This window comes from Protomyctophum parallelum (assembly GCF_964188405.1).
Source record: "Protomyctophum parallelum genome assembly, chromosome: 11".
Classification (NCBI taxonomy): Eukaryota; Metazoa; Chordata; class Actinopteri; order Myctophiformes; family Myctophidae; genus Protomyctophum; species Protomyctophum parallelum.
In genome coordinates, this window is record NC_139707.1 from 41,232,586 (window position 1) to 41,520,943 (window position 288,358).

The following is a 288,358-nucleotide window of genomic DNA, read 5'->3' on the forward strand; positions in this document are numbered from 1 at the left end:
CGAGGTTTTTTTTCTTTTCCACTATCCACTGTGTGGCCAGTTATAGAGTCTCACTAGCCCGAGGGCAGCAGGGTGGCAGTGGAGGGAGGATGGGAGAGAGCAAGGCTTTAACTATTTCACTGCACTCTATATCACCCTTGCAATAATGATGTAAAAGCAGGGCATTATTTCATCACTGTGTGTGTGTGTGTGTGTGTGTGTGTGTGTGTGTGTGTGTGTGTGTGTGTGTGTGTGTGTGTTATGGCGACTGCCACGTTCCTTGTCTCACGACGTTGTCGTCGGCTTTGTGAAAACACTTTGTGAATTCACTTTCTGTTGCTAGTGTGTGGATCGCAGACTTGTTATTGCCATGAGAACACGGCAAATTGTGCTTCGGTGAGACAAAGAAATCAGCTGCTGTTATTGTTTTGACAGGGTGTTTTGAAAAGGGTTTAACAGAGATGTGCACTGTGGGTGCTTTGCGTGTGTGTGTGTGTGTGTGGGGAGGGGAGGGGGGGGGGGCTGGTGATGTACAGCAAAGTGTCTGTATATATATGGTGTAAAGTGCATGTATACATTAGGTGGAGTGTACATCTGCATGTGCGCCCAGGAGACACATAGGAGACTGCATAGGAGACAGGAACGGTGGCTTGGCGTTCTCACAAACATACAGTATATGTGACCTCCTGTGTCCTAGAATGCCGCCTCCACCCAACCACACCCCCTGGCGCACATGTGCGTGCAAGCGTGCGCACAGTGCGCACAGCGCACACACACACACACACACACACACACACACACACACACACACACAAAGTAAGTATTCCGCCCTAGACAGGCCAGGTTGCCAGAGCTACACAAACTCCCACCCATTAGCGGCAGGATTCCAGGATAACCATGGCAACCAGTCTCTCACCCCCGGGGAGACGAGCAGTAGAAGTGAAAGGCTCCATTCAATTTCCACATCCCAGTACAGCACACACAAATGGACACACAAGTGCACTCACATGCACCCGCATGCACACAGCCACACACACACACACACACAGACACACACACACACACACACACACACAGCCACACACAGCCACACACACACACTACACACACACACAAAGAGAAATGGACACATCCAACACACAACCCAAGTGCTCTACTAGCCTCCCAGTCACTCCAGCCTTCCCTGAGTGGGCGTTTGTGAGAGCGACCATGCACTACACTGCATCCTCACACCCACACCCTTTTAGGTCTCACGCGCCCACACACACACACACACACACACGCACGTGCGCGGCTGCGCGCACACATTTACATTACACCATGCTCTTTATATTAGACGCACATTAAGAGACATAGCCGACAGTCTCTCTGTATTTCACGGGTGGATTTATCCTGCTCCATCCCGTAGAAACGACCCGTGGAATCGACAATAAAGCTATACGTGCTGCGGGTCATGTCACCTGGGGATCCGACGATGAGCATCTTATACAGTATATTGACAGGCTGAGGTTCGTGTCCGACCCCGCTGTACTGTACTGTGTGATCACACATGACAGCTCGGAGTGCACGGAGGAAGTGAGATCTGCATTGACTCGCCTCCCGGTGCAGATGTGAGCGAGAAAAGGGGTGAGATAACACGCATGGATCACACACGGGGCGGCATAATAAACTCATGTCGGTTGTATGATGAGAAAAAGACAACTGTGGCTACGGCCGCAATTCAGCTCGCCTAACAAGGATGTAGCTATGATCTCGGGTGAAAGCACACCCACCCGTATACCCACCCCCAGCCCACTTGAGTGAGTGTGATGTGCTCCCCCTCCCACACACACGCACACACGCACGCACGCACGCACACACACACGCACACACACACACTCTCTCTCCTTAGTCTGCAGCAGAAGATTTCACTCTGTGGTTTAACCGAGAGGAGAAAAGAAAAGGTTAATGACGCACAGTGGGAAATCAAACTCGGCGAGTATCACACGGCGACAGATAGGAGAAAGACCTTGTTACAGCCGAGGGCAAGGAAGGAGCACAGAAGAGGAGCAGAGAGAGAGAGAAATATGGAGTGAGAATGGAAACAGATTGCTAGGAGTCTGGGACCCTCAGAGAGGAAGATACAGAGTGAGGGGATATACAGTAGAGAGACAGTCAGACAGACATGCAGTACAACAGACTAAATGACTGACAAACAGTTCCCCTTTTCTCACCGCTCCCATAAAAGATAAAAGTGCTCTGAATGGCGTTGTGGGGGGACTTATTTCCTCATGCTCACATCATGGGCCCATGACAGACCACAAGACAGAGAGCTTGACCCATTTCGGTTAGCATTTATTCAGTCTCACCATCCTTTACTCCATTGCTGCACGCGCGGGAGGGCGGACGTGTGGCGTCCTCCTCACCTCAAGCAAACCGGCCGCGGTGGCCTCGCCTGACCTTGAACACACAGGAAAACACATCAAAGTCCACGGTTTAGATGTGGGGTTGCTGTTGGTTTTTGCGGGTTGGCGCGCATCAGGAGGGTGACCATGGGAAAGGACATGAAGGTTTCATGTCTACTGGGATGGATGGATGGATGGATGGATGGATGCATGGATGCATGGATGGATGCATGGATTCAACTAAACATTGAAGAAGGGGTGTTGTGTCTGTGCAGAGAGGCATGAGGGACAGAGAGCCAGGGTGAGTCTAGGACAGTGGAAGAGAGCAGAGTTCACGCTGGCACTCAACAAAGGGTGCTCCCCGCGAGCCACAATTCCAGCAATGTCGATCAAACACAGTAAAAACCTGAGTTATAGTCTCTGCTCACAGTATAACAGCATGGAGTGCATGGAACCTGTGGGGGGAAAAAAAGGAGAATGGAAGAAAAAAAAGAAGAAGAGCGTTGCACATCGCAAAGCCCGATCTGAGCCTTAAGCTGCAAGTTTCTGAAGCGGCATCCAAAGGGGACTGGCAGAGATGGAAGGTGGCCAGAGGTGGTGGTGATGAGCGTAAACTCTAGTCTCTCTGTATCACCGTGCATGTTTTCACCCCCAGGCTGACGTCAAACTCTGTCCAGAGCACACACTGACTCACGCATGCATGCATATAAAATCTGCCCACCGCCTCACGCGTCGCAAATCTTCACCCTTGGTGGTCCCCCTCCTGTGATGAACACCTCACTGCACACGCCCCCAAAGTCCCCCATCGCTGATGTCATGTACCCCTGAAAGTCTTTCAGGCTTAACCCCCGAGTACACACAAATGTTGCCAAGCTAGATAATAACGTCAAACTCGGAGGGGAACGGAGAAGAAATGAACATACGTATATTATGTCCATACATGGAGGCGGGCGGGTGTCTCCATGGAGCTGCATGGGACCTAATCCCTGTTATTTGCACTTTGGAAGTTGAAGAGGCCTGGATGTAGGAGGCTCTCTCTGCTGCCTGCCTGTGTGTGACTCATACTCCGTCGTCTGTCTGACCACCTCTTCGCACTTCACATCTCTCCCTCTCGTTCCCTCTCGTGTTTGTGTTAATCCATTTAGGCCGGAAGGCCGATTCTATACAAAATGTCTTCTCTAAATCCCGACAAGTTTTCTGAAAAAAACCTCCCGTTTCTATGTGTCAGTCGTTCTCAAACATTTCCATGTCAAGGACCCCCAAAGATATATGTAATTGGCCGCTGAAAATATGTTGTTCCAGGTTACCCCCTAGAAGCAAAGAGTTGAGTTAAAAACGTTCGCTCTGAAAGAATATATATATATTCAAAGATTTGCGCCACATTTTCACTCAATAGCAGACCTATACAAGCTCATAGCGCGGCACCGAGTGCCGCGCTATGAGCTTGTATAGATCTGCTATTTTTCAATAGCTAAAGTATAACATAATGCTTTAAAACACCAACAGGGGGTTCCCACACGGAATGTGTTAATCATCGGTGAGATGATGTAGGCTAGGCAAGGCCAGTGGATAATGTGATTAGGGGGTGGGGGGGGGGGGGGGGGCTCAGGCATGATGTCCCTATACTCTGATCACCCAGGTCACCTAGGGACCGCAGCCACATTTGTCAGGGAAATCTCAGCTGGAAAAAGAGGCCTCAATAATATCTTGTGTCTCGTTACTTACGGTCTGCGGGGCCCTGTGTGTGTTGTGTGTGTGTGTGTGTGTGTGTGCAGTGCACTACGGAGCACGGGGGCCAGAGGGAATGGGGGCTGGGGTAGCACTTACATGAGCTCTGCCTGTGTGTCTGTGTGTGTTCATAAGTGTACATGGAATCATGGATACATTTGTGTGTGTGTGTGTGTGTGTGTGTGTGCGCGTGCACACACACACACACACACACACACACACACACACACACACACACACACACGCACAAGGCACACTGTGTGTCTCTGCAGACCTCCAGAGTCCCCACAGACCCACAGATGAATGCAGCGTTGGATGAACTTGGATCAGGTAAGCCTCGCGATTCTCCCCCAGCCGGGCCCCCCTGGGGGATTATGGGTAGTACTGTGTGTCTGCCAGCCAGGCCGCTGAGGGGGCGGAGGGAGGACGGACGGATGGAGGAGGAGGAGGCGAGGGGAAGAAGAGTGACGTTTGTCAGGATGAAGATGAAGAAGGATCCGACGTGACAGGTGTGTCATTAATCACCTGGATTCTCCAGGCAGTGTTGGCGCGGAGCTACAGTACCATGCTCTACACTGGAAACCAAAGCTAATGTAAAGCTGGACCAGTCCTGGGAATAGTGAGTGAGTGAGTGAGTGTGTAGTTCAGTAGTTTCTTCTGTGGCTTCATTATTGTCCTACTCTCCATTCCTTGTGTCTTTTTCCCGGGTTCTGGCCGTGTGCCATCACCAGCCCCTCAGGCAGACACTTCCCTGACAGGTACAGGAGAGAGCAAAAGCACTCCGTATAGGAAGCTAAATCTGTCACCGTGCTAACTAAAACCTGTCACCGGAAGCGTTGCGAGTAGTGCCATGATGCGCGCGTGCGCGACCGTGCATGTTCCTGTGCGGTGCGCGCGCGCGTGAGGTTCGTTGATTGGAATCCAAGGCTGCGATACTGAAGAGTTCATTGCCTATAGGCTTGGGTGAGGATCGAAGAGAAAGCAAACTGTAAAAAGTCTAGAGTATAGGCGCACGTGCATGCACGCACGCACGCACACACACACACGCACACCACACCAAAATCAACCTTACAATCAAAATTAAATTTTAACTTAACCTGCTGGCCTAACCTAACCCTTATCGCAATCTGTAGGGGCAGGCTGTTCCAAAGCTCGATAACCTCTAGACCTGTAGGCTAGTTAGTTGTGGGCGCAGTCAGGAGCAGCAGGTCAAACCCTTAATGAATCTTTTCCTTTGTTGTTGAACTTAACTCTAACAATATCTCTTCTTAACCATTGACCTCATGGCGAACGCTGGAGCCAGAGGAGGTTTATTATCAGCATAGAATAGCCGGGGTTGGGCAAAATGTGGGGAAAAGGAAAAGCAAAGGCTGGCGCTCAACTGTGAGAAGGGGGATTTAAGGGGGTATGACTGTGTGTGTGTGTGTGTGTGTGTGACTAGATTGAGCCCACCTGAGTCTCTCCCGCCCCTCCAGCTGTTTCTACCCTCGTATCCCCCCCCACCCCCACCCCCAGCCCAGTCTCCATCCCGCCTATACCGCTCCCACCTCCGCCGCTGGCAACGAGAGCGCTTCTCTGTTGCTCATGTGAGGCTCGTTTGCCTCACCCTTTGTATTGCATCCATCTGAGTAATGTGTGTGCTTGTGTGTGTGTGCCTTGTGTTTTGCCTGAAACCCACATTATTGATTTGAATTGGGAGATAACTGTATACTGCCGTGTTGGTGCGTAGACTTTGTACCTGCCAGTGCCGACTGTATTCCAGTGTTGTCTGCTCATTTCAACTCCAGCCTTCAGGCTGCACCGCGAGCGGTGCAGTTTAAATTCCCATATAAGGCAGGAGGGACCCTTCCTAACAACGCTCCCTCCTCCTCACCACGCCCCACTCTTCTCTATAGCCTTTCACTCCTCTGTTCCAAACCCCTCTAGAAGCTCTCCTCACTGCCAGCACCCTCTGTCTATACTCTCTCTACTGTGCCCCTGGTCCAGTAACTTTTACACGCACGCACGCACGCACACACACACACACCCGCGCACACATACGCACGCAGGTTTTTCACTGTAGGTTATGTTCTGCGAGTCACACGCACCATCACATGATAACAAAGTATAAACTATAGACAGTTGTGTTCTGTGGAACATAATATCAACGCCAAATCCGACCATGATTATATCTAATGTGTTTTTGTTTTTTATCTAAAATATACACAATATATGTGGAGGTACAGTACGTCCTTCGCCTATACACCGGCAGTGGGCACAACACAGTTGCCGTTGATTGGTCCTGCGGTGTGCGAGTTTAGCCCCATGCAGAGAGACATACAGACAAACAAACAGTCGGAGCATAATCTCTCCTCTTGCCTGTGGCCTGACGGAGATCATTAGGACTGATCCAAGCAGAAAGACGTCTGACAAGACAAGTGTGTTCAACTGAGTGGTGCAACTACCCTCCCCCCCCCCCCCCCCCCCTTCTCCTCCTCTCTCTCTCTCTCTCTTTAGCAGGCAACAGTGCAGCACTATCTCTCTCTCTCTCTGGCACAACAGCGCCCCTATACTGGTACTAATAGTCATACTGGTGCTCATAGTCACATAGGTGGGTGGGTTAACATCACATAGGCGAACACATAAGTGAACACGGACATTTCTGTTCCTTGGAATGGTTGCACCACTCAAAAACGTCACGGTTCACATGCATGCCTCCCGGAGTACTGATGTTTTGTTATGGCCCCGTTTAGCATTAATGCCCGACATATTTTTTTTTTCTCTGGAAATTACCTGCAGAGAAACAGCTGTGTGTGTGTGTGTGTGTGTGTGTGTGTGTGAGTGTGTGTGTGTGTGTGGGGGGGGGGTCAGCTAGGAAAGCATAAAATACACAGTAAATATTGCCGTGCCTAATTCCCAACAAAAGGCCTCAGATCAAAGCTCACATTTCCGAGGGGAACGTGAGCACAGAAGAGGGGAAGGGAGGAGAAGGACAAGGAGGGAGGGATGGATTGAAGGATGAAGATAGGGAGGACAGGGTAAAAAACACAAACAGCGCTGATAAGGCCCTCGGCAGAGGAAGTGTCGTTCTTGGCCAATCCCCAGTGGACTACCAGTATCCCACTGTTCCCCTGCTGCAGGAAGTGTCCGCGTGTGGGAATACGCCAGGAATGTGGCCTCTTTTGTTTAGTGTGCGATAGGCCCTGGATTTGGCGGCCATTTGTGTGTGTGTGTGTGTGTGTGTGTGTGTGTGTGTGTGTGTGTGTGTGTGTGTGTGTGTGTGTGTGTGTGTGTGTGTGTGTGTGTGTGCGCGCACACGCGTGCCGTGAGCTCTGGGATGTATTTGGCCATGTGTATGTATGTGTGCGAACGCGTGTGTCTGTGTTTATGTGGGACAAGCTCTAGGCTTGGCGGGTGGATGATCAGAGCGACACACCATTCTCCTCTGTGCAAAACCCCTCCTATGAAAACAATATGAGTGGGCACAGGGCTGCTATCTTTCAGGTCCTCCACCCCCCCATCCCTGTCTCCCTCCCACTGCAGGCTGATTGGAACCCTCCGTGGGTTATTTCAGAGATTCATGTCCATAAAGTATTAGGGGGGGGGGGAATCTAAGGAAGAAGCAACATGAAAGTGTTCTCAACAAACTCAGGAGGGTATCATTTGCAGTATGGAAGAAAAGAAAAAAACAATCGTGCATGTCCCATTGTGACATTCACTCGCAACTCAGCTGAATCGGGAGTCTGAAAGGTTTCCATGTCTTCCATTTAACACTTTGAGGGCTTTATATTAATAATATGACATATACCGAGGCTGCCGGGATTGTTTAATTACCTTTGGAGCAGCATACGCCAAAGTATTTGCACCTTTTGATCCATTAAAATACGCTTGAAAACACTCCAATGATGTGTTATTGAGCCGACAAAAAAGCCACTTCTGTGATCCGGGTCATAGACAAAGAGCAAGTGAGCTAAGATTGTCTCTACACCCTCGTTCACTTTGCATTGGACTCAGTTTCCCAGAAGCCCTTGCAAGCCGGCAGTTGGTTGATTTCCCGTTACGTCATCATAACTCGTCCGCCTCGTCACCAGGTCTGCGACAAATCTGCTATTTCTTTAAAATTATTACAAAACGGTGAATTAAACAAATAAAACAAATAGCGGGTTTATCGTATATTACACAGGGGGAGACAATGGATTAAATGGTTTAAATCAACCATTTAATCCTTGAGGGGGTTCCAGGTGGTCCTCAGCTAAATCATTTGTAACCAAATGGACCCTCATAGATCTTTAGCTCTCGAGTGTAAATTGAATCCAAATGGACCCTTACAGGTCCAATTGGTTTCATTTTACACTCTGAAGAGTTCAATTATTGTTAAACAATTGCATTACTTAATTTACAAGAAGTCTACGCAATTAGAGAATGTAGAAGAATTGATCATCGTTTGCCTGTTATCTCATCTAATGGTACCACATCAATACAGCATGGAATTGTGAACAAAATCTTCTTTAGTTTTGGGGCTAAATGTCATCAAAATGGTGGTCCATGGCTCAAATGACCAATAGTTAATGGGCCTTGATATGAAGAAAAAAAAAACCCACTGAAAAGATACAGTATGTGCAGATCTTTATAGCATTTATAGCAAGGGAGCTGAGCTTGGGGGGAACATTGCACGCACGTGAAGCACCAACAGTCTGTGTTGGATTTTACAGTTACTTGTATCGCAGAGGCTAGATCAGGGATATTCAAATGGCGGCCCGCGGGCCACATGTGGCCCGCGGAGCGCCCCCTTGTGGCCCCTGGAAGAATTTTGAAAAAAAAAAAAAAAAAAAATTTTTTTTTTTTTTTTTTTTGAGAATAATCAGAGGGATAATAAAAGTTACAGGTATGGTGTGTGCGATATTAATTGTGAGATTACCATAATGACGGTAATCATTAAAGGACCACTTTTCAACCTATCTTCATATAGGCCTATAAGTCCTCACTAATAATCATGATAAAATGACACGTTTTTTTCTACTCGGTCTGTGTCACATAGGAGGGCTGTGGGCAGTTCAGAAACCCACCCAACAGTGACATCAATGGAGAATCCAAGCTAATATAAACTGCACTGCAGGCTTTCTAGTCCTGAAAAGTTGCAATGCGAAAATGGAAGCCATCATTCTCACAATAATAAACCCTGTTCCAGGTCCATTTGGTTCCATTTGTACACTCTCAGAGTTACAGACCCATAAGGGTATACCTGTATAGACATATTATCCTGCTTATTACTGTGCGGAAATATACATAAATCTTCGTGTTTGAGCACAAAAAGCATTTTGAGAACCCACAAATTTCCGCGCTTCGCGCGCACACTGTGCGGCCCCCCACACACAATCATTCTACAGTTGTGGCCCCCGGCCTAATCTAATTGAATACCCCTGGGCTAGATGGTCAATGACACACAAAACGCACTGTACACACATTAACACCCCATTTCTTCACAGTGGCAGAAGCAGCAGCACTGCAGCAACAATAAACAACAATGTATATCTTACCTATTTGGGAGAAAGTATACGTGCCTTCCCTTTCCCCATGGGTTTATCCAACCTGAGTTTGCAACACCTCTCCAGCTCAAATGTGAAGAGGTGCAACCATTAACAGGTTCCTGTGTCACCTGAGTACCTGTTATATAAAGGTTCCTACTACCCAAGCAACAGACAGACACCCATATTACTAAAAAACAAACACCTTTTTCAACATCCATTTTATTCCCCAGTTCCCCAATACAGTAATAGATACATTTGTGTACTACAAAAAGAATATATTTATTTTATTTAGGCTACAAAAAAACTAAAAGAAAAAGTGCAACTCAGGGCACAGGTCTCCACCAGGAGGATAGGAGTGTTTGTGACGGATTGTGTATACCGATTTGTGTGATGTATGGATACAATCTGTATGAGTAATGTAAAGAAATGTGTGTGGCAGATGTGAAAAATGCAGGGCAAAGTTTTTCCCTTGGCCTCTCTGTCTAGGGAGTGCACATACAAAGTTGTACACAGATCGGTGCAGTTATAGGTAACACCACTTGGCCTGTTATTATAGCGCCACCATGAGGCTGATGTGAAATCATTTAAGTGGCGTTTTTATAGTATGTGGTAATGTGCATGAATTCATGATTTGAGCCATTTTGTTATAAACGGGCCAGTCGGGTAAACTTTAGATGTCAATCGTAGCCAATCAGGATGGAATATGAAAGATCAAACAGATGGTTTGGTCACATGACTATAGAGATAGTGTGTAATATGCGTCGATGTAAAAGAAATGTGTTTTGCAAAAATCAGCCTCATGGTGGCGCTACAACAGGCCGTTCAGAAGAGGTTAGTCGTTGGCATCCAGGGAGTGTGTGTGCACAGTTTGGCATCGGCCGTAACAACGGTGCCGGAGATTAGCTATACACGGACGGACGAACGGACACACACGGACGGACAGACGGAGTGCAAAACATACCGCCCTGAATATAAGACGACTCTGATTATAAGACGACCCCCATTTTTCACGAAAAGGGTGAAAAAAAATCATTTTTTTCTCCATGATTTTGCACCCATTGTTTCACCCAGTGTCAATTATCACTTCCCGGACTGACCTCATGCCTCCTTCTATGCATGAGGAGTCCAAGCTGCTTCTTTTCACCTGACAGGGGGAGAGTTTCCCTGGCCGGACATAGCGCGTGGAAGGAACACGTTATTCCGACCAGTCCCTTTCACCTCCATCAGGCGCCCCGGCTGGCCAGGGGGAGGTCGTTTAGAGACCAGGATTACTGCATGTTTTTTGTGAGGGTAGCTACCCAATAGGGAACACGGGGAGAACATGCAAACTCCACACAGAAGGGCCCTTTCGCCAACCCCACCTCGGGTATGGGCACTGATGTAACGGAGGAGAGAACAGGCCCCCAGCACCCACAGCAGGAATCGAACCCAGGACCTTATAGCTGTGAGGCGACAGCACTACCGACTGTGACACCGTGCCCCCGCAAAAAAAAGGGGGGGGGGGGGGGTGGGGTGGCTAAAGGGATGACGAAAATGACATGGACCACTTCAGAAAGTATAGCCAGCAGAGGTATTGCGTAATAAGGCAGTGTTATACTGTACTGTACAATATGTGAAGACATTGAGGGCGGGATAATAAGCCTAGAAACCTTGACAGAGTGCTTCTAGCAATTGTTGAAATGTCGAATTATTTTGGAGCTTGCGTGTGCTGTGAGACCCAGAACAAATAAGCTCCATGGCCATCGTCTTGGATTGGCGTAGCTGATTGCTATTTTACTTTATTTATTTATTATTATATTATCCACAATGTGTGTCCTTGTCAAGAATAACTGTACACTGTGAAATGTTGTATTGTAACTGTGGGACTAAAACCCATTTACACTGTAGAATGTTTGTAACCTACCTTTAAATTGTTACAGACGTCAATGACAGCTTTGAGTTGAATCGTGGAGATAATTCAACTAGGGGATATTGCTTTGTGTGTGTGTGTGTGTGTTTTCTATCTTTTACCCCCACAGTTGTACCGGTACTGTACTCAAGGCGTTTTACAGAGAAGAAAGAATGGGGGAAAAAAGAAATAAAACTGATAAAAAGGTCTTTAAAATAGTGTCTAAAACTGCCTGCATTGGCCTTTTATGCAATGTTTGCGCACATGCGTGTGCCCGCGCGCGCGCACACACACACACACACACACACACACACACACACACACACACACACACACACACACACACACACACACACTCTCTCTCTCTCTCTCTCTGCTCGGGGCTAAATCATACCCTGCGAGTGCTACCATGTACAACTGTAAGGAAGCATGATTTCTTTACGAGAGCTTATGGGAGATTAAAGACACTCAATGAGTGGATAGAAAAAAAGGCATGTTCAGGTTTATTGAAGAACTTTGTGTATAGGCCCCATGTCAACAGAAAACACTCAATTCACATTGCCGTGAGGACATACAAATACTATTTAAAGAGCCAAGCATCAGAGCACCAGAAGGAAAATGAATGAAGCAGTAGAAACCTGTTGCCATGAAGCAGAAAGATGTGCCTTATAAAACAGAATTAATGTCGCCATCATGTTCTTCGATCTCTCTGCTGGCAGTGGATGACAGAGACTTCCTCACGTTTTGGCACTCACCAATACGTTGAGAGAAGAAAATACATCTTGGGTTTGAAGGTTAAGAAAACCTGCTGATTGCTCTTTTGATACACTCAAGTATTTATTGGCAGTATCTGATATTATTTCAAAGTAAGCTAAGGTTTGTGAAAATACGAAAAGAACAGAGTGGTTTGCACGCAAATGATTTTGTCAAAGTAATTGTTGACTTTCAACAACAAGTCCAAAGATAGTACTGATGAAAAGGTCATTGCATTAAGCATTGTATTCAACTGTAACAGACAGAAGCCTTTTGTGACACTCACAAATTGAGAAGAAAGCATCACATATTTAGTTCCATAATGAAATGAGACGATGCAGACTGCTCCACAAATACTGTAATCATGCAAATCGAGCACATGAGCAAAAGAAAGTGTGGAATTGCATCCTACGCAGCCCCCTCGGTAACCTTTATAATGGACATTCCAGATATGTATCCACTTAAGGACAAACTGCAAAGAAACCCCACCATTCACTGCGGTTGCTGAAAAGGTTGGTGCAAACCGCTACAATGTCATCTCAATTATCGCAGAAACCATTTCCCAGGTGGAGATAATGTTGTTGTTTTTTTATCCATCTCTGCAAATGTCTGGATTAGTTTCATTATTTCAACAAATCTACAAGTGGGCTAATGTAAATCAGGTGCGAAAACAGCAACACCGGCTCTCAAATTAGAGCTAATTAACACTGCGAATCAGAAGTTCAATTCCCAGGAATACATCCACTTATCTTTTCCATTTTAATAACTTCCTCAATAATTTAAATGTTCATTTATAACGTGATACGTTTGTTTGTGCGTTTAAGTTTTGTGTGAAGAACTTTGTTGTTGAAATGTCCTATACAAATAAACTCGCCTTGCCTAGACAAAACGTTTGAAAAAGAACGAACAAAGAAAGGGTAGGGCACACTGGTAGCTGACTGCATGGGTGTCGACCACATTATGGCAACATAACCTGTTTGATTTCCACCTCAGCTTCCTTTGTCTTTATTTTACCAAAAGCAACGGAAAAGAACGTTTCTTGTGTAATGTTTACAGTGAAGTGCTTACAACTGATTCATAGAAAGTGACATTATTAATGGCAGGCAGGAAGATGATGGACAGCCATGAAACAATGCACTATTTGAGAGTGGTGCTAGCCACACCCTATAGACAGCTATGTGTGTTCCAGGCTGTGTCTGTCTGTCTGTCTGTCTGTCTGAGTACCACTCACTTTTAACTAGACATTGAATTGGACAAAAGGTTGTCAGGGTGAAAAATGGAGCAGAGTCTGAGCGTATCTCTTGCTTAGATCAGAATCACTTGGAGATGATGAGTCAGATACAGAGGTGGGGATGGATGAAAGAAAACTGAGTGTGAGAGAGAGTGCCAAGGACACTCACGGAACACAGTGTCTATTGGGTCAGCCCGTTCGCTGTCTGTGTGTCTATTGGGTCAGCCTGGTTCGCTGTCTGTGTGTCTATTGGGTCAGCCTGGTTCGCTGTCTTTGTGTATGTTATCTCAAGTAGACCTATAGCGGCAGACAGAGGCATCTCAAATGAGACAGTGAGAGGAACAACTTTGTGTTCTTCACATTTCCTGTTTGGCCTTTCTCGCTCTCTCTGTCTCAATAACTGTGCACTGACGCGCGCGCGCACGCAAACACACACACACACACACACACACACACACACACACACACACACACACACACACACACACACACACACACACACACACACACACACACACACACACACACACACACACACACACACACACACACACACACACACACACACACACACACACACACAGCAGCCCATGTGACCAACTGCAACGTAACCACAGGCAGTGGGTTGCATGCGAGACTTGAGCAAGACAATATCATCATTAACCACCTCACAGAGAAATGCTGTCTGCTGATTGCCCCCCCCCCCCCCCCACACACACACACCCACACACACACACACACACACACACACACACACACACACACAGGAAGGATAAGAGTAAAGGACGATGATAATGATCAATCATATCAAGATCTAAAAATAATAATATATTAGAAAAAATGCCTTGCATTACAATACACACTTATATTAAAATCCTGTCTTATCCTTTTTAGTGCTTTCGCAAGAGCGCTTGATGACATCTGAACAAAGCAGCCGCCACGAAGCGTCTGATTGTAGCCAAGACGACGGAGGCGACACCTCGGTCAGTCACACAGGAAGCCGAGAGAGAAGGCAGACAACCTCACATCCTGCCTGGGCTTTGGGGAGAAGTATACTTCCTCCTGAGAAGCGGCAGAAAGTATTTGGTGCGCTCACACATAAGCGTTTGCAGCTAGAAGAAGTCCCTTTGTAGTGTGATACTGAGAGATTATTCACGCACGCACGCACGTGTTCCCTGCGTGCCCAAGATGTTGCTATACCAAGCAACATGAGGCAGTTGCAAAGCTCTTTGGAGGGATCTTACATTCACATGATTTTCAAGTGTAAAAAAACAAACACATGGTGATTAGAAAGCAGGGTGATGATCAACCTGTTGCATTGTCAATCGCATACACAGTCATACGGAGTTCACAGACAGTGGGGGGTAATCGTTCAACTCCCAATATTATAAGGCATATATAACAGTTGCCCTTGAGCCAGAAGAAGGATTGTGTGCCAACAACAGGCACACTTTTCTGTAGTGTTTACAGAACAGGGGGGGGGAAAGTTTGATTGCGGAAAAAACTTAAGGCAGTGCATATGAAAGACCTGGAGGAGGAGACACATTTCTCACTTTCAGCAGAAGCAGCAGAAACAGCCCCAGTGATTACTCAGAGAGATGAATAGCGGTGTTGGGCCATCTCAGTCTTTTACCTTGTAACTGGCAGTGAGAACGGATGAGACTGAGAGAAAGGGGGAGGGAGGGGGCTTTGGTTCACTAACAGCACCGTCTAGGGCTCATATAATTGAAGCAGTACTCCCACCACAGTCAGAGGATTGTCTGCTGACTAATAGCATACAGATATATTCGCCGTACACTTTTGCCTGTCGAAAAAGCCCCAGACATCACGCATTAACGAGAACCTTCCTGTTCTTTTTTTTTTTGTGCGGCAATAACAATGAAATAAGACGTCGGGGGGGGGGGGGGGGGGGGGGGCAAACTGGCCCTGCTTCAGTTATTCAACCAATATTACATTGGTTTTGTTTCCGTATTGTTATACAGTCACTGTCTGCCATGTCCATCTGCCTGTCTGTCTTGTCTTGTCTTGTCTTGTCTGTCTGTTACCCCCCCCAGCAGCACAGGCAGCCATCACGGCTTCTTGGTGGTGGCCGCCGGTTTGGCTTTTCCGTTGGGCCCCCCGCCCCCTGCTTTAATCTGGGTCATCTCCACGTCCGCCAGGGCGTCGGGAGGAAGGCAGGAGCGCATACGCTCGATGGTCTTCTGGTGGTTGGCCCTCTCCTGCTCCAGGGAGCGAATCGCGTGCTTCATCTTGCTCTCCCGAGACAGGAAGCCCTCCACGGTCGTCTCCAGCGTCAGGATCTTCTGCCGCGCCGCCTGCCAGGGACAAGGACACTAAGTTTAGCTCGTTAAACCATTTTGGGGGCGGGAACCTCTTTTGGTGTTTTAAACATTGTTATAATTTAGCTATTGAAAAATCGTGAAAATGTGCCTGAAATCTTTGAATATATGTTCTTTCAGAGTGAACTACATATTTTCAGATGGGGGTCAGCGGCCAATGTCGTATATATTTGGGGTCCTTGACATGAATATGTCTGAGAACAACTGACATAGAAACATGGGTTTTTAATAAAACTGTCAGGATTAGAAGCCTTTTTTTTTTTTTTTTTTAACCATTTTGGGTGGGAACCTCTTTTGGTTGTTTTAAACATTGTTATAATTTAGCTGAAAATGAAAATGTGCCTGAAATCTTTGAATATAATGTTCTTTCAGAGCGAATTTTTAACTCTTAAATCTTTGCTATACTGAGAGGGTCCCCGGAACTACATATTTTCAGATGGGAGGTCAGCAGCCAATGTCATATATATATTTGGGGTCCTTGACATGAATATGTCTGAGAACAACTGACATAGAAACATGGGTTTTTAATAAAACTGTCAGGATTAGAAGACTTTTTTTTTTAAAATTTTGACGTCAGGCCTAAATGGGTTAAATGTAGGGGAGGTGCTGGTGTACACCGCCAGCATGTCTTTTTCAGGCTCAAGTGTCTTGAGAAATCAAAGCAATCAGGTGTACTTTAGCTGCAATTGACTTTGTGGCGAGCCACCTTTTGAGCCGCGCTGACCGCTCCAACATGTGTCGCTGTCGGGCAGAAACCTTACATCTCCATATTTCACTTTTTTTTGTTTTTATATTCAGCTGTTAGTGTAGATTTTTGTCTTACACAAACATTACATTCCCATTGACAATGAATGGAGAATTTACGTCATATGTGTCTGAGCGAATAGAGATGTGACGCCATGATGATGTACGATGATAAGAGACAATATTGCTCAAAAGTGGTGAAAAAGTGGCTAAAAAAATAGCCCATCTACAATCTCACAACTTGATGACTCAATGTGACGCGTTCTTCGAGGGGCACTAGCCCTTAACATTGAAGACAAAAATGAAGATGGAAAAAAGAGGATGCAAAAATTAGGAGCGCCCCTCACTTCACACGGGTGTGATTTCTATTTTTTATATATTTGAATATTTTTGCCTATAATGACATAGGGAAGCCAGGTTGAAGTTTGTGTCTGAAGTTCTATAGATATTTAACAAATAATAGTAAAAAATCACACCTGTGTGAAGTGAGGGGCGCTAATATATTAAAGTCTAACTCATGTTGCCAATAGCCAATAAGGGCACATTATAGTATTTTTCTCCCTGACAATACAACGACTCAGACTTAATACAATCAGGTATGTTTTACGTGTAACTCATGTTGATCAGGTGATGTAATGGTGATGTAAAACAAACGGTGCCAACACAAACATTACATTCTCTTTATATTGTTAATGGTATTTAATGTTTGTGTTAGGGACAAAATTACGTAAGTTTTCCCTTCATTGTCAGTGGCGTTTATTAAATAAACATTGAACTAGAGACAAACATTAAACCTGTAAATAGGAGGGGCTAGCGCCCCTCAATAAATAGCAGTATTAACAAAGAGCTTGTGACCAAATCATAACTACATTGATCCATTGGAACCTTACTGGAACAGAGATCAATTCTTCCATCTCCTGAAAAGTAACAGTTTTCGACACACAAGGTGACGACGTTGTACCATTAGCAACTAACCAGTCCGAGTCCTTAGCAAAGGTTTCGATTTGTGAGTTAACAGAGGAAGACCAGAATTGTCTGTTCTTATCATTAGGTGCTCCACTGCCTTATCTGATCTGGATCAATGATGAGGCCCTCAGCTGTGACTGTAACTGTGTGTGACTGTGTCCTACTGTATAGACTAATTATCACAGAGCCAAATGGAGGAAACATTTCGAAGGAAGAAAAAAACAGAATTTAATTCCTTTGTTTTTCCACACGTCAAACAGTTGTACTTTAGTGCCATCTATGGGTGGTCTGAGATAGTATTGGAGGTAGTTTTATTTCTTTTTTGGTTTTTGAAGACTTGAGAGAAAGGGTTACACACAGTATGGCAGAAACCTCTATACAATCGGCAGGAGGAAAATTCACAGGCATTTCTATACAGACTGACAACGCAGTACTATCTTTTTACGCGTCAATCCATGATATGCTGAGTATTTCCAGCCATCTTCCTAGTTCAGGCAACAGGGCAAAAGGAAAGCTGGCTCTAATCTGTAGTCAGGGCTTTATTCCTTCATGTGCAGGGAATTATACACAATAATATCCTTTTACATGGGAGAGGCGATCTCTCCACTGTCCGGACAGAGGCTATCTCCTGAGTGTTTGTGGAGATGACCGATTTATCCTGTTGTGCCTTAATCAAGTCCATGCATGATGCACAACAGGTGCGCAGCCACACCCAGCTCTGAGTCCAGTTCTAGTTTGACTCAGGCCAGGTGTGACTGCTTAAATCAGTCACCCTCCCTCTCACACAGGGCTATGGAAAATGTGGCCCAGCTCTTTCTCACCTGCAATTTCTCCAGCAGTTCCATGTTCTGTTTCTTTAGCTGGACGTTGGTCTTCTCTAGCTTGTCCAGCCTCTCGCTGTCGTCGGACACAGGGCCGCACGCGTCCACCATCTCATCCTGCAACACGTGGTACTCCACCTCGTACTCGTGCAGTTGCTTGGAAATGTCCATCTCCAACACCTGGCAACGCACAGGTCACACGGCACGGCAGGTCACACGGCATGTATCCTCGAGTGGTTAAGTACGCGTTACAACTAGGGCTGTCAAAGTTAACGCACTATTAACTAGTTAACTCACAATCCTTTTAACGGCACTAATCTTTTTGATGCGCGATTAACGCACTGTGAAGTTTGACAGAATGGTTGAGAGACGCATGCATGTGAATGCAGGCAGTCAGTGAGCTCCGCCTCTCTCTCTCTCTCCCAGTGAGTCTACACAATTAGAAAACTTTGAAAACATGTTATTTTGATCAACATGGCCTGTTATCTCTCGTAATGGTACCATTGGCCAACATCAATACAGTTCTTTAGTTTGGGTCTGGAAGGCTAAATCTCATCAAATGGTGGTCCGTGGCTCAAATGCAGAATAAATAATGGGCCTTGATATGAAAAATCTTGAAAACCACTGATATAAGGTATATTTAGAACGGATACAAAATATGCGATTAATTTGCGATTAATCACAGTTAACTATGGACAATCATGCGATTAATCGAGTCAAATATTTTAATCGATTGACAGCCCTAGTTACAACATATTTCTTCTATATTATGCTCTATATTTGCTGAATGGTGAAAATGAACGGTGCAAATGTATGACACAGTAACTCTGTGGGGTGTACACTGTACATAAAAACACATCACCGTCATGTGACATCCCGACATTGCCCCCAGTCATGATGCATCATGCGCTTTTTCCTTGTAAAATGTGTTTTTTTGTAAAATGGATTATCGCCATAAAATGGAATGGCTCCCCGTGGAACTCTTGTTTTTACAGCCAGAGCGGAATACATTCAATAAAAACAATACTACTGTTACCCAGAGGCACTGCACTGCAATAAAGAACACTCTTGTGCTCGGGCCTTTATGACAATAGAACAAACACGGCTCAGAGGATACGTCTAAACTGGGTTATTTAATTTAATTTAATTTAATTTCTTTCTTTTTTCCAGACAGCAAATTAATTAAGACAATTCTCAGGTCACCATCAGAGCAATGCTAGTGTTATAGTCACAATGTGTTTCCTTGGAGTGGTTGCACCACTCAAAAAAAATGTGCTTCCTCATACTACATACAAACACCAGACTAGTTCCCCCACTCCTCCTCCTCCTCCTCCTCCTCACAGTACCTTGGTGATGGCCTGCTCCATTTGTGTCAGAGTGAGCGAAGGGATCGTAGTCTTCAGGTAATCCACGATGGACTCGAAACCATCGCACTCCACTATTTGCCGCTCGTGGCTGCTCAGGAGGCACAGGGCCACTTTGAAGATCACCTCGGTCCCCTGGACAAACAGGATATCTAAAAGGAAAATAAAATAAAAAGGACAGCAGTGAAAACACAGTGCAAATACAAAACAAACGCAGTTGAAATTCTATAAAACACCAGGAACACAACATTCAGGCCTTGGCCTTCCTCCTTTAATGCGGCATACCAAAGATACGGGAGACAAAGCTGAGGGGGAACTGGGAGGAGAAGAGCGTGAGGAACCAGGGAGCGGCGTAGAGGCTGGGGGAGATCTCGTGCTCCTCCAGGTGTCTGTACAACTCCCGGTGGTAGTCGTGCAACAGGCGAGAGAGCTGGTACATCTGAATCTGCAGTGGCACACGTGCACAAACACGTCCACACACACACACACACACACACACAAGAAACAAGAAACAAGATGTTTGATTGTAGACCGAGAGTGGCACAGGTCAGCACACGCAGTCAGCCAGTCACTGCAACTGAGAAACTGGTACATCCGGATCGGCAAGGAGGGCAAACGATATCGGAGAAGAAAATAATAATGTAACTCGTTTAGCCTTTACCTGGCCAGGAAACAAATAACATAGTTTTGTCAGAGGCTTGCTCAGACAGGCACAGCAGGGACAAAAGCATTTCACAGCTATTGTGCAAACGATTCAACACATGTTAATGCTGTTTACAATGAAAAGGGAAGCAGAAGTTAGCTCAAGTTTGAAACACACCCTTTTGTCAACACAATATAATATCGGTTAAGAGTATAATAATACACTTTACCGTAAACACGCTCGCACTGAATAATCACCAAGAGACAATGGAGAAACGTCCTATCTCTATGAACATAGGGTTGGTCTTTAAGTACCGCAAAAGGTAGCACGTTGCGAGAACTAGGCGGGCACTGGTTAGCTGGGAGGAACCTATGAACCTGATGAAGATTAAACATTACCATGCCTGCCGACGCTTCTAACCCTGTGAGGTCAGCGACTACATAGCTGAACCTAACAGAGCAAGCCGTGCTCTGTGGTTTGTACAAGGGGTGGACACACCCGTACACTACTAATTGATTGATTGTTGATAGCTAACAGAGTTCTTAATCCTTCACTCTTTAACAAAACATTTGAGTGTGATGTTCAGATTATACTTTTTTTTTTCTCCTTTAACTTCATCATCAACATTTTAAAGTGCAAAACTTGCCTGAATTTGACTTCAGTTTGATGTGTAGGCATGTTTTGCAACTACGGGCTGTATTTTGCGTGTCTTAAGTACCAGGTCTTATTACTTAACTTAAGACCTGGAGGCGTGGTCAATGCTCTTTGGACACTCAGAATAGACAAATGGCATTGATCACGCCTCCAAGTCTTAAGTTAAGTAATAAGACCTGGTACTTGAGACACGCAAAATACAGCCCTACGATTCTAAATAGCTTGGAAGTATATTTATTGGTTTTAAGTTACAAAATCAAGGACATTAAACACAGACATTACACAACAAGAACATAACAACAAACAAGAAAAGAAAAGAAAGAAAAGTGGCCCCGACGCAACGCATCGGGACCGCTGCCCAGGCGACCGCCCCCTCCATACAGAAAGGGCGAACAAGCCCTGACAGTTTAAATAGCAAAGTTTACTACTGCATTTTCAGGATGCTTTAAGAAGGACGTTGGTTAATTTTAGTTACGCTTGTCAATCTAGGCCAGAAGAATCACAGTGCAATCCATTCATCCATGTACTGTACCTGTATAGAGACCATGTCTGGTCTGTACTGGCGTCTGAATCCCAGGTCATACATCAGGAACTTGAGCATGTCGAAGGCGTGCTCCTCACTCATGTGGAGCAGCAGCACACCGGCCACAAAGCTGATACCTTGGCAATAGCCCACCTGTAAGCAATACAAAACAATGATTAATCTATGAGTCAGTGATGTGGCTGGACCACATGCTGGAGTCAAGGGGCCCTATCTCGCGCCACCCCTTATCCCTAGACTTATTTGCTATGTTTTACTAGCCGATCTACGTTGTGAGCTTGTAGATTGGCTATTTGGAATATTTTAAAAGGTTTTTGAGACAACCAGCAATGTCCGTGCGTATCTATGTATCAGTGGTCTGTCATGAGCACGAGTATATGACTTCTTAGTCCAGTAGGGGGCGCCAGAAACAGAGAGATAGTGCTGTGCCTGCTGCCTGCTAATGAGAGAGAGAGAGAGAGAGAGAGAGAGGTGGGGGGGGGGGGGGGGGGGGGGGGAATTGCACCACTCAGTTCACATGGGTGTGATTTTTTGTAAAAAATGGCAAATAAGTTTAGGGATAATATAAGGGGCAAGATATAGCCCAGGGTCTATAATGGGCGATGGCCTAGTGCATAGTACCACCATAGGCTCTATAGCACCCTGACAGAAAGTCACAGGTTCGATTCCCGAGCCCAACGGCGTATGCTGTGTATCTCTCCCTGTCTTTCTCTCCCTGGTTACATCAATCTCAACAATACTAATAATCGAAATGAAGGAAGAAAAAAAACCTACATTACTGATAGTTCACGATTTTCGATGTGGACATACAAGGTGATGTGAATCCCTAGACTCCTTCAAAACCGCTCTCAAAGAGCAGCTACGCGTGGCTGCAATTCGAAACTGGCCCCTATAAAATAAAATCCCCCCCCTCCCCTTTCTCCCATACAGTACTGTACATGTTTTTCCCTTTTTGAGTGGTGCAACCACTCCTACAACCAGCAATGTCAGTGCGTATCTATCTATGTATCAGTGGTCATGAGCACGAGTATATGATTTATTAGTACCAGTAGGGGGCGCCAGAAACAGAGGCAGCAGTGCTGTGCCTGCTAATGAGAGAGAGAGAGAGAGAGAGAGAGAGAGAGAGAGGCCCCTTTTCCACCGGTTGGTTCCCAATGGGAACCGGTTCAGTTCTTTTTGGTTTTTAGTCCATGAGCCAGAGCTCCAAAATTGGTGGGCAAACTATACCCTATATTAAATTGTTTATAGGATCAATACAAGTAAATGAATACATGATAACCCTTCCACAGTAGTAGCTTTTTCATATTTTCGATTATTTTGCATATTTTCCTACATAATGCCTCATTTGCATATTTAATTTTTTTTTTTTTTAATACAATAGATCATTGTCTTCATGTAAGTACTCAATTGGGGAAGTTTCACTGTGATAACAATCTAATATAGGTATGGTTTTGCCCACTCAATTCATAATTAACGTTTCAATTTTGGAGCTCTGGCTCATGGACTAAAAACCAAAAAGAACTGAACCGGTTCCCATTGGGAACCAACCGGTGGAAAAGGGGCCAGAGAGGTGGGGGGGGGGGGGGGGAATTGCAACACTCAGTTCACACGGGTGTGATTTTTTACTTTCTTTAACTGTATACTTATATGATGGGTGATTTCCTGTTTTTCAAATTTGTATATTTGTACGTCTTTAAATGGGGACCAAGGTGGACCCTGATGTAAACATGTCTTAGTGCATTTCATGGTTTCGTACTCGTAGCAGTTTTTGTATTGGCTTTTGTTTGAAATGTAGCTACTTCTAGCTGTTCTACATACTGTGAATACAATCAATCAATCAATCAATCAATTCAATACAAGAAATAAGAGCATGGCCACCCCAACAGCTCTGAATGCTGCATGGTCACTTACACACCGCCAACCACTGGATGGCAGCAGAGAGGTCTTCAGACATCCCACCTCAACTCATGGATACCTTTGAATAATCAAAAATGTACCGGAAAACCCACAGTTCTCTGACCAATCCACCATTTAGCAGCCCACAACTTCCTCCAACAGTGTGTCCAACTGTCCATATTATGTAACCACATGGATTCGACCCTGGATCTATCTCTACCTCATGGGAAACTAAATATCTCTAGTTCATCCAAAGGAAATTAGACGGGGACGGGCTACAGACAGGTGAGTGACTACCTCTGTGTCCAGCAGTGAGTAGGCTTTCAGGATGTTGTAGAGGGACAACTGCCCTGCTCCCAGCTGGGCAGAAAAATACTGGTGGGTGGGGAAGGTCCGTCCTGGGGGAGAAGAGAGAAGAGAGAAGAGGGGGGTCACTGTTTCACTGTTCATTGTGACCCTCAGAGGTACAGTGTAGTTGTAAAAAATGAATTACTGTTTTATAAGTGTAGGCCTACAGTATGTACCGGATGTTTATGTGTGTTCCTACGTTGTTCATGAGTGGGCCTGTTTTGGCCTCTGTTTTGTGTATGTTGGGTGTTTCATGGTGTTTTTTATTTTTCCTATGTGAACATGTGTGTTATTTGTATGCAGCTGTGACTCTGTCTCCAAGACAAATTTCTCCCAAGGGAGACAAATAAAGATAACCCTGAACCTTGAACCTTGTTCTAATTGGAATGTCATTCCTTTAAAGAAAGAACTGCAATGGCAGGCGGAAACGGTAAGGCAGGGTGAAACCAATCAATCAACAAGTCAGTTTCCAAGAACTCTGCTGTGGAAAACGTTATGTAATCGGGGTTTGCCGTGTGTTGCACACCTACCTAGGTCCACCAGAATGGAGTGCTGCTGCGCACACAGCTGCTTCAGCAGGTCCTGGTAGGGGGTGTCCAGGGGGGCTTGCTGGCGCGGGGGCAGACGGTGGTGGCGCAGCAGCCGATGCTGGTGGGAGAGAAGCAGCCACACCTCCCCACGCCTGCTCTTAGGAACACCTGGAGGCACACACAGACGGGGGATGATGATCCTGGAAAGCATTTGCCACGTTGTATGACCCCAGCCAGCGCGCAAAGAAACATGCACACACATGTACAAAAACACGTGTGTTCGCTTCTTCTCTAGCTCCCTCACATGCACACACACAGTGTGTGTCCACACTGTGTGTGTGCATGTGCATGTGAGGGAGCTAGAGAAGAATACTTCCCAATGTCTCTGTAAGCTTGCGAGGCGTGAACGCGCGTCAGACGCCACCGGTGTGCGATAGGTTCATTGAAAATAACGGAGGCGGCTGTTTTGACGCGCGGCGTTCGCAGACAGTGTGTGTAGCCCTTAAGACGAGAGTGTAGCTTGCTCGTTAGCTGTCTCTCGTTCATGAATTTGTTCCACCTGTGTAGGCTACTCTCAGAAGCGCATTGAGTGTGTAGTGTGTGTGTCACTGTGTTTGTCTATTCTGCTGTCATGCTGCAGCAGGACTTTCAAATTATTGTAAACACAACATGAACATAATACTCTTATTATGCATATCGCATATTTTCGAGTAAAATAATAATAATACATTATTTAATAATAAAAAACGAATGGTTCAAGCCCATTAATTAGGATTCGAGTGCCAACCCTAACGAGCGAACATTCGAACCCTGAATGTTCTGGGACAGCCTTAACACACACACACACACACAGACACACACAGGAAAAACAGCTCTCTCTCTCACCCTGGCAGATTGCATTATACACCTCCTCCTTGTCCTGTGGGACTGTGGTTCTGCCGGGAGTGGTCAGTCTCCTTTCCCACAACGCCTGGACCTCTTTGGAGCACTGGCCCACTTCTTCATAGTCCAGCTTCATCTTACGGATGTGCAGCTCGTCTCGGCTCGCTGGTGCAAGGTCAGCAAAGTGGAGAAAGAAGAAGGGCGGACAAAATATAATTTTTTTTACATTTTCTGTGTTCATGTAGTGGAACCCCAGTAAGCACTTAATGAATATAATGTGGTGATATGTCTTGTGTGTCAAGTCATTAGTCTGGAGAAACAGTTTCAGCTTGGCTATACAATCAGCAGAGCAGTTCATTAATGGTTCAATGAGGAGGTGGGCCAGTAAATCAACACGTAAGGAGGGTAACGGGAGATAAAAACGGTACAAAGGCACAAAATGCACTCTTGGTTGTGCGTTTGTGAAATGGAAAGGCGACTGATTAAAAGAGAGGTCAGACTGCAGAGCCAGGAATTCACCGTGGAGACGGCTCCTCTCTCACCCGGCAAAAAAAGGAAAAGAAAAAACAGTTCCCATGGTAACGCAGATGGACACAAAGCTACAAAGCCACATTCATCTCACACACCATTTCAAGTTTTGACGTGGGAGGCTGGGGAGGTTCGTTGCTTGTCAAAATCGAGATAGAGGATAGAGAGGTTCACAGAATGAGAAAGACACCGACAATAGAGTCTGATTGACCCTGGACATGCAAACACAAAGGGGTTGATATGAATATATGAGAATAAAACCTACAGAATTTCACCAGCACCAATACATAAATACATGCAGAACATCACCCTCGACCCAAGGGAGTGTCTTTCATATCACTTACCTTCTACTCAATTGGTAATAGCGTCATAGCACCAGCATTGGTATCATAGCAAGCAAACAAAGGGAGAGTTGTGTTGGTGCTAAGTGGAAAACAAAACTGACATGACATGTTGCATAGTCTTTACTGTGCGATGCTGGCCAACAGAGGGCGATATTTTCCCAAAGCCCTGTCTCGTGCCTTTAGTCTATGGCCTTTATATACATACATCGCTTTACATTTGAAATGAAACGGAATCAGTTCTGTGCTCTTTGAAACCAACTGAGCATGTTTATGCCAGCGTGCATCTACTTGTGTGTGCATGTGTGTGTGTGCATGTGCACATGTCCGTCCCGATCCAAGCGTTCCTCTCTAAATATAGCCACACACTCCAGAGTCCCGACGGGAGAAGGCAACGTTTGACTCGTCCCAAAATAAACAGTGGTCTCAAATGACACTTTTAACGGGTGGCTATCACTGGGCTCTCTGTTGCCCTCTCACACATAAGAATACAAGTACTTCTAGGGTTACAGCGTGTGGTGAAGAAGAGTGACGGTGCAAATGTCGGTTCATCACGGTGGAGGGAGAATAAGAACGGGGAGCTGGAGCATTTCCATTACAACCACTAACTGCTAAATGAAGGACAAGAACGTTCAAGAAGTCATAATAACAATGGCAGCCAGTGTGTGCTGTGCATGTTTTTCATTTAAAAGTGGCCCCGTGACATACATTATAATACATAATTCCTACTTCCTACAGTTTACATACATTTTACAGATATTTTATGTTATCATGAAAGGCCACTGAATGGTCTAATGCAATAAAGAACATATCATTCTATATTAGTCCTTTTCATGTGAGGGTCAGAGAAGAATTGTTTAATAATATAAACTATGTTAATATGATGGATATGAATGATGCTCAACTAATTAACCGAAAAAAGCAATGTACAGCCAGTAAGGGATATGTACTGTATGCTAGGTACTAGGTACGTTATTTTGTTTTAGGTTTTGTTATATTTGTATTTATTAAGTGTATACTTTGAACAATTGTAACTGTATGAAAAGGAGTCATATAATCCCATGAGGGGATGGGCCACAAGGTGGCATGACACTTAAATAAAATCATTCATTCAATTCATTCATATTTGTGAGATTCATGTGACCGGATGACTAACTAAATTCAAGGACAATCATCAATAAATCATGTGACCCGTCCCGTGCCCAACTTAAACTGTAACTCACCCTCCAGCCTCTGGTTCTCTTTCTCCATGCGGAGCAGCAGGATCTGCTGGTGAATGGCGGTCTTCCACAGGGCCCGGTAGTCGGGCCCGGTCCGTTTGGGCTTCTCCCCGGTCCTGTGGACACCACCCGAGGGCTGGAGGAGGCCGCCCAGGGGGTCATGGATCTGGTCCAACGCACGAGGAGAGAGGGGTAACAGCTCTCTGCCTTCACAGTGGTCTAAGAACAACAATGTCACAATGTCACAATGTAAAATATACATATATTTGGTAAAACTTTCCCAATAGACTTTGTGGATATCTGACACTCAGCTGGTATTCTTCTGCAGTACATTTTAGAGTGGTAGTATTCTAAGAAATACGATTATCAGTTAAAACTAAATACATGTACAAAATGCTTAGCGGATTACGCTGATATCAGGACATACAGTATGGCTGAGATTTTCCAAATGAAGTCATATTTTTCCGACAGCTTTTTTCCCCTTGCGCTTTGTACCACATCTATATGCTTGTGGATAATTTAGTGCCTGTCCTTTGTGTATCGTGTTGTGCCTTTGGGTAAATGTCAGTGGTGATTGTGTTACAACAGGCCCCGTGCGTGTCTAGAGTCACACCTGGGTGCTGCATGGAGGCAGCGGGCTTGTTCATGGGCGAGGCGACCCTCAAGAAGATCTTCTGCCTCCAGGAGACCCTGCGTGGGGTCAGGGGAGGAAGCCCTCCACTCAAAGAGTCGTTGCTGCAGAACGACGATGTCCTCTTTCTGCCTTCTCCATTACTGGGAGACAAGAGAGCCCAGTCACTGACCACCGACACCCAATGAAAGTGTCATCTTACACTAGACTCTTTTAGCACCATTTCAGAAGGCATACAGTACAGTCAGGGGTGCATGTGTGGTGTACACATACACGCACATACACACACTGTCTGTCTCTGTCTCTCTCTCTCCAATGTGACAGCATGGGGAAAACCTTATACAGGTGTATCATCAACAACCGGAGTGTGAGAAACAGTGAAGAATTTTATCACCATTGCTGACAACATGCAAAAAGGCCCATGCATGAGGTCACAGCATTACTTTAAGCAGCACACATTAGTATATCACACTAGAACAACAATCAGACAGACACACACACACTGTAAGCCATGTGCATGAAGCCATGTGCATGGAATGTCTGTTCATTTCCTGGAAAAGAGGTGGCTTTTGTGGGGAAAGCATTAATAAAGAGCAGCTGGCTCTCTGGTCATAAAAGAGACTTGAACTTCCAATTTAACACGACAACTCATATATGTCCACGCGCGAGACGCAGGAGCTGTCGAGTGTCATGTGTCAACACTGAAATGTCAAAAGACATAAAAGAAGAGACCGCTGTGCTGCACAATGGTTTCTTCCTTTAACTGTAAGCCCCAACGATGCTTCTCGGTAACATTTTTATTTTAATTAATCACTTTTTTCCTCTGCTCTTTTTTCACCTAAACATCATCATTGATGTTCATTGTTTTGTCTTGCAATGCCATTGTGTCATGATATTTGCATATAAATACCCCCCACCAGAGGCACAAATTTACACAACTTCAAACTCTCTGGACAAGTTTTAATCAAAATTGACCTATGACCTTTAACCCTGATAAAAGTAACTAAGATGCATGTAATACATATATTTTTGTGATCATTAGAATGTCTAGAACATGTGTTATGTTATGTGTTACTGTGAAAGATATCCACCGAATGTAAATGATTAATTTATTATTTTAATAATTATTATAAATGTGCATAACATTTTCATAAAACTTTTTTTTTTACGTAATTTCCTCTGCAAAGTCCTAGTAGTACAAAGTCGTAGTAAGGTTAAAATCTATTTTTTGCAAGTAGAAATATATCCGTTTCCGTATATATGTTTCTGCTTGTCCATCATCCACTTTTCAACACTGACGAGATGAAATGTAAGTCTTTAATCCCATTTTGGACGGGAACCCCTTTTGGTGTTTTAAACATTATGTTATAATTTAGCTATTGAAAAATAGCAGATCTACAAGCTCATAGCGCGCCACCGAGTGGCGCGCTGCGAGCTTGTAGGTCTGCTGTAGAAGGGACACCATTGGACACCACCTACGTAGCTAACCCTTTTCACTGTCTTTTAATGTTTTTTTTTAGCTTCTAGTGATTATTTCTTTTTTCTATTAAAGTCGTTTTTATTTGTGTTGTTCTCTGTAAAAACCCCCATGTAAAGCGTCTTTGGGTACTCAGAAAAGCGCTATATAAGTTTGAGATATTATTATTCCATCTGTGGCTTCCCCTCCCTCGACAGGATTGATCTGAATTCTCCACAGTAATTTGACACCAATCGAGGTATAGGGAAAAAGTTGCAAGGAATTCATTTCAAAAGCACCACTGTATGGGATGAGGCTACGTTAAGAAACGTAAAGCTTTTCAGGTTATGGTAACCTGAACCTTGCCTTCTTAGACGTAACCAGGCTGAAGTGTCCTGAAATCTCTCCTCACCCCTTGTTGGGTGACATCAATAATGCAAAAGCTTTTGGGATTGGACTCTGTGAGAGGGAAAGCATCCCCGAGAATTGACACCCTATACACTAGTCTGTAGAACTGACTGTCATTCATAATGGAAATGTTAACCTTTACTTTCCAACAACAGACAAGCTGTCATTTCTTCACAATGCTAGACTGTGTGGGGCACGTGTCAATGTACAAACACAGCCAGGAGATGGTGTATAACAAATTCAACGCTAATCCTAAGCCTGGTTTCCTTGTTCAAATGTTCACTGGATAATTACCACGGTTTAATGCCTAAGGGCACGGTCACACATTCGCATCAGAAGCAAGTTCAATTCCATGGGGTGGAGGTTCCTGTTACAGTGTGTTGAAAGTGTTGACCCGTATCACGTTCAATGTGTCTGAAGCTTGGAGTAAACATTGGTGAACTTTGACCGGGCATCAACCAATAGCAAAGACGGTTGACAAATGACAATGGCAAAACTATTCAACAAGGCATATTATGTAACTCCAATACGGCATACAACACTATACTCTGGCTGGAGTATACGGAGTACAATATGGAGTACAATATTTGACTCACTGTTGACGTTTAGCGTCAGTGCAATTTGAAATGTATTTTTGAAATGCAATGTACTATTTTGTAATGTAATATAATGTATTCTGTAATGTTTTAATTTATTTTTGGACTCTTGGAAGATTAGCCGAAAGGCTAAAAGAGATTAAAAAACAAAAAAAAATAAATAATCAAATACACCCCCTGGACATGACGTCACAGGGACTTACCCCCAATCCAACCCTTGATGCTGAGTGCCAAGCAGGGAGGCACTGGGTCCCATTTTTTTTTTAGTCTTTGGTATGACCCGGCCGGGGATCGAACCGTTGTAGTGAGACGTTGCTCGCAGAGCAAGCAAACTCAGTCTTAAGCATGCACATATAAATGTGTTGCTTTTTGAAATGCCATATTTATTTTCACCTACAAGCTAGCCCCTCTCGGAACCCTCCATAAAGCTTTTCTGAAATTTGGATGTCGCTTTGTGTAGGGTCCCTGTGCGTATCTATATTTTCGTATGGGAATTTTGGAACGCGGACATAAATATGCTCGGTAACATCATATCTGCGCCGTTTGACGGCCTGTTTTCCTCTGAGGGCTTCTGAATCTGTGAACTATAAGTACCTATACATACCGCTGCGAATATCTCCTGTGGCGCGGAAGCCGTTAAGTATTTTTAATCTTTGTTTGACCGATTTGGTCGCTTTGATTCTTCTTGTTTATTGACATCCAATTGTACCGCCTCCCGATGTGCGGTTGGCTTGTGCCGGCTATGTCCCTGCCTCTGATCTGTCATAGCTATAGCGCCACTAGCTAGCCAGATAGGTGGTACAATGAGGTGTCAATAAACAAGGAAGGAAAAGAAGAATCAAAGCGACCAAATCGGTCAAACAAAGATATAAAACATACTTAACGGCTTCCGCGCCACAGGAGATATTCGCAGCTGTATTTATAGGTACTTATAGTTCACAGATTCAGAAGCCCTCAAAGGAAAAGAAGCCGTCAAAGAGCGCAGAAGGAAGTTTCCGAAGTTGTTTACGTGTATTTATGTGTGCGTACCCGGTGGCAGGGTGGAGCTGGAACAGGACCCCATGCTATCTGTGTCTAAAAAATGTCAGAAACTTCAGTAGCATTGGGTTCTGCTTGTAGGGCTACCTACAAGCCAACTGAGAGAGGTGCATTCAGCAACCTTTTCCACACATTTTTCACACCGATTGATCTCCCGACTTCATTCAACTCTGTCGGTAGTCTGAACAACAACGTTTAGTTTGTAGCCCTGCTTAAGTGATCACGTGCCCAAAAAGGTTGCCCGCCGCGGCTTTAAAGGATCAGGAACAGCTTCCGTTAAGAAAACAAGAAAAAGCATGTCAGAAAACAGTGGCGGACAGTGTTAATGATAGGTTGATATTGACATTTTGCCGTGGCTGCAGAGAGGCGCATTCACATGCAAAGTAAACACAAGCACTAGCGTTGCACTGCAGCATCTCCTCCTGCTTCAGGGGGGAAAATAGGGAGCGGAAGTGCCCTGCTGACTGTAGAGAAAACAGCCGGTAGCTCTTTTCTGTTAAGAAAAAGAGGGCCGCAGATAAGATAAGAATAGGTTCATAGACGTAGGGACAAGAAGCTAGATGTTAAAAGGTTTGACCAGACAAAACAAATATGACTGCCACCATATATATGGCTCTCATAACACAGCCTTGATCACATAAACCCGCCCTCCCGCCCGCCCCCCAAACCCTTGGTCAATTCCCTTGGCCGTTCCTTTTGGCGGTGGGTGGCGGGGTGGGGTGGTGACTGTGCATCACCTCCCTCTCACCTCTTAGGACTCCCACCGTCTCCCTCAGTCAGGGAGCTAAGGGAGCCCAGGGAGCCCTGGTAAAAGCTTTTCAGGAAAGTGGGAGCGGAGAAGGAGGAGGGGAGGCTGAAGGCGGACGTGGAGTCGCTCTCCGAGACACTGCGCGTTCTCGAGACGTTGGCCACTGGGCTGGTAGAGCCAAAACACATGAAAAACGGCCACAAGTAAAAGGACAAACACGTTATACAAAGATAAAGGCGTCAGAGTAGACTCCTACAGTAACTATGCAGCATCAAAGGGTGTCAGTCAGGAAACCTGCGGTGCTATTGTTCAAAAAAGGACCGTGGGGGCCGACGACGGGGAGATTTCTCAGAATAGATCACATTGTATGTGTAATAGGGTCAAAGGGCATATAAAAATTTCACATTTAACCCATTTTGAGTGGGAACCCCTTTTGGTGGTCACATACGTTATGTTATAATTTAGCTACTGAAAAATAGCAGATCTACAAGCTCATAGCGCGCCACCGAGTGGCGCGCTATGAGCTTGTAGGTCTGCTATTTTCGAAAAATCGTGCCTCAACTTTTTACGACGTCAGGCCTGAATGGGTTAAGACAAAACCGATTGAGGAGCGGGGAAATGTTAAATGTTAATGCTTTTAGGTAGGGGGGGGTAAGTGTCTTCAAAACTTCAAACTGTAAGATATTTCATTATACATGTTAAATATCAGATCCTAAGCAGCAGAGATAAGAGTTGATCTGCTTCCCAACCGGTTTCACATTAGGAAACGAAGTCAGGAAGTGATGCTGTTAATAACACTGTACCTCTGCAGCAGTTCGGCGTTGACAGACTGCTGCCTGCGGAGCGGGGCTTGCCTGGGGCCCGACTGGCCCTCGAAGGAGATGCGCTTCTTCACGGGGAGGTGGCTGAAGGTGTGGGCCCGCCGGCGGAACTGAGGGGCGTCCGGGTCGTCATCGGGGAAACCGGAGGAGGGAGACCCTGGAGGGGAGTGACCCGGGGACTCTTCGTCCTGCTGAGAGAGGGTGAGAGAGTGATGTTAGAAGTGTGTTCATTCTTGGTACTGTACTTGTGGCACTCGCTTTTAGTTGAACAAAATGTATAACGGTCGCATTTACTACGAGAACCTGCATTTCCGTGTGTCACGTCACGCCTCCATATATGGTCACGCCTCGTGACATCACCTCTCGTGACGCCATATATGGCCGTCATCCATATGTGAAGATCACGACCACTGACCTCATCTAACCCTGGATAGCCATACATGGAGAAGACTGGATCATCACCTAGATCTGCATATAATGGAGCCGGCCAGCAACTCTAACTCTGACCTCAAACCCTTTAGATCTCCATATATGGAGCATGACCTGTTCCGACATTCCACATGTTGATCACTCCACCACCCGTCCTTCCTGTTCTGACATTCCATTATGTTGATCTGACCTCATCAAACCCTGTACACTCCATATATGGCCAGTACAGAATTCATTCCATATGTGGATCTGACCCCCCCCCCCCATGCCAAAGCGCCAGCGCTCGCCCAGCAGTCTGCCGTCACCCAGGCGGATGCGTGCACGCGACCTCGCCCCTTTAGGGCGTCTTACTGTTCAGAAATTGTACAACATTTTAAATAATATGTGCTCAAGAGCGTGAAAAAAGTGCAACATTTGTATTGAGGTGCAGAATAGCCCTGTAGGTCTTCATCGCCCTAGCCTCGCGAGCCAGTCTCTGGTTCAACCTGTCAATATTCCAACATACAGTATAATACATACACATGACACGTACGTACGGCATACATTCAAATACGGTGCACAGTTTCAACCCACATCCCTGCATAATAATAACTATAAAACGTTAAAGTACGCTGTAGGTCTGCACTCACCGGGCTGTAGCTCAGTGCCGTCTATAGAACTAGACTCACAAAAACAGGTTCAACACACCACTTGTGCTACAGGCCTTTACTATCACAACCTCACGCCTGCTCTCCCACGTCTATTGTATTCTAATCGCGGAGGTCCTGTGACTCACACAGCGATTGGCGGGGAGGCCAGCTCCCAAACCAAAACCGTCCAATCTCCTCTCTTCACACTCTCCGGGGCACCGCCCTCCTAGAGATGTGACACGGCAAGCAGCAGCGGGCGCAATAATATTTACAACATTTCCTATATTGTGCAAGAAGAAGAAGCAGCTGCATGCCAAAGTTGATGGAATTTGTAAAAAACACACCACCCATCTTAAAACATGACCGCTAATTAGAATGCCTTATCTCAAACTCAGTGTGTGTTGACTTGTACCTGGCACTGCTGATCGGAGGAGACATTCCATCAGCTGAACGCCTGGTTCCACTTACTCTAAAGGTGCGCTGGATACAATCATTCAAGCCTAGTGCCTTTTCCGCTAAATGCTGTATTTGCATTCTGTATTGTATGAAATATGGGATAAGATAAAGAGTTATGTTGACTTGTGTCAGGTCGTGTTTACAGGTTTCCACAAAGGAAGCGAGCATTAGCCATGGCTCAGCAGACACACAAGACTGGACATCCTGTCCCATGTTTCCTGCCTGCCCTGCAAGGAGATCTGCATCCTGAAACCAACCTACTGACTATTACTTACTCAGCTCCACCACCACCAGCGTGCAAAAAACACAATTCTGTGTATTCAACCGGAGGTCACAGCCTGGGGATTAGACAACGGAGGTGGGAGCTGAATGGAATCATAACATTTATAAGAATAAGAATCATGTCTTAACGTTAACACAAACCAGAAAGTAAAGATTCCTCTCTGCATAGTTGGGGTCTGTTTTATGTCTGTGTGTTCAGTATCATTCTAAGAAGTTCCAGTGTATCCTGTATCTGTAATAACCAACGGGGCCCTGGGGGAGACGCCATCACACACCAGCCTCACATTCTGCATGCCGGTGACATAACAGAGCCCACTGCCATCTAGCAAAGCCCCAAATGGCTAACTTTGACAGCTCCACAAACACACTTGTTTGTCTATAACAGAGCCCACTGCCATCTAGCAAAGCCCCAAATGGCTAACTTGACAAGCTCCACAAACACACTTGTTTGTCTTTAAACAAGTTTACATACAGTATAAACTGTGGACTGACCCAACTGTGTGAGGGGATCACGGCATGGTAGCCACAATCAAAGGTGTCTTTTTAAGTCTGTAGCTCACACGGCGGTTGTTGACTTTACCAACATGCCCTTTGCTGAGGACAGGTGGGATGAAATACCTCCTATCCTCATGGTCTGAAGTGAGAATTCCCAGAGGTTTCCTGAGGGAAGCTCTAGGAAGTCTCACAATTCCAGTCGAGGTCGCTTACTTTGGGCCCGGTGGGCACCTAGGCTGCTAATCGACTCCCGATCCCGACAACCTTTGCTTTGCGTGTCACTCCCCATCTCTCTACCCCCATTTCCAGTGAACTTACTGTAAACTATGTTAAGGAATATCAGACTTACAATCAAAAATTGGAAAGAAGTCGAAGTCCAAATCAAGTAAAAGGTCAAAAGTGTTGAGAACACAATCACTGGTTTATTACAAGACCGGTCCTGGAGCAGCACAACACCGAAGCATTATGACAACTCCCAATTACAGGTTTCCATCCTCTCTTATACAATTCGAGAAGGTTCCAAAGAATAAAAATACACTTTAACACATAGCCTTATATGGTTTAACACATGTCCTTGTATGATGTTGTTCTATTCTGCTAGTCTAAACACAAATAGGTTGTTGACTGCTGGCAACAGGTGGAAGAGTATTTTCTCTCAACAGTTAGCTCACATAGACTGAAATGTCATTTTCCCATTACAACTATCAAATAAAGGCAGACAAAGCCCCAAAGATATCGTAAAAAAGGACACTTACTTTGTCAAAGCTGCCCATGCTGCCAATGCTTCCCAAGCGGCCTCGCATTCGACTGGCGCCCTGGTGAAACATATTATGTAACATAAGCAAAAGTAAAACTTGTTAGCAAAATAAATGTCTATGCAAGGTCATTTCCAAGAAGAATATAATGATGATTTGCTGACAGTAAAATAGCCCCAAAATGAATTTGGGGAAAGCAACAAGAATTTCAAGACATGTAATGTACAAATGTTCCTTTATTGATTTCTGAGATGCATAAACAAAATCAGACTTGTCTGAACTGAGTGGTGCTGTACTACTGTACTATAGTATACTGCACAAGCCCTCCTCCCTGTCCGTCCTCTATATGTGTGTGTGTGTGTGTGTGTGTGTGTGTGCACGTGCGTGTGTGTGTGTGTGTGTGTGTGTGTGTGAGTCACTGAGAGAGAGACTTAATGGCTGCTAAAAACCCAGCTTCCCATCATGCACCTGTGCACAGTGTGAAGCTCAACAGTGCCACTTTGTCACCTGTTGGTAGTACCTAAAACAGACATGGTACCCTAAACATACTGTGCATTGGCGTGGCTGCGCCACTCAAACAATGTACACTTATCAGAGTCCATAATTGGTAACAGAAGAACCACACAGGATGCGGGTGCTCAGCTTAACATCACTGCTAATGAGATACTAGTAACAGAACGAACGCCAATCAACAGTGCGGGTATAGCGCTTTATTAAACATTGGGTTAGAGTTCCATGCAATGGGGGCAGCCACACTCTAACGCTCTCCATAAAGAGTGCACCGGCCAAACAATGGGGTCGAACTCACGACACTGAGTAATGAGGAGAACAGAGTATGCTCTTCCAGAGGGCACGACACCAATGCCTCGGGCTGAAGCGAGGTCAATAAGGGTCTAAGCTTACAGGCCCCCAGTAATAGTGTTTACATTTCGAGAGTGAAAAACACCAGCCTGCCTCTCCTGGTGCATTGTAGAGGAGAGTGTGATTTGACGGTCGCTTACCTCTGGTACTGGTTTGGTGACAACAGTACCATCTCTAGACTTGAAGCTAAAAATATCAGAGAAATGTTTGTTGGTCTCAGTGGAGGCTAAGGGTCGGGAAAACAGCTAGGTCTTGTGGAGTGTAAGTAATAGTCTGCCTGGTTCTCTGCTTGAGAAATGATTCTCAACCGTACATGTGAGGAGAGTTAATTTCCTTTTGTCAGAGAAACAGAATTGCTATACAGTAACTGTGTCTTGTAACAAATCTCTTCACGTACTCCCACACAATCCTCGGAGTCAGGTCAGAAAGCGAACCCTTATGAACTCCAGAACTTTAGTGAAATGTATCTCAAAGTGAGTATTGTTATGTCGCATCGCAAAAGCAGCGAGTAATTAAAAACAGCATGAATGTACTAATGTTTACAGACTAATGTTGTTTACACAGTCAAGACTCAGACACAAATAACAGATGGTAGCAGAGCTATTAGATTGCCTGGATCATTAGACTAAGATATCATTCTGCTGCCTCACTGCCAGCAGATATGGGTCAATCCAAATCCCATGGATGACAGACAGTGACACAGAAACAGGCAAATGGAGACAGAGGGCACAACAGACACAAACACATAGGAGGAGGACGGCTTTGTTCAATATGGAGCCCGGAGGGTTAAGGCTATATTTAGCTTAGCAGTTAGCGTATTAAAATGTGTTGTTTTTGTGCAGTATACAGAAAATTAGCCTTATGAGACAGAGAGATGGGTGGACAGAGGGAGAAAGAAAATAAATGAATGAAATAAATAAAGTAGACACAATATGACAATTAAAGTTCTCAACGGGCCCAAAAATTATGGCCCGGCCCGACCCTACCCTAACTGGGTCGGCCCGAGGCTCGGCCTGACCCTAAAAATTACCATAATGTTAAGCCCGAAGCCTGACAAAAGCCTGACAGAAAAAAAAAGAGAGAAATCAACGGATTTATCGAAATAAAGGATGTATGTAACTCACGTTAGAATAGGCTATTAATGTTTCATAACTTCCATTTCCAATCATTCTAATGGATTCCATACAGTGGTGGTGGTGGTGACTGGTGAGTAAACACAAATAGCTGCTGCAGCTCCCTCCCTTAGTTTCCTCTGAAGCGAAGTTGCTTTACGTGTAGCGTTTAAGTTATATATCACCATGGATCGTTTGGTGACATTGATTAATAATTAGGTTTTATTCATCGCAGCCAGCTGGGTTAACGAGACTCAGTGCAACATGACGGAAAGCTGACGCTTCTTCAGCTGTGATAATCCGATTGATTTTATAAAATATTTAAGCATATATGGCAACTTGGCAAGTTAACTGGTGGTTAGTAGCTCGTTTGGTGCGCAAACCAGAGGGAAACCAGCGGTAGCAAGGCAAGCAGGCAAGCAAGCAAGTCTCACACCGTTCACTGTTCTCTCTACTGTACTGCCTGCGCGCAGTGCAGGACTGCGGGGCAGGCTGCATGCTGCTCTGGCCTCGTACACACATGCCGGACGCCGGACATGATCTGTTCTGTCTGTGTTTCATGGCCGCCTCAGGCTCAATGCTTTTCCAATGGAAGTCACGTGGTTTTTTGGAAATAGTGACAGAGTATCTGTTTACCCCTATTTCTGGTGCCCTTACTTGGACCACATACATATTTAATTATTTGAATGTGATCTCAACCACACACACATTTTGTGACTTTTCTTTTCTGTTGACAGAATTTGTCCATAGATGAACAACACTACCGGTATTTAACAATAACAGTCAGCCACTGTCGCGGCTGCTAATAACAAAGTAAGAAAAAAGTTTTTAAAAAAAAGGCCTTTCTGTCAGCCCTAACTTTACCCGCGAAAAGATGTTCTCCAGAGAGTTGGTGAGGGAGTTGCGAGCTTTGTTCTTCAGGACATCCAGCTTGAAGCGTCCGCCTGTGGCCGTGCCATCTCCTCCCGTCGTGCTGTTCTGAGCATTCTGTCGCAGAACAGAGAATGTACAGAAACAAGCTGTCAGATGTACTTCTGAAAAGGTCTCCTGTGCAACAAATACCTCACTACATCAACTGCAGAGGTACAAAACGTATGCGGGTGGTCCCTGTAGCTGTTTATTTTCTTTTATGGCAGACCAGCTCTAGAGTGATTTTTTTAGTCATAACAAGTGAGTGGTTATCATAGTACACAAGTGCAGCTGGCCATATATCACTAGATGGTGATGGAACGGAGGATATGTGTCAGGCTGCCACTGAGAATCACAATGTCAGACAGAGAGAAGAAGGCACAGAGGGATTATTATCGCTGTTGGGCAAATCTTCTATCTCCTGGTCTCCATATTTCATTTCTTGTATTTGCTAATTTTTTTTTTTTTGCTAGTTTTGAGGGGGTTTTTTTTAAAGTGAAAGTCTGCAGTTCAGTTGGCCAAGTCATAGACCATGACACGTGTGGACCAGTGCGGAAGTGTTGCCTATACGTCCGAGCTCCGTGGCAGCGATATGTCACCGACCCATCCCCTGCATTTTCAACCCAGCGCCGTGGTTTCCCTAACGTGTTAGGTTTCTGGTCTAGAGGGGCGGGTCGCGGCTGAGATTTGCGCACGCCCTGATTGGATCTCATCGATCTGTCCGTCACCCCCGGCCCCTCCTCTCCCCCCTAGTGCAGCGCTACATCACATCATTTGGAGCGACGCCCACCCGGAAGGGTTGACTCCCACTTTTAGACCAGAGCGGCCAATGCGTTCCTCCAGGCTTTCAATTTTTGCACCAACAAAAATGAAAGCCTGGTACCGAGGCTACCCTTTCCGTGATGCGATAGCCTAAAGGCCTATTCATAGTCTGGATTTTCGGTGGTAAGGTGACCACCGCTCCGGTGGTGAGCTGACCACCGGAGCTGAAATAACGTTGAGCGGTGGTGAGTAAAAACAGAGCGAAGGGCTGGAGCGGTGGCGGTGGTTTGCTCTTCACCGCGGCGCGTGACGTCATGTTGTAGTTCGGTGGTCACCTAACCACCGAAAATCCAGACTATGTATGAGCCTTTAGAATATACATATTTAAGTAGGATCTTAGAGGTGATCGTGCCTTCGCTGTCGCAGCACCCTATAATTGTTTTGATGTTTTGATTTTATATGCATAACTGTTACTAGATTTGATTGATTTATACACAGGCAGCGGACACACGACATTCATGGAGAAACAACAAGACGTCGGAAACAACACCGCCGAAGACACATCGCTGTCTGCTCTACTTCACCTTCTCTCTCTCTCTCTTATTTACGGAGAAAAAAACAACACGGAACAACACAGACGATATTCACAGAGTGCATGACGTTAGACGCGAGCGAGCGCGCCGCAGGTGCACAAGATTCTAGTCAAATACACTGTCACTGGCGACCGCTGTGGTGGCAAATCGGGCACTTTGCGTTACAGCAACATTTGAGTATTTTGCTGGTGCAGGAGAAAGTAAAATATCGTGTCAACAGTCAAAATAAAGGAAGTCTGCACACAACAGCTTGATATTGTGAAGAAAATAAATGCTAATTCAGCTAACAACATTCTGACAAAACTTGGTCAAAGTGCCGTTTGCACAATTTGCACAGTTGCACATGTTACACAACTATGGTTGACAATTTCAGACGGTGCCGGAACCTTCGCACAGGTCAGGACACAGTTGGCCATCTGTGATCTTACTGACACAATGAGTGATTTGACACCACTTTTACACCACTGAGTGACCCACGCTTAACCTCAGGTTCAATTCCACCAAACGGCTGACATGCATTGAGAACACTTCTTTTTTTATTTTAGATGGAATTATGATTCACTGAAGTCACGATACGAATCGAATCATGATGCTAGGTTTACGATACGATGTTCCACAATTGTTTACACAAACATTATTTTCCAGACGAATTATTATTATTATAGATATTTTTTATATTATAATACAAATATAATGAAGAATAAATCCATATTGGCTTATATTATGTTAAAAGAATATTTCATTCTCACCAACGAAAGAACATTGGAAGGACATTACTGAGGAATTGTATGTCATGGAAAAACTAACATTCATACTTAGACTACAAGAGGATAAGTTCTATAAAAAGTGGGAAAAGTGGGATCTCTTCATCCAGCCTATTGACAGTGTATGAGGCATTCAATGAATATGTAATATATGAAAAATGCAGCCTTTTTCTTTTCTTTTTTTCTATTTTGTCTCGTTTAGCTTTTTCTTTTTTCTTTTTGTACTTTTTTCTTGTCTTCTTCTTTCTGTTTTCTTTTCTCGTTTGTTGTCATTGTCTTTCTCAATAGAAAATTAAGTGAAAAAAAAATATTTTTTATTCTACATAAATGTCATAACAAATTAAATTAAATGAAGACATTCCCTCCTTATGTGGTCACAATAAGAGACCATGCCCACAACATGATTGCGGGATTAGTGAACTCCAGTGGGACCAGGGAATAGACATTAGTGAACTCCAGTGGGGACCAGGGAATAGACATTAGTGAACTCCAGTGGGGACCAGGGAATAGACATTAGTGAACTCCAGTGGGACCAGGGAATAGACATTAGTGAACTCCAGTGGGACCAGGGAATAGACATTAGTGAACTCCAGTCGGACCAGGGAATAGACATTAGTGAACTCCAGTGGGGACCAGGGAATAGACATTAGTGAACTCCAGTGGGGACCAGGGAATAGACATTAGTGAACTCCAGTGGGGACCAGGGAATAGACATTAGTGAACTCTAGTGGGGACCAGGGATTAGACATTAGTGAACTCCAGTGGGACCAGGGAATAGACATTAGTGAACTCCAGTGGGGACCAGGTAATAGACATTAGTGAACTCCAGTGGGGACCAGGGAATAGACATTAGTGAACTCCAGTGGGACCAGGGAATAGACATTAGTGAACTCCAGTGGGATCAGGGAATAGACATTAGTGAACTCCAGTGGGACCAGGGAATAGACATTAGTGAACTCCAGTTGGACCAGGGAATAGACATTAGTGAACTCCAGTCGGACCAGGGAATAGACATTAGTGAACTCCAGTGGGGACCAGGGAATAGACATTAGTGAACTCCAGTGGGACCAGGGATTAGACATTAGTGAACTCCAGTGGGACCAGGGAATAGACATTAGTGAACTCCAGTGGGGACCAGGTAATAGACATTAGTGAACTCCAGTGGGGACCAGGGAATAGACATTAGTGAACTCCAGTGGGACCAGGGAATAGACATTAGTGAACTCCAGTGGGATCAGGGAATAGACATTAGTGAACTCCAGTGGGACCAGGGAATAGAAATTAGTGAACTCCAGTGGGACCAGGGAATAGACATTAGTGAACTCCAGTGGGACCAGGGAATAGACATTAGTGAACTCCAGTGGGACCAGGGAATAGACATTAGTGAACTCCAGTGGGACCAGGGAATAGACATTAGTGAACTCCAGTGGGACCAGGGAATAGACATTAGTGAACTCCAGTGGGACCAGGGAATAGACATTAGTGAACTCCAGTGGGACCAGGGAATATACATTAGTGAACTCCAGTGGGACCAGGGAATAGACATTAGTGAACTCCAGTGGGACCAGGGAATAGACATTAGTGAACTCCAGTGGGGACCAGGGAATAGACATTAGTGAACTCCAGTGGGACCAGGGAATAGACATTAGTGAACTCCAGTGGGACCAGGGAATAGACATTAGTGAACTCCAGTGGGACCAGGGAATAGACATTAGTGAACTCCAGTGGGGACCAGGGAATAGACATTAGTGAACTCCAGTGGGACCAGGGAATAGACATTAGTGAACTCCAGTGGGACCAGGGAATAGACATTAGTGAACTACAGTGGGACCAGGGAATAGACATTAGTGAACTCCAGTGGGGACCAGGGAATAGACCTTAGTGAACTCCAGTGGGACCAGGGAATAGACATTAGTGAACTCCAGTGGGGACCAGGGAATAGACATTAGTGAACTCCAGTGGGACCAGGGAATAGACATTAGTGAACTCCAGTGGGACCAGGGAATAGACATTAGTGAACTCCAGTGGGACCAGGGAATAGACATTAGTGAACTCCAGTGGGACCAGGGAATAGACATTCAGTCACAGATTTAACTACCTGAGGCGCATCTCCGATGTGGACGTGGGTCTCCTGCTTGGTCCCACAGAGCTGTCTCAGATGCAGAATCACCAGCTCATTCTCCTCGTGATCCGACCCAGGCTTCATCCTCTGCAGACATGGACACATGCGGATATATTCGTATATATAGCTGATTTTGCACCAAACATCATTCATATAGTTGATATAGTTGATGCCTGCCTCATTCATACAGGTTAAGGCCCTCTATTCGTGGTGAAAACTGTACAATGACATGACACATAGAATAGTTCTAAAATATATATCTTCGGGCGAGTTAATCACGTATAAAATACACACACACACACACACACACACACACACACACACACACACACACACACACACACAATTACCAGTACTATCCTATGCATTACAATAACAATAATAAAATAAAGTAAACATCACGTCAAGTTAATATGACATGAAAGAGTTAAAATGTCACCTATTTTGCCAGTGTAGTAAGACATTACCTGAACGCGCTCAAATATATCAGCCTGCTCATTGTCACCCAGCTGGGAGAGGTATTTTTGGATGGCTATCTTCGCCCTGGGTGGATAGAGACCTGGGAAACACAAACATCAAAATGGAAAAAAGGATTGCCTCGCTTAAGACCCTTACTGAATGCATTCATGTAGTCATGACCAAAGACAGTGAGAGCGGTATTTGTGAATGTACATTTGCACAAGTGGTTACAATTATTGTGTCCTTTCTTCTTTTTTTTTATAACTTTATTTATAGGATTTTCAATTTTTGTAGACAAACAACCCCACATATACTCACCTCTCGAGAAATGCAAACGATGTACTATTTTGAATTTAATTAGGCAATGTCTAAGACATAAAGAGGTAGTATGAATACGCCTCAAAGAGAGTTCCCACGTCTCTTCCTCCAGCTCTAAATTCAGGTCCTGTTCCCAGGCTGATTTTGTTTTATCCAAGAGAGTAGGGCCAATCTCCTGTAAAGCCTATATATTAGATATGCTACCTTTGGTGTATGGGTCCCAGTCTAGTATGGTGTCTACTATACTCTTATCTGGCATAGCTAGAAATGGAAAGTGTTCCTTAGCAAAACTTTGAACTTGGAGGTATCTGAAAAAGTGAGAATTTGGTAGCTCATGGTCATCTTGGAGGTTTTTAAAGGATGCAAATGTGCCATCTATGAATAAGTCCTCTCGCGAGGGAGGAAAAAGATGATTGTTGGTCAAGGGCATATGGCCACACGTATTATTAAAATCAAAGTGTTTTCTGAATTGGTGCCAGATTCTGAGAGAGCTATTTATTACTGGATTGCTAGAGCGTATGGAATTACCATTTGGCAGTGAGGAGCACAACATGGCCACTAGAGATATCCCAGGATCAGTTTAGTTTCCATACTGGCCCAAATTGGGCCATGTTTGTATTCATGGACTGGACCGCAACCCAATAACTCACCTTTTTAATATTTGCCGACCAGTAATAAAACATAAAATTAGGCAACCCCATATTGGGTCCTTTCTGACCTCAGAAAGTCAGAACAGTAGTAAAAGTGCTGCAAGGCTGAGTTCAGTTCAAACAGCCTAGTAGAGAAAAAAGAATCCCGCACACTGTCTTCACTTGAGTTTAGATTTATTGAGCAACATTTCGGTCGTCAGACCTTCATCAGGCCTGAGACAGTGTGCAGGATTATTTTTTTCTCTACTTCTCAGTTCCAGTTATCCGACGCACCTGTCCAATCCATTGTAGGTGTGCAGAAGGACTTTTTCTTACAGTTCAAACTAGCCTACCTTCGATCCTCTCGCACAGCTTGTGCAGTTTGTGCATGGGACAGGCTTCGCACAGCTGAATCTGCGTCGTGTTGCTCTGCAGGGCCTGTGCCGTACTGAACGCCTGCTTCATGGTCTGCATCACCTCTTCCACCTGACACGCACACACAGTCACACAGTCACACAGTCACACACACACACACACACACACACACACACACACACACACACACACACACACACACACACACACACACACACACACACACACACACAGTGGAAAAAAGCTTGAAGTCACTGAAAAAAGGGGCTTTTAAAGGTTCAAAGAAAGCCTGAGTTCCTCTCATGATGTTGCATCATGCTCCACACAACTCACCAGGGACTCACTGGCACACTGGAAGACATAGCAGATATACTGACTGGGACCACCCTCGACGGGCTCCCGACAGATGAACCCAAAATGGTCGGTCTGCTTCACGCCCTGTAAATGTTAGAAAAGAAGACACTAGGATAGACTTTCAATCAGACGAGACCTTTGGGGCTTTTGAATGCAGCCCCACAACAAGCATGGATGATAAGAGTGCACTAATGGGATCGCCACACTAATGTACGGCCCATGTGGTGATGCACAAACGCACATCGATAGATGTTGTTGTAGAATTTCAGATTCTCCATAATGTTGCACGGGAGCCAAACATTGGGCCGACTTGGTGTCGACGAGCTCTAATGCACAAGTAAACTAAGACAAAACAAAAAAACTGAGTGAACTGAGTGGTGAAACTCCCCCCCCCCCCCCCCCTCTCTCTCTCATTAGCAGGCAACAGTACAGCACTATCTCTCTCTCTGTTTCTGTACAACAGCGCCCCTACTGGTACTAATAGTCATACTCGTGCTCATTAACACATACATAGGCGGACGACACATAGGCGGACACGGACATTGCTGTTCCTTGGAGTGGTTTTGCACCACTCAAAAAGAACACGGGTTTCTTCTGCAGAGAAGAGCTTGTTCTCTGAGTAGGACTCTATCTGGGAGAGGGGACGGGACACTTGTTGTGACATTAGTGAAAACAAACTGACCTGAGAGCACGATGAGATGTCTTTGAAGATCTTTTCCAGCACAACACTTTTACTGTCTGGACTGATGAGGTTCACTTCAAAACGCCCCACCTATGAAACACAGTATGGTATGGTCAGAGGCCATGTACACAGACGGAGAGAGAGAGAGAGAGAGAGAGAGAGAGGCACGCATGCATGCACATACACACATGCACACACTTTAGACCTGAGGCCGATTCTGAAAACAGTAAAACACCTTCTAAAACTTAACCTAAAGTTGTCTGAAAACCTTCAAATTCTTATAATATATACTGTATATACAATATTGCTACCTGCATTTATAGCAACAACTCATGAGACACAGAGGTAGCTCCCGGATTGAAAGGTACAATGTATAGGTCACAACAGGTCTATCTGCCCTTCATGCATAGATAATGTGGCAATTGTGGCCTGATGTGGTACTGTACAGCTACTTTCAGGGACCCGTTCAATGAAACGCATACTGTAGAAACGCACACTCAAAAACAAGGTCAGTAGTCTGCAAAAATAAAATGATTTTTCCCATAATTGACTGCAACAGTCTATTGTATTGTATTGTATCGAGCGCTGTGCTCTAGTTCTCCGAATTAGCTTCATGAGAAAATTGCCATAGCGCGCGAGGAATGGCAGCAGCTGACTCCATATGACTGTATGACATCAGCATCTATATTTGATCGCTTTTTTTCTTGTGCTTCACTTGTGATATTTGAAAAAAATAAAATGCGGGTAGCTCATTTTAGCCGATAAATAGGTCATGTCGTTGCACATTATTGATTAAAATTACATCTACAGGCCCAGGCTGTAGCGTAACGGTCTGGGCACCGGACTGGTAATCCAGTCGCAGTGTGCCGCGGGTTCGACTCCCGGACCCGACACGGCCTTTACTGCATGTCATCCCCCCATCTCTCTCCCGTTTCCTGTCAGCCTACTGTCTGTCCCTTCAAAAATCAATAAAAGGCGCAAGCCGCAAAAAAAAAAAAAAATACATCTACAGCTGCTAGTTTAAATCTTTGCTTTCAAAATGCGCTACATCATACAGTCCATCGGGAGGTCATGGGATCTTTAACCATCAATGAGAAAGCCAAAACAAACTGTCAAGCAAGCAATAAAGCTTCAAACTAATTCTGCGATTGAGAGTGACTTGCTCTTTATGAAGGGCAGTAACACACAGTCTAGTAATATAACTGACAACCTGGTTTCAAATTAAAATGATTTGCAGTACTGAGTCCTGAGGAGTCTAGGCTAAATGTAGGATGAGATTGAATGACAAACAGTGCTGAAGCAAGCAAGCGTGTGTGTGTGTGTGTGTGTGTGTCATCAAGTGCACAGACCATCACAACATACCACTAGTTGAGTTTTACAATTTACAGAGTCAATTCATCTCATTGTTGTTCAAGAAGGGGACCAAATTGGACTCATCACACCTTGTGACTAGCGAAGCATGCAGGTGAATATGCTGAGCCACATGTTCGACCACGTTCCAAAAACAATGTATGTTGAGGTGAAGCTCTTAGACCCTGTGGGGATTCTCTAGTCTACAGGCTGAATTGTATACCTATCTCAGCCTTTGCTCTTCTTACAGTCAACTGGACCGTAAAGAAGAGAAAAACGTTCTACAGAATGACCAGTTTGAAACTAAGACGAGTAAACGCTACCATTATGCTACCGCGTTGTGCGGTCCTCGACCACTATGGTCATTGTGCAAAGTCACATTGTCAGTAGCCTGGAACTCACGCTTTCTATGGCATAGGCAGCTCCCGGCAGGGGAGAAACTATGCGCAGCTGCGCGACATGAGACTAATTACTTAGAGCGACAGAGAGAGAGAGGAGTGTGTGTGTCTGTGTAGTTTGTGTACATGTGTGCATGTGTGTCAATTTAACAAAGGTGCAGACGATCAGAAATCAGCAGAGAGTGAGCGATGTTTGCGCTACTCTATGCCGAATTGAAGTGGACTCGGACCCAGACCTTTTTTTTCTCCCTGGAAATAAAAACGTCTGGGTTTCCGAGGCTACATTGTCAGACAAGTGCGTCGTCGGTCGCCCATGTTTTTTAGGTGTACCTGAAAGAGCATGGTGCGGTTCTTGTCCGTGTCGGAGGGCTGGACGTGGTTGGGCGCGCTGGCGTGTCGCCGCCGCGTGGGAGGGATCATGGCCCCGTCTCTGGGCTTCCGCTGCAGGCTCCCCGCCAGGCTGCTGCAGCGCGTGCGGAACTCCTGCTGCTCCTCGTAGCCAGAGTCCTCCAGGATGCATTCTGGGAAGGCTCCCCTCAGGCTGCTCTGGCTGGAGCTGCTGGTCAGGCCCTTACCTGAACCGCACACACACACACCAGTCTTGCGTGTTAGGCGCGATTCATACTCCTATTTTAGAGCTGAATAAAAGTCGGTTCGGCGGCTTTGTAGATCCTACAATGTGACGTCATTTGAGTTTCGGGGGGGGCAGGTACCGTCCTAAAGTCGGCTCTTCGGTGCTACTGAAATTTTCCGAGTTTGAATCGGCCCTTACGGTCATGGCTGCTGCTACAGAATGATTATGGAATTTTCTGATGATTTGTTTCTGATATGCAAGTTTACATGGGAATATACAGTGTTGTGACTGTACATACAATTTCAACCAAAGACCCTGGTGTTTCATGGCCATCGCGTATTTTCTCATGACAATGTAGGTTCTTGTATGTGTAAAAATGTACTTAATGGCAAGTATCTCAACTATTAGCTCTCTCTTACTGTGGCTCTGCTCCAGAGGACAAACCGGCCCAATTCAGCCAATGAACACTGTTCCTTACGGTTAGGAAAGGTTAAATGCAGAGGTCAAATGATGTCTGTGTGTAAATGTACTTGGAAAAAAATGCACTTCTCTACAGGTAGATGTTTCTGAAGCTAAATCAATTCAAACAACACTGCGTGAAAAGAGGAGTTAACGGGGCAATTACTGTATGGGCACTAGATTTGCCCGTAAATCTCAAGTTTAGCACGCATATACAGTAATATACGGTAATATACAGGTGTTGATGGTACAGGTTGGGAGTTTACCGGAGTTTGTTGGAAAGTTTCCTGTAATATATACACATCCGTATTCCATGCTTTTTGCGCAGTGCAAGCTGGCTTTAAAACCTATGCAACAAGGGGTTCATTCATAGTCATACCTCCACCGTTCAACATGTCGTCCACTCTGTCGAGGCTGTCGGAACTCTCCAGACTCTCGTTCAGGACAGACGACAGGGGGTCTCCGTCTCCCCCCATGATGAACTCCACCGGTTCGCTTTCGACGGAGCTCCGTTGGCCGTTGAGCAAGCGCAGGCGCTTGCGCTCCAACTCGTGCTGGCGGAACTTATCGATGCAGTCGTCGATGAGGGTGGCTGGAGCCTTTTTGTGTCCAACCGTCACCTGGGGTTAGATTTATATCACACCAAAAATAAATTGATTCAGTTCACTTATCAGCAGGAAAGGTAAATAGTACACTGTAACATGTGTTAGTGTGTTAGTTTAACTCTGAGTGCCCAAATGGACCTGAAAGAGTAAACTTGTACATTCTAAGGGCCCTATTTTAAAAACGAACCTTTGCGCCACGGCGCATGGTCTTGCCAGCGTGTTCCGGGAGCAATGGTGCTATTTAAGGGACGCCAAATGTGTCCGCTATGTGTCTGTGCCCGGTGCTAACGGTCCTGAATTAGTCATAGGTGTTTTAGACATTACGTTAGCTAGACTGGTGCCCGGGCTGTATAGAGCACCAAGTCAAAGTTGGAGATCCATGCCCCACCCGGCTATGCAATATCCGTTGTGCCCACCCAACAGTCTGCCTCCCTTTAATGCCCATATATGTAGATTTCTGTATCTGTCTCTCTGTGTCCCTTTATTCCTATATACAGTATGGAGTTCTGTGTCAGGAATGCCCTAATATGGATGTCAGAACAGGCCAGTGGCAGTTCTGGACAACCGTGGGTCCGACCGACTCGTCACTGGGCACTGCACCCGCTGTTGGGGTGTGGAACGTGTGACGAATTTGAAATCAGTTAGGAGAAGTTCTCGAGTTATGTGGATTACAGACGTACACACGTACATAATGGAGTTCTGTGTCAGGCATGCCCAAATATGGAGTGTTGTGATGTCAGAACAGGCTCTGTCCAGAGCCCGGGCAGAGGCCTTTTGTGGCGGTTCTGGATAACCGTGTGTGTCCGACCGACTCGACACCGGGCACTGCACTCCCTGTGGGGGTGTGGAACACGTGTGTCGAATTTGAAGTCGGTGGGGGCGAACGGTTCTCGACTTACATGCATTAAAGCCTTACACACTGTGACGTGGTGCATTTATAGATAGATAAAACCTGCTGCGACAAGTTGTGAGCTGCCTTGTACATCAGATATTTTGGTTGACACACAACTACTGTAAATGAGGCATACGTACTGTATACGCTGCATTAATTTCCATCACGGCTCATCTAACAGGCATAGCCGCTGCAACTTTTCATAGGATAAATGAAGAATCACGTGCTTATAATGCCACCTCAATTGACCTATAGCTAAGCCCCTCCCCAAACTGCTATGGTCCAATCACAGCTAAGCATAACATGGGTTAGACAAGCCTCTCCAACAATAGTTTTCCTATATGATGAAACATTGTTTTAAAAAATAAATGCTACGCACATATGTTTCCAGTGCATAAATTATGGCAGGCCTTGTTGACGGATTTTAAAGAGATTTTGAAGGTCTGTTTCCAAAAATGAACCAGTATTTAATGTGTAAAATCCATGATATTTACATTGGAATGAATGAGCCCGGCTGGAAAGTGTCCAAGTGGGAGTGTCTAAGTGGGAGAGGGTGGGGCTTAGCTAAAGGTTCATTGCAATTAATGTGTGGGAAATTTGAATCCACGGCACATAGCCACACCTCATTTTAAGACCAACACACACCCACACGCAAAATCAGCACACAGTGATTTGGTATATGGTTGGTGCTAAAAATGTGGCGCTATAAACGGTTTAGCGCCGTCTTAGATGGAAGATAAGACCCTTACAGTTAAATTAACACTCAGGATTCTACTTTAAACGTAAGATGAGCTTATTGGGTTCTACCTTGCCGCAGTAGAGCACCTCAAACTTCTGGGAGTTGTAGAAGGCCTCATCTGTCTCCTGCTTGTGTTTTGCATCTCCTGTTACTGTCAGAGCCGATTTAGATGCCTGGCGAAGAGTAGTGATCACCTCTGGAACCTAGAGAGACAGGGGAAGTACATGAGGGTGAGATTAAAATGATAATTGAGGTAGAACTTTAAAAGACAAATGAAAGCAAACAGGAATTGTGGTCAGGTTATAGCGACTGTAGGTCGCAGATTACTATGAAAACCTCATATTATAAGTGCAAAGTTGAGCTTGTACAACAAGGAATTTCACAGACTACTGTATGCCTGTTAAGTGCATGATGTGACAATAAAGTCTTGATTTGCAGTTGAGACGTGGTCTAGCTGCCGGGTATGTCGTTGTAAACGGAAAGGTTTTGCGAGCGTACAGTTTTTTTCAAATAGTTAAAGGCAATAGCACACATTTTCACTGTGACAAAGGACTAGTCAACAAAGGACAGGCCAAGCAGCATAATGTCGTCAGAACTGGGAGAGAGGCCAAGGAACGCCCAGGCTCATTACTGACTGAAGACAAAACAGACCTATAGGCTGGAAGAAACAAGAGAACTGAAGGTCAGTCACTCTGCCTCTGCTTCGCTGTTACACAGACTGAAAATGCAGACAGTTGCATCCATGCCAGAGAGCACAAGGACACTCTCTGTGACTCAAGTCAAGGAAGGAAGGAAGGTAAACTGCACAAGTCAAGGCAAGAGAATACAAGACTTCTCTGGGCCATTCTTTAGCAATACAGCAGAATGTGTGAATCCACTTCTCTAGTGGGGACAGAGGGGGAAAGACATGTAACACAGGTCTACAGCCGGAAGTGAACCGGGGGACGTTATGATTATGCGGTCGATGCAGTATGAGTATCCGGTCGGCTGCCGGCATGCCCCTTAAATAAATATTCCTGTATATGAAATGAGAAAATCAACACGCTCTTAATTTAGCAGGCACAGTGGAAGAGGAGGGGGACACTTATTGATGACAGAGCCCCTTAAAAAGCAAGAGTGATCTGAGCCAAGGTCAACTGAAGTTCTTGTTTTAGCACCAATGAGTCTAAAACAAACAGCTGCTCCGCATTCGGCACACAAATCTATCACGGTATCTGATAAGCACAGGTGGCCTGTTTGTTGCGCAAATATGCTTTGGTTTTAGAGGAAGAGAAATTATGTAACAACTACAAAGCTGCACTCTGCAGATCTCCACCAGGCTCGGTTCCCTAATCAGGGCTGTGTCAGTCCATCAAGGCACGAGGAAGCTGGGCAGGTACCATTTCTACAACATACATTTGCAATGTATGCATTTGTGCATGCCCACTATGGGCAGAAGTGAAAGTGCTTTTGGACGCGTGCTCCATAGAGGACCCTTCTTCTTTTTGTAAGAATTAGGCCCGCCCACAAATCTTTGAAGGTAATTACAGGCAAACAGTATGGAGTATCAAAACCCTGTTTGATGGTCATTGTCACATGACTCACCAGACTATTTGTACCTAATATGATGAAAATAAAATGTGCATGTTTCTGCATATTTTATTCAACATGATATTATATTCAACAATGACATTTGTAGCATTTTGTTGGGTGCAAGTGAAGTTGCTTTTAACTTGCCGTTGTTTAGAGGCCCCTCTATGTTCATTCAAATTTGGCGTAGATCGTTTCAAGATCTTTGGCATTTTTTTTAGCCAATAAGAACGTAATATGAAAAATCTGAATGATACATGTTGATCACAAATCCCCAGAGATGACGTGTACCGATCAGTTTTGGGCAAAATCTGTAGAAGTTAAAATGGGTGTTTTGAAGAAAAGGATAGGCGAGAATGGCCTTATGGTCTTATGGTGATTTCTGTCGTGATCCAAGGAATCCGGGTGGGAATTTAGTTTTGGACCTATGAGTATAGGCCAAAACGTGGGCTGTTCTAGTGCCACCCGAGGGACGTGCACACATAGAGCTCAGAGGGGGCTTCAGCCCCTGCCCTTTTACCCGTCTGTAAAACAACTGCCCTCTGCAGACCACGAATGCAGCATTTACTATGGTGAAAGAAATGCAAATGCCCTCCTCTCCTTTCCATGCCATACCGGAAGGCAGCATTCAGGAGAATAGTTTTTTTCCCTGAAGTCTCCTGAACTAATTCGTTTTTCAAATCCATGCCGTACACCGCATCTCCAGTAGATAAAGAGTGCAGGGTTGCGAAAGTAGCAGGGTTGTGAAAGTAGCTGATCTACAAGCTCTCAACGCGTCGCGCTGCGACGCGTTGTGAGCTTGTAGATCTGCTATTTTTGCTATTTTTTTTGCAAACGTGCCCTCTTTTGGGATTTCATCCCCTGCCTCATCTAACACTCTCTGCACGTGCCTGGTGCCACCATAAGACTTATGTTAAATATTTGGGGCAGAGGTTCTTCCTTGACCTGGTGAGTGAGTGTACATGTGATATTTGACACCAATTGGTCCAGTGTTGTGCAAGAAATGTTTTCCACGGCTTTACAGGTGGACACCGACACCGACACACACACACACACACACACACACACACACACACACACACACACACACACACACACACACACACACAGCCACGCACACGAATAGGGGTGAAAACTGCCTCCCTTTTTGGTCTGGCAAAGATCAAAATGCCTCAATCCTTCCTACTCTAGATGGTTATGAGCATAGCAATACCGAATGCAGGAATTAATATAGGAAAAGGTACTAGGGAAACAGAAATCTCCAGTAAAAGGTGAATGAGAGTTTTGTGTGGGAAAAAGAAAATTCAACCCCCACACAAGAAGCCAATTCATCCAAAACGAGACAGGGAGATCAAATATTTTTGCCTGACCAACTCCATGTTGTTGCTGTGGCTACTTGGACCATTTTAAGGTCAAACACTTAAAGTGCCTGCCTTCAGAGCAAGAGCGTGCAGGGCTCGAGAGAGAGACAGAGGAGTCCTTTAAGATACAGAGAAAAAGGGAGTACATCATGTATGTATACTAAACCATCTCTTTGCTGACACAAAGATCTGACTTGTCTAAGTAAAAGTAAGGGTGTGGTTACGTTTGCATTCTGTCAACTGGCTTATTTCCCAGGCATACTTGAAAATTTCCAGTCAATATCTGGAGATCACACAGCTTGGCACAGGCTGTAAGACAAGACTCACACCAAAACATGTTATTAAGAATTACCACTGGCAATAGAAAACAAGCTAGGCTACATTTTGGGTTTCCCGTAAGCCTGATTTATGCTTCAGTGACAAAGTATGGTGTGTAAGTATAATGTACCGGTATAGTCAACTGAGGAAAGTGTTGATTTGTCATTTTGAAAGAACATTGTCGTTGTGAGTGACACGTTGCATGACTGTCTAAATCGGGCTTTATATGACAATAATAATAGTCCAACAAAATATGCACAAAATATGGTGGCTTCAGGATTGTCTGTGTGACTCCCACTGTGTGCTCCTCTGACGAAATAACCGAATACATAATAAATCTGCAAAATGTAACCTAATTACACAAATAACTAACTTATTTGGTTACTTTGAGCTTGTGAAATAAAGTGCAAGTTCTTCTTCCAAAAGCAGCTTTTGATGTAATATGCCATCAAGTGAATGCAAAGACCCTGCTTTTGAAATCACAGTCAGGGCAACAAAGCACTGTGTTATGGCTTGCACCACTTGGCCGTTGATTGATATAAACATAAACGTGTCAGTTTAACATTTAACAACCCAGGTGTATTATTCATAAAGTAAGATGATGCCCACCGGTGCAGCATTTGATCTGATTAATTATTTGCAGTAAACCGAATTCAAGGCCAGTGAGTGGAGGCAAGGGCAGAAACTGAGGCAAAATGGTGCAATGGAACAGAGATGTTAAAAACGTGTTAAAAAATGCATCCTCTCACTGTAAATGTTCCCCTGGTTGCCGTTAGCTCCAACCTGCACACAGACTATTCTCTCCCTTTGAGCTTTAAGAGAAAATAAGCACAAGGAATGCCTTTAGTAACTAAGTAGTTTATCTCTCTTTACATCCTTAGTTCCTTCTATCAACACCATCATACCACACCACAGGGAAACTCAAAACCACACAATTACTCTACAGAACCTGAAATTAAACCAAATGAGACTTTTTCCAACATCCATAGCTTATTGTTTCAGTATAATATGAGGTTGGAAATAAAGGCAGATGAACAGAGAATAAGTGTAGATCGAGACCAAAGGGCCATCCAAAATTCCCAATAATTAAGCACCTACTGTGTACAGTACTAGTGCTACTGAAACGAATGCAACAAAATCAACGCCTGTTGCCATTGAAGTTAATTTATCCAGAGTTAAAACCTCAAGGCAAAGTTAGTGTATACACTACATACATACTGCACAGAGATTCCTTGAATTCATAAGCATGACTGGCTTTGCTTAAGTCAACTTAATCACCTTACACTAAGCACAAGAAAGATCTTGTTTACTTTTTGTGTCCATTGTTTAAACGTAAAGAAAGATAGGATTTATCCCCCAATGTGTGCTATATGAACTAGTAACTACTGTAGCTACTAGCTAGCCACCCTAAACAAAGAGGCATGTTGGCTTCTAATGTAAAATAAGTAATCCCCGTCATTTGCAGTATAGTGAGTACGGTGACTTCTTGCTGGATCAAAAATTTGTCTTTTGCATATAGCCACAAAGGGAAGATTATGTTCACAGAAAACATATTAAATGCTGGATAATGAATTGAGGTTAAAGACATGTTTTGTGAAATAGCTGCAACACCGAAATAAATCATGATTATATAGCTGACAAGTCAAAATAATTCACTTTGATAAACTTTGCTTTGTCTGACTCACTCGCCTGTGGAAGAAGAGAGGACTGTAAACGCACCTGTTGTGATAGCGTGCTTCCAGCTGCACCTCTCAAAACAGTTACAACGCCCACTCAGTGCTTTTCCACCTGCCTGAGTGGACACAACAGATAAGAGGGGTCACGCTGACAAACATCTTGTCCCGAGTCAACGGAAAACAATAAGACACAGGCTCCCGTACACATCTCACCCTGATGAGGGTCAAAAGCTCATATGAGACAGAAAGCTCTCTACATACCTTTTTTGATTGTTATTCATACTACTGTAGCCTACAGATTTTGTTCAAATTTGGCGTCTATAGTGCATGTCATTATAGGTGAACATTTTCACTATATTCTAATACAGAAAATAGATTTTTTTAAATATAATTTGTATGGACTTGTCACGGACGAATTGGTTTGCATTTCGGGAAATCCAGCGCTGTAGAGTTGACGAAAACTATAAAAGAAAGAATAAATACTCTGATATACACTCAGCTGTGACAGCAGTACTCGGGTTACAAAGTCCACAAGATCAGCCTCTGATTATTTGTTAATGGAGTGGCTCCATGTGGTATACTACCTCAATACATCATGCCGTGTGTCAAGCTTGACTCTCTCAATAGAGGGTATGGTATCATCATCACCTACTGAGTAACAAAGAAACACTATACTTCATGGCCTTGACCGCCCATACATCCAAACAGAAAAGTCCTATCTGATTTCATTAAACTCACTTTGCCACTGAATTTGCCACTCACTTTATGCATGCGCATACCCTCTATTTCGTATATTGGCAGAAGAGGTTTCTTCAGGTTCACAATATCAAAATATTGACCACACTGAGATTGGATTGGAAAATTAAATGGTAAGTGGGGAGGCGGCACCGAAAGGGAATTTCTTGGCCAAAACCGAATACCAAATATAGGAAACAGTTGGCCAAAAACCGAATAGCCGAATATGATTAATTGTTATATATATTTTTTCCTTTATTTTGTATTTTTTACAGTTTTTGTAGGCCTACCATTGCTGTCATGGCCGTACCTTAACGGTACCTGATTATGGCAAAACTTAACTTAAATAATAATCACTATTATGGGTCCATAAAACATTAATTCAGCACTTTTGAATGCATTAATTGCATACGTTAATTCCAGACTGACTGCTGAAACATTGTAACAAAATCTCTGATGTTTGACTGTGACATGTTAGCGGTGAGCCAGCCGTGTACTACATGTAGGTTGATGATCAAACGTGTTTTGCTAGTATCTATCCAGGCATGTGTGCGAGTCGAGCCGTGCTTGTAGCAACATTTTGATGATCACGTCATCACAACAAAAACATTAGGTTACGTAGGTAACCTTGTGTTTTGACTATTCGGTGATATTATTCGGCTAATTCGGGCCCAAACCGAATAGGCCGAAAATGCCGAATATTTTCCGCGGACGAATATTCGGTGCATCACTAATGGTAAGGTTTCCAGAGGAGATTGTGTGCGCATCCTGTACCTGTATGTATGCCACAAGAATCAAGGAGAAGGTAAAACATCTCCACACTGGTTTAAAGCTCAGAAAAACTGATTTTATTAATGGCACACCGTTTCGACCTTAGGCCTATTATGTCTTCAGACATAAATCATGATTTCTATAAGATTGAAATGCGCAATTAATAAAATAACTTTTGTGTGCGGATGGTTTACCTTCTCCTAAATTAAACGGTAACCCATTTGGGTTTTTCAATGGACAACAATCCAACAGAATGGACAGTGGTTACTCTTTCAAACTGTAGGCCATGGCATAGACATAGGGACATTTGGCTAATTCTCATTTCAGCCTTCAAAGCACTCTGCCACTGTCACAAGCATTCTATACTGTCATCTTCAGCAGGTAGTCACGCTCTTTATTGTTGCCCTCACTTGGCTATTTGACAATCTGCTAAATGTCACTTGGTCACGTACGTCTCGTCTCGTACGTCAGCGCAGGTTTTGGACCACAGCATGCAATGAATTTTTGGAACACAGCAGGCAGTCACTGACTCAGAGCTCTTGGGGACGGAAGATATTCAACAGTGATTCTGTTCCAAGTCAGAGCACAGGGGAAAAGCCAGTGGCAACAGTTTAGACTGCAGACAGCCTTGATCTGTCCATCACAGAATTAATACTGGCATGAATGCAGTGAGTCAAAGGGTTCAGGTTCACTGTTATGACAATGCAGCCTTGCCTAAATAGATAAGCAGTCATACAGTAAGACGGATACTGTTGCACTATTAGAGTGAATGAATTTGGTCTTAAATGTGCAAGTGGTTACAAAAAACAAATTGAAAAAGGTCCATTTCAAGATGATGAAACATGTGTTAGGGCTGTAATGCACTGATTTCAAAAGTTCAACAAAGTGAACAAACCAGATTTGTGCCCGCCGATAGCATGAAGTTTAACACACTTTGCTTCCTCCCGTGCCTCCAAAGGAAACACACCACAAGGCATGCCACTTTCATGCATAGTGTATTGTCTGTCAGCAGTTGTTCACATTGGACTTTATTGTGTCCAATTGCTTACATAATATAATAGCGTTCCATGAATCATTCCTTCTGTCAAGTGAGCCCCTTTCTTCAGCAAGACGTCCTCTGACAGCCAACCAGACGTACCCTTTCATATCTTATCGACTGAAGGAAGAAATATGCCTTCAAGCTTTATACACTCTATAACCGAAAGTTAGTACAGAAAGCTAATAATAGCATACAAGCATGTCCCTCAGCTCTCCTCTGCCTACAAAATAATAAAGTAATACTGTGGTGTAAATTAAAAAAAGAAGAAAAAAAAGAACTTGAGCAAAATATGACTTGATTTTAACTGGATTTTGCTGTGTAATGTTCTGCTATGTGGCAGTGACCGTGGAGTAAGGTTCTCATTGGGTGAAGGCGCATTCCTTGTGTTCCATCCTGCACGTGTTGCTACAGTAGCAACTGAGCTACCAGACCAGTTTTTCTTGCGTAACAACCGGTACCAACGCACAGACTGAGGTGACTTTGTGTTACACGTTCAATTGCTTTAAACATTAATATGTCTCAAACATGTTGCCCGGCCTACTCCTCTCAGCTTTCAGCAGTAGACAAATGGTGGCCTCTGGTCTTGCACCTACCACAGGAAAGGTAATACTGGCATGGTATTTAATATCCTTCAAATATGTGGCTATTACTATGTTTGTATAAAAGCATGACAGTTTGACTGATCCTCGTCATGTGATTCATGAATTTAAAATAGAATAACATAAACATCCATAGTGGCCTTGCCCCATACATGTTTAACCATGTGTTCATTCTCTCTCTCTCTCTGTCACACACACACACACACACACACACACACACACACACACACACACACACACACACACACACACACACACACACACACACACACACACACACACACACACAGTCAGTCAGTCACACAGTCACACAGCTGCTTCAGTACAGTAGTCTTGTTATGTTTCAAGCATTTCTTCTGAGAATGCTTTCTTCTGAGAATACTCAGACTGCACGTTATCTACTCCCACCTTCTTGAATTTCAAATGTGTAACAGATGTTTGTTACTCAATTATTATGCACTGAGAACTTAAGTGCAGAGAAAGTTGCTGATTCAATATTGTGAGTGTGGTGCCAGGGTAGCTCTGGTCCATAGCTTTAATGCCGTTGCAACGGCATTAGAGCTATGGACCAGAGCTAGTGCCAGGGATTCCCTACAAGAGGAACATTGGGGTAGATTAACTTTTCAATAAATCCAGGATGCCCACTATACATTATCCACACAAATGGGTGGCCTAAATACTGTTAATACCCAAAACATGGGTCATGGACATGTTGTGTCCACTCAGTATTAAATCTACTCAGTGCATTGGCCTATTTGAAATTTAGGTATAATAAGAAGTCCTGGCTTTGCATGACATTGACATCACTTTTGGAACTAATTAACCCACACAGAAAGGACATGAAACTTATTATGTTCATAATCATATGTGTCATATTTAGGTTAATATCTGTGCATATGTGTAGATAGATAAGTATGACATATCTATATGCAACATATGACATAATGACTCTTATATGGTGCCATAATTATATGCACTTCACACTGATAATAAAGCATTACAGTGTGTGTGTGTGTGTGTGTGTGTGTAGGCCTATTGTTGCGAGTTGGAAATGTAGACTTTTATCCTGGGGAAATATCCTACCTGGTTGGGGTCATCGGACTTGAAGACATGACAGGACATATTGGACTCAGGATTGTCAGGTTGGTCCCGGATAAGGTAGGCAAAATATGTAAGGTCATTGCTGTTGTGGATGAATCGGAAAATGAACTGCACTTTATGCTCGAATATGAAGACTGACGAGTTGGCGTTATTACAAGGGACGCATCGGATGACCGGTGGAGTGAGCACCAGCTGCACTTCTCTGGCCTGGATGGGACCAGAGTCGTTCTTCTCACTTTTCCTGCGGATCTCTGCCACCAGCCACGGCAGCATGGGCAAGGTAGTCCGTCGGTCCAACGAGGACCAGCCGATGTACCACAGATTGAATCTTCTGTTTACCATTTCATCCTGCTGACACTCCATGATCGCCCGAAGGTTAGGTGACAGAAATGTCAAACGGTCTGCTGAGCTCTTCTCACTGAGAGAACTTGAAGGCTATGTTAAAAAATGACGCCAGGCTATCATTTCATTCTCGTAAATGCACGCCCGAATAGGTGACCTAATCCAAAGCTCCACGTTGTGCCTGTGTGACAACAGCAATCACGTCCAAACCATGTCCCAGGTGAAAGTTAAAACAACAAAGGCGAACATGTGCTCATCAACAGGAACTGCGCAGTCCACCCAGCACACCAAAACCCAGGATTTTGTATTATTATTTTCAAGGGTGACATATGTACTTATATGGTCATCTTAATTACAACTCTCTCTCTCTCTCTTTCTGCTCTGGATTAGTTCTTGGAACGAGCAACGAGCAATGTGCGTGAAACAAAGCCCAAGTTTCACACTCAAAGCGAACGCTTGCCTGCTAGAACGTGGCGTTGGCAGCCTCCGGGCTCCAATGTAAACAAAAAATGTGACTTCTTGAAAGCGTTTCTCTCTTCTGAATGGGCGTAGAACTGGACGGAGTGAACAGTTCTTCTAGTTTAACATCCCGCTGTGGACTCCCTTGCATTGTGTCTGTGCCTGTAGACTGCAGATGCAGAAGACATCATTGATGTTTATCGCGTTGCTGCAGTCTGTCACTCTGTGTACAGTCTCTCACTCTCCCCTCTGTGATCCCACTTCATCCACAACGTCTTGGAGGAGTGGCCGCGCGCGTTACGAACCCGCCCACCCGCTGCATGTGCACGAAAAGTGGCTAGTTAGCTTGTGTTGTGCACAATGCACATGTGTGACTGATATATTCAGATATTCATACAGGATAAATTGTAATCGTCATGATATTTACAAATAACTTTTCCCTAATATACTGTTGTTTATCCTAACCCTTTAGCTGTTACCTCCATGATCCATCCATGCAAGAGTGCAATGACATCATCAGTTACTCCAATACATAACATTTGTCCACTCATCTCCTATGCTGTATGTGTATGGCATAAAATTCAGGCTTCAGTCAAGTACGTTTTTGAACTAGAAACTATAAGTGCCATGCAAGCAGTCTACCCTAAAAATAGCCTCAGTCGATGTAACGCCATCATCAAAGCACTATCTGAACCCTGCAAAATGCTAAACGCCTACTGTGCCACTATAGCAACAGATCTGAAGGTAATCGTAAGAAGTGCCTATTGGGCAAAATACATTGAAAATGTATTTTGATACAAAATACAAATACTGGGTCAAAAAAATTATCTAAATACAAAATACATCTCATTTCTTCCATCCCAGCGAAATACAAATTACAAAATACAAAAAAGTATTTCAAATACGTATTTAAAATACATGTATTTCAAATACTGCCCATCTCTGAGTGCCTTATACAAGGGAGTCAATTAAGGGGCACACTTTTGTAGGGGTTGAGGTCAGAGAAAAAAACTCTTGACAAATACTAGTGTTGAATAAAATTCATTCGAATCGTAGTACTATTTACAGTGACGGTCAAGACAGCTAAGGTGTATAAACGCATAAGTGTAAGAACAAATAAAAACAAAGGGTGCAGATCATATGACATGTTATCGGACTGCACACAGTCACAAACTTATGGCGTAGTGTATCTGTAACAGTCATCTAAAGTGGGAACAGTGACTATAAGTAACTTCTCCATAAAGGAGGGCAGTTTTTTTTTGTTTTTTTTATCCCACGATTTTGTAACCCATTTTTCACCCCTGTGTCAATCATCTAATGTGATCCTGGGCTCTACACACCCTCCGCCAACCTGGGGAGAGCAACGGACTTAACTCATGCTTCCTTCATGCTTGAGTGTCCAAGTTGCTCCTTTACACCTGACAAGGGGGAGGAGGGCAGTTTTTGAATGACATTCCACAGCCTTTAACTTATATTGTTTTCTAATAATGTTGTAGGAAAGGGGTTAAACGAGCCAAAACAAAAGCAAACTGAGTTTTTGTAAACAATAGATTTCTTATAAGATATCCAAACTAGAGAAACAGTACATTCTTATATTATTTAAGTCTGTCTGTGGAGTAATAATAGCAGTATGCAGTGTATAGCTGGAAATTGCAAATCGATAAACAAAAGCAGTCTATTGTTCTCACATGTACAAAATAGAAGCACTCAACAGTATTGTCTAATTGCATTTTCCTTCCTTTACAACGGAAAAGTACACCATGCTAAAAGCAAATTTAAGTACTGATCAATGCAAACCACGTCATCATAATCAATGTAAACCTTATCAACAACAGACAGTGGTTGAAACAAATCGCTCCTCTGCAACATAGAACAGAACAAGTATTACAGTAACATGAGGAGATTGTTAATTAACCATAGAGCATTCCACTATATTTTGCAATGGGACACATTATACTCATATGTATAGTTGTATTTGAGCAATGCTTTAGTCACCGCAAAAATACAGCATCTTACTGTATGTCAAACATGTGCCATGGGTTCATTAGTTATGAAATCTGCAATTGCAATCATCACACAGTCTCCAAAACAGCAGCCATCTCCTTGAACTGCTTGTGAAAGTTCTGCAGTGGATGTAAAGAAAAAAAATCCAAGTCAGGCATGTTTATCAAACCGATTAAGGCAATCAAGTCATATTGCAATTCTAATCAATGGTGCAGATGCTTTATTAAAGTGTAAGCAAGCAAGCACTGGATTGATAGGGCACATAGATACGTACCTGAAACTGGGGAATGGTCATCTCAAAAGATCTCTGACAGATGTGTCCAGACGGATGTGCGATCTTCAGCAGTAGAGACACATAAGGAGAGTTGAGAGACCGACAGGTGTCAGAACTCACTGCCATGCCAAGTTTCCACTGCATGTCCACCAACTAGATAGAAACAGCAAAAAACACCAGTCATTTGCCATTCTTATGTCAGTAGTTGAACAATATTTGCAATATCTGTATCGTGTTTATCAGCAAATACAGCCAATTGAATTAATTTATCAAAATAAATTAATGTCATACCTGGCCAATGCTGAGAATGGCTTGGGCATCTTGTTGTGCATGGACTAGCGGCCCCTGTTCACTCCACAGCCTGTGCATCACTTGCAGAGAGGCTCTGGGCCACTTCGTGCAACCGTCTTCCAGCCTCAAAACTAGTTCATCCCCAGAAAGGTTACTTTTCCCAGCCGACCTAATACATAGCAAACAAAATGTTTAGATTATCTTCATGCAAACAATTGTGTGTGATTAACCTGTGAGACTGATAAAAAAGCACACCTACTGATGCGACTGATGGGACAAATACAAGAGGGAAATTACCTGAACGATAATAAGAGATATCTGGTAATATTTTGTATAGTGTCCTGGTCGAGGCTAACTCCAGCTCTCTGAAACCTCTGTCCAGAACATGAAAATAAGTTATGAAAGATGTGTTATGTTACGTGAAGATCATTTTCTTAGAGCAAAGAAATGTTAGACATTTTTACTCACATCAGAGATTTCTGTTGAATCTACACCCCTAGTGTGCCCTTGAAGATAAGTTAGAATCTGTTGACACTGTAGATTAAAAGATTAGTTATTAGAATGAACATCTCTGAAGACAACAATCCACCATGTAATGCTAATTCCACACTGCATAGCTACCTGTTGCACTGTACTGTAGTGCCCAGCAAGATTTTATATCATGCTAAATAATACTGAATGTGTTGCTACTTGCCATGGATACACAGCCAATGGCAATTATGGTGAACATTAATCTGATGAGTTTGAAGCTTTATACATGTAGACAATACTGTAGTTTTCACCAGAACCAACTGGACAGTGTTTTGCAGTGATTTGTGAAGCAGTGTCACATGAGCATCATACCTTTGCTACTAGTATGCATCATGATACCACAAAAGGGTAGCAAAAAGCAACATAAAATCTAAAGCATAAATCAATAACTCATAGTCTACTTCTAACATGTTGTAACATAGGTGGTAGCTGCTATCTATAAAGTTACAGTATAGAGAGAGAGAGAGAGAGAATTCTCACTGTTTCAGCCAAGACATCTGCAGAAAGCCTTCCAATGTTTTCCACAATTTTGTGTACATCTACAAAAAGAGGAAACAAGACGCCGTTATAACCATCAGATGTAACAGCTCTGTTAATGTATCACTCACAGTCACTCCATCATGTCACAGTACAGTCACTACAGTGAGTGAGTGAGTGTTGGTCATCTCACCCCAAGCTAACATATAGCTAAATTACGGTAGCTTTGTTTAGAAACCCCCAATTTTGCACTACTACTAACTGAATGCATCTATGATGCATACGGATTAGAAAAGTTTTTATTCGTAGTAGGGTCACCTGAAACCAATTTTCCAACGCAAGTCAAAACCCACCATATGATGTGTCCAGCCCAGGCATCTTCGCTGAAGTTGAGAAGTGAAGCAGCAGTCTGTCCCTATCAGCGTCACGTTAGCATAAATACTAGTCGTACTTCCGGTATGTGGATTTCAAAACAAGACTCATTATTTGTTTTATATTTTTTATTTTTTACTTTGTGGGAAAAAATAAAATCATATTTAAATATCGTTTTCTATCTTCTTTCGGTTTTTATTTTGAATTGTATCTTTATTTGATATGGTTTATTGATGAGTTCCACAGAACTCAGAGTCAACAGAAACAATTCAGTCATTCAACCCTAAATGATTCAATTTCAACCCTAAAATCTCGGAGAGATCATTGAGGGAGAACCTCATTTACATTGATGCCGAGATTACATACATACATATGATACATTAAACAACAATGATACAACATAACAACACAAGAACAACAAAGAAAAACAATAAACTAACAAAGTGCCAAGCACAGTACCCACTGGCCCAAAAGAAAAGTACAACAGCTCCATCTTGTGGATGCTCTGCGTCAATGCAACATAACAGTTTTCGCACATAATTATGGAAAATCTGTCCATTACATTAAATGAAAAGGAAAAAATAAACCATACAAGAACAATACAGAGACAGGTATTCGGGGAATAATTTTGTACATTGTACAAAGTGTACCGGTAATGAATGAATGATTAGTGCCAGTCATGGTCTTCTGACTGTAATCTTTGCGTCACGCCCATGACCCCGGGAATGTTCCATTGTTGGAATAGCATGGGTGTATTTATAATTAATTCCAAATATTCCGATGACCAAAAACTCAAAGAAGAGCTATTTTTGCGTAACAATATATTTAAGAGTTTACTCTATGTTTAAATGCATTTCACTATTGTACAAAGCTGGGTCTATTCATTGATATGTAGAATTATGCATGAAGTCACTACCCTTTGCGGTACGTAACTACTCGGCGTCCAGATCAACAAACACGGAAGCGCGACGCGCGTGTCAAAAATCAGCTGTTAAAAAAACAGAGTAATTTGCTGGACTGAAACCGTTACCCTTATACCCTACTCTCCTACTCTAGTCTGTTGAAGGAACAACTGTGCGTTCAGAATGGAAGGACAACGCTGGTTGCCACTGGAAGCCAATCCGGAGGTATTGTCAGTTTTCACATGCGTAAAACAAACTGTATTGTGTTATAAACGAGTATCAAACGCGTGACTGGATGCTAACTCATTGCTAACTGTTCCTAGCCTACTACCATAGCTTGAGAACAAAAGCTGCAGTTGGTCGGCGTGGATACTACAGTCTGCAAAAAGAAAACGTGTTGGTACAGTTTTATTGGAGCTGTTATTTATTTTTGTATTTATTTTTTATTTTCAGGTCATGAACCAGGTACGTGCGTCTCTCTCTGCACTACAAGAAGGTTAGCCAATATTACATTAGCTACATTCCCAGGTGTGGTTTGAAATTCCATAAGTTTAAGCCATCTTTCTTTTACAATTATTAAAAACAAACACTTTTTTTGTATAATCAGTAAACGTGATCATTTCCACTTAAGTTATGTCATGTATAGTTTACTCTTTACTAAGCTTGACACATTAAAAGGGGAAAGTGGTTTTCTTTAAAGTAGCTCAGTTTCGCACTGAGCTTAACTTTCAGTGTCTCTTTAGTTTCTCTGTCAGTTAGGTTTGCTTCCAACCTGGCAGTTTGGGGATGTATATGGTTTGGATCCAGATCTCCTCGGCATGGTACCAAGACCAGTGTCAGCTGTTCTCCTGCTCTTCCCTGTCACAGAGAAGGTACAGTCAGTCTCGTTTCTACTTTCAGGTGGCTATTAGTAAAAGTGTGTGTTAACTGTTAACCCATTTAGGACTGAGGCAGATTCTAAAAACGCTTTCTAAATACTGACCTATTCCCTAAGTGGAAAAACTGTACATAGCAACGCAAAAAGGGGTTCCCGTCCTGACACTGAAAGGGTAACTCTTGAGTGGGTATCTGGAATGCTGACACGCTCTGTCTTGTTTTTTTTCTCTCCGACCTACAGTTCTTGTATCTGTTTTCCTGAGAATAAGGTTAGAAATATGTTTAGGGTTAAGTTAAGGAATAGGGTTAGCTTTTGGCACCGTGTTACTGAGGATAAAGTTAGGTTACTAACTAAAAGGTCCTAAAAGGACTTGCTGTGCAATATGCGTTAAATGTTTGTATTTTGTGTTTTATATAGAGTATTATGTCTTTTGTTTTAAATGCACTGAGCTGGTTTGCAATTCAATTTCGTTGTCTCGTACAATGACAATAAAGATATTTTGATTCTGATTTTGATTTAAGCATAGTTTTACTTGGGTTACATTTAGGAATACCAACCAGCCTGAGCAGTTCCGCCGGCTGTACGCCCAGGGTGACTGTGTTTTGAGGCGAGTTTGTTGGTATTCCTTGGACCTTGAGTGACATTGTGTCCAATGTACTCAACCCTACTCTGCATAGGCCTACTAATGATGGGCAAATGTGACTGACTCTTCATTCCCCTGTTCAGTATGAGTCATTCAGGCTAGAGGAGGAGGCGAAGATTAAGACACAGGGACAGGAGGTGTCTCCTGCAGTCTACTTCATGAAGCAGACCATTGGAAATGCCTGTGGAACAATTGGCTTAATTCATGCTGTGGCAAACAACCAAGGACATCTGGAATTTGGTAAGTGCTTAACAGTAACAAGTTTGTCCCTTCTTGGGTCTCAAATGCTGACATTCACTCTCACATTGTAACGTTGCTTGCTGTTGCCTTGGAATTTGAGAAAATACTCTATTATATTAATGTTGCCATAGCATTGATACAATGGGAGTATAGAGGCAAGCTTAAACTATATACTTGGCCTCTCGGCTGGGCACATGCAATAACTGTTTTTGACGCGAATGTAATATATTGTCCAGGCATTGACTGCTGTAGGGTGAGGTTCCCATTTATTATACACATTTTGTAATACAGCAGTTTTAGTAATGCAAATACAAACATACGGTAAAACCCGTGTGATCATAGCCTGTTGTGCCCATACCTAACCAAACCATTCAACCTGGCTTGTTGCACCTGTGTGCTCATAAGTCACTCCTGTGTGACACACACCCCCCATGGTGAACCCGCCCATCAAACGGGTTAAAGGTACACACAGGCAGAAATGGCTCCTTCACCCCGGCCCCTAATTGTGAATATGATGAGCAATTATCCAAGGGAGCCATAGTTCAATATTAAGTCATGAATTATTACAGTGCTTCTTGAAGCAGGAAGAGCTTGGATATGGGCCGCTCCAACTGCCCTGTCCTTGTCTTCAACTGTACTGAACGTACAAATCCTTTCCTGTCCGGGAAGGTCCTTGTCACCTTTCCCATGATCCATGATCCACGAGGAGCATTTTGATCCATGACAACAACAATGTCCCCTGTCATGTAACTCCTGTGAGGCTTCGTCCATTTTTGTCGTTCCTGCAGTAGCGGCAAGTACTCCCTTGTCCACCTCTTCCAAAACAGGTCAGACAGATACTGAACCTGTCTCCATCGTCTCCTGATATAAAGATCGTTCTCTTGAAAGAGTCCGGGTGAGAGAAGGGGTTTCCCTTTGAGCAACAGGATATGATTTGGAGTGAGAGCCTCTAAATCATTGACATCATCAGAAACTTTGGTTATGGGCCGGTCGTTTAGAATAGCCTCAACTTCGCACAAGATAGTGTGAAGGCTTTCATCATCCAGTGATTGTTGTCGTAAAACAGAAAACAATACCTTCCTAACCATTCTGATGAGCCGCTCCCAGACACCGCCATGATGGGACGCGGCGGGGGTGTTAAAGGTCCAATCAATACCCCTTTTCAGGAGCGCACTTTGAATCTTGCTGTGATCCAAAGCAGTGAAGGCCTCTCTTAACTCTCGCTCTGCTCCAACGAAATTTGTGCCGTTATCCGAACGCAAATGCTGCACTTGGCCTCTGCGACACATGAACCTCCTTATGGCATTAATACAGGAGTCTGTAGTCAGAGTGTAAGCAATCTCCAAATGTATGGCCCTGCTAGCCATGCAGGTGAAAATCACCCCGTACCTCTTGACCATAGCACGCCCTCTCTTGACCTCAATAGGCCCGAAGTAGTCCACTCCAACATTGGTGAAAGGAGGTAGGTCTGGAGTAATTCTTTCCATTGGCATGTCAGCCATTTTCTGCTCACTTGGCTGTCCTCGATACCGCCGACAGACTACACAGTCAGAGATCACCTTCCGACAGGCAGAGTTAGCATTGGTGATCCAGTATTTCCGTCGCAATGTTGAGAGCATGTGGTTTCTACCTGCATGTCCAAGTTGTCTGTGAATGTACTGCAGAATGAGGTGTGAAATATGTGTACCTTTGGAGAGTATTGCAGGATGTTTCGACTCTTCAGGTAAAGCTGCCCGACTGAGTCTTCCACCTACTCGCAGTAAACCATCCTTTAACACAGGGTCCAATTTACAGATGGTACTGGTTTTCCTTACACCAGATGCTCCACCTTCCAATGAAGTAATTTCTTCACCAAAAGATTCCTGCTGACTGAAACGGATGATAGTAGATTCTGCTCTGTACAAGTCACTTACAGACAGCGACTGACTTCGAACTGCAGCTCGAACCTTTCTCATCGCTTCTTCTACCATTTCTGGCTGTGTGAAAGTTCCATTGACAGATAAAGAAGTAACAACTTCATTCCTCTTTTTCCTCAACTCCAGAAGAATGCCTTTGAGCTTAAGGAACCAAGCGACTGAAGTCCTGAGTTTAGTCCACCCAGAAAAGTACTTCATGAGCTTGATAGTTGCACCTTCGGTTTCTGTGATGACAGCATTCACTATCAGCTCTCTTTTAATCTCTGGATCATCTGCAGAAATAGGCCGTGGTTCAAAAGGTCTTGGCCAGTCTGTCTCTGGCTTTCGCAGAAAGTCTGGGCCTGAAATCCACCTTTTGCATGCTATGAAGTTATCAGCAGTCAAACCTCTAGAGGCCTCATCAGCCGGATTATTCTTTGACCTGACGTACCTCCACTGAACAACCTTTGTTGCATCCCTTATAGCAGCCACTCTGTTTGCCACAAAGGTGTGGAACCGTTTGGTGTCATTGTTAATGTACTTCAGCACTGTCTGACTGTCAGTCCAGAAGCATGACTCCTCCAACTCAAGTGGTAATTCGTTCCTCAGCATCTTGTCAACTTTAACAGCTAACACAGAGGCGGTAAGTTCAAGACGAGGGATTGTTGTCTGTTTTAATGGAGCAACTCTGGCTTTGCCCAACATGAAAGCAAGGTGAACATCTTCATCCTGGTTCTCCATCCTGATGTAAGACACTGTGCCATAACCATGGTCACTGGCATCTGCAAAATGATGCAACTGCACCTGTATGGGTTCTCTGAAGCCATGTGGTTTAATGCAGCGATCAACCTTCAATTCTTCCAACTTTGTCAGGTCCAGCAGCCATTCGTTCCACTGCTGTGAGAAGGCCTGAGGAATAGGGTCATCCCAGGACATGTTTTTTCTACACATTTCTTGCAACAGTAATTTTGGTACCAAGGTGAATGGTGCTAAGAATCCCAGTGGGTCGTAGATGGAACTAACAATTGAAAGGATCCCACGTCTTGTGTGTGGTCGGGTTTCCACCGCTGGCTTGAACATGAAAGCATCACTTTCAGCGCACCAATTCAAACCAAGTGCCGTCTCCACTGGCAAATCTTCTTGGTCCAAGCATAGTTGTCTGGTTATTTTTGACCGCTTCGCTTCAGGAATAGATGATAGTACAGCCCGACTGTTGCTTGTCCATTTAACTAACTGAAATCCCGCTCTTGAGCATATGTCAGTAAGGTCCATTACCAACTGGGTTGCTTGTTCTTCTGTGGGTTCCGATTTCAGACAGTCATCCACATAAAAGTTGTTATGGATGGTATTTGTCACCTCTACATTGAACTCGTCCTTGTTGTCCACTGCATTCCTTCTCAAAGCGTAGTTGGCACAGCTTGGTGAAGAAACTGCTCCAAAGATGTGAACTCTCATTCTGTGTTCCACTGGGCTCTGTGAGATGTCTCCTTGTGGCCACCACAGGAAACGCAGAAAATTCACATGCTTTTCTGACACCTTTACTTGATGAAACATGGCCTGGACATCAGTCATTAGGGCAATGTTCTCTTGTCTAAATCTTGTCAAGACACCAAAGAGAGAGTTGGTGAGATCAGGACCTTGCAAAAGCCGACAGTTCAATGAGGTTCCTTTAAACACTGCCCCACAGTCAAAGACTACCCTCAGGGTTTTCTTTTTTGGATGATACACCCCGTGATGAGGGAGATACCACAGACTGCCATCCTTGCCCTCCACCTGGTCTTGAGGTACCACTTCTGCATATCCATTCTTGATCATATCCGTGAGGAATGCTGTATACTCCTCCTGGTATGCCTTATCCCTCATGAACTTCCTTTTGAGACTTTGAAGGCGCTGTTCAATTACACACCTATTGTTTGGCATGTTGACGTGATCTACTTTAAAGGGCAAGTCCATGCAATAATGACCTTCCAGCATGCATGTTGATTTCTGTAGGATTTCCATAAACTTCAGGTCCTCTCTGGACATCTCCTGCTTTTCCTCCAGTACCTTCTCATTGAAGTCTTGGTTATACTGGGAAACCAACAACTCCTCCAGCTTGACAATAGAGATCCTGTTGGCATATATGGTTGTACTGTTTCCCTGGCAACCATTATTCCCCCTCAAAGGGCCGTTGATGACCCACCCCAATAGGGTCCTCACTGCATAGGGTCCGTCACCAGGGCTGTTTATTACTTCCCAGGGTTCCATGAGTTTTGACGCATTCGTCCCGATCAACATTTCAATGTCAGCGTCTAATTCTGGGATTTTGACGGCCTTTAGATATTCCCATTTGTCGATATCTTTCTGTGTGGGAATATTACTCCTTGAAACAGGGATAGTATGATGAGTGAACATCTCTGGGAGCTCCACAAATTGGTTGCCATCCAACCTAGACACCTCCAGTCCTGTAAAGATTTCACTTTTAACAGCACTATCCTGGCCCATCGTGCGCAGTAAGATGTTGGTTTTTGTACCCTGCAAATTCAATTTTTCCATGAGGTGATTTGTGCAAAAGGTTGCTGTACTCCCAGGATCCAAGAAAGCATACGTCTGCAGCACCTTATCTCCCTTCTTAGATTTTATTTGCACAGGCACGATGGAAAGTGTGCTGTCTTGGTCTCCGGCCCCAGTACAACCATATGCTTGGAGGGAGACAAGTGCGCTACTAACTGGTCTTTCCCGTGTCTCATCTCTGTGGATATGCAGAATCGTTGGATGTTTTAAATTACACTCATCACAAGTCAGACGAGCTCTACATTGCTTATTTATATGTCCTGCATTTAGGCATCCGAAACACATTCCTTTTATTTTTAGAAATTCTATTTTCTCCCTTTGAGAAATTGCATTTAGTGTTGAACACCGGAATAATGGATGTCTCTCTCCACAGTACAGACATGACTCTGAGGCTGGCTCCTGTGATGTTATGGACTCAGGGGTTGCAGTATGGTTGGTAGCTGTGATTGTTGTTGCAAAACTGCTTTCTTTGATGTAACTCCTGGGTAGCTGTCTGCTTCGGGTTACAGTCTGTTGTGAGGTGCTTGGTCGTGCATCTGAAATATCTCCAAAAAGGGGATGTGTCAAGACTCTTACTTGGTTCTCCAGAAATTTCACCATGTCTGGAAATGTGGCCCTGTAGCCTCGTTGGTCCTGAATCGCACAAGCCTGAGACCTCCATCTTTCCCGAAGCTTATATGGAAATTTCAGCATGACCTGCCTCATGTTTGATGGGATGTCCATCTCCTCCATGTATTGGATCTCCATCATAGCATTGCAGCACCCTCTTAAGAACAATGCAAATTCCTGCAGTGCTTTAACATCCTCGGCTTTAATAGGGGCCCATCCGAAAGCTTTTTCCATATAGGCTGTGGCTATTGCATATTCATTGCCAAAGTGCTCTTTCAACAGTGCCTTTGCCCTTTCATAGCCTTCTTGTGGGAGCATATGTAGGCAGCTCCTCACCAGCTCTCTGGGCTGCCCCCTGGTGTACTGCTCCAAGTAATATAGACAGTCTTGGTAACTGCTTGCCTTTGCTTCGACACAATGTTCAAAGGTCCTGATAAATGAAGTACACTGTAATGGATCACCATCAAACACGGCTATGTTTCTTTGTGGTAGAGTGGATGCCATTTGTTGTTGTACCAGCAGTGTAGTTATTTCATTTTGGCGTTTCATGATTCCACAAATAGTCTCCGGGTCAACTGAGTTTTGTAATGCCTGTACTGGTGTTTGGTTTTGTGCAGACCTGTTTATGGGTTGTTGCTGTACATGAGGTTCTGAAATTGTATTGACATTTTGAATGGTGTTCCTTGGGGTGATTGTTAGCAATGGTCCATGGTTTGGTTGCAGCAGTTGTCTGACAATGGGATGTTTTGCACTTTGAGGGTCCATAGTATGATAACCTTTGACCTTTGGTCGAACATCAGGGGCGGATGAAATAGGTGGTGCTGTTGAGCCTTGGGCGTCCATCTTCGGCACAAACTCGTGTGCTTGTGGGTTAAATGCAAGACCTTGCCCTTTAAACCCTTTGCTCACATAAGAGTTCATTCCATTTGAAGGGGCCTTTCCTCCTACATCACTGCCCTCCAACACAGAGACCATTGCATCAGCAGCTGCTATTTGCATATTGAGGTCCAATTGCTCCTTGCTTTTCCTCAACTCCAGAATGCTTTTCCTCAATTTTTCCTCTTGTGCCTCTATTTCGTGTCTCTTTTGCAGAGCAGCCACTTTTTCCAATAAAGCTGCCTTTTCTGCCTTGGCTTTTAAGCATGCAGATGACACCCCAGAACCTTTGCTAGAGGCCCTTGACCTCTTTGACCCCTTTGACACATGAGACACAGATACATTAGACACACTGTCCTCAGGATTAATGTCATCTTGACACGGTACATGTTCACCCCAATCATCATTTGCATTATCATGTTCACCAACCTCATTTGAAAAACCATTTTCCTGTAACCATTGTGATGTGTCTTTAATGAACGTGTTACCCTTTGTCATCACTGAATGGAGCCATGCATTTTGTTTGCTTTGCTCCCCCTCAGGCATAGGGAACTCAGTGAACAGTGTGTTGTGCTGTTCTGCAGCCTTTTCAAATAGGGTTTTGATCCTTCTCAGATTTTGATTGACAGCAGAGACATTTTCCTTTGAAGCCATGAGAGCAATGGTTTGTGTCTTTAGTTTGTTTGCCTGTTTAACCTTTCCATTCCTTTCCATTTGAAGCCGTTCCATTGTCATTTGGATTCCTTTCAAAGTTGGCGTCCTCACCCTTTTTTCAATGTCAGAACCCACTTGTATTTCTGCAGACCCGGTTTGTTTGGTACTGCTCATTTGCATTTCTGCAGACCCGGTTTGTTTGGTACTGCTCATTTTCAACCAAGTGAACCAACAATAAATCAGTGCATAAATTCGTTTTTACCAAAAAATAAAATACACATTCATTTGCATTTTGCAACCAACAATAAAAGTGTATTAAATGCAACCATGAACAATAAGACCCAAACAGTGCATTCGTTTGCAACCAATGATAAGACCTTTAAACAGTGTAGTTTCGTTTGCAAACAACAATAAAACCTTACGCAGTGTTTTCATTTGCAACCAAACAATAAGAACCAGTTAGGCATGTGTGTGTGCGGATGTTGTGCAAATATTATGCTGCGTTAGTGCGTTGTGCCGTTTTGTCAGAGACACGCACTCTTGTGCTATCCTGGCGTCTTGGTGTGCGCGTGTATGGCAGAAGGGGGGGGGGGGGGGGTTGTTTGTTCATCAAACAGCGGCTGTGATCCAAGTCATTTTACGGTGCGATGCCGCTCCAAACAAAAACAAATGTGTGAGTGAATATGCACTAACCAGCGATAGCCTGCAGCATTTTGCATGTGTCGGCGATCAGTGCGCTCCGTTTCTTTCACAAAGGGGGGGGCGGGGGGGGGGCGGCCCGGCCCGGGGAGACGCCGTTCTCAGATGAGCGAAGTGTTGAAGTTGTCCAGTCCAGTTCGGGAACGATCCAAAGCTCTTCTTCCATCCAGCGTTGTTGTTGTTGTTGTTGTTCAGCAGTCGTGAGCAGGATCTCCGAATCAGAATCTCCAGATGAGATGAGATGAGCCAGGATCGATTGTCTTCCTTTGTCCACACGATCGGGTTTTTACTTGTATAGAGGCAAGCTTAAACTATATACTTGGCCTCTCGGCTGGGCACATGCAATAACTGTTTTTGACGCGAATGTAATATATTGTCCAGGCATTGACTGCTGTAGGGTGAGGTTCCCATTTATTATACACATTTTGTAATACAGCAGTTTTAGTAATGCAAATACAAACATACGGTAAAACCCGTGTGATCATAGCCTGTTGTGCCCATACCTAACCAAACCATTCAACCTGGCTTGTTGCACCTGTGTGCTCATAAGTCACTCCTGTGTGACACACACCCCCCATGGTGAACCCGCCCATCAAACGGGTTAAAGGTACACACAGGCAGAAATGGCTCCTTCAGGGAGTTTTCAGGGCAGGTTATAACATAGCCCTACAAGCAGAACCCAATGCTACTGAAGTTTCTGACATTTGTTAGACCCAGAGCATGGGGTCCTATTCCACCTCCACCCTGCCACCGGGTACGCACACATAAATAAACGTAAATAGCTTCGGAAACGTCCTTCTGCGCTCTTTGATGGCTTCTTTTCGTTTGAGGGCTTCTGAATGTGTGAACTTTAAGTACCTATAAATACCGCTGCGAATATCTCCTGTGGCGCGGAAGCCGTTAAGTATTTTTAATCTTTGTTTGACCGATTTGGTCGCTTTGATTCTTCTTTTCCTTCCTTGTTTATTGACACCTCATTGTACCGCCTATCTGGCTAGCTAGTGGCGCTATAGCTATGACAGAGCAGATCAGAGGCAGGAACGTAGCCGGCACAAGCCAACTGCACATCGGGAGGCGGTACAATAAACGGTAAATAAACCGAGGATATTTATGTCCGCGTTCCAACATTCCCATACGAAAATATAGATACGCACAGGGACCCTACGCAAAGTGACATCCAAATTTCAGAAAAGCTTTACGGAGGGTTCTGAGAGGGGCTAGTTATAACACAAAACTACACAGTATGAACTCCAGTGATGTTTTTGCCGTTTTTTTAAAAACGTGGTAAATTCCCCTCAGAGCCCAACTCTCCTCTGAAGAAGTTCCTGGAGAAATCCTCTAAAATGAGCCCAGAGGAAAAGGCTGTCTTCCTGGAAAAAGATGAGGTAAAACTAAGATTAGACTAAATAACAATTCATTGCTAAAACTGTGATAATTCAATTGCAGTTATATAATAAACTCCCCTTCGCCCTTCTCTTCCAGAGTATTCGTGTTACACACGAATCCAGTGCACAGGAAGGACAAAGTGAGGTTAGCATTAAAGGACCACTTTAATTTCAGTCCACTCACTGTCTCAGAGGGCTGTGGACAGTTCAGATGTTAAACTGCTGCTTACCAGTGACATTATTTATAGGCAGATCCGTCTACTTTCAAACAAGACAAAGACCCCCCCCCCCCCCCGCCATATCAAATTAGTTCAGATCAGAGCCAAGTCTTCTGAGGAGGCACATCTGAAGCCTCCAGGAGTCTCCAGAAGTAAAAACGGATACACACACTTCTGTTTCAGTATGCTAACTTTACAGGAAGAGAAATTGCTTGCTTGAGCACTTTGTTGAAACTGAATTCAGAAGGATAAATGCACAAGAAAGGCTAGGGTGCAGGGAGAAACGATACAAAACGGGGATAAAAAAACTAAATTGATTCTATTAGCTTGGCAGTATAGGCAGGTTTCTGAACTGTCCATAGACCACCAACGAGAGATTGATTTAGTAAAATGTGTGCATGGAACTGGATACATTCATACAAAATGCTCTAAATCCTTGGAGTACGGTGTAAATCTATTGCACTTCATAAACAATGACTTGATCTCTGTTGTTTCTCTTAGGCACCAAGCATAGATGAAAAAGTAGATCTACATTTTATAGCATTTGTGAATGTTGGAGGACATTTACATGAACTGGGTAAGCTATCAGCTACTGACATTTATTCTTTGATATTACAAAGATCTTTATTTTTATGACTACAGCAATAGGGAACTGCTCAGACAATGCTCCTTGTCGAGGACCCGGGTCTAATACATTCCCGTCTTGTCACATAATATGAGACAAGACGGGAATGTATTCCTGTATTATTGTACAGCATCTCTCTTCTTTCTGCCTTTGGTCTCTCCACACTGACATCTGAAATGAAGCTTTAAAATCAAATGCCAAACATTTTAAAAGCACAACTGCTGACTAGTACTCAACTTTAACCACCAAGAAGAACTTCCAACTAATTTGGTTTTAACAGGTCATTTACTGTAGTAAAAGTTAACATGTTCGCATGGTCCAATATATACAGCTGAATTGGCTGTGTGCACCCTCTTAATCTAAATTGTATAATGGAACATAACCTACTTAGGGATGTGTAAATGTGTCCAAAATGAAAATCGATTTGTATAATTCAATATTAACCGATTAATCGTTTATGGTTTTTTGGGGGGGGGGGCTTTTATTTATTTATTTTGATATAATTTCCTTTTTTTTTTTTTTTTTTAATGAACCCTACAAATAAAAAAAAATCTTCCCCCCAAGGGGTACCTAAGTCAAAAAGGTTTGGGAACCCCTGATGTAGTTGATTAATAATAATTGTAACTCTTGAGAGTTAAATAGGGTCCATTTGGTTACTAACTCCATCTTTTAAATGAGGACCACTGGTGGTCCCTGGACCACTGTTGATCCAATTGATCACCATAGCAACCCCAGCCTAGGCCTGATTAGGTAAATTCCCAACACCTGCTAAATCCTCCAAACCTGTATCTTGATTGGAATCAATCTCCACTCTCACTCCTCTCAGTCATGCAGCTACACAGACACATCCCAGGCACACTTTGGTAGGCCTATAGCCCTGTCCTGTTTGGATGACAATATTGCCTTTCCAACAGATTTTCATTAAAAAAAAAAAAAAAAACGATTATCGATTATTAATTTTCATAATCGATTTCGGGTCCTATCAACGATAGGTGTTTTACAGTTTGATTTCTCTTTATTCTATCCCTTTGTTTGCTGTGGTTTTATTGTTTTGAATCTTACGCTATCTATGCTGCTAGGAACCAAACAAAAATATTTTTTACTCTTATCTACCTGCACACAAGATGTAACAATAAAGTACAACCTTGAACCTTCATGTGTGCAGATGGCCGCAAGCCTTTCCCTATTGTTCATGGGAAAACCTCTGAAGACACCTTCCTTGAGGTAAGAAATTAACGTAAATGACATAATAATTACAAGTCAGTATGGTGGTGAAAGACATGATATTGTTGCCTGTTTAATAGTTCATTCATTTTGTTTCTCTTGATCTGTGTTCTCTTGTACAATAGGATGCTATAGGGGTGTGTAAGGTTTTTATGGCTCGTGACCCTCAGGAGCTTCGCTTCACAGTTGTCGCCCTTTCCAAAGCGTGAAGCTACTCTTCTTATGACACTCCCTTCTGATCATAGAGAAAAGCAAAGAAATCACAACTGCCAATCATTCTGAAGTGCTGACTTTATTTGAAAGTTAGATTTTATTTTATTTTAGATAGCCTGTGATGTGGAGATAACGTTCAAAAGAAAGGGAAATCATTCTGAGGTAATGTTCCACACTTGTTATGTTGCTGTTAAGTTGTGCACTCGGCAAGGGAGTTAAAATGTTGCCATGCAACTAAAATTGGTTGGTGCACGATCAAAGTTTCCCATATTACTTGAAACCTGCACTAAAGTTTGATGTGTATTTGGCACTTAGTAGTTGAGATAACAGATGGGACTGCGAAATTGGCTTGAAAGAATCTCCAAGAATTTCTTCCAAACCTCTGTCTGAAGCCAATGACTTAAAAAAGATGTTGATAAATAAGTTCATTAGAATACGAAGAAAATAAGTAGGTTTAAAGCTACTGAAGTAATGGTGTTAAAGCTGATATAGTATGCAAGGCTAACTTGGGGATTTACAAGATCAAAATGTAAATTAAATTATACTATGCGGAATGTGCCTACAATTTTGTAATTGGATGTTCTGTCAAATAAAAACAAATTTATAAAACGTTTTTCTCTTTTCTGTCTTCTCCATGCTTTTGTACATTTATGATGGACAGTATCTCAGGTTGTACTATTTGCTAATAGTGTAGATTGGAAGAAGACTGTCAAATGCTAATGTAGGAATATTTTTTTTGGCACCATTACCTGGCATTGATTTCAGCAGTGGAAGAAACTTGACAGATCTTCTATCCTACCTGTAATAATTAATAAATATCACTATTTGCATGGCAGTGGTTGGTTATCAAACATTAAAAAGCAATGGCTTGATCAGTGTCAACATACTTATCATTGTAATTTTGTACATTCTTTCCAAAAGTGTTACTTGTCATTACAGTACTTTATTGTAATGGTATAGGCTATTATACATTTAAATTCTGTACTTTTTAGGTAGGCCTAAATGTAAACTGACTGCCACGTCTTGTTTGTTACCTGATATTTATTGAAACAAGCATAACATTTTTTTTTAAGTAAAGATTTATGTCTGCATATAACGATTACAATCTGGTCATTGTGTGACCTCAAAGAACAGCACAGCACCACATAATTACCACTGGGTGGCGTCTCAGGAGAGTATCGTGCATGAAGATTTCAGGAGAGCGAGAGAATCGATGCTGCAACGCAACTTCAGATGAATAGAGTTTGCAGCTCCACTGACTGTCTCCCACTCCTTTAAAAACGAAGTATTAAGCCCAACACACTTCTGCGCGTCCCAGAAAAGACACGCTTGGTTGCGGAAAGGTGGAGCGGGCATAGGGATTGTCAAAGTAAAGGTGTGTCAGACTCAGAGCAGAGGAAAGCAGCAGGTAGGTAGGCAACAGAACCAGAAGTTAAACCTTATGCATCTATCTTGTTTAATGATTAGCCGAGCTAACTGAAACGAAAACATAATTCATCAGTGTAGAGGAGGAGAGGAGTAGTAGTCTAGTATTAAACCCCAGGTGTTAATAGGGTAATGGCCGTCGCTTGCTGACTGTCTGAAGGTGTCTATGCTTGTTAGATTTACAGGTAGGCTTCACACTGTCAGATATATGCTGGGTCGGTAGCTACTCGCCATATGAATTGAGGTTCGCACGGTCACTTTGATGTTATTCAGGTGGATAATTTCTTGTGATGGAGTGGCGTGAGCAATCAACTGTCGGCTGCGAAGAAGCCTATTTGGAAGCACAGAGATGGCTTGAGGTAAGAGCAACAACCAATCGTCATAGCCTACTTTTTCTCGGTTGTGTTACCCTACTTTCTACCATGTTTATAGTTGTTGGGGCTCGACAACACCTGTTATTTATTTATTGAGACTGAGGGGTAGGCTACATTAAGTTTGTAAAATGAGACGAGACCCAATGAATGGTCACACTTATTATAGGCTACATACTGAATGTTATTATGAATTACCTAAAACTGGTAGCAGACCTTACTTTGACTTCTTACCTTCAAAGGTAACAACAGCTGGAGGTTGATCAAACAGTGTATAGCCTATAGGCCAATGGTGTTTACTTTTCCAAGCAAGCATTGTGATCTTATTTAACTATATTTTGGTATTTTCTTTATACCTCACTGTCCTGTATATATTCTGCATTTGTCTGTTCTCTCTCTCTCCCTGAATCCCTTCTAATCTGTAGTGCATAGGCATTTGTCTTTTCTTTGACCCCAGTTACCAGTTATTAGTGTGAGCCAGGTCCTTTGCCAGATCTTGCCTAGACCTGCTCATCAGATCTATGAATTCTTTCAGCTTATGCTGAAATAATTAAGTGTGTATATGAATGATAGAGCATGTTATGCTACTGGAGATAAGTTAATGTGGAAAGTCAGCCTGACTGACCTGTTTCAGATTTGTGTTCATCTTAAATAAACAAACATTCACGTGCTACACACAAACGTATCGTTATAACAATTGGGACAATGGATACAATATGTCATGTTTGATCATCGTTGTAGGTGTTTTCATGTAGCCTGCAAGAATTTGTCAAGAAGTAAAACTAACATACTTTATCCTGTGCTTTCAATTACACCTTTCTACCCTTCTAAAATGTCAAATGATCCCAAGTTTCCATCAAATGTCCAGCCAGCTATGCCATTCTATCTTTTTTCCACTGTTCCTTCTCTCTTTCTTTGTAAGAGAGTGAAATTATGTTTCCTGGCCTCATGAATTCCCTTCTCAGCAGGGCGTCAGGGAGCCGGTGCACCGGCTGTAACTAAACAAATATTGTTCTAATTTCATGAGGGGTGAATCTGAATACTTTCTATGTGACATCAGCGTCTCTCACACTTGCACACTGGCCCATTGTAGCGGCTTGGCTCATGGACTTTGGCAGGGGTATGATCACAGGCCAGAGCGGGGAGGGGGGGTGGGTAGTGTGGTTCTTTTTTAGGGGGGTGGAATGAGGGGAGGTCAGGTAAAAAAGTGTGGGTTGAATAGATATTGATAGCTCACTGACAGGAGCAATACAATAGTGTGTTGAGTGATTTCTGTGGCAATATCAGGGTTTTGGTTAATTCATTCCTTCAAAGGTTTTGGTGGCCATGGGGTTTTGTTGAATGATTTACAGGGTGCTTGGCTTCACAACACTTTTTAACAGTGGCATGTGTTCATGGCTAGGTAGGTGGTGGTGTTAAAAAACTAGACTTAAATGGTCTGGAGTCTGTCACATGGATGCATTCCTGCATTGGCTTCCATGGCTGTGAGCATAGCCCTCCTCCCCTCGGTACATGATGGCTGTCGGGCAGTTCACTTCACTGTTCCCTGTACAACCCCAGGGCTTTGTACAATAATGAAGGTCCTTGTTAATTGAATAGAAAGGTCGTTGATAACTTACTGTCAGTGTTAGCTCAGAAGAATATGCATACCGTGACAAGAAACATTATACCATTGTTTGTGTGTTTTCAATAGTGTATTCTTATTACTGTTAGCTTCCTATTGAGCTTGAAATGTGATACTAAACTTTGGTGACACAGTGCTGTTTCTTTGCAATTGTATTGTAGTAAACTTCTATGTGTTTGGAACTGTTTTTATTGCAGTAATACTACTGTTGTTGAATGTTATTCTTATCACAGTTATCACAAATAAAGTGTTCTTAGTATAGTTAGTCTTTAGCAACTGTGACTTGACCAATGGACTTGTTTGGTTGTTGTCTTCATGGGTCAGTGTTTACACTTTCAGCATTAAATTACAACACAGGATTTAGCTGGAATACTTAGAATAACTGTTGAAACAATCTTTGGCTCCTTTCCGTGGGCATTAGGCAGGAGTTTGGCATAGTTGAGATGGACAATGCAGGGGCTGATCTTTTCAATATCAAGTTTCACATCTAAAGCTTTGATTATTATTTTCCTCCTTTTGTGTCAGAGCGGCTGTTTGAAATGGCCCATAGCTTCCTCAGATTGCTCGTTAGATTGTTGGGAATTAAGCCATCAGAAAGAACAATGGCATTATACTCCTGTTATGTGGAATTCCTCACGTTGTAATGGGAATCTGTCCAACTCACACCAGTTTGTAGAGCTCCGAGACTTACTTTATTTTAAGGCAACAAATTGCAACATTTCAAGTTCGACCTGAAGACCTAGTCGGTCGAAACGTTGCAATTTTTTTTGCTTTAAAATAAAGTAAAACTGGTGTGCTGGATGTTCTTCCTCTTCCTTGATGTTTGCCTTGATGCCTGACATCCAGCACCTGGCCTGAATATAGGCATTGAGATGTGCACACAATCATCTCTGTAATCTGTCCAACCCAACACCTACAGTCCTACACTAATGGTTTTCAAAACATTAGATATGTTGTGCACAAGATTCACCAAAGGACAAGTAAAATGTTTTAAATCAAATATGTATAATCCTTAATAATATTTGAGTAATGATCATCTTGTTGTTGTTTTCTTTTACCCATAAGCCAATCGCAACCCAACCCCTCTGTCTCTTCTGTTGATATAAAGGCTCGTCCAGTGACCCAATCTTATAAATAGCCTATTATTACATGACGACATAGTGTTGTTTTTCACGCTACGAGCTGTGTGGCACGACTAGTCCTCAATAATGTCCTTATATGGCTGCATTCTGTTTGTCGACTCTTTTGACAGAATGCAATGGCCAGTCATCTATGACGACATCCATTCAGATGTACTCATGTGAGGCAGGGCCTCACACAAGTAGACATTTATACTGCATACTACAACTCTGACAGAGACATTGGACATCGCGTTCACAGTTTGTGTGTCCCTGCTATGATGTCAGTCAGTCAGTACCCTATCTCCCTTCCAAATTCGTATTCTTTTGAGGGTAATACCTGAATTTGAATGATGCCTTTAGTTGCACAGCAATGTCACTCTGCGAAAGGACTGGAGTAAAGAATCTTTGGAATAATTAGTGGTGGTCTGCATTCCGTGCGTCCAAACAAACTTTCAATGCTGCGTTGCCTCAGTGCCTTGCATGAATAAACTAGAAAAAGTGCCCTTCCGGGCACAGGTCTCCACCAGGTTATCCACAGATCCGTGCAGTTAGAGGTAAAAACACTTTTCGGCCAGTTATAGCGCCACCTTGAGGCTGAGTTGAAATTGTTCATGTGGCATTTTGTCCTCGGCCTAGTGGGAATGTGGGTGCACAATTTCAGGGAAATCACGCGATGTGTTCATGATTTGCAGCATTTTGTTTGAAACTGAGCACTCTTGTGAACTTTGGAAGCCAATCTTAACCAATCAGGATGGAGTCTGCTAAATCTGAAAGACCCGTTTCGTTGAATGGCTCTAGAGAGACTGTGTACCAATTTGCGTGATGTTTGGACAAAATCTGTAGGTGTACTGTGCAAAAACTTGTTTTACACAAAGCGGCCTCCTGGTGGCGCTATAACAGGCCGTTCTGGAAAGTTTGGGGCAGAGGTTCATGGTTGGCATCCAGGGAGTGTGTGTGCAAAATATGGCATCGACCGGGTTAACGGTGGCCGAGATTAGCTGTTCACGGACACACGGACACACACACGGACACACGGACACACACGCGGACGGACACGCGGACGGACGGAGTGCAAAACATACTCTCCCCACATGCCTTCGGCCTGGTGGAGACAACAATAGCTGTGGTCAGAGACCCAGGACCCCCTGTTCTGTAAGGATTCACATCTCCCGACACACCATACCACAATTTACAACTGACTTGGTGCATTTGCGCATTATTGGATTTCCATCGTGTCCTGTCCATCTAGGGGCCTGAATCGGGTTTAGGCGAGTCATATTTAAGAGTTTTTAAATACTTTTGAATGACACTTTAAATGATGGGGTCATCCATTTCTGTTCATCCGACAGAGAAGTGGGGAATGTCCACATCGTGCTCCCAGTGCAACAGTCCCTCAACATATTTGACAGCATGCCACTCGAGCACATTCAGGAGAGTTGAAGGGTCTGAAGGAGAGCTGTTTTTCCATATCTCTGCCACTTCTGTAAGTCTCCCATGTTTGGCCAGAGCAGTGGTATGTTGCCGCAGATTAAACTACTAATCCGACATGGCAGGTTCAGCAAAGGAGGGAGGGTAATGTAGCCTTTAGTCTTAGGGGTCTTTAAACTGCTAATGATGACGATACAGAAGAGTAAATCAATTCTTACAGGTTTGCAGCCACTGCTCAGGAGGTACTGTAGCTTTGGAACGGCACGGTTCCTAATAGTTCGATCCCCGGCTCCCCCTGGGTTAGTGTTGAAGTGTTCTGGAGCAAGACAATGAATGAACCCTAACTGCTCCAGGTGAGCAGGTTTGTGCCTTGCAAGTTGCATGGCCGTCGGTGTGTGTGCATGGGTGAATACAATGCACACTGTAAACGTTGTAAAGTGTGGTGGATAAAGGCGCTATATAAATACACCATTTAGGCAGGTCAGCAGCAGTATGAGTCATTGTCAGGCTTGGGTCATGCCTTTGGGTCAGTAGATGGTATCTTCCTTATAGACAATTCTGGTCATTTGATACCGTTATTGGATTTTGGAATAACAAGTGTTGAAATAATGGCAAACAACATATAGGGTCAAGGACATGCTGTTGGCGCTCAATCAGTCCCTCAATTTTTTTAAATAACTAACATAATTATAATCATGTTTAGTTTGTATTGATATTTTCTTTGTTTGTTTTCACTTCTCTGAATACAGAATAGTTACTGAGTGAAAGCATGTTTTCGAATGTAACAGTAGGGGTCAGGATTTCATCTGCCAAAACTAGGGTGTGACTGCTGTCATTAGTTACTGCTGTGTGTGTGTGTGTGTGTGTCTGTGTGTGTGTGTGTGTGTGTGTGTGTGTGTGTGTGTGTGTCTGTGTGTGTGTGTGTGTGTGTGTGTGGTTCTGCATTTTTGTCAATGGAAGGTGGGGGGGTTAGGCCAATTGCTTGGTGTGTTATGGAAAGAAGACAGAACTGTAATTGCGAACGCAATGAGCACTAACTATGAGACCCTGCAGATCATGTCTGTGTGTCTGTCTGTCCCGCTGTGACACCACCCGCCCGCCACCAGAGGGCACAGCTGTAGCACACACACAGTAACTAAAAAGAAAAAAAAAGTATGCAATTTAATTGTTGTTATTGCAATTTACGAGCTGCGTTCGCTTCCCGCGTTTGCGCGTCTTACTTGTGAAAATAAAGTGGTAACCTCTTGTCATTATACACAAATAGACTTAAAGTAAAACATGTCCCTGTATTCTTGCTACACTGCACATGAAAATGTACTGTGGCAAAATATGAATCTCACAATCAAATATATTGCGTGGAGAATAGGGGGCGATAACAGAAATCGTATATATATTTACGGGTGGCACAGAGGTGAAGTACTAGGCTACAACCAACACTATGAGGCCTGAATTTGAATCCCGGCAGCAGCAGTACGTGCCTCCAATGTGGGAAACTAGGAGGGGCTTGTGTCCTAATCAGGGCACCTGTTCAGCAGGGAGGGGGTATTGTGGAAGATAGCGTGCACAGAGGTGCACGTTACAATTTCCTGGTGAATCCCCTCTGTCAGGAGTCAAATGGTTGTCTACTCTATACACCCTCCTCAGGACAACAGTGGTGGCTGTACAGCCGCAGAACATAGGGGGATGTATTTGGCAACAATGGGGGGGGGAAAGTGGGGAAAACACAATGAAAATAAAGTAAATCCGTAAAACACTGATGGCCTTGCCCTGCACCCATCAACGTGTCGTGACTGTCGTCTATCACTTTGGCATTTAAATGATTGTCACTGCAACATATTTGAAAAGAGAAAAGGACAAACGCTTACGAGACAGAAGCTGGTAAATTTGGTTTGTGCATATTGTTGACCAGTTTTCTGTACATTTGTGTGTGCCTGTACTTACTTGAATGTGCATTGCATTCAGATACGTTGTGCATACTTGTTATGACCTGGCTCTTGGGCCATAACAAAGGAGGAAGACAAACGGCTGTTTAAAAGTGCACAAACCAATATTTATTTACATTATAACAAACTTAATACGAATCAAACAAACAATACTACAGTTCTAAGGTGGAGTGTGTTATTCAGTAGATCAGTAGTGTAAGTGAGTGGATGTGTGGTGGGTGTAGTGTGGGGTGTTGAATGGTGCAAAGATGCTGCTGCTCTCATGGAAGGAGAGAGAGACTGAGCGTGGCCAACGCCCAGCCATTTATAGTGCACCTTGGGAACACTGGCCAGGTGCTCCCAATGCACCTGATCAGCAACTCAGAACCTGTGGGGGACGATAGTCTCAGCTGGCCTTCCGCCTCCGAGAGGTGGAGCTCCAAACAAGCTGGTGCTGTTGTGCATTAGGGCTAGAGCTGACAGGGTTACCTGCCCCTCAGCCAGATAGCTGCCACGGTTAAAAGTATTTTAAACTTCAGCAAACACATTTTGTGCTCTATTTTGTATTTGTATTGGTTTGCTGTTTGCATCTAAATTGGGGGGGGGGGGATAAGTCTGCGCAAATGCTTCGGTTTGGTGTGGGAAACATCAGCCAAACAGACTGTTTACATTTTCGGTTATTAGTTGCTAAACGTCACACATGTTTAGTACATGGAATTTTGATTATTAGCTGATGGTGTCTCGGTCCCTTAAGGGTCCTCGTTTTGTAGGGGGAGGGTGTCACAGCCCCCTGTAGTTGGGCTACTAAGGCCTGTGTGTAGTCCTGTGTAGACCTATGCATTTGGCTTCCCACAGGTTCTGAGTTGCTGATCAGGTGCATTGGGAGCACCTGGCCAGTGTTCCCAAGGTGCACTATAAATGGCTGGGCGTTGGCCACGCTCAGTCTCTCTCTCCTTCCATGAGAGCAGCAGCATCTTTGCACCATTCAACACCCCACACTACACCCACCACACATCCACTCACTTACACTACTGATCTACTGAATAACACACTCCACCTTAGAACTGTAGTATTGTTTGTTTGATTCGTATTAAGTTTGTTATAATGTAAATAAATATTGGTTTGTGCACTTTTAAACAGCCGTTTGTCTTCCTCCTTTGTTATGGCCCAAGAGCCAGGTCATAACATATATCGCTGTGAATGTCGGGGTCCCACAGACCCACCGTTTTTTTTCCAATTCACAGCATAGGAAAACAAGTACCCCAATATGGACATTACAATGCACAGACAAAAAACAAGACAAAACGAGTACACCACAGTCTTGACATGATTGTACATTACAGGTCACCAGTCTTTGTTATTCACTAACCGTTCGTGTCTTGGGTTCTTTAACTTTTTAGACGAAATATTTTTGCACAATGGCTTTCTTTTTTGTATTGTATGTATTTATTTTTTAACAAAAACTAAACTAAAAACAAACACAGTATGTTCATAAATTATGTTAATCGGTATGGAAATTAATTCTCAAACGGTGTGCATTATCAGTTCATAGAGTAGTGCACCTCCTCCAGCTGCAGCTAATTTGTTGTTTTTAAAACCTCAGGTATTGGTGCTCCTTGAGGGAAAATCCCAGAACAGGGAACAGGAAGCTGTTAAGGAGTGGTTATTGGCGTCAGTTTGACATCCTGTAATCCACTCCCACTTTTGTATATTATAATGTCCCCAGTCACGTTAATTGCCGTAGAGCGTGTCTAAATTCTAAAGAAGTCTTCCACTTTAGCGTAAAAAGTTGAAGAAATCTCAGCTGTTAAAGTTTTAAAAATGCAGTTATTGTCGTCAGCGGCCATTATATTTGCAATTGGGTCTTAAAATCAAGGATGTAAACACTGTGTGTGCGTGTGCTTGTGTGTGTGTATGTGTGTGCCGGTGGACGTCATGCATGCGATGCACGTATGTTTTCCTGCGTAATGGGTCTTAGTGGTTTGAGATCATGGGAAAGGCATGAGGCTATATTAGCACGGCACTGTGTTTCTCCAGCCCTCCAGATGCTCTCATAGCCTTGTGGTTTGGGGCTGCCATGGCTCCGACACTGTTTAGCACTCCATGTTTACCAAAGTCTTCTAGCGCTGAAGTGAGACAAGCTGCAGCTATGCAGGAATACTCCAGGAATACCTGAGGAATTCTCTCAGCCCTGCTGTGTCCTGGAGAGACACTGTAGGAACGTGGGAGGAAATACCATTGACTTCCGTAGCTACTGTTCTCAACATCCTACCTTTCTTCTCCAACCACCGCCCACCCCCCCCAATCCCCGTACCCACACCCCTCTCTGTTTTGCTCTCTATCTTTCTGTATCCTTTATTTTTCCAGGCGGTAACCAAGAAAGAATTTGGGGGCAACAACTTCCGATCTGCACTGGAGAATGGAGTCCTGTTGTGCGAGTGAGTACTACACTTTTTTCCCCCAGCCACCTTTCTAAAGCCACTCATTCATTGGGAAGTCCTGTCTCGTCTCCAGATCTACTCACCACCGTAAGTGTTACTGAGATTTCCCAGGGAAGCTTGGCAGATCCCTGCTGGGCGAACCTTTATTTGTTGGCCATGCTAATTGAACCAATGTTTTCAGACTACACAACAGAGGTTGCATTGTTTTTAGTGTGAAACCAATGTGGGCTTGTTTTGAGATTAGGCATTCTCTGATCTAATTCAAGAGGGATCGCCTTGCCTTGTTTGACAGATGTTGCTGAGCTGTGGATGGGAGTTCCATTTTTACTTTAATGAGTGCTGTGTGAAGCCGTGTGGTGATTGGAAATCCTCTAGCTGAGACCACATTGGAGAGCAAGGGAACCCTGCTTTCTCATTAGACTGAGTACATTACAAATCAGTAGATATGATGGGACAGAGAAATAAATGTATTTAGCTTCACAGAACAGGCGAAGCATCGTTCGACTGGCCACCATTCTAAGGTGTGTGCGTGCGTGCAAGAGCATGCACGTGTGTGTGTGTGTGTGTGTGTGTGTGTGTGTGTGTGTGTGTGTGTGTGTGTGTGCGTGTGTGTGCACGTGCGTGCGTATGCATGAATATGTGAGAGATGGACACACTAGTGTACTTTGGGTGAGTCAGCAGGGTGCAGTAATTACCACAGGCCCATGCAGAATATCCCCAGACCTCGTCTTCTATCTATTCTAGGAACTGTTCTTCATTCTGCTGATCTGAGCCTGACTCCACGGTTTCATCATTCCCAGAGAACAGCAGACACATTGTCATTCAGGGACCTCGTCTCCATGTGTTCTCAGGGTGAGATAGAGGAAGCTAAACTATACAGAAGAGATAACTTCTGTGGTCCGCCACAGTGGCATTGTGCTGTGCTTATCACAAGTGGTCGGAAACAATTGTTCTGTCAGGCCCTTTGTAAGCCTGTCACTTAGGTCTTTTTTTAACTAAAGTATTTTCTATGGTTTGTCATTATCTATAATGTGTTATCTGAATGACAAAACACATTTGTTTCTTAAACAACTTTTTTTTAATAGTTTCTGTCATGATGTCATGATTATGGGAACTTGGCCCATAATGTTATCAGTAGTGGCAAAAGTCAACAGAGGGGTCTCAACCCCCGTCTGAATCTGTCTACAGATTGAACTGTAGAGATACAGTATTCTAAAGTGTTAGACACGGTTGTCTGGAAAGAGTTCTTATCACATCCATTACTGCATAGTTAGTTACATTTTTCTATTAGTCACAAGTTCCTATTTTGGCAGTTCTCCACTTAATCTCAATGCGACTTCTAGTGTGACAGACTATAGAGTCTGTGTCTGTTTACATTGCATCCTCTCATTCAAGGAGGATGTGGAAAGATATGTTATGTACATGTGAAAGCGTATGTATTTCTGTGTGGTGGGTATGTTTCAGCAGCAGAGATCTGCGTGTTTACTTCGCGGTGCTGCACTGGCCATTTACTAAACTGGAGCCAGGTGGCCACCATTAAAGAGCCTCGTAAACACACGGCACAGAGACTTCTGCAACTGTTTTCATCCATTCCCTGCTAGTTGTAGCAAACTAACCTACGACCAACAACTCTGACTCACACTCTCTCTCTCCTCTCTGTTTCCCTTCCTTTCCCTCCAGTCTGATCAACAACATCAAACCTGGCATTATCAAGAGGGTAAACAGGCTCTCTACGCCCATCGCCGGACTGGTGAGGAAAACCTACCACTCATACATTCAAACTAAATGCTTTTGGCTGGCTTAACTTCACTAACCAACACATTTTCTGCCAAAAAGTCAGTTTAATATAAAACATCACTTTAATGTTGTTAGTGCTTGATACTGCTTATTGTGTGTCTTTAGGGCCTTTAGTGCCTGATAAATAGCGTAAGCTGGACATTTCACTCTTAAGTGTGTGAACAGTTTTCTTTCATTCTGAAATATGATTTGTTAACTTGATTAAAAAGATATATCATTTCCGCACAATTTTGTCTTTTGTCACATGTACAACTTTTCCATGATGTACTGGGGCTATGTCTGTGGCTCAGGGTGTGGTGAGATCTAAGAGAGGGCCGTCTGAGGTTTAGGGCTTGGGTTGACGGAGGATGACAGAGAGGCATGGCTGCCAGTGAGCTAGAGATGTGTGCCTCACTGAATTGTCTGTCTTCATATCCATCCACGCTAATAAGCACATTGAATGTTGAGCTGCTTGAAATGCCAGTGGGCAGTGGGCACATTGGAGTGCACGCAGCACCCTAAATGTGATGCCATGCTCAAGGCTGTGTTCAATCAAAACCTTCATCCAAGACAAAAAGTCTTTGTTCTGGGGGTGGCAATTAGCGTTTTGACTGTTGTGGTGGTGGCAGGTCAGGCTGGGGTCGAGTTCGGTGCGTGTAATTAGATTTCATCTATTAGTGATTGATTAAATCAGTGCCTATCAATCTTTTGGGCAGAGCATCCTTCGCAGTGGTTCAGTTGAAATAAATATTTGGCAATATGTATGTCTGCATGCAAGTACATTAGAAGTTGAGGGTTGAAACTAAGTGACCTTAAACCCATCCTTCTTGTGGGTGTAATTGAGTCCAGCTGCATAGCATAGGGAATAGTAGCGAAGAGCCTAGTGAGTCTGGGTACTTGACAGTAGGCTCTGTAACTCGACATATTTGGCAAGACAATGACAAGTTGGCTGGAGTGGAAACAGACTGGCACACAATCCCAGTTCCAGAGGGCAAAATGTACACAGTAAACACTGTATTTACTGGGACAAACAATGTACGGTACTACCACATCTGTGTTATGTTACAAATCACATAGACGGGCGGTTTGTTTTGGGACATTTTTCATTTAACTAGCTGGACACCTGCAGATTTAATGACGATAAGTATCTTCTTGATCAGTAGCGTTGGTGTGGTATTTCCGAGGCTTGGACCCAAAACCACCTGACAATAAATTCTTCAGCAAATGGAGGAGCTGCCTATTGGCCGAAGGCTATCAGTTACTGCAGACCATATGGGCAGCAGTGGAGCACACTTTAACTCAACAGTGAACATGACTCACTCTGTCTGCTGCTGTGGGAATATCTCTCTTCACCTTAAGTAGTGTGTTGGGAGTGTTTTCCCCCCAAGTGGTTAATAGTACTTGGTTATATCTGTCTTCTCTATAAATAGCACATGAGCGGCTGTTCTGTAAAATGCTGCCGGTAATACTTAAAAAAAAAATCTAAAGTCTTGGAAGTGATTGAGGTCTGTCTTTTCTCAAATACCCAAATCTTAAGATTCCTGGGCATTCTTTCTGATGGCTGAGTGAGGCTGAAAGGGTATTGACTAAGGCTATGAATGCTCTTAGAGTGGAAAGAGCTGGGAAAATATTTTTGTTCGGGGGTTGCTGAACTTACAATAGTGCATATGGAGGGAAACAACAATGGACAAAGAACAAGAGGAATGCTGTCAGGACTTTTTTTTTGTTTGTAGCTTGGATATGATTTTAATCAGAGCTGAATGAAAGCCTCTTTACAAGCATGCCTCATTAACGCTCAAATATGAAAATATGCTGCCATTATGGTCATATCTGTCTTTTTTAGTTTTGCTTTCTGAATAATTTCTCCACTTGAAATCGATACCAGGCTCCAGCTTTGGCAGAATCAAAGCTTGGGGAGGCAAAAAAATTAGAAGGAAAAAAGAAAAAGGAAATCGCTGGTTTCGTGGAATATTTAGCAACATCGGCCACCAGATCCTGATCCATTCTTTGGTTTCACTTGTATCCAAGAGTATGTTTCCCATGTCAGCACACATCTCTCCTTGTCCTATCCACGATGAGCACTCAGTGAGCTGTGGGTTTGGGTCACGGTGCATGATGGTCCTGCTTTTTTACCAGGGCTGCAGAGGAAGCCTGCAGTTGTGTGGTGGGGCAACTGGCCACATGAGAGGGGCCCCCAGTTTGAGGCCCGCTGGGCTGAGCCCAAGGGGACGGAGTTAGAGATGACTCCATGGGCTTCTGCCCACCGTAAACACAATGTAATTGACGTGGTGCAGGATGTTCTTGCACACACTGAACTCCTCTGTGAGTTGAGGCTGCATAAAATAAAAAAGATGGAAGCAGATAAACAGACATTTTCATTGGCCCCCGAGGGCATCTCTGCTCATAATGTCCATGCAATAATATTTGTAATGACAGGCATTTGACCATATGTTTTGTTACAGTGTTTTTGTTGTATGGGTCCGTGTTTTGTCTGGACCCAACAGTTGGGACAGGAGAAGTTTTATGGTGTCTCTTTTGAGAGAGAGAGAGAGCATTTAAGATATTCCATCTCCTCTCGGTTTATTGTGACAGGATTTGAAAATGTGTAGCCTGATATTTTAACTACAGTTTAGATAGACCTATGAAAGCATTGCCAGGGGTCAGCTGAGGATAATTGCAGAGTTGGTCCCTCTCAGAAAAGAATTTAGTGGAATAAATAGAATGACCACAATCTTAGCAGAAAGCATGGTGGTCTTCTAATGCCAAATGTTACACCTAATGCGTAAGTATTAAAGTAAGACCCCCTTCCCATTGTCTTCCCTCAAATCATACTGTTTGAGTGGATTAGAGTCTGCTGTATGGGAACAGCATATTAGCAGGATTAGATGCACAGAACTTAAGTCAGAATAACATTGCTTCGGCATCATTATCTTTACAATGGCCTCACACTGACTGGACGCCTTTCTGGCTCGCTCATGAGTCATTTGCTATTCATTTATTCTGTGTTTGTTAAAGATCTTTAACCACTTATTTTATACTTAATAAATTGTGAAGGTTTGAAAACATAATGTTTTACAATGTGTGTATGTGTATATATATATATATATATATATACGGCATCATCAACTTATGCCGTGAGCTTTGTCAGGTGAGAAAAGTGCTGAGACACGAGAGGGTGTGAGAAATACAGAGCACAAAGAGACAGAATGAGTTCTATGTTCGTATCCAAGTGCAATGATCCAGGCATTGGAAACCTGTTGCATGTTATCTGTAGTTCCTCATTGTTTTATGGTGCAATATTGTCGTGTCAGTCAACACGATAGGGTGAGGAGGTAGGTGCAGTGGATTCAAACATGTACTTTTGGCCATGTCACCGATTAACTGTGGTCACTGTACATACCGTACCTGTGCAGAGTAATAAAAGATGGTGTCACTGAAGAATGTAGGAATTAATTATGTTACACGTGATAGACCCAACAAGTCAGGCAGTAATTTCGTATTTGTTTATTTTATAGGAATTCATTATGTTACACGTGACAGTCCAACAATTCATATAGCACTGACGAAGGTCTTGGGACCGAAACTGCTTTGTAATTGCACTTTGAGCACAGAGCACTTTATGAGCATGATAAAAGAAAATAAAAAATATTTTCTTAAGTCTCAGTCTAAGGAGTTTTACTTCTATTTTCTATACGGTGAGCGAGTCTTTTTCTGTCAAAGTTTCCCTTATGTTTTTGAGACCACCGCTAGAGCAACAGCTTTCTCAGTGCTTCAGTCCAACAATTCAGTCAGTATTTTTTGGTTTATTTAAGATTTTATACAGTTCACCCATCAGAACATGGAACTGTGTGCTGCACCAAAAATGTTTTTCCTCTTACCCGAGCCGAGGTATATTTAAAAGTAAAACTAGAAAAGTGCAGATCTCCACCAGGACCTGCTTACCGGCCAGTGCTGTGTCGTGGGGTGCAGCCATCAGGGTACGAGGAAGCTGTGTGGGGGGGGGGGGGGGGGAAATAGGGTTTGTACGAAAAACTGTTCGTGTTTGTATAGCACCCCCTGTGGGCAAAAGTGAAAGTGGGAAGTGAAAGTTTGCAGGTGCGCTCTATAAAGGCCCCTCGACATATGATTCCAATTTGTTTATGATCATGATAGGCTACATGGCGTTTTTTACGGTATCGATTATCAAAAAAATCACACCCGTTTGAACTGAGTGTTGCAACTCCCCTCTCCCCCTGCCTCTCTCTCTCTCTCTCTCTCTCTCTCTCTCTCTGTAATTAGCAGGCAACAGTGCAACACTATCTCTCTCTCTCTCTCTGCTTCTGGCACAACAGTGCCACTTTTGCCCCTACTGGTACGCTAAACATAGTCATAGGTTAGGAAGGACATTGCTGTTCCTTGGAGTGGTTGCACCACTCAAAATGTGCCAATGGTCATTGACACATATGCGTGGAAGTGAAATCGCTTTTGCCTCTGCATTTTTCGGAGGCCCTTCAATGGGTGAATGTGGGGCAGTTCGGATGCTACTGTACATTCTTCACTAAACTCGCAAACGTTGGAAGCCAATCTTAGAATGGAATCTGACTAATCTGATACATCTCAATCACATGACTCCAGAGATCATTTGTACCGAATTGCATGAGTTTTGGACAAAATCTGTGGCCGTGGTAGCAAAAAGAGTGCGTTCTGAATAAAAATCTTGTCAGGCGGAAATCGGCGGGGCCTATATGGAGTTGCATCATGATCCAAGGGATCCAGGGGAATGTTTATGATTGTATAGCCAAAATGTGAAGCTGCCCCGTTATATCACCACTAACCAAAACACGACACAGCTCGTTCTCTCACTGGTGGATTTATTTATGCACTTATGGCTCAAAAGACCTGTACAAAAAATACAAACAAAAACACCTCACTAGCTACACACAAACCAAAGGTAGTGCCCATGAACAGACGGCAACATACAACTGCAATAATCAATATTAACTTAACCCCAATATTCAAAGCAATATTGACGTGGATGATGCAATTCAAGAACAATATTATTCAGGAACAAACAAAACCTTTCTCTGTCCTGCAACACGTTCAAAGTTTCAAACGCTGAACGGAAATGTTGGTATTGCACATTTGTGGGTCGCAATGAAACCACTGTAGGCCTAATGCTGCATTCACATGGAATCAGGAAAGCGGTAGATGGCAAAGCGGACTTCATTTTATTTGGACGGGAGCAGGACGGTAAACGGAAACAGGACGGCACGGCAGCCAGAACCGGCGACGGTAACGGCAGACGGCATCAATGTTAAAATGGGCTTTTCACCGTTCCGTGCCGTCCAGCAGTTTTGCCATTTGCCGTCTTGCCTGATTCCATGTGAATGCAGCATAAGTGGCATAAGGGCCTGGTTGCCTCGAAATGTTACCAGTAAACTGAATGAAACCACACCTTAAAGGCTTCCGGCACAATCAAGAACCTTCAGAGTTCAAGTTCAGAGCAAATAAATTATGAAACGATAAAGAATCAAACTGTAACAAATTGCAACACATTATGGCAGCCTAGCCACAACCACCAGGAGGGCGATTTGAAAAACATCCTTAATCTACTGGGAGTGCATGCGTTACGTACAATGTTTCAACAGCGATCGGTCAGGCTAGCGGTGCCACAGATGGACATGGATGAAAACATAATCTCCGCTTCCCGGCCGCTCCGGGCCACACAGAGATAAGAACAAGAATGACTCGGTCATAACTGCCAGGTGCAGCAATAACATTAGAATCTGTTGCCACTCACGTTCCACTTCTCACTTGCGTTCTCATACAAACCCCTTACACTACAGTATAGCCAATACGGCTTCACGTTGCGGCGTTCAGAATATGGGTTTTTATGCCGTTTAGACTATGGGTTTTAACGGTAAGTCTCCCATTGGCTTAGAACTTAGAGGCAGCATATAGGCAGCCAATCATGAAAAAGTGTCCACTACGTTCGTCACTACGACTACGGTCGTCTGCGTCAGGTGCTTTTCAAGCACCTGGAAAAAATATAAAAATAAAAGTGAATTGTACTATTAAATCCATCATATCTGATCAGGACTGGAGGGCGGCACCAGCTTCCCATGTGCTCTTATCTGTTCTCAGTGTTAGAACAAACAGCATACTATGTTAAAATGATGGTTGGTTAAAGGCCAGATGCAGAGCTTACAGCCAACACACCTTTGTAGTGATGCCTTTTTTTTGTTTAATAATTCTGATAGCGCCTGTTCCTGTTTAGACATGCCAAATTAGATCATCCCTCTCACAAATAAAACCAGCCTACAAAACCAGACAAGTGAAGAGCTAGTGTATCATTAGTAAGTAAACGGTAATGGTCCCACGCCATGTCACAGACTGAAAATTGCAGATCTACAACTGCACAAGTATATAAATCAGGTTTAACCTGAGCTGGCCTCAATGTAACAGGAATGGCGTCTGACCTTTTGGCATCTAGGGGCCCCGCAAACCGATGTTTTGGCGACAAGCAATAGCTGTTAAGGAGATCAGCCCGACATGGAGAGGTCAACTGCCATTTGCTAATAAGCATGTTTGCCATTTTAAATATAGAACTAGCTACCCCTTAATTATTTCAGCCCATGTTGAAGCCATGTGTCATTACATGACAGCCTGCTGGAAACTGGCGTCCCGATGGGAAATGCAGTAGTAAAAACAAGGCACTAGGGAGTCTGACATGGAAGACAAACATAACCATGAAGAGGAGTGGCGCGCTGTGTGAGAATTGTTTGACACACAATAAACGTTTTAAGGCATGTAAACTGTAATTATAGAGCTATTTGGAATTTCATCACCTTCCAGTGTACTCTCTCATTTGCATATACACAAGAGAAATACACAGACACACACGCACACACACTCTATCATCCAAGAGAATCGGCAACATTTAAGCTTCCACTCCCTCGGTTTTGTGCTCGGGGGAAATATTTGTCAGTCTCTGTCACCCGACCTCGTGTTTCATAGCAACCGCATGTCTCCAAAATACTCCACCACCCCATAGATTCCACAGGTATTCTCCAATAAAGGATTTGGCAGGGAGGTGGAGGGGAGGGAGGGGATGGTTTCAGGGTGTGAGTGGTAGCATACTTTAGGCTCCTGGGTGGCAGCCCTTTGCCTTGCATGGCTGGGTGGGTGGGATCTGTGAGTCAACTCTGATGTCATCCCTTCCCAGCTCAGGCTCCATGTCCACCCTAACCCAGCCCACAGGTAGTTTTAGCACTGTCAGTCACAGCCTGTCACACAGCCCTGCCCCCCTCTGAATTTGTGTGTGTGTGTGTGTATGTGTGTATGTGTGTGTTTGGCATTGTGTCACTTTTTATTTGCTACACACACGCTCCTCCCTGTCCCCGCAGCCGCTGGCTCCCTGGCGATATGAACTTTGGAAGCAATGAGCTGTGGGCTGTGTCTCTGCCGGAGAATTCCTGAGTGATTATTCTTTTTTGCCTCGGACCGTGGACGAACCGCTCTCCCCGCTCTGCTCTCTCTCTGTGCAGGACAACCTCAACGTCTTCCTCAAGGCCTGTGGGAAGATCGGATTAAAGGAGGCCCAGCTGTTCCACCCGGGAGACCTGCAAGACCTATCTACAAGAGTCACAGTTAAGTAAGTCCTAAATCACATGAGCACACTACTACTGATAACATGAGAATGTTTGTCAGTGTCATTTTTACTACAACCCATGCTAATAAGAGTAACCCGTGTTTTGTGTTGTAGCGTGGATTAAGACTTGACTGTTACTGTGCTGACAAGTCTTACTTAACACACTGTGCTTCACACTGATGTGCACAGCATGGGGCAATCCATGCTTCTGCCCTCTGGGTTTACATGTACAGTAAATTGAAATTCTACACTGCATTTCAAATCACGTGGTGGCTCCTCGTTGTGCAGTATGTTTTCAGTTTCCGGGGGGTCAACAGAAGACACATTCGCTGGTATTTGCAGTAGGCCCGCCACTTGCACTGTTGCTAGGTGTGTTGGTAAACACATTTCAGCATAGTGCTGCAAGCAGCCTACTGTATTGTAAACATTACAGGAGAACAGTGAAACCACACAAACCAGTGGAGCAGCTAGGGAGAAGGAAAAGGGACTGTGGTCTGGCAGTGTCATGGAGGAATAATGTCCCATTGCTTTCACTTCCTTGTAGTTTAAGCAAATCATGACCTCTGTCAGTTGATGTCTGAACAAACAAAGCATTTCATTAGCGGCAGGTGCACTTTGTAAAGATTTTAAATTGTCTCTCTTTGAGGGGGGAGGAGGAAGTAGAGATACTACTATATCACATATGAAGGCTTGTGTATTTGTTTAATAGTTATTTTAAAAGGGCACCGTGCCTGTACGGTTGTTTGTTGTCTCTGTGTTTTTGTCAGTTTGCTCTTGTGTCACCTGCGTGCCGAGTGAGGATGCGTGCGGTATGTTGAACAACCTGTTCAGTTTTCACACAGGTGTGCCCTCAGGAGGGTGGCGAGGTGAGGCCCCGGTCCATCCGTTCTGACACGTTATCCGAGGCAGCGCGCCGCAGTGCTCACACCGTGCCAGCATAATGGCTCATTTATCCATATGAATGAGTCTTTAGTGAGGCTCCTTCAACAACAATACTGGCAGTAATTGAACTCGCAGTTCAAAGACGCCATAGAGTACTTTACAAATGCACTTCAAATGGTGACAGAAGGGTGTTATGAAATAGCGATCTGGTATGAATTTGATTGTCTTTCAACAAACGCTCCAGTATGAGTCATTCAGCGTTGCCCAATAATCTAATTATGCTCATTTTAACCACTCCTTTTGATACGTTGGCACAACATGTTTCGGGGTATTTTTGTTCCCATGAGCCACTATAGTCAGCCACCCTTCCATGGCACAAAAGAATATGTCTACACCACACTCCATTCCAAACACACATGTGTGTGCCCGCACGCACACACACCCGCACGCACACACGCACACTATTACAACATCCACACAAAGTCAAAATTAACAACTCTTTAACTATTGCCATGATGGCACACCCTTAGTCTAACCAACCCTCAGGGCATTCTGATGACACTATAAAGCAGGTTATGCAATGTATTTGACCAATGACCAAGAGTTTCATGTACAACTGGGAGACACTGTATATCGCCACCCTCCTCTTTAATCTGACATTTTTGCCATAATGTTGGGTTCAGTTAAACAAAAAAAAATATCCTTCTAGCTAGATCTGTGAAAAACCCCTTGCTCTGAAGCTAGACGCCCACTGTTTATGTTCTCTTGGTTCTACGTATCCCCCTCTTCTAACCAGTATGTGTTGTACAGAGGGTTATTATTAGGAGGTGGGGGGGGGGTCACTTTGAGCCTTTTGGATTGATTGGAATGGTGACAGGACTCATGGGAGAGGGGCTTTTTATAGAGTTCACTTTCTCCTCCCACTGCATTCTCTCCCTCCTGTATCAGGTCTGAGAGTCTGTGCGGTGTGACAACATGTTACATGTGTGTGCCCGCGGGTGCATCCGCTGCGGTTTGAAACTTGATTCGGGCTGTTAGTCGAGGTTCGCACGTTTGGGGCTGAGTGAAGAAACCACTCATACACAGCTGTGGTTTAATGACTTCGGTCCGCTCACACCGAAGCAGGACATGAATAGTTTGTTGTGTTGGAGCTGATCACTGGAGCCGCCGCACAGGCCGCAGGGTTCATTTACTAATGCAAACACAGTCTCTTATCTTTTTAGATGAATCTGTAATGACTGGCCATAATACAATAATGTGTGATTACGGTAGTCAGTGGATTGATCTTGATCTTGGTCTTAATTAGGGATGCGATTTCCTCATTGTCTCGGAATGTGACTCCTCAGGTTGGAGTCGATGATTACAGCTGACCTTGTCAGACCTCATCAGGCTAAATCCTCCCGTCCGACGGAATTCTTGTCAAATGTGAAGAAGAGGAGGGGAGAAAAATGTAACCCTAACCCTCTGTTGTTCTCCGGCAGGGGAACTTACAGCCCTTAAGGAGATACCAGAGTGTATGTCAAAGGGAGCAACATGAGGACATACACGCCTCACTCTGATCCTAAAAGGATCAGAGGGATGCAGACAAGCAAACAGTGGCTTGGTTTGGACTCTTTCTCATCAGAGAGAGAGAGAGAGACACACACAGAGAGAGAGAGAGAGAGAGAGAGAGAGAGACACGCAGAGAGAGAGAGACAGAGACAGAGACAGACAGAGGTTTCTACCTCTGGTGTATATCCAACGTGCAGTTCCTTTAACGCAGGCTGACAGGTGCTCTGCATAGCCTCCCCTTCCAGTGCCATAGCACCACCAGCAATTATGTCTGCCCTCAAGTCTCGTCCCTTTGCTATGTTGTCTTCAGGGCCAGTGCATCCTGTTTCTCGGCAGCAGCATCCTGCACTTGACGTGAAGTTGAATTCATGTGGTACCGACGTGTGACGCAGAAAAGGGTCAGCCGTCCGTCCGTAGACTGAGGATTGAGAGGCCTTGCTTTAAAAAAAAAAAGAAGTTGTTCTCGTGGGAAATCCTGAAGTTGTTGATGTGTTGGCTGTAGGTTGTGATTAACACCTTTACTTACACGTGTTTTCCTGTGTTGAGTTGAAATCCTGCATTTGCCACAAGCAAGATTGCAGTTCACTTCACACACAGTACTGCGTTTGTTGTCACAACCATAAAAGGTTATGGAGCCTGCTTTGACCTTTGAGCTTTTGAGTTTGTTGTGGTAGTGGTTTTTATCCACCATCTGGTGCTTATATTGTTCTATTGCCTCATGTTATGCAACCTGCCCTCTGATAAAGACGGTTATCTGTCATAACCCGCATACTTTCGATATCAAAATTGTCGTATATCGTGAGAAGCTGTTGTGATAGAGAAGATAGAGACCGATAAGAGTCAGCGCCGTCGCTACGTATACGCGCAGTACGCACTGCGAGTAGGGCAACGCGCCGAGGGGGGGCAACATAATGTGCCAAAAAGTGCCAAGCCGACCTTCCTATAACAAGTTTCTCCACGGCTCCGCCGCGTAATAATGAGCGCCTCTGTGTGCATCCCCCCCAACGCCCAAAGTATTCCATTTGCATAAGGAAACACAGCACTCTCGTCGGGAGGGGGAGGCAGCACAAATATATGACGAGTATAGGGCAACCAAATGGTCGTCAACATCCCTGATAAGAGTGTCTGAGATGATGTGCTGCCTCCGGTGGATGTGTGAGCCATACGTGGAAAGCTCTGGAAGATTTCCCAGCTTCATCCACCTGTCATGTATACAGAGTGGTCCTGTGCCCAGAGGTGTCATGCTGACCAGATTGAATTTTCCTTCATCAGTGGAGAGGATATGATTCACAGGCTACTTTGGATCCATGTGCACTCAGCCTTCCAAACAGCTGCCTGCCCAGGAAATGAGGCCATTTGAGTGGATTTAAGTGCTAGATGAATTGTGGCTTCTGGACAGACCCATAGCACACAGAGGACTACTCTATTTTAGCTTTAGCCACTTCCTTTTGACCCTGTTCTTAAGCTGGCACACTGCAATCCATCAGCAATAGCCCCAGAGTTCAGACCGGCCTAATGTCACAGTCACAGGCCCGAGTGGCTGAGAAGGAAAATAACCGATTGTTTTTTTTACCCCACTGACCCTCTCTGTCAACCCCATTGCGTTATGTACCTGACCTCAATGCATCGTTTTCACTCAGATCTAATTGTTCACTTAATGTTCGCCCGTAAAGGGCAGAAATTACAGCAGACAGTGCCAATCATACACGGTTATTATCCCATTACACACTGTTCTGTTGGAACTACTGAGGAATTCAGATGCTTATGCTTACTCAGCTTAAGTGTGTGAGCTGAAATAACCCCAAGCCGACGACATACAGTATTTTTCCTCGCCCCTATACTTAAGGCTAGGAAGGAATTATAACGTATCTGATCGTAGATCAGATGTGTCTGTCTATTTGACTGACATGATGAGAAGTGTAACTGTCCCTGAGTCAGCTTCTGTTCTGTGACCTAGAGGCGAGCAGTAACTGACAGAATGAACCCCCCACTGAGAGAGAGGTTCAAAGTCTCTCTCTAGTGGCGGTCGTCGGATTGAGCAAATTATTGACAAGAACTGGATACCTTTCAAGTGAAAAGTAGGGAGCTGCGCGGGACATAGATCAAAACTGTTCGGCATTTGAGGAATTTGAATGTTCCCATCTCAACAATAAATAAAGAGGAGTGTCTGATAACCTGATTTGATTACGAGACTCCATGGCTGTCTGTTGACCAAAATTACCTGAAGGAATGTCTTGTTTCCCACACGACTCTGCGAGGGTGAGATTGACTGGCTCATGGTTATCATAATTTACAAAAGGACAAAACATCTGCACACACTGCACAATAAGCTCCCTACAGTATTTAGCATCAGGATGCCTTTCCCCTGACTGAATGCCTGTCTTTATACTGCACCTGCACCCAGTTAGGGTGGATGTGCACAATCCAGTTCACCTTCTCTGATGTTATAGTTCATTGAACAATGTTCCTCAAGCATGTGCGTTTTGTCATTTCACCCATGTTGACAGTCTCATTGTTTTGAAATCTTTTTAACTTCACATGAAAGAGAAAGAGAAATAGACGAAACCTGCCTTATTAGTATTTGGGGTGTGGCACACTGTGCTGGCACTGCACACTTTCATGGCTGCAAGTATGGCACCACTTCTTAAGCAGTGGTGTGTACAGTGGCGTGCACAGACATTTAGGTGCTCAGGTGAAAAAAAGGGCACCATGTGCAGCGCGTGGAACCGGCCGGTTGCCTTAATAGTGTGAGATTTATAGATTGTGGGGCCTAAATAATATATATTAGAAGGTTTTTAATCAATTGATCAATGTCACCATGGTCCACATACTGTACAGTGTACAAAAAACGTCTTTGTTTTTCTTCCCCAAAAGGGCACAATTTGCCAAAAGGGCAGGGGGTGCTCTAGCACCCCCTAGTGTCAGGGCCGGATTAACACCTCTCAGGGCCCCTGGGCACTGAAGCTAGAAGGGCCCCCCCTTCACGCACACGCAACATTTTTGCTGTTTTGTAGCCGTTTTGGGGCAGTTTTATGCCGTTATATTGGCCTATTTCCGGTCGCCTACCCCCCCCCCCCTCCCCCCTCCCCAGAGTGACAGCCAATCTAGCGCGTTGTTGCTGCTTTAGACACAATTGCACTTTTCAGCAGCCCTTCTCACCAACAATAAAACACTAATCTTTTTAGACACCATTTATTTCATTCGGATTAGCAGGGGAATTATCTGTGGCCCCTGGGCACGTGCCCAAAGTGCCCATATGGTAGATCCGGCCCTGCCTAGTGTCTATCTGTGCACGCCACTGGGTGTGTATACAAACCGTGGACAGATTGTGAAAGAAGCCAAAGGACTGATGATGGTGAACCGCCATTAAAGTCTCCCCTCCATGGTTACGGCCCTGGCTGTAAATGGCCAACACATTACACAAGGACTATATTTGTGTTCGCTTGGCTGTCTGGAGAGAGAAATACCAGCCTCACCCCGCTCACAGTGGCTGCACTGTCTCTGATAAGCATGACACAATGCTTCCCAAGTAACACTGTATCATGCACATGCTGATGCCTTTCTTTAATCAGTCTCCACTTATGCGCTCGCGTCTATAAGCTCAGTCCAGCGCTCCTGAAAAGCGTGCATATTTGCTATAACTCCTGATGAATGCAGAGTGACAGGGCAATTTCAATGCGGGGCGTTTTATTTTCCACAAGGCGGACAGAGAACATTCCATGTGGTATTGAATGCAGCAGAGCAGGTGATCTTCATTGCACAGGTATGCTCGTGAGCGTTGTGCACACCCATTACTTTTAACCCATTCTGACCGGGCACCCATTTTGGTGTCGGCATCATGTTATGCTTTAGCTATTTAAAAATAGCAGATCTACAAGCTCATATCGCGCCACCGAGTGGCGCGATATGAGCTTGTAGGTCTGCTATTTTTGAAAAAAATCGAAGAACGACGGACATTTTTAGAATCTGATCTCAGGTCAGAATGGGTTCATCAGACCAGTGTGTGTCCATCGGAAACCTCGTATGAATCTGATCTCGGGTCAGAATGGGTTAAGCTTTGGTATTGGGTTGGTGATCTGATCGCTCTGTTATTCCTACAGTCTGGGGAGTGCACGGGTAAGCAATGGGACGTGGCTCAACGTCTTATCCTGTCTTTGTCCTTTGCAATGTTGTTGTCTTAAATAAGGGCTTGGCTGGGACTGGGCTGGACTTATTAGCGTTACATAGATTGACACTTCTCCATGGTCTCCCATGCAGGAGCATTGTTGGTTTTATTAATGTGTTCTAGGTCTGTGGTATCTGTTGGTTCTGTGCAAAAACACAAGCAAACTACAACGTTTTGACCATATTTCTTACCATAACTGTTGTTTATTTTGTCTTGCACCAGTGACAAAACTGGATTTGCATGACGTTTTCTTTTGATCTGTGGTTCTGCCTCTATTCCAGCACAGCCAGAGAGCCAGTGGGAACTCATAGACTTGAGTAATATCAGGTGGATTACTGATACTGGTGGATGTGCCAAAATGATTTGCGTTTGCTTTCGCTAAGATGTTATTTGTCTAATATTTGAATATTAACGAGCCTTCGAAGCTTACGACTGCAACACACCCTCTTTTTAAGCTCATGCCAAATAGAAGATACATAAAGTAACACTATAAGATAACATAAAACGGAATAAAACAGGCCCCAACAACACGGTAACATAAATCCTATTCCACGTACAGCACCACGTAATGTATAAGATCCACATAGTGATTTAACTGTTTATATGCATGAAGGTATCAACTTTGATTGACGGATCCGGTGCGATGCAGAAGGTGCCTGTGTTAACATAGACCACAGAAGCTTGGGTTTCTCCCTTAGGGGTTTGAACTACTTGAGAATGCTGTCTGGTGTCTTTTAGACTTCCACTTGAACAAGGAAGGATGTAACCAACAAACCTGTTGGTGATTGGTTGCCGGCAACCCGGCCTTCGACCTCTCCAGGAGTGTGGAGATGTGAAAGCTCTTGTAAAGCCAGCAAAGGTTGAGCCTTGTGACTCAAAGGGAGATGCTGGGGAGGAAGTGATGAGGAGTTCCTGCTAATCCGTCAAGCTGAATACTGTTCTGTCAAGACCGCTGTGTATCCAGAAGACCGCGGGGTTAAAGGTTGGTGGGTTCACAGCCTCGGTAGATGTGTTTGCTTTCATGACTGAGCTGACAGTAGGCGATCTTTTCGCTCGATTGTTCAAGGAACAAGGGTTCACGTTCAGGACCGTGAAATTATAATCGTTAAATAATTAAACCACCTTAAACCACATGCCGTCACAAACGTTGTGGGATTATGAGATGAACATGTTGACACGGGTTTCATTACAAAGGTCAACAACTCTTTTTTTTTTCTTCTCCTTGTTCCTAAGGTGCACGGAAATGAAACAAACGGGAAGAAAATTACACATTGTTAAATAAAATAAATCATAATCTGTATAATCATCGGGACAGGCGGGCATCTAACTACTGTATATTCCACGCAAAGTGTTTTTGAAATATATTTTCATAGGAAGGTGAATTGAAAGATTGACCTATAATCTTGTGGCCTCTGCAGGCTTCTTGCATGTTCAATGATCCCGCGTTTGTCTTTGTCCAGGAGTCACAGTGTTATTCCTAGTCTGCCAAGTATAAAGTGCAAAACCTTGACGTTGTCTTCCTTCGTGTGAGCGCTCAGCTGATGCAGACTGACTACTGCACAGCCCCGAAGCCCGGCTGGGCTGAAGAATAGCCTTCTTTATCCTCTGTTCCCCTTAAACAAGCCCTCGGCTATTACCACTAAACATAAATTAGCATTAGGTAACCAGTGCTGTGGTAATTTGGTCCACTACACACCCTCCCTTTGGACCAGGGCTATAATTGTAGCTGTTGTGACTGTGTTCCAAGCCACACAAGAGGAGGTGGCTTTACCACTGCTCCCACTGCTTTTATTGGGGCCCATAAATTTGCAAGATGTGGAATTGTGCGTACGTTTATTTCAATTTTCACTTGAAGTTCTGACGTGCGTGATGGATCACCCTGGTGTGAAATGACGCACGTTTTGGTGGACGGGTAGATCACACTCTTAACCCATTTTGGGCGGGAACCCCTTTTGGTGTCATTATGCTATGCTTTAGCTATTTTTGACGAATCGTGAAAAGTGACAAAGTGTCTGAGAACGACTGACATAGAAAAACATAGCTTTTTCAAGAAAACAGTCAGGATTTAGAAGACATTTGCAGAATCGTCCCCAGGTAAAAATGGGTTAATCCACTCTGCTGCATTACGTCGTCAATGCTGACGTCTGTGAACCTCATTAAAGCGATCATGTATATGATCGCTATTGCATGAATAATGTGATTTCAGTTGCACCTTTCTACTTTCTCCCGGCTACTTTTTCCGTCCCCCTGAGCACCTGTAGGAAATATGAATATTGTTTTGATTGACGTGCAATGCCGTCTCAGGCCTCAGAACAGAATGTTCACTAGATGCTCAGCAGGTGCTCCCAACTTTACGTGTGCATGCTGGGGAAAAAGGCTACAGGATACCCAAGTACTCTTATGGTAAAAGGGCATGTGTGACTATTGTATTACTGCGTGATGGGAGGAATGTGTAGCATGAAGCTGTGAAGTATATAGCCATAAATCTCCCTCTGTCACTGTGGTAGGTTAGTGTAGCACCTTATCGGAGTCACTAATGCCTTTTTAAATAGATTACAGTGTGGGGGCCCCGGAGCACGTGGATTGATTGTCTACCTGTGTGACTCAGGTTAGCCTGTGGGCTCTGTTGCTGTGTTTTCCTTTTTACCGGAGTAAAGTGAGCTGGCATTTCACTGGGAAAGTGATTTAATGACACCCAGGTCAATCGCCAGACCCAAGAATAGGACTTCTATAATAGGCTGACTCTTGAAGCTGTGACAGAGAAGAACCTCATTTGTTTTTTTGTTTGTTTTTTTAGAGAGAATCATTTGTTTATATTTATCCGTTAGTAATTTATTATATCAGTAACAGCAAGAGCTCTTTCTGTATCACCAATTATTTTTATGGCTTCATGATTTTGTGATAGTTAGTTGTTACAGCATACACTCATTACACACTCACTAATGTGAGAGTTCACAATGTCTTGTATTCAGCTTTGTGGGGATATCTGGAAAAAACACTGTGTGCACGCGTGTGTGTCTATGCGTGTGTGCGTGCGTGCATGTGTGGACGCGTGCCTGTTTGTGCGTGCAATCTGTGCATGCATAGTTACGTGCGTGTGTGTATTCCCTCAGCCTTTGTGTTGTTGTGTGAGGCAGAAGGGGTGATGCACTCTGGATTGTGCTCTGAGTTTCCAGCCCTTTCACTGCACAACACAGAGCCCTCAAAATGCCCTCCATTCTTTTATTGTGGTTTAAACCTCACAAACACACCTGTCCCTTCTGCTCTCTCCCACAGGCATCAAGAGACCAACCGGAGGCTGAAAAATGTGAGTGATTTTCTTTTTTTCTTTTTTTTCTTTGGATGGTTTGATTTATTGGGAGATTAACCAAATATTTTTCAAGAAATCTCTAAAAAGAGAATACCAGCGCTCACGGAGATGCATGTCCTTTAAGGCACGTTATTAGTTTATATTAATATTATTCATATAAACGAATAAAGTGCATTAAAGGACATGCATTTCCGTGAGTGCTGGTATTCTCTTTTTTGAGATTTCTTGAAATGTGAACTTTCCTCGACCGCGCACCCGGCAAGGATGTTCAGACAGATTGAGACGAATTGGAGTCGTGCGGGCATCCTTGCTTTAGATTAACCAAATATGAAAAATGTCCTTCAAATACAGTTATGTGTAGGGCAGTATTGTATGAATGTTATAAGTCAATTGCTATGACTATAACACGGTATTCTACTCAACTACAGAATACCACATTATTTAATTAAGATATTGTTAAAAAATCTATAGATTTATTACTTTACTCATTGCATAATAGTTTTTTGTAATACTTTCTCCAATGAAACATTTGACATCAATGCTTCATCAAGGAGGGTTTCTTCCGAGAGCGCCTTAAGCAGCTCCAGCTGGAAACTATTGCCATTTAAATGATGGTGGGGCTAAGTTCATAAAACAGAATCATAAAAATAAAATAAAAATCATAAAATAAAACCAGAAACATAAAAAAAAGAAGGTCAGCAATGTATAGCACCACAAACGTATGGGCGGGGCCTCAGTTGTGTTTATTATTTTCTCAGTGGTACGTGACCTGTCCATCCCCCGTACTACTCGCACAAACAAACAGTAACAACAGAGCGTTCTGGATGCAGGGCCAGCAAACAAAGAGCATACCGTAGTGTACACTGCAAAATCCTAAAGTTGTTTATGTAACTCTGAAAGTGTGGGAAATGTAAGGATTTGACCGTGCGGTATACTGTGCACGACATGACCTGCCAGAACAGGGACTATAACGATATATAACGACGATAACCACCACAGCGTTCACACTTTGGAACAACAAAGTGAGCACAGACAGAAGAGTGAGTGAGTTTCAAGCAAACCAAACATACAATACAGTACGTGTTGGCTGATGATGAGCTACTGTAGGCTAAGCCTACTAGGCTTTATCCCTCCGTGTATAAGTGCACAGGGCGTAGACAGTCAAATACTCAGTGTTCGACTCTGAGAGTGAACGTAATGTGCACTCTCAGAGTTACGAATGGATAAATGACACCTCTTTACTGTGCACAGTTCATGCCATATAGGTTGTATGAATACTGTCTGTAATAACTTAAGCATTCTCATTTTTTTACTCTACAGGTGCTGATTACCGTATACTGGCTGGGTAGAAGGGCTCATTGTGACCCGTTCTATGATGGACCTTACCTGAACCTCAAGGCATTTGAGGGATTATTGGGAACAGCACTAGCCAAGGTAACCGGCCAAAATACCGTATAACAAGACATCTGCCTCGTCTTATACAGCACGTGTGCCAAGAACAATAATGAATCTGCGAGAACGAATGACATGAATGAAACCGTCTTTTTACAACTGCTGTACATTTTCTTTATCCTTCCTGGTATGTAGACTATGTTGGCGGAGGAATGGATGTGATAGGCTGGAGGAGGGCCTCAGAATGCTGGCCACTGAAACCATAGCTACGTTAAGTCATAAAATGAGCCGATCCCTCGACTCAGCTATTTTAATCTTGTTTACCGCTTTGGCAGACAATTCAAAAATCATGCTACACTTTTGAAAATAGCCCTTGCCTCAAGACGCCCGCCCCTTGTCGTGCCAGTGTTGAATTTGACATGTTGTTTACACACAGATTTATAGGTGGCACGGCGTGTTGAGCCCCTGTAATTCCACAGCGTTTTGGGGCTTTTCCATAATAGCAGTTGCTTACGACACGTCTTGTACGTTTATCTATGATAATCCAAGTTCACTGGAGCAGGGTAAAGCTGAGCTTAGTTAGTGGACTCGCGCTGTCTGCCAGGACTCGGTGGAGATCACAGATCTGAGCACGTCTTTTTTTCCCTTTGAAAGTGGCTGACGAGTCTTTGCATGTTTATAACCAACCCGGGCTAAAGTGGCTCCATGGCTTGTTTGTGTGTTTATGCAACGCCCCTCTTTTAGGGGTAGTAAACACAATCATCTAGACGAGGACATGGATAACAGCGCTGTTTGTTTCCAGTTAGATGACAGTGAATAGAAAACAATGAGGTATTGCAGTTGAAATTGCAGCATGTGTTGCCCGTTGCACACACACAGCGCCTGTTTACAGTCGCTGATGGTGAGTCTGCAGGAATGACCAGACTTCACACTCCACATGGGACATATCCGTCTCTCTCTCTCTCAGACGCACGCACGCACGGGAGTTGAATGCTGTAATTGGCATGCTACTAACTGACTGTGATTGTGTGCACGCGCGCGCGCGCGTGTGTGTGTGTGTGTGTGTGTGTGTGTGTGTGTGTGTGTGTGTCTCTCAGGCACTCGAGGATTCATCAAGCCAGAGAGGCAGCAGTGTCAGAGACAGTGGTTTTGGAGACAGCTGGTACTCGGAACGAGAGGAGCTGTTCCAGCTGAGAGGAGGAGGAGGAGGAGGAGGAGTATTCGGAGGAGGAAGAGGAGGAGGACGCAGGAGAGAGGACTCCCTGGACAGTCTGGACTCTCTGGGCTCCCGACCCCACAGCGTCTCATCTGACACCACACTTAAAGGCAGCAGCGAGGGTAGGAGCACAACTGCCAATCACGACCATGCTCTCACACACTCACACACACACACACACACACACACACACACACACACACACTATGCATGCACTCTCACGCACATGCATGCACGTTCACACGCCCGCTCGGAACATCCGATGAGTTGAGTTGTTGAAACACTTTTTTTTTTTATTTATTATGTTTATTATTATTATTTAGTATGTTATTATGTTACGTTTGAGGAGAAAATGTTATAGTGACATAATTTTGGCTGTTGTACTTCTATACAGTTGCGTATGTCTTTTAAAAATCCTGAGCAGAACTGACTTGCTGAATGTGTTTGAGTTACAGTCAGTTTGGGTTCAGTCCAAGACTCACCCAGCATGTGTTGATGCAGGAAATGTACTTGTCAGTGACTATGCTAATTTGGATCAGAGTATAAAGAGCTTTCCAGGATTTCAGCTTTTTCTTTTCATAAAATATTTGTAAAAAGTAAAATATGCCATTTCAGAGCCAGAAACCAAACTCCCACATGTGAAAACAAATGCCTATCGCCACCTAGTGGTTTGTTGTTGTAAATTATTTCCACCTAGGAAAATTCACCAGGTTCAACTAAGGAGAACTAATATTTAAACATAATAATAAAAAAAGAAAGAGAAAAGATCAGCTGATGAGGGGTTTAATTTTCCTTTGAGAGAGAGAGAGAGAGAGAGCGGAGAACAGGACGTTTGCCGGGAAAGTTCCTCAGCAATTAGAGAGTGACTGCTCCCCCTGGGTGAGAGGCCGGTGAGACATTCCGCAGTCTTCCAACACAGTCTTGTAAATGAGGAGGCCTCCATTCTCCACCAACACCCCTCTGTTCCCGCTCATAGCAGGAGGAACAACCAGGGGGGCAGTCAGACAGATATTTTGTGAAGCCACAAGGAAATCGGGATTTCCTGAAAGTTCATATAATGGCCTGTTGTGGCGCTGTCATTGGGCCCAAAAAAAACCCCATAGCCCCATAGAAGTCCATGTATTTGGGCCCAACTTCACCTAGACTGTATTACCTTAATAAACATGGTCATGAATACTTTCTGCTTCCAGTCACTAGTTTAAAGTCTCATTTCTAATGTCATAATATTCTTTTTGGAAAATTATGGTCCCATTTATTAAAATAATTACCATAAAGTCGCGTATGTTCTGAAGGGCGTGGCTACCGTTAAAGTCTATAATCGGGATTCCCCACCCACTCGAGTCAAAATAAAAACCAACTAAGAAGAAGTCCCGCCTCGTTGTCTGGGCCAGCCAATGGGCCAGCTGGGCCCAAACGGATCTAGAAAGATGGCGATTTACATTTCAAGGACTGACAGGCTTCATTTTACGTTCTTGTTAGACCCGGTGGAACGCTATGTCCATATTGTTTTACAGTCTTTGGGAACAACACACTAGTCTGCTCACTGGACCTCCACTGTCTCCCCCCTATTATCACCCTACTCCCTATCACTAAACTTGACCACTTCCCCCATTTGTAAAGAATATTTTACTGTACACCTGCCACCCTCCTCCTCGTCTCCCCTCTGCTCCAGGTTGTTGCAGCGACGCCGAAGCGGACTCCCTCTTCAGGATGGCGGAGAACAAAGAGTCCGTCAGCTACCGCCGCTCCGCGGTCGTCGCGCCCAAGGCCGCCACCCAGTTCAACCAGTTCCTGCCCACCAAGGACAAGGTCTCGGCCTACGTGCCGGCTCCGCTGAGGAAGAAGAAGGCCGAGCGCCACGAGGACAGCCGGCGCAGCTGGGTCGGTCCACAGTACACGGAGGAGGACGGCACGTTCACCAGGTACGGGTCACACTTCGCATCATGGCTCTCGCTGTATGAGAGGGAGAGTGTACAGAACGTAACAAAATGTACCCGATCTGGTCCATTTGGTTACACGTAGACACTCTCTTGGTGGGTATATGCAGGAGTTACATCACTCCTCTTCGACTTTAGTCCCAGTTTGTGCCACACAAGTCAACTTAGTGCTCCTATACACGGCGATGCTTCTTTGTACCATTGCATTATTGAACTTCTCCTCCTCTCCCACTGTCGTTGTGCTGTGTGTGTGTGTGTGTGTGTTGCTGCTGTGAATGATGTCTCCATGGCCGTTGTGCTCTCTGTGGTCATGTTTTGTTTTGCGATCACTCACTCATGGACTGACGGCGTCAAGTGAGTCGTGGCCGTCTTCGGACGCCAGACAGGCGTCCCAGAGCTCCCTGCAGCCCGCGGCCCACCTGCAGTGGGCGTACGAGTACGAGAGCGGCAGCGACTCCGACTCGGACTCCCGACCGGACCCCGACCTGGTCCTGGACGACCTGGCCGGCAGACGCTTCCAGAGCCCCTCCCCCGCGCCCCCCACTAACTTTGCCGTTCCCATGAGTCCAGCGGCGGCGGGGGCGGCGGAGGGGGGGTGTCAGGCGGGGGGGCGGAGAAAGGGCCCCTGGCCCGTGGTCACTATGACGCCAAAGGTCGCCCCTCAGCAGAACGTGACCTTACTCAGGTCAGCGCAAACCACGACACGACGCAAGAGAGAGTGGCTTTGGATTTGCCTGCTTGATGAGGGTTGAGATTAGAGAGTGCTTCTCTTACCTTCAGTTTGCATGGTTATTGGTTATAACCATAACCATGAGCAAAGGCCTTTTGGCCTAGTGTGCCGTTTCTAACCGAGCTGGAAGTTTTGTCATCGCTTTTGTTCTCTTTTGTTTGTTTGTTTTGCGCATTGATTCACAGTATGAATTGTTTTGCTTGAGCTTGAGGTTCAGCAAGTTTATTTGCCCCTTCAGAGTTTGATGAGCTGCCGAGTGGTTTGCAGTCATGAAGCTCCTTGAATGGACTTTTCCTTATTTATTTTTTTGCCATTTTTATTTTGGTTTGGAGTTTGCGTTGGTTTCCTAACCCTTCGAATGCTCTCACTGGAGAATGTTTGCAAACCTCAGGAACAGACACTCTGCTCCTTGCTGTGCTGTTGACTGGTGTGGTGTACTTCCCGATAAAAAAAATATATCTTTGACCAGTTTGAATTGGCTGTCCTTTGAGCAGCAGAGACCGCCGTGGCGCCCCACAGCCCACCCAGCAGGACTCGGTGGTGAGGATGGACCACCACCGGCCCATGTCCGCCGACAGCCTCTTCCGAGAGCTGTACGACGACTCGGACGACGATGACGAGGATGACGACGTGGGCTACGGCGACCCCGTTCACGACGACCTCTATGCCCGCAAGGTGGGCCTCACGTCCCAGTCCGCCAGCAACACGCCCTACGACAAGTTCTTGCCCAAGTTCTGGACGCCCGAAGAGGACATTCACATACAGAAGATTAAGCTGGGCTCTCAGAGGAGGCCCTGGTACAAGAAGATGCAAGGCTTCAGGTGTGTGACTGCAGCGCAAACAAACAACGGTGTGAGACACAGTCCACGCCATAGATATATATTAATGATATATCGGATAGCTCTCCCTGTTCATTCCGTCTGCATGCTGTAGCTGTCATCGGCATGCACTGCAGGAACAGTCTGTATGTGTTCCACACATACAGTGTGTATCATCATATCAATATCTGCAATGCACAAAATGTTCACGTAGAGGGAAGATAACATAAAGACTACTTTGACAATCTCCAGCATTGAATTAATTAAATGTAACCTACTTCAGTTCCCACTATTTAAAATAGCGTCCTTGCTTTCATATTAACCTCTTTTTTTTTTTCTTCTTGTGGACTAATGCCACCCTCTTGCATGCTACTTTATATCAACCTCGGTTATAAGACTTAAATTCCTTTTACTTCTTTCGTTTTACTGTATATGGATTCTCCCCATCTGACCTATGTTTCTTTCTTTCTTTCTTTTCCCTTTCTCTCCTTCCCTTTCCCTGTAACTTGACCTCCCCGCTCCACCACCACTCCCACAATCCCTGTATCCACCTGCTGCCTTCCCGTCCTCCTCCTCCTCCTCCTCCTCCTCCTCCTCCTCCTCTCCTCCCTGTCGCCGGTGTCTGTGTAGCCCTAAGAAGTCGGGCACGTCCTCTGACGACTCGGACTGTGACGTCAGTCCTTGGCGTTCCTCGGCCTCCTCCCCCGCAGGCCCCTCCTCTCCCTCTCACTCCCACACACCTGAGACTTCCGCCCACACCACCACCACCCGCGTTGTGGGGAAAAGGTCGATACAGCTGCATGACTGTGACGATGCAGGAATGTTCTAGAGAGCCATGCTGATGTAATAAGAGCAACGTGAAGGGCTCTTACTGTGGGGCAGATGTTTTCTAATGAGCTGCCCCCCCCCCCCTAACATACTAATGACAACAATCACAAAACGGTGCCACTGATGTCGCCTTAACATGCTTGAGAAGGCAGCTTTGCTTGCACAGACTTTGTTGGAATAAAGGCTGCACATACTTTTAGTGCGTTTTCTTTTTTTTTAGATAATATATTAGCTGCTATAGCATCACGCAGAGTGATTATTGAATCCTCGTTTGATCAAATTTAGTGTATTTGTGATCAAATATCACCACTTTGCCTGCTCGTTTTTTTATCCCTTCCTCCTTTTCTTGTTCTTTCTGTACTCCGGTTCACATGCATGCACTCATCATCTCTCTATCCTTCTCTTTTCCTCCTTTTCCCACCCTCCTTTCCCACCCTCCCAGTCCTCACATTCAGCTACACCCTGCCCCCCTGCTACCCGAGCTACAGTCCCCTAAGTTAGAGACCCTCCCTCCTCTGGTGTTTGCCAAAATGGACCCCACCTCGGGTCCCAAGCTCGTCAAGTGCGAGAAACGGCCCCTCCTGGGCCGCCAAGACCCCCAAGAGCCCCCCGACCCCGTCGACTACGACGGCATTCTCCCCGACCTGGAGAACGACGACATGTTCGCCCGGCGGACGCTGGCCTTCCAGTCCAACGCCGACATGGCCGTGATGAAGACCCGGCTGTGTGCCCAGCGCACGCCGCGCCACCTCTACTCCTCCGACCCGGAGCTCAACATCGTGGTCCAGCCGCACCGCGGCGGCGGCGGCCTCCTCCTCGGCGGCGACGTCGAGGACCGGCTCGAGTTCCTCCCCGACATCGAGCTGGACGACGTGGCGTACCGCATCACCGCCGCGCACGCTCAGCCACGGCGGCGGCCGCTCTCGTGCGACAACTACGCCCCGATGCCCATCCCGGAGCCCTGGGCGCTGCCCCCCAATCTCCAGGCCAGGCTGCTCTGTCCCCCGTGCCCTTTGAACCACGAGAAAGAAGCGGATAAGAATCGGGAGGGGGAGGGGGGGGAGGAGGAGGAGGTCCACCTCAAAAGCGACGACATGCTGCTCCGTAAGCTAGGCGGCGCCGGGTCCGTCCTCGGTCAGGGCGCCTCGCCGAGAGGCAACCCGACGTCTCCGTCGCTGCCGACGTCCTGCAGCGAGGGGGACCTGCTGAAGATGCGGGCGATCAGGGAGGCCAGTCAGCTGAGGTTTAAGAGGAAGCTGTTGTTGGAAAGGCTACTAGCTCTCAGATCGCAGGAACGAGTCTAGTTGTTTTCTGTTTTACGGTGCCCCCCCGTTGCTTTTATTGACACTGCAGGTTGTGTATTTTTTTTCTTTCTCCTTCCCTTTATTGATTCCTTTTCATTCTTTGTGTGAGAGCTTCCCTGGTGACGTCTGGCTCTTATTGGAGCTGGAGTTGCATGCATGTTGTTGTTGTTGTATACCCTGTCGTGGAATGGTGTCAAAGACGGGGGAATCTTTACCAGTCAAAGCACTTCCTCCTGCTAAAGCAGGTGCCTTCCACGCTCCCTTAAATCTATAATATATCTAAGCTATAGGAAATATCGAAACACAAATATCCCAGTGGAGGAAATGTAGCAGACTGACGTACATCATATTACTTGATCATTTTTATTTTCGTGTTTTGGTTTGACGTTGCCTCTGAATTGTGAAAAATAATATGCATTTTTGCTGACCGGGTTGATTGTATCCAGCCTCCACGTGGCCTTTCATTATAGAGGGTATGCGCGTGCATAAAGCCAGTGGCAGATCGGGTGGCAAAGTGATTTTGACTTTGTTTAACCCATTTTGGGCGGGCACCCCTTTTTGGTGTTTTAAACATTGTTATAATTTTGATATCGAAAAATAGCAGATCTACAAGCTCGTAGATCTGCTATTTTTGAAAAATAGTTTTTTAAGATTTTGAGGTCGGGCCTAAATGGGTTAACATTGTTTAACATTGTTTAATGCAATCAGATAGGACCTTTCTGTGTGGATGTATGGGGCTGTCAAGGCCAGAAAGCAGTTTTTTGCCACTCATTATTAGGCGTTCCTGCATAACCTCCGGGTATGATGATGATGTCATCACGTGCATACCCTCTATATTTACAATGTACATTGTACAGTATATAATCTCTCCCTGTTATTGTACACTGTACAATAACAGGGAGAGAAATGCAAGGCACCCTCAGTGGATAGCCTTACTGTACATGTACACCCACTGCTGCTACAGTGTTTCTGTCTTTTGAAGTGTTCCTGTTCAACGGCCTTTCATTGTTCTCTGAGCACAATGACCAATAAAGTATCTTTCTAAGATGTACAGTACACGTACTGTACAAACGCAATTGCATGAATTCTGACAGGATCTACCACCAAAAGTACATTTCCGATGGGGGGAAAAACAGATTGTTTTGGTTTTCATAATGTTCTTGTTTTCTTCTCCCCTGGACTGAATTTGCCTGTGAATGGAACCATTTTTTTCTGTCCAAGCTTAATAAAAGAAAACCTCAGACTTCAAGCTTTTGTGATGGAATGCATTGGAGCCCGCAGCCTCTCCATATAGCACAGGTATTAGAACAGGACAAACTGTCGTTTCCTTTGGAGTGAAGGGAACTTCACACTTGACATGGAAAGCTGATGTAATGTGCCCGTAATAGTGTAGAAAGCTTTACGGTCTAATAGGCCAATTTTAAACCAGGGAATGCCTGAATGCACTACATCAAGCAGAGTCATCATTACATGTACTCTACTGAGATTTCCCAATGCTCAGCAAGAAGATGAAAGTTAATCTCCATAGGAACATGGAAACGCATCTATACCACAGAGACATGTGAACGTGCGTGTGTACACAAACACACACACACCTGCACACACACACACACACACACACACACACACACAGCAGCCATTTAACCTGGCCTGAGGCCATCTGGATTTACTTCCCTTTATGGAAAGCTGTGTTTCCAATTATGTCAGAGTGTGTTGTAGAGAGGGGAACCACTGGTTTCAATGAAAAAAAGTTGTATAACTTCAAAAAAAATAAAGCTCCAGAAATGACCCTTTCACGCAACATCTTCAGGAGCTATTAGCACAGGCTTATACTTCACCGTCCATATACACCTGAAACTCTTTACATATATATATATATATACCTGAAACACTGTTCAACACCAAAACAGAGAAAGTCCAAACCAGGGAAATAATAATCTTTTGATCTTGGATTTGCTTTGGCGATGGAATGCTGATTTTCCTAATTGACCTCTAGTCAGGGAGCCCACGCTCTTCTTGACCTTGATCTTAAAGTAACAGCGGTCCACCCTCGGGGCAACAGCGACAGCAGTCGGACGCGCACCGTTTCGTTTGTGACCTTTTTTGTCTGTGTGGTTCTCTCTGGTTTCCTAGACTGCTCCAAAAGCGTGATGGTAGCGACGGGTGAGTTGATGCGGGGTCTCAGGAATGTGGCTATACTTTTGCGCGTTTGCCTTCTGCAGTCGTAACCACCACCACACCACACCACGGCTCCTGCTTTTGTGTTGTTGTTGCTGCTCTCACTGTCTAGTTTGCTAAAACCTGCTGACGCACACGTTTGGCTGTATGGCACGGGGCCAAGTGGGGACGGATGGGGTATTGCTCTACAAAGCTCTATTGACAAAGCAACAAAGTGAGGCGTGACGAGGCATACGGCACCAATACACACACAGCAGGGACAACTGCCCAAACGCTACAGTACTGTATGTCCCCGTGAGCGTTTCAGTCAATGTTCCATAGTTCTGCACCTCCTCTCAAATACTCTCAGAACACTGATGGCACTTACGTGGAATGCATAAACCTTTTACAGGTGAGTGACAGCGAGCACTTTGACATCCACCAAAACTCCGAAAGCTTCGTAATACTGTGTGTTGCATGAAGGGGATGGTTTATATAGCCGTGAATATACACTGTACTGTACTGTACTGTACTGCAGCATGTTGTCCTGTAACCCATTCATCAGCTTTCGTGTGGTTGACCCGTGTGCTGTGTTTGTGCACTAACACCTTTTACACAGATAACATATATTATTAATAACCTGGCTTGTTTTCTCAACGCAAAAAAACACGTCGATGCCATTGACTCTAGAAGACGTGGTATTGTTCAACACCTTGTATAACATAAAGTATTACAACTTCTCACGCTGCATGAAAACGACCTGTTGTGGAAATAAACACTTCACATCACATCACACCTTTCGCACGCGTTTGCTTGCCGGTTCCCTGATCTTTCCAAAACGTTGCTGTCCCGTCGTCTCCTATACTCTCCGTCCCGTCCCATACCAATCACAGGAGCAAGTCGATGAGTGACATCCAAGTGGACCCGGCCGTCCTGCGACAGGTGCGCTACGAGGAGCTGCAGAAGCTACGCGAGACGGTGAAGGAGAGCGACGACCAATGGCAGGATGTGAGTATACCACTCTGAAGCACCCATTCGTGCTTAGTTGTGTGTCTGCGGTGTGTCACGTGCCGAATATACAGCAGCTCTACAAGCGATATGCGACGCGTTGTGAGGTCGCAGATTGGCTATTTTCAGCATTTTTAAAACCCATTTTGACCTGAGATCAGATTCTAAAAAATGGTCTTCTACATCCTGGCGGTTTTCTGAAAAAGCTATGTTTCTGTGTCGGTGGTTTCTTCGATTTTTCGAAAATAGCGGACCTACAAGCTCGTAGCGCGCCACTCGGTGGCGTGCTATGAGCTTGTAGATCTGCTATTTTTCAATAGCTAAAGCATGACATGATGCTAACACCAAAAGGGGTTCCCGCCACCAAAATGGGCTAACATCCATAAATCAGGCATAACACACACACGCGCGCACGTGCACACGCACACACACACGCACACGCACACACGCACGGTACAATACACCTGCAGGATCCCCGTTTGTCACCTAGCAGCCTTGTATCTCCAAATCAAAACTCAACTGTTGTCGTCAACTGTTGATAATGCCTGTGTATAATAAGCTGACCTTTTTTTTGCAAGGAGGCGAATAATAAAATAGTGTACCCAAGAAATTGAAAACTAAGTGCACTCTATTTACTCGCATAAAGAGAACAGGTGTTACGGCGCAGCCGGTAAATGGCCTAGTAGTGGCCACGGGGGTGAAAGCAGAGCTGTTTATACAGAAGGTAGAGAGAGAGAGGGGGAGAGACAGACACTGATTAGAGAGCGACACTGCCCTCTGGCTATGGGTTGCCCTCGTTCCAATTTCCACTCAGGAATATATTGTGCAATGATGCTGCCGTGATGTAATGTCTAGAGATGATACCGAGACGTCTAGCGATGCGTGCTAGGATAGATTTAATTAGGATAAAACTATATCCCTAAACAACATGACATAGTCCGCTGGAAATGCGGCGCACCTTTTGGTGCCAGAAGCCTCCTCCTCCTTTCGAAAAGGAGGCCAAGCCTACCGCTCCAGTTTTGAAGGAGGCTGTTCGTCCATTCCGTCATGCTCACTTTTAAAGTCCTCTTCAGATAGATGTATGAACAACGCCTTGTCCACATGTAGTTACTATGTGGACACGTCAATCGGTGGTCTCTGATAGCACGGTGTCATTGTTAGAATAATGGAGTCTTAAAGCAGCATTTAGGTCAACACAGAGTCCCTAACACTCGGGGGACCTGAGCCGGGAGGAGCCTAAAGCACACAAATAGAACACCTTCAAATGTAGCCCTTTCTCCCTCTCTCTCTCTCTCTCTCTCTCTCTCCGTCCCACTCTTTCTCTCCCTTTTCCCTTCTCAACTTCAACGTCAATTCTGTGGCGTTAACCAACCGCTCAACAGATTCCTTCCATATCGTCCATGTTAGGTGAACGGGGACGAGTTTTAGTTTGGTTTTCATATACGGTCCACATTTCTGAGATGGTGGTCTGGGTCTCGTGTCTCTTCTGCAGGACCTGACCAAATGGAAGAACCGACGCAAGAGTGTCAACTCTGATATCGTGAAGAAGAAAGAGGAGCGGGAGCAGGTCGTCGAGCAGGTCACCGTCGCCAACAGAAGGTCCAGGACCTTCAAGGAAATGCAAGAGGCGAGGTATGGAAAACACCGGATGAGTGTACTGAAGAATGTTGCATTGGTTGCAATTTTGGTATGTCCGCTCCAAACTATCTGTTCATAGTTGTTTTTAGTTGCTTTTACCTAATGTCATCGGGAAACGAATTGAATTAGTTTATTCAAGTTTACGTTAATACAAACTTTGCTTCTTTTTTCAATGACATAAAAAAAGAAAAGAAAAATCAGCTTGTGCAAGGACCGCAGTGGACCTGTGGTCAGAGACGTCGAATGGACTTTACTCTAATTGTCCCTCTCTAGCCAGTGTGAAAGTGTAATCCAATAGTGACTTATAACTCGCCTCCCTGCCTGCCCCCTTTCTCTTTTTGCCCCACCTCTCTCTCTCTCTCTCTGCCTGCTCTCTCTCCCTTTCATCCCGTGTCCCTCGTTCCGCTCTCTCCTCCCTTTCACTTGTCCCCCTCCTAACTCCAATGCCTGCTCACCCCACCCCTGTACTCTTTGTCCCTGCCCACTGCTTTCCCACCCCGTCCGTCCTTAATTTACCTGTTACTGCCCGTCCTATACCACTTACCCTCCCCCCCCTCGTCCTCCTCCCCACAGAGTGGGGAATAGAGACAGAAGTTCCATCGGCAGTCGTCTCCAGAGCTCTCTCTCTCACCTGGCGGACGACGAGGAGGACGTGTTCGACCGCCCCGTCCCTTCCGCCCGCACCTACGCAGTCCGGAGCAACACCATCGACTTTCCCTACTCCTCCTCCGCGGACCGTCCCCGCCTGTACTCTGAACCCTCTCTGACGGAGGAGGACCCTCCCGCCGCCGCCACCGCCGCCGCCGCCGCGCCATCTACCGACAACAGGGCTGCCTCCCCTCCTCCTCCTCCTCCCGCCACACGGGAAGTTGACATTGTGGAAAGTCCTGCTGGCAGCGACACCACCACCACCACCACCACCTCCTCCTCCTCCAGCAGCTACACCTCCGTCCCCAAGCTCTACCCTCCAACCGCTGCACCTTCAGAGATGAACACCGGGCCAGCGCTGCTGGAGCACACCACCAGCACAGCCTCCAGTGCCGCCGCCCCCACGCCACCCCGCCGCGCCTTTCAAACGGCGCCCGAGGCAAATAAGCGCCCCTCGGCGGGTACTACTACGCGGAGCCCCGAGAGCGAGGCCCCCCCCTCCTCCGGCTCCCTGTACAAACAACCGCCGACACAGTACAACTCAATGGAACCCAAGCCTCCCGGGGTGTATCGGGTTTCCGCCTCCCTCCCCAGGAGCTACCAGAGATCGGATAGCGCGCGCCTCACCTCAGTCGTCGCGCCCAGGCCCTTCGGGAGCCAGTCCACCCGCATCGCCTCCCTTCCCCGAGCCGTCACCGTGAGTACACTTGATTATTGTGCGGCTAAAGATAACAAGTACCCTGTCTTCTATCCCAGGTCTGTTCTACAGTTCTACAGTCGTTTTAGGCTGAAGGGCATCTAGCAGGCAGGCTGGGACACTTATGTCTGTATTTGACATTAGGAGAAAGTTTTCTTTTTTTAGGTGTGTTATAGTGTCAACTATTGGGCTGTGCAGTAGAGTAACTCACAATTAATATCTGATTACTTTGTAAATAATGGATGAAGATAACGTTATTTCTTACTATATACAGTCTACAGAACTAACTCACTGCATATATAAATTATTGTCGGCTTTAAATAGGCCTACATTATTCAGACAAGTACTTGAATGTCTAACTGCATTTCATGTACACATGCATTTATAGTACAGCACATTTACCGTGTAGTTCATCTCTGGCTTCACCGCCTAAAACACCTTGTATTACGATGAAAAGATTATACTGATTAATTCCCGTGTCTTTTAAATTGGAATGTTGCACCCAGCCATGTCTGTACTTAATAATAAGAATAACCGCTCTTCGTTCCCTCGGGGGGGGGAGCAGATGGACGACCCTCACATAAAGCGCGTGAACGGCGACGTGAGCGTCTCTACGGCGAAGTCCTCCGTGCCGAGCCGCTACCACCAGTTCATGACCTCCGAGGACGAGGCTCAGTCTCACTCCAGCTCGGCGCTCGGCAGCAGCGAAGACGAAGAGGAGGAGGAGGAGGAGGAGGACGGCGAGAGAGGAGAGCAAGAAGGCGTCAGCGCCACAGAGCAGCAGAGCATTTCACCCGTCCCTGCTGTCCCCCAGGTCAGGAGCCAAGCCCCGGTCAGTCCCCCCGCTCCTCCGGCCAAGGATACCACCAACCAGGTGCTTGAATTGATTACAAACCGTTGACAAAGACACGTCGGCTCTTATACTGTAGAGTAGGCTGTGATAATAACCCTGTATGAAAGCGGAGCTTGAACGCTGAATACATGATTTTTTTAGACGCTGCCGCGGCTGGTGTTCAAATGTAAATACAAAACTGTTGAACTAAAGGCTGCACAACACACACACACACGCACATGCACACACACGGCAGCTACACAGTAGGTACAGTACAGTACAGCGCAGGATCCAAGCTTGGCTGTATTAGACAGACATAAATCATTCATACATACAGAGGAGGAACAATGGCTCTGCTTTCCTTGGCTCTGGAGCCTAACGAGCCTAACCAGCACAGGCCTGCTTCCACACAGAACCTGACATGCCGGCTCCTCCTCCGGAGCAGCTAGAGAGGAAAGTTATGGAAATAGGAAAACACTGAAGACTGAAGAGTGTCACATTAGATAGATGGAGTGTGTCTGTTCATGTCGGTTCTGTGAAGCACTTTGTAACAGGGATGTTTAAAAAATATATATATTCACTCTCGTGTGTGTGTGTGTGTGTGTGTGTGTGTGTGTGTGTGTGTGTGTGTGTGTGTGTGTGTGTGTGTGTGTGTGTGTGTGTGTGTGTGTGTGTGTGTGTGTGTGTGTGTGTGTGTGCGTGTGCGTGTGCGTGCGTGCGTGCGTGCGTGCGTGTGCGTGTTCTAGGAGAGCTACTGTGACATGCGCATTAATCTGAATCAGAAACCCAACAGCAGCCGAGACTTTGGTTTCCAGGCCGACCTGGACTCGACCGGGGCTCACGTGTCGTCCATCCAGACAGGTACACTTTGCTTAAAGGAGCATTCAGTGATTTGGGTGATTCGGGAAAACCCCCCCGGTCCGCCCCGGTAACAAGTTGTGCACATGTGGGTGGGGGTCACGCGACAGGCCAACAGCACACACACACACACACAAACACACACACACACACACACCATGGCCCGCCACCCGCTCAATCATGATTGGCGGAAGGCCCCTCTCTATTCTGATTGGATGAAGGCTGGGCCACCTAGCCTAAAAACGAAACCTACGTTTTGTTTTTTTACCACCACGGGTTAACTGGGGAAAGGGAGGAACTCCTTATATGGTCAGCACACTCTATAGTAGGGAGGATTATCACAACAAAACAATTGAATATACCTTTAACGATTCTGAACACAACACAAATGTCATTACAAAAAAGAAGACGAAAGGGACTAGCCATGAATTGAAAAACGGGGAACAAAATTAGAGATACAGTGGTAGCAGTGTTGATTTTGTCAACTAAAACTATGACGAAAAATGTTCGTTGTATAAGCTTTTTCACTGACGAAAACTAAATGAAAATTAAGCTATGATGGCAAAAACTAAGACTAAACGTATTGGCAATTTCGTCAACAAAACTAGACTAAATTGTTAGGGAGGGACTAGTGGAGAAAGAGATCCAATATAGAACCAAAAGATACGTCATTTTTATGTTTGGTTGTGCTTGGGGGTTGCACTCTGAAAATATCAGATTTACAACCTCACAATGTGATGCGCTGTGAGCTTGTAGATCGGCTATTTTCAGCATGTAACCAATCGTAAAATCGGGCATTACAACGCCACCATCTTCATCTCCAGTCTCCTTCTAAAAAAACGTGACCACATCACTCCCATTTTAGCTGCTCTTCACTGGTTACCTGTTCGTTTCAGAATACAGATTTTAAGATTTTACTTACACTGTATAACTTTTAAAGCTCTGAATGGACAGGCTCCCAGTTATGTCTCTGACATGCTGGATCCTTAAGGCTCATACATACTCCAGGTTTTGGTGATAAGAGTTGAGGCCATCATACTCGCTGTGATGTCCTTTGGTGGTTTACCCAACTTCTAGACCAATCAGTGAACGGGGTGATAGCTCCAGAGTAAAAAGAATTGTCTGATAGTAAAAACAGAGAGATGGGTCTGTGTCAGGTCTGTGTCCGCGGTGATAGCTGATCATCACCGCGACTGACGTAATGGTGTAGTTTTCCAACCCTTTAAAAACTACACCGCAGTGATAACCTATCACCAAAAACTGGAGTATGTATGAGCCTTAACAAGCCTGTGTGTAGTAGACTCAGACCTTCAGACAAGACCTTCCTGGAGGCTCCCACAGCCAAGCTCATCATACAAAGGGTGGCCAGGCTTTTGCAATCTGGTCCCGTAAGCTTTGGAACGCCCTAGCTGTTGACTTAAGAAGTGTAAAATCTGTGTCATCTTTTAAATCTCTTCTGAAAACCCACCTCTTAAAACACATTTAGTGCCGGAAGTGCATCAAAATAGAAGCTCCGGGGTGCCAGAGTTGTCTGATTGCTTTTACTCTGAAAGCCATGAACCGGAAACACTTTCCTAAAAAAGTTGACTTTACTAAGTGACCTCACATCCCGATCATCTTAATAAAAAAAATTACGCTCCAAAAAGCGTTCATATTTTGCAGGAGAGACGGATGAGGAGCAGAAATGAAGCGCCAGCATATCGATCCATTCATCACCACGGAGAGCGCCTTGGATTAGGAGATACGAGTCATTCTTTCCACCGCGCTAACATGGGAGTCAATGACAAGCTAATAGTTGCACAGAGCGTTAGCGTACGGAAAGCGAAAAGCGAAATGCCAAAGAAAAAAATAGGAAAAACTCTGAATATTCTTATCTCGCCCCGTGTCACTAGGACGTCGCTAGGACGTCCACAGACGTCGTAGGCACAAATTTTTCGGCATCCTTATGACGGCCTCATACAGTACGTCGTATGAACTGAAACGGTTAAAGGCCCTTTCTTAAATTCCTCTTACCATTTTTGAGTGGTGCAACCACTCCTACAACCAGCAATGTCCGTGTACACCTATGTGTTCACCTATGTATGTATGAGCACCAGTAGGGGCACTGTTGTGCCATGCAGAAACAGAGAGAGAGAGACAGTGCTGCACTGTTGCCTGCTAATGAGAGAGAGAGAGAGAGAGAGAGGAGGGCGGGGGGGGGGGGACTCAGGGGAGTTGCACCACTCAGTTCACACGGGTGTTATTTTTGTTTAATTGATGGATTTTACATTTTGTGCCTGCGATCTTTTGTTGTAGTTTATCTCTAATGCTTATCACGTTGCTTTCTTTTACCCTGTTTGGTAAAGCACTTTGTGAAATTCATTATCATTATCATGGCCTGCCAAAATACATTTTCGCAGATTGAAATCTTATATTTAGTCGACTGTCTAAAACTAAAACATTTCAGATGACAAAAGTTTGACTAAAACGAAATGAAACTTCAGTCAAAAGACCATGATTAAAACTAAATCAAAATGTGCCGTCAAAACCAACACCGAGTGGTACTAGTATTGAAACCCTGTGTTCTGTCTCTGTTCATTACGCTGTAGCAGTGAGGAATTACTGCCTAGTTCTGGGATGGCCTTGCGGCAGCTAGGGGCCGGGTGCAGCGGGTACTATGCCAGGCCTATGTAGGGCAGCATCTATCTGGGTCAGATCTGCTGGGCCTGAGCCTCTCCGTCTCTTTGCAGAGGCTTCTCAAACCCCCACGATTTTGTAACCCATTTTTCACCCCTGTGTCAATTATCTAATGTGAACCTAGGCTCTACACACCCTCCGCCAACCTAGTGCCCATATTTATATGGGGGACATGGAGAGAGCAACGGACTTGAACTCATGCTTCCTTCATGCCTGAGTGTCCAAGTTGCTCCTTTTCCCTGGTTGGACTGATTTGACTGAGGGCCTGTCATCGTGCAACCTCCAGCTTTTCACCTCTCCAAAATAGGTTAATGGCACAGGCAGACTCTTACTAGAGCATGTCTGAAATAAATGTCAGAGCTGAAATCGACATGTAAATATGAAATGCTTAAACACGTAGCTAGGTGTAATGTTAAGAGTCCACAAAAGTGAACCTTTCAAGCCTGTTTTCTGCAAGACATTACTCCTATAAGCCATATCTCCACAACTGGTGGGTCAAACTGAACAAAGTAAATATGTCAATTTGAAGCAATGATTCCCTGCTTTCATACGACATTGAAAAAACTAAAAAATGATAATAATCCAATGACTGTCTCCCGTTCACGGTGGGTCTACTTTAACGTTAGTTAGTGACCAGCGGCGTCTGTGTGTATTCCCCTGTGTGTGCGCATGCAGGCACGCCGGCAGAGATGTGCCAGCTGCAGGTCAGCGACGAGGTGCTGACGGTGAACGGTCAGAGGGTGGCAGACATGAGCTATGCAGACTGGAAGGGCGGCATGGAGCAGGCTCTGCAGCAGGGAACTTTGGTCATGGATATACGCCGCCACGGCAAGAACAGTGAGTCACCTCACCTGTGTGTGCGTGTGCGTGTGCGTGCGTGTGTGTGTGTGTGTGTGCGTGCGTGCGTGTGTGCTGCCGTGTACACGGTTGAGTGTGGGCGTATGTGAGAGACGGGGGAAGAGTGAAAGAGTCAAAGAGAGTCAAATTGAAATGGAGTGAAATACTTTATCCAGTGGTGGAGAGAGAGCGAGAGAGAGAGAGAAAGCGTGAGAGAGAGAGAGAATAGCAGAGCTGAACCACTTAAAGGATTGCATTTCTGAGGGTGACAAGGTTGCTTATGCTGGTTGGGTTGCTAAACGGTTTTGACACTCTCAATTGGTCCGTTAAACTGCTGTGAAACCATCCGTGAATGATCTCATGACAGTTAAACGGTAAAGGTCTCATTACTGTTGTTTCTTTCTATTCATTTCCATTCTGGCGACGGGAGTCAATTTTCGCGTACTCATACTGAGAATTAAGAGACTCCTCTGTATAGTCTGTCCTCTCTGACTTTGTGCTCTTAATGTCTGACCCTTTATCTGCGTCTATTTGTTTATTATGTCCTTTCTTAAAGCTTGATTGACGTGCGACGATGTCGCTCGACGACTACGGCGCAGCGACGTGTATTTTCAACTGGAAAGGTGTCGAAGCGACACTTTTTCAGTCGAAACGATGCATGTCAGGCTTTACTCTCTTATGAATAAGATTTCCTCTGTTTCCATGTGGTGTTTAGAAAAACTAACCCTGCCCAGGTGCCTGGTCCTATGAGTGTGTTTTTTTCTTGATTAGAGCGTTAACCCATTAAAACTGGGCAGAAACCTCTTATCTCCATATACTGTACAGTATACCAACTTTTTTCCCCCCGTAAATTAATGCCCTACTTGATCGTACTACAACGTCACATAAAAGCACCAAAAGTAGCAGATCCACAATGAGCTTTTTCGATCTGCTACTTTTGCCGTTTTTTGGAATTTGAATCCCCGAAAAGTAACTGTTTTGGACATTATGAGGTTTCCACCTGATTTGTAGAATCATCCCTCAAGGTCTTAATGGGTTAATACAATATACCTGTTCTCCTCACGCAGTCAATTATCATCACTTAGTTGCTAACATAATTAATATGCCTTCCAGCCTATAGTTGAGTGAAACCGAGTAGTGTTTCTAAAGTCCCGTGTTGAAATAATCATTCTATAGGTCTATAGTGTGGGTGTGAGCCTGTTAGCGACACTGTGGGGTTTATGGCAGCTTTGGTATAGACTGCATGGCTGGGGAAGGTGGTTTCTCTCTCAATCCCATGCTGCTCCTCTAACACCATAACAGCACCTTCATTTCCTCGCTTGATAACCGTATTCCTCGCTTGATAACCGTATCAGGGACCCAATAAGTAACATTATGTTACACACACACACGCACGCACAGAGAGACACACACACATGCACGGAGACACGCAATGAGACATGCATGCACGCACGCACACACAGCAAATTCATGCTTATGTAAAATGCTTTACTTACAGACCATACACCTGATCCAGCTGTTCTATGACAGTAAACACACACATTGTGCATTAACTAACTCACACAAATGCACCTTCTTCACACGTATACGTGTCTATAACACATGTACATGCCCGTCCAATTGTCTTTGTGTCGCTGCGTTGTGTTGCATGCAGACTGGGACAGAGACCTACCTTCCCCACCATTTAAAGGCCATAAGACCATCAATCTGACCACTATGGATCATCCGACATTTGTAGGTGCCTCAGACACAAAAACGGTCACCACCAGCTTGGATTTCACTTCGCGACTGCCCACGGACGCGCCGCTGACATCCCAGGAGGCGCCAACCCACTCAACCATTGTGAGTGACCCATAGGATAACTGAAGTTGACAACTAATGTTTGTTCATTGGGTTTGTGAGGTTTGTTTTAAATGTGCTTCCAGTACTGCTTGGATGTGGACAGATCAGTGAGTCTACTATATTATTTAGATGCAAGTGTTCATTCCGTGGCGCCTTTTATTTAACGAAGTTCCGCCCATAATTTGTCTCCTTGCAGAACGTGGCCTCCAACGGAGTGAACGGCGGCTTCCGTGAAGAGCCAGTGACGATGAGAAACAAAGGTAAAGCGCATTTCGATGTATTGAAGTAGAACACCAATCCTTAACGAAAACATAGAAGCATTATCTACTTTGGGTGCCATGATTTAGGAAGAAAGATTATTTTTTTTTGGGGGGGGGTACTGTACTGTAAATTATTGTAGAAAATACTTTTAAGTCATTGAAATCAGCACAATGTTCTACTTTTGTCGAATCTTGCTTATAGTATATACATTTTTGCATGATGTGTTAAAATGTTATTTACATAGGTTCCTACTTTCTCTTCCTGTTCCCCTGTTCTCCATGTATACAGACTCAGAACCCATATCTATGAAAAACTTAAAGCGGAGGTCAGAGTTTTTTGAACAAGGTAAACAGCACTGACCTTAGCAGGGCCGTCAGTGTTGGGTTGAATTCTATTATAATCTGGTGGCTGGGTGCTCCATGCTTTCATCTCGCTCAAAGCCCACTGGGTTCTATTGGGCTTATTGTCTTTTATGCATGTTTTACACACCAATCAAGACCTCATGTTCAACTGTTCAGCAATGTGCTAAACCACTGAAACCCTCTACTTAGTTGACCAGCGTTGGCTCTGTAGCTATATTTTGGTCCTCTTGTTTTTTTTTACCCTCTCTTTTCCAATCATCACAACGTGTGTTGACACAACGCAAAGGCGTTGCAAGCTTGTCGATCTGCTATTCTCTACGAATGCTCCCTCCAGAGACTCGAGATAAGACGAGACCTTTATTGATGCCGCTGGGGAAATTCAGGCGCCAAAGACAAAATTGGGACGTTTAGGATTCAAGTGGTTAAAGATCAGTTGATCATAGGTCGCCCCGAGGACTGAAATAGAAACATAATGCAAATGTTTGAGATCCTCCAGGGTTCCAACTTGGGGGTCACAGCTTTTTCGTCTGGCTGGTCTGGGTAATAGTACAGTATGTAACCCTTTCTGCTCTGCCCACCTCCCCTCTTCAGGCTGCTCGGGGCCCAGTGTCAGTGCGCTGGTCTACCTCTGTGGTAAACAGGGTTGCGTGTGTGTGCGGTGATGTCTTCACCTCCACCTGGTATAACCTGACATGCTGTCAAAAGCTAAGGGAACACAGAGATAGTGTTGTGGTTTGACAAGTCTTAAGGCACACTAAAGACCAAATTATACTTGCCGCGTCTGCGTAGCAGTGTCATTGTGTCACATGTCATAAATCTGTCACCAAGTGATGTCCGTGCCCACGGGGACATCTGCGTACCGCACATACAAGGCGAGTGCAATGACTACACATGTGCTAGAAAAGAAATATAGAGATTTATCTCCTCGAGGAGATAAATCCATTTTGGTCACTGTATTATATTATGTTACAATAGAGGACTTGAAATTTACATTTCTTGTAGTCCGTTGGCAGGTTTTTTTATTTTTTCAGATGGAATACAAACGGAACAGAATAAAAGCCTGAATAAAAAAAAGAAAGAAATAATTGACACAAGATAAGAGAGACCACTTCTCACAAAACCTTAATTTGTCTGGAAGAAGGTTATTAGATAATTGCAGCCTCTGTGGGCCTTGCTCTTGAATGCATGTGTCTGCACTCTGCAGACACCAAATAGTAACATTAGAATTACAACCATGTCGCGTCCACTGACACTCACTGGCCCTCGCACATACACGGACACGGCAACTACTATATAATCAGCATTAACGCCTTAGTGGGAACGTAAACACCAAAGGTGGCTTTTTATTTTCTTAGTTCAAAATATTTGACAAATGTCATGATTTTTCCACCTCAAATGAAACAAATTCATTTTTATTTATTTAAATAAAACAACTCTCGTTGACCAAAGTTCTGTACAGAACATGATTTGACAATTTACAATTCAGGTCCTCTATTACTGTCTAATCTAGTTAGTTAGTCTAGATTACGTTAGATAAGATCACTTTTTTTAAAGAAACAGATCTAGCCCATGAAGCTACACAGCATGCCAGACACGCCAGTCAACATATTGACCACAAATACAGATCCTCGTTTGATCTGTATCTTGGCGCGTGTGTGTGTGTGTGTGTGTGTTTTGTATGGTGTCCAGGTTAAACACACTACGCTTTTCATTATACTGTGCACGATGATGAAAGCATTCTTGTCGCACTCGTTTGACTACTAATAGTTGGCCTGCATGCATTGAATGAAGTGCAGTTTGATGATTAGTAACTGTATACTTTCCATCTTGTGCATGTGCCCGGTTTGTGATTTCTGAAGTGTGTGATATTGCTTTGTTTGTTCGATGTTATTTCCTCTACAATCAATTTAATTATTTATTTTACACAGAAGACATCAATGACTATTACCCAGTGTAAATGTCAAATTGATAATAAATCCGAGGAGGTGAACTTTGGGGACCTTTTTTTATGCTCCAGGCTTGTTAACAATGTCAATTATCAATGTGGTGTTAAATTCCATTACCAAAAGTGAATTTGCACCCGACTGCAAATATTGCTTAGGCTTTAACGTGCCTATAAGCTGTTTTTGTGTGTGATATGTTATCTATTCTGCTGCTTCAATATACTTGGTATTCATTGAACAATTTTCTGTCCTTCTAAAGGGGGATCAGAGACTGTAATATCAGATGTGACTGTGAGTAATGTTTTATATACAGTTTTCATACACATATACAAAATTATGTTTTGCCACTTTTCATTTATACTATTTTAGTGTGACTGCTCTGTCTCTTGATAGATTTTTGCACACAGATAAACGGGTATTTTGAAATTGTGACCGCATCTTTGAAAAAGAGGATACCAGGAAAAAGATAAAGGGAACTCAACACTCAAATCTGTGCACAATCGATGTATTTATTTGCAAGCTTTCGGCCTATACTGACCTTCAGGCATAATCAAAAAGTGACATAGGACTTGAATATTATGTTCATCACTTGATTGAAGGAATGTTCACAACATTTCAATTAGAACGATAGCTCAGCGCATGGGAGTTGTAGTTCTCAGCGAACCACAAGGCACCCAAAAAGACACTTAAGACCAGAGCAGAGGAAACATCACGAGGAAGAATATATATTACAATTATTTACAAACTAAGTAAACAAAAAACAAAAGACAAAGATGCAATCTAATCCGGCAAAGAGGATGCCAGGCCCATCATCATTAGCCTGGTTAATAAACCAGACTAATATCGCACGGACCGCGGGATATTAGTCTGGGGAGGCTCAGCTTGGATTTCATTTCCAGGGGGGGGCGGGTTGAAACATTTTCTCTTTGACGCAATTGGTCAGAGCTACTTTTTGCCAACGCCTGATTTCGGTCTGGTTTATTAACCAGGCTACATCATCATGCCACCGTCACCCTAGTGCCCATTATTTGGACATAGCAAGCTCACAATGTGTCACATGGTGATAGAATGTGAACACATTAAAGCATAATGATTGTCGAGGTCTGCTGCTGTTGTTTTTAATGGGTGCTTCCCGCTTTGAATATTGAGATGTGAAATACTGAAATGTACTAACCACTGCCAGTAAGAATCACTGAAAGCCACTGAATAGGTTAGCCATTGTGAGTTTAACTCCATTAAACCTAGTGTTCCTTTTCTGGGAATGTCATAATAGGCAAACATTCTGCAAAAAGAGCAGATTGGCTAAACCGGGAAAAAAGTATCGAGGGTGCGGGGGTGGGCAAATGTAGACCCCTGGGGGAACCGGTCAACTAAGTACATAGGGGTGGTAATAGTGGTCAAGAAGATTATTGTTGTCATGCAGTTTTCATAATGACATAATAGTAGTGGACTGTAATAACTGCGTGTGTGTGTGTGTTGATTGACACTGGGTGTGTCTGCGCTCTCATTACCAGCTACCTGTTCCCACAATGACTCCCTCCTCTAACCGCTGGTCGTGGGATCCCGAAGAGGAGCGCAGAAGACAGGAGAAATGGCAAAAGGAGCAAGAGCGCCTCCTCCAGGTACACACGGTGCTCATTGGGTAACCATCTGGGTTTGAACCTGGTTGTCCCACAGTGGCGTGCACAGATAGACACACTTCCCTCTGGACAAATGTGCCCTTTTTGAAGAAAAAAAAACAGTATGTGGACCATGGTGATATTGATCAATTCTTGATAAAAAGCTTCTTATATATTATTTAGGCCCCAAAATCTATAAATCTCACACTATTAACACATTGAGTACGCCGACTGCCTTCAAAATATAGGCTATAGAATACCGGAGGTGTCTGATCGCTTTTACTTTGAAAGCCATGAACCGGAAACACTTTCCTAAAAAAGTTGACTTTACAAAGTGACCTCAACATCCCCGATCATCTTAATATATTGTTTTACGCTCCAAAAAGCGTTCATATTTTGCGGGAGAGACGGATGAGGAGCAGAAAATAAGTGCCAGCATATCGCTCTATTCATCACCACGGAGAGCGCCCTGGATTAGGAGCTACGAGTCATTCTTTCCGTCTCGCTAACGTGGGAGTCAATAATAAGCTAATAGTTGCACTGAGCGTTAGCATGCGAAAAGCGAAATGCCAAAAAAATAAATAGGAAAAATTCTGAATATTAATATCTCGCCCCGCATCGCTGGGATGTCGCTAGGACGTCCTCAGACGTCCTTAGAACTCTACTCTACTCTACTCTATGACGTTCTCAGGCGTCCTACGTGCTGTAAGTGTTAAGGCAACCGGCCGGTTCCACAAGCTGCACAAGGTGCCCTTTTTTTCCACTTGAGCACCTGCCCCTCTAAATGTCTGCGCACGCCACTGTTGTCCCATTTGGGAAGCCAGGCATCACACATCGCCTTGCGAATAGACGCTTCTGGTCTTCACAATTTTTCTATATTTGAACCCTAACAACGGGAGAGATATTGATTCTTGATCTTAAGGCAAAGCTACGCCGTCTGCTCCACGTTTATATCTACCGTTAATGCTTCAGGAAACAGGAGACAGCTTTGTTTAAGGCTACTTACTTTTGTTTCACACATGCAGAATTTGCTTCACTGTGGTGTCCTCCCATTAAGTTAATACTTCAGTCCAGCTATTGCTCAGCTGGCTGTTTTTGAATCAGAAAGCCTCCTCCAGGCTTTTCATTGCTCACTATGCTCGATCAATACCTAGCAGTATTTTCCCCTCGGGATCACAACCAATCCTCCTTTACTGTTCCTAATGGTCTCAGAATACGACCTCTAACACATCATACACAGACACACTTGTGCATATAAATGCAATCTCTCTTCACATCTGTCTAACATATTATCGTGAAATCCTGTCCAAGCACTCCTTAGTTCTGGACAAAGATCAAAGGTGTCCACACAGTGTTGTAGTGCTCCTGCGGTCTTATTCTCTGTTGGTCAAACGGCCTGATTTCTTAATGAGGTGGAGAACCAAGTACAGTACAGCTTCCTAGGACAGTGTTTTAAAGACATTGTGCTCAAGTTAAGGGAATGTTTTGGAAGTATTGTATTAAATAAATCCACGTTCCAGAGAATCAATGTCAATGTTGTGGACTTATTAGCAAAAGGCCGATGCACACCTCAAAAGTCTAGTGACATGTGCGTAGGGCATTAAAGCATACCGGTACTTAAAAAGGTTATCTTTGAAGAACAAAGAAGGGTCCCGCACACTGCCAGAAACTTGCCAAAAATGTTGCTCTTTATTTGTCAACGTTTCGGTCTATTCGACCTTCATCAGGACAGATGTTGTGGACTTCAAAGGTCTGTGTGTGCGTGTGGTTGAGTGTGATTCAAGTCGGTGAACCACTTCCTCCTTGCCTCTGTGTCCAGGAGAAGTACAAGCGTGACCAGGAGAAGATGCAGGAGGAGTGGCTTAAGGCCCAGCAGGAAGTGGCAACCAGCAAGGAGGTACAGAGTCCCCTTACGCAGAAGGGTAAATATGGGGAGGGGAGGCCGTGAGGCTGCCCTCCCCATCCCCTCCCTTACTGTGGCAAGGCTTTTCTTACCCCTCCCTCCCCTACTGGGTTCTGTTTCTTTTTACACGAGTTGGGCGTTGTCATAATCTACTAGAGCCTGGAAAACCATTCTGGCAGCCAGCTCGTAGCATGGCTCGTTAGTAGTCAATAGATACGCCACTATTTTTGTGCCAAACGCACAAACGTTGCAAAAACAGTTTGCGTCACCTCAGTCTTATAACCGGCCATGGTCTAAAATTTAGACCATGGCCGGTTATAAGACTGAGGTGACGGCGTCCGACATACATTCGGCGGTTAAGACTGAGGTTATTGTTTGGGGTAGGGTTAGTAATGTCCGACGTACAGTAGGCTACTGTACATACGTTCACCCGTGGCTTCGTGCGGTGCCACTCAAAGTGACTACTGGGTTGGGCTTGCTGGATGTACTGTACCCCTAGTATGTATACCAGAAGCAGTTGACGGCTGATTTCTCCACTTATGTAAATCGCTCCGGATTAAGAGCGTCTGCTAAATGCCTAAATTGTAAATACACAGTCAAATTTGGAGTGTTAATTGCCTCTGAACAATTTACAACTGCATCATTTGTAGTGTACATTGCCCTTTGTATTAGGTTGTTATTTTAGTTTAGTTAGGGTTTTTTTTAATAATCTTTTGTTTTCTGACTTCTGACACATCATGATCATCAGACATTTAGATTAAATATATTAATATGTCTTTGATTCCCTCTTCCAGTCCGACGTCCAGGAGCCACAGCTGGGCCTACAGGTGAACAGCCACCCCACCAGCCCGCACTCTCCCCTCTCGCCCTTCACCCCGGTCTCCCCCCTCAGCCAGGCCTCGTCCTGGGGCAACCTGCAGGAGGAGGACGCCATGGAGGACGAGGAGCGGAAGAGGAGGGAGGAGCAGGAGTGCCAAAGGCAGGCGGAGGAGAGGAGGAGGCGCGAGGAGGAGGAGCGAGAGCTACAGCGCCTCCAGGAGGAGAGGAAGCGGAGAGAGCAACAGGAGGAGGAGGAGAGGACGAGGATGGAGGAGGAGGAGCTGAGGTGGCAGAGGAGGAAAGAGGAGGAGCGGGCGGAGGAGGAGAGGAGGCGGCGGGCAGCGGAGCAGCAGGAGCAGCAGCGCAGAGAGACGGAGAGGGCACTGGAACTACAGGAGCAGCAGCAGCGCAGGGAGAAGGAGAGAGCCCTGGAACTACAGGAGCAGCAGCGCAGGGAGAAGGAGAGAGCCCTGGAACTACAGGAGCAGCAGCGCAGGGAGAAGGAGAGAGCCCTGGAACTACAGGAGCAGCAGCGCAGTGAGAAGGAGAGAGCACTGGAACTGCAGGAGCAGCAGCAAGAGTGGTCAGTAGGTCACAGTCAGTGTATCTGAAGATGTTGTGGGGGAATTACTCAGACTTGGTACTTAAAAAAGTAGCATTAAACATTTCACTAGGGTAGAAGTACAAAATGTATTGGCATCAAAATGTACTTTACAGTGTCGGTTATGCAGAATGTCCCATTTCACCAAGTTTAAAAGACAATGGGCTCCATTTTCGTCACCGTGTCATTAGTCAGAAGGTTCATTGTTCCGAAATTACTATCCCTCTCTCTAACCCTAACCTAAACATAACCGCATGCACGGGAGCAGTGCATGTTCGCCAACTTTAATGCATGTTCGGAGTCGGACTAACGGGGCTTCGGATCTATGGGCAGTCCCCACCGCTAAACCCCTTATCCTTAATGCTTTGAAAAGTTCAAAGCAATCACTTACTTCAATATAGAAAGTGAAGAAGTAGAAAGTGGACAAAAGTACAGAGATGGCCATGGAAATAGTAACAATAATACGCTTGACTTTTAAAGTAATTAGTTACAAATTGCTCTATCTACGCCTTCCCTCTCAGGGTTGAGGACACCGCGACATGCTTCTTTTAAAACCATGTCACGAGTTCACGTTGATTGAATGTCAAACCCCTCTCCCACAGCGTTAAAGGACAACTTTAGTTTTTTTCAACCAAGGTTCATGTTTTAGGTTGTTAAACTTGTTATTAGAGAAACTAAAAGGTGAGTGTTAATTTTCTTTCATTTGCTGCTTTCTTTCGTTTTAGGTATTTTAGCTCTTTTTGACAGAGGGGTATTCGAGCATGGGGCTAAATATGTATTTTTTTACCAAATTTGATGGTGATTTATTTATTTATTATTCACTATAGTCCTAATAAACCCCAGGAAATTACATCTGGCCACAGAAGATCACAGGATCTACTGAATGTGAAGGTAGCCTACTGGGGGAAGGCTTATACTGTGTGTATAGGCTCAATATGTCAGTTTGTCACATTCAGTAGATCCTGTGATCTTTTGTGGCCAGATGTAATTTCTTGGGTTTATTAGAACTATAGTAAATAATAAATCGCCATAATATTTTGTAAAAAAATACATATTTTGCCCCATGCTCGAATGCCCCCGCCCCCCTGTCAAAAACTGCTAAAATCCGCAAAACGAAAGAAAGCAGCAAATGAAAGAAAATTAACAGTCACCTTTTAGTTTCTCTAATAACAACCTAAAACATGAACCTTGTTTGAAAAAAACTAAAGTTGTCCTTTAAACTTGAATAGTTAAAATGGCCAGTCTACAAGCTCACAACGTGTCAATATAGATTGGCTAGTTGTTTATGGATTTAGTGGTGACGAAAATGGAGCCCCAATGTGTAAAACATTTGCCAAAGTATAATGTAGGTTTTGTCATTCTAATCTGAATCTGCACTGAGTGGAGTCAAACGTTCAATATTTGAAATGATGAAGTAAAGTGAATTCCATCCATCTTAAACCGCTTATCCGTAGTCGGGTTGCGGGGTAAAAGTACCTCAACATTGTACTTTAGTACAGTACTTAAAGGACCACTTCACCACTTTTCAACCTATCTTCATATAATAGGTCCTCACTAATAATCCAAAAAAATTGCACGATTTTTTTCTACTCAGTCTGTGTCTCATGTGGGCAGTTCAGAAACCGTCTTCCAGTGACATCATCATTAGGCAGATTTATTTTTAAACAAGATTTTTTTTTTACAAAAATGTTTCGATTTTCATTATCGTGAGAACGATGGCTTCCATTTTCGCATTGCAACTTTTCAGGACTAGAAAGCCTGCAGTTTATTAGCTATTAGCTTGTATTCCCCATCGATGATGTCACTGGAAGACGGTTTTCTGAACTGCCCACAGCCCTCCTATGATTATTAGTGAGGAGGACCTATTATATGAAGATTGGTTGAAAAGTGGTGAAGTGGTCCTTTAAGTAAATATACTTTAGTTACCTCTGCTCTGAATGCTCGCTGAAAATGCTCGCTTTTTTAAGTACGTATTTTCAATGTGTTGACACTAAACTTCAGTCAGTTGAAGATACAGCGTTTTGTGTCGAGCGACACTTGCGGCTAATCATAAAACGTGCTTAAATGTGCCGTGTTTTTCATCATGCCTCGCCTACGACGCTAATGTTAAGAGAATTAACCACTAACTTTAAACTGTGAGCTGCCTCATTGTCTGTGCGTTATCGTGACATCCCACTGACGTGTGTATGCATGTGCTTCTCTGTCCGCTATAACACACCCACCCTCTCTAAACCCTAAACCTATCCCTTCAACCAAAGGGGTGGGGAATCCTATGGCTTTGTCAATGTCCAGCCTGAGCTATCATTTACAGACAGGTTAGTGCATGAGAGCAATGAGCATGCATGTCTCTACTTCTGCTGGTTTGGCTCTCGTTGTGTATCCACTCCACAGCTACTAAAATAAATATAAATATAAATCACGGTAATTCCACTGGTGAAACCATTGCCTGTAATATTATTAGAAATATAATTGCTAAACGTAAAAAAAAAGAAATGTTTCATGTGACGACAATGTTCCAGTTGCTAAATGTAAAATGTCATGACAGCAAAAATGATATATGATATACGTGAATGTACCGTATCAAAGCAATGCAGTGTATATAGGCACCATCAGCTAACGTTGATCTGTTTGGCTGTTTGAATTGATCCGTTTGCGTTGTAAACTGGATGAAATATGACGAGGGTTGATCGATTTCCTTGACTCTATTTTAATTAACAGGGCAAAGTCTAAATCCACGCCTCACCTCGATGAAGTGGAGAAACGGCAGAGTAAAGGTCAGTTTTCCCGATTCAATTCCACAAATTAAGAGAGATGTTATAGATCAGCCTCAGTGCTGCTAATTGTATTGTATTGTGTGTGTGTGTGTGCGTGCGTGCCCTGAATATATCTGCGTGTGTCGGTGCATATCTGTGAACAATCATATCTGCATGTACACTTCGGTCAGTGTGTACTATGAATTTAGGATTGCATATCAACGATCTAACAATAATAATCCTGACCTAAACAACCATGCTGTGGGCTGTACCACAGGGTTGCATGGGCAAATGGGGGGCATGACCCACTGGTTGGTGGAGGACGAGTTGAGGCGTAAGCGAGACAAACAGGCACAGATTCAAAGGGCCGCGTCAGAGCTGGAGCTGGAGAGGAGACACATCCTCAATGCCATGAGATACAGACAGCCAGAGAGAGGTGTGCCGAGTCACAGACCTGCTCGTCTCCAAATCAATTACCACCGTGATCCACTCAATCTTCTCTGTGCACAACTAAGTCCCAGTTTTCAGAGTTGGGCTGAGCCAATCAAACAAAGTGTTTGTCTTGGGCTCAGCCAATCAAACAAAGTGTTTGTCTTGGGCTCAGCCAATCAAACAAAGCGTTTGTCTTGGGCTGAGCCAATCAAACAAAGTGTTTGTCTTGGGCTTCGTACACACCTACACAACAAATGTTCGGTCCATGTGCGATGTCTGATTGCCGTTTGATTGCTGCTCCAATTCATTTTCAATGGGAGTCGCATGGTTTGACCAAACATTTGTGTTTGATGAGTGGGGTGCAATCAGCAATCAGCAATCAAACACAAATGTTTGATCAAGCCATGTGACTCCCATTGGAAAAGCATTGTGGTGGCCCAAAAAAGAAAAAAAAGAAACGACCACACATTGCTTGATTATGGTGTTTGGTTCGTGTGAATGAGGCCTTGGGCTGAGCCAATCAAACAAGGATATGAGAAAATGAATTTGAACAGGAAACAGGTATGCCACCTTCTGAAAACTGGGACTACAGTCATACACAGATCCAATCACTAATTATTTACATTGATTCACCAGCCAATCAATCAACCAATCAATCAGTTACCCAGAAAATTACTTTGAGTACAATGTTGGTATTTTATCCTGACCTACGGTATACCTAAACGTTGCGTGTTCTCACATTGCACGTCGTTTCATACATGCTTTTTGCATCCAATATGACATTGTAGTTGCAGCGATTGCGTAATGTGAACAATAACATAGTACTTTCTTTTAACCCCTTTTGGTGTTGGCATTATGTTATGCTTTAGCTATTGAAAAATAGCAGATCTACAAGCTCGTAGCGCGCCACCGAGTGGCGCGCTACGAGCTTGTAGATCTGCTATTTTTGAAAAATCAAAGAACGACTGACATAGAAACATAGCTTTTTCAGGAAACTGTCAGGACGTAGAAGACATTTTTTTAATCTGATCTCGGGTCAGAATGGGTTAAACATGTTATAATTTAGCTATTGAAAAATTGCAGACCTACAAGCTCATAGCGCGCCACCGAGTGGCGCGCTATGAGCTTGTAGGTCTGCTATTTTTGAAAAAATCGTGAAAATAGGATTTAGAAGATTATTTTAAAATTTTGAGGTCCGGCCTAAACGGGTTAATGACCACAGACTGAGCACCATTCAATGCTGTCCCTCAATGCCGTTCCCCCCTCTCTCTCTCTCCGTCCAGTGACGGGCAGTGGCGTGGTGGGGGAGACGTCGTCATGGAGAGACTCTCAGAAGAAAGGCCAGTCCCAGGCGGAGCTGGAGAGACAGCAGATCCTGCAGGAGATGAAGAAGAAAACCCCCCTGCTGACGGACAACAGCTGGATCCGGCAGCGTGCCGCCGCCGCCGCCGCCCCCAAGGAGCCCGTCCACCTGCCAATGCGCAGGTAACACACTACTACACTGCACTACACTCAGGTCACGTTCACAGGTAACACACTACTACACTGCACTACACTCAGGTCACGTTCACAGGTAACACACTACTACACTGCACTACACTCAGGTCACGTTCACAGGTAACACACTACTACACTGCACTACACTCAGGTCACGTTCACAGGTAACACACTACTACACTGCACTACACTCAGGTCACGTTCACAGGTAACACACTACTACACTGCACTACACTCAGGTCACGTTCACAGGTAACACACTACTACACTGCACTACACTCAGGTCACGTTCACAGGTAACACACTACTACACTGCACTACACTCAGGTCACGTTCACAGGTAACACACTACTACACTGCACTACACTCAGGTCACGTTCACACCAGGTAACACACTACTACACTGCACTACACTCGGGTCACGTTCACACCGGAGAGCTTTGCTGCGGTTAAAACGGATCGTGCTGCGCATTTTCTTTTTTTGTTTTTAAGATATTTTTTTGCGGCTTACGCCTTTTATTGATTTTTGAAGGGACAGACAGTAGGCTGACAGGAAACGGGAGAGAGATGGGGGGATGACATGCAGTAAAGGCCGTGTCGGGTCCGGGAGTCGAACCCGCGGCACACTGCGACTGGATTACCAGTCCGGTGCCCAGACCGTTACGCTACGGCCTGGGCGTGCTGCGCATTTTCAGAAAGTGCAGTTCGTTTGGCAGGTTCATTCGAATCCTAATGCGTATCAAAGAACCGCATTCTACTCCGAGCAAAAACAGGGCTTTCGCTTCGCTTCCAATCGCACTTGATTACGATTCGGTGCAGGTGTGAATGCAATCCGCAGTAAATAAAGGAAATGAAGCAAACAATGTGGCGGGTGAGGAGCTGAACACAGTTGGAGACGGAGAAGGCATATTTTACGCAGCGCAAAGATACCGTCGATAGACGTGGTCGAATGAGGAGACTGAAGCCCTGATCGAAATGAGGACAAGTACATTAATCAATTGCTTAAGAAAACACATAAAAACACTGCAGTGTATTATAGCCTACAGAATTTTCTGTCTGTGCGTGCCGTAAACATGGAGTGCTGTCACTGTGTGGGGACTGGAGAGTAGGGACTTTCATCTTGATAAACTTGTCTGTTATATCAGTGCGCTCAGGGCTGTGCCTCCATGCCCAAAAGAACAGTGCGTGGCTGCATGCGTATAGTGAGAGAGAGGGGGGGGGGGGGGGGGGGAATCCAGTCCCAGACAGCACGACACATGCACGTTATGAGTATAATTTTATCACCATAGATTTCACTGTGTAGGCTAGTTTATGAATGGAACACATTGATAAAGGTCCCCCATGCTGCGTTTCCAATTGCTGCGGATGACAGTGTGAAGGCAAACCGCAGCAAATTAAATATGCAAGAATCCCAATTTCTCCGCCCATACGCATCGAGTCTACCGAAGTATTATTAGGTGGGAATGTGACCTTAGCGCCTCTCGCAATTTTGGCGCCTCCTCGCCACTTCCGTTTCATCTGAGCATATATAGCTCGCTTGTTAGCAGAAATGAAAAAAAAAAACAAGCTCTAAAGATATTATAAAATATATTTCAGTGAACGGAAAAGGCAGCTTCCTTACTCTGATTTTGGGAGGTGTAGTTCCAGACTCTATAAAGCATTCGAACATGCATTCTGATTAAAAGTGTGAAAAATGTTTTCGTAGAATGACCCACAAACATTAAGTTAGTAAACGGCCAACGGGACTGAATGAAAGGTTATGTATGTATGTTATTTTTATGTTATGATGTTACAGTACACTGGGCTTTGTCAGTGTACCGTTTGTGTGTTTAACCACTTAACAAACAAAAAAATCTAAATTTATAAATTTGATTTACAAGCTCACAACGTGCCACAGTTTATTTTTTGCCTCTATGGCATGCCCAAAATTGGTGACTCATAATTAAAGTGGTTAAATAAACCATAAACATACTAATATTTTCAGTGTCCTCAATGGTCTGCTTAAATGTTGCCTCTCAAAGGATGGATGGCTACCAGTCTCAGTCTGCTTTTGTCCAATCTGGTCTCATTAATAAACACGAACAAAAGATTCAAAGAAATGTGGGTACAGATGAAAATATGAGAAATGAGAAGGAAATGCTACAAAAACCCAAATATTTATTTATAGCCTTAAATAAGCCCCTTTTGCAGCACTATGATTTATACCTACAGACCACTTTGCAAAGAGTGTCAAGTGTCCACCCTTAAGGGCCTTTCAAACGGGAAGCGATTTAACGCGTTTATATTATATTCTCTGTACGCGCAGAGAAGACGTTGGGCAACATCGCTCGTTTCGTGCACACGCCCGCGACTCACCAGACCTGGATTCAGTTTAGCATTTCTTTTTAACGCTTGAGCAGAACTGGAGCAGACCTGTTGATCCATCCAACAACGTGTGCGTTCGTCGCTGCCCGTTTGAAAGGCCCTTTACTCAGTCAACATTGTTTTGAGTCGACCCTTTAAACGCATTGCTAAGTGGTCTTTACTGTATGTACATATACAGTAGCCGTTGGGTTCCGAAGCCCTACTCAAAACGTTGTAAAGGGTGACCTATTTAAGGCTATTAATAAACATTTCTTCGTGGGATTATGCAATGGCTTGGAGTTGTCGTCTCATTTTTCACATGTTTTGCCCGTTTGCTGAAAGATAGTTGGAACCGTATCTCGGAAAATAAAAATATAGACTGTCAGCCAGTTCATCCTATTAGGAAATGCTTCTACTAACTGGTCTAACGTGGTGCTGGTTGCTCGGATATCACTTGGCTTCGCAGAGGAGAGTCCCTCGACAACCTGGACACGCCTCGCAGCTCCTGGCGGTCGTCGTGGACGCCGGGCAGCACCTCCTCCATCCCCAACTACAGTCGGCCTCACTCCGCCCTCTCCGGCAGCAGCACCGGCTCCTCCTATGGCGTCTACGGCGTCGGAGGAGGAGGCGGGCAGCAGCAGGGGGGGGCCGGGGGGCTGACACGGCCCGGCTCGGCCACCCTGCCGTCCTCTTACTCCATGGGCTCCCTCCGAGGCGGGGCAGGAACACCCTCGTCCTCCCAGTGGTCTCAGCATTCGTCCTCCCCGTCGCCGTCGTCTCCCTCCCCCACCACCTCCCCCGAGCCCCCCTCGTCGGAGTCACGGCCTCCTCAGCACCGGAGCAGGTAAACGAACGGCCAGGAAAACGCTCTCTAAATGCCTCTAAAACCCTGTCTGATACGGGGCTCAAATACTGGTCCAGCTTCTTCTAGGCCCGTTATAACCACTGATGCGGGGTGCGATTGCATAACCCTGGTTTGGGAGTGGTGGTAAAAGGGAAACTTTGTCTGTCATGCAGTTATTTATTTTGGATGTGTTTGGATGGTTCCATTTATTTTGTCAAACTAATATACATTCGCTTCACTTCAGATCCAAATGATTACATGGAGGCGATATACTGTGTAACTGTTGTCGGATGGCATCTCCCCCTTGGCTTTGTCATTCGGTTGCATACATTTGTGTGTGTGTGTGTGTGTGTGTGTGTGTGTGTGTGTGTGTGTGTGTGTGTGTGTGTGTGTGTGTGTGTGTGTGTGTGTGTGTGTGTGTGTGTGTGTGTGTGTGTGTGTGTGTGTGTGTGTGTGTGTGTGTGTGTGTGTGCGTGCATGCATAACTTCTTTGTAATGAAACGGTTTTCTTTAGATCACACACACAAAAGATCAATACATAAAACAACACAGTACATTCACACACATAATATATATGTATATATTAATGTATAATTAATGCCTAGATTGCATATACTGTATTTCTTAGCTCCATCTCAATCACGGTTTAACATTCTGCAAATCTAGGTCAGTGAGTGGCAAGAAAATCTGTACGTTCTGTGACAGCCCACTGGGAAAGGGAGCCGCCATGATCATCGAGTCCCTCGGGCTCTGTTATCATTTGGGCTGTTTTAAGGTGAGAGTTTAAACGTCGTCCACGTCGTCGGACCAACCTTGGCCTGGAGATTCTTGCCAATCTTGGTCGGGTTTAATTCCCTGCACCAGAAACTAACCTCGTCTGTTCACTTGTTTATATTCTACTAACCAGATGGATCGCAATGGAAGCGGATCCCTTTACTGCACTAACTAACACACTTCTTCATCAACTCCCACTAATCTGTGAGCCACACTAATCAATGCACACGCCTGTTCTATTTCTTCCTATAACACCGGATTCTGGTTGCTGGTCTTTAAAACGTGGAGCTTTTGGTTGTTACTAGGGTCTCTGAACTGTCGCTCTCTCCTGCATCTAATTGGTTATCATGGCTGTCATCCTCCCAGCCGTCTGTCAATCATTCTGATCGTTTTTTTTCTTATCTCTGTGACTTTGCTGTTTCTCTGCCGTGGCTCATGTTCTGCAGTATACTTACATGTACAGTATATGTCCCAGAGCCATGCTCTAAAGCCCCGGTTCATACTTATACTCACACGCACATGGGTGTCGCGTGCTGAAAATAGCATACCTACGAGCTCATAATCCACGGCGGGTTCAATGCCAGCACCAGTGTTGTTTTCGTCGACTAAAACTAAGACGAAAAATGTTCGTCGACTACCATTTTTCACTGACAAAAACGAATGGAAACTAAATGAAAATTAAGCTACGATGACTAAAACTAAGACTAAATATACTGACAATTTCATCGACAAATAAAAACTAGACAAAAATGTTAGGAAGGGACTAGTGGACAAGATATCCAGTATAAGTCATTTTACACTTGGTTGCATGCTGAAAATAGCTGATCTACAAGCACACAAGTTGTGTAAAAACACTCATTACGACGGCATCAAGACCCGCCAAAATACATTTTAGTCGACTAAATCAACTGTAGATTTAGTCGACTAAAATCTTATGACATTTAGTCGACTAAAACTAGACTAACACTAAGACATTCCAGGTGACTAAAATGTGACTAAAACTGAATGAAGTTTCAGTCCAAAGACTATGACTAAAACTAAAATAGAAATTTGCTGCCAAAAACAACACTGGCCAGCACGTAGGTCTGCTGTTTCCGGCACGCGACAAACGGCATGGTGCAACGGAGCATACATTAGGCTTTAGCTCCTGCGGAGCGGGACATTTAAGGCTATACGTGCTAAAATCCTGCCGTGTTAATTTCAAGAAACATAATTAAAAGCCTAATGTACTACGTACCCATAATGAAATCCTCAATGTTCATTTAACTCAGTGTATAAATGTAACCGGATCACATTTGTACTACCCTTTGGATTTACACATGTTTAGCAACTCGTAATATCATAATACCTATATACCTATATAATACCTGTAATAACGGCTCATAATGTAATCATTTAAATGTAATAATCAGCTCGTCAAAAAATGAACTTATAACTGCCTCATAATTACATTATGAGTTGCTACAACATTGGATAAATGAACAGTGAGGATTTTATTTTACTGGTATACATATATATACACATGCACATTCCTGGTATACTGTATATGGTATATACTTTGTCCCCCCCCCCCCCCCCCCCCCACAGTGCATCGACTGTAAGTCCGACCTGGGAGGATCAGAGATCGGGGCCGAAGTCAGGATACGAAGCAGACAGCTCTACTGTAACTCCTGCTACAACCGACTCAAAAGTGAGTATTATTAGCCCATTTTGGGGCGAGAACCCATTTTGGTGTTGCATTATGTAATGCTTTAGCTATTGAAAAATCACACCCGTGTGAACTGAGTGGTGCAACTCCCCCCCCCCCCCCCCCCCCCCCACCACCACTCTCTCTCTCTCTCTCTCTCTCTCTCTCTCTCTCTCTCTCTCTCTCTCTCTCTCTCTCTCTCTCTCTCTCTCATTAGCAGGCAACACAGCAGCACTATCACTCTCTCTGTTTCTGGCGCCCCCTACTGGTACAAATAAGTCATATACTCGCGCTCATGGCCACATAGGCACGGACATTGCTGGTCGTAGGAGTGGTTGCACCACTGCAAAATAGCAGATCTACAAGCTCATAGCGCGCCACCGAGTGGCGCGCTACGAGCTTGTAGGTCTGCTATTTTTTGAAGAATCGTGAAAAAGTGACATGAAAGTGTCATAGAAAAACATAGCTTTTTCAAGAAAACAGTCAGGATTTTAGAAGACATTTTTGCAGAATCGTTCCCAGGTCGAAATTGAGTTAGGCGCCCCACAAACTCTGTATGGCCAGAGGTTTCAGGCTAATAATCCTGTGGGTTTCCCCTTCCTTGTTGTAGCCGGCCAGCCAACCCCCATGTGACGGGACTGCACTCCAGCAAATCGATGAGGAAACCACTCTGGACAACAACCCGTGAACAACCGCAGCCATGGAAACCAGGCCAGGAACACCGCAGCCTAGATGCATTCGCATTTATGATTCCACAAAGACCCCCCTCCCGGCCTCCCCCAAACCCCGCTCTGATCATCATATTCATTCTCTTTACAGTGTGTGATTGAGAGGGTAATCTCGTCAAGGTTTAGCAAACGTTAATGTGTTTATATCTTAATAATAAGTATTACAAATTGTACAAAGTTATAAGGGATGTGCATGCAGCAGAGAGTTTTTAGATGTTTCACCCAAGAAAACACTGCTCAAGTGTTATATTGTTTTTAAAATTATAATAAGGCAGATCATGACCGATTTTGATAAATATTATGAAAAGGGTATCGGAGACAGAAGATTAGATTGGGGGAAAACCTTGCACCTTCATCTCCTCTCATCTAGGCCTTATTTCTGCTGAGTCTTGCGCTATTAAAAAATGTTTTGTCAACTAAGCTGTGCTTACCATGTCTATGTGCCTTCATGTTTCCTAACAAGGGAGAAGTAATAGAGGTGAAATTATTTCCAAATGTATTTAAACATTTTCACGGTTATTTGGAGCACTTATCATGAGTTTTCACTGTTGGAATTACAAATCGAGGACTTTTTCCTGAGAGAAAAACAAACAAACGCAAACATATTGTCTGGAATGATATTGAGGCAAACTTTCTTCTGTAACGTTTTGTAAATAAAATGACCAAATGCTCATCTTGTCGTCTGACTGTGCACTTGTGTTCACTGAACTGTAGGATGTTAATGTGGTTCTATTTACTCTGTGATGTTTGGCTCATTCTCACAGGATCTCTCTCTCTCTCTCTCCTACTGAAAGGAATTTCAATGAGGCTTTGTGCAAGGACCTGCGTGCTCCATGTTCAAAGCCAATTTGTCATGCATATTTCAGTCAGCGTGCTTGCATTACACTTGATTACTCTGTGATAAGCTCTTCTCTTAATATATTCATAATTCTTCCATATCAGCTGTTTAGTGAAATGACATCTGCATAAAAGATACGTTTCAATATGCATACGAGTGGAAACTCCTGATTGCTCCATTCTGAGTTCCCAAATGCATCTTAAAGCTAAAGGTGTCCTCAATGTTCCCCAATATGAAAATGAGCTCTTTTGAAGTGATGGATTGAAATAAGTCGAAGGGAGCACTGAAGTGGCCGGTATACTTGAGAGAGCACCGCCAATGCCAGGAGGCAAGCATTCTTATTTCTTTTTAAAGATGTTTTCTTGGCTTCTGTTGCAGGGTTATATAATTCTAATGCTTAGAAACGATGCTGGGCACAGAGTAGATAATAACGATAAGAAATGTGACAGTTTTGTAGTGAATAAGCTGCAGAACCCTCGCTATTCAAAAGCCAAGGCCAGGCCCTAAGATGATGTATAGCATGCATCTTAATGCATCAACATTGCACAGAATGCTGCTGCTACTGTAAGCCTTTAAAGAGAAACGTTCGGGAATGGAAAATAAGTGTTGTCCAACCTTGTTTTGATAAGTTCTTCATAGTTCTTTATACTTTAATCTAATGACATAGGCTTTAAAAAAAATAACTCAAAGGAAGTCTCTGATAAGACTGAACTCAGGTGGAAGAGATCAGATAATACCGACCCATACAATATCATAGGCCTACACCAAAAACTCCTAAAGTCAAACAACACTAATACAGTATAGTCTATTGTTAGACTATAAGTTATAAGAGAGTTGTTTGACCAAGTTAGTTAGGAGTTACAAAGAGAGAATCAACCAGGTGCTCGATGGAAGTGCACAAAAGTTTAGAAATAGACTGGCGCTTCAAAGATCAGTGAGACATGTGTCGACTCACACAGGAGTCTTCATCAGGGCAGGTATGATATCATACCTGCCCTGATGAAGACTCTTCATCAGGGCAGGTATGATATCATACCCCAGCTAACATGTCCATCTTGGCCCAATTGGGTTTTGACATGGGCTATGTGCATGGGTTCCAAGTGGGCCGTGCACCCAGTTTTCACAAAGGGCCCACCCGTGTTAGCCCATATGGGCTTACGTGGGTTTCTAACTGGATCTTAGGTGGTATCCAAATGGGCCAGTGATTTTTTTTCTTTTTTCAAATCCTCGTTTTTCATCGTTTTTGACCATGGATTATAGCCGGTTTAGGGTTAGGTTCCACGGGCTAATAAAGTGTAAATTCGGGGGTCCTTGACAAGAAAAGGTTTGGGAACCACTGTTGTAGAGGGTCTATAGCAGGGGTGTCAAACTCATTTTGGGGCAAGGGCCACATTGCGCGAAAGGTGACTTGATGAGGGCGTTTTTTGGATTTTTTTTTATCCTGGTTTTTCATCATTTTTTCACAAAGGGCCCACCCGTGTTAGCCCATATGGGCTTATGTGGGTTTCTAACTGGGTCTTAGGTGGTATCCAAATGGACAATTTTATTTCAGAACCATGTGTGCCACCTGTGTTTGCCTATATGGGTTTGAACTGGGATCTGATTGGGCCTTAAGTGGGTACCAGCTGGGCAAATTAACAGGCCACACTTGTGTCCGCCCTCATTGTCTTCCGTCCTGTTTCTGTTGTCACCTGCTGTCGATTGTTCATTCCTACGGATAGGATGCAGTGCGCCACATTGGCGGTGTTTCCAGTTTTCTGTAGTAGTTTCTTCAAGTGTTCAAACTTTATGACTGGATAGCACTCGATCTGTAGAGTCCTACATTACTATCTCCTACGATCAAGGGTTAGGGTTAGGGAACTGTAGCATGCCGTTTTTCATCATTTTTGAGGACGTAAATCACTCCGACACCATGGACTATAGCCCATGGTCTGGAAGTGATTTTGTCTTTTTTTCAAATCCTCGTTTTTCATCGTTTTTGACCATGGATTAGGGTTAGGTTCCACGGGCTAATAAAGTGTAAATTCGGGGGTCCTTGACAAGAAAAGGTTTGGGAACCACTGTTGTAGAGGGTCTATACTAGATGATAAGTTAGTGACTTTGACAGTGTACAAATGGAACCGGTTTTCAGCAGGTCAAATGAGGTACAGAAAACCGTATGACTCCCAGGCTGATCTCACTGGGGGAAAACTGTATGAGTTTATTTGTTTAAGAACTAACAATCAATTGAAAAATATATTCGGGATGTTACACTTACAAGCCAAATTAGCGCAGTTGGTAGAGCATTAGACTGAAGATCTAAAGGTCCCTGGTTCAATCCAGGCTTTTGGCAGTTGAAATGAGGTACAGAAAATCCTATGACTCTTAGGCTGATCTCACTGGGTGAAAAACTTTATGAGTTTTTTTTTTAAGAAGTAACAAGTAACAGTCAATGTAAAAATAAATACTGGATGTGTTACTTTCAAGCCGTAATAGCTCAGCTGGGAGAGCGTTAGGCTTTAGATCTGAAGGTTCCTGGTTCAAACCTGAGATTCGGCAGTTGAAATGAGGTACAGACAATCGTATGACTCTCAAACTGATCTCACTGTGGGATGAACTGTATGATTTTATGTTTAAGAACTAACAATACATTGAAAAATACATTCTGGATTTGTCACTTACAAGCAAACAAACAAAAAAGCAGTGTGAATTGTCTGGAGCCAGTCACTCAGTGTGTTAGAACGCTGTCCACATGTTTGGGAGATGGTGAGTTCAAACCCCAAATAATTCTTTATTTTCAAGACCAATTTCAGAAGAAGAAAACAAACAAAAAAGCATTGTGAATTGTCTCGAGCCAGTGGCTCAGTGTGTTAGAACGCTGCCACATGATCGGGAGATGGTGAGTCTGCAGTAGAAATGAGGTACAGACAACCGTATGACTCTCAAGCTGATCTCACTGCGGGATGAACTGTATGAGTTTATGTTTAAGAAATAACAATTCATTGAAAAATACATTCTGGATGTGTCACTTACAAGCCGAAATAGCTCAGTTGGAAGAGCATTAGACTGAAGATCTAAACGTCCATAGTTCATCCTGGGTTTCGGCAGTTGAAATGAGTTACAGAAAACTGTATATAGTTTCGGAAGACTTACTATAATATGTTGTTTTTCATGATTTTGAAGGATAAAAAAAGACATACTATAGTTCATGGGTTTGGAAGACATACATGTGTACTTCATGATTTGAAGGATTAAAAAATATCAGCCAAAATCCAACTCCAAACTCTAACTCACAGGCAAAGGAAGACTGTTGTTGCAGATAGCAATAGGTAACTGAGTTAGGGTGCTGTCGTGGTTTTTGACGTGCCAATCATTCTGATTGACAGATTCCTTGGCCAATCAGATCGGTCTGCCTTCAGCCAATCCTAGGGCTCCTTACATTGTCTCCTCCAATCAAATGGTCGCAGACCCGGACCACTTCCTTGTTTATAACTGGATGAAATACTCTGACCTGTTTTAGATTTATAGTGATTATTCAACTTCATTTTCTTCATTTTCACAGTTTTTGACGTTTTATTAATATAATTGATCATTCTAGATCACTGCTAGATCTGTAACAATCTTCTCTTATGGGGGTAGGGTTAGGGTTAGGGTTAGGGTTAGGTTCAGGTTCAGGTTCCACAGGTTAATAAAGTGTAAATGTGGGGGTCCTTGACAAGAAAAGGTTTGGGAACCACTGTTGTAGAGGGACTATAGAATAGATAGATGTTGATAGTATTAAGTTAGTTACTTTGACAGTGTACAAATGGAACCGGTTTTCAGCAGGTCAAATGAGGTACCGAAAACCGTACGACTCCCAGGCTGATCTCACTGGGGGAAAACTGTATGAGTTTATTTGTTTAAGAACTAACAATCAATTGAAAAATATATTCTGGATGTGTCACTTACAAGCCAAATTAGCGCAGTTGGTAGAGCATTAGACTGAATATCTAAAGGTCCCTGGTTCAATCCAGGCTTTTGTCAGTTGAAATGAGGTACAGAAAATCCTATGACTCTTAGGCTAATCTCACTGGGTGAAAAACTTTATGAGTTTTTTTGTTTAAGAAGTAACAAGTAACAGTCAATGTAAAAATAAATACTGGATGTGTTACTTTCAAGCCGTAATAGCTCAGCTGGGAGAGCGTTAGGCTTTAGATCTGAAGGTTCCTGGTTCAAACCTGAGATTCGGCAGTTGGAATCAGGTACAGACAATAGTATGACTCTCAAGCTGATCTCACTGTGGGATGAACTGTATGAGTTTATGTTTAAGAACTAACAATACGTTGAAAAATACATTCTGGACTTGTCACTTACAAGCAAACAAACAAAAAAGCAGTGTGAATTGTCTGGAGCCAGTGGCTCAGTGTGTTAGAACACTGTCCACATGTTTGGGAGATGGTGAGTTCAAACACCAAATAAGTCTATATTTTCAAGACCGATTTCAGAAGAAGAAAACAAACAAAAAAGCTGTGTGAATTGTCTGGAACCAGTGGCTCAGTGTGTTAGAACGCTGCCACATGATCGGGAGATGGTGAGTTCAAACCCCACTCATTTCTTTACTTTGTCTTTACTGTGACACTTTGCTTTCCACACTTCATCAAATAGCACAAAAAAGCTGTGTAGTAGTATCCAGCAGTTAGCTCAGTGTCATGAGAGGCTGTCCTTGGGAGCCACAGGTCCAGGGTTCAAATCCCACATTAGGCATAACTGTGACACTTTGCTTTGCACACTGATTTCCAGAAGGACAACTTTAAAGCAGCCCAGAAATTCACCATGTTTGTGTGCCTAAGTGGCCCAACGGATAAGTCAGATGATATCCGTAATATACCTAGTAGAAGTGTGCCGGTTCAAACCCGACATGCGGTGTTCAAATCACTCAACACCTAGACTAGGCGTGTCCCAGTGGTCATTCTTTACTGTGACACTTTGCTTTCCACACTTACATCAAATAGCACAAAAAAGCTGTGTAGTAGTATCCAGCAGTTAGCTCAGTGTGATGAGAGGCTGTCCTTGGGAGCCACAGGTCCAGGGTTCAAATCCCACATTAGTCATAACTGTGACACTTTGCTTTGCACACTGATTTCCAGAAGGACAACTTTAAAGCAGCCCAGAAATTCACCATGATTGTGTCCCTCAGTGGCCCAGCGGATAAGTAAAATGATATCCGTAGTATACCTAGTAGAAGTGTGCTGGTTCAAACCCGACATGCAGTGTTCAAATCACCAACACCTAGACTAGGCGTGTCCCAGTGGTCATTCTTTACTGTGACACTTTGCTTTCCACACTTACATCAAATAGCACAAAAAAGCTGTGTAGTAGTATCCAGCAGTTAGCTCAGTGTGATGAGAGGCTGTCCTTGGGAGCCACAGGTCCAGGGTTCAAATCCCACATTAGTCATAACTGTGACACTTTGTGTGCTCTCTCCCCCTGTTTCCTGAGATGTAATGGTTGGGGCTTATGTCTGAAAGAACCCTGTCCAGCTAACCTTTTACCATGAAAATGTCCAATTTAACATAAATGGTGAATGGTGCATGCACAATCTCTGTAAAGCACCTTGGATAAAGGCGCTACGCGCCTTTATCCAAGGTGCTTTACAGAGATTGTGCATTACATTCATACACCGATGGCAGCGGAAACCATGCAAGGCACCAACTAGCACATCGGGAGCAATTAGGGGTTCAGTGTCTTGCTCAAGGACACTTTGACAGTAACTCTGGGGGAGCCCGGGTTTGAACTGGCAACCTTACGGTTGCCATCCAGGCACTCTACCCCTGAGCCACTGCCGCCCCACAAGGCACCTTGGGGCATTCAGCAGATGTCTCCTGGTGCTTTTGAGTTTTTATTTTTTATTCAAGCCTTGAAAAGTTCGAATTACTGCAGCATTGAGCTGTAGGAGGAACAGGACTTGAACATGGAATGTCTGTACTGAAAGCCTGATGATTAGACCACTGCACCATCAGTCAGACACTCTCAGGCAAAGTCTCCTGGTAATTTTGAAGTGATCTTTTGTGCGTTAGCCTTCAGTAAAGTTTAAATAACACAGACTCATATTAATCAGATGTTTCTTAGCGCTGTTGTTGAGGTCTTCTTTTGTATGATAGTGTAATAGCCGGGAATCGAACCCTGGTCTCCCACGTGGAAAGCCAACATCTTAACCACTACGACAATTAGAGTTTTGAGGTAGTCAGGCTGAGGCTGTGAGCCACTGCTAGAATAGCAGTAAATGAAGCTCAATAACTAGCATTAAACTTTAGGAAGAGTGGGATTTGAACATGAACTCTCTGTGCTGAATAGCCCCTACTACAACATCACTCAGTAACATCTGCCTCTTTGTACTGTTGAAGCGATCTTTTGTATGTTAGCCTTCAGATAGTAAAGTTGAAAGAATCAAGAGTTGAACATAGACTCACGTTCATCAGAGTGTAACACCCAGGAATCGAACACAGGTCCCCTGCACTGAAGGCCAACATCTTAACCACTAAGCCAAAGCAACTGCCTATGGCTCAGGGGAGATATGAGACTTTTGAGGTTATCAGGCTGAGGCTGTGAGCCTTCAGTTAATACATCTCTAAATGTTCAAATCCCTGTTCTCCTATAGCTTTATAATGCTGGAGTGTTTCAACTTTACCAACTGAGGGCTAACACACACAATTACCAGGAGATGTTCACTGTGTGTCTGACTGATGGTGCAATGGTCTAATGATCAGTCTCTCTGTACGGACATTCTATGTTCAAGTCCCATTGCTCCTATAGCACAATGTTAATGTTTCTCATCCTCCGCAACACCCATTCTCATACACCGCTATACTTTTAAGTATGTTGCGGTAGAGAGAACGTCATCATTTTGGACCATGGGCTATAGCCCATACGATCATACGATAGCACGCCGTTTTTCATCATTTTTGAGGATTTGAAAAAAATGAAAAAATGAAAAAAAACGATGGGTTATAGCCCATCGTTTTTTGAATTTTTGAATTAATTTTTTTATCCTCGTTTTTCATCATTTTGGACCATGGGCTATAGCCCACATCGTACGGCATACTATAGCACGGCGTTTTTCATCATTTTTGAGGATTTGAAAAAAAGTGAAAAAAAGAAAAAAACGATGGGTTATAGCCCATCGTTTTTTTAATTTTTGATAAAAAAATGTATCCTCGTTTTTTATCATTTTGGACAATGGGCTATAGCCCATATCGTACGGCATACTATAGCACGCCGTTTTTCATCATTTTTGAGGATTTGAAAAAAATGAAAAAATGAAAAAAGCAACTGCCTATGGCTCAGCCATAGGCAGTTGCTTTGGCTTAGTGGTTAAGATGTTGGCCTGTGTTCGATTACTGGGTGTTACACTCTGATGAACGTGAGTCTATGTTCAACTCTTGATTCTTTCAACTTTACTATCTGAAGGCTAACATACAAATGATCGCTTCAACAGTACAAAGAGGCAGATGTTACTGAGTGATGGTGTAGTAGGGGCTATTCAGCACAGAGAGTTGTTCAAATCCCACACTTCCTAAAGTGTAATGCTAGTTATTGAGCTTCATTTACTGCTATTCTAGCAGTGGCTCACAGCCTCAGCCTGCCTACCTCAAAACTCTAATTGTCGTAGTGGTTAAGATGTTGGCTTTCCACGTGGGAGACCAGGGTTCGATTCCCGGCTGTTACACTATCATACAAAAGAAGACCTCAACAACAGTGCTAAGAAACATCTGATTAATATGAGTCTGTGTTATTTAAACTTTACTGAAGGCTAACGCACAAAAGATCACTTCAAAATTACCAGGAGACTTTGCCTGAGAGTGTCTGACTGATGGTGCAGTGGTCTAATCATCAGGCTTTCAGTACAGACATTCCATGTTCAAGTCCTGTTCCTCCTACAGCTCAATGCTGCAGTAATTTGAACTTTTCAAGGCTTGAATAAAAAATAAAAACTCAAAAGCACCAGGAGACATCTACTGATTGCCCAAAGGTGCCTTGGCTCAATGGTGTGGAGCGCTTGACCCGTTGCCTCTGCTACAGACAGTTGGCAGGTTCAAGTCCCATGTCATGACATCAAGGTGCTGGAGGACCATCGGGAGACGGTGCTCTCTCCCCCTGTTTCCTGAGATGTAATGGTTGGGGCTTATGTCTGAAAGAACCCTGTCCAGCTAACCTTTTACCATGAAAATGTCCAATTTAACATAAATGGTGAATGGTGCATGCACAATCTCTGTAAAGCACCTTGGATAAAGGCGCTACGCGCCTTTATCCAAGGTGCTTTACAGAGATTGTGCATTACATTCACCCATTCATACACCGATGGCAGCGGAAACCATGCAAGGCACCAACTAGCACATCGGGAGCAATTAGGGGTTCAGTGTCTTGCTCAAGGACACTTTGACAGTAACTCTGGGGGAGCCCGGGTTTGAACTGGCAACCTTACGGTTACCATCCAGGCACTCTACCCCTGAGCCACTGCCGCCCCACAAGGCACCTTGGGGCATTCAGCAGATGTCTCCTGGTGCTTTTGAGTTTTTATTTTTTATTCAAGCCTTGAAAAGTTCAAATTACTGCAGCATTGAGCTGTAGGAGGAACAGGACTTGAACATGGAATGTCTGTACTGAAAGCCTGATGATTAGACCACTGCACCATCAGTCAGACACTCTCAGGCAAAGTCTCCTGGTAATTTTGAAGTGATCTTTTGTGCGTTAGCCTTCAGTAAAGTTTAAATAACACAGACTCATATTAATCAGATGTTTCTTAGCGCTGTTGTTGAGGTCTTCTTTTGTATGATAGTGTAACAGCCGGGAATCGAACCCTGGTCTCCCACGTGGAAAGCCAACATCTTAACCACTACGACAATTAGAGTTTTGAGGTAGTCAGGCTGAGGCTGTGAGCCACTGCTAGAATAGCAGTAAATGAAGCTCAATAACTAGCATTAAACTTTAGGAAGAGTGGGATTTGAACATGAACTCTCTGTGCTGAATAGCCCCTACTACAACATCACTCAGTAACATCTGCCTCTTTGTACTGTTGAAGCGATCTTTTGTATGTTAGCCTTCAGATAGTAAAGTTGAAAGAATCAAGAGTTGAACATAGACTCACGTTCATCAGAGTGTAACACCCAGGAATCGAACACAGGTCCCTGCACTGAAGGCCAACATCTTAACCACTAAGCCAAAGCAACTGCCTATGGCTCAGGGGAGATATGAGACTTTTGAGGTTATCAGGCTGAGGCTGTGAGCCTTCAGTTAATACATCTCTAAATGTTCAAATCCCTGTTCTCCTATAGCTTTATAATGCTGGAGTGTTTCAACTTTACCAACTGAGGGCTAACACACACAATTACCAGGAGATGTTCACTGTGTGTCTGACTGATGGTGCAATGGTCTAATGATCAGTCTCTCTGTACGGACATTCTATGTTCAAGTCCCATTGCTCCTATAGCACAATGTTAATGTTTCTCATCCTCCGCAACACCCATTCTCATACACCGCTATACTTTTAAGTATGTTGCGGTAGAGAGAACGTCATCATTTTGGACCATGGGCTATAGCCCATACGATCATACGATAGCACGCCGTTTTTCATCATTTTTGAGGATTTGAAAAAAATGAAAAAATGAAAAAAAACGATGGGTTATAGCCCATCGTTTTTTGAATTTTTGAATTAATTTTTTTATCCTCGTTTTTCATCATTTTGGACCATGGGCTATAGCCCACATCGTACGGCATACTATAGCACGGCGTTTTTCATCATTTTTGAGGATTTGAAAAAAAGTGAAAAAAAGAAAAAAACGATGGGTTATAGCCCATCGTTTTTTTAATTTTTGATAAAAAAATGTATCCTCGTTTTTTATCATTTTGGACAATGGGCTATAGCCCATATCGTACGGCATACTATAGCACGCCGTTTTTCATCATTTTTGAGGATTTGAAAAAAATGAAAAAATGAAAAAAGCAACTGCCTATGGCTCAGCCATAGGCAGTTGCTTTGGCTTAGTGGTTAAGATGTTGGCCTGTGTTCGATTACTGGGTGTTACACTCTGATGAACGTGAGTCTATGTTCAACTCTTGATTCTTTCAACTTTACTATCTGAAGGCTAACATACAAATGATCGCTTCAACAGTACAAAGAGGCAGATGTTACTGAGTGATGGTGTAGTAGGGGCTATTCAGCACAGAGAGTTGTTCAAATCCCACACTTCCTAAAGTGTAATGCTAGTTATTGAGCTTCATTTACTGCTATTCTAGCAGTGGCTCACAGCCTCAGCCTGCCTACCTCAAAACTCTAATTGTCGTAGTGGTTAAGATGTTGGCTTTCCACGTGGGAGACCAGGGTTCGATTCCCGGCTGTTACACTATCATACAAAAGAAGACCTCAACAACAGTGCTAAGAAACATCTGATTAATATGAGTCTGTGTTATTTAAACTTTACTGAAGGCTAACGCACAAAAGATCACTTCAAAATTACCAGGAGACTTTGCCTGAGAGTGTCTGACTGATGGTGCAGTGGTCTAATCATCAGGCTTTCAGTACAGACATTCCATGTTCAAGTCCTGTTCCTCCTACAGCTCAATGCTGCAGTAATTTGAACTTTTCAAGGCTTGAATAAAAAATAAAAACTCAAAAGCACCAGGAGACATCTACTGATTGCCCAAAGGTGCCTTGGCTCAATGGTGTGGAGCGCTTGACCCGTTGCCTCTGCTACAGACAGTTGGCAGGTTCAAGTCCCATGTCATGACATCAAGGTGCTGGAGGACCATCGGGAGACGGTGCTCTCTCCCCCTGTTTCCTGAGATGTAATGGTTGGGGCTTATGTCTGAAAGAACCCTGTCCAGCTAACCTTTTACCATGAAAATGTCCAATTTAACATAAATGGTGAATGGTGCATGCACAATCTCTGTAAAGCACCTTGGATAAAGGCGCTACGCGCCTTTATCCAAGGTGCTTTACAGAGATTGTGCATTACATTCACCCATTCATACACCGATGGCAGCGGAAACCATGCAAGGCACCAACTAGCACATCGGGAGCAATTAGGGGTTCAGTGTCTTGCTCAAGGACACTTTGACAGTAACTCTGGGGGAGCCCGGGTTTGAACTGGCAACCTTACGGTTACCATCCAGGCACTCTACCCCTGAGCCACTGCCGCCCCACAAGGCACCTTGGGGCATTCAGCAGATGTCTCCTGGTGCTTTTGAGTTTTTATTTTTTATTCAAGCCTTGAAAAGTTCAAATTACTGCAGCATTGAGCTGTAGGAGGAACAGGACTTGAACATGGAATGTCTGTACTGAAAGCCTGATGATTAGACCACTGCACCATCAGTCAGACACTCTCAGGCAAAGTCTCCTGGTAATTTTGAAGTGATCTTTTGTGCGTTAGCCTTCAGTAAAGTTTAAATAACACAGACTCATATTAATCAGATGTTTCTTAGCGCTGTTGTTGAGGTCTTCTTTTGTATGATAGTGTAACAGCCGGGAATCGAACCCTGGTCTCCCACGTGGAAAGCCAACATCTTAACCACTACGACAATTAGAGTTTTGAGGTAGTCAGGCTGAGGCTGTGAGCCACTGCTAGAATAGCAGTAAATGAAGCTCAATAACTAGCATTAAACTTTAGGAAGAGTGGGATTTGAACATGAACTCTCTGTGCTGAATAGCCCCTACTACAACATCACTCAGTAACATCTGCCTCTTTGTACTGTTGAAGCGATCTTTTGTATGTTAGCCTTCAGATAGTAAAGTTGAAAGAATCAAGAGTTGAACATAGACTCACGTTCATCAGAGTGTAACACCCAGGAATCGAACACAGGTCCCTGCACTGAAGGCCAACATCTTAACCACTAAGCCAAAGCAACTGCCTATGGCTCAGGGGAGATATGAGACTTTTGAGGTTATCAGGCTGAGGCTGTGAGCCTTCAGTTAATACATCTCTAAATGTTCAAATCCCTGTTCTCCTATAGCTTTATAATGCTGGAGTGTTTCAACTTTACCAACTGAGGGCTAACACACACAATTACCAGGAGATGTTCACTGTGTGTCTGACTGATGGTGCAATGGTCTAATGATCAGTCTCTCTGTACGGACATTCTATGTTCAAGTCCCATTGCTCCTATAGCACAATGTTAATGTTTCTCATCCTCCGCAACACCCATTCTCATACACCGCTATACTTTTAAGTATGTTGCGGTAGAGAGAACGTCATCATTTTGGACCATGGGCTATAGCCCATATCGTACGGCATACTATAGCACGCCGTTTTTCATCATTTTTGAGGATTTGAAAAAAAAAAAAAAAAATGAAAAAAACGATGGGTTATAGCCCATCGTTTTTAGAATTTTTGAAGAAAAGAAAATATCCTCATTTTTCATCATTTTTGACCATGGGCTATAGCCCATATCGTACGGCATACTATAGCACGCCGTTTTTCATCATTTTTGAGAATTTGAAAAAAATTAAAAAAATTAAAAAAACGATGGGTTATAGCCCATCGTTTTTAGAATTTTTGAAGAAAAGAAAATATCCTCGTTTTTCATCATTTTTGACCATGGGCTATAGCCCATATCGTACGGCATACTATAGCACGCCGTTTTTCATCATTTTTGAGAATTTAAAAAAAATGAAAAAATGAAAAAAAACGATGGGTTATAGCCCATCGTTCTTTGAATTTTTGAAGAAAATAAAATATCCTCGTTTTTCATCATTTTTGACCATGGGCTATAGCCCATATCGTACGGCATACTATAGCACGCCGTTTTTCATCATTTTTGAGAATTTTAAAAAAATGAAAAAATGAAAAAAACGATGGGTTATAGCCCATCGTTTTTTGAATTTTTGAAGAAAAGAAAATATCCTCATTTTTTGAATTTTTGACCATGGGCTATAGCCCATATCGTACGGCATACTACAGCACGCCGTTTTTCATCATTTTTGAGGATTTGAAAAAAATAAAAAAATAAAAAAAACGATGGGTTATAGCCCATCTTTTTTTTTTTCCTCGTTTTTCATCATTTTGGACCATGGGCTATAGCCCATATCGTACGGCATACTATAGCATGCCGTTTTTCATCATTTTTGAGGATTTGAAAAAAATGAAAAAATGAAAAAAACGATGGGTTATAGCCCATCGTTTTTTGAATTGTTGAATTTTTTTTTATCCTCGTTTTTCATCATTTTGGACCATGGGCTATATATAGCCCATATCGTACGGCATACTATAGCACGCCGTTTTTCATCATTTTTGAGGATTTGAAAAAATGAAAAAAACGATGGGTTATAGCCCATCGTTTTTTGAATTTTTGAAAAAAAAAATAACCTCGTTTTTCATCATTTTTGAACATGGGCTATAGCCCATACCGTAAGGCATACTATAGCACGCCGTTTTTCATCATTTTTGAGGATTTGAGAAAAATGAAAAAACATGGGTTATTGCCCATCGTTTTTTGAATTTTAGATTTTTTTTTCATCATTTTTGACCATCTCACTGAGCAATAGCCGGCTATTAGACGTGCGTCTAAAAATAGGATAAAAAACATCTAAAAATAGACGTCTAAAACACGTCTATTTTTTGACGTTTTTTATCCCATTTTTAGACGCTCGTCTAATAGCCCATATCATACGGCATACTCTAGCACGCCGTTTTTCATCATTTTTGAGGATTTGAAAAGAATGAAAAAAAAACAATGGGTTATAGCCCATCGTTTTTTGAATTTTAGATTTTTTTTTAATCCTCGTTTGGTTATATATAATCCCTCGTTGGTTATAGCCCATCGTTTTTTGATGTTTTGATTTCTTTTTAATCCTCGAGCTATTAGACGTGCGTCTAAAAATGGGATAAAAAACGTCTAAAAAATAGATGTCTAAGGGGCACGGTGGCACAGTTGGTAGTGCTGTCGCCTCACAGCTAGAAGGTCCTGGGTTTGATTCCCGCTGGGGACACTGTGGGCACTGGCGGCGTGATCCCTCCTCCGCGTCATCAGTGCCCATACCCGAGGCGGGGGTTGGCGATAGGGCCTTTCTGTGTGGAGTTTGCATGTTCTCCCTGTGTCCCCAAGGGTAGATACCCTCACAAAAACATGACGTAATCCTGGTCTCTAAAACTACCTCCCCCTGGCCAGCCGGGGCGCCTGATGGAGGGGAAAGGAACTGGTCGGAATAACGTGTCCCTTCCACGCGCTACGTCCGGCCGGGGAAATTCCCCTCTGTCAGGTGAAAAGAAGCAGCTTGGACTCCTCATGCATAGAAGGAGGCATGAGGTCAGTCCGCTGCCCCCCCAGGTTGGCAGAGGAAGTGTAGCGCCCAGGATTACATTAGATAATTGGCACTGGGTGAAAGGAAAACTGGGTTACAAAATCGTGGGATAAAAATGTAAGAAAAAAATATATATATGTCTAAAACACGTCTATTTTTAGACGTGTTTTAGACGTCTATTTTTAGACGTTTTTTATCCCATTTTTAGACGCTTGTCTAATAGCCCATATCGTACGTCGTTTTTCATCATTTTTGAGGATTTGAAAAGAATGAAAAAAAAAACGATGGGTTATAGCCCATTTTTTGAATTATTGATTTTATTTTAAAATCCTCGTTTTTCATCTTTTTTTTTTTTTTTTTTTTAAGATATTTTTTTGCGGCTTACGCCTTTTGTTGATTTTTGAAGGGACAGACAGTAGGCTGACAGGAAACGGGAGAGAGATGGGGGGATGACATGCAGTAAAGGCCGTGTCGGGTCCGGGAGTCGAACCCGCCCAGACCGTTACGCTACGGCCTGGGCCGTTTTTCATCATTTTTGACCATGGGCTATAGCCCATACCGTACGGCATACTATAGCACGCCGTTTTTCATCATTTTTGAGGATTTGAAAGAAATGAAAAAAAAAAAACATGGGTTATAGCCCATCGTTTTTTTTATCTCGTTTTTCATCATTTTTGACCATCCCACTAAACATAAACAATAGCCGGCTATTAGACGTGCGTCTAAAAATGGGATAAAAAACGTCTAAAAAGGAGCTAAGCCCGGCTGTGATGTCAAGATGACAACTCGACGAGGAAGGGGAAATGGCTTCCACCACAGAACACAACGGTTTAGGATGAGGAAATGTGTATTCGTTATACATTACAACCGGGTCGATGACGTCCCCGACGCGTTCATTGCGGTCTTATCACTGGAATTATAATGAATAAAAAGGTGTTACAATCACACAAGCTATAGTGATTGCTGGCGAAGACGGCTATGTGCAGATCCCCAACGGAAGACATGTCAGCGGCCACTGTTTTCATGGCGGTCCCTCGATAATGTGATTTGTTTGTTAGTTCATAATATGAAGAAGGAAACATGCATCTGTCCATGACTCCATGTGATCCGTTGCAGATTATTCTTATTCGCCATGGGGTTTTATGGCGATTGGCATATACGGGCTGCGGGCAAGTCGATGCACTTCTTAGGCTGCGTAGTGCGTTCAATCATTTTCATGTAGAAACAGGAGGGGAGGGGGAATCGAGTGTTACTCTTCTATTCACACACACTAGATCATGGGCGCGTCCATTTTAGATCCCCTGACATATACACGTAAAGGAAGCGGACCGCCCATAGACATGGTTCTGAAATAAAATGGCCCATTTGGATACCACCTAAGATCCAGTTAGAAACCCACGTAAGCCCATATGGGCTAACACGGGTGGGCCCTTTGTGAAAACTGGGTGCACGGCCCACTTGGAACCCATGCATGCCCATAGCCCATGTCAAAACCCAATTGGGCCCAGATGGACATGTTAGCTGGGACCTGCCCTGATGAAGACTCCTGTGTGAAACATGTTGGCCTTTTAAACTTTAATAAAGTACCTTGATTTTATTTCCACCCTCTCCTCATTTTTATAAAATTTTCAGTGCTCGGATCGTCACCTATTCTTTAGTTAGGAGTTGTTGGTGTGTAGACAGTAGGCCTTTAATACAGTATGGTGTATGGTTAGATACTTAGATTCTAACACAAATGCTGTGTTGCTTAGAGAAAATATTGCAGCTGTTCAGAAATTACAGATGAGTTTGATCCAAGTCAGAGAGTTACAATGATGTTTCCAGTGGTGGAAAGTAACTAAGTACATTTATTTATTTTAATTTTTGTTTTGATTAGAAAACACACTAACCACTTCAGCCCTACAGTATTTTTTCGGCCATTTGAAAATAGCAGATCTACAAGCTCACAATGCGTCGGATCTGCCATTTTCAAAAGATTTTGTACACATTTTGAATTTGTGAAATGGGACATTCTGCAATGCGAATACTTAACTTATAAGTACATTTTGATGCCGATACTTGTACTTTTACTCGAGTAGGCCTACATTTTGAATACGGTATTGCAGTATTTATACTTTTACTTAAGTAAAACAGTATTTTTCCACCACTGGATGTTTCTGTTGGTTCAATCTTTTGGCATACACGTATTTCAGTCTAGCCAGAAGGGGGCACTCTGTTCTTAGATGACAGTATAAATTAGATGACAGTATAAAATATTGAAATGAGAGTGCATCATGGCATGACACATTACATCTTTCTATGAGAGCATATAAAGAAAGGTTTCAGTGCTAATACTTGGACTGGACTGTATTGAGCCATACTTATAGATCATAATATTTATCCGTGGAACAGAGTCAAACAAAATGTAATGCCTCAACTCTTACATTCCAAGTGCTTCTCAGGGCGAGGGGTCCCCAGTTAAAGTAGGATTATTTTGGGTGTCATCACGGCCTGAAAAGGTTCAGAACCACCGGGCTATACTGTACGTACAGTAGCTGCAGTCAGTGTTGATTTCGTCGACTAAAACTGAGACGACAAATGTTCGTTGACTACCTTTTTCCACTGATGAAAACTAAATGGAAACTAAATGAAAAGTAAGCTATGATGACTACAACTAAGACTAAATATATTGACAATTTCGTCGACAAATAAAAACTATAGTCATCATTTTACACTTGGTTGCATGCTGAAAATAGATCTACAAGCTCACAACGCTTGTAGATCTGCTATTTTCAGCAAGTGTAAAATCAGTCATTATGACGGCATCATGGACCGACAAAATACATTTTAGTCGACAAAATCAACTGTAGATTTAGTCGACTAAAATCTTTTGACATTTAGTCGAATAAAACTAGACTAACACTAACACATTCCAGGTGACTAAAATGTGACTAAAACTTAATTAAAACTATTCAAGAGACTATGACTAAAACTAAAATAGAAATTTGCTGCCAAAAACAACACTGGCTGCAGTGAGTGGCTGTGCAAGTGGATCAAGTACAGTCACCTATACACAACAATAATGCTTGTGTCATGGCCTGTGTTGTCAAGACAACATGGCCACACAGGGCCTCAAACAGGTCCACAAAGCCTCAAACTAGCCTGCATATACTACGGTTTTATTTATTCCTTTTAAGACAAGACTTTCCTTTGATGTAGTGAACATCACCTGGAAGATTGTTCCAGAATACATTTGACCTATAAAATAGGTAAATTAGTGCCTCTTCATAGAATTGGATTTAGGTAGTTATCAGTCCCCGCGTTCGAATCGGTCGAGAAATGACAGTTAGCGTGTGGGGGTCCCCAGGGGGTCCCTCTACTGTAATGTACTGTACTGTCACACCCAAAATCGTCATACAATTAATATGCGTGTGTGAATTAGGCTGCACAACAGTGCCAGCACATTTTGGAAGGCAGTCATATAGTCAATTGGAAATGGGATCTAATAAATCTCACTCATACATCTTGATCACATGAACCCACAGATAATGTGTACAGATTTGTTTGAGTTCTGTACATAATCTGTAGGTAGTAGCATAATGTGTGTTTTGAAGAAAAGGCAAAATGGCCAATCTGGTAAGCTGGGTTTTGCTACACTGTTTTGATGATATGCAAATTGCCATCAGTCCGGTGAGGCAGGCAACATGAAATAAATGACATTTGTCAAATGTATTTCCTCACCATCCTCTCAAAGCATTTACTCATGGCAATTGAGATGAGGTCTCCATTCAGTCGCTCAGACATGATACCTTGATTCGTTTGGTGACAACTTAAGGCCTGCGGGTACTCCGGGTAGTACTACTGCTTGGGAGAGGTTGACAATATCCCTGGCACTCCCCTGTGATGCCGTAGGACCAGTCGCCCAACAGGTGTTCACCCGGCCAGGTGTTGGCATCGTTTACTGTCAAGTATGGACAAATTAGCTTAGAATCAGTACAGACCCTATGGTAGACACATTTCTATAAATGTGCTTCAGTGAATAGTCTCTTGTACTGTAGTACTCAGTGGAATGTTATTTTGCATGACGTATCCAGGGATGTACCGTAATCCATCTAACGTAGCTTCTCCCTCCCCAACGTTAACCATTTTTACAATACTTAACTCAAGATTCATTCATGGAAATACAAGGTTTCAAATGTGAATCTTTAGTTTGTCTTTCTTTATGAGCCCTACACGTTAGTAGGCAGTGCATGTGACAAGTTTGCTATTACTATTCGTGGAGTTGACTCAAATGAAATCTTTACTTTGATGTAAGACCATGCCACTTGCTGAAAATAGCACCTTTCTTTTAAATAATATATTTTGGCATGTTCTGTTCTTACAAAGAGAGGAGACATGTGACACTTTAGCGTTTTATTATATATATATATATATATATATATATATATATATATATATATATATATATATATAGTTGTATTCTGTTATACTGTATTTAGGACTGAGGCCTTCTAAATCCTGAGTTTTCTGAAAAACTTGAAAATAAATGTATTAAAAAATTTTAAAAAAATTATGTTGCTATATGTACATAGTATAACAACAAGAACCCCAAAATGGGTTCCCATCTTGAAGGGTAAAAACCCCAAAAATGGGTTCAGGCCCTACATAGGTAAATGAAGTGCAGGTCTGAGCAGCCCTGACAAATTAATTTCACCCTTCTTTACACCTTTTTAAAAGGTGTCACAATAAAGTCTTCTGATCTGTAGGTTTTGGCCCAGCGAGCGGCTGGAAATGAGCACAGAGTCAGAAGGTAAAATGCAACCAAACCGTGATTTATTCCCAAAAAAAGGGTTACAGGCATGGAAAAAGGAAAGTTAGCTAGTTAGTTGCTGTGAGAGTGAGGTCTAGCCAACACCAACTCGGGATTCCTGGAACGCTGCCCTACACAATTTCCTATCCAACAAATGGCATCGCACAAGCAGCAAAAAATAGGACATGTTGGTGTACAGCTCCACCATGTCCTCTCACTCATCTGACATTGAGTGTTATGTGTGCTTCTGGCAGCCTAGGACTACTACATACATTACGTAAGAAAATATCAATTTTGCACACTATTGCAAAATAAACCACATATCCCATTATCAGTAGCAGCTTCCATGTTCCAATGCACAACCCAAACACCCTCCTGGCCATTTGGTGGTCCAGTCCAGACCCATATGGTACTCTGGTAGCCTGATGACTCTTTTGCCCGAACACACTGGAACAGAAGTAGTAAGTATTCAATGGCAATTACCCATATCATACAGTATATAATATATATATGATATGTGTGTCACATATCACATATTGTAATTATATTGCACTGAAACATATTGCACGCTAAATTGTATTGCCCATGACCAAACATTCATTTGTTTCCCCAGGTGGTACTGTCCAATGCTTAGTGGCCAACTGGCCATCTTGCCGGCTAGGAAAAACAAACTCATGTTAATACTTCCAATAAACCAATTAAAATCATGGCTGCTTTTCCTCTGTGAACAAATATGCAAATGACTAATGTGCATGCTGTGCCAATATAAATAATTAAAGTAAACACTGGTACAAAGTGTGTGCAAAATAAGCATGAATGTGCACGGTATAAGTAACCACTTTGTTACATGATCTGATATGGATTCAAACTGGGGAGCATGTGGTCAGTGCACTATCATGTGGTCAGTGCACTGTGTGAGCTCGACATGCCCAGAACAGAGACGATAGGATTCATGTATTTAAGGGGTAATTTTGTCATGAGGGTGTGCCCATACTAGTGAAAGTTAACTATTATTTTATTTTAAAATGTCCAATACTGATGCAACCTGTTCCATTCATTTTATTGTAGCTGGGGCTGACCCGCGCGACCCGCAAACCGAACCCGCCCGACAACCGTCAACCCCTGGGTTACTCGCATAACGATTATGTTTCTTTTAATCTCTCAAAAACAGATTTTGAGCTGCACTACCGGATCTGTCAGCAGGGCCATTCAGAACGTGTATACATTGTTGGTTAGAGTGTCCGCCCTGAAACTGGGAGGTCGGGGGTCATACCAAACACTGTAAAAATGGGACCCAATGCCTCCCTGCTTGGCACTCAGCATCAAAGGGTTGGATTGGGGGGTCAAATCTACTAATCAAATGATTCCCGAGCACGGCACGGCTGCAGCTCACCGCTCCTTGGCTGCGGCTCACCGCTCCAAGAGATGGGTAAAATGCGGAGAACAAATTTCACTGCGGTAACGTGTGTGACAAAAATCGTACGACTTTGACTTTGTTGATAGTGGGAATTAAATCATAGGCACGTCACAGGAAGAGGAGGGCTGAGGACGGACCAAACGAAAACAAACAGCAGAAGGCGCTGTTTTTCCTTTTGTTGCCCATGGGTTTCCAGATTGTGTTTCTTTACACTCTGGTGGAACTCACTCTGATTATCAACATGGATAAGAAACCCTTTTGTCACTTTTATGACCTTTCGTGAAATAGCCTAGATCCCTATCCTTACATTTACTCATTATGAATGCTGACTCTTATCTCTGGCTTACAAAAGGTCATTCAGAAGAGATTGATCTGCACAGTCTGAATGGCACTGCACTGCCAATGTTTACGTGTTTAATGCAGTGGTTTTCAACCAGTGGTCCGGGGGACCACCAGTGGTCCTTGAGGGGGTTCCAGGTGGTGCCCAGCTAAATGACGGAGAGTTGGTAACCAAATGGACCCAACAACTTCATTACTTAATTTAAAAGAAGTCTACACAATTAGAGAATGTAGAATTGTTATTTTGATCAACGTTTGTCTGTTATCTATTGTGGACCAAATCTGATCTGATCTGATCAAAATATTGTTTAGTTTTGGGTCCAAATAAATAACGGGCCATGGCATTAAAAAGGTTGAAAACCACTGGCCTAATGTATGTCTTTGTTTTTTTTGTAGCAGAGTGACTGATAGTGATACACAAAATATTTTCTAGAGAGATGTCACCTTTCCGTGGACAATCATTGTCTGACTATTGCCGATCTACAAGCACACAGCGCATCGCACATGCAGTGCTTTCTTAGCTTACAGATCTGCTCTTTCTAGCACAAAACACTGTCGTACGACAAAGCATAACTTAGGCATTGGCTTCTCTAATGAATCTGTCCACCTCACAACTCAAGTCCTTATCATAGAGACATTTGTTGAAACAAAGGGTCCTTCCTTTTGTCAAGGGACTTCTCAGGAAACCAAGGGAATAATTTATTTTTATTTGGCTGACTCGTTTCCACAAGGGGCGAAACGAAACAATGCAATACATATCGTACACCTACATACATAGTACATACTTTACCATAATACAGTTTTTTATTGTTATACCACAATATTGATATAAAAGTTAAAAGTAGTGGGAGGGACATACCATGGTATTGATCAATAAATCATGTGGGATGGGAGATTTTTTAGATAAGTAAGAAAGGGTTGCCATATTCTATAAAATATGTGTACGCCATTTCTTAGAGAGTATGTGATGTATATGGGGTATACAGCTGTTGACCTCTGTATGCCACAAATTGCCGAAAGTTCCATTTCATTGCTGTGCATGTTTTGGCAATAGCAAAAAAGGCATAGAATCCTGATTCCATCCGATACGAAGGAAGGACCACACCAAAGTCTTTCGGATTGGTTTTGTGTCATTAAGTATTCATTCCTGTGATACCCCTGGAATTTAAAAATGTTGTGCAGCACGGGAGTGAATGTGTAACATTGCAGTGGGGACGATAAGATTGCACAGCCACAGCTGTAGTGCCCCGATATGCTTGGGAAGTTATTATGCCTGGGGTGACCGGGGACCGAGTGTCCAGGTTCGGTATTAATTCATCCTGTCTCACTGTTGTGACCGAGCACAAACCGGAATACTGATTCCCACTTAATTCTCTAAGCTCCTCTGGACTTATTTCTCAGCAATAATTGTGTAAGGAGAAGAGCAGAGTACAGTGGTGTTGTGAATTGATTGGAACCTACACATGCTGCACGGCATGTGCGTATGTGGCAATTATTTCCCCTCTCACCTTTCACATTAAAGGCAATCTTAGAACCTCTGTCCAATCACCCATAACTGGAACAGCATGATTACACGGTAACATGCAGATGTTCATCGTTCACTGTGAATCAGGTACACTTTGTACGAGACAGGCAGCATTTCATTTATATTAGATTGCTTAGACTGTGAGCGTCTGTTTCTGTGTTCAATAGTGCCGAAATTATCTACAAGTAAAGGGAATGAGCTTCCCGGAATCCCGGCTGAATCTTAAATGAGTTTCAACAGAATTCCACTGGGCAATCAGGCCAACACTGCACTGCACGGTATCTTTCGTATAGAAATTGACTGGGGCCCATCGTGTTTAAACACATCACAGCCCATAATTCATCTCTCACCACCAGCCCTTTCCAGTGCCCACCCCTTGTCATCGCTTGTCACTCAGCGTTGCAGTTAATTAGAATTTTATCTGAGAAAAACCTAAAAGGGAGGATAACAAGTTCTTAATCTGTTCTTCATTTCCGATTAAAAAAACAATGCACATAACGGCACAAAGACAGAAATGTTGACATACAGCCATCCTCCCCCAATACACGAGATAGAGGAGACTTGATATACAAAACATTTGTTTAATATTTTCCCCTAAAATGTATCGTTTTCCCACTGTAAATTGCCGGCCAGACTGTTTCATGAACAGCGTGTGTCTGACCCAACAAGTCTTAGCCTAATATTGTGCCTGGTCAGTCATGCTGTAGCTACTGTATGCAATAGATTCATCAATAAATTATTGTTTCTAATCTTGATTTAATATGCGAATAGGATGTGTGGCAATGGACATGTTGGGCTGTCGTTTTTGTTCATCCAGTGATTGAAACCCAAATATAAACTAGATTTGAGAACTCAGTCTCATCTCCCAACTTAAAACTATAATATGCTCTCTACTTAAAACCATCAACACTTTTAACACTATCAATAATGAGAACTCAGTCTCATCTCCCAGTCTCTCAGTCTCATCTCTACTTAAAACTATCAACACTTTTAACACTATCAATAATGAGAACTCAGTCTCATCTCCCAGTCTCTCAGTCTCATCTATACTTAAAACTATCAACACTTTTAACACTATCAATAATGAGTACCAGTACCACTACCACCATTCTAACTACATACTGGCTACCAACACAGCAAGCTCACACCCTTTCTTCATGGACAGTATTTTCTACTTACGAATTAGACATTTGAGCGTGACTTTAATTACTAAATACAAAATGTGTGGCAACACTAGCGCTGTGGGACTGCTACGTAACCGTTGCTTCCTCCTGGGGCAAACAGCAGATTCCATTTATGTTCCATTTGTGGGGGATATCTGATCACCGAAACTGGCAAAAGCACAAATAACATGCACATTTTTGATTCTGGTAAATGTTACTTAGGCTGTGCTGTGTTCATCCTCATTTGCTTTGTGGAGAACTGGAGACTGAACAACAAGGCTGTTCAAAGTCCACAGTAACGTGCATAAATCATTGGATGTCACGCTCACGGTCACATATGGGATTTGGTCATTACTGACCCTGTGACACAAGAGACAGAGGAACGGATGTTTCGTGAAAATCATTCATTTTAGACTATAAAAACAGATGTGTTTGGAACAATGATTGATTGAGATGAACATATAAGCCTGTCCTCATTTCTCTCAGCAGCTGTGCATTTGGTAATTTACATAATAGCTTAAGTTTGCCTAACTTTCCCTAAATAATTATTGGTGCAAAGGAGTCCTAGACTGCAAGGTTTACTGAGCGGTAAATGACAGTCACGACTCATGATGGGGGTTTATTGTTGCAACTACAGTAAGCAGGGTAAAATGCAATCAGAAATGTGCCACTAGAACATGAAATTGTCGGCACAAGCTTTTCTTTGTGGTCCATTCAATATTCCAAAGCAGTGCGGTAATTACTGTAATTTCACAAAACCCACTTATCTATACAGTAAATGCCTCGTTTTGTTCATCCTACAGCAGAGGAGCTTATAGATATTGTTATTGACTGTATTGACATTCACAATTGTAAGCTCATGCCAATAACACATTATGGCCTAATCACAAAGAAGACAGATTCTGACAAGAGAAAGGTAAGAACATTGGGGTAGAAAGGCTCTCGACTACAAAAGATTCAACTCCATGTGCACTTACAGTGATAAGCCAACTCTGGGGTTTCCGCTTTTCTATGTTGTGGGAATATGGAAAGATAAATAATAGATGTACGTTTTATTCTTTATAACAAATACAGTGTGGTAGGATGGTGTCCCTCGGTCTCTCACCCTGTTGTCGTGCTACTATGTGATTTGAGCCGCTGCCTATGTAAATTGTGCTGCCTTTTAAGGCAATAACCGACTTGTGTTTTGTCCTCGTCCAGATAGGGCTAGATAGTGCAGAGTGGATGGGATTATGAGATGTATGGGGTGGGTCATCCAAGCATGGATGACCCATGCATTTTTAATCAAATTTATTCCACAAATGAATTACTCCGTTAACTCATTTATTTTGACAGCCCTGCCCTTGCCTAAATAAGTGACGCTATAGGTTCACATACGGACAGAGTAGGCTAGTCATCATTTGGAGTTTTAGGTTGCAAATGAAATGAGTCAGCGCCGACAACTCTGCCCCGAGTCCCAGGCGTATGGGAGTTTTATACGGCGGGCGTATGGGAGTCTTGATACGCCAGCTGCTCTGCTATCTTCTTCATACTTGACTGCAGGCCCTGTGGGAAAGGAGATGGATCCGGGACTGGAACAGGACCCCTCCTCAGGGGAATACTCTCAAGCCATCACTATTCAACAACTTGTTTGTTTTGGATGAATGATCATCATTCATATTCAAACTGTCAGGCACTGCTCACAGATATTGAACAAAACATTATTATAATATGCCCTCCCCCTAGTCATATCCATGCAAATGCAAAATAAATACACAAAGATCCTCGCGGTGGGGCGCCGGCTGGCCAAGTGGTCCAGGCGCAGGCCACATATAGAGGCTTTGGCCTGACAGCGCGTCGCGCGTTCGAGTCCCGTTCATGACGGCCTTTGCTGCGTGTCTCTCCCTTAGAGTATATATGAATAAAGCTAACCTTGAACCTTGAATCTCCCCTTCTCTCTCTCCCTCTTCCCTGTCTATCTTCACTTGATACTATCAATAAAGGCAGAAAAGCCAGAAAAAAAAAAAGAAAAAAAAAGATCCTGACGGTGCAGTGGATGCACTTTGTTGGCCCATTATTAGGCCAGTCAATCTTGACACTTGATGGTGAACAAACGCTATTTTCGTGCTCAGACACAGCCAGGACACAGGGACAGACCCAGGGACACAGCCACATACACAGCTGTCTATAGGAGTGCATGGTTGCACCACTCAAAAAGGTGCAACCATGCAATAGTAATCGTTCAAGTTTTTTTTAGGATCCTTAGGATAATCCAAATAACATTAAAAAAAAATCATTATTATATAAAATTGTGGATCATGGTAAATTCAGGAGTTGAACGTTGGGGTACCATTGAAAACCTATATAAGGCAAAGATTTCAAATTTGTCAAACTAGGGGTTATTCATGATTCTGAACCCCACAGCATTAGTTTTGCACGAAAAACACTCCTTGGGTTAAATTTGGCCATATAGCCATTTGCCCAAATTTGTGAAGACTGCTATATGGCCTTAGATTGACTGGGCTATTATTGCTAAGACAGAATGAAAGACTTGTCTACTCTGGGAAAATGTTGGTGTATTATTTGTGGTATGTTTGGTTAACGTCATACGTGTTCACATGCTGCCTTTGCCCCACAATTATGTTATACTTTAGCTATTGAAGAATAGCAGATCTACAAGCGAGTGCCGCGCTACGGCTTGTAGATCTGCTATTTTTTGAAAAATCTTGAAAATGTAGAACACAAATCTTTGAACACTATATTCTTTCAGAGCGAACGTTTTTATCTCAAATCTTTGCTTCTGGGTAACAACATATTTTCAGATGGGGGTCTGTGGCCATACACATAATAGTTCTGAGAGTCCTTGACATGAAATAGTTTGAGCACCACTGACATTTCAGAAAACTGTCAGGATTTAGAAGACATTCTGAGAATCTGATCTCAGGTCTAAATGAGTGAGTGTGCATGTATGTATGTATGCTGCAGCTGCTCCGTTTCAACAATCCCCACTGCCAGGCCTGTCTTTTTCCTGTAGCCCCCATGCATGTAAACTTTCGTCTTAACAGAACCGACTAAGGATTCCACAGTTGGCAGCTCGTCAGTATACAGCCGATGGACTGAAACACTGCGATCAACTAACCCTCAGTTGCCCTAGGCTGGCTGCCTTTTTTTATTGTCTGTTTGCAGTACCATCCGTTACTCCTGCTCATCATTAAGCCCAGTGTAAGTGCTCAGGGCTCCTTGCACAGAGAAATGCTGAGCTTATTAGAATGTTTGGCTTGTTAACTTGCTAATGGTCCGGGGTGTTTGCTCGAGGTGACCATAAAGCCATCACTTACGTCCGTTTGTTTCTAAACTCAATTTCATGCTCTCCCGAGCTGATGCTTTTGTCCCGGGGAGAAGGTGATAAGCAGGCCGAGCATGCGGGAGGCACTGTATGTGTGCCCCTGAGTGACAGACAGGGTGGCATGGGGGCATGCTGTGGAGTTATAACGTTCAAATCCATAAGAACTTTGAATGTGCGCTACACTATAGCTAAAAGTTGGTTATAATGAAGTCCTGCTTAGTGGGCTGGTTGATACAGTGTTTTGAGAGAGACGTTCCCTGCACATCCACGTAATTAAATAATTTCTCATGGGTTATTTTATTCTCTTAATTACACAGGGGGCTGGCTGCCTGGCAATCAAGAGCTTATTTACTTTGTTTAATGAGTAGAACTATTTATAAGATGATGAGTTGCACGTTTACTACACAATGGGAAAGTTTAACAAAGGAAAAAAAATCACATATAAGGGCCTTCCATTCTCAGTTCAATGGCCACTGTATGTAGGATAAGGGATATTTAGCAGCTTACAAAAACATGTATCAACACTCACTATAATAGCATAACCTATTTAAAAATAATCTTATTGGAATGGAAAGCTATTTAATCCTTTTCCTTAATAGATAATGCTGCTAAGCCAGGCAGCCTGAGATTTTGGTAAACAACAGTCTGCATCTCATTGAAATGCAATCTGCTTGACTCTGCCAGACTCTGTTTCTCTGAACCATTGATTGATTTCCAAGGGCTTATCCCATTTATATCTCTACATGATAGTGGCTATTTCTAGCGTTCAATTCTCAGTGGTGACAGCAGTAATATTCCACTCAACATTATCCATCATTTATTGAAGAGATTAAGTTGCGCGAGATGTCAATAGTATTTCTACTGTCAAGTTTGATTGCAAACTAATAAATGGCGTCTCAAGAGTTACCGAGACTCGTAGGAACGGACGGTTTACGATTCTGTCCCTATCGGTACATAACTCGGATGGCGCGGTGCCGCACGTGACGTGGCTCAAGTCACCTTCAGGCTCCGACGGTGAAACAGAGTGTACCTTTCTCAATCTGACTGGTATAATGTGACTGAAATCTTATGCTGCTGCTGCTGGTTTTGCTTGTAAATGTCTTAATATACATTTTGACAACACAAAATGATGTTGTACCATAACATGAGACAGTAAATATTGATGCATTAGTGTATATATACACTCAAAGGTGAATTCAAACCATGACGCAAACAACTTTCTTTCAACAAAATTAAACATGACACTTGGTACATTTTGCCAGACGGGTTGGGGTGGAGATGGGGTGTTGGGTGAATTCTTAAACTACTGATGACTGATGAGACATGCTGTGACACCAACATAATTAATTATACACCATATTCTGGGCTGATTTTGAGTTTTACGGTAGATTGGTTTTTTTGTGAGCAGGCTGGGGGTCGAGGGGTTCTGATCTTATGAGACATGCCGTTTGATTGAATACTTTAACATTAAGTTTGAAAATTAGTACAGCGGTACGATTATACAATGGTGCTAAGAGTATAATACAAAATGCCCTATGAAGAACGAAAATACATCGCATGGATGCACCTGGGACGTATCCTCAGTGATGTATCCCAAGGTCATCGGGGTTTCGGGTCTCCCAACATCATACCCCTCACTCGGGTGACCCAGCCGGGGTGATCAAGTCCCGACTTTCGTCCCAGTAGCTACCCTCGATCAGACCCATTAGGGAAAGACCAGGGCCACACAATCCGTTGGAACCACTCCGGAACTACTCTGCCGGGACTGGGAGGCACCATTCTGGCGTGTGGAGGGACTAGGCTCTGTGGGCTGACTCCTGTCCGGGGCCCCTCCTACTGTATGTCTCAACAGGTCCACTCCTGCTCTCACCAGGTGCAGCCAGGACCTGTGTGTTGCACCAGACTCCCGGTACCAGACACTTCATTCAAGAGTTCGTGGATTCTTGAGCCGCAATGGTTCTGCAGGCTCGAGTGGCCCTCATAAATGCCTCACCGCAGGTTTTTTGGGCTTCCTCCTCATGGAGGATGCAGGCTGTTAACAATTAACATCATTATTGTATTATAATAAATATTTTACAGTACCATATTGTGTACTCATTCCGAGCTGTAATGCATCCATTCTAGTATTGTCCATTTTTGCCATTATTTGAAATGTTGAGGGCGGGGCAGCATTTTGATTGATTTCAGCCTGAAATATTGTGAGGGGGGGGGGGGGGGGGGGTGCTGGCTATGTACCTTTGCACCTCTACACCAGCATGCCTATTAGAGCATTGGACCATGGACCAGACAGTATTGACATGTCAGAGATTTTATTCAGTCTTTGCAGATACAGTTATGGCAGTGCATGGTGAATGTCGGATGATGAGTGATGATTTGACTGGCAAGAGACATAAATAAATAACAGTCACTAATGAGGATAAGTCAGGCGTAATACACAGTAAGAAACATAGGCAATGCAACAAGTAGGATATATAGGAAAGGCAGACTTACATTAATGCATCAGTATACAGGCACATAGGAGTTGTGGTGCTGCGAAACAAATGTTTGTAGTTAGGCCTATATATCCCTCAGGTGTGCAGATTATTAGCCCCGCCCACACCACCAACAGGCAACCTGCTACTGCTCCGCCCACACTCTCAGCTAGAGTGGTGGGGTTTTCTATACTGCCATTGGGGTCTTCACTTCAGCTTCGAGATGGGCTGCCAATCTTTAAAAGCTTCGTTATATTCCATGGTCTAAATTCATATTTGAGTAGCATGCATCAATACTTCATTATGCTAGGTACTGCACGTACCTGTATAAATGATTTGTGTTGTCAAAATTAATATTAATACATTTCTGTGTAATTCACAATACGCTTGTGAGTCTTGACAAAAAAAACTATATATTTTGCTTTTTTAATCCTAAAAATCTGCAAGGGTGTTATCTATGCAAAAATGCATTGAAAAAATACAATTTGGGTGCACATGAACGTCAGTGGATCACAAACGAGTAATGTTAATAGTGTTTATTTGGATTGAGCCAAAGAAAACAAGAGAAAGTCAATTGATCCTGTAACCCAAGGGAAATTAACACAAAGTTGTGTTAACATGTGCACCGGCTGTTGCTTAGTTTAGTTTAGTTAGTTAGTTTAATAAACAGCTACCAGACCTGTATCTAAACTGACAAACAATTCCCAAGCAACACACATCCTCAATGAGCCACACACACACACACCCACACCCACATCCACACCCACACACACACACACACACACACACACACACACACACACACACGACAGGGCAGGTTGTAGACCATCTGTAATTATGCCATGGCCCACTAATGGAAGAAACATTGTGATCCGAGCATCTCTACATTAGCTGTTCTGTTCCCCACCTTAGTAGTACTAGCCTTACTGCGGTCTTCATCTTGCTACCACTGCACGTATATCTGCTGTCAGGCGGTTCAGGTGATGTAACCTAACCTTGTAACGTATTGCTCCTCTGCTTTTTGAATGATTTTGGGGAACCTTTTTAATCCTTTTCCTTAATCGACAATGCTGCTAAGTCAGGCAGCCTGAGATTTTGGTAAATTGCATCTCATTGTAATGCAATCCGCTCGACTCCGCCAGATTCAATGTGCGTCTCTGAGCCATTGATTGATTTCCAAGGGCTTATCCGCTTACTATCTCTACATGGTGGCAATTTCAAGTGCTCAATTCCCGGCAGTAACTTTCACAACTTTACCCATAATTTATTTGTAGAGTTCAACTTGCGTATGTCAATAGTATTTCTACTGGCTGTTGGACTGTAGTTGAAATTGGTGCACCAGTAGTACATGTCCCAGAAGGAACTTTCTTCCAGTTCAAAATAAGTAGTAGCAGTTAAAAGAAATTTGGCTCATCTCACGTCCTTCCTAGACTCCTACTTACATCGATTATCCTTCAGCGCAGTCTCCCACAGCTGTCAAGAAATTGCAGCTGTTGACCTCAAGTTCAGTCAGATAACTCACGAATAGACTGAACAAATGTTATAGAATGTGAATACAAATGTGTAATATTTCATCTTGGTGTTCGGCTCCGCTACATTTTTCTCCCTGCTCGGCACAGTTAAACAGATAGAGATATACAATATCAACCCCTCATGGGGAACAGAATAGCAGAGCCCACCGGTGGTGCTGGGGTGGCGGTGGGAGCAAGCAGCGCATAACAAACTGGAACGCATATGCAGAAGGAACGCAGGAAGAACACAGACATGCTGCATTCACACGGGCAGATGCAAAGATCACAGCATAATTTGCTGCATGTCGCTTTGTAAAATATGTTGCTCACACGGTCGTTGATGTTACCAAGTGTGCGTCCTTAGTGACGTGTGTCATTGCAGCTGTGGTTGTAGCTTTGTAGCTTTTGCAGCAGCCACAAACGTCGGATGCGTCTTTGCATCTTCATGTCACTGGCTTCCATTGACAATGAATGGTAGACTGTATCTTTGCATCTGCCCGTGTGAACGCAGCATTAGGTGAGCTTAAATACCCCAACCAATTGGTCAGCCGATTGCTACATCAGCATACGACATATGGGTCTTGCAGAACACTGAATACACCCACATAATAATTAATATAATAAGTAATGCAGCGTACAGTATTAACCTCTCGAGTATACCTGACTGAACTAATAACTCTGCAAGCTACGTATCATTTCATCGATGGGTTTCAAGATTGAGAGGTTTTGTCTTTAAACCCATTAGCTGTACTACGTTCTGTGCGAGACGGTCTGCTGATTCACCAGCTGGAGGAGCACAGTTGCTGTATAGCCTTCAGATCACCACCCAGGTTTTCAAATCAATATCAAATCAATATCCCATAATATGCTACCCAAGCAGCCATTCCTCTGGCATGACCATAGCGTGCACACCCCTTTCCAGTCTAGGGGAGATAAGCCTGTTAAGTGAGCAGGAAGAGGCAGACACCCCACCCTGGGTGCAGGAGGCTGGCATTCGATCTGAACGGACCGATTAGCTTCTTACTCCCTTCTAGGTGGGTAAGCTGAAGAACTGCTTCTTCCGTTGAACATTGATCAGAGCACAGCAGGCGCACCGTGGGGCCCTGGTACACCTGCTCTCTGGCAGAACACAGCACATTTAGAATTGAACAATCACACCCGTGTGAAATGACTGGGGCGCTATTGTGATCGTACATCAATTTATGTTAGCGGACATTTGACATTGCTACATAATATGTAGCAATGTCATTGGCCAAGCGCTCCCACCAACATGTGATTGGTTAGCCGATTTGCTCGTTTACATATGACGTAAGTTTTCCCTTCAATGTCAATGGCGTTTAATTATTATTTTTTTTAGAGAAAGAATATTTTATTTAACATGAACGCTAACATCCCTATTCTGGGAACAGAGGCGCTATATATACACATAACCAAAAACAATTCTGCATGCTGTGAGTTTCTGGCAGATCGGTGTAGAGGAGATAAAAAAGGTATCCAAGATAGACCGCATGTCAACAATATATAGGGTTTATTTATTGGACTTTGACTTCATTTTCATCAACCTGTTTTAATGTTTTGTGTAAAGCACATTGAATTGCCATGTTGAAATTTGCTATACAAATAAACTTGCCTTGCCATGACAGATTCAGTCCACCCACAAAAAACATCTTATATCAAAATTGACATTCTGACCGGGCACCCATTTTGGTGTCAGCATCATGTTATGCTTTAGCTATTTAAAAATAGCAGATCTACAAGCTCGTATCGCGCCACCGAGTGGCGCGATAAGAGCTTGTAGGTCTGCTATTTTTTGAAAAATCGAAGAACGACTGACATTTTTAGAATCTGATCTCAGGTCAGAATGGGTTCATCAGGACCAGTGTGTGTCCGGCGGAAACCTCGTATGAATCTGATCTCAGGTCAGAATGGGTTAGGGAGGACTGGCTGGTTGGCGAGGCGGCAGCCCCACGGCATGGCCCTGTGATGGACCACGTCACTATGACTCAGCCATAACCATATGAGTTCTCAAAGCAGCTACGCCCAAATATGGAGTGTGTTATCTAGCAAACCAGTCAGTTCCATATATGGGCGCAAAAGGGAGCATGCCCCTATATGGGCATAAACTGATGACATCAGTGATATAGGGACAATTAAGGACTGACATACAGGATATCCCACATACTCGTAGAGCAGGTCGTCCAATGATCCATGGGTCGGCGGTTCGAATCCCGGCTCCTCCTGTCTACATGTCGAAGTGTCCTTGGGCAAGACACTGAACCCCCAATTGCTCCCGATGTGCTGGTAGGTACCTTGCATGGCTTCCGCCGCAATCGGTGTATGAATGGGTGAATGTAATGCACAATCTATGTAAAGCGCCTTGGATAAAGGCGCTATATAAATGCACCATTTACCATTTACTCCGTATGTGGGTATATTGGTTAGCTCTGTGGCCCAAACTAGACGTGTGGGACGCATAGCTGCCCGAACTACAAATGCAATCGTTTACTCGCCAGAGGATGTCATGAAAAACCCTTCACAGTGGTTATAAGTATAACTGCAGCATAACTGTTTTTGCCTAGCTTGCATTCTAAAGAGTAACACGTTTTCTTTGTCAATTAAAAAACAAAAAAAACAATATTGTGTATCTACAGTCCCTTTTTTCTTTTTCCGTAATGTGCGTGCAGTCACAGTATTCATTCAGGTTCTAGGTGTGATGACGATAAGATGTCAAAATAGTATCTTGTATACACGTTGAGTATCCGTCTATCTTTTAGCATTAGGCATCCAGGAGCCAGGCTGGAATGTGTTTGCAGTGCTGCTGGGCTCCTCGCTGACTTGTTGCTTGCCAAAGCTGGCTGTAGCTGCGTGGCCTTTGACTACAGTCTGGGGGGGAGCAGCCACCAGACCCTCCTCATACTCCTTAGCCTGGAGGAGCACATCTCTCTGCTCCACCTCCATGGCCTTCAGTTTGATCTGCTCCCTGTACCGCTGATTCTTCAACAGCTCCACGATGGAGGGGGGCTCCTTCCCTCTGCCTCGGATCCAAGCATCCCATTCCGATGGTACGCTGCCCTCCGTGTACTCGTATTCTGTGGGATTGGCTGCTACCACCGTCCGCTTGGCACGGACGAACCTTCCCGTCCAAGTCTTCTGTTCAGGGATGATGTAATATTTGTTTCCGAAAGGATCTGTACCAACATGCTCACGGACTATCCCAAACGTCCGCCGTAAAAGACCTGCGACCCTGTTCATTATGTCAGACAGACAGACAGACAGACAGTCTGGGACAGTACAGTTCACACCGGTGTTTTGTCACCTGTCTGCCTGTCGCTACTACACAGCTACTACCATAGAAATATCTATGGCTACTAATGGCGTTTAAAGTTTTGATGTTTAATTTACGTCATATTTAGCAAAATTATCAGCTCTTATCATCATACATCATCATGCATCATCTCATACTGGCCAATCAGAATGCCTGTTGAAAAGGAAATTCAAGAATGCCTGTTGAAAAGAAAATTAAAGCCTAAATCACAGTACTAGACCAGTGCACCGGCCTACTCAGGAACAATGACAGATGGAAATGCATGCCCTGCATGGATATGGACTAGCTTTGTACCCGTCTGGCCATGTCCCTTTTAGGCCCATACTGTATATGGAGATTTCCGGTTCTGTCCGTCTGGGTCCCTTTTCTGCCCGTATACTGTACCTACCTGTAGTGTATATGGGCATACCTCTCAAATAGGCGGTTCTTTACAATTATTGCCTGCCCGTGGCACTCAGGACCGTCGGGAGACACCGGTTGATTAACCCATTCTGACCTGAGATCAGATTCATACGAGGTTTCCGCCGGACACACACTGGTCCTGATGAACCCATTCTGACCTGAGATCAGATTCTAAAAATGTCAGTCGCTCTTCGATTTTTCAAAAATAGCAGACCTACAAGCTCGTATCGCGCCACCGAGCTTGTAGATCTGCTATTTTTTTTTTTTTTAAGATTTTTTTTTTGCGGCTTACGCCTTTTATTGATTTTTTAAGGGACAGATAGTAGGCTGACAGGAAACGGGAGAGAGATGGGGGGATGACATGCGGTAAAGGCCGTGTCGGGTTCGGGAGTCGAACCCGCGGCACACCGCGACTGGATCACCAGTCCGGTGCCCAGACCGTTACGCTACGGCCTGGGCCAGATCTGCTATTTTTAAATAGCTAAAGCATAACATGATGCTGACACCAAAATGGGTGCCCGGTCAGAATGGGTTAAGGGCTTAAGTGCTTATGGGTTCTTTATAAAAGGTCCTTCAAAGAATCTTGGTCTGAAAGGTCCTTTCTGGAAACCCAAAACGTCCATGACATCACGCTGAAGATCCAGTTTGAGTGTGAGAAGCAATGGACTGCACCACTATGTGCCCAAGACTCATTTCCCCTCCGGGACAATAACCTTTAACCTTTACTTGTAGTGATCACAACATTCTAGTTTAAAGTCAGCGAACCTGAATACAGTCATTTGACAAAAGAATGTAAAATAGCAGCGTTATGATTTATGCTTGACCCAGCTGTGAAACTCTCATCTACGTATAAGCACATTGATATCCATGATACGACGCCCAACTACATTATCTGAGAGACAATGAGATGCATGCTCCAGTCCTGTTCATTGTGTGATTATTCTCGCTTTCATAATTGCCAGGCGCGTCATGTTTTTCCGCTGTTCAATACTGTATATTTCTCTGTGTGTCTAATAAAGTATAGAATGTGCAATGCGGCCTGGTGTTGACACATGTTCTCCGGACACACCAACATCCTCACCCACCACCCGTTTGGTTTAGATGGAGCCTCACTCAGGTGGTCAACCAAAATCACAACAAGCAGGGTCCTTAGCAACTCTCTGACAACGGAGCTGTGTAAGGAAACAGAAGCCGGTAATTGTGTCCTGGCAAATTGAATCGACTTCCTCAAGGGGGAAAGCAAACATTAGTTTGTGAGACACAGGCTGCACAGCACATAAATCAGGCACTTAAAATGGATATTAATTTGAGATTAATTATCAACGGTCTCTTCCAGCTCTGACCATGAAGAACTCGTGTTGTCGACATTTATAAAGCGCCACACTCTCTGTCTCAGGCTCAGATAAGAAGCAAAGCTACACTCAGGCTACTTTCAAGGTAGGGCGAGACAGCAGAGAACTATTCCTCTTCGGCACAGATGCATATTTTTGTGCCATGAAGCAACAACAAGTGAGTGCTCAGCTTCAAAGCAGTTTGTGTTGGCAGGTCTTACTGTACATCCCCACTGGGTGTGCACGCACGCACGCAAACACGCACACACACTCTCTCTAGGAGCCATTTACTATAAGGCCATGGCCATCACTCCAAGCATTCTAGACTCTCCTGCTGGACCCCCCAAACACTCAACATTCCTTGTATCACTTATTGTTGCCTAATTTGTACATACTGTAAGTTGGCTATTTCACTTTATGTTATTTAGATTTACCGTTTGCTTGGCCGCAAATCCTAAGAATGTAATTTTGACTGGTGCCCGGCTGTGGAGCACAGAGTCTGTAACGACGGAAGTTGAAGATTCATGCCCCACCTGGCTACTGTATGAAACACCTGTTTCATAGCCGTGTCAGAGTACCCGTTCCACCCATCTGTCCGTGTCCCTTTTATGCCCATATATGGAGATTTCTGTATCAGTCTCTGTGTCCCTTTATTGCTATACACTGCACTCCCGGTGGGGGTGTGGAACGCGTGTGTCGAATTTGAAGTCGGTGGAGCGAACGTTTCTCGAGTTACGTGGATTACAGCCGTGCACACGTACATACGTACATACATACATACGGTCTAGCTTAACTTGGACTCAGGGGGGTGGACGCCTCTGCCTTGCATAGTCCCCAGTGAATAGGCAGTTTGCCCTTCACTGGTAACCCTATTTTGGACTTATTTTTAAATATATGAAGGTATTGCGGGCAGGGATTTTTACAAAATACATACACACATATATACAGTTTACATACATTTTAGAAGTTTAAGCAGTTTTAAGGACCCACTTTTAGGCCAGTGCACCAGAGCAAGCTTTTGCCTTTTTAAAACCCTTTAAAAAAAAACCATTTTAACCAACTACATACATACATACATACATACATACATACATACATACATACATACATACATACAGACAGACAAACAGACAGACGTACAGAGATGTGGTGCATTTATAGATAGATGTTGTTTAGACCGATGAAAGGTTTGATGTTTACCTTTTATCCCACTGTAGTTACTTTCGACTATATGCTACATAATTGTTTTCTTTGTAGCCTAGGGTTCATGCCATTTACTCTGATCTCGCTCTCTGTAAGTCGCTCCTGCATAAGAGTCTAGCTGCTAAATGCCTAAATTGCAATAATAGCCAGCTACCGCTGTTCCCAATGGATTGTCAGTAAAACCTCTCGACAGTCAGGCAGACAGAAGGGTGCTTGAGATCAGAGCAGAATACATTAGAATGTAAGTGCCAAAGAACAGGACCTGGCAAGCCAGGTCACTTGACTCCAAGTGCTGGAGAACAGCGGGTACAGTAATCGTGAGGGTTTTGTGCTCCAATGGCCATCGATTACTTTGTGTGGAACAGAAAGTGCATAGTTCAATGGCACAGCAAGACAGTTATGGAACTAATGGACCTGACAACAATGGCAGCCGAGAGACGGAATTGATTCCCAATGGCAGTTATGGAAGGCCAGCACAGCGGAAAACCGCACGTCTTGGACACCGTATAGGAAATAGTCTAGGAACTCTGCCCTGTGTGTAATGCAGCGTGGAGAGATGGCAATCAAAGCGCTCGCAATTTCATGTCAAATGATCTTTGGCATGACTTCTTTGGCATATTACCAGATTTTCATCTTGTGATCGCTTTACATTTACACACACACACACACACACACACACACACACACACACACACACACACACACACACACACACACACACACACACACACACACACACCACAAGGATTGAATTATGCAAGTTATGCATCATATCAGCTCTATGGACCGTTGTTTACGAAGCCTAAAAAAAGCCAAAGTTGTATTCGTAATGTTACGACGCAATTAAATAGTTCATCACAATTATTTGAGCCACAATTCAATCGGCAGCTAAATCGTGACGGACCTACTTTGAGCAGTCTTCAGAGGAAACCAGGAAGCAAATCCACAGATAAAGAGATCTCCAGATCTCCATCTCTAAAGGACATCCTCGGGTTGAGCCTCCCAGTGGCATCTGGTGAAAGGAAACGTATGTTTTTGACCCTTTTAGAGCATATCCGTGGTCATCATAAGGGCATACCTTAACATTTTTATATCAAAAGTCACTAAAAGGCCAATCTAAATAGCACCCTTTTGGCTATTGCATTTCTTTCTTTCTTTTGGTTTGAGGGCATGCTGTATTGTATCAATATTAATTAGGCCTACTGTAGCCCCTTTATACAATTTATCTGTGTATTCGTTGAGCATTTTAAATATTACACTAAGCTAAACTAGCTTCAGTTCAGATCCTAAATGTACCCAATGAGAGCTCAAGATGACCCCCAACAAACCAGCTGTAAATAATAATTTTACAGTCACACACTATGCAAAGGCAGCATTTTGCAGCTATTCATGATGGTCGAAAGCGAGACATTGTCCAAAAGAAACACTCATTCCACAGCTATCTCAGACACCAAGGTTTTGTTTGAAATGTCTTACTTTATTAACACTAGACCTGTACGTGCCCGTCGACTACTGGCCTAATTGAGAACGATGCAACTTGGGAACCTAATAATACCCGTTGTGAACTTGTCATAGCACCCACCTTAACTATCTGTGACCCCCTTTCCACCGGTTGGTTCCCAATGGGAACCGGTTCAGTTCTTTTTGGTTCTTAGTCCATGAGCCAGAGCTCCAAAATTGGTGGGAAAAACTAGACCTATATTAAATTGTTCATAGGATCAATACAAGTAAATGAATACATGATAACCCTTCCACAGTAGTAGCTTTTTCATATTTTCGATTATTTTGCATATTTTCCTACATAATGACTGATTTGCATATTTAAAAATGTAAAATTTGTAATACAATAAATCATTGTGTTCGTGTAAGTACTCAACTTTGGAAGTTTCACGGTGTAGGTATGGTTTTGCACGCTCAATTCATAATTAACGTTACAATTTTGGAACTCTTTCTCATGGACTAAAAACCAAAAAGAACTGAACCGGTTCCCATTGGGATGTGTTAAAGGGGCCTGTCTGTGTCCCACATCTCTGTATCTGCCCGTGTCTGAAAAGGGCAGACTGACTGACTGTGAAAAGTGGACTGGCTAATGAATTGTCAGGTGTGGGGTTGCCATGGCAATCAATTGGCTAAGGCAGAGGCTGGAAATTGCACAGGTTGAGGGGATTTAGACTGATTAGGCCCACTGGCAGAGCCAGACCGGAGCCTTTTGTGGAGGTTCTGGAAAACCGTGGGTCCGACCGACTTCCGGGCACTGCACTCCCTGCGGTGGTGTGGAACGCGTGTGTCGAATATGAAGTCGGTGGGGCGAACGGTTCTCGAGTTACGTGCGTTACAACCGTACACACACACACACACACACACACACACACACACACACACACACACATACGCACGCACACAGTGACGTGGCGCATTTATAGTAGGATGATTATTAACAGTGTAGGTGTAGGTATACTAGGTAGCCTACAGTGAAAGGTTATGCTAAAAGGATATCAATCAATCAATCATAGAGTGAAAAAACAATCAAGGCAACGTGTAAACCAATCGACTCTGCATCAAGGTCAGGGTCTGATCAGGCCGAAAAGTCGATAACACGTTGGTCAGGTCCACTGAAGAGAACCCGCTACGTGAGCCATTGGATCCACGCAGTTATACAAACGTATCTTTTCAGCGTTCTCAAAGCGTATCCTTCCTTCCCACAACAGCTTACATGTAAAAATTGTATCAAGCAAATGAATGGCTGGCACAGTGAGACAGCACCACATCTCTCTCTACACACCATCACTAGCAGACCATAAAGCTGCAGAATCTGCAGGGTGTTATTCACATTATTCATTCATTCTTATACTTCATTAGTAAAACAGCAGTATTTCAACTTCACATGTCGCGTCAATGTGTCACTTGACAAAAAAATAAGGTATTTTTTACAGGTCTGAGTTAAAGACCTGCGGGGGAGTACATGAATATTCCAGTGCACGTTGTATATTTCAGCCTAGACTTTTTGTCAGTAAAATGAGGTGCAGTTTCTGAAGTGTGTAGTTGCATGTTTTTAAGTGGTGCAGCAACCACTTCTTTAAGTGACTATGTGTGTCTCTGGGTGGGTGGGTGGGTGGCTGGCATGGTTGTTTTTTCACCACCTGTGCATAAGTGTTTAATGGGGTTTGTACAGGTGGAAGAATGTCTGGAAAGGCTACTATAAAGCCTAATCTTTTCATAATCCTATATCACATATAAGCTACAGACCGTATAACGCAACAGTGTTGCTGATAAAAAAAGAACACATCTACTTATCATGATGCATGCGACGCGCTGTATGTAGGTGTGACCTGTGTCATATGGCAACATGTTACCATGTTGGCCTGTTATGATCTGACATGACCATGATGTCAGTATCGTGGTCAGTATCATGTCGGTATCATGGCCGGGTCAACCTCCTGTCAAAGCCCTGCCACAGGGATGTCAGGCCCTGTCGCAGAAATGTCAGGCGCTGACCAAAAAGAAACAATGATCTAGAGCATATCATTGATGATCGACATAAGCATACCTGCCACACCTTTTCATTTCAAGACTGATATAAGACTATAGTGTGTACCATGTGAGAACACTAAAAGCTGCGTGTATCTCTTTGTCCTAGATATCTAATCAAGCTGTAACCTGTAAACAATGGCTGAGAGGAGTACAGGACATCTGTCCGTTCAAAATAGCCAGGCAGATGTTAACTATAATCTAAGATTCTCCCTATGGCCCTGCACAGAACAGAACCGTTCCGAAGCAAGGGAGCAGTAGCTGTGGTCACACATATCCTTTTTAATACTGTTCTAGTTGAAAATAGCTGATCTTCAATTCATTGAATATTGTTCACTCACTGTATGACATGCCCAAAATAGTCAGGGTTATTGAGGGTTCAGTACATAAACAACCTCTCGGGGAACAGAATGTCTCCTGCTTGCCTGAGTCGTCTCCCTCCGCAAAGTACACTCATCTGATAGGAATAGATATTTCAGAATAACTAATATTCCCCTAATTAGGCATAATTATATCACTACTGTCAATGCGAAATTATTTTAACAAAACTAAAACAACAAAAATGTGATACGCTAAGAGACCCAAGCAGCCCAGAGGGAGCATATGCACCGTGTGCCTCTGTGTGCCTCTACTAGGCCTGACCTAAAAAAAAAAAGATCTTCTAAATCCTCCAGTTTTCTGAAATAAATATTTTCACGATTAAAAAAAAATAGCAGACCTACAAGCTCGTAGCGCGCCACTCGGTGTTTTTTGGTGTTTTAAACATAATGTTTAAAACACCAAAAGGGTTTCCCGCCCAAAATGGGTTAATAAAGTTGACTAATAGTTCCATCTAATCTCTTAAATAGCCAATCTACAAACTCACGATGCTCACAACACGATGCACTGTATAGGTTTGTAGATCTGCTATTCTAGCCTAATATAATATGAATCCCAGATTAGGAACACATATGGTTCAAGTTACATTTTGCATTGCTTACATACATGGTCAATGTATAAAAAGTGACTCAAAAAGCTCATACCAAAAAGTAAATGAAAAAATATTATACCTTAAATAAATAAATACCAATTTGTGAAATGCAAACTATGAGGAATAGCGCAAAATGAGCACAGCGCAAATTCACCTGAGCTATTTGCATAGTGTCTCTTTTTTTAAACCTGGATAAACCTGATATTTTAGATGTGACGATGTCTGTCTTTGCACCTTGCCTAACACATTGTTAAAGAAATGTAGCAGCTGGGGCTATTATGAAATAATAAATAATAAAACTATGCTACAGGTTCAGAATAACAATAGGCTACCAGAGGCTGATGTAACAAAAGTGTCACGTTCATTGTAGAAAAATATATTCAAGTTAAAATAGCTGGGAAATACTGATCCTAAAAGTGCTGGGTCGTCCAAACCAGTGGTTCCCAAACTTTTCCGTGTCAAGGAGCCCCAAATCAACATTTATTAGGCCACCCCCAGTTTCACACGCATTATGCTATGGGACGGGATGCTAATGGCATTTCTATCTCTGGTATACGGTACCCCAATTTATATTGTAAAACCACTGTTAATTTAACTCTGAGAGTGTACAAATGGTTCCATGTGTACACTCTGAGTTACCCGTAAGGGTCCATTTGGTTCCTAACTATCTATAATTGAGCTAGGTACCCCCTGGAACTCCCTCAAGTACCCCTGGGCGACCCCGAACCGCACTTTGGGAACCACTGGTCCAAACTAAACATAACACAACAAATAAACAAATCAAAACAATTTAAATACGCAAGTAAATAAAGTAATTAAAGTAATCGCAGCAAACCAAATCCAAAGTAAACCATGCAGATATTATTAGTTAATGGCCCAGTATACACCTATGTCACCACTATGGCACATGGCCCAAACTACAAAATGTAACAAAATGACTAAATTAGAACAAAATGCCAAAACCAAAAAGGATTGTGAGAACGGCATCAAAGATAGCCGGGGTAAATTTCAGTAGCCTGGATCAAGTATTCCAGAGACAGGTGCACTGCTTAAGAAGGCCAAGTGAATACAGGCTACTCCCTTCTGGCCTCCGCCTAAAGGTCCCAGGGGCCTCTAGTAACAGATATAAATTGTCCTAAAGGTCCCAGGGGCCTCTAGTAACAGATATAAATTATCCTTCTGGCCTCCGCCTAAAGGTCCCAGGGGCCTCTAGTAGCCGCAATTTGCAACTCTAGATTTTTTTATAATGGGATGAATCTAGAGTTGCAATACCCTCCATTGACTCCCCGCTCATCCCTCTGCAGGTGATTCTTTTTCTAAGTGCTGGAGTTTGGAAGCACTCGTCGTACAGTATGTCACTGAACGGCCCTGCGTTCCACCGGTTTCGAATTTACACATAATGCAGGAGGCAGCAGCGCGACCCGTTAACAAAAACTAGTGCTTCCAAACTGCCAAAACTTCCAAAAGAATCACATGCACAGAATTTCTTGACAGAAAGTAGCTCATAACATGTCTACGGTGGATTTTTATGAAAAACAAGCTCGGCAGATTGAATAGAGGATAATTCAAGGTTAGACTACAGCTATACCCTTTATAAACTAACTCTGGCAAGCGTCCTAGTTCCCCTCACAAAACATCGCACCTGCCGAACTGTGTAAATGGAATATTAATTCACCCATTGACATTAAACTATACATTCCCATATGATCAAAATAAATTACCATAGCAAAGCATCAACATTAGTTTGAGGTTTTCTTACCAAATACTAGGCTATAGGCTCTGCAGTACACCTCATGCCTCCAGGTCCCCAACAAACACTCAAATCAGGCTTCTGGCGAAACAAGAGGCCACAAACCTGGTCACCCCTTTTATGCATTATTAAGCAAACTAAAACTAAACAGTTTTGTATTGCTGTAACAGCAATACACTCTATAGTGTTTTCCTTTTTTCCAGTGATCCAATTTCAGAACTTTTTCTTGCTCTCAGTCCAAACCTCATTTTGTGAAGGCTACTTTGCAATGTAAAGGCTGGCAGAGGCCTTGGCCACATAACCGTGGTCAAAACATTCAATATTATAATCTTAAGAATAGTTTGGTACACCATTGGGGCCCAGCTCAAATGTTGAAAAGGTAATTTGAGGGTATAGAAATGTCCTTACAGCACATCTAGCACCAGCTGCTCCCAATTATACTGACTCAAGCATGAGAGCCGATACTCTACAGTCCACCTCACAACGTACCATACTCAAGTTCCGCATTCAACACTATTGTACCATCTACATTAGTGTTGAAACTCAGTGGCCTTGGTGTGGGCAGCTCCATCTTGGATTTTGATTTTCTGACAGGCAAGCCTCAGTGTGTACGCATAGGAGAGAGATGCTCATCCACAATTCTCACCAGAACCGGTGTGCCCCAATTAAGGCTGCTGCCTCAGTCCTCTGTTGTACAGTTTGTTTACGTTTGATTGTGTCCCCAGATGTGGGAATAACAGCATAATTAAATTTGCGGATGATACCAAAGTGATCGGACTAATAACCGACGGTGATGAGAGGGCCTATAGGAGGGAGATAGAAAATCTAAAGGCCTATTCATAGTCTGGATTTACGGTGGTAAGGTGACCACCGCTCCGGTGGTGAGCTGACCACCGGAGCTGAAATAACGTTGAGCGGTGGTGAGTAAAAACAGAGAGAAGGGCTGGAGCGGTGGCGGTGGTTTGCTCTTCACCGCGGCTCGTGACGTCATGTTGTAGTTCGGTGGTCACCCCACCACCGTAAATCCAGACTATGTATGAGCCTTAACTCTATGGTGCGATAACAACAACCTCTCACTTAACACCAATAAGACCAAAGAAATCATTGTAGACTTTAGGAAGTCCAAAGGTATCCACACCCCCATTTCCATCAAAGGGTCATCTGTCGACATACGTAGTTGATAACTTTAAATTCCTGGGCATACACATTCACATGGTCACTCAACAACGAGTACATCCTCAATTCGGCTAGTGAAGGACTAGTGAACTTTTATCGCTGTATAATTGAAAGTGTCCTAACTGGTTCTATCAGTGTGGTATGGTAACACGACCGCTCAGGATTGCAACAGGTTGCAGAGGACCGTTAAAACAGCAGCTAAAATCACCGGCAGCACAGAATTACCCAGTCTCCATAATATCTACAACACTCGTATGAAAAAAGCCCACAACATCATGGAAGACACCAGCCATCCCGCAAATACCCTGTTCAAACTACTCCCTTCCAAAAAACGCTACCAGAGCATCAAATCTCGTACCACCCGTCTCAGTAACAGTTTCTACCCTCAGGCAGTCAGGCTGCTGAACAGCTGACCTTGAACTGTATTGCACTGTTTTGTCACTTCACTTGCACTTTTTTTCAGTTTTTTGCACTATAGATGTTTGTTTATGTCCTGTGTATGTAAAACTGAGAGTGCTCTGAGCAAAATAAATTTCATTGTATTTATACTCTGTATCTATATATACACATGACAAATAAACCTGAACCTGAACTTGAACCTGAAGGTCATTCGGGAGTAGATGTGATTAATATATTAATTCCAATAACATATAGAGCTGATAACAGTTATAAATATAATATCAGTTGTACTTAATGTATATGGATGAAAATCACATGCAGTAGAAGAACCTCTCCTAGATCAAAGCAGTGTTGATTTTGGCAGCAAATTTCTTTTGAATAGTTTCCATTTAGTTTTAGTCACATTTTAGTCACAAGGAATGTTTTAATGTTAGTCTAGTTTTAGTCGACTAAACATCATACGATTTTGTCTACTAAATCTACGGTTGATTTAGTCGACTAAAATGTATTTTGGCAGGCCTTGATGCCGTCGTAATGACTGATTTTACACTAGCTGAAAATCTACAAGCTCACAACGTGTCGCATGCACTGCAACGTGTTGTGAGCTATTTTCAGCATGCAACCAAGTGTAAAATGACTTATACTGGATCACTTGTCCACTAGTCCAGAGGTTTTCAACAGGTGGTCTGTGGACCACTGGTGGTCCCTTGAAGTATTGCATGTGGTCCCTGACCATTCATTTAGTAATGTAGGATTTGTTGATTTTTTAAAATGTCATTCCACATTTGGAACTAGTCCCTTCCTAACATTTTAGTCTAGTTTTTATTTGTTGATGAAATTGTCAGTCTTGGTTTTAGTCATCATAGCTTAGTTTCCAATTAGTTTCCGTCAGTGAAAAAAGGTAGGCCTAGACGACGAACACTTTTCGTCGTAGTTTTAGTCGACGAAAACAACACTGGATCAAAGAAGCACTGAAGGAAACATTACATCTCACACCAACTAAAACGTTGGCAGTAGTACTGAGCACGTCACAATAGCACAGATATCGTAATAAAAGCCTATTACCTACTACAGTAACTACAAGAAGAAATAGGAATCCTGCATGCATGACTATAATATCTGCTAACACGCTAACTTGAGATGTTTGCTGCCAGATCGGTGATAACAAAATAGACAACTAAAAAGAAAAAAGTAATGAAAAACAAAACCTTAACAGTAGGTTTTAACAGCGGCCGACAGCCAGACGAAAGTGCCCGGGAAACCGGCGATGGTCGAAAAGTGGGCGGTGAAACGTCGCCCGAAAAGATAAGAATAATTCATCTTTTCGGGGCGATAACGGATGTATCTGCCTTTTATATTACACTATTCAGGTTCAGGGTATTATAGGAGCAAGTATACTGCACTGATGCTATTCCTATAGGACCATAAGTGCAAGCTCGAACAGCCTAATGATCAGTGGTGCGCTTTTCTGGGGTCAGGAAAATGCTGTCAAGAATTAATTGCCATTTCCACAGTAGCAAATTAATGACACAGAATTTTATATGAAGCCGGTGCTGCATAGCAGCCACACCTCAGGCGAAAAGTGGTTCCACTTTATACTCCCATTCAAAGAAATATCTTCTCATAGCTTTTTCTTGACTCCAGAAACTGAATTTATAAACCTGGTTCTTTACCATTTCTACTGCTCCAGCCTGTGCAACACAGAGAGTGTTGTTCTACCAAAAAAATAACCCAGATGTGGAAAGCCTGAAACTAGAGAAATGTATATGCAATAATCTTCTGAACCCTCGTAATTATACTGCTGGAAATTAAACCACAGTGTGCAGGACTGAACCCCGATCAGGTTCACTGCCACTGCATGCGAGTAACTCAGACAGTACAGTATGTGGGAAACCTCAGTAGTAGTAGTCAGCACAATCCTAGAGGCTTGGACGGAATGTTAGAAGGAAAGTAGAATATATGGGTATAGGCCTAATTGTTGTTAACCCCCAACCACCACCATCACCAAGTTACTATCCCCGAACCACATCATGCAATGGGATTCAGAAAAGGAAAGGCTGTGAATGCACAGGAAGAGGGAGTTTTCTATGTGGAAACTGGGCCATGTGCAGAAGAAAAGGCTTTAACATCCAGAACTGGGATCACTGTTTGATGTGGGAATGAAAGAGAAACAGCATGGGAGGTTACTTTCCAGCGCCCAGGAGCGGAATTGAACTTTTGGACAAGCATGCAACAGTTTTGCTAAAAGGGCCGACCAAGCAGCAGCAACCATGGGAATGTAGAGAGAGAACTCTGAACTCTCAAATCAACCCACCACTGCCAAGTGCCAACCTGCAAAATGAGACCAATAGCTGAAACAGCTTCTACACAGGGGTCCAGTGTTGTTTTCGTCTACTAATAATAATGACGAAAAATGTTCGTTGAATACCTTTTTTCACAGACAAAGACTACATAAAAACTAAATAAAAACAAAGCCATGATGACTAAAACTATGACTAAAAAATATACTGTCAACAAATAAAAACTAGACTAAACTGTTAGGAAGGGACTAGTGGACAAGAGATCCAGTATAAGTCATTTTACATTTGGTTGCATGCTGAAAATAGCAGATCTACATCTATTTTCAGCAAGTGTAAAAACAGTCATTACGACGGCATCAAGGCCCGCCAAAATAACATTTTAGCTGACTAAATCAACTGTAGATTTAGTCGACTAAAATCTTATGATATTAGTCGACTAAAACTAGACTAAACACTAAAACATTCCAGGTGACTAAAACTAAATGAAAACTATTCAACAGACTATGACTAAAACTAAAGTCAAAGTTTGCTGCCAAAAACAACACTGCAGGGGTCTCCACAATAGGTGCCACTTAGCCTCGTGTTGCGATACTAATATACCACTCTGCTGTGCTCGGGGCATATGCAAATAGGGGCAGGTGGAAGTCTGGCTGCGCCAGGCTACTGGTGCCACTGCCATAACAGCTGTGTAAAAGGTCATTGTGTTTGATGACTGAAATTTCCAAGGATCTCGCTGGGTTTACTTTAAAAGGTACGAGGTAAAAATGGTTCCGCATAATCTGCAGCATCATTTAAAGCCAGGGGAATCATTCAGTAGCCGATTACATCAGTCAGGCGGTTGCTGATTGCAAAATGATAGAAGCGTGGTCTAAAATAAGAACACCTCATGAGCTCAGCATCAACGGAGGCCTTTAAATTACACTTACACAGTTACACTTATACTTCCACCATGATATCTGCTTAGTCTGACTAGACCGGTGCCTGGCTGTAGAGCACCGAGTCGGTGACGAATCGATGGAAGTTGGAGACCCATGCACCACCCGGCAATGCAATACCCGTGTCAGAGTACCCGTTCCACCAATCTGAATGTGTCCCTTTTATGCCCATATATGGAGATTTCTGGATCTGTCTCTCTGTGTCCCGTTATTCATATGGAGTTCTGTGTCAGGCATGCCTAAATATGGAGTGTTGTGATGTCAGAACAGGCCAGCTCCATATATAGAGCATCGGCAGGGGCCCTGTCCAGAGCCCGGGCAGAGGCCTTTTGTGGCGGTTCTAGACAACCGTGGGTCCGACCGACTCGACACCGGGTACTGCACTCCCTTTGAGGATGTGAAACGCGTGTGTCGAATTTGAAGTCGGTGGGGGCGAACGGTTCTCGAGTTACGTGGATTACAGCCGTGCACACGTACGTACGTACGTGTGCACGGACTACGTACGTACGGACGGACGGACTGACATACTGTACAGAGACATGGTGCATTAATAGATAGATGTTGTTAGAGTAAAAACAATTAGCACCGGACTTTTAGTTCATGGTAATGGAACTAAAGGACTGACTCCTATCTACACACACCCTTTGAGGGGCCCTAGCTCCTCTAACGTCTGGCTTTCGGAAATTACGTCATATGGCAGCCACGTCTATGGACTGTCAATGACGTAAAAACAAAAAGAAACAGCACCTCACGTGACTTCATGTGGCAGCGAAGTCTTTGGACTTTTTAATGTTTGTTTAGAGCACTTTAAACAAACACATGGATTTTAATTCAGTGTCATTTGAATGTAGTGCAGTTGTTAAACGTTTTGAGTGTTTTAGGATCTATTCTACAGTGTTTTAATAGTCCATACTGATCATCATACCTCTGATGACAACAGGGGGCATTGCCCTGAAATAATTGCTGGGCTCTTGAATCAACTCGACAGAGCAAGAACTTAAAGTGAGTAAAGCGCTTGGATGGAGGGCTCTGAATGGTACAAGGCCAGGTTATGGTTATGGAAGTCTGATAAGAGTACCCAAACCACCCTGCATGGTCCAACAGAAAATGTATGCAACTTCATTCTAAGTTTCTTTTTATTCCATTGTAATTCATTACAAAGAAAAAAAGGAAAACATAAAATAACTAGAAAAAGTGCCCTTCTGGGCACAGGTCTCCACCAGGATAGGAATGTAGGACATTGCAGCTTGCCTTCATCTGGTGGTTGGATAAAAGGGCAACAAAAGTAAATGAACTTTGGAAGCCAATCTTAACCAATCAGGATGGAGTCTGAGAAATCTGAAAGACCGGTTTCGTTGAATGGCTCTAGTGAGACTGTGTACGACAAAATCTGTAGGTGTAAAAAAACTTGTTTTGCACAAAGCGGCCTCCTGGTGGCGCTATAACAGGCCGTTCTGGAAAGTTTGGGGCAGAGGTTCATCGTTGGCATCCAGGGAGTGTGTGTGCAAAATTTGGCATCGACCGGGTTAACGGTGGCCGAGATTAGCTGCTCACGGACACACACACACACACACACACACACACACACACAAACACACGGACGGACGGAGTGCAAAACATACTCTCCCCCCATGCCTTCGGCCTGGTGGAGACAATGAACGTGGGTGCTACAAATCAGATTTGTATTTCATTTTACTTTACGATTTTTTCTTCTTAAGACTTTATCTTCCCACATGGAGTAATTCCTGTCCACAGCAATGTACTTGACAAAAATAGCAGTACATGAGCACACATCAATAACAACAAGAGAGAAGGAGCAGACTCAGGTCTGTTCACCGAGGGATGTTGTTTAAGGTGACACTTGACTGCTAGGTATCAGGCATTTCACAAAGCGAGCCCTTTTGCACTATAATGTTCTGTTCCAGCACCCGGAGCGGGGCATTAGGCTAAAGGTAGTGCTGAGTGGGAGTGTGATGATGCTATTGACATTGCAATGGCTTTGTTGTTTAGTTCTGTGAGGGTGAGTGTAAGGAGACCAATTATCCTGGCAGCAGTGTTGGTTATGCGTGTGGGTTTTGCCCGGTTAGCGACGGATAGACTGTTGATAGAACTAGAAAAGGATGCTCTTTTGAGCCCACGTCTTTGTCAAGCTGCGTAGCCTAACCAGAGCTGCATGTGGAAGTCATGGGTTGCAGCCAGCAGGTTCAGTTCACCCCCTATTTACAGAAGAGAAAGGAGGTCTTTGGAGGTGGGCTCTATAAAGGCCCCTCAACATGTGATTCTAATTCAGGGGTTGATTGAATGTTGCATTCATTACAGGCAAATAGTAGAATGGGATATCAAAACCTTTGACAGTTATTGTTACATTACACATGACTCATGAGACAATGTCTTGACAAAAATAAATCATGTGACATTTGTAGAATTTGTGGTGTCGTAAGTGAATACATTTTGGCTCTGTGTTGTTTAGAGGGCCCCCTCAATGTGTGATTCCTGTTATATTTAGTAAGTGTGACCCAAGTGCACAGCAAGAGAGGAGGCGACAGTCTTCATAGAAACAACCACCACGGGAAAACACAACAAAGGCAGGAGCTGCAACCGTGTAAAGTTGAACAGCTGGGAAATAGCTACGTAAGGCTAAAACTCAGTTTAACAATACTAAAGGCTTGCGCTGTACTTTACCATACATGTAGATTGTAGACATGTGACACTCTGGCGTGGAATGAAGGGCATACTGGGCTTTTGTAGAGGCAGTGCTTGATTGCAGGATGGAAGACAGGTGCAGAGAATTGGTGCAGGAGAGCAGGTGTGCTGAGTAGAGCCATGGAGTAGTCAGTGGCCAAGCAGTGCTTGCATGTGAAGGTGAGGAGGAGTGAGCCGTAACAATTCCAAGTTGGGATCGGACGTGATTTTTGCAATATTTGGCCTGCACACTTTGGAAGCCATGGAAGGCAATTATAGACAATCTGTATTTTTAAATGTAGCCTAATTATGAAAAATCTGAATGATACATGTTCATCACATGACTAATAATGGTTATCTGGAAATGCTGGAAATGGGCATGGCCTACTGTTTATGGGGAGTTAATGCATTATTAAGGAATCCAGGGGACAAAATGTATGACCTGCAGTTCAAGACGTATAGGCCAAAAAGCATATTAGTGACCTGGCAAAGCTTTTAGGCTGATTTGAAAAATTGAGGGTTGAGTGCCTTCCTTGCAGGCCTATAGGCCCTATTGGACACGGACACACACACACACACACACACACACACACACACACACACACACACACACACACACACACACACACACACACACACACACACACACACACACACACACACACACACAGCAGTGTGGCGTGTCGCTATTTAATCATCCAAGCAAATGTCAGCAGGCCAGAGGTCTGAGCAAAGAGTTAAGCAACACGTCCAGCGCCGGGCCCTTGGTATGCTTTATGATGTCACGTGTGTTCTGACAAGATCACTTTATGATGTCACGCATGCACGCTCATGCACGCACGCACACGCGTGCGCACGCACGCACGCACACACACACACACACACACACACACACACACACACACACACACACACGGTTACAGGTCTGTACTAGTCTGTCAAGTACAAATCTCAAAGAGACACACCATGTTCTGTGCAAAATAGCCCTTGTAACACATACGTGACATCACTCTCATAATTATGTAAACTTTTACTTTTATTCACTATACGGTCAAATAAAAGTTTTAACCATAACCAAAATATGGATTAACAGATTGAAATGGGTTAAAATATATTTTTAGGTTATATCATTTGTCTGGGTGATGACATGTGCATGAGTGTTCACAAAGTACTTTACTTCACCATGCCCTAGTTAAATTGCTTCAACTTGCTTGTGATCTAAAATGAAGGCAAGCTGGGCCTGAATAAATTGGACCCCTTAAAACATACTGATGATGACATTAATACTGTGGCCTCAGGCACCATGAATCATTATCACCGGTGACCTTTCAACCATTTTATGACAACTGATGTTGGAGAAAGCCAAAAGGTTAATGAAAAAAAGAGAACTCCAACATACAAAATAATCCCGCTCTATGATCAGCATCTCAGTAAAATTATTTTTCATAGTTTTTTCATTCATACTATATGCCTTCATGTAGCCTCAGGCCACATTAATTCAAAATTAATTTAATAAAAAAGGAATACAAAATAAATCCGGAGCTCTGAATCTGTCTTGAGACCCTGATACTGATTTGAGTGCCAAATGGGAGTGTGTTTGTAGCAGTTTGTTGAATGACGATTGAGACACACAACTGAGTAATATATTATGGGGCCCTCAGTATATTACCGTTTCTCTATGAAGTTGGTTTAAGAATAGTTAACCTGCAGAAATCACGTCAGCAGTTAAACAATTTGGTTACTAGCATCGATGGGGTGTCTTTGAAACAAGAGTAGCTTACCTCAATCGATTCCGCCAGTAAGACTCATTGACATTAAAATCTCCTTTCCAAGGGTGCTGATAACTGAGTGGTTAAGGCATGTAACGTGTAACGTAGACTCTGATGCCTGACATCTCCCGGTTTGATTGCCAGCTGGGTGGAACTTTGTTGCATGTCACTCCTGAGTCTCTCTCCCTGTTTCGTCTCTCTACACTAACTATCAATACAGGCAAGAAAAGCCTGAAAAATTACTTTAAAGAACAAAAGAGGTACTTAGCCAAGAGAGTAGCTTGAACATTGTTTCACACAAACAATACAAACTCAAATTGAACTTTTCCATACTACAGTCAAGTGAACACAAGGTCAAGGTTTAATACGGGGAAAATAAATGTTGAAATGGCAAAAGCTTTTATGTTACACTTGACAGCTTGACTTCACACCCACGTATTTCACTAAAGAGCTGGAGAGATGGGCAGACCCTTGTTACTGGTCAAACTGTGATTACTCTCAGAATATATAGAGATTAAACTTTTTAACAAAACATGTTATTGTTCGAACTAGAAACATCACAGCACCTTGCTCTAATGATATTGTATATCAGATGAATGTGTACTCAAATACATTCTTCGATGACATATGTTACCTGTAATACCTGCCTTCAAGTTATTTGTGAATGGACTAAATTCGGCTTAGTATTTGGTATCCACAAATATAACTTAGAGAGACATTTAGCCTTTTTAAATGTTAATTAAAGTACACAACCCAGGCTGTACAGTACATAGCCATTAATAAACAAGAACACTTTATTGCATTCAGTCATGCTGTCTGGCAGACGGAGAGCTCCTATTCCTGCAGCTGGACCCTTTCATTATTTACACTTGAAATGGTAATGACATCATATGTGCATGTGCACAGCTGTGCTTTTTTGCATCAAGGCTATAGTAGAGATCATGCATTTGAATGTGTGACAAAAAGGGTGGGTGGAATTGGAAATTGGAATATGTGTGCCTGCATGCATTCAGATGTTGGTTTCTTTGGTCGTCCAATTAGAGCGAGTTGGTACATGGGAGCATAGACATGACCAAAGCGATAAACTAAACCAAGTATTTCCCTTCAAATGTTGTAATGATAGTGTCAATCATTACCAGTGATATAGCCTAAGGGTAATCTTAGAAGAACTGTGTTAACAATGGGTGCAGCTTTTATTGTCATAATGCTGACGTTCGGTTCACGATGCATTTGTTGATTCACCATGCATGGAATACAATTCCAAAAGGAAAAAGGGCTTTAGAATTATATTCTCCAAATAAATCACACCCATATAGTAAAAAAGGAAAAAAAAAGAAATGTTTTAAGAATTCTATCCTTTGTTAAAGATGACAATTACACTCCTTGTCGACTCATCTATACTGTACTTTACACAGACATTGTGTGAACTGGAATATCATTTTGGATTTGGAAACTTTTTAATTATATCCTTGTCATGTCAATATCATTTTGGATTTGGAAACTTTTTAATAATACCATTCTCATATCATCCTTGTACACCTGAACTGGTGAACAAGTTGGGATGATTAACAAAGGCTCAGAAGACAGTAGAAGACTTTATTTCATATGAACAGGATAACAAATACAACTCTACTAAGCAGATTTACACCGTTGCAATCATATCATTGAGAAACTGCTAGGAGTAGCCTAAACCTATAGAAAATACAAAACTTTTAAACTATTTTAAGCAAGTCTAGAATAACACTGAATAGTAATTACAAGGTACTTTCTGCCTGAATAGCATACACTACACACAGTATCACTCAGTCTGTCATATAGAACGGAAACATGATTGATATGCATGTCAGATGTAAATTACAGATTTCATAGCTGATAATGGCTTGTCAAAACGGATTTGTGCTAATTGGTGGAACATATTGTGCTATAGATCATAGGCTACCATGGAGCTGCCATACATTTGATAGAGCATTCTAATGTTTATGTACATCTTTATGTTCAACAAAGTACACAACTCAACGTGTATTTATGTTGGCCAGGCCAGTTGACATCTTCAGAACTTTAGTCTCGACAGAACACGTATTCAGTGTAGCTTGTCCAGATTTTGTCCTCGTTGGGATCGTTGCTGGTGTAGGCGCACGTGCCTGTGGAGCTGCACGCAACCATGTGGAAGCCCACCTCCGTGAGCTTGTCGAAAGCCTGCTCTAGGAAATTGTACTTCAGGTAATATCGGGACGTGTACCTCTCTGGTGGGCGGTCGGGGTCCCTGCTCTCATTCAACGTGTCTCCGAATACCTCTTTGGCCAGGCACGTCTTCCCACACACCGTGATGCGAGCGACTCTCCTGAACTTGGCGTCGGTCTGGATGTCTCTCCCGATGGTGTAGGAGCCTCGGTATCCTATCGTGATGTAGCCGGACTTTCTGGAGTCCAGTGAGGGGGAACGGGTGCTGCTGCTGACGACTGTAGACACCGTGCGTAAAGTGTCCATGCCGCTGGAGCTCTGAAGCGCGCCCTCATCGGTGTCACTTTGGCAAATCTCCTCTGTGATGGAGTTCTCTTTACTCATGCTGGGGCTCAGGCGTTTGGAAAGGTCTCGCAGCTGGAAGAACTCAGCCTCCCTCTGCAGCCTGCTCTTCTCGGGGAAGTAATCTGGAAGGACCAAATTCAGATCCCGGAGATAATCTAGAATATAACGGAACAAGAAGCCATCTCTGTCCAGGAAGAAGCGCCCTTTTCCGTCTCTAGCCAACTCCTTTGGGGACTTCTTGACGAACATGGTCCATAGCAGTGAGTCCGGAACGGCAACCAAAGTTGTGTGCCTTGTGACATAGACCTGTCCGCCAACATTCAGTTCAATGATCTCAGAAAATGGAGAGCCTGACTCTGCGCCGTTAGATACTCCGCGCTCTGTGTCCGCCAGTGCCATCTTCGAGCAGCCACGCACGGTCTCTCCGCTATAGGCTGATGATGCTCAAATAGAATTACTGGAAGGGAGAATGTCAGCGGGCTGTTTATGTAGCCTATCCTCCCAAGCAAGTGGGTGTAGGAGGGGATGTTGACCGCTGTACCATGTAACTATTTAACTGCCAGCCGGTATAACACATACAGCACCCCGCCCCCTCCCCACATGATCGTGTGCCGCGCGCGTAATGTAGGCCTGTCTGTAAATGTTCCCCCAAATCACCTCAACACTCACTCACTAACTGATGGATTGCACAACAAAGACACACGCTAGCACATTCCCAAATATATTCACAGTGTGTAACCTACATGTTTTCCCATGCAAGTTCAGTGTGAAATAGAAAATTTAAGTAGGAAAAAAAAACAATATGATGTGATAAATGTGTCAAGTCCTTTTGAATCAACACCAAACCTTTTGCCGATACCTACTTTGAGTTGGCAGTTTTATTAAAATCAAAGTAAACATGACTTAGAAATCATGGAAAGGGCGACACCTAGCGAGTTTTCTGTCGTCAGGATTATTATTATCTCAGAGTTCCTTCAAGGATAGATAGATTGAATTATTATGTAACGGCACATTTTCCCCTTCCAGTTTCTATTGTCTCCTTATACCCCTGCGTATAGGACTCCTATACACACAACTGGACATCCATGTTTGTGGATGTCCAGTCGTTCCAGTCTGGGTGTATTTATTGAATAATGTTGAGCAGTTGAAATGAACATGTAGGCCTACCATCATAATTGTGTAGCAATTCTCTGTTCTCCTGTATTTGCCTGCTGGTAAGAACGGTGTAGTATAGGCATTATTAGAGGTTAACCTCAAACTAATTCCAACAGAAACTCATTCAAAATTTTTGTTTCATAAATATGTTAGTAACAACGTAAATAACAAAATACCTAAGAAATTCCCAAATTTTAATTCTGATTTGAGTAGCTGAATCCATTGCAAGCATTAGTTTTGCACAAAAACACTCCTTGGGCTAAAAACGGCCATAGCCGTCATCGCAAAATGTGATGGTTATCACAAATGGGCCGACGAAGACAAAGTTTGTGGACTGTAACCAAAGTCTGGATGTAGGAGGGGCTAGCACAACTCCAACATAGGAAAATAGGAAAAATGATAATAAATAGGAAAAATGATAATAAATAAAATCACACAAAAGCATACAAGCCTGCGGAGACAAAGTCTGCGGCATGGACAAGCTTTTCAGCATCTCTGGGAGTTGGGACAGAGTTTGACAATGAACTTCCTGAGGTGTAAAGTTCAAGGGGTCAATTCTTCCACAGGTTGGAGACTATATAGCAGAGTGGCTCAGAGAGTGTCTACCTATCTGGACACATGAACATTACTTTGGAGGAGTATAGGCCTATTAGTCGTTCTTTACTTGACATTGAACAAGCAATGTAAGGATATCCAGCCGTTTGAAATCTGGGGAAATAAAATTAAATAAAACGTCTAGTTGTCACATGTTTGCATTGGTTGGGGTTTAGTTGAAGTGTCTCATTTCCCTATTAAAAAACTCCCTATTAACCAAGCTTTCAGTTCCACCCAAAAATGGTTCTTCTTTTCACCATCCTTTTTATGGAGATGAGGTTTTTGATCGTTCACTGGCGCAGCGGCGCTGCATTATGCATTTTGTAATTATACGGTACCTTTCCAGTTATCCATGGTTGAATCACCTCCCAGTTGGACTTCTGTTGTTTGGCATTGACTCAGTCCACCCTTTCCCTTTCTTTATGGTTGGTGCATGGTCAAAATGCAGCTTCTAGACTTTTAAGTGGAACAAAGAAAAGGGAACATTATGTCCTCTGTTTTGGCCCAACTTTGGTTACCAGTGAAAAATACTGTACAGTAGAAAAAGAATGCTCTAGCTCCACAATACATCCACAATGACACAATGATATACTGTACAGTATATTTACAAAAACAAAACAAAAAAAGCATTTAATTTTATTCCTCATCTCTGTTCCCCCAAGTCACCAGCCAATCAAGCTCATAGTGAAACTTCCTACTTCTTCTCAACATGCCTGGGTTTGGTAATTCTGGAAAGTTGATACACCATGCAAATTGTATAAAAGTGAACTCCAATTGTCAGTCGTACTGGTAAGAGAGAACAATGCTACGCAAGGTATTTATCGTCCCATTATTAGTGGCATATTTTTTCAGCACGGACCATAGAAACTTGATATTGCCAAGACAACATGGCAAATAAAATATAATACAAATATTATAAAATATAATACATAATACAAAATACTTTAGTGAATTCAAACACAGGTAAATGATGTAAATTGTGTTATGTTTGTGGTCACAGGGCGTCACAGAAAGCTTCGGAGCAGCTATCTCTGGTCTGAATGCATCTCAGCTGACAGATAGGGTGATTTCTAGGAGCAAAAGGATGATGCTGGACACTCTGGGTGTGGGGCTACTTGGAACTAGGACATCTGTCTTCAACAAGACTCTTCACTACAGCCAGGTAAAGTATACAGTGTGTGTGTGTGTGTGTGTGTGTGTGTGTGTGTGTGTGTGTGTGTGTGTGTGTGTGTGTGTGTGTGTGTGTGTCCATAATTTACACCATTTTGCATGTGTAGCATTGTTTCGTCAAATATTTTCTCCTGTCTAATAACAGCTATACAGGTCTGATAGAAGCAGCAGTGTCTGGGGGAAACCAGGAGTGTCTCTTCCTCCTCACTATGCTGCCTTTGTCAACGGTGTAGCGGTAAGGAAGATTGTCTATTTACTCTACTATAATACCTTTAATACAGGACACCTAGATTAGATTTGAGGAAATCGTCAACATTTTTGCACCAGTTTGATCTCTGATAACCACTAATATCATCCTAATGGATCACTTAAAAAAACAAACCAAAAAAAAACATTAAGGTTCCTGCACGCCGGACGCGTTTTCGTATTTTTAGCTGCGTCTTTCCGTCGGTTTTCCGAAAAATATCCACCTTTAGACAATTAATGCTGGGGATTTTACTATGTGTAGGTGCACTCTATGGACTTTGATGACACTTGGCACCCTGCTACACACCCATCAGGAGCAGTGCTCCCTGCCCTGTTGGCATTGGCAGAGACCCTGCCATACCAGCCCTCTGGACTAGACTTGCTGCTAGCCTTCAATGTTGGTATTGATGTCCAGGGCAGACTCCTCAGATTCTCAAAGGAAGCCTACAACATTCCCAAAAGGTGAGGCCTGGTTCAGCAATCTATTCCCACTCAATTGAGTCGAATTATCAATACTATTACAAAACTATTTGATAAGTCATGTGCATTTGCATCTGAAGCAATGCATCATTCACTATAGATTAGAATCACATTCTAATCTGGACATCTTTCTCACTCCTTCCCCAACACTCTCAGATTCCACCCTCCTGCTGTTGTGGGGGTGATGGGAAGCGCTGCGGCGTCAGCTAAGCTCATGGGCCTGTCCCCAACCCAGTGTGCCCATGCCCTGGCTATTGCAGCCTCTTCCGCTGGGGCTCCATTGGCCAATGCTGCCACCCAGACCAAACCTCTTCACATTGGGAATGCTGCACGGAGAGGCCTGGAGGCAGCCCAGCTGGCATGGATGGGACTAGAGGGGAGTCCAGGTATCCTAGATCTGGAGTCTGGTTTCGGAGCTTTTTACGCAGACTACTGTCCATCAGAGCTGGTTAGCTCCGTCGCTGGTGGGTTCAAATGGACTTTGGAAGAGCAGAACATCGCCATCAAACGCTTCCCTGCCCATTTGGGAATGCACTGGGTTGTGGATGCAGTGCTGGCAGCCAAAGATAAGCTTAAAAGCCAAGGTAGAATATTGGAGCCCAGTCAAATCACTAGGGTGGTCCTTAGAGTACCTCCCTCCAACTATGTCAATTGTCCTTTCCCAGCCACAGAACATCAGGCCAGGCACTCATTCCAATTCAATGCCTGTTCAGCTCTGCTGGACAACCAAGTGACAGTAGACTCTTTCACTAGAGCTCAGATGGATAGGCCCGCTCTGAAGGAGCTCCTCTCCAGAGTGGAGGTGGAGAACCCTGCAGATAATCACCCCAACTTCAACAAGATGTACTGTGAGGTTGAGATAGAAACAGAACAGGGACAGAATTGTACAGCCAAATGTGATACTTTTTATGGCCACTGGAGGAAGCCCCTGAGCCAAGAGGATCTTGTAGGGAAGTTCAAGGACAATGCCTCCGTGGTATTGTCCATGGAGGGGGTGGAAGGAGTAGTTGATATGATAGGAAATATAGAGAGAAAAAAAGATAACTCAGAACTGTTTTCATATCTGAAAATGGTGGGAAATCTATAAGTTAACAAACATCATGAAAATGAAAACCTTTTTTTTTTTAAGCAACTTTTTGGGTGTGCAAATGCAGCCTATACATTTTGTAAAGGTTTTAATGTCTCAGCCTTCTGTCAATGTTATCTGTCGATTGCCACAGCTTGAGAGAACTGAATATCTTCATCATTATTGTCCTGTGTGATGTGAATAAAGTTCTGTGAGATTCAATTTCATTTTTGTTCTCCTTCTTGGTCATATAACTATTTATGTAAAGTTCACTGAGGTGAAACAAATGCCAGTCCTATTGAGGTGCATGCAGGCCAACGGTAACATAACTATATTGCTGTTACATTCATCCACCATGGATGAGGTAATAAGGTACTGCATAATATTGCAGTATATTGAGAGTGCCCGTTTGGGGGAATACAATAAATACAATTAACAGTTGCCAGGGGTCAGAAGGACACAGCAGCTGCCTGATTGTTAAGTGGTGCAAACCACTTCCTTAAGGTCACATTCTCACCAAATACTTCGGTAGACTCATGCGTATGGGCGGAGATTTTGGGATTCTTGCATATTTAATTTGCTGCGGTTTGCCTTCACACTGTCATCCGTAGCAATTGGAAACGCAGCAGGGGGGACCTTTATCAATGTGTTCCATTCATAAACCTAGCCTACAATACAGCCTACAACACAGTGAAATCTATTGTGATAAAATTATACTCATAACGTGCATGTGTCGTGCCGTCTGGGACTGGACCCCCCCCTCTCTCTCTCTCTCTCACTATACGCACGCACCCACAGTGCCACACACTGTTCTATTGGGCATGCAGGCACAGCGCTGAGCGCACTGATATAACAGACAGCAGCGCAAAATGTTTACACGTTTATTGAGATGAAAGTTCCAGTCCCCATACTAGTCCCCACACAGTGACAGCACTCCATGTTTACGGCACGCACAGACAGACAGAATATTCTGTAGGCTATAATACTATTACACTGCACTGCAGTGTTTATGTGTTTTCTCAAGCAATTGATTAATGTACTCATCCTCAATTCGATCAGGGCTTCAGTCTCCTCATTCGACCACGTCTATCCACGGTAACGGGACATCTTTGCGCTGCGTAAAATATGCTTTCTCCGTCTCCAACTGTGTTCAGCTCCTCACCCGCTACATTGTTTGCTTCATTTCCTTTATTTACTGCGGATTGCATTCACACCTGCACCGAATCGTAATCATGTGCGATTGGAAGTGAAGCGAAACCCCCGTTTTTGCTCGGAGTATAATGCGGTTCTTTGATACGCATTACGATTCGAATGAGCCTTCACACCTGCCAAACGAAGTGCACTTTCTGAAAATGCGCAGCAGAATTCGTTTTAATCGCAGCAAAGCTCTCTGGTATGAATGTGACCTAAGTCCACTTAAAAATCACCACTGTGGGTAGCTGGCTGGCTGGGTATGTGTGAGCATGAAAACAGCATGGTTGTTTTTCACCACCTGTGTGCAACCTAACACACACACAAACACACACGCACATTAACTGTATATATGGTGATTTCAGGTGTGCCAGTACAGTACAGTGATAGTACAGTATACAGTAGAGGGACCCCCACACGGTAACTCTGTCATTTCTCAACCGTTTCGGACGCGGGGCGGCTCGCCGGAATCAGGCGAGAATTCCTGTGGGTCTGGAACCCCCCCCCAGGGACCCCCACACGGAGTTGCACCACTTACTTCACACGGGTGTGATTATTTATTCAATTGTGGTCAGAATTCAAGGTATTTTACAACATAAATAAACCTCAGAGAGCACAGTAGTGGTAGTATATGTACACATTAATACCTGGTGGCTTACATTTGATTTGACTGGAAGACAAGTGCTCTCTGGGGGACATGTTTTCCAAGGGTTTCCTTAATATGGTATTATTTCATTAACACCTCTATAATTCATTCGAAATCTATAGCACATGAACATTTTAGTAGTGAAAAGAAGAGGCTACATTTTCTCTCTCTCTCTCCTTCCAACCATTGAGTCACACTCACAACCACATCAGGCAAGTCTCAGCACATCCCGCACCATTGCTCCAATCCCGTCGGAGATCTCGTGGAGGGGGGCGTCGCACATGAAGGCACAGGAAGTGACTACCTTGTTCTTCTCGTCCACGTGGCTCTCGCTGACACTCTTGCTCACATGCTTGCAGCCCAGCTGGTTGATGGCCTCGGCGGTGGCAGTAGTCCCTGGGTACCTGTGAACAGGGAATCGCAATACAAATCTAGACAGTGCTTGCCATAGCAATAACAAGCGACACTATTGTTGCAATGACATGTAAATTGAAGTTTCAAGTATGATGTGACTCACTTCTCATCATTCTCAAGCCCCACGGTGACCTCGCAGCCGGGGAACACCTTGGCAGCCAGAACAGGGGAGATGCAGCAGAGACCTATGGGTTTTCCCTCGCTGTGGAATGCCTGTAGGGTCGCCTTCACCACCTCATTTACAGAGCAATCCTTCCCTTGCACTGCCCAGGTACACAGGTTCTTAGCTACCCCAAAACCACCTGTTTAGCACAGAAGCATAATGTAGGAGAGAGGCAAGACATAAGTAATGATGTCAGCAAATCATAAATAAGTCCCATTTATGCGGGACATATCACCCACAGAAGAAATTAAATATGCTTTAAGTGTTAACAACTATTAACCACTTAAATGGGGATGAAACCCTAGGCTGATTTTGTTTTCCAATTATTAAAAAAATACAACAGGGTAAAACAAAAACATGGAACACTGCATAAGACTGACCTCATAGTAAGCGACATACTGTAGCTGGAGCTAATGAAATTAATAATGGGTTTGCGTTAGATTGGTGTCAATCTTGCAAATAAAAGTCCCAGGTAGTACTCAATTATTTGTCTATTATTAAATGTGATATTGAATTGTATGATAATTGTTTTTGTTTTTTTAAACATAACCGTGAAGCCTCACCAACTCCTTGCTCCAACTCTGAAATGTGTTCAATGGAACAACAGAGGCGTAAACGGAACTCCACTTGTCCATGCATTCTTACCAATGCAATGCACCATGGTGATGTTGAATATCCTGCAACCAGTTTCAAACATAGAACTCTACCGTATAGTGCATTTGATCAAAGTACTGTAACAACCCATGAAAATGTGTGATCCTGGGTTTAGAGTAGACTTTAGTGTATTCCTCCTGACAGCTGTGGACCCTCAGCCTGAATCAAACCTGGGAATATGATGGCATCATGGTCTTGGACACTGAGCTTAGAAAGATCCTGGATTTCCCCACGTGCCAGCCTTGCACTCTCTACCAACACATTCCTCTTCTCCTCAGTGGGGCTGCCTTTCAAGTGATCCACTACATGCATCTGATCGATGTTGGGCGCAAACATCTTTACCTGCAATTTGAAAATGTGAGATTGAGAATTCTTGCTACAAAAGCTAATATTGCCTATAAGTGCCTATTGCTGGTGTGTTTTGCACATCATTCATAACATCCATTAATTGCAGGCATGATTTTATACAAGTCATGATGATGGTGCATAAACCTCACTCTACAGTGTACAGTTAATACTGCTACTTCAACCAAACATTTTAATTTCAAGGACCCCCAATAACTCTAAAAGTGTACAAATGGAGCCAAAGGGTCATTTTGCTATCAACTTGATACCATCAAGAGTTACAGACCCTGGTGCTGTAAAGCCCAAAATGTGGGCTTTGGGCCCCAAATCACACCAAAGGGTTGGGTCGGGACACATCATATCAATAACGGTAATGGGTCGCACATCCAGCCTTCACCAGTGTGGAGTGTGTCTGAAAAACATCCAGACACTCTCCCACACTGATGAAGGCTGGATAGCCGAAACGTTTGTCTCCTGTCCAACAAATGTGCAAGAATAAATTACTGGAATGCAGCCTTGGTGTGTGCGACCTATTACCGTTATTTATATGATATGATTTGAACGGGTATCTTAAGTCAGAGCGCGGTGGTCACGTGAAGAGTTTACCACATGCCAATGTGTCCCAAGTTAACCTTACTCTAAGGTCCCAACTCGACCCTTTTGGTGTGGTTTGGGCTTAAGAGTCAATGTTTGAACTTTTATTGGACAGACACCCCACTTTTGTCCAAGTGTAGTATCAATGTGCTACAGTAGTCAACCATGACAATCACATTACCGCGGTGCAGTAACAGGCTGTGCTGTGAATCAGACATAATGTGTGAATGCAAATCTTAAAAGTGTAAAACTTACACTTGCTCCTCCTCTGCTTAGATGGACCAGAACAGCGGAGGCCTCATGGATTTCACTGCCATCGAAAACTCCGCAGCCTGCCAACACCACAGCGACCCGCTTAGCCATACTAGCCTAGTACTGTTGTGATTAGGGTTGCCACCTTTGAGATCTTGAAATAAGGGACACTCTTTACGCCTGCCGCGGCCTTGCGGCGCAGGCGTGTGCGGCAAGGCCGGCAATAAATTGAAGCAATACGTTGAAGCAATAAGTTGAAGTTTCCCTTCAACTTATTGTTTATGGTATGCTATCCACAACTTTTGAAGTAGAAATGTGTTTTCCAAATGAGCATAACAACATCAGCAGCCCATTATAAAATATATGCCAGCGACCCCCATAAGAGATGATTTTTACACAGTGATTCTCAACCCATTTAATTTCAAGTACCAGTTTGACATGCATTAGTATACAGACCCCCATTTAATGGCATTTCTATCTCTGGGACCCCCAATTCATATTGTAAAATCAATGTTAATTTAACTCTGATGGTCCATTTGGTTCCATTTGTACACTCTCAGAGTTACAGACCCATAAGGGTTAAGGGTCCATTTGGTTCCAAACAATAATTTAGCTGGGGACCCCCTGGAACTCCCTCAAGGACCCCTGGGGGACCTCACTTTGGGAACCACTGCTACTTTAGGTAGTGTGTGCCTCCCGCTAGAACAATTGTGCTGACTTTAATATTTTCTGTGTTTTGTTTTGTTCATTATTGTTAAATTCAGTGTTGACGTGTAGGGGCTATTTAGGAAAATAAGGAACAAACTGCGTTCCTTATTGGTTCAATAAGGGACGCATCATTTAATTCTCAAATAAGGGACGATTCTGTATTTTAAGGGACGGGTGGCAACCCTAGTTGTGATGCTATGCTAGTGATGCAGTCACGTTTATTCACCTTTGCTAAAGACAGAAAGTCACTACCATAGAGGTTTATTAGGCCAGCGGGTCAATACAATGTGCCCCCCCCACCCCCCATTTTCCCTCACTGTATATTGTATCTTTTCCCTTTTTTGCTTCCCATATGATGAATTCCTGTTCTGTACTTTAGCTACATAGAAATGTCTATTTGTATGTCTCTAAATGTTTGTACGTCTTTAAATGTTTTGATGAATTGAACAATGTGGACCCTGTTGTAAACAAGTGTAATGCTTAATTGGGTCGTCCACTCACAGTTGACAGTCTTTGTATTGAGTTTGTGCTTAAAATGTACTGTAAATTCTACAAACTGTTAATAAATATTTCAATCAATCAATCAATCAATTGCTGTCTGTCACTGTAGCAGAGAGAGAGAGGCGCGCAATGAGCGACGGTGAAAAAAAAAAAAGTCCCAGTCGCCCTCTGCTGTCGCGGCAGACGCACAACGCACGCACGTGTTTGCGGCGCGCGCGCAGAAGGAGCCGAGGAAAATTAATTATATTTATTAATTTATTTTATAAATACATAAAATAATTTCAATTAGTTTCATTAATTTATTCATTATATTTTTATTTAGAGGATGAAATGATTGAAATCCATTATGCTCCTTTACTGGGAATTGAAATATAAAAAGTAAAACTGTTTAATAGGAGTGCCTATGGATAATTACATTTCATAATATATACACACATACGCCATATGACAGTCAATCATGTGATATCTAATTATCAACAAAACCACGTGACCGCACGTCATGTGCAACTACTAGGAAGTATCTCAGAAAAACATGTCGTCCTGAGTTGTGCTGTCTGCTGTGGAAAGGTTGTGTGCAAGAGGAGGCTCTACAGTCTACAATGAGACACCTCGAGGCTGTTCTGTTTTTATTGTACCTCATCTTCGCTCATGTTGTCGTCGCATATGTCGGGGATGTCCATCGACAGCAAGAGTGGCCCGTTCCGTACAGGTACGATGCAATGCAAAACACAACTCCGCCTAGCCCTACAAGTCAGAACCCAATGCTACTGAAGTTTCTGACATTTTTGAGACCCAAGTGACATCCAAATTTCAGAAAAGCTTTACGGAGGGTTCCGAGAGGGGCTAAGCCCAAAAAACGATGTATTTATCGATTCTGACAAATGTCAGAATCGATAAATACATTGATTGATTGATTGAAATATTTATTAAGTTTGTAGAATTTACAGTACATTTTAAGCACAAACTCAATACAAAGACTGTTAACTGTGAGTGGACGACCCAATTAAGCATTACACTTGTTTACAACAGGGTCCACATTGTTCAATTCATCAAAACATTTAGAGACATACAAATAGACACTTCTATGTAGCTCTACGAGAGTTACATTTTTGGGCTATGCGAGAGTGTACAAATGGAACGTAATTTACTGGTTCCATTGATTTGTACACTCCCAGAGTTAAAATGAATACCATCATCCTTTCAATCATGTGATAAGAGCCTGCCACAGCCTGTGACGTTAGAATAACATAATTAACTCGTAGGGGAATCTCGTGGTTCTGCTTTTTGTCTGTCCAACACCGTGCTGCTACTGCTACTACTACTACTAATAATGACTGACATACACCTGGCTGGCTTCATGACTTTAGAATTGCCACCAAAATGTGGAACGCCCTACCAACAGTCATTAAGACATGTGAATCCCTTGACTCCTTCAAAACCGCTCTCAAAGGGCACCTACGGACGGCTGCAATTCGAAACTGGCCCCGTAAAATCTGAATCCCCCCCCTTTTTTCCCCTCACTGTATATGTTTCTTTTCCCTTTTTGCTTCCTTTATGATGAATTCCTGTTCTGTTCTTTAACTATATAGAAGTGTCTATTTGTACGTCTCTAAATGTTTTGATGAATTAAATATGGTGGACCCTCTTGTAAACATGTACTGTACTTCTGCAAATATTTCAATCAATCAATCAATCAATCAAACAAACAATGTGTGACTGGCATTTCTTGGACAGGCGGTTTGATCGTCGCCCAGATGTTGACTCCTATTGTCAGGCTATGTACCCCTTCTGCCCAACTGGTGACAGAGATGGACGCATGCCCTACGTGAGGGACTACGATGTCATTTCAGTGTATCGACTTCAAGCACCAGTTTGGGAATTTAAGTATGGAAATGTGTTGGGGAAACTTGTGAGTAGAAAAGTAAGGAGGAAACGGCTATTTATATTTCTCTCTCCCATATGATCCACCAATACCAAAAGTCAAAATTGTATCTTTTTTTCATTAACAGCATATAATGCATGATGCTGTTGGCTTCAGCAGTGCTGAGTCGGGGACCAACTATACCATGGAGTGGTATGAGCTATTTCAGTTGGGCAACTGCACCTTCCCTCACTTAAGACACAATATCGACCCACCTTTCTGGTGCAACCAGGGAGCTGCATGCTTCTTTGAGGGAATTGATGACATACATTGGTCACAGAATGGCACTTTGGAGAAAATAGGAGAAATCACGGGTAAGAATGTGTATGGTATTGTCAAGACTCAACAGCTTAAATGGCAAGCCTTTACTGTTCCTAATATATGTAAACAACATGACATCAGCTTGTGACTGCAACTTCGCAGATGACTCAGCACTGCTGGTCTCAGACAGGAACAAACTGCAGGTTGAAAAGGCCCTCAGCTCTGAACTCTGCACCTGGCTCGCTGATAACAAACTATTTTTACACTGGGAAAAACAATCCATTCTTTTTGGATCAAATAGTAATCTCAGCAAGGCAGATGGCTTCTTGTTTAGCTTAGAGTGGGTGACAATAATCACATGAAAATATGAAATTACCTACCTAGGTTCCATCCTGGAGGCAAATCTTTCCGGTGATAAAATGGCCACCAACGTAATAAAAAAAGTCAACCAAAGAACAAGATTCCTATAGAGGATCTCCTCACTGGTCAACAAAAACACCTTGAAGACCCTAACAGGACCCCTTGTACAAGGTTTCTCTTGTACGAGGTACCTCTTGGTACCACAGCACCTCAAAGGCCCTTAAAACAAGGCTCCAGACTTCCCAAAACAAACTGGTTAGGCTACTACTGGGTCTCACTCTCACCCCCCCGAACCCACCTCACCCCTGCCCACTTTTTTTTTTTTTTTTAAGATATTTTTTTTGCGGCTTACGCCTTTTATTGATTTTTGAAGGGACAGACAGTAGGCTGACAGGAAACGGGAGAGAGATGGGGGGATGACATGCAGTAAAGGCCGTGTCGGGTCCGGGAGTCGAACCCGCGGCACACTGCGACTGGATTACCAGTCCGGTGCCCAGACCGTTACGCTACGGCCTGGGCCACCCCTGCCCACTTTGACAGGCTGGAATGGCTTAGGGTTGACAGTGGCTCCGTAGGTAGAGCAGGTCGTCCAATAATCCCTGGGTCGGCGGTTCGAATCCCGGCTCCTCCTGTCCACATGTCGAAGTGTCCTTGGGCAAGACACTGAACCCTACATTGCCTCCAATGAGTTGGTCGGTGTGAGCTTGCCACCATTGGTGCGTGAATGTGGGAAGTGAGGACGCTGGCGTCGACTGTTCGCCGCTTCACCTCCCAATTTATGAATGAATGAACCATTGTAACGTGCCTTGAGCACTTGGAAAAAATGCAATTCATCATTATTATCCCTAAAACGGTTGAGGCAAAGAGCAGCTATACTACTATGTGAGAGTTTGGCTGATGCCGTTATCCTCGGCTTTTAATAGAGCAGAGGATAGGGAGCTTCAGCCAAATGCACAGTGGGTCTTTACTCTTTGGCTGAGACTGACCATAAGACCATTAATCAATAGTTTTTTCTTTCCGTATATACAATTCAATCAGTATAAAGCCATTAATTTTCCTTTCCCAGGGACCCAGTTCAGTCACATGGCCCACTGGGTGCACGACGACAACAGGACTGGCATCTACTATGAGACCTGGACAGTAAGATCCGATCCTAGTCCCAATGCCACAGTTTGGTTTGATTCATACGACTGCTCCCAGTTTGTCCACCGCACATATAGGAAACTGGCTGAGCTGGGAGCCAAACTCGCAAGTCGATCCCAGACCAACTACACAAAGATCTACCTATACAGTGGCGAACCTGTCTACCTGGGCAACGACAGCACCATATTTGAAGACCCTGCCATGAAGGGTCTGGCGACAGACATCCGTAAATTTTTCCACAACTTCCGACCGCACCAATCCTACATAGACTTTGCCATCAGTTTAATGGAGGCCTATGAAACGGTTGCATTGGAAAAGAGGTTCTACCTTTACTACAACTTTGAGTACTGGCTTCTGCCAATGAAATCTCCCTATGTGCAAATCACATTTGAGGAAGTGCCTTTACCCTAATGTACAGTGCAACTTAAAGTTGCAGTATGTAACTCTTTATTTCATTTTATTGAAAAGGATTTCAAGGATGCACAGCTCCTTTTTCTACACCAGATTTTAACCCGTTTTTAAGTGCTGACATTTTTACCATTGAGCTCAGGGGATAATCTTGACCATCAGGTCAGATCCTGTGTCAAGCTGAAACATGACCATGGACACAAAATGATGTCTCAATAGAAGAGCAGGAGACAAAATACAACACCATCTGTCATCACTTTAATTTGTATGATGAATAATTACGTTTTGTAATTTCGGTCTATTGTTAATAATTTACCTTTAATTGTACAATACGTCAGCTAATATATATATACTTTATATATCTAATATATAAAGTTCCATGTAATGTGTTATGATCTGACAATACTTTGAGTCATTGCAGACAGTGAATCCTTTGTGGACAGAATACATTTAAAGTCTAAACTGAGCCAGGTCTATCAAACAATATTTCTGAATAATTATGCCTTCTGCTGGTCTGCATGAAGGATTTTTGTTTACAAAGCCTAAATGTTGTTTAATGTAAAAAGCAAATGCATTATTAATTGCAATTCATTTTATTTTATTTGACAATGAATCAACTAAAATGTCATGATTGTGACAGCTCTGATGTGTTTAGGTTTTACCAAAACACTTAATGTACAGTGCGCTTCCTTATACCATTGTATATAAATCATGTTGGCCATGCTTTTGCATGGCCAACATGATTTATATCCAAAAAGAGAAATTTGGTGTACCCTGCCCTATTTTAAAAACAGTCAAAATATCCGATCTATAAACTAAACTCACTACGCAATTTTAAATGAGGACATTGACTTTGTGTTTTCTTAAAATGTATATTTTGCATTTGTTTTATTTGTTTTCTCTTCATTACTTATTATTGCTGCATCATGTTTCTTTTTTGCTGCATTCTTTTCTTTCTTTGAAATGTACCATCCTATTGTCTTTGTGCTTATTCTTGTGTTACCTATGATAATTTGCCCATCAGTGTTACGCACATGCGCACACACGTGTAGTTCTGGGTGTGTTCACACACTAATGCTGATTTGACTGGCCTGTCTAGAATATATGAACCCGTTTGCGCTTGTTTTTCTTCATACCTGCCCTGATGAAGACACCTGTGAGACGAAACATGTTGGCTGTTTTGAACTTTTCTAAATAAAGTACGTTGATTGTGCTCGGATCGCCGCCTTTTTTTCTAGTATTCCAGTCCCACGGATCTTTGTAGCACCAGTCCACTTTATTTTTACTTTTATTGCACCTCCATCCACCACCTGGTTGACTCTTTGTCGCTCTGAATTCTGGGGATGTTTTGAAAATGTCTTCTTTTGAAAGAAAAAAAAAAAAGGGTTGTGGGTACTTATTTGAATAGTTGTGGAAATTGTTCGAAACATTTTGTTTTGGTTATTTAAGGTGGAATAGCATTGTAAACATACTTCAATGTCGGAGCTTTTATTACAGATAGAGTTATGTGACATATTTACTTATTCCTTAGTAGAATGTTGACTGCTGACTTCAGTAGTTTTGAAGATGCAAATCTCCATTGTTCCATACATCAGTCAATATTCTTAAGGGTAATCATTTTAAAACATGTCTGGAATATATTCTTGTAAAACATTTTTGATCGTGTGCTCTTTTTATTACCCAACATTTGATTGCAGTGAATGGACGATAACAAACTACAATCACACATTTATTTCAAGATCACATGTCCAAAGCAATATTCTCATTTCAAGGCAGGTAACCAATAAAGCTAAGTAGACAAAGCAAAACTAAGAACGGCATTGTCTCAGTTCACTTCACTCCTAATTTACTTTCTGCAGGAAAACATGGGATTGTAATATTGTAATTTATTTATATGACCAGGGCCAGCTTAGACTTTGATTAAAGGCAAATAACTTTCCCTCTTGACTATTGAGATGTCCTCTTCCACATACAAAAGAAACCAAGGTAGTTGTGTTTGTTCACTGCAAAACAGTAATTTGGAAATTCTGAAACTATATCCATGCTATGGAGTTGAAAATAATGAGTGATAATGTGCCAATGGCATTAAACAAATGAGTTAAAACCCACATTCATCTGCACATCCTAATGACATGTCAGAAAGTCATTGTTTTCATACCGATTGTTACTGTACACATGACTGAATACCACCAATTAATAATAAAAACAGAATCAACAGGAATAAAACAAAATGGCAAAACATTGAGTTCTGATGAAAATGTGTAGTGAGGATGTACAGCGTGTCTGTAGCAAGCTTAGTTTAAATCGGACTCACAGCACACAACAGGACTTCAAAGTTCCAATTCCCTGGTACATTGGAAGTTGCATTACTGGCACATGACACATTTGGAACTTCCAAATGTGTCATGTGCCAGTAATGCAACTTCCAATCATTTAAAAAATGTAATTTCATTTAACATTTTCACAGGAATTTGCTAAAACGTTTGGGCTTGAACCCCTAATAAATTATATGGCAAAATCAGCTCTAGTGATTAGGTTAAAAGAAAGATCGATCCATCTAGCAAAGGATAACTCACACTCCGGCATATAAAAAACAAAAGCCATCAGTTAAGTAAAACTTAAAAAACCCTGACAGAGGGCATATAGAGAAATAAGTACATTTCTATTCAAATAATCAAACACACAGCGTTTTATATACAGATGCATTGGACTTCCTTCTTAAAGGAAAATTTTGTTTCGCCTCATCCAAATTGCCATATCTCTGCACTGAAACTTAATAGTCTACTTGCCAGCCCATAGAGCCCCATTGTGAACCCGGACATTTTGAGTACCTTAAAGTTCTATGTTAGAAATGTTGAGTATGGGTCCCCAGCATTTAGAAACTGCCAGATGCTAACTTGCATATGTTGGGCAATTTTCATAATTAGCATAATAAGCTGGGGTACCATTAACATCCAATATAAGGCAACATTTTCAAAATGTCTGTGTTCTTCTGGATCGGACTAGTGAAGAAACATAGGGAAGTTTGCCGTCTATTAGATTAGTCGATGGGTGGCTCTTCCAAGACAGACTTTGCGCTCTCATTAGAAGGCGGGTGTAAGTGCCATCCAACCGTTTCTCTAATTTCTTTGAAAGTGTCCTTGTCTCAGAGCCATAGAGTAGAATCGGCTCAACGGTCATCCTAAATACTTTTTACTTGAACATCTTACTAAGCTGGGATGACCAGATCTTATGCATGTCATTGCAGGCTGACCAGACCCTTCCTAGTTTGAAAGTCCTTTTGGGAAGAAGAAGACACTACTACTCAAAATGTCCGGGTTCACATTCTGGCAAGTAGACTATAATGAATGTTGGAACCGAACCGTGATGTCTGCAATGTCATTTCCTCTCCTGTATGTGATGCAAATATGGGCGAATAGGAAGGATATGTACGACAGTCGAGGTTCCGAGTTTAACAGGCAAATAGCAGAAGACAAAAATGAAACCTAGTTTATATATTATATTATATATATTTATATATAATTATAAGCTTCGACACACCTGAATTGCAGAATTTGAAATCCCGGCCCGGAGCAAATTGCAACATCATAAGCCAAGTAGGCAGTTACTATCGTTATTAAATGAAAACAAAGCAATCTGTCCACAGTTGTCAGAGTTCCTGACATCTACCACCACATTCTGCCATTACGTAGCATCAGTATTTACACATGACTCATGCAATTCTTGATTATTGCTTGATTTTAGTTAGTTTACAATACATGTGTCCTGGGTATTCATATTATATAGCAAATTCCAAATAATAGAACCACGGTCCAAATGAGACATAGGACGGAAAGAGATCCCCCTTTGCTTTCATCTGGCATTAGATATTGCACAAACAAGTTACTGAAGTTGCTTGCAACAGCTGTCATTTGGTATTCTATTCACCGAAGGTGCTTAGTAAACGGTATGTACCCATCGTTAAAGCTGGGTACTCTTTTTTGTATTATCACATAAGCCACTTTTGTTAAAATAAGTGTTTAATAGCTCTATATTCTGTCTCTCCAGCTCTAAACAGTCAAATGAAAATGCCTTTTCAAGTCTGGATACCAATTTCATCCAATCAGGAGAGCGAACTATAGAGGGTATGCGCATGCATAAAGTGAATGGGAAATCGAGTGGCAATGTGACTTGGCAAAGTGAGTTTAATGTCGTTTAACGTCATTTAATGCAATTAGAAAGAACTTTGGAAAAGTTTGGATGTATGGGCTATCAAGGCCAGAAAAGTAGTTTTTTTGCCACACAGTAGGCGTTCCCGCATAACGTCTGGGTATGATGATGTCATGCGCATTCCCTCTATACTGCAGGACACTGGATGACGCTGGGAAAGACCTAACCAGGCGAGTGTCTAAATGGAAGTACCGGTATTTGGTGTAAGTACTGCCCAAGGAAATTGGGCACTTTATACATTTATAAATCTGTTTACATTCTCTGCAAATTAAGTGTTATGATTGGTCGGAAAAGATAGTTTCCGGGGGAAATACATCCAATACAACGGAAGTCCCCAACCCTAGAGGCTGTGTGTGACATCATCGTACCCGGAAGTTATGCTGGAACGCCTACAGAGTATCAAAAATCATATTTCTGGCCTTGACAGCCCATACACCCAAAGATTCCAAACAGAATTCTGATTGTATTAAACAACGTTAAACTCTGAACATTGCAGGTGTAAGGCCACCTTGAATTATCCTCTTTCTGCAAAGTTTTTGTTTTATAAAATAAAATCACCATAAACATGTTATGAGCTACTTTCTATCAAGAGTTTGAAAGCGCTTGTTGTGCAATTTAGAAACGGGTGATAAGCAGGACTGTTGTGCTGAGTGATGTCCAACTAACTAGTGCTTTCAAACTCCAACGCTCCATGCTGCTCAATGTTTTGCCACTCAGTCTAGATGAGGGGGATGTGTGATGCATGTGCATTGTGGAAATTTTAAGTGTGGTTGCTAAGTACAGTATGATGATGATGTAGAGTAAACCCACATGACGTCACAAAGGGGCAGAATAATAAAACTAAAACCATTTGGGGTCTATAAATAAAGTCGGGCAATTACTAGTATGGTTGGCAACCGCACCAATTAGATGACACAAAGAAGTGAGCATGAATTGCACAAAATTGTACTAATTGTAATTGTAAAGTTACGCTAAAAATTAAGCTGATAAATAGGTACCGGTACTCTCTTGATAAACTGAAATTGGTATCCCACCTGAAAATAGCTGATGAGACGAGGAAGAAAATAAACATTTTGTTTTAACCAAAATATATCACTTACACCAACTACCTTTACATAAAAACAATTCTGCTTAGCAGGGAGAGAGGGCGAGCGGGAGGAAAAACTGTACACCTTCATTTCACAAATATATTGGCTTAAGCCTTCTATACACATGCTTTCTAGTTCTACTCAGAACCTACCAGGCTACCACCATAATGTTTCCACAACAAAAATACAGAAAATCTACTGAGCCTGGCTGAGGAAAGAGTACGAAATAACCGAGTTTCCAACAGCCATGGCGTCGAGTCCAGGGGTTCTTGAGGGCTGAAGCACCCACTGACACAATGGGCGCGTTCGGAAACAGCGCACTGAGCGCACTGTGTAATGCAAACCAATAGGCGGGTGCGCTCCCGCACTGGGTGGCAGGGTGGGAGGGCACCCGCGCCTGAGCTACATAGTACATACCATGTACAAATAATATTGTAGTCGTTCAAAATCTTATCACTTATCAGACAGAATTTAAGTCACCCGAGTGGTAGTGTCACTACAAGCAATCATAAACTGATATCTCTCATAATATATATATATATATATTATATATATATATATTATCATTAACTGGACATTGTAGTTGTAGTCCATGGAATTCAATTTACAAACTTATAAAAACTTTTTTTTTAATGTTTTACCCCCACCTAATGATTGTCCAAAATATGAATGAGCAAGTCTAACTAGTTCTCTCTCAGGAGGAGCCAACAGTGAGTCTTATTATGCGTTTGTATTTCTTAATAACAATACTAAGAAAGACGTTGGTGAAGTAGAGAGAGAGTAGTAGAGAAGCTCCAGAGAGAGAGAGAGGGGGAACCAGTGACAATCTCTGCCCTATATGAAGTTCAGCAAGTGTGTGACCCCCATGTTACACTGCTGATCAGTCAGTGGTCCTTTAGTGCAAACATGTGGACCATGAAAGTGAGTGTGCCGAACTACGGTGTGCTGAAACTACTGTGGCTTTGCTTTACCACGTGGGCATCATGTCTGGAAACCAGACCCGGCCCAAGTGCTTAGACACCTCCCAGTGGATTTCGTCTAAGGAGTACTTGTGGTCAGGGATGAGCACTTCTTCCATGATGGACAGCTGGGACAGCCTGCGGCCGCACATCTTGACAAACTCCACGAATGCGCTGCAGGACACCTCGCACTCGCCCAGGCCAATGGCTGACAACTGCGTGCAGCGCTTGGCGATGCGGATCAGCTCCTCGTCCAGTGGGCGCAGCCCGTTGGCGCAGACCACCAGCTCCACCAGGCGGGGGCAATGCAAGCCCACGCGTCCCAAGACGTCCTTGCTGACCGAGCGGCCGAAGTAGAGGTGCGTGACGGGGATCTCCTCGCAGAAGAAAGGGCCGAACTCGTCCTCGTAGAGGAAGAAGTACATGACCAGGTTGAACTTGGGCGAGTGCCGTACCATGGCGTCCCAGCTGCTCTTCTTGATGGTGTGAAAGTGCTGGCCAGGGTTCTCACTCACCACGTCGATGCGCAGGTGTTCCAAGTGAACATGCTTCTCTGAGGAGAGGGCCAACAGGAGCTCGTCACTCAGGAGGTGGTAGTTCAACGCCAGCTCTCTCAGTCCGTGACACTGGTCAGCTACGCACAGAATGCCTAAAAGCACAGAGCAATTATTAGGTAGGAGTAGGACCATCAAAAGCAAATTCTTAAACAAAAGGGCCATAGATTCCTGGAGATACTGTGTGTGTACACACGGTGTAGATGTTACAGTACGATTGAAAAACCAGTCAGATTGAAAAAGGGCTGCAAGTTCACCTCCCGTGCTTCCCCGCAGCTGGGCGCTCCTACTCTACTTGGGAGTTAGTGTGTCGAATTTGAAGTCGGTGGGCAGTGATGTAAATAGGTTTTCAATGTAATGGGTCCCGGGATGCACAGGTGGTCATTCAAATGAGTCCCAAAAAATTCGTATGAGTCCCAAAAAAAATCAGTGGTGCAACTCTGTGTGGGGGTTCGCGGGGTGGGGGGGGAGCCACTTGGCCTTTAGTGTGGTCAGCTTTTTGAGGGCACAAGGCCAATTGCCAGGGCATGAAGGCCATCGATTAAAACAATGATTTTAAGTCCCCTTAGCTTAAAGGTTAAGGATGATTACTTTTTTTTAAAATTTAAAGGCGAACATTGGTTCAGAATAGTGCTTCTTAAATAAATAATCACAGCTTTAAATAACAAAATATAAGTAGCTACTGTTGTAAAATATTGTAAACATGTCTGTAACATGGGGTCCCAGTGCAGAGATGAAAATCATAATGAAATGGCCTCTAGGACCCTGTCACCCTAGGCTAATTCATATACATTTAAATTGGGGGTCCTTGAAGTTAAATGGCTGAGAATCACTGGATTAAACTGAGAGTTAATTCACAGAAAATACAATGACAGACAGCCTACATTCATTTTTATAGCCCTATGTTTCTGTTCTGCCTTGTTTGTTTTTGTTCTGATATTGTCACAACTGTGATATGTTCCTTGTTTTAAAATGTCTTCTTTTGTTTATACTGTGCAAATTGTTCAGCACCTTCTAACTTTGTTTTGAAAGGTGCTTTATAAATAACATTTATTTTTACTCACTTACATAACTTTTGAATGAGGGCTTGGTTTAGAAAAGCCTATATTTTGTGCTAAAGTAATATATTGAATAACATATAAATGTAGATGTTAAGGCTAGACTGGCATAGCCTATGGCATGGTGGGGCTGCAGTACTGAGGACTATGGAGATAAGTCAAGTGTAAAAAGCATTTTGTACAATTGTGTGCTTATGAACATTTACCACGTTATGTCCGCATTGATACAGAAATTAATGATTATTAAGCGAGCGACGCGTGGTGTGCTCTGGTGCTTGGCTACTATAGCATTTGGCTAGCGACGCTGGCCACAGCTAATACGGACAATTTACTCTGTCAACTAACGTAGCAGACGATAGCGTCTATGCTGTTGCGTGGTGTTGTTTTGTGAGTTTATATCGAAGACGAGTCACGTTGGTCTTAACACACTGGCTCTGTGTGATAATAATCCTGAATCACCGCGCCAGCCGGGCCGAGTGTCAGTGAGTGAGAGCTGTCAGTGCGTGCATGCGTGCATGGAGCGGAGGAGGAGGGAGGAGGCAAAATAATCAAACCATGGCAAATGGCAACACAACTACAATACAGACAATACAAGTCTGAGCGAGACGTTTGGGGAAGGTTACCGTAATGACTGGAAAATTCCGCAGAGGAAAAACGGTAAAATGAACTGCTGTGGGCCGCGCTGGTCAGAGTACAGTAGTGCATCCCATGGACGCCGAGGTTGATGGTGTAATGCGTCCCAAAACTGTAAAGTGCGTTTTGGGACGCAAAACGCACCCTAGTTACATCACTGGGTGGGGCAAACGGTTCTCGAGTTACGTGCGTTACACAAACGCACGCACACACAGACAGAGACGTGGCACATTTATATAGTAGGACTAGACCTGTACATGCCCGTTGGCCACCGGTCTACTTGAGAGCGATGCAACTTGGGAACGTAATAATACCCGTTGTCAACTTGTCATAGCACCCGTTTTAACTATCTGTCTGTGTCCCACATGGAGATCTCTGTTTACATGTCGACCCACACATCACTACTGGCTTCGACCAATTATCACAACTGACACACAGTCAGAGGATAAACAAGCATCCATATACAACATATTATTGCTAGATGAAACAAAACCATTTCCTCTCTGCACACAAGATAATTAAAGGCCACAAATAATCCACTGGATAGAAAATAAAAACACTATACTGCCTTTAGGCTCAATAGTTGTGACAATAGCATGGTTTTGTAATACCTACTGTAGCGGGGAAATTGGAATACCTACAGTATCCATTACCACTGTGGAAAGGAAACTATCGTTTCAGTAATCCCAGATTCCCAGTGTACCTGCTGGAGACACGTGAGGGCAGCTGCTCATTTTCAGCAATTTCAGAGTGTCGCTGTTGTTGGCCACCAGTACTTTCAGAGATGGGTCGTCCACTGGTGTGTCGTCAATCTTCAACGATGACAGCGATTTGGAGTTGACAAACACCACTGTCAGGGCTGAGATGAAATGCGACTATAGGAGACACAAAAAATAAAAAATACCCATTTGAATGTATAAAGATGCATACATGTCATGTCTGTACCTTGAAATAATAGACAATGTGAGCCTGAGGTGTGGCTATGACACCTGCATAGCACAGAGCACACGAACCTAAGAAACGAAACTTCCTTCACAGTTCACACTATCCATTCCAGACACTGTTTTGTTCACTTGATAAGAATACCTTTGGCAGCTCCATGAAACTGGGTCTGGCTGTGGAGATAAGCCCCAGGGTTTTCAGTGAACAATTCACCAGCTGTGACAGAATATCGCAAGCTGCTTCTGCAGACTCTGTACTACTGTCAACCTGGGAAATACAGGGGAAAAAATGCACGTTTAAATTAAAAGCATCTTTATCACAAATCACTAGCCACAACGTTTAATACATTATACGGTAACCGGAAAGGCTCGCCTTAAAACACGCTCGCTTGGTTCTTGTATTTGTTTTAGTGAGGAGAAGGTTAGAAATAAGTTTAAGGCATAATAAATAAGGCATAGTCTTTACCGAGGTTAAGTTTAGGAACAGATTAAGGCACCGTTTTACTGAGGTATGGTTAGAAATAAGGTTGGTTAGGTTTAAATGTTTATGCATAGTACTGATGTTTATGTTTATGAATACCAGGTAGAGATCATTCTACCATTCTGTCGGATTAACGCCCAAGGCGATGCGTTTTGAAGATAGCGTTCTGTTATTCCGTTATAAAAAGGTCACCAGCTTTCGCCTCGTCTCACCTTAAAGCTGACATACTGCAAGTGCTTGGAGTGCCTCTTTATGATCTGCTTGATGAGGTCAGGATGCGTGGCCTTCAGGTATGAGCTCGCCGGCTGGTTGAGTTCAAACTCAAAGCACCTCCACAGCTCTGGCATGTGGAAGGCCTGGTTCCAGGACCGGCACACCTGCGAGGCATACGCTCTGTCCAAGAGCGGAAGGTTCTGGAAGATGTGGAGCAGCATCTCCTGCGGCAGCAGTGCCCAGTCGCCGTTAAAGTCATCGGCCACCTCTTCCTCAGTCTCACTCTCGTCACGGGGCTCGCTCCGCATCTTCTTAGAAGCCTCTATCGAGCTCTCACTGAAGGAGCCGTCAGCATCCTCCTCCTCGTCCCCGTTCACCCGTTTCATCCTACACACAGTAGAGGATGCGAACATGCCTGTGATATTCTGGTAATAAACAGTGGCAGCTTTCTACGAACTACTGGGAGTCATAGCCAACTTATCAGCAACTGATATCTACTATGGCAATATAAACACTAAGTAACGTTAGGCTACAGCTCAATGGATGGGGTAGCGCTAGAATATCAGTGATATTACATGCATTTCATGGAATGTAGGTAATATCACAGACATTCTACCGGCTTAAATACATAACATATTTGTTATTGATGCTATAGCATATATGTCCCAGAGTAACAGTAGGGGCAAAAGTGCTGTTTTATTTCTTAAAAGGGATATTTCACTTTCTAAACACCTTTTGGTCATTTCATTGTCTACTCAGTCTTATGTGAACACTCCAGACAGTTTTTAAGTCAGTATTTAGATATTTGATATTAATTTTAGCTGCCCCGCCCCCTCCCTATACAAACCCATTATAACTTAAAACATTTTAACCACGATAGAAGTTATAATGGATTTGGATTTGTATAGGATGGGGGCGGGGCAGTTAAAATGAATATCAAATATCTAAATATCTAAATACTGAATCAAGCAACTTAGGAACTGCCCGGAGTGTTCACATAAGACTGAGTAGATGAAATGACCAAAAGTTTTTTTGAAAGTGAATTATTATTATAGTTTCACAGTGCTAACCAGTATAAACATGCTAGTTTCACAGTGCTAACCAGTATAAACATGCTATAGTTTCACAGTGCTAACCAGTGTAAACATGCTAGTTTCACAGTGCTAACCAGTGTAAACATGCTAGTTTCACAGTGCTAACCAGTATAAACATGCTAGTTTCACAGTGCTAACCAGTGTAAACATGCTAGTTTCACAGTGCTAACCAGTGTAAACATGCTAGTTTCACAGTGCTAACCAGTGTAAACCATTTATAACTCTATGGTGTAAACTATAGATCTGGTCCATAGCTCTAATGCCGTTAGAGCTATATGGACCAGAGGCTAGCTAGGTGTAAACATGCTATTTCACAGTGATAACCAGTGTGTAAGTGAACTACTATCCATCCTACTGTATACCTGCTTGTTTACAGTCGGCTAGCTGACTTAGCTGTTAGCGGTGGAAAAATCCGATCAGCTATCGACAATTCTTCAACCCGTACCAGCGCTTCAAAAGCTCAGACGCGCATCGGGCAAAAAATAATAATATATAATATAAAAATACCGTCGTCGCAATTGTAAAGAAACGGTAATAATAATGCTCTCTGGTGCTCCAGGTCGGTTGGCCTAATTCCTTCGCGGGAGTTTAATGGGCTGAAATGGCGAAGAGTTGTTGTGACAGCAGCCAAGCATTGTGGGAAATCGGAATTCTGAAATGGCTGTGTCGCACTAACCTCAACTTTCCATTTACTGTACATTGCTCAGATCCGGACTAGAGCCCGCCTACTACATACGGTCATGTGCGTGTGTCACGCGCGCGCGCACACACACACACACACACACACACACACACCTCAAAGGCCCTTAAAACAAGGCTCCAGACCTCCCAAAACAAACTGGTCAGGCTCCTACTTGGCCTCACCCCCCGAACCCACCTCACCCCTGCCCACTTTGACAGGCTGGGATGGCTTAGGGTCGACGACAGAGTACAGCATCTTGCAATGGGTCTGGTCCACAAGATTCGATACACCACCAAGATACCCATGTACCTGTCTAAATACTTCCTTAGTGTAAACGAAGTCCACACCCACAACACCAGAGGGAGTACAACAAACCATGTACAACCCAGATTCGGCACAAACAAGGGACTAAATTATTTTCGCTCCTATGCCACCAAAATGTGGAACGCCCTACCAACAGTCATTAAGACATGTGAATCCCTTGACTCCTTCAAAACCGCTCTCAAAGGGCACCTACGGATGGCTGCAATTCGAAACTGGCCTCTGTAAAATCTGAATCCCCCCACCCCCCCCATTTTCCCTCACTGTATATTGTATCTTTTCCCTTTTTTGCTTCCCATATGATGAATTTAGCTACATAGAAATGTCTATTTGTATGTCTCTAAATGTTTGTATGTCTTTAAATGTTTTGATGAATTGAACAATGTGGACCCTGTTGTAAACAAGTGTAATGCTTAATTGGGTCGTCCACTCACAGTTGACAGTCTTTGTATTGAGTTTGTGCTTAAAATGTACTGTAAATTCTACAAACTGTTAATAAATATTTCAATCAATCAATCAAACACACACACACACACAAGTATCTAAAGGGAGTAGCGACACTAGCGTTGACTCCCATTGTAACAATGGAATGCGGACGTTCCAATGTTCCAATGTTTGGAACTATAGCCCATAATAAGCACCCGCTTTGTGGCGAGATCAAAGCGTGTTGCAACTCTCTTACTATATTACTCTGAGCACACCCACTCACCCATCGTTTCCGTATCCGCCCTATACCGGATCTGCAACCTGGAAAGTGAATTGAGCCTGGTAGTTTGGGACGAAACCCACATGAGACATTTGTGCATTATATTCTCATTTGAATAATAACGAATTCATTTTTAAGACTTAATTAATGGTCGAGTATGGTTGACCCCTGGCCTGGGCGGCGGTGGCTCAGGGGTATGCTGGATGGTTCGAACCCGGGCTCCCCCAGAGTTAGTGTCGAAGTGTCCTTGAGCAAGACACTGAACCCCAGCCTAATTGCTCCTGATGTGCTGGTTGGTGCCTTGCATGGTTTCAGCGGCCATCTGTGTATGAATGGGTGAATGTAATGCACAAATGCACCATTTACCATTTTAACCCTGCAGCCTGCACTATATTAAAAGCCACAGATTGTATTATTTAAGTTGTTTTGTACAATAAAGATGTGGGCTTCATGTCATACCTTTACATCTTTCACTTGAACATCGGTCATTATTGGCAAACAATGCAGTAGTGACTATATGCATTATGTTATCTTTGAGGAAATGTCAATAAACCATAAAAAAGTGACAGTGTGTACTTTGCGAAACAGAGAACCTGGTTTATTACCATTCAACTCCATCCACCACAGATATTACAGAGCAGATTCACAAGTATAAGCTTTTTTATATAACAGCAGCTGTTTTTGTCACACTCCTTTCCCAAGACCCCCCCCCCACTCCCCCTGCCTCCTAATAGGGAAAAAGCATTACAGATTCACAATGATATCAATATTTGGTGTGAACACTAGCCCTCAAAACCTTCAGTAGTCACTCCTTGAAATATTAGTGAGGAATTTCTTTTTTTTTTCTCTCTTCTTTTTTGTTACATCTAGAATGGTTTGGTACCACAATCCTTTTTTTTAATATGGAGATTTAAATGGGGTTCATAGCCACCATCATTCACTGCAGGTGCTGGGCTCTTTAACATTTCCAAAGAGAAGTGATCTGACTGACATTTTGGAGGGGGGAACACAACTGTGTCTACTGTATAAAAATGTACAGTGGCATTTATTGACATACATTCCATAGGTTAAACAGCTGCAAGATAGGAGGCACACCCAGTATTGCACTTCATTAAAAGTTCTGGCTCAAAACATAACCCAGAATATCAAACAAAACTGAAGTGGAGAGTAGCAACTTCGGAATACAGCTATTTTGGATACTATCATTATATACAAGATTAGATAAATCGTACACTATTTTCCTCCCAAACGTGACATTCTTAACAGTCTTATTAACCAACTCCATTTAATTTTTTTGTCCGTCAACCCATGATGCACTTGACAGTGGAGAATACTGTACAGGATTACGAAAAAGTCAGTTTACATACAACATTTTAAATTTATAGTTAGGAAGCTGGAAATACGGCCTGTCTTGTTTTTTCTATCCACGTTCATCCACAGTTGCCTTTAAGCAAATTTATTTCAATGTTTAATCTTCAATATATTGTTACACTTCAGTGATCAGGAGGAGTGTAACGTCTATGGAAGCCGAGGGGATACAACGGCCGCATGCAAACACGTCACAAGTTTTTTTCCTTTTTTAATATTTTTTTCTTTTATTCGTTCAGTTTCGTTCGTCTTTAATCCAAAAGAGCCGCGGCGGCTCTCTTTCATGTTTATGGTTAGATCCTGGACACTCATGGTTGGTAAGACGAGTGGATCTGAGGGCTTGTGGCTACGGTCGAAACCTGGTCCCCTGCGTCGTCCAGGGCATTCTGACAACACCGGAGCCGAGCCCTGAGGCCGAGAGCTTCAGCAGCAGCCCGAAATCACAGTAGTTGAACAAGCTTTCAGTAAGGAGGTCTCTGGATGTCTTAAAAAGTGTGGGCATTCCGGCATACTCCACAGCCCAAAGCAAACTCCTCCCCAGTGGGTGGGTGCACCACGTGCAGAGGGCACTCGGTGCCCTCCAACTGCTTGCCTTTGGGACCTGGTGATGGAAAGTATTATTATGAACACAGAAATCCGTCTGTGCGTCTTTTGAATGTGTGTGTGTGAGCAACTGGTGGAGTTCCATGACAATATTTAACAAGATTGGACTAGTGTGATCATTGTCAGGCCCGTCGCAATTATTACATAATCGCCTAATCACAATTATTTGAGATAATGTCTATTATTTCGCACAACCGTCATAATTGTTGAAATTGTTGAATGAACATGTTTCAACAATTCAAACAATACATTTCAAAATGCAATTTCTTCCCAAAACTGTGGAAATAACAGATCTACAAGCTCACAACACATCATATTGTAGCCTTGTAGATCAGCTATTTCCATTTTTTCCATTTTGAAAGCATAAAGTGAAATATTGTATTTGTCGGAGGTTTTTTGTCCATAGGGCCAAACTGAAATGTAAATTTCATTTAGGTGTTCCAATGTTGAATGCCAAAAACGAAATCATTTTTTTTTTAAATTGGAATAATTTGTGTGACAATTAATTGTCAAGTAAAGTTTCATGATCGTAACCAGCCATCATTGTTACACATACCTGCAGGGCAATGGGGTAATTCCTCCTTGGGGACACTGGTCATCCTTTGGAAGTCATCATGGCAGGCGTTGCAAAAGTGTGTGGTACCAAAGCAGAAGAAAACAGCCACCGAGCAGCAGTATCTGCATTTATACTCGAGGAAATCTGTGCCGTGCTTGGAGCACATCTAGCAAAGAACAAACAAATTGGAAAATTAAGAAAACATGGGATTACTCAAAGTCCAACAAAGTCACATGACGTTATAGTTAAGGTTTAACCAGGCTTCCTTTTAACCCACCTGAGCCCTGGAGACATCAGAGCATGCTCCACATATCAGCTCACTGGGGTCATAGTCGTCTCCTTGTCCTGCCTCTGCATCACAGCGTGCCTCTCCTCCAAAGTACGCCTGCAGATGAAGAAAGCGCAATCAGTCAACATCACTACACCACGTTTAAAGGACTGCATATTCTACGTCTGTCCCACAACTCAAATGCCCTATATAATGTACTTCATATTGCCCCAAATGCCCCATGCACTCACTGCAATGGTGGAACACCATTACACATTCAGTGGTACACATTCCTACGCCGACAGCAGGGGTAACCATGCATGGCACCAACCCGCTTATCGGGAGCAGTAAGGGCAAGGCGTATATCTTGCTCATCGACACTTCTACACGCAGCCGGGAGGAGGAGCCAGGGATCGAACCGGGAATCTTCTGACTCCCAGGCGACCGCCCTACCTTCTTCTGAGCACACTGCTGGCCCTTCACATCCTTCCTCATTGTACATAATATCATACGAGATTGTTCATACGGTACCTTTTTGCACTTGTAGCAGACATAGTATGCATATCTGTTCATAGCAAAGCCTGCAGGGTCACTGTGGAAGCGTGCTCCTGGAGTGGTGATCGCTTCACTCTTATGGAGGCCCTCGTACTCCAGCCTCATCAAAGCCTTTCTCCTTACGTCTTCATAAAGCTCCTTAATGGGGTCTAGCAGGTCCTTGATAACCGAGTGATTGATTTTGTTCTGGAGGAAATGAATGGGAGGAAAAATGCCATTGTTCAGCATCCCAGAGAGCCCATACTGGATATTTTCACATGCTGAAGACAAACGGCGACAATCAATGTCATTTCACGAGATTACGCTGAATACTCGATATGGCACACTGAGACTACACAGGTTTTCTTTTTAACAAAGCTTAGAAAATAAGGGTAAACCAATGTCAAGGCATGGTGAATAGTGTCAAGCCCTTTATTCCCTGGTTAAAGGAGCAAGTCACCTGTTTTCAGCATTATTTTCATATAATTGGTCCTTACTGTGCTCATTATAAGATCGGCTGTGGACAATTCAGAAACCTTTATATAGAAAGTATTGTTCTTGCATCAATAAAAAGTCAAATGAAATATTGTTTGAAATGACCAAACCTGCCCACCTATGATGTCACTGGATGTATATTAAGATGCGGTTGAAAATGGGTCCACCTTTAAGCCAATAATTCCACTACTGTAGGTTCATGGTAGCACGTTACCTTGCAAATAGGACATGACATGAATCCGAATGTGATCCGGGGTCCAAGCCAGCGGTTCTCGAGGACACGGCGAGTGCACTGGAGGTGGAACACGTGACTGCAGTCCAACTGGGAAACAAACCAACGGAGTCGAATGCATGAGAATGTTGGGCTGTGTCGCACAAAGTTATTAGAACGTACGAATAACGCAGTAAAGTCCCAGTGAGTGAACATCCAGGACTTTACTGTATTAAAAATGGACTCTTGTGGAATAGGAACACATTTACCTGCACTGCAGGAGCAGCAGAGAGTGCCTCCGTGAAGCATATCATGCACATGTCGTCTGCATCTTGTTTCAGACAGCCAGTGCTCTTGTCGCAGCCATGCAGACATGGCAGGCAGCTCTCCTCGTTTTTAACTCCCCCACACGGGTGTCCACAGGGATGCGTCTTGCAGCATGCCAGTTTGGCATACTCCTAAAATAAGACAGGATTGGAGACGCTTACAAAAGAACAGAGTTGAACGTTTGAGTGCAATTTGCTGTGTAGACCAGACTATACAGATAAGAATTGAAACAGACTAAAAATCATATGGGTGAGCTAATAGTGTGTATCACTAATGTGCAGGCATGGAAAGGGGCAATGTTTGGTACCTGGCAGTCCGGGTCTGCACAGACACTACCCACTGCAGAGAGTTCTGTTCCATTCCTCGTTCCACAGAACCTGCAGGCATCCGAGCTACTGGAGGCTGGTTTACCTACATAAATATATAGGTTTGTTATAAAAAAGAAAAGCACAACATAAATGCTAAACTAAAAGTTAACTCCTGTGTTCGCATGTAATTAAGCAATGGTCCACCGCTATGGAAGTGCAACCAGACCATGCAATAACAAAAACAGCATGCTTTGTGTGGTGGTCATGTATAAATATATATATATATATATATATACATTATACAGTATATGTACATAATGTAGGCATATCATGTGGCGAATGGGAAGCTGTTTCGGATGCAAAACAACATTCTGCGTCTGCTAGACAAAGTATTAACTCAACACGAGGCAAACTGAGTGAGGGAGTTGACAGGAAGAGGACCACTGTGAAAACATCTAGGCAGCATGAGTCTGCACTCTGGATCTGAAGAGACAAAGACATCGAGGTCTAGCCATTTCAGAGCTCATCGTCTCATAGAGAGAGGGGGATTCTTTGTTATACCCGTGTGCTCTCTGAACTCCACCATGGCCTTCATGGTCTTGGAGTCGGCCAGCGCCATGAGCCAGAAGAGCTTGGTCCTCCCGCATCCCTCGTGGAGGTCCACTTTGATCGCCTCCTCTTCCTCTTTGAACACCTGGACCGATTTGAGAAGAAATTAAGCTCATTTAGACCTGAGGACAATTCTACAAAATGTCTTCTGAATCCTGACAGTTTTCTATGTCAGTGGTTCTCAAATTATTTAATCTCAACGACCCCTAAAAATATATGTAATTGCCCGCCGAGCCCCATCTGAAAATATGTAGTTCCAGGGACCCCCCCCCCAGAAGCAAATATTTGAGTTAAAAACGTTCGCTCTGAAAGAATATATTAATTTCAAACATTTGGGCCACATTTTCACGATCTTTCAAAAAGAGCAGACCTACAAGCTCGTAGGCTATGAGCCTGTAGATCTGCTATTTTTCAATAGCTAAACTACAACATAATGCCTAAACTCCAAAAGGGGTTCCCACCCCAACACCTCAGCGTCCTTCAACATTCATAGAACACGTAAGGGAAGAGCGCCCTCTTCAGGCGAACGCTGACCAACGAACCTGTCTCTGGTGAGAGCGCGTGCGTCGGTGCAGATGCAGGAAGCGGTCACAGTCGGTACAAAGGTTTCCGCACATGTTACACAGGATGATGGCCGCCGTCTCGCCGTCATCGTGGTTGTCGCACATGGGCTGTTTATGGAAAATTGAACGGCGTGTTGTTAATTCTCTGACGGCCTGCCAGCTTCCAAATATTATGCCTATTATTATTATTCCTCGACAGCGTAGCCGTTATAGACGGTGCTTCTGGGTGTTTTTACCATCTGTTTCTGCTGTCCGTCTTTGCCCATCCAGCGTCCGGAGGACAGCCTGTCTACGTGGTCCTGGTCCAGCACGCACAGCGAGGCCAGGGCAAGCCATAGCTGAGTCCAGAGAAAAGTAAACAAGAGATTAACATCATGGTCACTCTCAAAAACAAGCATGGCTGTTCAGTGTGTACTATGTGAACTGAGGTCATCATACCCTGGTGGTGGCAATACAGCGCACAGGGGAGCGATGTTCCTCCTCCATTTTAGTCAGCGCAATGATGGTCTCCGCAATGGCATTCTTGGTGACTCTGGACCACGCGTCCGAGAGGTGGCCCTAAAAACAAAAACAACAATGAGGTTATTAAACCCACTCGGGCATTATTTATAAATCATTAAATGGAAAACATTAACGGTGACGGTAACTTATTTTAAAAGTGTCTGTGTTGCCAACAACCCACCGCTGCCATGTCTTTCACCAGCTTTATGATAATCTCAGCAATCTGAGGCGGAGTAGAGCCCTTCATCCACCAATGGCTCTCCCCTCTGCGGATATAACTGGACAACGTAGACGGCAGAGACCAGGTTAAAAAAACAAACATACTGGTAATCGTTCAAAAGCCAAATATCTATCATTTATTTGACCTTATAGGATGTCTGAAGTCTTACCGAGCTTCAGTTTGGTGAGGCGTAGTTAGAAACAAACCCACCTGGAGTTGAAGATCATCGGTAGGGTGACAGTGGTGACTCCCTTGCCCGCAGCCATGCCAGCCGTGCCCACGATGGTGGTCCCTTTGGCTTTCAGCTGCACGGTGAGGGCCTTGGCGATGCAGCCCAGGAACATGTCGAGGATGCCCAGCTTGTTCCAGTCGCCCTTCTCCGTGGAGTGGATGATGTCGCTGATGTCGGCCGGCGGCAGGGCCTTCACGCCGATGATGCTGGCGAGGCGCACGGGCGTCACCTCCGGGAGGACTCGCCTGAGGAGCGACGTCACCTATAGGCAACGGGACAAATGGGTGTCAGGGTGGTTGAGAGGTTTTATTTGAGAAGTTTATTTGAATTGTGCATTTCCCCGCGCAATAAATTCAATGGTCTTCACATCAAAGGACAGTAAACTAAATACGGTACGTACCTGTACAAAGGGAATTAAGTACACTACAGTAGCATAACCCTTCACCCTCCCACCTAAATAAGATACAGCATTTATAGCCCCCCCCGACATAAACCCCCTCCAACTCACACATACATCCACGCAGGATACAGAAATGCCCTAATTCCGTCAACTATTTTGTAATATTCAATTCAACACAGCCCCCACCTGTCTCTGTACTCGCGGCGAAGCGGTGTGCAGCAGAGAAAACAGGTCCTGCATGAGCGTGAGCTGCTGAGCCAGATACTGGCGGCCCACGTTGGAGCCACTGAGGGCCAGGACCATGGACAGGAGCTCGAAGCAGTAGGCGTCCGAGGAGGCGTCGTCGTCGCTGGGCTGGGAGTTGGCGTTCTCCTTGCTGGAAATGGCGTGCTCCCACTCCTCCCTCACGCGTGTGGCTTCCATGCGGATGGCCTGGACAATATGTGCACACACCTGAGGAGGGCAAAGAAATTAGTTCATGGGCTTAACCCATTCTGACCTGAGATCAGATTCTAAAAATGTCTTCTACATCCTGACAGTTTTCTGAAAAAGCTATGTTTCTATGTCAGTCGTTGTCAGCCCAAAATGGGTTAAGGCAGCACTACGTAACTTTCCTCTTCTACCCCCTGGATTTGAACCCAGTTTCCTGCACTGAAATCTTTACCGTTGAGCTAATAGAGACGACCTGCTTAAAGTTTTAAATGACAATAGTGAGGCTGTAAAGTTAGGATTTCTTATGTTCAACGTGTTGAAGCTGCAATTAGTAATATTCATGTCCCCGCGAGAGCACTATGAACTGAGAACATGTTTGGGAGGGCGAGTTATATCCGTTCAAGCTTAAAGACTAACTACAGCTATCATAATGTCACACACAAGTACAATTTCCCCTCCTGTAATTACATTGAAAAGTCAGCGGCAACTTGGGCCAACGTACAGCTACACTGAACTTCATGTGTAAAGAAGGGAGGAAAAGCACATATGAGAAGAAGCCATCAAGGTGGGCAACCACTTGGTCTCTCTGTAGCAAAACAACACCTCAGACATGTTGTTCCGTTACTTGTTTTAACTGGAATGTGTGGAGAATGTCTACTGACCTGTTTCTGTAGGTTGGTTAGTTTGCTCCTGCTGAAGATGATTCCCACCATGTGCTCTTTTAGGTCTGCATCAGATGGCGCCTGGTTGGATAGGATCCATACGTCAAAATCAAGAGATTGTCAAAAGCACTGCAAGTACAATTATCCCCATGGGGTCTACTAGGCCAACCCCGTTTCTTCCCTCTACAACGAACCCCCTTTGCTGAAAATAGCTGATCTACATGTGGTCAAAAGCTCTACTGGTGCAGTGCAGACCTTGTCTTCTCCTTCGGGTGACGAAAGCAGGTTCTTCTCTTCCTGTTCTGGAGTTGGTTCTGCATCTCCACAGATCAGCTTCCCAAACACCTGGACATACAAGACAGGTATAGCGTGTTAATGACAGATTCAAGACAGGTATACCGTGTTAATGACAGATTCAAGCTCAATGCAACCTTAGACAAAAGCATAATAGGCAAACATTTTGCAGAAATAGTGTGAAAATGAACAAGCACACTATTATAAACAGTCAAAGAAAGAAAATAAATGTATATATTCCTTGCTTATCTTCATCTAGGCCTCTAGATTAAAGACAAACTGTTATCTTCATCTGAGCAGCTGACTTGGATAAAGACAGGCTGGTTATCTTAATCTGAGCAGCTGGTTTAAATAAAGACAGACTGGGTATCTTCATCCTAAGCCTCTCTAGGAGATAAAAGGCAAGGCTGACAGACCTGTGAGGTGATGAGGCGGAACACTCGCAGCGTCTCCGCCTCGCAGTTCTTCTGCTGGGCGACGCTGGCGGAGATCTGCCCGGCGATCTTGATGCTCTCGCCCTCCTTCCAGCCCAGCACCTTCACCTGCCTCACCCTCAGGGTGTTCTCTGGGCCCTTCAGCTCCACCTTGATCACATGGTGGTCGCCTCCGGGGAGCTCGCTCGTCACCCAGCCGATGTGACGAGAGTCCAGGTCAACCTGGGAGTGAGGAAGAGGGAACATAGGGATCGTTCAGGCTGGTACCGGTACAAGCCTCTTTGTGTGTTGGGAGATTCAAATAGTGTCGGATACCTCACACTAGATGTTTTATTTCCAATGTTTCCACAAGCTGTCTTCACATTATATCATGGTTATCTGATGGAAGACAACTTGTCAAAACATTGGACATTACAATAATAATAATAATCTAAATAGAGATGCATTGAGTATGCAGTGTTCTCCCCTATTTAATTCAATTCTTACTCCACCATATAAGTTCCACCATGTATGACTGGACTTTGGGAAATGTGCAAAATTCTAGGCAATTTGTTAGAGGGATAGTCAGTGATATGATGTTCAATCTTCTGCAGCAGTCGTATGTTGTGAAGTGTACTGAAGTGGCATAATCACATGACATGGTTAAACTAGGTTTGATTAAAAACTACAATACATATTGCACCAGTGAACATTACATCACCAGACATATGAGTAATTCATTCACAAACCTATTATACATACATATTGAGAGTTCTGACAAAGAATAATTTTAACATCAATTGACACTGACTGTGGCCTGTGACAATATCCATAAGATGGAGATGGAGAGAGTGGAGCTGTCCGTTGTGCTGAAATGGCCAGTATTCCTATAGTAAGGATATCATGGACCAGCATGCCGCGAGCGACTAATTCCCATGCCAGTTGCTGTGGGCTACCCCATGCCCACCCACCTCCCCTCCCCACTGGCCTCGACCACGCGACAGACTGTATCAAATATGACTGACTGACTGACCTTTTGGTGTTTTAAGCATTACGTTACGAAAAACAGCATATCTCCAAGCTCGTAGCACGGCACGTAGCCCCTCCTATACACAGGTTTAATGTTAGTCTTTAGTTCAATGTTTGTTTTGTAAAACGCTGTAACGTCATCAGTCAGTCAGACATGTCTATTTGGGGCTGGTCCATCCAAAAATAACATGATGATCTGGAGCATAGAGAATGGACCTAGATAATATAAATGATACAGCTAAATTAAATTAAGCACAGCTGAGATAAGACAGGCCAGCAGTGATTTCCTGGCAGGAAAATACTCTGATGTAAACTGTATTCTTTAAACTGCGCTTCAAACGCTGGACGCAGAGATAAGCCTTAGTCTCTCTGGGCAGTGCATCGTCCACTAAAGCAGAGGCTATTATTGGTTATTCCACCCCAGACTTCTTCACTGGGAAGTCAAAGGAACATCAAAATGCTTGGGCGGGAACCCCTTTTGGTGTTATCATTATGTTATGCTTTAGCTATTGAAAAATAGCCTACCACTGTAGGTCTGCTATTTTTGAAAAATCGAAGAACGGCTGACATAGAAACGTAGCTTTTTCAGAAAACTGTCAGGATGTAGAAGACATTTTTTAGAATCTGATCTCAGGTCAGAATGGGTTTAATACCTGTTTGATTCTGCAAAGGTCTTCCACCGCTTTTCCACACAAGACCGTCATTGATGTGACTTTGTTCTGTGGGGAGAAAAGTAGAAATTTAAAATACAAAACCTGCAAGGAAACACCCCACTGCCCTCCTCACCCCACTGCCCTCCTCACCCCACTGTCCTCCTCACCCCACTGCCCCCCTCACCCCACTGTCCTCCTCACCCCACTGCCCTCCTCACCCCACTGCCCTCCTCACCCCACTGCCCTCCTCACCCCACTGCCCTCCTCACCCCACTGCCCTCCTCACCCCACTGTCCCCCTCACCCCACTGCCCCCCTCACGCCACTGCCCCCCTCACCCCACTGCCCCCCTCACCCCACTGCCCCCCTCACCCCACTGCCCAACTCACCCCACTGCCCCCCTCACCCCCACTGCCCAACTCACCCCACTGCCCCCCTCACCCCACTGCCCCCCTCACCCCCACTGCCCCCCTCACCCCACTGCCCCCCTCACCCCACTGTCCCCCTCACCCCACTGCCCCCCTCACCCCACTGCCCCCCTCACCCCACTGCCCTCCTCACCCCACTGCCCAACTCACCCCACTGCCCTCCTCACCCCCACTGCCCCCCTCACCCCCACTGCCCAACTCACCCCACTGCCCCCCTCACCCCCACTGCCCTCCTCACCCCCACTGCCCCCCTCACCCCACTGCCCCACTCACCCCACTGCCCCCCTCACCCCACTGCCCTCCTCACCCCCACTGCCCTCCTCACCCCACTGCAGAGCTGCCAACCTGCACACATTTTGTGTACCAACCACGCAATTCTAGGCGTATAGACACCTAGAATTGCGTGGTTGGTACACAAAATGTGTGCAGGTTGGTAGCTCTGCCACTGCCCTCCTCACCCCCACTGCCCTCCTCACCCCCACTGCCCCACTCACCCCACTGCCCCCCTCACCCCACTGCCCCCCTCACCCCACTGCCCCCCTCACCCCACTGCCCCCCTCACCCCCACTGCCCCCCTCACCCCACTGCCCCCCTCACCCCACTGCCCCCCTCACCCCACTGCCCCCCTCACCCCACTGCCCTCCTCACCCCACTGCCCCCCTCACCCCACTGCCCCCCTCACCCCACTGCCCCCCTCACCCCCACTGCCCTCCTCACCCCACTGCCCCCCTCACCCCACTGCCCTCCTCACCCCACTGCCCTCCTCACCCCACTGCCCACTCACCCCACTGCCCTCCTCACCCCACTGCCCTCCTCACCCCCACTGCCCACTCACCCCGATGTCTCTGGAGTTGTCCACGTGGACAGACACGTAGGAGGCGTTGATGCCCTTGACGCAGCTGATGGTGATGCTCTTGGTCTTGTTCTTGTCCTCGTCTCCCGACTCCCAGAAGGTCTCGGTGGAGCCGTCCGTCAGGCTGCCGATCATGGCGGGTCGGCTGGACGTCTTGATGTCCACCACGCTGGTCAGATCCTTCAGACACGTCACCAGACAGAGGTCCTGCTAAACAACACACACACACACACACACACACACACACACACAGAGGGAGCTTAGTTAGCATCACATCTAGCCCACGACATCATGGGCTAAAACAGTGGTTCCCAAACCTTTTCGTGTCAAGGACCCCCAAATTGACACTAATGACCCCCATTTAAAAAAGATAATGCCAGGGACCCCCCCATAAGAGGCTCTAGCAGTGATTCTCAACCTTAACTTCAAGGACCCCCAGTGTGACATGCATATTAAGTCTACAGACCCCCATTTATTGTCCTTTCCATATCTGGGACCCCCAATTTATATTGTAAAATCAATGTTAACGTAACTGGAAACAAATGTACCTGTTAGGGTCCAAATGGACCTGTTAGGGTCCATTTGTACACTCTCAGAGTTACAGACCCATAAGGGTCCATTTGGTTTCCAAACTATAATTTAGCTGGGTACACCCTGGAACTCCCTCAAGGACCCCCTGGGGGTCCCCTGACCCCACTTTGGGAAGCACTGGGCTAAATGTTTTTCATGCACCCAAATGACCACATTAGCGGGAATAATTGGGTTTGAATAAACATGACTGCCGAGTGAAAGGCTGGGGTTACCTGGTTCATTGCTTAGTGAAAGGCTGGGGTTACCTGGTTCATTGGTTAAAGGCTGAAGTTACCTGGTTCATTGGTTAAAGGCTGGGGTTACCTGGTTCATTGGTTAAAGGCTGGGGTTACCTGGTTCATTGCTTAGTGAAAGGCTGGGATTACCTGGTTCATTGGTTAAAGGCTGGGGTTACTTGGTTCATTGGTTAAAGGCTGGGGTTACCTGGTTCATTGCTTCGTAGCCCGACTGCACGCTAATGTTGAAGCTCTCTTCGCTGTCTCCATCGTCTGACTTGGACAGGATGTTGTTGATGTGATGGAAAACGTTGCTCTGGTGGAGGAATTGGTGGTCCGACTGCTTGAACTTAAGACTCCAGCACCTGGCGAGAGAGATAAATATATGCTTTAGATTCTCATGAAATGGAAAAGTAGTTCTAAAACTGGCAAGCAGGCTTCGTAACACTTTGTACGAATGTGCAGGCAGACTCTCGCACGATGTGTGATTTGTCAACCGTTAAACTGTTCTGAAGTCTAACGAAAGGTCAGAGCAGCCAAAACATCACATTGTTTTACTATTTATTAGTCTTTTTTGAGGGGCGCTAACACAAACATTCAATCCCATCGACAATGAATGGAGAATTTACGTCATATGCGTCTGAGCAAATGATGACGATAAGAGCGGCCCCTTCACTTCACACGGGTGTGATTCTTATAAATAGAAATATTTATTTTAAGTGATTTTTAGACTACGTTATGATGCAAACAGTACCGGAGAGCCATCTGCTGCAGCGAGCTGCCACTGGGCAGGGACATCATGAGGTCAGAGATGGTCTGCAGGAGGCGGTGGAAGGTGTGGGGGAGGGGGTGGGCCGCCTCGCCGGCGATCACGATGTCCGACAGAGGGTGTTCACACACGCCGAGGTCTCTCTCCTGTGTGGACAACATTTTGTGGAACAATGACTTAACACCATTTCGACCTGATGCCGATTCTAAAATAAATAAATCCTAACATGTTTCTGAAACCCTGTTTCTATGTCAGTGGACGCCCAGAATTATCTGTATTTGGCCGCCGACCCCCCCCCCCCCCCCCCCCCTCTGAATATATGTTGTTCCAGGGACTTCCCCAGAAGCTAAGATTTGAGTTAAAAAAAAACGTTCGCTCTGAAAGAATATATATTCAAAGATTTGTGCCATTTCTGCCAAATAGCAGACCTACAAGCTCGTAGTGCGGCACTCGGTGCCGCGCTACGAACTTGTAGATCTGCTATTTTTCAATAGATAAAGTATAACATAATGCTTAAAACACCAAAAGGGGTTCCCGTCCGGAAGGGGTTTTAAAACACTGCAGACTATAAGTTCTAATGGTTTAAAAAAAAGTTTTTATGAAAAAGAAATCTACTGACCACCATCACCTGCTCCACGTTTTCTTTGTTCCCTTTGTTCTCATCTTCTTCCTCCTCCTCGGGTTCAAAGGGCGACGGGGTGAGAGACGCCACGAAGTGCCAAAGGATGTCGTGCAGCGACGTGGTCTGGATCACGTTACACAGCAGCCAGTTGAACGCCTATAATGAGGAAGAATGAGATTAAATCTTACCAATTAGTCCACACATATGAACGCGATAGCGTCTCTAATTACTGTATGACCACCCACAAACGGCAGAGAGATGAACAAGACGACAGCCAGCTAATTGCCAACGACCTTGGTTCATTGACGATGTAATTTGACTGATTGTTAACAGTAGTGTCACACACAATCAAAGCAGACAGCTGTACCTCCATGGCAAAGACCCTGCAGGCAGACTTGCGCAGTGCGTGCTTCATGGCCACCTCCAGGCCCTCCAGGTCGTGGTGCTGGATGACGAAGGCCAGGACGGGCCACTGGAAGTTCCTCTCCCCCTTGCTGAGGGAGCCGTGGGCCGAGATCAGCCGGGACAGCTCCGGAGACGGGTGGCGCAGGAGAGAGGAGCCCACTTCTGGATGCATGGAGGAGGGTGTTAAGTTGACCCATTCTGACCCGAGATCAGATTCTAAAAATGTCTTCTACATCATGACAGTTTTCTGAAAAAGCTATGTTTCCATGTCAGTGGTTGTTTGATTTTTCTAAAATAGAAGCCCTACAAGCTCGTAGCGCGCCACTCGGTGGCGCGCTATGAGCTTGTAGGTCTGCTATTTTTCAATAGCTAAAGCATAGCATAATGCGAACACCAAAATGGGTTAAGCAAATACTATAATGCTTTTTTTCTGGACACGCAAGCTCCAAAAGTACCTTTTCCATGAATGACAAAAAAATAACTATATTAACCTAGATTCATATTTCACTGGCCCAATAAATTGACTCGGTCAATACATGTTCATTCATTAAACGTTTTTGTTTAGAACTCGTTCAACTTTCCATTAACATTTAGAGCTCGCTCAATAATTTCCTGGATGGAAAATGATCATTTTAGCTCACCTGCATCACCACTGTGGACCCTGCGTCTGGGTACGGCTTTGATCCGGGCTGTTGAGGCCGAGTGCTGTTTATCGTACTCGGAGGCTACTACTGAATAAGACCTTTGAAACACTGTCCGCTTGGCTGTGTCGATGTCCGTGTTGGGGCTTGTCTCCAGGCTGAATGAAATACAAGTAGTGTAAATTAATGTTCAAGACTTTAGAATTAAAATGTAATTCTTGGTGTAGGATAAAATGCTTCGGTCATGCAAAGTGGCAGGGGAAAAGAGACATGGGCACAAGTCAGAATTTGTGTTACCTGGGAGGCATGGATTTCATGTTGTTCTCTGGTTCTTCAAACACATTGGGACAGGCATCGGGCGTGACTGAGATGTAGGGGGCAGGAACCGAGGTAGAGCGAAGGTACCTCATCTCATCTTGGAAAAGGTTGTCGTCTTGGTAACCTCCAAAGTTCTCCGTGTGTTGCCTGCAAGTTTAACGTTTTTAGTGTTTAACCCGAGTCACCACACACACACACACACATTTTCAATAATGCCACATCATAACATCTACAATCCTACTATGAATGTGTGAAATCTCTGCATATGTACGTGCATGCGTGTGAGTATATCTGTCCTTAATGTATCTCGAGAACCGCCTGACAGATTGATTTCAAACTCTGCGTACATATCGCATATCGGCAAAGACCCAAGGGAGTGCAGTGGCCAGGGGGCCAAGTTGGTCGGCTAGGCTGTTGTCCAGAAATGCCGATCCAACCAACATGACAGTATATAGGCATAATCCGATGCAATCTCTGCATGTGTGTGTGAGTGCAAGTCAGTCTGTACCTCAATAACCGTCCAACCAATCGACCTCAAAGTCGTTGTGCGTATCACAGACATGGACAGATTACTTACTTTCCGGTTTACTATACATGGTTCCCAACTCGGGTGCTCCCCGAGTCAGCACCGGTCTCGTCTATCTAAAAGGCAACCAATTAGTATTTTAGTTGCTACGTACCTTGCTAGCGTCTGCAGGTAGAGACAGCCAATTTTGTTGGGCAGTTCATCGGAGACGCCCTCTTTGAGGCTAGGCAGCTGTGAGTGCAGGGGCCGGGGAGGGTGGTGACACAGCATGCTGGGTTCTGCGGCGCTGCTCAGGGAAAGCAGGAACAGTGCGTTGGCCCGGATCACCTGGTGGGCCTCCATGGTGGGCAGCGCCCGGGGCGTCTTCACCTGCAGAGGCTTTTTCCTGGACTGTTTCACCTGGAGAGGAAAATGCCGAGGTGCATACCAGCATCACTGACATGTCACTGAGGCGGGTTAAACTAATCTCTCCACTACCCGAAAACCTTAAATGAAATTCAGGGTTTTGACAGCAGAGTATGTGGGAATTTCCCTGATCACACCTAATTTTGAGATTGACATATACTGTAGGCCCAAGTACTGTACTTGCACAAGCTGGGCATGAAAATGACTGCAACTGCGTCAGTTGTAAACTAGACTTTTGCACCGCCCATTTCCAGTCATCCCACCCTCCTCCCTCAGACAGCATCGCCAAAGCACTTTTCTCTCTACCCGTCTGTCTTTTGCCACCAAATGAAAAAACACTAGTAACCAGTAAGACGCCTTAATGGCGAGAAGCGACCGCAGGAGCAAGGGGAAGTGGGGTGGGCGGTTGTCAACATAAATTTATACAGACAGCCGTGCATATGAGACATAGTGGGGGCGGACATTAAATGACGATAACGTTTGTGTGCAGCTGAGCATAATTGAGAATCATGGAGCAGAGTAGAAAGAACAGAGACGCCTGTAACGCAACCTGCAGCTATTTTTTTTAAAGTGTTTTGAATTCGGACTCTCTGAGTTCTACAGAAGCCTATGGGAAGTGAATGGGAAGTCCCTGGCAGTCAAAATGACAAAAGCGATCTTTATAATCTTAATACTTAGTTACATCAATATTGTTCTTATAAAATAGTTGGTTTGTGCCTACGAGATTTGACGAGTTCGCTATATTTTATATACACAGATTAATAAGGAATAAGCAAAAGTCCTGATGCGACATTTCCTGGTTTAATGCGGGCGGTCGCTTAACGCTCCGCTGTTACTCCGGAGCTGAAACTTTCTGGAGTTGGCGGAGCCTAGTGCGCGCTCATGTGTTTGGCCCAATGCTGCTCGAAACGGCAATAGCACATTGTGTGTGTGAGCATAACAGGAAGTGCGTGACAGCTTCCTACTGGTTTTTCATAGTAACTGCGACGTGCGGTCGCAAACACTAATAAAAAGATATTACAAAAATGTAATAAACCACAAGATGCTTTAAAATATTGTCAGAAGTGAAGTAATGTCAAGTATACTGTACGTTATAGTTATGGACTAAACATGCCCGATTAGCATTTTATAAACACATGGTAGATTACCTTTTCTCTGGCAGCGGTCTGTTTTTCTCTCAGGTATTTCTCTCGGCAGCGGTCACACACCAGATACCAGGTACTGCCTCCTATGCCTCCGTCTCCACAGTTCCCAGCCCAACCTCCACAGAAGTGGCCTATGCTGTTGTAGCCCTGGCCTCCAGCATATCGCCCACAGCCTGACAAAAGCAGAAAGACACACAAGTATGAAGCTTTTGAATAAGAAAAAGCAAAAAACAAAATAAATCTAATCAAGACAATGATGTCAATATCAGGTCAAATGACTCGGTTAAAGGACCACTTCACCACTTTTCAAACTATCTTCATATAATAGGTCCTCACTAATAATCATTATAAAATGGCACGATTTTACTCAGTCTGTGTCTCATAGGAAGGCTGTGGGCAGTTTAGAAACCGTCTTCCAGTGAAAGCATCATTAGGCAGATATTTTTTTGCAATTATTTTTTAATTTTCATTATCGTGAGAACGATAGCTTCCATTTTCTCATTGCAACCTTTCAGGACTACAAAGCCTGCAGTTTCTATTAGCTTGTATTCCCCATCGATGAGGTCACTGGAAGACGGTTTCTGAACTGCCCACAGCCCTCCTATAAGACACAGACAGAGTAGGAAAAAAAATTGCGCCATTTTTTCATGATTATTAGTGAGGACCTATTATATGAAGATACCGTAGGTTGAAAAGTGGTGAAGTGGACCTTTAACACAGAGGCAATGTAGAGACTGACCTGGGTGAGCCTGTCTCATGTGGTAGGTGACGGGGTAAGGGTGAGACTCCCCACACAGTTCACAGATGGTGTCTTTCTCCGGTCCGCCCATGGCCAGCTGGGCCATTTCCCCGAACAGGTTCCCTCTGGGACGAACCTCCGCCTTGTCCCTCTTCTTCTTCTCCTTCTTGGACTTTTTACCGTCCTTCTCGTGTTCCTTCTTTTTTAAGATGGCACTGGATCCCGGGCTGGGGAAAATCATGTTTTGCGTGGCTGCCTTGATCGTGGCCAGAGAGATGTCTTCCCAGAACGCCACCAGATGCTGCAACGTCAGCGGCAGTATCGACTTGGCCCTCATCGAGGGGTTGGAGGCCGTCTCATAGGAGACGGCGTCTCCTTTGCCATCCTCGCACTTCTCCGGCAGTGGCGGCTCCTTCAACATCGAGAGCACCTTGTTCTTGTTGATGCTTCCCATCTTGGAGATGTCGGGGCCATGCGGAGCAATGTTAAACATGTTCAGCGCCGACGAGATCTCCAAGGAGTGGCGGTTTTTCAACTTGCTCTCCTTTTCCTCCGCCCCTTGTGCCCCGAGGGAGCTGCGAATGGGGGCATGCTCTTTGGTCAAATCTGGGTTGAATTTCAGGAAGGAGGAGCAGGCCATAGCGTCGTGGACTATGCCCTCGTGCCACAAGAAAGCCGCAAAGACCGCTCGGGCACATTCCGCAACTGACGGCGACATGGCCTGCTTGGCGGGCTCAGTGAGCCTGGACGTGCTTTCGCCTTTGAACAGCGGGCCGGATTTGTCCTTCTTGGGGCGCACGTGCCGACTAGAGGCCTTGCGGCTGACTTTCGGCGAGGACCGGCTCTCCTGCTCTTCTTTGACGGGCGCTTTGCCGATGCTGAAGTGCACCTTCGCCGAGCCATCCTCGGCGTTTTGCATGGCGTCCACGTTCTCATCGTTGCCTTCCTCGTTGGAGAGGAGCGTGCTGGAGGTGCACACCTCCACCACCTCGCTGTGGAGATTCTCCTGGGTCACGTGTGGAGACGGCGCGCGGTTCTCCAGATTACCGATCCCTCCGTTGTTTGGATCTCCGTTGTTTGGATCTTTAGGAGACAGTTTGGGTTTGGGGGAGGTGGACCGGCCCCTGAGCGGCTCGGTAAGTGGGACTTTCTTCTTCCGCAGGGTGTCCGGGTCCAGGGTGTACGAGTCCGACTTGGACCTCTCTCTGGGCGGGTCTTGTTTGGCCTTGGACGACGGGCTCAATTTGGGCGTTGGGAGGTTCTTGTCGTGGTGGTGGGGCGAGGAGGAGCGCTGAGAGGGCGTGCCGGAGGGGCTGGACCTGCCCGAGGAGGTGGAGTGGCCTTTCTGTTTGGGGGAAGAGGAGCGCGAGCTGGGGTTCGGGGACTCTGCGCGTCCGAGTCCCGAGTTCCGGCCGTCGGCCTTCAGGGCCTGCAGGGTGTTGTGGTTGGGCGAGTGGGAGCGGCTGTGGGAGTCCGACCTCAGCTTGGCCGTGTCCGAGCGCAGGATGAGGGCCTCGCTGGCAGAGAGGCTGCCCTCGCCCGCCTTGACCCGGCTCTGGTCGTGCGACGAGCGGTTCCCCCGGTTCTCCTGTTTCGGCGAGCGGCCCTCTTGCCGGTGTTTGGAGGCCGGAGACATGGGCCGCGCACCGGGCAGCAGGTTACCTCGTTCACCTAGACATTCACAATTAAAAAACAATTACACGGGAAACGTTGTTTGACTTAGGGGTGACGGCACAGCCACTCTATCTCTGGGCACAACATTCGACCTCTCTGAGCAAGTAAACAAAGTGAGTCATGGAAAGGAAATACAAAATTGAAGGAAGAAATTAAATGAAACAGAGACCGCAAGGGTGAATGAGATCTCACACGTAGAAAACAAGCGGCGTTACTGAGAATTATGTCCAATGAATGAGTTTGGATGCAATTCACACACTTTTGTAATGTATTTCTCTCACCACTCTGCCAATGTATTAGTTTAAGTGTCTGATGTAGATGGAAATAGGTAATGGATCATGGGGAGGCTGATGGAAGATGGTGTCTAGCCCAGCCCTGTTTTTTTTTAACCAGTATCCCAAAATGAATCCGGTCGATGGCCATTGTTGTTTTTAAATCCAAACAATCTGAACAAGATTGGAAACTAGTCCAAATGTAAACAGTCTCCCCGATAAGATATCTCAACCGAAATTCAGTAACAATAGTTTTGTGTTACCGGTATTCTTTTCAATGTTTTTAGTTTTCCTTTCCCTAATCCCTACAGCTGATTATCCTATTATAAATATGACAGTATTATGCCAAGACCTACATTATGGACACTTTTCTTTAAGGGTTAACATTACACTAACAGAACGTTATTCACAAAACACAATAAAAAAAGTTCAATAGAGAATAGATCATGTTTCGGGGGGGCCAAGTAAGTTTCTACCCACCCTTTGTTCGGTCTAAAGTAGGCATGCATTCTGTGGTTACCCACCCTTTTGCCTGAGAGGAGCGAGAGATGAGAGAGCTGCAGTACCGTGCCCAGCCACAGAAGAACTGCTTTTATGCACACGCTCACGAGAAGCAAGGCTGCGTGATGAACCATCTACAGCGGAAAACAGCAGGCAGGTAAACAAACAAACGATGCACGGAATGCAGGGAGGCCATCACAGAGAGAGAGAAAGGAGGCATAGAGAGGAATCGGGGGGTTTGAGATATAATAGTGAGGTGAGAAAACACCCAAAGCATTGAGGCAATAAAAGATACATATCCATAGGCAGACAGATGAGGTCAATGGACAGATAGAGAGACAGGAAGAGAGACGGAGAGATCAGCAGATTGACAGAGGGAGATAGACTAAGATAGACAAACATATATATATATGTAGAGGGATATAGAACTAGCACAGACAGATGGAACCCGGGGCTAGTAGGGACCACTCAATTAAAAAAGTTTACGTTTTGTTATTAGTTTGAAATGAATGAATCCCAGTGATGTACAAAAGTGTCTTTTTTAGCTATGCCGTTTCAGCATAGAATTCTAGCCTGAAGATAACAAACGAAGGAGGCTGCTGTCTTTCTAAAGTTTGGGCTGGTTGAGACAAGGTGGCCAAGCAAGGATGGATGGAAGCAGCAAGAGCCAAAAGGTAAAGCAGGGATGAACATGATGATGATGATGATGATGATGATGATGATGATGATGATGACGACGAGGAAGGAGAACGAAAACGCCGACTTCATTCAACATGGAAATAGCAATCAAGCTGAAGACGAGCAGCTCAGCCCCACAAATCAAACTTCAGCACATCATAACAGCAATGTTATGTGTCACATGTCACCCCCCTCCCTCTCCTCCCTCCCCAAAACATAAAACATAAGCAAGATAAAGTAACAGAAAAGACAGGGGGGGGGGGGGACGACGACGACAAAATACAAAACTAACGAGGGGGAGCAGAGCAGCTGGGGAGGAAGGAGGACACCAGCACCTGTGCAAGCAAGCGCCGACACTGTCAGACAGACGGACAGACTTACTCGGAAGCTGTGGTTGCGGCTGAGACAGTTGGGAGGGGTATTGTCCAAACACAAATGGGCTGTGGACAAGGGAGGAAGAGGGAGGTTGGGCGGCTTGCTCAAATACGGAGGAGGAGGAGGTGGGAGCTGCCGGGAGGAAGGGCCCAGACTGAACGGAATTCAGTATGGCACTCAACCGGTCACCTGCAAATATGGGAGACAGAGGAAGGGGGGGAAAACTACAGCTTACACTACGGTTTTTAGGATTCCAAAGGGGAGGTTGGGGGGTTGAGGGTTGGGTCAAGTCATTCAACATTAACCATTGAGATTATCCATATCGATCAATCAATCAGGTAACGGGGGGGTTTGAGAGGGTATGCTGGGGGGAAGGGGGTGAGGTGGCAGTTTTGTTGGGGGAGTAAACTAATAGCGAGGTGGGATAATGGGGTGATGTCATCACAGACTAGTGTTTATAGGACGGTCCGTCTTGTCAAGACGGGTGAATTTGCGGCAGCAGCTGGACAGACAGACGCCCAGACCGACTGGACAGAAGCACAACGACTGGTCCATGCAACAATGCCACACATGACACACACACACACACACACACACACACACACACGCACACACGCACACGCACACACGCCTTATACACTGCAGTAATGTTAGGCAAAGATACAACCACGCAATAAGAACCATGCGCAAAACAAAACAAAAAAAAGAGAGAGAAAAATGGATGAGAGACGAGTGGCGAAATGGTGGCATTTGTGACTTTAGAGAGAGATTGATCGATCCATACTGTATCACGTCACGTGCATACAATATGAAGATGTTACTGTGGAGAATGTTAGCGTTTTTTTTTTCTTTTTTTAGAATAGAATAAATGCCTCGCAAAACCACATGAACCCTAGCTTCCATATTCTGGGGCATGTAATACAGTAATTGGAAAAATTTGGTTTGGCAAATAAATGAGCAGATCTATAAACTCTCTCAATGTTGTGAGCTTGTGGATTGGCTACCTTTGGCGGAATAAATGTACTGTAGATGGGAATAAAGAGGCAACAACGTACAGGGCCCTGGGACCCTTGTCAATAAAGGGACATCCTTAGGGGGTCTTTGATAGATATGCATCGTTATTCTTAACCCATTTTGGGCGGGAACCACTTTTGGTGTTTGGTATTATGTAATGCTTTAGCTGTTGAAAAATAGCAGATCTACAAGCTCATAGCGCGGCACCGAGTGCCGCGCTATGAGCTTGTAGGTCTGTCTATTTTTGAAGAATCGTGAAAAGTGACATGAAAGTGTTTGAGAACGACTGACATAGAAAAAAATAGCTTTTTCAAAAAAGGATTTAGAAGAATTTTGCTGAATCGTTCCCAGGTCAAAATGGGTTAATGGGAAATGTCCCTGCTCCCCCCCCCCTTTAAATGGTTAACCTAAATATTGTGAAAGAAGAATATTGTGAAAAATGGGACAAAAGCATCCAACTGAAAAGGTCCTATTCAACCGGAGGGAAAGATCAGATCAGATAAAGCAGGGAGTAAACGAAAGGGCAGAGAAGTGCAAAGGGTGAGATATGCATCAGGAAAGGAGTGTCGCTATACTGACCATAATCACACGGTGGCCATTTTGGCTCTGCTGCCATACCCCAGAACCCGGGTTGCCCAACCCCCCCAGAGCACGACCAAGAGATCAAAATGGCCACCGTGTGAATGTGGTTAATGAAAAGGCAACCATTAAAACAAACAAAAAAAGTGAACATCATAACGAAAACGTTTGGATGTTGGAAATATAAAAAGGTGATTTCATGCCAGGTAGAGTCGGAGTGGGATACTAGACAAAATCCTGTCACATCAGAGGGACAAAAGAACCATAAGCTGATCTCACCTTTGTTGTTGGAGATGCCATAGTCGAAGCCTTGTGCTCCATTGGAGGTGGTGGCTCTGTTGAAGGCTTGAACGGAGAAAGGGCTGGGCGGCGGGGTCTGGGCCCCATGCTCCACGAGAGTTTGTTCTACAAGAGCAAATAAATGAACATTAACATTAACACAAGTAAGACGCGCGAACGCGGGATGCGAACGCAGCTCGTAAATTGCAATAACAACAATTTGAATAAATTACGTACTTTTTTTAATAATAATAATAATAATAACAAGCTCATAGCGTGCCACCGAGTGGCGCGCTATGAACTTGTAGGTCTGCTACAAGTATATATTCTTTCAGAGCGAACTTTTTTTATTTTTTTCGACGTCAGGCCTAAATGGGTTTTGTTTGCACCTGAGCAAGACCAACAGTGAGTACATAACTTTGACTACACCTATCCGACACGTGCAGCTCCCTACCGATTGGTGGGATGACTTTCGGGTTGAACCCATTTCCGTCAAATCAAGTGAAACGTCGGTTTATTTCGTGGCGCTCAGGTGTCAAAGGAAAACAAGCGACTTACCGTCGTCATGGCGGAGGTACTGGTTCCCCCCGCGGTCTCTGGCCAGCGACCAGGCCTCTCCCTCGTCACTCTCACAAAACTCCACCACGCTGTTCTTATCCAGCTGCACCCACGTTCCCTCCGAGTTGACCACCTGATTGCACAGACAATCCTCTTTATCCGTACATACTCGCATGCCGTGAACCACCGTCCTCACGCACATCACGTCCACATTGAAATTCATTCGTTATACAGCTAACCCGGGATCATACAACTAAAATCTCATTGCAACCACAAGGATACGAAAACCATTGCACAGCCACACAATCCCCAAACACAGACACAGACACTACGAGATCAGTCCATGCAATATACACGATCCATTATCATCCGATTTACAAGCACACCCTACAGTGGCAAATCACGTTGATTTGGTTTAATCGATTTCATGGCATTAAACAGACACCAGGGGACAAAATGTATGTAACTAAAAGAAGAACAAAACTTACTCTAAAAGGGTAGCTTATTGAAAGGTAAATGCATGGGGCTGATTTTTCTTAACTCCCTGAAATATCATCATTTTGGACAAACAGACATAGATGAGGAAGCGTTAGTGAGTGGGGGGGGGGGGGGGTTGCAACGTTTCAGATCCAGACAGGGCAATCCAGAACAGGTTCAGAGAGGAAGTTCTAGAACAGCATGACACACTATAGCAGCCAATGAGAGGTCAGGTCAGGTCCGATAAGGGGAGGCTCCATTCAGTTATAGGGTCAGAGGCAAGTTTAGAGATCTCAAAAGTGCCGTTATTCACAGGTAGTTAAAGAGAGTGCCAAAAAAAAGAGGATATAGCAAGTCACAGAGTGGCTCCAGCATTTTGTGATTCAAAATAAAGTATTTTCAAGGCATTCGAGTATCATGGCATGAGAATGAAGTGAGTTCACAGACAGGCTGAAAGAAATAAGGAAACGGTCAAAATGCTGTAACCAGGGAAAAAGAGAAGTCCTCGACGAGTGTAAAGACACAGAGCACACACCCTCGCCCAGAAGCATCGTGTATATTCCCCCTTGCAAAAAAAAAGAAATTACATTCTTTACAGTGAAATCATTTGAGAAATCCAAGCGGAAGTGAGAAATGGTGATTCCTGTCTTTGTTAGCGAGGAAAGGGCAATATCTGGCAACAAGAACTTTAGTATATTCACAGTGATCTCAATTTTAGATTTATTCAGCTGAAGCCACAAAAAAAACAACACACAGCATTTCTTTTCGTTTGTTTTTTTTAGGGTGGAGGGAGGGTAGTGGGGGGAGTTGAGTGCGTACCTCGCCTACTGCCTTGACCTTGTTCCCCAGTACTAACATTCCAATGGGGATACCCCTAAGGTTTGGACAGCTTCTGATGTTGTGACCAGAGGGGCCGGTCTTGACTACCTTATAAAGCCCCGGGCCGCCGCCCTGCCCCGCCCCGCTCTGCTCCCGCATGGGGGCCTCATGGGAGGGGGCCCGGCTGCTCACCTCCTTTATGTTCTCTTCCGACTGGCCCCTGGCCTCCTGTAACAGGGAATGACACGGGGTTAGAGACAGGATAGTACACAGAGAGTGCGACAACAACAAACAAAGAAAGCAAGGACTGAGTTAGAGAGTGATGAGTCGTGAGTTAACGTGATGGTAGAGCGAGTCAGTACTACCCCCTTTTTGAAACTAGCTCCTCGCCACTCGTCCTACACACTTCCACTCGGTTTGAGCATAGATATATAAATAATAGAGACGGCACCGGAATTCCCCTCCCATCCACTTGCATTGCATTGCGTCTCTATTATTTATATATCTATGCTCAAACCGAGTGGAAGTGTGTAGGGCGAGTGGTGAGGAGCTAGTTTAAAAAAATGGACCTAGTGTTCAAATTATTTCCCCCGGATTCAGTGAATCCACTCTTTTTCAGGGTGTGGCAACGGAAATTTCAATGCATGTTTCCGCGACTAATTAGCTTGAAAACAAATAATAATTCCTAGGACGTCTGGAGACGTCTTGGGCACAAATTATGTTAAGAATATTATTTAGTGTATGTGTTGTTTAGACAAGCAGGTTTGACGTTTACCCGGTATCATAGTGTATTTGAAGCACTACAGTGTTTTGTGATTATGTACCCTGTCATTTCTTATTTTATTTTTTTTATTTACCGTTTTTATTAGGCATTTTGTATTTCTGACATAACTTCTGAATATAATTGACAGATAAGTAATAATAAAATAATAATACCCTGTCATTGCTTGACTAGTGTTCATGCACTTAGATCACTCATAAGAGTATCTGCTAAATGTCTACACTGTAATTGTCAAATTGTAATAAATGTAAATTATCTATACACAACGGCGAAGAGATAAATAAAATATATCTGCATGTAAAACAAATAAATAATTCGACACAACGTTCCAACATTGTAGTGATGCAGGTAAGTGACCAGTAGACAATGGACCAGCTCAAATTCAGTGAATGAACCTCTTCCAAATAATCTACAGGGAAGCATGCCATTACACACGGGGATACAGCACTGTACAGTACATGGCAACCCTCATGCAACAAATTAGTTCCAAGATTTCTTTATCCTCATGCAAACGTACAAACTTGGCCTTGCTTCATTCCCCATTACTTTCATTTTCCAATCAAGATTTCAAGACAGGGTTCAACAGCCGTGACTATAATATATCCCATTTAATAATGTCAAGGAGTCTAGGGTAATAGCAGTGATATTTAAGCTTCCATCACTGCTCTAAAAAAAGCCCCGAACACAATTAACAACCATGCAATTGTGTCTTGATCTCCTCTGGCCTGAATGTTTAAGTCTATACAACATCACAGAGGGGTTTCGAGGGGACAGGTAGAAATGAAAAAGATATCATGGCAAAGCTACAGGACAGCCAGGCTGAATACATCTCTCCTTCATACACAACTCACCTGTGGTGGGAATATAGTTAAGGGGGTCCACGACAAAAAGGCGATATCCCTGACTCCTTGGCTAGCATTAAAGACATTCTGAGCAACAGATTGTAAGACAAGTCAAGAAACGACACAGGACTCGAGATGAGAGAGTAAAGGAGGGGAAGGGGGACGGACGGGACGCTGATGTATTTTTTTGGAAGGAAAACAATATTTGGCTTGGCTCTTCTGATGTTTTTTTTTAATCACATTTAAAGTAATTTAGGAAGGCAAAGAAGAGAGAAAAGAGTAACAGATTTTGCCCAGTGTTAAGGTATAGCGAGGCCTGTTAGTTAGGGATGCAGGGATGTGTGGGTGACCATGAGGAACTGGGAACACTGACAAAGCCTGTTAAATATCTGATTGCTTGGCGCCAAGTGGGATCTTAATGCATTCTTGCATTCATGAGCAAAAATATGGATGGACCTTCCCTTTGAACTTAAAACGTTTAGGGTCAGAATATCTGCAAAAACATGATTCGATCAGCAAAACAGCAGCACCAGAAAAGAAAAAGAACTTCCAAAAAAATTCCCCACTTGGATGATGTAGTGTGTCATGCTGTTCAAGACAAAGATCTTACATGGAAGCCTCTTAGAACCTCAAAGCAGCCCCAATGCAAAAGGTGGAATTGGTGGAGTGGTAGAAGAAGTGCAATTTACTGCAGAAGCGTTGTGTGGAGCCAGTGATTGCTTCATGACAGAAAACCACCTTTAATTTTGATACTCACTCAGCAAACGCACTCACAAGATTGTGATACCTTGTAGGAACGGACATTAACCACTTTCGACGTATGTTGGCGACTGCATTTTGGGCTATTATTATATATTATTTGTATCTACTTAAAGAGTTTTTAGGGGTTTCTGCACCATGGAGCAACAACACGTGGACCCTTGTGTGCTGCGGCGCCTGCTGCGTTTTGTGAGCTGTGAGAAGGCAAACGGTGAGGAAACGACACAGTTCGGTTGGACCCACTAAACCATACACACACAGACAGTTCTCAACTGCTACCGCTCCCTTTTTTTCCAGACAATTCCTGCATTGGGAAGTGGGAGGGAGGTTGACTTCAGTGCTCTGAAACACGCACAGTACTAACTACTGTAGTTTCGTGAGGGTTTACAAGGGTCAAATCTATCCACACACACACACACACACACACACACACACACACACACACACACACACACACACACACGGGCGCACACACGGACACGTCATGGTTATATTGCAGTAAAATGTCTCTCCCTTGCACATGAGTTAAGGCATGCAACGCACTCAGCTGCTGCGCCTCCTTTTGCCCGTCTTGTTAGTGAAAGTTGGGACGCGTGGCAGTGCTGCTCAGGTAAACACATCATGCAAGAGAACACACCCCCCCCCTGCAGTAGTCCTATCATTGTGAAGAGGCTCTCATGCTTTAAAAGGGAAGCATTTGGGAAGCATGTGTCTGGGGGGGGAGGGGGAGGTGTTTCTCTTGACTCGGAGCCTTTTCTCTACTGAGTTCAACAGGGGTGGTGATCTCTAGTGTCTTTCCGCCATGTGTGGGCAGCGTAAGAAGCCTCTGCCCCCTACTGCGCGAGCAGGCCCGTTTACTTACGTCAGCCGGGACCAGCAGGCTCCTGCCCAGGTGCTGGTTGAACGAGAGGCACCAGGCTTCGGTGTACCCGTTCATGTTGGGAACGTACTTCTTTAGCGTCTCGTCGTTCAGCCTGAGCCACACGCCGTCGTCATTGTGCATCTATGGGGGGAAAACAAGAGGAACAGAGCAGAGCCACGCCCCTCCTGTTACTATGGAAACAGGAGGGGGGGGGGGGCAGAGCCCCTCTAACAGAACACCTCTGGAGGCTGCGTGAGAGACCCGGGTCAATTTGAAGGGGAAAGGGGGCTACTAACACCGAGTCAAAAAGAGAAGAGAGAGAGGGGAAAAAAATCACAATTGCCGAGTTGAGATGGCGAGCAAACAGTGCACTGGGATTCAGTATGAATTGAACTTAAGAGTTTATGTTGAGGATAGGGAAGCCAAAAAAGACGATAGCAATGAGCGAGCGAGTGTGTGAGTGGTCAAGATTTCTTTATTGTCAAACCAATTATATGACAGACATATATAGGGCTGCGTGTGCATGTGTGTGTGTGTGTGTGTGTGCGCGTGCGTGTATGTGTGTGTGTGTGTGTGTGAGAGCGCGTGCGTGTGTGTGTGAGTGTGTGTGTGTGTGTGTTGGGGGGTCGGGAGCTTTTAGTAAATTATTTAACCCATTTAGGCATGACCTCGAAAAAAAAAACAATCCTCCAGTTTTCTGAAATAAATATTTTCACGATTTTTCAAAAATAGCTAAATTACAACATAATGTTTAAAACACCAAAAGGGGTTAATTTCGAAGGGAGCAATGCTGTGTAGGCATTTATGCCTTTCATGCTTTTAGATTTATTTTTATTTTTTATCTCTCCCTGCAGCCTCACATGGGTATGCAGCAAAATCAAAGAAAAGCAACAAATCTGTGAGAAGAAGTGGGGTCTGAATCAACAATGACATACAAGCAATTGCATTTAATAAATGTGTCAGATTTACTCCGAAGACATTTAAACAATAATTGAAAAAAAAAAAGAATCTGCCTTCACTAACTGTGTAAATAGTGAAATGGGAGCTCGAGCGAAAAGTGGACAGTGCTTCTAAAGACACAGGCTCAACTCCGCCCGGTTCTACGTGGGTTACCTCATCAATGAAAGTGATGGTGCCATTGACTTGCACTATGCCTATCTGTTCACTCTGCAGGGAGGGGTGACTACGCACACGCAGGCCTGCGCTGTCCTTGGACACAAATTTGCGGACCTGAGAGAAGAAGCAGAGGAAGACAGGGAAACAGTGAGCCGCCGGAGCAGACAAGACGAGAGAGAGAGACAAATAAGACAAAGTGCTGCAGAAGAAGGAAGAGGCAGAGCACACCGACAGCTGGGGGGGGGGGCACACGCATTAACTCTCTCACACACGGCTTTCAGTGAAAACACACACACACACACACACACACACACAACTCTCTCACACACGGCTTTCAGTGAAAACACACACACAACTCTCTCACACACGGCTTTCAGTGAAAACACACACACACAACTCTCTCACACACGGCTTTCAGTGAAAACACACACACAACTCTCTCACACACGGCTTTCAGTGAACACACACACACACACACAACTCTCTCACACACGGCTTTCAGTGAAAACACACACACACAACTCTCTCACACACGGCTTTCAGTGAAAACACACACACACACACAACTCTCTCACACGCGGCTTTCAGTGAGAACACAACACCGTACGCACAAAGCAAAACCATCGGCAGAAACGTCAGAAAGGGCAGGAGTCCCCCCCACCCACCACCACCACCACCACCAACAACAATGCCCCAGTTGGATGAATTCTGTTTTGAATCCTGTTATACAGCTACTGTACATGTGCTCGGTGTTAATGGGATAGGCAAAATAAGCAACTGGCTTCAGCCTATACCTTTTTGGTCTTAGTGCAAAGTTATGATCAAATGAAGTGAAATGAATGCATACAATGTTCATTCTATGACCAAAATAAACTGAACTGAACTGAACTACATGCGTGCAGGTGTTTCTGTGCTCTCGTTAAAGAAAAAAAAACATTGTGCTGAATCTGATTCAATGTGCACACCTTGTTGCTTGCTTCCCCAAGGTGTGTCAAGTGTTTTTGTGAAAAGTTCAACGAAAAGAAGATTAACTGTAGCGGCAAAATGTCAGTAGAAATTATGCCTCATTCAAAATGATCTTCTCGTGAGTTGTGACAATGCTTTATTCGTCTTTAGCACTTGAACTTTGGAGTTTACCAATTAGCCCTCCACGAGTCCCTCCCCAACCCATCCTTGACTGTCCAATAGGCACGTTAGCAGCGAAGAAAGCTTGACCTGCATATATTAGCAACCGTTGCTAAACTATTTGGATTGGCATTGGACAATCGCTTTTTGGGGTAGGATTTAGTGAAGGGCTAATTAAACAAAGCATTTTATCCAACTATTTCTTTCACAAACAGCTTGGCTGCTCAACCATTCAGCACACGGTTGAGTGTATGCATTTACTTTTGTCTGTGTTGTGCATTGCAATTTACCATCGCAAGTGTGCATGCATGCATTTCATGAATGGATTTGTGTAGCTAATGGCTCACCTTGCTAGGCTGAGGCTCAGCTTTTGGTTTGACCATCTGAGTGCCGGGTGGGATCATGCCTTTGGGAGGGTCTTTCACTTCCACCTCCATACCAGCATCTTTAAAACAAACGACAAAATTGCATGTTCACACAAGCATAGTAAAGAATGCAACATCAATTATGTATAGTATTCTCTCTGTAAGAGGTGTTTGAGAGCAGACAGGATTGCTACTGTGCCAATGGCTGCGATGACTTTTGACGTACCTATTTCAATGCCATCGATGGTGACATGGATGGTGTAGAGGCCTACTGCCCCAGGAGTCCAGTTGGCACTGTAGGTTCCGTCCGTATTGGCCCGGATCAGCATGTTCTCGCTGGGTCTGTAGGGGGAGAAAGAAAATGATCCAACTACTGTGAGCGGACTTTATGTCACATCACTTCTGGATGAGCAAAAACATCTCATTCCTGCAGTGGCCTGCTTACCTCTTCGGCGTAGGGGAGGCAAAACGCAGCTCTTCAAAGGAGTAGTTTTCATAAGCCTGTTAAGTGACCAAAAAAAACAAATGCACCAAGTCAACAACGGCCAAAATACAAAGTTTCCTGCCCTATAAATTGGCACCTCATTGAGTGTGCGCCCTGAAATGTTTTGGGAGCTGCCCAGGAATTACCAGAGCCTGACAGCTCCTATTTTATGTAAATGAGTGCAGTGCTGAGGTCACAGAGATAATGAGAAATCAGTTGCTTACATTTGTGACAGCTTTACTAATCTTTTCATTGAAATCAAATTGATTTTAGAATTAAAGCTACACTCTAGTGTGTGTTTGTGTGTGTGTATGTGTGTGTGTGTGTGTGTGTGTGTGTGTGTGTGTGTGTGTGTGTGTGTGTGTGTGTCTGTGTGTGTGTGTGTATATATATATATATCCCCATATTTCAGCTGTTTAAAGTTGTTCAATGCTAACCTTTAGTGCAATATATTGACTCCTGAGTAACCAAAGACTATTTTTGAGAAATAAGTGCATTTCAAGTGTTTTAAGCATGTCTCGAAAAGGTCTCTGACCTTCATCATGGTGATGGCGATGTAGCGAGCCTCTTTGACAATCATGGGCTCGTAGGTGGCCTCCAGCTTGGGCGTGGGCAGACCGCCAAAGGTCAGGTCGGTGCCCAGGGAGGAAGAGGAGGCGCTTCCAGGAAGCCTCTGGAGCTTCTTCACGTTATCCTGCTGCATGGACTTCTTCTGGGAGACCGGCACGGCCTTCACCTCCACCTGGACAGGGACAGTGAGTATGGTCAAACAGACCAGCCTGCAATAACACGTCATAGAAAACCGCCGCACAGTGGCTCTATAGTCTATACTCTCACACAGGCCAATTATCTACTTTCTAAATGGGTTACACTTACACATAACTATGACGTATTGAGCACTTAAAGGACCACTTTTCAACCTATATTCATATAATAGGTCCTCACTAATAATCACGATAAAATGGCACATTTCTTTCCTACTCAGTCTGTGTCTCATATCAGGGCTGTGGGCAGTTCAGAAAGGCCAGTGACATCGTCGTTCAGGACTAGAAAGCCTGCAGTTTGTATCAGCTTGGATTCCCCGTCGATGATGTCACTGGTGGGCGGCTTTCTGAACTGCCCACAGCCCTCGCTATGAGACACAGACCGAGTAGAAAAACATCGAGCCATTTTATCATGATTATTACTGAGGACCTATTATATGAAGATAGGTTGAAAAGTGGTCCTATAAGAAGAAGAAATGACGAGACAGAATGAAAAACTCACACCTGTGTGAACTGAGTGGTGCAATTCCCCCCCCCCCCTCCTCCTCTCTCTCTCTATCTCTCTCTCTCTCTCTCTCTCTCTCTCTCTCTCTCTCTCTCTCTCAGTAGCAGCACTATCCCTCTTTCTGTTTCTGGCGCCCCCTACTGGTACTAATAAGTCATATACTCGTGCTCATGGCCACATAGGTAGGTATAGACACATAGGCAGACACGGACATTGCTGGTTGTAGTTGCACCACTCAAAAAAAAGGTAATTCTGACCTTCATGTTGGGGACGTGCACCACGTCTCCGTATTGGTCTTTGGTCTGTACGGCGACCGTCGTGGGCCACCCGCAGCGGATGTCGTCCTTGTTCAGGATCAGCGACGTCTTCTGGGGGTCCGCGTACGAGTCCGGCTGCAGCCACCTGCGAGCAGCGGGGAATAACGGGAACAGCGTTTCGATGTCTGTCGTTGTTGTTTTGAGCGCTAAGAACCAGGGATTTAACACCGAACTAAAGTGTTGACTCTATCTTGTGCAGGTAAGACATCATAAAATGCTTAACCCGTTTTGGGGGCGGGAACCCCTTTTGGTGTTAGCATTATGCTTTAGCTATTGAAAAATAGCAGATCTACAAGCTCATAGCGCGCCACCGAGTGGCGCACTACGAGCTTGTAGGTCTGCAATTTTTGAAAAATCGAAGAACCACTGACATGGAAACATAGCTTTTTCAGAAAACCCGTCAGGATGTTTTTAGAATCTGATCTCAGGTCAAAATGGGTTAAATACTTCTTCGTATATATTTTATCAGTCAATATCTTGAAAGAGAACAAACTCTTCATATGCAAATAAAAAGGTTTAATGAGGTCTGTTAGACCTTCATCAGGTTATCTTAAGATTATCAGACACAACAATATCTTACCTAGCTAGGCGTCCTCCACTCGAGCTCTGCACGCAGGTGATGAAATCTTCCAGGAAGGAGTGTTCGTTGGTTTGGAGGTGCAGAGGCAGGTTCCCTTCCAGAGCCTCCAGGATGGTGGGGGAGTGAGACAAGGCCAGGCCCTTCCCCAGTATACCCGAGTGGGACTTTACCACCTGGTAAAAAGCCAAAAAAGAAAAGGGTTGAAGACGGGGACAATATCTGTGAGGGAGACTATTAGTTGAAGAAAAAAAGTAGAATGTCCGCACACGATATAATTCTGCTCCCCGTCTTTTTTTTATTCCATTCCTGTAATACACCTGCCTGACATGCCACTTATTATTATTATTATCTCTGTGTATTCCCATTATATTGTATATATATGTATTATATTTTGGTGTATGTATTGTATTTTAAACCTATTGTTCGCGAGTGTATGGCCCCTTAATTGATGTATTTGTATTGTTCTGGAGTGGATCTTCACATACAGCCTATTGGCTTATCAATTGATTGAATGACGACACCCAGTTATGTTCCACCTATTTAAGGTTTTCAAGGCCATACCCATGTAACTTGAGAAAGCCCGGACTTGGGGCGAAACGTTGTTGTATCGATAGGTTGAAAAAAAGAAAGAAAGACGGGGAGCAGAATTTATATCGTGTGCGGAACTTTCCACTTCTTTCTTCATTTTAGTCATTTTTTGGATCCAGCACCGTATTCTGAAACCGGGATGTGCATATCGTTTTCCTGCTTTACAGGAGACTATGAGTTCTCAGATCACAGCTAATGGTGTGTGTTACCTGGAGAGAGGCTTCCTCGAGAATCTCAAGATCTTCCTCTAATTCGTTCCCTGTGGGGAAAAAAAGAAAAAAAGATGGAAGGAATTAAAGCAACTGTGTACAGCAGCATTTCTCAACATTTTCTGGATCAGGGCCTACTTGGAAATCATGAAAGTCGAAAGTGTTCTGCTGCCATGTTAAGTGGTCAGATGGGTGGACCGAATTGCATTTTCAGAGCATATTTATTCTTTATCAATCAACTCGATTGTGAAAAAAATGAATTTTATCAATTTTATCATTTAAATCTTAGCGTTTTGGCGAATTATTTGGGGACCCACCTGCCATACCCTCACTGTCCCCCAGTAGGCCCCCGACCCACAAATTGAGAACCACTGTGTGTACTGTACACACAAACTACTTTCTGGCATTGACAGCCCATAGATCCACACAGAAAAGTCATATCTGATTGCATTAAACAACATTAAACAATGTTAAACTCACTTTGTATGCTGCTTTGCCACTCGATTTGCCACTCGATGTGCCATTCACTTTAAGCATGCGCATACCCTCTATAGTGTCGCAGTCCCTCCCCCTTTCAGAACGACGAGTGGCCCAGGAAATGATTCTCCATTCATTTTCTCCATAGGCTTTTCAAAACGTATGTATTTAAAGACCTTTTAAGCGTCGTACGAAGCCAACTCTTGTCGTGACAAATCATGACAACACACACAATATTTTGGACCAAACAAATAATTACAAAGAAAAAAAAAACAACAAAAAAAGTGTTGTAACCTGCCGTTTTTTTCTACTTTCTAATTCTTTGTTTGGCCCGAAAAATTGTGTTTGTTGTCATGATTTGTCACGACAAGAGTTGGCTTTGTGAGAAATACTTTCTGAAAAGTCTATGAGGAAAATGAACGGGGATTTATTTTCCGGGTCTCTCGAGGGGGCGGGACTGCGACACTCTATACCGGTGCCCGGGGAGGCGGGCGGGGTCAGCGCCCGTGCGTCTTAAAAGTCCCAGTCAAAAGTCTGTGAGCTTATAATAAGTGCTTCCGTGTTCACGCCAGGAGGCCGCAAACTCCCAAAGTGTGAGCTAGCTCTGTGAGCCGTATAATTGATCAAATCCAGTGGCCCTCCTTACCTATGGGCAGTGCCAGGTCCTTCTTCATGAGAGCTGCAGCACACATACTGCCCAGGTAGGCCAGCTCCTTCTCTAGCTGGATGATGCCCTGACACACGCAAAAAACACTTTGTCAAAAACATTATTAACTATTTGCTTTGCACCACAATCGGCACATTCTATGCCTTCTATTATGTCCAAATGAGATATGAGCTTTCTGCCCGACAGAAACGACATACTGTACACATACATGCACATGAGTGATAGAATTTTCATGTAATGGCTTTTTTTTCCTTTTTAAAACAAATAACTTGTGTATCCTGGATGGCTGGCATAGATTTCCGGTCACCAAGGCTGCTAATTCAGCCTGACAGCATGTTGCGTGTTCGAATCGCTGTTTCTCAGACGACTTTTGCTACTGTAAGTCACTCCCCATCAGCCTACTGTACTCTGTAGTCTGACTGGATGTCTTTGTAACAGTGATACTAATTATAGATGGATGGTTGGATAGATATATACAAGTGATTCTGCCCGGATGGCTTTTTAATAATCTTGATTGGATGTATTTATTTATTTCCGTCAATTAAAGTTTTATTGACACAAAACGTTAACAAAGACAACTGCTCGATTTACAGATTGGATTAGATTCAAAGACTGTATATTCACAATTCACATGTGTATGTACTGTACAGTGTGTGTATATTTATATATATCTGTATATTTATATATACCTGTATATATATGCGCACACACACACAATTACAATTTAGGCATTTAGACGCTCTTAATCCAGAGCGACTTACATTTAAGCAAGAACAAAAGCATTTATCATGAAACATGCGTAAGCTAAGAAAGTAACAGTGGAATATCTATATAATGAAACCACACACACACACACACACACACACACACACACACACACACACACACACACACACACACACACACACACACACACACACACACACACACACACACACACACACACACACACACACACACACACACACACACACACACACACACAAATCGACCGATACATTTGTGAGACTACACACAGCGGGATATATCCCAGGCACTCCTCCTCCTACCTCATCAGTCCCAGGGTTGAATTCATATCCCACAGCGACACACTTGAAGCCATAGAAGCATGCCTTCTCATCTTTCACATAATCGGATGCCGTTTCCAGCGAGAACAGAACTTCATTTCCTGAAAGGAGAGGAGAGGAGGCGGTGGAAAATCATGACCTTGACACCACAGGAAAGACTGACAGTGACGGATCAGTCATGGGTAGACCAAAGAGAGCCAGCTTGGCCAGGTGTCTTAGTAAATGTCCATTATATACAAGAATACAACATTTCGGAATGTACAACAATAAATGTCAATTGCCTTACATTTTTATTATTATTTATTTCATTTTGAGTAGCCAATTTATTTTTTGATCCCATTTTTTGGCCCAATTTAGCCGTTATGCATATTCCTACCCCACACATTTCTGTGTTATCACTGCTGTTGTGATGTATCCTACTGGCTCGCCTGCCAGTGAGGAGCCCCCCCCCACCCCCCCACCAGGAAGAGGTAGAACATTTTTTAATGTTGACGTCAGGCCTAAATGGGTTAAGTGGATTAACCCATTTTGGGGCGGGAACCCCTTTTGGTGTTAGCATTATGTTATGCTTTAGCTATTGAAAAATAGCAGATCTACAAGCTCATAGTTGTAGGTCTGCTATTTTTGAAAAATCGAAGAACCACTGGCTTTTTCAGAAAACTGTCAGGATGTAGAAGACATTTTTTGAATCTGATCTCAGGTCAAAATGGTCAAGCAGCAGGAGCCCTAGTACAAATCCAAACTGCTACAAAATGCAGGGCCTTTTCGCACCTGGTAGCACCAGGACAGTGGTGGGCCAGCCAGTGGCGCCAGAGAACTTCTTGAGCTCTGTCCAGGTGTTGATGGTGTCATTGGCCAGAGGCTTGCCCCCGAGGCCGGCCAGGTGGAATGTGCGGCAGGGGATGAGCAGGCGCAGGACATCCTCAGGCTGGGCCGTGCCACACTGAGAGTCAAACTCTATGGTGGTCCAACGGACACAGTCTGGGAAGGACACCTGGGGAAGGGAAATAAGAGCAAATGGAAAAAAACACCGGTTAAATCAGTGTTCCCGTGACAGTCGAGTCAATTTAGGTGAAGAATATCAAGTCAGCCATTGAAACTTGGACGTACTAAAGTCTAAAACATTTTCGTCCACAGCCGGGAAAAGAAAGTGACTTCTTTTGAAGTACGCTTTCGTGCTAAAATATGTTATGGTGAGGTAGGTATGACATACTCTGTACTGAGTCACTCCAGCTTGCTTGTACGGGTGGTCACTCTCAATCACAGAGTAATGGCTAGAGGTCGTACAAGCTGATAGGCCCTGCTCAGGCTGGTTCCCTGTAGTGCTATCTGTTGATTGGTTGGGATTAAAGGTGGGTGGGGCATACTTCTGGTTGAGGGCAGAGACAGCGGGTAGTAGCTCTTGGACTAGGCCAAAGACCTCAACAGCAGCCTGAAGGAGTGAGAGAGAGAGAGAGGACGGTACAGTAGATTTAAACCACTATATTACATCAAAAGTACCACAATTCATACTACCATGACAATAGACGAACAACTGGCTTGTTCTTACCTTGGGTACGGAGGCAGCCACAGGGCCGATGTATGCCAGGATAAGAGGCAGCAGCATGGAGAACAGGCTGGAGGAGCTCAGTAGCTCTGGAATGTCTTCGGCTGAATAAAATTGAGGACAAAAAAATAAAAATTACAAAAAAATAAACCAAGCCGGATTCAACCAAAAAGTGGCTTCATTGTAATAGACTAGCGGACTCTAGACCAAAGTTTGTCGTCGCCATGTTCTCACCGTCGACAGCGAACGCTCTGTGCAGAAGGTCCTTGGCGGCTCTGACCACGGCACTGACCACCGACAGAGCCCGGCTGCAGTTCTTGTCCTCCTCGTTGGCTTTGCTTAGCAGCTGGGATTGTAGATCACCGTCATACTCACTCCTATAGCCAATAGTGTACAGGAAGGTCAGAAAAAGACAAACATTCAATGCAATGGTAGAATACAATACATACAGTGTGTGTGTGTGTGTGTGTGTGTGTGTGTGTGTGTGTGTATGCGCGCGTGCACGTTTGTGTGTGTACCTGTAGTAGAGGATCTGAGGGATCTGACCCCTGGTCTGGTTTGTTCCATTGCTACTCAGGCTGCAGGTGCTGAACGTGAACGCGACGCCGTCGGAGCACTGGACCGTGGTCATCCCGCCGTCTCCGTTGGCCGTGCGGCTGCCGTAGTTTCGCAAACGGACGGCATACTTTACGCCCTCCTGCGACAAAGTATAAACGTGTTCCATCAGAACCACCATAATCTACGATAAACCAATTACATTATTATCAGCTCCGCTGTTGTTATTTCATGGCCTTTTAGTTCCTTGTGAAAAGCCATTGCTAAATGTCAACTGATTATGTGAACTGTCCTCCTGTGTACCTTGAGTGGCACGGCTTTGTCTAGGCGGATCTCAGCGATGTCACTCGGGGAGTCATCGGTGCTGTAGGTTCCCTTCACCAGCTCCAGAGACGTCCATCTATGGGTGTGGGCCGAGTCTCCTGGATGCTCCGTCTGGGCCTGATGGAGAGAACAGAAATGAAATAAATAAAAAGTGAGAAAGAAACACGGAAGAATAACAACGGTCAACACTGGTAAAAAGCAGAAAACAATAAACAATACAATATTAATGAATGGCACACAGCAGGTTGTCTCTTACGTCGTCGGCGAGCACCTCCAGTTCATACTCGTGAATGCCGCCCCCGCCGTAGACGCAGAAGCCCACCAGCACCACGCCGGGCTTGTCCACCGTCATACAGATGGCGTCCGGGGAGCCGTTGCCCGTGTTCCAGCTCCGACCCTGGCTGGTTTTGGTGAAGCGGTTGGGAGTGGCCTTCACCGAGTGGAGCGAGTTCAGCCCGTCCACCTGGAGAGTGACAACAAAGATCAGTGGTTCCCCTAAAGAGGGAGTTCCAGGCGGTCCCTTAGCTAAATGATGGAGAGTTGGTTAACTGGTTAATTAACCGTTACATATCTTTAACCCATTCTGACCTGAGATCAGATTCATACGAGGTTTCCGCCGGACACACACTGTGTCTGATGAACCCATTCTGACCTGAGATCAGATTCTAGAAATGTCAGTCGCTCTTCGATTTTTCAAAAATAGCAGACCTACAAGCTCGTATCGCGCCACTCGGTGGCGCGATATGAGCTTGTAGATCTGCTATTTTTCAATAGCTAAAGCATAACATGATGCTGATACCAAAATGGGTGCCCGGTCAGAATGGGTTAAGTAAAATGAAACCAAATGGACCCGTTTCATTTTACGCTCTCAAGAGTTACATTTTTGTTAAACATCTACATTACGGTAATTGTTTTTAATTTTAGTAATTGTTTTTAATTGTATTTTTATTTAATTTTATATATATTGTTTATTATTATTATTTATTATGTATATTTGTATGTGCCTTTTATTTCATATGGTACAAGATACCGGGGTTGTGGCTCTTTCAGAGCGGGAACTCTGGGGGGAGGGGATGGGAAGAAAAAAAAAAGTTCCAAAAATGTTGTATGCTATTTTCTATGTGAAAATTAATAAAGAAACTTTGATAAAAAATAAAAAAAACATCTACATTACTGTTACTTTTCAAGAAGTCTACACAATTTGAGGATATCCAACGATAACAAAATATGTTTTAGTTTTTGGGTCCGAGAGGCTAAATGTCATCAAATGGTGGTCCGTGGCTAAATTGACAAATAAAGAATGGGCCTCGATATGAAAAAGGTTGAAAACCAAACCACTGTTATAGATGACACACACACAACACACCAAGCACATTATGTGGAGACTGAGGGACAACTGGAAACATTTTGCTGAAATTCAGGGGGGGGAAACAATTAATTGTCATTATTACATTGACTTCGAATTAGAAGCCATGTTCTAGATAGAAAAGTCCTTCCAAATTCAGCGGATCTCATCCATAAAACACAGCTGCCAAAAGTCAATTGGCCAATGCCAATGTCATGCGTGAGGTTACCCCAGGCAGCCACCTTTATTGGTCATGCATCTGTGCCCCCCCCCCTCCCCCCCCCAACTGTAATTTTTGAGTTGTATGACTATGAGTAAAGATGAGGAGACGATTGAGCGTGCACACCCACGCACGCACCCCCCCTCAGTGGTAGTTATGTTTTATTGGCCAGATCATAGGTGTAAAATTTACACTGTAAATGATTAAATCAATACAGCACGGCACCAGAGCGGAGCAGCGCGGTTTTTCACGAGTGTGGTTGATAAAAAAGATAGGAGCGAATTCAGAGGGAAGACAGCAATGTGGAATAATTAAAACATTTGAACTAGGGCCGGGACTAATTGCGATTAATTTAGATTAATTAACTACAGAAAATGTAATCGCAATTAACTACAGATAAATTAATCGCACCTTTTTTTCACCGCGGAACGTTTCTCACTGGGCGCTTTTCTATAGTACTGAAAACTGGAAATAATAAAAAGTCACCCCATTTTGTGTTGCCTAGAACTGGAGGTCTGACAAAAAACAGTAACAATATGAAGTAAGTACAGCTTTGTGATGTCACTGAGATGTACTTGTTAATGTTACTAATTTTTTTTCAGACCTCCAGTTCTAGGCAACACAGAATGGGGTGACTTTTTATTATTATTTCCACAACAGGTATATTAATGACAGTAAAATGTTGAAAATGAGTGGTATCCTGTAGTCACTATTCGTTGATTCACTGGGATACCAAAAAACATTTAAAAAAAAAGGTTTCTCGCTGTTCTCGGGTTGAATATTGATATGCGATTAAAAAAATTAATCTAGATTAATTAATCGCAAAGCCTCTGATTAATTAGATTAATTTTTTTAATCGAGTCCCAGCTCTAATTTGAACACAAGCAACCATTGTCAATAAACCATAGCATATTTGGCTCACCGAGTATTATTTGGGAAGTTTAGAAGGAGCACTGAGCGACACACACACACCGTCCATAGCAGGCTGTTTTCAAGATAATACAAACTGTGTTATCTACTCGCAGTAGCTCAAAACGAACACGTGTTTGGGAGAAGTAGAAGATATGGCCAGAAACCTGAGTGTTACACAGATTCACTTTTCAGAGTGAAATGTATGGCTGCTGTCTAAATCCAGAGACAGACGCATATGTCATTGAAGAGCACACGGCAAAATAAGATAATGATAATGTCCATGAACATGCTCCACACAGATAATGTCCATGAACATGCTCCACACAGATAATGTCCATAAACATGCTCCACACAGATAATGTCCATGAACATGCTCCACACAGATAATGTCCATGAACATGCTCCACACAGATAATGTCCATGAACATGCTCCACACAGATAATGTCCATGAACATGCTCCACACAGATAATGTCCATAAACATGCTCCACACAGATAATGTCCATGAACATGCTCCACACAGATAATGTCCATAAACATGCTCCACACAGATAATGTCCATAAACATGCTCCACACAAATGACGTTCCAACTTGCATCTTAACAGTAGCTTTTGTATTGCATTTCACCTCGCTAAAAAAAACATCTGCAGCGTTCAACTTGAGCAGCAGTGCAGTGCTTGAGAACCCATAGGTGAAGTAAGCGTGACGAATGACCGCCACAGGGCTTTTTTTTTTTTTATCACACGATTTTGTAACCCATTTTTCACCCCTGTGTCAATTATCTAATGTGATCCTGGGCTCTACACACCCTCCACCAACCTGGGGAGAGCAACGGACTTGAACTCATGCTTCCTTCATGCCTGAGTGTCCAAGTTGCTCCTTTACACCTGACAGGGGGGAGTTTCCCTGGTTGGACGTAGCGAGTGGAAGGAACACGTTATTCCAACGAGTTCCTTTCCCCTCCATCAGGTGCCCCGGCTGGCCAGGGGGAGGTAGTTTAGTGACCAGGATTACTGAATGTTTTTTGTGAGGGTACCTACCCTAGGGGACACGGGGAGAACATGCAAACTCCACACAGAAAGGCCCTTTCGCCAACACCGCCTCGGGTATGGGCACTGATGACGCGGAGGAGGAAACACGCCGCCTGCGCCCACAGCGTCCCAAGCAGGAATCGAACCCAGGACCTTCGGCCACAGGGCTTTAACTACACGGCACTTCCGTATACACCACAGATGATTACTTGGACAGGGAAGAAGGGTAAGTAACAGTGGGGCACGGTGGTACAAGCTCAACACACACCGGCTCCGTCCGACGGGTGAATAAGGAGCGCTCTTATCCCCAATTACAACATAATGTTTGTTTAAGTAACGGATGCTAATGTTTGCTAAAAAAAATGCTAAAGGCTAATAAAAAGAATAAGGGTATGTGACGTATCACTGTTAGCAACCGAGGCAAAAGATGGCCCAAACAAAAAATATGAATGTAAACTGAACAATGAAAAGTAGACAGCGCAAAGGGGACGTATGATTGATTCTCCAGCTAAATGTGGCGGGAATTGGACAGGTGGCCTGCGAGGACATAGCAGAGACAGAGAATAAGACTAGAGACTAACGGTACTGGTATCAGTTCTTGGGCCTGATACCACCCCTGAAGTACTCGTACTCGGAACAGGACCAGATACTCTGACCCGAATACCAAACATTCGATTGACACTAGGCTGAACGAATGTTAACAGGACCAAGTCCGACCACCAAGTGTTTACAACACTACAGCAAATCGTCAAAAACAGCCGATCTACAAGCATAAATAACAATTGACAAATGTAGGTCCATCTGCATCTATGTTTATATTCGGTGGGCGAGAAAGGAGAGAGGCCGCACAGCTCGTAGTCACGATGCCAACACATTTTTTTTTCCAACGTTCCGGCAACAAGTTGCCTTCTTCAGGGAATGGCAATTTGTTGGCATCGTGAGGCTGTGCCTCTCCTTTCTCAGTCATAGTTTTATCTCCTGCAGTCAGCACCTCCCCACTATTGGTGTGCACTCCCACCTTTTTGTTTGTTCGATATCTTCGGTGGGCGACACAAATTATTATTATAAAAGAATATATATATATATTTTTGCCTCAAGCATAATGATAGCTAATAAATGTTTCAATGTGTCGGAATAGAACAAAACATTTTGTTATTAGTTATTTTCTCAAAATCGTTTCAGCTATTATTATTATTATTGTGTATCGTTACAAGTACAAAGCACGACAATGAAATTGGAGCAATATGGAGTAAAATAAGTGCTCACTCAGCAAAAACAAATAAATACTCGTATTGGTACGTGTATCGGTGAGTACTAAAAAATTAAGTACTTGTCTGAAAACAAATGGTGTCTTGGGGTGTTATCTCTTGGTGTTATTTAGAGATGTCCATCTCTAAATAACACCAAGAGATAACACCCCAAGTACAGCCCTTTTTGTGGGCTAGTAATTAAGACAATTGTAAATATAGATGCCAAGATCACACAGAAAGCACTGCAACATGCCAGACACATTTTCATATGAGAGAGAATTTGTTCAAAGATGAACATCCAACCTTCCATTAGTTCACTGCATGGTCATGTCATTGTGTTGACAAGCACGCATTAGTGTTATTTGAAGAGTGACATAGACAGAGCTACTCAACTTAACCCATTCTGACCTGAGATCAGATTCTAAAAATGTCTATGTCAGTCGTTCTTCGATTTTGCGCTATGAGCTTGTAGATCTGCTATTTTTCAATAGCTAAAGCATAACATAATGCTAACACCAAAAGGGGTTCCCGCACAAAATGGGTTAAGATTGCTCAGGGGCCACTCAGCAAATTTCCAAAAATCCAAGTGCCACAAGCTATACATAATATATTTGTAACAGACTACACGACTAGTCTAAAAAATAAGGAAACAAGAGTAAAAAGCCACATTTCCATCTATAAGGCCAAACCTCAATAAACAAAAATAAAAGGTTACCAAATGAGAACATATAATGAACAGATTATCACAGGTGAAATGGTTAATTCTCAGCTGACATCAGGCCATATCACTTTCTCTTGGAACAAACAATACCTCCACTTTTGTTCAAAAATGACGGGCCACAGTTACATTCAGCAGGGGCCGCATGCGGCCCACGGGCCACAGGTTGAGTAGCACAGGATTTTGGTCAGGTTTTCTTCACCAAAGAATGACATAATTGCTATTGACTTTTTCTTCCTAATTCCCCGAGAGGCCAGAGAGCCCATCAGCCAATCAGTTGTGATGTTTCCCTGCTGATACCTGATACCAGAAAAACCATAGATAGACCAAACAATCTACTGGCCAATCACAGCGCATCTTTTCCAGGACTTGTCAGACCCGAAAATCCACTCTGTGACGGACGCGGAAGCTTCCACTCATGCTTCGAAAGGAAAATCTCGGGAAAGCTTTGCCCCCTCTCGAGAACACACACACACCCCAGAGCCGGAAGAGGCGTCTAGCCGTCTACCTTTATATGTCTACGAGTAAAACCACCACATAGCCATCAGTCTGGGCTATGGGTCAAAACTGGTTAATCAGACCCTGCCTACCAATGTTCAATGATCATGTGCCATTTCATTTTCAGGCCAACCCAAGGAGGAGGAGAAAGGGATGTGCCGACAGAGGAAGGGACAGTTTTCTCAGTTTGACCGTAGCAAGGCAATATGGAAAGAATATCTGCAGTGATCTCGATTTATGACGGCCACAGAGCGCGAGGGAAAGGCAGAGACAACACGCAGGTGCTTCAGAGCAGAATAGTTGTTTCCCTGACAACACGAGACAGGAGTGGCACAAAAACACAGTTGTGGCCAAGGCTGTCGTCAAGGCACCCTAGCCCACAGCGGTTACCGTGGCAACGGGAGTCGAGAGTTCATATTGCAGTAATTTGTTGGGTGAAGGGGAAGGTGACGGGACACGGGAGTGATCACCGATCAGGGGACAGAGGGGGAGAGACAGACGGCAACACAACACTTTTGCCTAGACTTTGAAGTACCCACCCCCCCACCACCCCTCGTGACTCAGCGTCGCAGAAAAACAAAACCAGTGCTCCATCTTTCTGTTATCTACATTTGGCAACAATGAGGATTAGTGCCGTGACTTTGTCCCTCCTCGGCAAAGGCTGATGAACAATGCAGCCGCTGGAGGGTGCGTGTGTGCATTTGTTTGTTTGTTGTTTTGGTGGGAGAGGAGGAGGGGAGAAGACAAGAGGGAAAATGGATGCTTTCTGAACGGCAGACAGTCTCATCATCAGTGGTCTCATTCTCCGACACAGACCTCTGCACCAACTCTAATTTGATTGGCACGGCAACGGGGGGAAGGGGCTGATTCAATTGTGATCGTGGCTGATCCAAGAATAGAAATGAATTTGATTGGGTGGTGGGTGATTACAATGTAATGTCTAGGTCTAGGACAAAAGGTAAGGCAGAGAGCACATTAGATATGATGGTAGCTTTGCGTGTGTTCGAATTAAAGTAAAAAACAATCTGCCATGCGAGTTCTCGCGAGGGCACATATCGTATAACCGTATACGTCAGCTGATCTGACGAGATCAGATTATGCAGTTTAATACCGCATCGTACGACGTGAAGGCGAGCCGATCTATGTGAATGCGCACCGATCTACAAGTCCTCAATGCTTTGCTGACGCAACGGGACATCGTCATGCGACGAAGGATAAATCAGCTGCCTCGCTGTAAACACAGACTTCACAACGCAGACGCATGCATAGTAACGTTTTATATTTAACCCATTTTGGGCGGGAACCCCTTTTGGTGTTAGCATTATGTTATGCTTTAGCTATTGAAAAATAGCAGAGCTACGAGCTTGTAGGTCTGCTATTTTTGAAAAATCGAAGAACGACTGACATGGAAACATAGCTTTTTCAGAAAACTGTCGGGATGTGGAAGACATTTTCAGAATCTGATCTCAGGTCAAAATGGGTTAAAAAAAATCAGACCCATCTGAAGTGAGTGGTACTGTACTTCGTAATACTGTACTGTTCTTTGTAGTATGTTACAGTACTGTACTGTGCTAGTACTTGTAGCACTGTACTGTACTAATACTGTGCTACAAAATAAATACAAATAAATTGAATTTCCCGTTTCAAGTCGAAGTAAAAACGGTTCCAACTTCCATCCCAACACAATGAGCACATACATGTCTCCAGACAAGTCGGGGCTTGTATTCTAAACCATTACAGCTTCATTCAAATGAGGCCATATAATAACATTGGTATGAATAATTCATTTGATCTCGCAAGAGAGCACATTAATCAGCACCAACCGTGGCAAGCACATACATGTATGGAAAACCAAAGGGACTTTTGTTGTGCTAGAATGAGTTTGAATGCGTTAGTGCAGACGATATTGATTTTTATATAAAACATAGTTAGATCCATGCAGTGTGTGCGTGTGTGCGCACACGCTTGAATGTCAAGTCTCTTTACACTATGGCACATCAGGAGTCCAACTAGTACTAGTGGTTCTCAAATGTTGTATTTTGCAAAGACGCCCTTAACTCTTAGAGCGTTCAAATGGAACCAAATTATTTGGTTCCATTTGAACGCTCTAAGAGTTAACTCTTAGAGCGTTCAAATGGAACCAAATAATTTGGTTCCATTTGAACACTCTCAGAGTTACAGACCTGTTATGGTCATTCAGGGCTATCTATTCATGCGTTTCTGGTAAAAAAAAAATTGTCCAATCATTTTGTATGTCCGCAGCAATTTTTTTTTATGTTGACAAAAATGTCCACCACAAGCCAACATGGCGATGATGACACCCTGGTGCGTGCATAGTTAGTTTGATCAACAACAACAAAATGGCCAACCTCAGATCCCAGAGCAGAGGCGGTGAGCTCAGAGACGATGGAGGCCAGCAGACCGCAGGTGTTGGAGACCAGGTGTGGAGAGAAGAGCTCCACCTCTTTCCTCAGGCTCTTCCTCACCGGAAGCACCACGATCACCAGCATCTTCTCCAGAACCTCCCGGAAGCTGGTCATCCCCATCAGGTTCTCCTCCGTCTAGGCAGGCGTCGTGGCAAAGGGGAGTGGGAAAAAAGGTGTAAATCTCAGTTTGTTACAAGCTGTTACAACCAAACCACACCTCGACATGGTTATTTTCAGAGAATGCACTTGTTCAGGAACAGCCATGGACATGGAAAGGATTATAAATAAACCCACCCCTTTGCATAGAATATCTCTGACAGGGCATAAAGACATGTTTAACACCACCATCTTGTAGCAAAAACATAAGAGTATAACTAAAATGAATTGGACAGCCAACTAGTGCTGCACGACTCTTGCTCACGTTTAGAAATTAGATTGCATAGGTGTCTGATTCTAGATCTCAATCTTTTTTTTCGATTAATTGTGCAGCACCAATATTAACCCGATGAGGAGTGTGTGTGTGTGTGTGTGTGTGTGTGTGTGTGTGTGTGTGTCTGTGACTGTGTGTGCGTGCGCGCGAGCGCGAGCGAACGTGCCCATGCACTCACGTGGCTGAGCTTCTCCATGTGGGCCACCAGCAGGGGGAAGCGGTGAGCGAGGGCTGAGTCGTTTTCCGTGCTCACCTGCTTGACCAGCGAGCGCAGCAGCACCTCGCCGTCATAGGCGATGGGCAGGATGGAGGTCAGCTTGACCGAGGTGTTGCACAGGGCCGACATCACCGCCGCCAGCAGGCGGCTGCTGGAGGTGCGGAAGTTGGCCTCGGCGATGTCCTGCAGTATATATGGGGGGGAGAGGTGTGTGAGAGAGAAATAATTAGTCCAGGTATGGGCAACTGGCGGCCCGGGGGCTACGACAGTAATATATGGCCCTCTAGGGAGTGAGTGTGGAAATATAGTGGCTCTCTCCATCGTCAAAGTTGCCCACCCCTGAATTAGTCCATCTGTAGAGAGCTAGGGAGACTAACCCATTTTGGGGTGGGAACCCATCTTGGTCATGTTGTACTTTAGCTATTGGAAAAATAGCAGATCTACAAGCTCGTAGTGCGGCACCGAGTGCCGTGCTACGAGCTTGTAGATCTGCTATTTTTTGAAAGGTCGTGAAAATATGCCGCAAATCTTCGAATATATACTATATTCTTTCAGAGCGAACGTTTTTAACTCAGATCTTTGCTTCTGGGCGGGGTCCCTGGAACTACATATTTTCAGATGGGGGTCGGCGGGCCAATTACATATATTTTTGGGGGTCCTTGACATGAAAATGTTTGAGAACGACTGACATAGAAAAGACTGTCAGGATTTAGAAGACATTTGTAGAATCGTCCTCAGGTCTAAATGGGTTAATAACAAATGTATAATATAGAGATGCAGTACATAATATTATGTAGACCAAAGTGAATATTTATAAATTATATGCCGCCAAGATGTTGCTTAAGTTTTGTCTCAACTTACCTCGTTTACTTAAACCAGTTTAAAATATATTAAAGTCCAACTCATGTTGCTATGATTAGGTGATGTAATGGTGATGTCAAACAAACATTAAACACTCTTTATTGTTTGTTTTTCTTTAAGATATTTTTTTGCGGCTTACGCCTTTTATTGTTTTTTTGAAGGGACAGACAGTAGGCTGACAGGAAACGGGAGAGAGATGGGGGGGGAAGACATGCAGTAAGGGCCGTGTCAAAAGCTGGATGGAGGAAGTGTGAAGTGAGGGGCGCTCTTATCATCATGACATCATCTCATTCCGGCCAATCACAAATTGCGTTCTCACTTTTGTCTTCAATGTTTGTGTTGGAAAGTAAAGTACTGATACTTTAGTAAGTATAGTACAGTATAGTACATAAACATTATTGAGAACCCCTGCTTTACATGATTCATCAAGAGATGTTTTATATAATGCTATTTAAGGAATTTTGATTTTCTAAATAAAATACTTTAATTACAATTGTATCTGTGGAACCATATTCATATTGAAAACAATGTATGTAAAGGCCCAGCACTCCTACTGTATGTTGTATGCAAAATAAAATTAACTACTGTACCAGACGGAGTCTATAAGGCAGTGGTTCTCAAGAGAGTTCCAGGGGGTCCCCAGCTAAATTATAGTTATAAACCAAATGGACCCTTATGGGGTCTGTAACTCTGAGTGTCCAAATGGAACCAAATTGACCCGTTAACAGTTAAATTAACATTGATTTTACAATATAAAATCGGGGGTCCCAGAGATAGAAATGCATTTAAATGGGGGGGTGGTCACTAATGCAGGTCAAACTGGGGGTCCTTGAAATTAAGCGGGTTGAGAATCACTGCTAAGAGCCGTAAAAATCAGTTCTTATGGGGGTCCCTAGCTGGCATATCTTCTCAAATAGAGGTCCACGGGCTAATTAAAGTGTCAATTTGTCCTTGACATGAAAACATTTGGGGGAACCACTGCTATAAGGTGTGTAATCGTTAGCCATCAATTGGCCCCAGCCTTGTGTCTTCCGTGAGGAAGAAGCCCCAACAAACCTCACGGGTGAGGCCTTTAGGGAGGGCCATTCAAGCCGCACAAGCAGATCAATAGTAAGCTACAAAATGTGTGGTCTGACCTGGTCCAGGCAGTTGAGCAGGTCACAGAGGCAGGCCCACTGCAGGGCCGGCGTGGGGTAGAAGGAGTGGAAGCAGGCGGTGAAGGTGTTGTGGCACTCCTGCAGCACGGCCTCCAGCAGGGTGAGGGGCTGCGACAGGTAGCCCTCGGGGTCGTTGTCCAGCTTGGTCAGGCAGTTGTCCATGCCCTCGGACAGGACCTTCTTCAGCAGGCTGCGCGTCTTGCCCACACACTCCGCCAGCTTGCTGGACTCCTCCACCACGGCCTTGGTGCTGGCTGCAACGTGGAGACCACAAAATGAGATAGATAATAAAGACGGCGAACGAAAGAGAGAAAGAGGTGACAAGAGGATTTAGACGATGTTAGATTATAGTCTGGGTGAGCTGGGGGAGATACTAATACAAATATATTTTGTATATCAAAGCGGTGTTAGACGATGTGTGATTATATCTGGGAAAACTCTTGAACGAGAGCTTGTTTCCCCTCCTGTATATGTTATCTCACTTTTTATTTTTTCATGGGAGAGCTGCAGATGGGATTTGAAATATCGTTGCCGTCGGGAGGAAACCTCATAACTCAATTTTTTTTGGCATAAATCAGTGCTATTGAACACCCTTTACGTCTGTGTGTTGTTTCGAAAATATTGAACCAATGGAAAGTAGTAAAAAGTGCTTTGGACAAAACCTCTCAACTCCATTGGACCCTCAAAATGTCTGCTAAAGCAACTAAATCCACCACCTCTTCCCCCTCTCATGGAAGTAATTGACAATATATAAAGTTACTTACAACACCAACTACAAGGCTGTATTGCCTTGTTTTAAAAAATATAATGGTTTTCTCAATTTCCTGAAAAATTTATATTTTTCATTTCCTGAAAAATGAACATTTTGGAGTTATGAGGTTTCCTTTCCGACAGCAGAGATATATATTCCCCATCCCCAAGAAGTAGTAACCGTTATGTATCCTCCCTTATGGCTCATGCACACTGCACGATATTTGCTCCGGTTTTTGCTCGCTGTGTGTGAAAGGCTCTGCGAGAAGATATAGCGCCGATAAAAGTGCTCGCCGATGTACAGTACAGTACAGTATGAAATGGGTTGCGATCGCGTCCAGAGAAGTCCTCTATTACAGCCAATGAGAGCACTCACTGACACTGCCTGTCTGTCTGTATCGATAGATGATCAGATGAATATAATACAAGTAAGACGCGCAAACGCGGAAAGCGAACGCAGCTCGTAAATTGCAATAACAACAATTAGAATAAATTACGTACTTTTTTTTTCTTTTTAGTTAGTAATTTTTTTAAGTTTTCTACTCTGTGAGTGTGTGTGTGTGTGTGTGTGTGTGTGTGTGTGTGTGTGTGTGCTACAGCTGCGCCCTCTGGTGGCGGGCGGGTGGTGTCACAGCGGGACAGACAGACACACACACAGACAGACAGACACACAGACATGATCTGCAGGGTCTCATAGTTAGTGCTCACTGCTTTCGCAATAATCTTTATTCCATGGGTAAATCCCTGTCCTTTGTCGTACATGCAAGCTATATTAGCCCAATGTTGCTGTTAAATAGTCTATAAAACCAATGCATTTCAACTTGAATAATGTTGATGAAAGCGCATCGGAATCAACAGTGCAGAGCAAACTTTTGGACCTCGTGCGCTGCGTGTGTTTGTGTGTGTGTGTGTGTGTGTGTGTGTGTGTGTGTGTGTGTGTGTGTGTGTGTGTGTGTGTGTGTGTGTGTGTGCCGCATGTTATTTAATGGAAATCAAGATTCGACGTCCTGTCTCGCTATAGCGCACTATAGGCCAGGGGTGCCCAAAAGGTAGATTGCGATCTACCAGTACATCACAAAGGCTGTGCAGGACATGGCCCTAAAACATATATCATTTATATATAAAAATATATAATTTGGCATCTTTGACACTTGAATTAAGGTGACTTGATTGATTGACATAAAAATGGCCTGTTAACCCACAACAGATTACTTTGTTTTCAAGAGTGTTGAGCACAAAGATCAGTAGCATTAGAAAGTTACATACAAAAACAAAAAGTATTTCCATTTCCCCCCCTCTATATTTCCCATTCTAAGTGTGTTTATCATGTTCTTTAAACTATTTTCAGATGGGTGGGTAGATCTTGTTTCGCTGGTCATTTTGAAAGTAGCTCTCAACTTTCTCAAGTAGAAAAAGTCTGGGCAACCCTGCCATAGGCTATCACAAACATTTCGCCCTGTGTGTGTAGCCGAGAGAGAGAGAGAGAGAGAGAGAGAGAGAGAGAGAGAGATGCGTCCAGCGTCCTGTGTCGGTCTCGCGCTTGTATCACGGTATCCTGCACGTGCGTGAGATGTCAAAATGAATAGGAACTAGAAAAAGTGCCCTTCCGGGCACAGGTCTCCACCAGGTTATCCACAGATCCGTGCAGTTAGAGGTAAAAACACTTTTCGGCCAGTTATAGCGCCACCTTGAGGCTGAGTTGAAATTGTTCATGTGGCATTTCGTCCTCGGCCTAGTGGGAATGTGGGTGCACAATTTGACGGAAATCACACGATGTGTTCATGATTTGCAGCATTTTGTTTGAAACTGAGCACTCCTGTGAAACTTGGAAGCCAATCTTAACCAATCAGGATGGAGTCTGAGAAATCTGAAAGACCGGTTTGGTTGAATGGCTCTAGAGAGACTGTGTACCAATTTGCGTGATGTTTGGACAAAATCTGTAGGTGTACTGTGCAAAAACTTGTTTTGCACAAAGCGGCCTCCTGGTGGCGCTATAACAGGCCGTTCTGGAAAGTTTGGGGCAGAGGTTCATCGTTGGCATCCAGGGAGTGTGTGTGCAAAGACTGTGTACCAAAAACTTGTTTTGCACAAAGCGGCCTCCTGGTGGCGCTATAACAGGCCGTTCTGAAAAGTTTGGGGCAGAGGTTCATCGTTGGCATCCAGGGAGTGTGTGTGCAAAATTTGGCATCGACCGGGTTAACGGTGGCCGAGATTAGCTGCTCACGGACGGACACACACACGGACGGACACGCGGACGGACGGAGTGCAAAACATACTCTCTCCCCATGCCTTCGGCCTGGTGGAGACAAAAAAAACATGTATCGGCTATCGGGTCTGGATCGCATCTTGATGAACTCTCGCAGTGTGTGATGCCTAGTTGGCGACCAATCGTTTAGTGTGAAAGCCACAGCGATATAATGACAGACGATAAAAAAAAAAAAAAAAAAAGACTCCTGCAGTGTGAAATACATAACGATCCGGTGACTCGCCGACAACTTTAACCCATTCTGAACGGGAACCCATTTTGGTGTTAGCAGCATGTTATGCTTTAGCTATTGAAAAATAGCAGATCTACAAGCTCATAGCGCGCCACCGAGTGGCGCGCTACGAGCTTGTAGGTCTGCTATTTTTGAAAAATCGAAGAACGACTGACATTTTTTAGAATCTGATCTCAGGTCAGAATGGGTTAATCAGACCAGTGTGTGTCCAGTGGAAACCTCGTATGAATCTGATCTCAGGTCAGAATGGTTTTAAAACTCCTACAGTGTGTAGTAGGGGCCATTCCATTACCAGAGATGGGGAAGATCTCACAGATGTAGACCCTGAGCAGGCGGAGGCAGCAGGTGCCCACGAAGCGCAGTCTCTCCAGGTCCAGCAGAGTGGCGGTGTACTGGAAGCCCTTCAGGCCTCGCAGCTCCTCCACCCCCAGGACCAGGGTGGTCCAGCTCCAGTGGAGGATACTCAACAGAGACTCAAAACACTCCTGCAATATTCACGGAGGGGGAGAGAGAGAGAGAGAGAGAGAGAGAGAGACATAAATGCAACTGAGACTGTCCAGTGTTGTTTTTGGCAGCAAATTTAGATTTTAGTATTGGTCCTAGTCTCTTGAATAGTTTTCATTTAGTCACATTTTAGTCACCTGGAATGTCTAGTTTTAGTCTAAATCTACAGTTGATTTAATTGAACAAAATGTATTTTTTTTTTCACTTGCTGAAAATAGACGATCTACAAGCCCACGACACGTCGCGCTGCGATGCGTTGTGAGCTTCATGTAGATCGGCTATTTTCAGCATGTAACTAATTGTAAAATGACTTAAACTGGATGGATCTCTTGTCCACTAGTCCCTTCCTAACATTTTAGTCTATTTTTTATTTGTTGATGAAATTGTCAATATATTCAGTCATAGTTTTAGTCATCATAGCTTAATTTTCATTTAGTTTCCATTTGGTTTTTGTCAGTGGAAACTGAGAACACTGAGACTGTCATGATGCTCTACAAAAATCACTCCTTAGCAGACAAGAGGGTAATCACTGTGTGCTGCTACGACGGTACTCACCACTGAGACTGTGCGAGCGAACGAGCGCTTGAGTATGTGGACCGGTTCACTAGTCTGCTGTTTCCCTTTGGACGCGTTGCCGTCATTTGATGGAAGCCTGGTGATAAATGAACATCAATGATAACCAGCAAAATGTGGACAACTAGAGAATTCTGCAATTCTGGGAAATTGCAAGTGTGGTTGCCAAGTACAGTATGATTGATGATGTATGTAAGATTCTGACAAGGGCCAGAATAATAAAACTTGGTCTACTCTACAGATAAAGGCAGGAAAGTCGCAGTCCCGCCCCCTTTCATGACGACGCCAGGCCCAGGAAATAATTCCCAATGCATTTTTCCCATAGACATTTCAATTTTATTTTAAAGACCTTATAAGCGTCGTACAAAGCCAACTCGAGTCGTGACAAGTCATGACAACAAACACAACATTTTGGACCAGACAAATAATTACGAAGAAGAAAAACAACAAAGAAAGTGTTTTCTTCTTCTTTCTAATTATTTGTTCGGCCCGAAATATTGTGTTTGTCGTCATGATTTGTCACGACAAGAGTTGGCTTTGTTCGAGGCTTAAAAAAGGTCTTTAAATAAATGCTTTTTGAAATGTCTATGAGGAAAATGATCGGAGAATCATTTCCTGGGCCCTGGTAGGGGTGGCGGGACTGCGACGCTCTGTAGTGTGCTTGCCCTGTTAGGCAACCACACTAGCCCTAACCACACCTAGAATGACATGCCATAAAAGTGACGAAGGTTGAAAGCAGTTAAATATGAGACAACTGAGAGTGTGTGTGTGTGTGTGTGTGTGTGTGTGTGTGTGTGTGTGTGTGTGTGTGTGTGTGTGTGTGTGTGTGTGTGTGTGTGTGTGTGTGTCAATATGTACAGTGTGTGTATATACCTGTACAGTAGCTGAGGTATTTGACCTGCATTAACATCGGTACCGTTGTTTGACTTCTTGGAGCTCTTGAACTGGAACACCACACTAGAGATCGGGGGACGGACAACACAACAAGTCAAGCCTGAACAAGTCCATTTAAATACATGTGAGGATCAAAAAAACATTGGTTCATACCAGTGGTTCCCAAAGTGGGGACCGGGGACCCCTAGGTGTCCTTGAGAGAGTTCCAGGGGGTCCCCAGCTAAATGATAATTAGGAACCAAATGGACCCGTATGGGTCTGTAACTCTTGAGTGTACAAAAACAAAATGGAACCAAACGGATCCGTTTCCATTTGTACACTCTCAGAGTTAAATTAACTTTGATTTTACAATATAAATTGGGGGTCACAGAGATTACAAAAAAATGCCATTAAATAGGGGACCGTAGCCTAATTCAGGTCAAACCGGGAGCCATTGAAATGAAAATGGTTTAAAATCACTGCTAAGAGCCGCAAAAATCTGCTCTTATGGAGGTCCTTGGCATATATTTTCAAATGGGGGGCCCACGGGCCAATTAGTGTCAATGTGGGGGTCCTTGACATGGAAAACGTTTGGGAACCACTGGTTTATACAGTAACATGTCCACTGCGTTACCCGTCATCAGTGGTGATGGTAGCCTGTCCATGGGAACCACAGTCGCTGCTGGGACCAGACACTCTGGCCCACGCCACATACCACCAGCCCAGCTGCAACAGGACTGGCTCGTCAAACATCATGGCATATTTCTCCCTAAGACAACGGAATAGACGTGCATGGTCAAATATCACATCGACGTTACAACGACAAAAAGGTTAAAGCCTGCAGGTTTGAAAGCGTTGCTGTCGGGCGAAAAACCTCCAAAACAGTTACTTTTCAAGAAATAAAAAAATGGACCCAACGTAGTCATTTTTGTCAAAAGCTCTTGTTGATACTTTTCATTGGTTAAATATTTTTTTGTCCCCCAAAAAAGCAGATCTAATGAAATGCTTGTGGATCGGCTATATTCGCTACTTTCGCGCAACATTCATTCTTGTACGATGGTAGTAGGCCATTACTTTACACAAAAAAAAGCAAGATCCACGCTTTCTGCCAGACAGCAAAGAAATGAGAGGTACTGATATTGTACTGCATGATGCTGTACCTGGCAGCACAGTCATAGGCCAGCACGTCAGTCTCCGCCAGCAGATCCCCATCCGTCTCGTGATCTCCTCCGTCAGGGCCCAGCTCAAACAGCTACAGAGGGCAACAAATGGGTCAACAAAATGCTGCCGCAAATATTGGCCCCAATGCAGAGCT

At 43.9% G+C, this 288,358-nt stretch overlaps 12 protein-coding genes across 37 annotated transcripts in view; 5 read left to right on the top strand and 7 right to left on the bottom strand.

Annotated features, from left to right (window-relative positions):
* Window positions 1–11,966: 11,966 nt before the first annotated feature.
* tbc1d4 (TBC1 domain family, member 4) lies at window positions 11,967–61,200 on the bottom strand. The gene is made up of 22 exons (XM_083777159.1): window positions 60,140–61,200; window positions 51,057–51,191; window positions 49,132–49,372; window positions 48,050–48,294; window positions 45,972–46,061; window positions 45,269–45,373; window positions 44,914–45,046; window positions 43,622–43,713; window positions 43,131–43,241; window positions 38,869–38,991; window positions 36,032–36,091; window positions 32,968–33,176; window positions 27,901–28,061; window positions 27,291–27,506; window positions 25,202–25,363; window positions 24,317–24,484; window positions 23,736–23,836; window positions 21,534–21,677; window positions 19,990–20,149; window positions 19,687–19,856; window positions 18,341–18,520; window positions 11,967–15,785 (listed from the first exon to the last, which is right to left on the bottom strand). Exons 1-22 carry the CDS (start codon window positions 60,518–60,520, stop codon window positions 15,540–15,542), a joined length of 3,633 nt encoding a protein of 1,210 aa, XP_083633285.1. The 5' UTR covers window positions 60,521–61,200; the 3' UTR covers window positions 11,967–15,539.
* Window positions 61,201–62,019: 819 nt separating this feature from the next.
* On the bottom strand, window positions 62,020–64,951 carry commd6 (COMM domain containing 6). The gene is made up of 7 exons (XM_083777042.1): window positions 64,889–64,951; window positions 64,539–64,597; window positions 63,996–64,061; window positions 63,825–63,901; window positions 63,528–63,696; window positions 63,237–63,389; window positions 62,020–63,081 (listed from the first exon to the last, which is right to left on the bottom strand). The coding sequence occupies exons 1-7, from the start codon at window positions 64,911–64,913 to the stop codon at window positions 63,031–63,033; spliced, it is 600 nt and encodes a 199-aa protein (XP_083633168.1). The 5' UTR covers window positions 64,914–64,951; the 3' UTR covers window positions 62,020–63,030.
* Window positions 64,952–65,898: 947 nt separating this feature from the next.
* Window positions 65,899–79,133, top strand: uchl3 (ubiquitin carboxyl-terminal esterase L3 (ubiquitin thiolesterase)). The gene is made up of 9 exons (XM_083776382.1): window positions 65,899–66,034; window positions 66,263–66,274; window positions 66,553–66,681; window positions 67,413–67,569; window positions 76,155–76,240; window positions 76,338–76,385; window positions 76,960–77,035; window positions 78,249–78,307; window positions 78,433–79,133. The coding sequence occupies exons 1-9, from the start codon at window positions 65,993–65,995 to the stop codon at window positions 78,514–78,516; spliced, it is 693 nt and encodes a 230-aa protein (XP_083632508.1). The 5' UTR covers window positions 65,899–65,992; the 3' UTR covers window positions 78,517–79,133.
* A 686-nt stretch (window positions 79,134–79,819) lies between these two features.
* Window positions 79,820–148,823, top strand: lmo7a (LIM domain 7a). 6 transcript variants are annotated; one of them, XM_083777466.1, is made up of 30 exons: window positions 79,820–79,928; window positions 80,219–80,304; window positions 88,779–88,849; window positions 90,533–90,602; window positions 98,155–98,261; window positions 108,133–108,163; window positions 109,487–109,600; window positions 110,656–110,896; window positions 112,447–112,696; window positions 118,525–118,554; window positions 119,442–119,556; window positions 121,049–121,188; window positions 121,768–122,539; window positions 123,105–123,413; window positions 124,118–124,232; window positions 127,581–127,742; window positions 129,481–129,584; window positions 129,781–129,844; window positions 130,134–130,190; window positions 132,410–132,441; window positions 133,665–133,772; window positions 135,589–135,666; window positions 136,467–137,074; window positions 139,351–139,407; window positions 139,811–139,866; window positions 141,561–141,762; window positions 144,584–144,961; window positions 145,628–145,736; window positions 147,323–147,425; window positions 148,033–148,823. In XM_083777466.1, exons 2-30 carry the CDS (start codon window positions 80,236–80,238, stop codon window positions 148,053–148,055), a joined length of 4,575 nt encoding a protein of 1,524 aa, XP_083633592.1. In that variant the 5' UTR covers window positions 79,820–79,928; window positions 80,219–80,235; the 3' UTR covers window positions 148,056–148,823. The 6 variants fall into 6 exon arrangements, with proteins under 6 accessions (XP_083633592.1, XP_083633588.1, XP_083633591.1 ...); XM_083777462.1 differs by having other exon boundaries at window positions 79,821–79,928; window positions 129,397–129,584; XM_083777465.1 differs by lacking the exon at window positions 139,351–139,407 and having other exon boundaries at window positions 79,821–79,928; window positions 129,397–129,584.
* LOC310867395 (LIM domain only protein 7-like) lies at window positions 114,998–117,873 on the top strand. Its single transcript, XM_083777468.1, has 2 exons — window positions 114,998–115,102; window positions 115,530–117,873. Exons 1-2 carry the CDS (start codon window positions 115,095–115,097, stop codon window positions 116,389–116,391), a joined length of 870 nt encoding a protein of 289 aa, XP_083633594.1. The 5' UTR covers window positions 114,998–115,094; the 3' UTR covers window positions 116,392–117,873.
* A 33,719-nt stretch (window positions 148,824–182,542) lies between the features above and the next one.
* On the bottom strand, window positions 182,543–183,144 carry LOC310867012 (NADH dehydrogenase [ubiquinone] 1 alpha subcomplex assembly factor 2-like; the record flags this gene model as incomplete). The annotated part of the gene is made up of 1 exon (XM_083776806.1): window positions 182,543–183,144. The coding sequence occupies exon 1, from the start codon at window positions 183,029–183,031 to the stop codon at window positions 182,543–182,545; it is 489 nt and encodes a 162-aa protein (XP_083632932.1). The 5' UTR covers window positions 183,032–183,144.
* Window positions 183,145–203,131: 19,987 nt separating this feature from the next.
* Window positions 203,132–204,727, bottom strand: kctd12.1 (potassium channel tetramerisation domain containing 12.1). The gene has a single exon (XM_083777185.1). It carries the CDS (start codon window positions 204,472–204,474, stop codon window positions 203,608–203,610), a length of 867 nt encoding a protein of 288 aa, XP_083633311.1. The 5' UTR covers window positions 204,475–204,727; the 3' UTR covers window positions 203,132–203,607.
* Window positions 204,728–206,851: 2,124 nt separating this feature from the next.
* On the top strand, window positions 206,852–209,062 carry acod1 (aconitate decarboxylase 1). Its single transcript, XM_083777184.1, has 4 exons — window positions 206,852–206,986; window positions 207,140–207,229; window positions 207,503–207,702; window positions 207,877–209,062. The coding sequence occupies exons 1-4, from the start codon at window positions 206,909–206,911 to the stop codon at window positions 208,805–208,807; spliced, it is 1,299 nt and encodes a 432-aa protein (XP_083633310.1). The 5' UTR covers window positions 206,852–206,908; the 3' UTR covers window positions 208,808–209,062.
* Window positions 209,063–210,536: 1,474 nt separating this feature from the next.
* On the bottom strand, window positions 210,537–213,156 carry LOC310866579 (glutamine amidotransferase-like class 1 domain-containing protein 3, mitochondrial; the record flags this gene model as incomplete). Its single annotated transcript, XM_083776234.1, has 4 exons — window positions 210,537–211,027; window positions 211,141–211,339; window positions 212,025–212,196; window positions 213,049–213,156. The coding sequence occupies 4 exons, from the start codon at window positions 213,154–213,156 to the stop codon at window positions 210,832–210,834; spliced, it is 675 nt and encodes a 224-aa protein (XP_083632360.1). The 3' UTR covers window positions 210,537–210,831.
* Window positions 213,157–214,784: 1,628 nt separating this feature from the next.
* Window positions 214,785–219,646, top strand: cln5 (CLN5 lysosomal BMP synthase). Of its 2 annotated transcripts, none has more exons than XM_083776182.1 (4): window positions 214,785–214,963; window positions 215,989–216,175; window positions 216,264–216,489; window positions 217,863–219,646. In XM_083776182.1, the coding sequence occupies exons 1-4, from the start codon at window positions 214,854–214,856 to the stop codon at window positions 218,348–218,350; spliced, it is 1,011 nt and encodes a 336-aa protein (XP_083632308.1). In that variant the 5' UTR covers window positions 214,785–214,853; the 3' UTR covers window positions 218,351–219,646. The 2 variants fall into 2 exon arrangements, with proteins under 2 accessions (XP_083632308.1, XP_083632309.1); XM_083776183.1 differs by having other exon boundaries at window positions 215,989–216,163.
* Window positions 219,647–220,063: 417 nt separating this feature from the next.
* On the bottom strand, window positions 220,064–230,204 carry fbxl3a (F-box and leucine-rich repeat protein 3a). 2 transcript variants are annotated; one of them, XM_083777458.1, is made up of 5 exons: window positions 229,940–230,204; window positions 228,483–228,870; window positions 227,935–228,057; window positions 227,552–227,723; window positions 220,064–225,252 (listed from the first exon to the last, which is right to left on the bottom strand). In XM_083777458.1, exons 2-5 carry the CDS (start codon window positions 228,867–228,869, stop codon window positions 224,612–224,614), a joined length of 1,323 nt encoding a protein of 440 aa, XP_083633584.1. In that variant the 5' UTR covers window position 228,870; window positions 229,940–230,204; the 3' UTR covers window positions 220,064–224,611. The 2 variants fall into 2 exon arrangements, with proteins under 2 accessions (XP_083633584.1, XP_083633585.1); XM_083777459.1 differs by having other exon boundaries at window positions 228,483–228,845; window positions 229,918–230,204.
* Window positions 230,205–231,859: 1,655 nt separating this feature from the next.
* The window catches only part of mycbp2 (MYC binding protein 2), a 104,971-nt gene continuing 48,472 nt past the window's right edge, over window positions 231,860–288,358 (bottom strand). For 4 of the 19 annotated variants that reach the window (XM_083777441.1, XM_083777452.1, XM_083777455.1 and 1 more), the window contains 59 exons: window positions 288,204–288,295; window positions 287,678–287,812; window positions 287,044–287,127; window positions 286,153–286,249; window positions 285,386–285,578; window positions 281,825–282,099; window positions 279,789–280,010; window positions 279,124–279,315; window positions 271,036–271,242; window positions 270,759–270,896; window positions 270,419–270,597; window positions 270,135–270,277; window positions 269,904–270,004; window positions 269,568–269,786; window positions 269,126–269,348; window positions 268,337–268,455; window positions 267,267–267,354; window positions 266,144–266,193; window positions 265,347–265,519; window positions 264,707–264,851; window positions 263,716–263,922; window positions 263,142–263,197; window positions 262,923–263,038; window positions 262,679–262,776; window positions 261,204–261,320; window positions 260,091–260,231; window positions 256,847–257,074; window positions 255,551–255,683; window positions 254,993–255,118; window positions 253,127–253,309; window positions 252,091–252,201; window positions 249,621–251,291; window positions 248,885–249,054; window positions 247,486–247,730; window positions 246,785–246,952; window positions 246,488–246,645; window positions 245,809–246,008; window positions 245,439–245,597; window positions 244,805–244,965; window positions 244,259–244,415; window positions 243,227–243,454; window positions 241,965–242,030; window positions 240,286–240,525; window positions 239,831–239,920; window positions 239,576–239,656; window positions 238,668–238,934; window positions 238,060–238,343; window positions 237,811–237,907; window positions 237,567–237,686; window positions 237,365–237,466; window positions 237,108–237,236; window positions 236,518–236,650; window positions 235,956–236,059; window positions 235,591–235,779; window positions 235,325–235,432; window positions 234,613–234,822; window positions 234,091–234,198; window positions 233,814–233,979; window positions 231,860–233,255 (listed from right to left, as the gene is read on the bottom strand). In XM_083777441.1, coding sequence (XP_083633567.1) covers window positions 233,140–233,255; window positions 233,814–233,979; window positions 234,091–234,198; window positions 234,613–234,822; window positions 235,325–235,432; window positions 235,591–235,779; window positions 235,956–236,059; window positions 236,518–236,650; window positions 237,108–237,236; window positions 237,365–237,466; window positions 237,567–237,686; window positions 237,811–237,907; window positions 238,060–238,343; window positions 238,668–238,934; window positions 239,576–239,656; window positions 239,831–239,920; window positions 240,286–240,525; window positions 241,965–242,030; window positions 243,227–243,454; window positions 244,259–244,415; window positions 244,805–244,965; window positions 245,439–245,597; window positions 245,809–246,008; window positions 246,488–246,645; window positions 246,785–246,952; window positions 247,486–247,730; window positions 248,885–249,054; window positions 249,621–251,291; window positions 252,091–252,201; window positions 253,127–253,309; window positions 254,993–255,118; window positions 255,551–255,683; window positions 256,847–257,074; window positions 260,091–260,231; window positions 261,204–261,320; window positions 262,679–262,776; window positions 262,923–263,038; window positions 263,142–263,197; window positions 263,716–263,922; window positions 264,707–264,851; window positions 265,347–265,519; window positions 266,144–266,193; window positions 267,267–267,354; window positions 268,337–268,455; window positions 269,126–269,348; window positions 269,568–269,786; window positions 269,904–270,004; window positions 270,135–270,277; window positions 270,419–270,597; window positions 270,759–270,896; window positions 271,036–271,242; window positions 279,124–279,315; window positions 279,789–280,010; window positions 281,825–282,099; window positions 285,386–285,578; window positions 286,153–286,249; window positions 287,044–287,127; window positions 287,678–287,812; window positions 288,204–288,295 — 10,518 coding nt within the window. In that variant the 3' untranslated portion in view covers window positions 231,860–233,139. The remainder of the gene's footprint in view (window positions 233,256–233,813; window positions 233,980–234,090; window positions 234,199–234,612; window positions 234,823–235,324; window positions 235,433–235,590; window positions 235,780–235,955; window positions 236,060–236,517; window positions 236,651–237,107; window positions 237,237–237,364; window positions 237,467–237,566; window positions 237,687–237,810; window positions 237,908–238,059; window positions 238,344–238,667; window positions 238,935–239,575; window positions 239,657–239,830; window positions 239,921–240,285; window positions 240,526–241,964; window positions 242,031–243,226; window positions 243,455–244,258; window positions 244,416–244,804; window positions 244,966–245,438; window positions 245,598–245,808; window positions 246,009–246,487; window positions 246,646–246,784; window positions 246,953–247,485; window positions 247,731–248,884; window positions 249,055–249,620; window positions 251,292–252,090; window positions 252,202–253,126; window positions 253,310–254,992; window positions 255,119–255,550; window positions 255,684–256,846; window positions 257,075–260,090; window positions 260,232–261,203; window positions 261,321–262,678; window positions 262,777–262,922; window positions 263,039–263,141; window positions 263,198–263,715; window positions 263,923–264,706; window positions 264,852–265,346; window positions 265,520–266,143; window positions 266,194–267,266; window positions 267,355–268,336; window positions 268,456–269,125; window positions 269,349–269,567; window positions 269,787–269,903; window positions 270,005–270,134; window positions 270,278–270,418; window positions 270,598–270,758; window positions 270,897–271,035; window positions 271,243–279,123; window positions 279,316–279,788; window positions 280,011–281,824; window positions 282,100–285,385; window positions 285,579–286,152; window positions 286,250–287,043; window positions 287,128–287,677; window positions 287,813–288,203; window positions 288,296–288,358) is intronic. The other 15 variants (XM_083777453.1, XM_083777451.1, XM_083777447.1 and 12 more) reach the window with 13 other exon arrangements.

What these genes read in the sequence shown, in the direction of transcription:
- tbc1d4 (XM_083777159.1), bottom strand. Translation starts at nt 60,520, where the DNA reads ATGGAGTGTCAGCAGGATGAAATGGTAAACAGAAGATTCAATCTGTGG. An exon ending in AGTCCGATGACCCCAACCAG is followed by an intron (nt 51,192 to 60,139) that starts GTAGGATATTTC and finishes CTGTCTCTCTAG; the next exon opens with GTTCCAGAGGTGATCACTAC. An exon ending in TGGAGCAGGCCATCACCAAG is followed by an intron (nt 18,521 to 19,686) that starts GTACTGTGAGGA and finishes GTGCGTTGCCAG; the next exon opens with GTGTTGGAGATGGACATTTC.
- commd6 (XM_083777042.1), bottom strand. Translation starts at nt 64,913, where the DNA reads ATGCCTGGGCTGGACACATCATATG. An exon ending in TGGGCTGGACACATCATATG is followed by an intron (nt 64,598 to 64,888) that starts GTGGGTTTTGAC and finishes CTCTTTTTGTAG; the next exon opens with ATGTACACAAAATTGTGGAA. An exon ending in CCATTCTCAGCATTGGCCAG is followed by an intron (nt 63,390 to 63,527) that starts GTATGACATTAA and finishes GTTTCTATCTAG; the next exon opens with TTGGTGGACATGCAGTGGAA.
- uchl3 (XM_083776382.1), top strand. Translation starts at nt 65,993, where the DNA reads ATGGAAGGACAACGCTGGTTGCCACTGGAAGCCAATCCGGAG. An exon ending in TCTTCCCTGTCACAGAGAAG is followed by an intron (nt 66,682 to 67,412) that starts GTACAGTCAGTC and finishes TCCCCTGTTCAG; the next exon opens with TATGAGTCATTCAGGCTAGA. An exon ending in CCAAGGACATCTGGAATTTG is followed by an intron (nt 67,570 to 76,154) that starts GTAAGTGCTTAA and finishes AATTCCCCTCAG; the next exon opens with AGCCCAACTCTCCTCTGAAG.
- lmo7a (XM_083777462.1), top strand. Translation starts at nt 80,236, where the DNA reads ATGGAGTGGCGTGAGCAATCAACTGTCGGCTGCGAAGAAGCCTATTTG. An exon ending in CCCTTCCCCGAGCCGTCACC is followed by an intron (nt 122,540 to 123,104) that starts GTGAGTACACTT and finishes GGGGGGGAGCAG; the next exon opens with ATGGACGACCCTCACATAAA. An exon ending in GAGCTATCATTTACAGACAG is followed by an intron (nt 139,408 to 139,810) that starts GTTAGTGCATGA and finishes TTTAATTAACAG; the next exon opens with GGCAAAGTCTAAATCCACGC.
- kctd12.1 (XM_083777185.1), bottom strand. Translation starts at nt 204,474, where the DNA reads ATGGCACTGGCGGACACAGAGCGCGGAGTATCTAACGGCGCAGAGTCA.
- acod1 (XM_083777184.1), top strand. Translation starts at nt 206,909, where the DNA reads ATGATGCTGGACACTCTGGGTGTGGGGCTACTTGGAACTAGGACATCT. An exon ending in CCTTTGTCAACGGTGTAGCG is followed by an intron (nt 207,230 to 207,502) that starts GTAAGGAAGATT and finishes TACTATGTGTAG; the next exon opens with GTGCACTCTATGGACTTTGA. An exon ending in GCCTACAACATTCCCAAAAG is followed by an intron (nt 207,703 to 207,876) that starts GTGAGGCCTGGT and finishes CAACACTCTCAG; the next exon opens with ATTCCACCCTCCTGCTGTTG.
- cln5 (XM_083776182.1), top strand. Translation starts at nt 214,854, where the DNA reads ATGAGACACCTCGAGGCTGTTCTGTTTTTATTGTACCTCATCTTCGCT. An exon ending in GAGTGGCCCGTTCCGTACAG is followed by an intron (nt 214,964 to 215,988) that starts GTACGATGCAAT and finishes TTTCTTGGACAG; the next exon opens with GCGGTTTGATCGTCGCCCAG. An exon ending in GAAAATAGGAGAAATCACGG is followed by an intron (nt 216,490 to 217,862) that starts GTAAGAATGTGT and finishes TTCCTTTCCCAG; the next exon opens with GGACCCAGTTCAGTCACATG.
- fbxl3a (XM_083777458.1), bottom strand. Translation starts at nt 228,869, where the DNA reads ATGAAACGGGTGAACGGGGACGAGGAGGAGGATGCTGACGGCTCCTTC. An exon ending in TGCAGTATGTCAGCTTTAAG is followed by an intron (nt 228,058 to 228,482) that starts GTGAGACGAGGC and finishes TGTATTTCCCAG; the next exon opens with GTTGACAGTAGTACAGAGTC. An exon ending in GTTTCATGGAGCTGCCAAAG is followed by an intron (nt 227,724 to 227,934) that starts GTATTCTTATCA and finishes TGTCTCCTATAG; the next exon opens with TCGCATTTCATCTCAGCCCT.